The sequence below is a fragment of the Canis lupus genome, chromosome 20, assembly GCF_048164855.1.
Source record: "Canis lupus baileyi chromosome 20, mCanLup2.hap1, whole genome shotgun sequence".
Lineage (NCBI taxonomy): Eukaryota > Metazoa > Chordata > Mammalia > Carnivora > Canidae > Canis > Canis lupus.
Window position 1 is genome coordinate 12,971,996 of NC_132857.1, and position 288,358 is coordinate 13,260,353.

Below are 288,358 nucleotides of genomic sequence, written 5' to 3' on the forward strand. Positions count from 1 at the left end.
TGAAAATCTGAGGATGACAAAGAAGAGACGTCCCATGATGGCAGATGTGCAGAGAAAGTCTTTGTAAGCAGCCAGATTAGAAGAGGAGGGCAGAGAGCCCCATAACTTTGTTACAGAAAAGAAGGCAGGGAGGAGACTGGGGGCGTTTTCTAAAAAGCAAGATTCCAACGCAATAGTGTTATATAGGAGCATGGGCTCAGTTTTTCCATTTCTCAAGCTGGAAATAGAGTGAGAACTTTGATTTTTATGTGGAAATGCCCAATTTTTAAATGTTGACAAATTCAAGCATTTTATTGTATAAACATGACAAATCTGTGGGCTGAATTCCACCAACATGCCACCAGTTTACAGCTTTGCTCTACAGCACTCCTTTTTTTTTTCCAGATCTGGCAGTGTTTTATGCCAAAAAGAAAGGCTCAGATGATAGATGTTCCATACCCATTGCTAATTCATTCATTTTATTTTATTAAATCTATTCGACACCATTCCTCATGATCACAGAATTGTTCATTATTATTATCTTTTTTTTTTTATTTTCACAAATGACTTGGAAGTCTGGATCTGTTAAGTTCACTCAGTGGTAAATCTTCATTTACTAGCTCAGTCTATAAACGTGAGGGAGTACACACTGTTTTGAGATTCTCGAGAGAGAAGTCAGCTGCCAGGTTTGAGTTGAAGAGCTTCACATACATTATTAGCTGTAAGATGTCAGATGTTGTTGGCACCATTAGGGAAAGACCAAAACTTCTCTGGTCTTGCAAACTCTCCACGGTGAGGATATTTTCCCAGGAACCAGTTCTCTCAGGGACTTCCTGCAAAATGGTGCTCCAGTTTGAAAGCAGAGCCAGAGTCCTTGAGAAGTCAGAACTCTTTCAAATAATATCTAGAATAGAGCCATCTCACTATTTCCACCACTGCCCAGCCTCCTCTACCCCAGCATACATCTTTCACCCAGCTAATTGCAATAGAACTTCAAACTGTCACCTGCTTCCACTCCTGTCCTCCCCAACCTGTTCTCACCACAGAAGCAAGAGTTTTCCTTTAAAAATAGAAGTCAGATGATGTCAATTATCCACTCAAAGTGTCCAGTGTCTTCTCACTCAGATGAAGAGTTAAGGCCAATGTAATCATGTCATCTACAGCCTCTGCTCCCACCCCACTATCCCCCTGCTTTCCCCTCACTCATTCAGCTTTTAGTCCCATTGACCTTTGTGGCAGGCTGAAAAATATCCCCCCTCCCAAAAGTTATGCACCTCAAATAATCAGAACTTGTGCATTTTACCTTATAAGGCAAAAGAAGTGATTCAGTTAAGGGTCATAGGAGGACCTGCTTATCCTGGATTATCTGGGAAGGCCATGAATGCAGTCATCTGTATCCTTATCAGAGAGGCAGACATATCATCAAAGAAAAGGCCATGTGAAGGCAGAGACAGAGTTTGGAGAGTTCTGGGCATAAACCAAGGAACCCTGTGGCCACCGGAATCTAGAAAAGGCAAGAAGTAGAATCTCCCCTGGAGTCTTCAGAAAGAGTGTGTCCAGCACCTTTTTTTCAGAATTCCAGCCTCCAGACTGTGAGAAAATTAATCCCTGTTATTTTAAGCCATCATATCTGTGACCATTTGTGACAGCACCCAGGAGACTAATACTGCTGCTTTAGTCATATGGCCTCTTTGCTCTCTTTGAAGGACTCTAGACACACTCCAGGCCCAGGAAAGTTACATCTCTAGTTCTTTCTGATTGAAATATTCTTCTCCCAGATATCCAAATGGCCTCTCCAGTTCTTTCCTGAAGTGCCACTCACCTGATCACTGTGTCCAACACTGCAATCCCCAGCACTCCTGTCCTCTTTACTTCTCTCCATAGCACTTAATACACTTCGTGTCACTTACAAATGTGGATATGATCTGTCTCCCTTCATAACAATGAAAACATAAACTCAATGGGGGTGGGGGAGCGGTGGGAAGAGCCCTGGGTCTGTTGTTTATCCTGGATCTCCAGTGCTTGCATCAGTACCTATGGCGTGGAAAGCACTTGAGATATATTTAAGGAATGAGCGCATGCAGGAGAGAATGAAGGAACTGGGTAGAGACCCGGAATCCTGGCCACAGTATAATCTTTTTGGCTTTTGAATTAGGTCACTGCGTTTAGACATACACTTTCTGTTGTTACCTTACTATATTTTTTTCTTTTAACACAGGTTTCATTCTCTTAACAGTCTTTTGTATGTGTGTATCTAATTCAAATAAAATGTTAACACCTTTGTTATGAACTGTCTTATTTTATTATTCTTAAACTCGTTTTATATTTTTTCTACTTTTTATTGATCAATGCTTCTTTAGTCCTTTACCTCCAACTTTCTTTCATCTATTGCTAATTCTTTTTACCGCTTCATTTATGCCTCATCCAAATTTATCATGATACAGCAGTTAAGAGTTTTTAGCCTCTGGAATCTCTGTATCCAGGTTTAAGTCCTCCCTTGATACTCAGTAGATCTGAGGCTTTGGGGAACTAACCCAATTTTCCTGTCCGTCAAATGGTTAACAATAATAATCCCTCACCTACAGGATTTTTTTATATATACAAATTAAAGATCTGAGTATATTTTAGGTTTATCTAAAGGTGTATGGCTTGGAGTAACCTTCAAAAAAAGGAATTTTAGGCTCCAAAGTTTTTTCATTACATGATTGATTTTTATTTCTGACTTTCCCATATTTATTTAATTATGACAAGCAGACAGTATAGACATAAATTAAACATTAGAATCATCAAATTTTTAAAAGGCTAATTTATCTTAGGTATTTTTAATTGTAAATTACTCATCAACAGCACATCTCCATATCTTTCATTCCTGCAATATGGTCTATAAGCTCAGGTTGGTATACTAATAGCAGCACATGGATTGGAAAGTAGCATCAACATTAGGTTGTCAAAACAGCAACATCTGTATTGTTGTTCCATAACAAAGAAAGGAGGGGGGTAAGCATTTTAAATCATGAAGTCAACTGCCCTAAAGGCTAAAATTGGGGCCAACTTAATAAGCCCACTATGCTTTATGAAATATTTCTGTTCTCTCTGACAGCCTACAGTAAAAATCTGTGGTAGGTTTTCAATTGGATAAAAGGAAAAACAGAGTATATTGGAATGAGGCCACATTTATCTAAATCAGCAGAGACATTTCCTACTGCAGTGACCTTCACTGTGTTTTGAGGACTACAACAGCACTGAGAAACTTTTTTTTTCCTTAAATACATAAAATACTCTGAATTTCTCTTTAGGTTTTTTTCCCCTATGATCAACTACTTGAGATCTCATCATAAGAATTCATATGTTTGATGTTATTATACATTTCTGTTCACCACCATGAGTGAATCCTACATTTTATAGAAATGCTAAAAATCTTCTAGAAATGTCGTATTCCTTCCCTTGATGATCATCACTCAGAACAACAGCTTTTTAAAAACCTATTGTCCTGACATCTATGAAGAGGAATATTCTTAAGATGACTAGAATCAATCAACCTAATGGAAAATCTAATGTTTAACATCTGTATAAATACTTAGATATGGGACAAAGTAAAGAGTCTGGGTAAACTAAATCCTTTTCTTTATTTTTGAAAGAGATGTTGGACTGCATTTTTAATCTCTTCATTTACTGTGGATTACAATTCAGCAGACATGCTCCAATCTGATTGTCCAGGTCATTCATTCTACAGGTCCTCACAATTTTAATAGAAATGATAATTTTGGGATCCCTGGGTGGCGCAGCGGTTTGGCACCTGCCTTTGGCCCAGGGCGCGATCCTGGAGACCCGGGATCGAATCCCACATCAGGCTCCCCGTGCATGGAGCCTGCTTCTCCCTCTGCCTGTGTCTCTGCCTCTCTCTCTCTCTCTCTCTCTCTCTCTCTCTCTGTGACTATCATAAATAAATAAATAAAAATTAAAAAAAAAAAGAAATGATAATTTTTTCAAGTTGCCAAAATTTAAAATATACTAATTTAAATCACAAGTGATTAAATTAAAAGTAATGAATTTTTTTTTAATTGGAAGTAGAAATATGGGGTTAATTTCATCTTAGTTTTCTCTATCTTTCCTTTGGCCCAATTGATTTTTCTAAACTTGGTCAAACTGCTGTCACTTAATAATTAAAAGAGTATTTACATCCTTTTATCCTTTTATTTTATATAACTTACTATGTGTATGTGCATATATGCGTGTATATGTACATATACATTATGAATGTAATATTAAATAGACTCCATACATGGTTACAATCCCCTGGCATTCATATACTCCTATTGATATATCCATCGGGTTGTGTAAACTGGTTCAGCGAAAAGTAAACCAACGTCAAATATGTTCCTATAATTTGAGAAAAAGAAACTCATCCATGATATTTGCTTATTCATAGCTTTTTTTATGTATAATTTCCTTATGAATTATGAGTAGAAACATGACCTAAGAGGCCTTCTTTCTTCATAACATACCCTATCTGGCCCTATATCACTGACTAAGATTGCTGTACAAGACAACCTTTGAGTTAGAAATAAAAGCATTTGTGAAAATTAAACATGATCTATTACAGGTGATACATTATGCCTTACTAAGCCATTGTTTGTGATTGGTTTATCAAATTATTCTGCAATGTAGTATGGCTTTCTGGAAAAAGAATAAAAAACTGCCAGAATTTAATCTAACAAGGGAGTGCAGAAAAGAATCTAGCAGGGAACATGGAAGGAGAAGTAATGGACAAGGTCAGAGAAATGATGGACACAGCATGTGGACTTTGTCAATCATTGTAAGGAGTCAGCTCTTACTCTTAGGGAAATAAGAGCTACTGCAGGATTTTATCTGAGAAGTAACATTATCTGACTTCTATTTTCACAGGATCACTTTGGCTATTGTTTTGAGAATAGGCTGCGGTTAGACAACAGTAGGAATCAAGAGAATGGTCGGGCTACAATTATATTAATACAAATGCAGTTGAGAGATTATGTTGCCCGGGACCATGGGCACAGTAGCAGAAATGGTGAAAATCATCACAATCTCTTTCACATATAATCCAATATTATTCCCTGGTGGGTTGGATGTGAGAATGAGAAATATAAAGGAGTCAAAAGTGACTTAATGGCATTTGTAGACAGTTGTGACTATTACGAGTTGTACGGAGCTGGAGGGAGCTGAGATGCCAGGTGTCGGAGTAGTCTGCCCAGACAAGAAGCCAAAATGAAAGCAATCATCAAGTCTTTAAATACCACAAGAACATGAGCAAGAGGCTAAAGGGCAGTAGATGCTGTTCCTCAATGTCTCATTCTCTCCTGGAGAGACAGCAACAGTGTTGCTAAAGTTGCCCCACACAAAAGCTCTTGTCATTTTAAGGAGCCCAGGGGCTGGGAAGAGAGGAGGTAGGACCACAAGTGAAGTACTAAGTATTGAGTAGGAGTGTGGAAACAGATCTTTAAGGTTTTCTCCCCTCCTCCCACTACAGAGATCTTGGCAGGGCACAGGGGGAAGGCTGCACTGAGGACCCTCTGGTTGGAGACACCCAAGTTAGGAATATGTGGAAGTGCATGGGCCATGGGGGAGGCTGAGTGCTTGACTGCAACTCCCTTCAGATAGTTCAGTGCAAAGGCAGTGCCCCAAGTCTGGGGAATGGAGGGCAGTTCTCCCCCATTAGTCTGGCCAGGTCAAGCCTCTGTAAACTGTCTATCCTGGGGTCTGAAAGATCACACATAAGTTTTTGGCCAGGAGGCCGACTCAGGTTAATATTAACTGATGTAAAACAGACTATAAGTATAAAAGATTTTGCAGAAAAGATAGAGGAGTTCAGTTTTGTACTTACTCTACCTCATTTCCTGAGTGTGCTTAAGCTAAAGTATGCTGTAATAAGCAACCTCATAATCTCAGTAGTTTGCAAAGATTAAAACGTATTTTTTTCTAATACTGCATACCATTACACACTTCAATCTCTGAATCTCTGGCTCATGCTGTTTTGTTGGCTGGCTGACTCTTGTTTTGTGGTTGTTGTGGGGTTTTTTCTTTTCTTTTCTTTTTTTCTTTCTTTTTTTCTTTCTTTTTTTTTTTTTTTTTTTTTTGTTTTGCAACATTGCTGAAGCTGTGAGAGATAGACAAGAGAGATGAGTACCACTTGTTGCTGGTCCTTAAAACTTCTACCTGAAGCTTTGACAAAGCTTCAAGGTTTTCTCCAGAGAAACAGAATCAGTAGGGGAGAGACAGAGAGAGATTTATTGCCCTGGTTAGGCAAGTCTGAAACCCAAAGGGGAAGTGGGTCAGGCTGGAAAACTTGGAATTTCTTTCAAGAGCTGGCACTGCAGTCTACAGGCAAAATTTCTTTTTTTTTAGTGAACCCCCAGTTCTGTTTTTAAGGCCTTTTAACTGATTGGTTTATGCCATTCAGATTATTCAGGATAATTTCTTTACAGAAAGTCAGCTGATTGCAGCTGTCAATCATGTCTACAAAACCCCTTCGCAAGAACACCAAATCTGTGTTTGAATTCTCCACTAAGTGTAGCCCAGCCAAGTGGTCTCTAAACTTTACCATCACACTGATGTAAATAACTTCTCACTTTTCACCAATCAGATCAGGTCACACGACCACCACCACTAAACTGTGCAGAGCAAGGGTGTATAATCTTTTTGCAGAGAGGAATTGTGGGGCAGGGGTACCTCACAGGCGGAAAGGGAAAGTTCAAACTCTGATAAAATCTGTTATACTTTTTAAACTTATTATTTGTTTTTTCTTCCTTAGTATGCTACTGCTTTTTTTAATATTCTGTATTTTTATTCAAGAAGATCCAAAAACCACACTTTGTATATCATTACAGAGTGACATGAATGTCTTCCCCATTTAGCGAAGGTACTGTCAGTAAATAAACTAAATTTCGGCAGGCAGATGCCATAAGGAGACTCCTTATGTAGTCAACATCCCACATTCCAGAATCATCTTGAATAATTGAGAGATATGACATTTTATGGACGCAAGGACAATAAACTGAAAGCCAGCAAACAAGACTCTGGTCTCTACACTAACCTTTACTACACAAGTTAATTGTGGGCCATTTTAAGACCTTGATAAGATTTGTCATTTTTAATATCTTTATCATCTAAGTTTCCTGCAACTGGAAGTAATGAAAAACCAAATCAGAACTGTATTATTAAAAAAAGAATTAATTTTCTTCCCTAATTAAAAAGTCTAGGTGTAGAATTGGCCTCAGGGACAGCAGGAACAGAGGCTTCTCATGGAGCAGTAGTTGGACAAATGATGACTAGTAGTTACCATAACTCAGTGTTATCTTGCTTCTTAAACTAGTTCTCCCTTGCAATTTTGAAAAGATGACCATGAAAACTTCAGATCGCAGATCTTTGTAATTGCAAGCTCAGGGGAAAAAGAGAGAGCATTTCCCCCTCAACAGTAAGTTGGACAATGGTCCTGACGTTGGCTCATGCTGTCACAAATGGCGCTTCTGCCTCATTCAATCACTCTGGCCAGGAAGATGACTTAAGTCAGTTAGCTCCCATTTCTGGAGGAGAGGTAGACCCTAGACACCAAACACACATGTCTTGATAAAAGGAGGCAAATGCCCCAGAAGGAAGTCTAGAATTCTCTTTTAATAAAAAATGTGAATGTAGAACTTACGAGTGTAAAGTTATTTAGCAAACAAAATCTCCAGATATTCTTTATCTATAACATAAATAATAGTAGATGATTTCAAACATCTCTTCGAGATCAATGTTTTCTGTGAGTCTCTGTTATTTCACGTTGTAAGCCTCTGGATCCCCTTCAGAGGGAAGACTCATGGGGCTCCTGTTGAAATTGGGAACATTATATAAACACAAGGTTAAAACACTACAATCTAGTTAAAACAATCATTCTGAAGGATTTTAGTCTGTTTGCTTTGTTTTGGTTCCATGTAGAAGCTAAGCTGCAGTTTTCAAATTATCAGGTGGATAAATTAGTATGGACTTTTATGCATATACCATTCATCTAGTGACCATGGCTATTAGTTGATTTTTCTTATTTCTTCACATGGGAGTTTTGGTACACGCAACTCATTAAAAATGTGTATCAAAAATTTGTGTCAAGGATATTATTAAATTTTGAAAGAATACAGTGTTTCATGATAAGATTACATTTAATCTATGTTTCATATTTTAATTTTACTAATTATAATTCCTAAGATAAGATAGTGTTTACATTCCTTCAATGTACAGTTTAGAATGTCACCATATATTTTTCTTCTTTAGGCAGAATATTATCTATTACTTTTTTCAAGTCATCATACTTATTTTTCAAGGGCTGACACTAGCTCTCATTCCATTCTGCTTTGGCAATACAGAACAGAGAAGAATAATTACTATTTTCAAAATAAGAGTACCAATTCTTGACCTGTGTGTTATGATTATGACTTGAAGTGTTTGTGTTTAATGAACCTTGAAAGAATAGAAGGCTTAAATTTTCAAATAATGTGGCCCATTATTATGACATTTAAAACCTAAAATGGCAATTAAAATTGTTAGCAGCAGATGTAACTACACTGTTGGGATAAAATGAACATGTTGATATTATATAAAAAGGCAATGAGTTTATGGTGATTTTGAACTGTTAAATTCAAGAACTTAACTATTGTTATCAGTTGAATTAACTTAATAAATTTGACTGGGGGGGCACCTGGATGGGGCAGTAGGTCAAGTGACCGACTTTTGGCTTCTCCTCAGGTGGTGATCTCAGAGTCATGAGATCCAGTCCCGAGGTAGAGGTGGGCTCTGCACTCAGCAGGGAGTCTGCTTGATGTTCTCTCCCTCTGCCCCTCCTGGTGGTTCTCTCTCTCAAATAAATAATAAAACCAAAAAATAAATAAATAAATTTGACTATGAACCTTAAGTGTGAGATGAAGTGTTTGCTATTAACCACCTCAAGTTTTCTTTACTTGTATCAAGGGTAACTAGTGTTTCGGGCTTTTTTTTTTTTTTTTTTTTTGTAATACCACATCAGTTGGTTAGTGCTTTTTTAAAGGTGATACAAGTAGTTGTTCTTACGATTTTATTCTCCATCTTCCCTTTATAGCCTGTCTGAACTGGCAGTATTATCCTCATAGACCACCCACCATTTATTTTGTCCCTGTCCAGGTATTGCCCATCTCTTAAACATACCTATTATCCACTTTTCTCACCAACAAATATTCAGTGTTATCTCTAGGCTAGGCATTCAGAGAAGGGTCAGCTCATGAGTGGTGACAGACAAGGTGAGGAATTAGAGTGTCATTCAGTAAGATAAGATACTGTGACAGAAAATGGGCAGGTAAATTAAATAGCTTTTTGGTGCTCATGAGAGTATGAATCTTTCAATCCTTTGAAAATAGAGAAGATACATGAAATTTCAATTATAAGCATATCTACCGTGAAATGATTTGACTGTATATCCATTTTATACATTAAAGAAATGTTAAGACACTGGCTATATGCAAGAGAGAAAAACGTTTATAGTATTAGGATAATCCATTATTATAAAAAGGATGTTTGGAGGCTATGCCTTTCAGTTCTCAACTATTATAAACAAGTAAAGCATTTCCATTAGAAAAAAAAAGTGTTAACTTTATGAGTCAATCTTTTAAGTAATACAAATAAATATTTCAGCCATGATTGAATTTTTACTTTTAATCACTATTTCCTATGATAACAGATGCATATAAATTTATGAGGACAATCATAGTACTAAAATGAAATGAAGAAGAAATGTAGGTATTTCTGTCTAAGCTTGTACTGTCCAATATGTGTTTGAAGTGAGGCTAATCTAAATCAAAATGTGCCATAGGTATAAAATAGACACCAGGGTTACAAGTATAGAAAATAATGTAAAATATATCAATAACTTTTATACTGATTACATGCTAAAGTTGAGATGTAACATTTTGGACATTTGGGATTAGATAACATAGAATTACTTTTACCTGTTTCTCTTTACTCCTTTATATGTGGATGCTAGAAAATTTTACACTGAATGTAAGACTTACATTATGTTTCTCTTGGACCGCACTGTTCCAAGCAATATAGCATGGCATTAGCATATTGAAAATTACTTTTTTCCCACTCAATTCTCATGCATGGTTCATATAATTCATGGCCTTTGTATTAAAAATGCTTTCATATAGCTAGCACCATTAAAAAGTGTTATCATAAAGGAAAGAAAAATGAATTTTTCTCTATCATACAATTCCATAACTGACACCGAAGGCTTTTTTGTGTGTGTAACTATACCATGCAGTAGGAATGCCTGGCACAAAGCAGAAATCTGCACAGTTGTACATTTCATTATGATTTGTTTTGACATTCTCAATTTCATTTAGAATCCTTACCTACAATGTCCCCAGCAATCTTTTCAACCAGCTAAATAAATTTTGTTGAACTCAACCAAGGTATTGAACATGATTTATTTATTTAGCTGTTAACTCTAGTTTCTTTGGCATAGCCAAAAATTGAACTCGCACTGAAATCTATTTGCTATCTTATTATTAAATAGTACAGAGCCATTAGGATCCCACTTTCAGAAACACTGGGATCTTATCATTCCTTCCTGTGGTAAAAAGAGTGTGTGAAATTATTAATTTTTGTTCAGTAAGTATTAGTGTGAAGTTGATCTTTTTATAAGCACTGATGAAATGAAGAAAGTAACCTCATTCTATTTCCATTATCAATTCCAGCTTTTTTGCCTAATACTAAAGTTTGGACAAACCCTTGATCAAAATCAACTTCTTTCCTAAGCTCACTTGCCAAATTTTTTTTAAAGATAAACTTTTTTCTATGCATCACTTTTATCGAAATAAAGAACAACCAAATGTCAAACAATCTGTTTCTATTCTAAGAAGACTTCTATCTAGATGGTGTTTACAGTACTCAAATATAGAATAACATTTTTGGAATATCAAGTAAGATATCTAGGCGAACTAAAAATCCATTGCATAAAAATTTCAATCATAAATTATTTTCTAATCTCAGCCACAATAAAAATAAAAAATAAAAATGAAAGACATTCATGATTAAAGTATGTGTTTTGACAGAGACTAGAGATAGTGCCTAACCACATAAAATGAGCTCTTAGGCACTTAAGCGCGTAACTGCAGTTAAAGTTGCTATACATGTTCCCAAGAAGGTAGAAAAAAATCAACAGTTTTAGGAAGATATTCCAGATACCCAGATAAAACGAAGTTAAAATTTTCTTATTTGTGACTCTCACTCTCAAAAATCACACTTTTGTATAATTTCGATTCTATGCCCTAAAGTCTACGTATAACAACAAAGATTGTGAAAACTCACATATTTTTGTTGCATCAGAAAATTAAGCTTAAAGCAATCCTGTTCACAAAACTAATTCCACGGAGGCTGTATTTTTTTAGTGTACCAGTGAATTCTCTGAAACAACGTTCTTTTTTAAGTCATGAAGTTCAGTGTAATGTTCATTTTTTAAAAATAGTTTATAATTATAATACAATACATATTCATCCATTCTTTGTTATTATTAAAATTCTGTTTGTATAATGAAGGTAGTGCATACCTTGGTAGAAGTATGTGAAAAACACCCTGGGAAATTTGTTTGGTTTTAATGCCCTTAATATAAAATAGGACATTCCTCATTTCCTTGTGTTGATTTGGATTGCCCACTCTTGCACGTATAGTCACTAAAAGATCAAGGCTAGAACGAGTAGCCGGTGGTCCACCTGGCTGTACTCTCTACTTAGCAATTCTACAAGCTTTGTGCAAGTCAGTTCAGCTCCTGGCAGTTAGGAAGTTAGCTTTTACTGAGTATTTACTGCACACTGAGTAATACACTCACACCCTCCTGAAAAAACTGGGACTGCCTACAGAGTAGAGCACAGAGCACCTGGGGCTAGAGAGGAAGCAAACAGAAACCAATTAGCTTAATAAGGCAAGATTTTCTGGAGGATGCTGCAGCTTGAGCTGGCTTTTCCTTAACTATTTGGTCCTAGTTTTGTGTTTGTTTGTTTGTTTGTTTTGGTTTTTATTTTCCCTGTGAGAGAAGCATACAGAATTCCCTTTATCAAAAAAAAAATCTCTACTTTTATTTCCTGTTATTTTAGCATTTTGTCTCTAGTTTCAGTGTATTTTTGTATATGTTATTAAAGTGTGCTTTTAAAGAAAACTAAAGCTGGACGGTAGTTAGTGATAAAAATAGACTTTATTCAGAAACCATTGCAACAGGGAAAGAGAGACCTCATTATAGAACTCGGCTCCATTCCTGATACAGCAAGGATAAATGGAGATTTACAGGCAAGGAGCAGGGATGGGGTTGGTGGATGGAAAGATCGTAAAACAAAACATCAGTGGTGGGGGAGTCCTGCTAAACTCATTTAATGGGATTTTTGCTAAATCTGGGCTATGCAGCCACAGTGAAAATGGGAGCCAAGAAGAGGGCTCAGAGGAGCCAGAATAAAGTTTGGTTGAGGAGAGCATCTGTCAGTATTTATGTTGTTTTCTTCAATAACTACTTCTACCGGGCAAGGTAATGATTCCTTTATATTATTTTAAATAGAGATTTTATATATAATTTGTGACCATTTCATACAATCATTGATTGTTCTCTTTTGCCTTTAAACATGTGATTAATTCTGGTATCCATTCATTTAATTTGATGTGGTTAAGGGTTTACTGAGTAAGTAGTGTTTCAGAAATTTCAAGTATAATAATCCTACATATAGGTAATAGAAATAGAGAAATAGACAGTATTTAACATAGGGATCAGGGGGAAAAGAGCAATGATGAACAAAATATTTGGAATTAACTATTCTTGCCTAAAAACACTTTCCTAAAGAGACATTGTCTAAAATGTTTCGCATTGTCCATAAAGGAGAAAAATATAAACGTGTAACAAATTAAGTCAAGGGCACCTGGGTGGCTCAGTGGTTCAGCACCTGCTTTTGGCTCGGTTCCTGATCCCGGGGTCCTGGGATCCAGTCCCACTTCAGGCTCCCCACAGGGAGCCTGCTTCTCCCTCTGCCTGTGTCTCTGCTTCTCTCTCGGTGTCTCTCATGAATACATAAATAAAATCTTAAAAAAAAAAAAAAAACTAAGTCAAAGAATGAGCCCATTAAAATGAAAACCAAAGTAAACAAATTAAATCAGTTTTGATAGTAAATTAGCAAGTTATAAATAGGTAGAAAGCCAAATAGTAAGAAGCCAAAAAGTAGGAAAACAAGAAAAATATAAAACAAATAAAATACCAAAACAAATTATATTTAGTAATTTTAAAAGCAGACTGACCATAGATTTAGGAAACACAAAACACACTATAGAAAAGAAATATTATTGCAAAATAATAGAAGTTTTCTAATCTAAAAGTAAGTCTAAATGTGAAAACCAAGAGTATTTAATGGGTGTTTAGAAAACTACAAGAAAAATATCTATACCAGATATGTACTTTGATAAGAATTTTATATTATGACTTTGAAATCAAATATTACAAGCATTCAAGTTGAAAAGAACAACACATTTTTATCAACAAACATATGAACAAAATCTATATATTTCAAAATTTTTCCTCTATATCAAATGCCAAAAAACAACAGAGCAACTTCCAAAAAGCATTGAGAAATAAAAGATTTTTTGTCCAATTAACTTAAATTCCTTATTTGAACATAATAACAAGACTTTTCTCAAACAATTATTCAAAAACATACTATCTTTTCAAACTTCTAGGACTTCCTCATGTCTTTTTTTCCCTTAATTTATCTGTGTTTACTTGTTTTGTTAAGTAATACTTACAGCTATGATCTTTTCAGAGCAAATTCTGTCCCTATCCTCTTGTTGGTTAAAATATCTGTGACCTCGCATTTTTCTTGGGAAAAGACTTTGGGCAGTGCCCACAGGTGCTGCATACTCTGGTCCCCACCTGTTCAGCCACATTCCCTACACTTGAGCCACTGATTAGTCCTGTTCTTTTTTGCACTGCTCCTATCCACCTAGTTAACTCCTATTCTTTTTTTTTTTTCTTTCAGAGAATGCTTGTCCCTTTTTGCAGCTTTAAGCTGTTTTTATCACTTTTCTTTTAATACTTTGGTATATTTACGTTCAGATAAAATTAAGAATCATTGTATTAGAATTAAAGCACCACAAAAAATTTTTAGCTGGTTTGATCATGAGCATATTAATTCATCTAATATTTCAGATAGAATGAGTTTTCTTTATTTTTCTATTTTAATTTTATTTTTTTAATTTTATTTTTTATTTTTTTAAAGATTTTATTTATTCATTTATTTAATGAATTTATTTATTCATTATATATATATTAATGATATTATATATATTATATATTAATGATATATATCATTATATATATAATGAATTATATAGTTCATTATTCATTTATTTAATAAATTATTTATTTATTCATATTAAAATATTCATATTTATTTATTCATAATTTATTCATATTTATTATTCAAAATTCATAAAAGAGATTTTATTTATTTATTCAGAGAGAGAGAGAGAGGCAGAGACACAGGCAGAGGGAGAAGCAGGCTCCATGCAGAGAGCCTGACGTGGGACTCGATCCAAGGTCTCCAGGATCACGCCCTGGGCTGCAGGCGGTGCTAAACCACTGCGCCACCGGGGCTGCCCTGATTTTTCTTTAAATACTGAAACTTCTTAGGAAAAATAAAGTACAGCTTTTCATTTTTTCACATCTTTCCTTCTGTTGCTTCTCATTTTCTATAATGTATATCCTAAGTGATTATTCTTTATTTAGGACAAGTTATTGAATTTAATGCACTAATTTATAATCAGTAAACCAGTAAATGTTCTCATTGTATCATTTTTTTAAATTTAATTCTCTTGTTCTATTTAACACTACCATCACATCATCTGCAAACAAAGATAACTAACCTTACTTTCCCTTTCTTTTTTTAAGATTTTATTTATTTATTAGAGAGAGAGAGAGAGAACACAAGCAGGTGCAGTAGCAGAGGGAGAGGGAGAAGTAGGCTTCCTGCTTAGCCCCTGATGTGGGGCTCAATCCCAGGACCTCAGGATCAGGACCTGAGCTGAAGGCAGATGCTTAGCTGACTGAGCCACCCAGGTGCCCTTTACTTTCTTTTTCTGATGTTGGCATTTATTAAACTAGTCAGATATTTTTGCCCTTTGAGTTAATAACATGGTCGACTTATATTTGTAGATTTCATAATATTGAACCATCCCTGCATGGTTGTCATATTATACATCACAGTCGATTACTCTATTAAGATGCTATGGAATTCTACTTATAAAGTTTTATCAAATAATTTTCCAATGATATTCATAAATAAGAGTAGTCTACCTAGATAACTATATCATTGCATTATCTTTGGCAGATTTTTTCCTCCGGATTGTGATGGCTTTATAAAAACGGAAGCTGAAAGTTTTTCTTCTCTGAGATCTTTTCCTTATATGCTTCAAATAATTCATCTGGTAAGCCATCTGGGTTCGTTTCTTTGGCAGATAGTTTGATGACAACTTTCTAAGTTTTTAACATGGTTTCAGATTTACTAAATTTTGGGGGGTCATTTTGCTAACATGAACAATGCTAGTGTTTGCCACCTTAGCTATTATTTTCAACCTGACACTTTTCCTTATCCTAATAATTTTAATTCTGTTAAAAAATTCACCTTCCCAGACTCAAAGAATACTTCACTAATTTAGCTCTACAGTTTAAGGAAGATTGTATTATTGTTTGGTAAAGCATCAGTCTTTGCCTCTTTCCTGACTTCTCTCCCTTCCCACCCACCAGTAGAATAGGTCCTCTCTTCTCACTGAGCAGACTAGAGGGGGCAGGACCCCAGAAAAGAGGACTAATGCCCAGTAGAGTAAAAGCACAATACAGCCCAGATAAGGATAAGAATAATTTACCCTCAGCTTTGCTGGTGATCAGTAAAATAATAAAGAGAGAAAAGACAGAAAAAAGGGTCAAGAAGCAGGGCCATTTTTCACTTGGAGATGACAATATTTCCTTTCTCTTGCCCTGAGGCCCAGTTTTTCCTTAACAACTTACCTGGAACCAAAAGAAAAAGTGGTTGTCTGGCTATATAGAATGTATCTGGCAAAGGTGAGTAATACCTACCAGGGGCTAGAATTATACAATTGGCTGCCATAGTACAAGATGAAAAACTGGTGTCCTTAGTAAAGGATACTATATAATTAGTGTGTGAGATGGGAACGGCCACCAAAGGAGGTTGTGGATACCTGTCTGCATAAACCTTTTTGATATGGATTTTTAAGGTTTGAGGTTCTTTTTTTTTAAGATTTTATTTATTTATTCATGAGAGACACACAGAGAAAAGAGACACACAGGCAGAGGGGAAGCAGGCTCCTCTTTAGGCCTAATAAGGACCTGGTGTAAACCACTGATGATGGATCATCCTCAGCCTCATCATGAGCAACATAAACCAAACAAGCCAGTGACATTACCTAGAGTGAGAAAAATCTTCAACTGCTGCCCATGTACTTTGCTCAACAGGAGTATTGTGGAACAACTCTGAACCTGCTCCCAACACCCAGGAAGTGGAACTAATCACCCCTGACAGTATTTTGGCAATACCCAGAGGACAATTAGCTCTTCTATTGCTGACCACAAACAATTTCTGACTTTCACCTCTACGCTGTTGCTTCATAATCTGAGGAGATCTCATTCTCATCAGTGCTATTATGGGTCCATTGGTGGATCGCTCTAGTCCTGATCATTTGGATCCTCCTGTTGACAAGTAATGTATAAAAACAATGCAGTACATGTATGTATACCACAGGGAGACACACAACATGGGTCATACTGGGGATAATGGGAACTGTGTTGTTGGCTAATTGTGTTGCTTTATCCTACACATAACCACATCTATCAGCACTGAGAGTAGAACTCTTCCTCCTATGTCTACCACTGCTAGCAATAGCTATTCCTACAGAGCCAGACTCAGTTGTCATGCATGGCTCTGAAGTGCTTTCTAAACTGTATGGGCGAACTTTTACTTAAAATCATACATAGCCCACTACTATTACTTAGTGCCATCAAACAAATAGAGCAGTGGGTCATGACCTATCGAGTATCATTAAAAGACACTGCTCAGAGATACTATGCACCTAATATTGCAAACAGGATGTTCATGATTGGTGCAATCACATTAAAAATTTTATAATCCAGCGTCAAGGCCAACAAACCATATAGGATTATAGAGACAGAATCATAGCTTTTCCTCATCCCAGGATGATTATAAATATAAACCCTGCCAACAATATATACCTTTACAAGTATTGACCTCTTTTCCTACTAATATAATGATCTCTCTTCCCCTCCAGTATAAACCTCATTTATTTGGATGGAAAGACACTGCATTAACCGAGTGGCTGAGGGCATCTTACCATGGACCTCCTCCTCAGGCACTTATTAATATATGCAAGGAAGGCAATGTATACAACATAATATCACCTGGCCCAAGGCATGTCTGAAAAATACAGGGACTACAACCATCGTAGGAATGCTTCACTAGCCTAGCCTTCTCACAACACCAATTGCAAGTTTTACGTAATCCTCTATGGGAGCGGGCTTTACAACAATTCCAACACTGCCTGCCTGCAATAAACAGTCATAGCTCTTGGATATTATTAAAACAAAGACAGTTCTTCTGAAAAATATATCTGGTCATATAGGGAAATCAAGCCACTCTCTGCATGGGAGTTTCTCTGCTCAAATTGACCACTGATTATTTACAGCTATTCAGAATTTTCTTATCCTATCAAGATCATTAATAAAAAATATGGAAAATAAACACGAGAAATTGCCACTGAATGTTACTCTTCAGGAGGATCCTTAAAAAAATATACACACTCTACCTTACAGGAGATAGAAACAGTAATGAAAAGCCTGGAGGCAAAGCTAACCTGGGAGGAAAAGTATTGGTGTAGTCACGATGGCACGCCAAGGAGCCACCCTGAGGCTATGATAGCTATACAACTGGCTGCCCAGAAAAGTTTTCCCTAGAACAGAAATGCTGTGGCAAGTCATCCCCCACTGAAACAGCAATATCATGATGAATAGGTATATAATGGGCCACATATATAATACAATTATGTCCATTTTTGAAAAAAATGGGTCCACTTTGAGGATCACATAAATAAATGTACTCGGTTCAGGATCTACTTAGATATATGGCTAAATTAACAAAACAAAAACAGAAGGCAACGTTAATGCCATTTTTCTCAATATAATCACTTTCCTTGGTCATCATTTTCCATTGGTGGGAAAGAGAGGCCCTAGCTTAGAACAACTTTCTCAACATTGGCACTATTGATATGTTGGGCCAGATAATTCTGTGTTGGAAGAGACTGTTCTGTACATTACAGGATATTTAACTGCGTCCCTAGTCTCTCCCCACTAAATTAACTAATGTCCCTGTTCCTAGTTGTGACACTCAAAATCATCTCCAGAATTGCCAAATTGCTTCAGATTTGCTATGGAGCAAATCCCACTCCTCGGCTGGGCCAGAGAAACATGCTGTGTCTTTTTATTTGGCTTCTCTAACCTACCCCTAGCCCTTTTATTTCTAATTACTGGAATATTGTCCATTCATAGATTATTTTTGGAGCAGTGAATAAGAGCCTTTCATTAATTGCCAAAACTTCTGTTCTGAAACTATGCTGTTAACATTAAATCTATTCTTTTTATTTCAGAGGTTTATAGGTTTAATCTTTCCTATGTTCACTTATTTTTGTTTATTGTGCTATTTTAAACAGTAAAATAGTTTCAGACCTCTGTGATTTCCATACCACATTTTCCCAGAAAACTTAACTTTAAAAAAAAGTAGGAATTATTTCATAAATTAATGATTTTCCCGATACAGTCTACCTTATAGTTTAAGAAAATATTCTTTCAAAGTGCAAACTCAACTGGGAGGTTTAAAATAATGTCATTGACGAAATTCATTTTGTGAGTTAAGAAATTATTGCTTCAGAATGTGAGTATAACCTAAAAGATTAAAATACTGTCATTCAGTTTTTATGGGTGTCATTAATCATCAGCTTCCTTCCTCTGCTCCCATTCTCTTAAGAAAAGTGAGGTTTAAAATACATTTTACACAAAATGCTTTTTATTCCTAGCAATTGGCAGGAAAGAGTTGAAACAATGATGCTGGATTACAAAAAGGGGATTTAATGGGCTAGTGCCTTCTTGGGGTTTTTGCTGCGAGTGTGTGCAACAGCACCCAGGGGTGGGAGGAATGACTGGTTTCCTGGCCCTCATAAATGTAAGTGAGAGAATGAGGTAGAGCATAAAAGGAGGGAGGTATTAAGAGATCTTTGAAGGGATTACTCTACCTAAAATTTTCCCATAATAAAATGTAAGTGGAAGTATATGCTATTATATCTATCTATGCTCTCAACTTGGCTTTTCTTCTGTTCTTTCTGAGAAATATTTTCTAAATTCTATAAATACAGAGAATTAGAAAACTATAAATCCTTTTATTGAGATTTTATTTATTTATTCATGAGAGACATAGAGAGAGAGAGGCAGAGACATAGGCAGAGGGAGAAGTAGGTTCCCTGCAGAGAGCCCGATGCAGGACTCGATCCCAGGATCCTGGGATCATGACCTGAGTCAAAGGCAGATGCTCAACCACTGAGCCACCCAGGTGTCCCAAAACTTTCTAAATTCTTAAGTTTTTGTTTAAAGTTCCATTTGAATCATCCGGTATTATGTGATATTGTGCAATAATGTAAATTTAGTCTCTACTGTTTTTTTTTTTTTTTGAGTATAGTTGACACACAGTCTTACATTAGTTTCAGGTGTACAATATAGTGATTCAACAAGTTTATACATTCTGCTATGTACACCACAAGTGCAGTTACCATCTGTCCCAATACTATTATAGTATCATTGACTGTATTCCTTATGCTTTTACCACCATGACTTATTTATTCCATAATTAGAAGTCTGTATCTTCTTATGCCCTTCACTCACTTTGCCAAACCCTTACCTCCTCCCCTCTGACAACCATCAATTTGTTCTCTGATTTATAGGTCTCATCCTGCATTTTGTTTATTCATTTGTTGTTGCTGTTATTTAGATTCCACTCCATCAAAATAAAAAGCTTTTAGACAGCAAAGGAAACCATCAACAAAACAAAACAAACAAACAAAAAAAAAAACACAACCTATCTACCAAATGGGAGAAAATATTTACAATTGATATATTTAGCTTCGACTTTGAAAGTAAAGGCACAGAGTCCACAGAAAGCTGTCTAAATATATGCTTAGTGTGAATATCTTATAACCACTATTAATGATGTTGAGATGGGTAAGATAGTTTTTCCTTAAAAGTGTGTCCTGTGGGGGCACCTGGGTGGCTCAGTGGGCTAAGCATCTGACTCTTGATTTCAGCTCAGGTCATGATCTCAGGGTCCTGGGATCAAGCCCCCGTGTCGGGCTTTATGCTCAGCCAGGAGTCTGCTTGAGGATTCTTTTCCTTTCTCTCTTTGCCCCTTTCCTTGCTTACATGCTGTCTGTCTGTCTGTCTGTCTCTCTCTCTCTCTCTCAAATAAATACATAAATCTCTTTTAAAAATTATGCCCTGTGCTTTGTGTCTTAAAAGGGAGGCTCGAATAAAAATCAAATTTACACAGATGAATTGTGCAATAGATAAGCGCTGAGATATCTTGTACACAGATCTCAACAAAAGCACTGTCAAACATTGTGAAAAAAGTAGGTTCTAAGAGATATTAGAAAGTCCCAAGAACTTGGTATCTCAAGACCAAATTAATTAATATCAGAGAAGAGTCAATATAGTATTTTCAAAAAAGTTAGCAATGAAAAAAAATGTCTGTTGCTTTATTCATTCTAAGGGATTTTTTATGATCTTTTCACATGAAAACCTTATGAGGTTATACCTTATGAGGGTATGAGTTTAGTATAAGTTCTGTTTTAGGATGGGTTTACGAAGGAAGAGCTGAAGACAGGGGGTCAGGAGCATGTGACTAACTGAGGAGGTGCTCGTTTGCAGAAACCTGTAAGGAAGTAAAGTCAGCTAGGAAAGGAGGAGGTGAACAAGCAATAATGTATTCTCAACTGTGGTCCACCCATGACCTGGTTCTCGGAAGGAGAGCTCTGGAACATAAACCATATTGCCGAGTTAGCTCCCTTGAGGCAATGGGAACGGACTTACACCCCTGACTCAACCGGCCGTGGTGAAGTATAAGCTGAAAGCAATTCACTGTAGTGCAGGAGCACCAACATTTACAACATTTACACATGGAGAGTCATCCTATGTCTAGAGATAGAAAGACATGTCTGAGGGCTCCAGCTGCCTGTGTCTTCACAGTGCTGGGATTAGGGCTAAAAGTAAATGAGGCTTCAGTTGATTCCAGCTGTCCCAGCTGACTCTGAGTTGACCTAGCCTTCAAGCTGCCCCATCTAGAGCAGAGACAAGCTCTATCTGCCACAACATGCCCAAGCTGCAGACTCATGAGGAAAAGAAATGTGACTGTTCTTTCAAGCTACCAAAATGTTGGGGTGCTTTCTATGCAGCCTCAGCAACTGGAATGCATGGGTTCTAAAGTTAGTTGAAATTTCACTTCACACATAATAGGTGTGTAATGACTTTGAATGAGTCAACATAGTTCTCTGGGCTTTAGTAAAATCAATACTTACCTCCTATGGCTCCAGATATAGTACCCAGCAAGACTTTAACCGGTATTTGAATCTGTATTGATTTACAAATTCCTCAGTCTATTTGAAGGTCATCTGAATCAACAAAGGCATTCTTTTATGCATTTCCTTAGTTTTTCACCTAACAACCTAAATACAATTTCTTTTAGTTAAATGTTATTTTTTTAAAAAATAAAAGCTAACTCAGGGGCGCCTGGGTGGCTCAATCAGTTGAGCATCCAGCTTTTGGTTTTGGCTCAGGTCATGATCTCATGGGTCATGAGATCAAGCCCCTCAGAGGGCTCCGTGCTCAGTGGAGAGTCTGCTTGAAGATTCTCTCCTTCTGTCCTTCCTCCCCACTCAAAAGTGCACTCTCGTGCTTTCTCTAAGATAAATAAATCTTAAAAAAAATTAATTAAATACACTTCAATGTGGTTTATGTCTAATCTCAATGGAAAATATCAAACTTTTCTCAAAAAAAAGTAGTTAAACCAGTAGCAATGTTTATATTTTTCACGCAATTTTATCCATAACAGTATTCACAGGAATTTAAACAATTGTTTCAGAATAAAAATCATAGTTCACTGTTAACTTGTATCAGGCTCATATTTTGTAAGCTTCTCTGCTAAAAGTGTGCATTCGTTATTTAATTTGGCCTCACAAAACCTTTGTTATGAATGATGAGAAATTTCATTTCACAGATAAGCATATAGAGGTTGCAGTTAAATAGTCTAAGCAAGAGTGAGATGTTAATATACAAAAAAGTGGCAGTTCTAAACAGGATCTGTTTACTAAGATAACATGGTCATTTTAAAGTTTTGTGACTTTCCCCTGAGTTTAAACTCAGAATTCCAAACTAAATGCTCACAGTATCAGGTATCAGCTCTCAAAAAACTGCAAGTTTCAATTTTTCCTCCAACTCACCTTTATTAGAAGAAGAACCAGTAGATATCAAACTTGAAAAAGAGCAATAACAAAATGGTGGTAGGGGACAATCAAAGCCCTTTTGTACTACTCCTGGGGCAAGCAGGACTAAGAATACAATTTCAACTGAACATAAAGAATTTTCTAACAATCATTGCTGCACAGGATTGCAAGGGCCTGATTTTGAAAGAAGCAACTCCAGGGACACCTGAGTGGCTTAGCGGTTGGGTGTCTTCCTTTGGCTCAGGTCGTAATCCTGGGGTCCTGGAATAGAGTCCCGCATAGGGATCCCCCACAGGGAGCCTGCTTCTCCCTCTGCCTATGTCTCTGCTTCTCTCTGTGTCTCTCATGAATAAATAAATAAAATCTAAAAAAAAAAAAAGAAGAAAGAAAGAAAGAAAGAAAGAAAGAAAGAAAGAAAGAAAGAAAGAAAGAAAGAAAGAAAGAAAGAAACTCTAGAAAATATATTTAGTCTAAGTTTCATGAGACTTTCTTGTGAAATCCACTGACTATATTATCTTTTAAAGTATAATTGACATACAATTGCATTAGTTTCAGGTGTACAACATGATGATTAGACCTTTGTATATGTTACAAAATATTCATAAGTCTATTACCATCTGTCACCACATAGTTACAAAAACAAATGTTTCCCATGTAATGGTAACTTTTAAGATCTACTTTCTTAAATTCTTCACATTTACAATAAAATGTTATTGACTAGAGACATCATGTTGAGCATTATGCCATCTCTTACTTGTTTTATAACTGGAAGTTTCTACCTTTTGAAAATCCTTCCTTTATTTTATCTACTCCTACACTCTCTCCCCTCTGACAACCACCAATCTGTTTATTATAATTATGACTTTGTTCATTTGTTTTCTTTTTTTATATTGTATATATAAGTGAAATCATATGGGTATTTGCCTTTCTCTGTCTGACCTTATTTCACTTGGCCTTTAAGGGCTATCCATGTTGTCACAAATGGCAAGATTTCATTCTTTTTTTATGGTTAGTGGTATTCCATTATATCTATAGATATAGATATATCACCCAAGATATGAAAACTAAGAGTACAATTGATAGGTGAATGGATAAAGAAGATACAGTGTGTGTGTGTGTGTGTGTGTGTGTGTGTGTGTGTACATCTTGGCTCTTGTAAACAATGCTGTAATAAACATAAAAGTGCATATATCTTTATAAGTTAGTGTTTTTGTTTTCTTCAGTTTTTAAAATTATTTCTTTTCGGGGATGCCTGGGTGGCTCAGTGATTGAGCATCTGCCTTCGACCCAGGCGTAATCCCAGGATCTGGGATCAAGTCCCATCTTGGGCTCCCTGCATGGAACTTGCTTCTCCCTCTGCCTGTGTCTCTGCCTCTCTCTGTGTCTCTCATGAATACATAAGTAAAATCTTAAAATATATATATATATATATATATATATATATATCTTTTCTTTTGGTTGCTACTTGGGTGAGTTCTACTGCCCTGTGAAGTCACTGACCCGTTCTTCTTCTTCATCCAGTCTGCTGTTGAACCCTTTGTTTTTTGTTTTTTGTTTTTTTTTAGTTCAGTTTATATTCTTCAGCTCTGTGCTTCTGTTTGGTACTTTCTTTACTTTTTATCTCTTTGTTGAAGCTCTTGCTGTGTTCATCCATTATTCTTTTAAGTTCAGTGAGCATCTTTATGACCATTACTCTTTCTCAGGTAAATTACTTATCTCCATTTCATTAATTTTTTTTTCCTGGTGTTTTATCTTATTCTTTCATTTGGAACATATTCCTTTGTCTCCTCATTTTGCTTGACTTCCTGTGTTTGTTTCTGCATGTGAGGTGAAACAGCTATCTCTCCCCGTCCTGAATGAGTGCCCTTGTGTAGGAGATAAAACTTATCATTTGATCTTGTCCTAGCTTCTGGTTTTCTCTTGAACCTGTGTGATTGTCTAAGTGGCCTAATTTATTATTAATAGGGACCAATTTTTTAGGCCGTGCCAAGTCCTATGAATGTTCCAGAGGGAAAGATTTTAGTCAGCTCCTAGTTTCAGACTGATTGAAAACTGGAACCTGAGGCAGGAGCTTTTAAGGTATTCAAATATATATAGTCCTGGACAACTCTAATTGTAAAGCCTGCTGGTCTCCAGTCCAGGTGATCTGGAGGTGTCCCCTTGGTGACAGTTGTAAAAATCAGGGGCCCAGAGAAGTGTATGTACTCCTTTCTGGGAGGAAATGAGCTATAGTGAGGTCAAGGGAAAGCACAAAAATGGTGTCCTCTGGCCTATAGTCCTTGAGATCACTTCTGTTGCCTCTAGGTGTATGGTAATCTTGAGGAGTACCCCTAGGCTAAAACCCTGAAATAAATAGGCCTCTTTCACAATACTGAGAGTGCGTTTCCCTCTCCTATCTAGGCAATGCTCAGGGAATGGTAACCTGCCAAGAAATGTCTCTCCAATTGTTTCAATTCCATGGGTCCCAGATTGCAATCCTCTCTGGCCACCAGTGCCAGACATTCAAGAGACATCACTTGTGTGAACTCCATATGCCCATTGACTTTGGTGAGGCCATGAAGGTGGCTCAGGGATGGGCACTTGGCTGCCTGACTCTGACGGGGCCACAAGGGTAACACAGGGTTTGTTGTTGTTTTCAGCCCACTGAACTGGGGTACCAGGCATTATGCAGAGACATCAATGTGTAGCTCTGTAGTCTGTCCTGTAGCCTTTAGAGTGACCTGAGTGGTTTTCAATCAGGATGTCTCTCACTGCACAGGGACCCAGTTGATCCTCCATTGATGGGCAATAAAGTTAGGGACAGAAGGAGTCAGCATGGAGTTGGGTAGAGCCAAAAGACTGCAGACAAAGGTTGTAAGCAGGAGGTAGTGAGGAGGGGAGAGAGAACTTCCTGGGAAAGCAGCTCCAGGAGAAGGGGGTCTGGGGAGAATAGCGTCACATCTCAGAGGGCCCACACAATGTGAGTGACAAACAGACCCTTGCCTGAGCTGCCTTTGTGTAGAAAGCATTTCAGAGAGGAGCAGCTATGGGAACCCCCAGAGCCCAGTTGTGGACAGATGTTGACACTCTCCCTGAACCTCTGCTAGGGTGTTGCTTTTTGTTTATTGACCAGACAAAGTGGACTTGGTTTCTGGACATAGAATCAGCATGAGAGAGCTTATCTCCTAGGATGGGGCAGAAGCTCAGAACAACCACCCAGGAGCTGCCACTAGTAGGTCAGGGGGAGGGTGAAAAAATGGGGCCCACCAGCAAGGCTGCTAGTAAGGTAGACGGAGAACACAAAAATGATGCCTGCCAGTGCCTTATTTCCCAGAGAGGGTCCCAGCAGGCTCCTGCCCCTTCAGCAAATGCTTTAAGATTAGTAAATGTATCTTCCTCACATATGGTCGAGGCACTTTTCAAACCGCTCCTTTTGGTGCTGGGTCCCAGGCAAGTGAGTCTGTGGTTTGTCCATTCCCAAAAGGTATGGATCTCCTGGACATAAGCGCTGTTGATTCTCCAGACCAGAGGTTTGGGTGGCTTTTCACTCTGGAGTAGGTCCCAAGGGTTGAGGTGCCTGGTGTGGGACATAAACTCTGTTCATCAGGGAGAAACTCTGTAAGATTCCTCCCAGTTGGTGGGTCACTGTGCAGGGTGTGGGTTTTTGGTGAGACATGTTTCTGCCTCTCCTACCCATCTCAACATGATCCTTTCATCCTTTGTGGTGGAGCTGCTCTTCAGTTAGTTTTCAGGTCATTTTTCAAGGATTTATTTCATAGGTTGCAGTAGGTTTGTGTTCCTGGGAGGAGGTGAGTTCAAGATCTTCCTACACTGCCTCCTTGAACCATCCCCTATTTATATTCTTTCTGGCTCAGGATATTTATGTTCTAAAGTTTAGGTTAATAGAAGGTTTACATCACAGACTTGTCAAAAAGTATATCACGGATCCTTGGAATCATTTTAATATTATTTTCATTTAGATCTATTAACATTAAATACATATTATACATATATACAAACCCACCAGCCTACCAATGCACAGTAAAGACATAAAATTCTGTGACCCCTCATTCTACAATATACTTATATACACTTATTTATTATTATTTTGTAATAAACTAGGAACCTCTACTATCTTTTACTCTAAATCTCAGAATTTCATCAGCAAACTAAATCTACACACTATTTTTTTTTAACTTCTAAGACCTACCAACTCTGTGCACTAGACTCTTTCACCATTAAAGAGATCAAGTTGGTATTTTCAGAGGCAGCCAGTAAATGTCGCTTCCAGTCTGACACCAGTAATAACTCTCCTGCTTTTAGTTTAGAGACAAGTTTATCAGGTTGGCTTGCCATCCTTGAAAATAGGTTGTTAAAGTGAAAAATCTGAAGGACCTTTTAGCCCCACTCCCCTCAACTGCCTTTATACTAATATTAATCCTGTTTTAATTCAATACCATTTAAAACTTCCCATGTACATGATTTGTTCACCAAATTGCAAAACTTTCTAGGCTGCCAAGACAGCCACAATTCAGAGGCCGGGCCCAAGCAATTGAGGCCATTTTGTGTTAAAATAAAATCTGGAAAAAATCCAGCTGGTGGATACCCCATGAGACATATATATTTCAGAAGTGTAATAGTTATCTACTACTTTATGGACTTCTGCACAGTACTGGTAGACATAATAAATTCAGATAAAAGGCAGCCAAGCATAACATTCCTAGAGAACTACCCACAGAACTCCTATAATCTATAGTGCATCAGCTGAGCATACAAGTAGGCTATTAGGCATGATCTCTACAACTTTGAGTTAAGTGCCTACAGAACCTTAGATTAATGGATGGTGAGTTTAGCACTTGGATGCATTTTACGAGGTGCTGCAGTATTAGAGACTTAATGATGAAACTTTAAAAAAAATTGATATTTTTTATGCTACCCAACACAAACATCAAAATAATTCGATGGAGAGCCATTTTCTAATACTAAGGAAGGTTCTTGAAAATCTCTGGCGTAATCCCAGTCATTGTGGTTGACTGGTAGGTATTTCAATTAGGTGCCTTTGGATTCTTCACAATTATTTGCCAGGAAAGGGGACATTTGGAAACTGACATTCTAATTATATATGTAACAGTGCTTTAAAAACATATACATTTCATTTAATACTGCTGAGTTTTACTTTCTTTATATATCAAATTAGAAAGATAATCAAGATAATCTTTATTGTGCTATCCATTTCTATTAACCATGGATATAAATAAACACATGCATACATGTACACTACCCTATAATTTTCCCATAAAAATATTTGAAAAGAAAATTAAGGAAGTATGCCTTAATGTATTTCTATCTTAAAAACCAAAAGTTAAATTAGGATTGAATTATGAAAAATATTATGGAAAGGTTGGGCAAATCTAACATGCAAAAGAACAACAAAAAAAGACAATTGGTTGTCTTACACTGATATTTTTTGTTAAAACAATAGGATAGGGATTCCTGGGCGGCTCAGTGGTTGAGCGTCTGCCTTTAGCTCCGGGCGTGATCCTGGAGAACCAGCATCGAGTCCCATATCAGGCTCCCTGCATGATCCTGCTTCTCTCTTTGCCTGTGTCTCTGCCTCTCTCTGTGTTTCTCATGAATAAATAAATAAAATCTTAAAAAAAAAACAATAGGATAAAAGAAACTGAAATATTTAAAATGTACGTCTTACAGATTGTCAATGTTCAACTAGAATTTTGTTCAAAATCTGGGTTATGAATGATTACCTACAATATATAATTTTTCAGGGGAAAGAGTGAATCTGGCATTTGGTGACTTATTCTTAGATTGTATTTCCTTAAATTAAAAATCAAAAGAAGGAGCAGACACTAAAGGCTTTTTATATTTCACCCGGCTTCCTTATTATGCATAGTGATGGATCGGAAATGTAATATCTCAGTTACTTTGTCTCCTATCTTCATATTACATATTAAAGTGCTTCTTGCTTTGATCATCATGACACAAAAGCTAAATGCATGTACATAAATTACTAATTAAATTAGATTAATATTAACATTAAATAATGAGTAATTTATATAGTAGGACACACACGTGAAGAAATGAAAAAATAGAAAGAAAACAAATTGAACACTTTTCTTTATAAATCCCAATATAGTATTCTCAAATATAAATATGACAACATAATAATGATAAAGTAATAATGACATTTTATTTATAAAATGTATATTTCACATATAAATAATGAAAAAGATTACATAGGCACATGTAATGTGTTATTGAATTTAAATCCAATTTCATAAAATGTACTCTGCAATCATGTTCTGGACAAGAGTGTGAGCTTTTATGCACTATTTCTATTGATCAGCACAGATGCTGGAATGTTCACCCTCACACCCTTGAGTTACACGGCTCTTGACTGATGGATGGACTGCTGAGCAGCAAACCCAGGGCTTTCCTTCTCCTCAGTCATTTCCTGGTGTCAGTGAGCAGGTTGGAGTAACTGGGTTGGCCTAATTCATGACAAGTCTGGATATTCAGATTTTGGACATAAAAAAAAATGAGTTAAATGAAGAGAATGTTAGAAATGTTGTGAGTGGGATCCCTGAGTGGCACAGCGGTTTAGCACCTGCCTTTGGCCCAGGGTGTGATCCTGGAGACCCGGAATCGAATCCTATGTCGGGCTCCCAGTGCATGGAGCCTGTTTCTCCCTCTGCCTGTGTCTCTGCCTCTCTCTCTCTCTCTCTCTCTCTCTCTCTCTCTCTCTCTCTCTGTGACTATCATAGATAAATAAAAATTTAGAAAAAAAGAAATGTTATGAGTATTTTCTTTCATCTAGATCCTGGGCTTTCTTAAATAAGTAAGCAATCACCCAAACCTAAAAGCAAATAGAGAAGTAAGCTTAAATATACTTGATAAGATATTTCGTATTTATGAACAAGCACCATAAATTCAGCCTTTGGGGGTCATGAAGAAAGAGCAGCCTTTCTTAGACTCCAGCTCTGGTCAGAGAAGAACATAGATACTGATGTGCTTAAGATAAATATGTATGTACACATGACTTTTGTAAACTATGAACTATCATTGATAAGGAGACACCTGATATATATGTGCTGAAAAGGCCAACTTGAATATTCTAAGTCACTAACGTCACATGCAGTTATGATGAATTGGTAGAAGGTGAATTTCTTCATTTAGGGAAACCAATAATAGACAAGATTTTTAGTCTTAAGCTTTTCCGTTACATCAAATAAGAGTGAAGCATATTTTGAATTATGAAATTATAATTTACATAAAGAGTTCCATCAGTCATGTAAGCCACTTGTTTTTATTACAACAAACTTTGGTTGAACTATAGTCTCCTAATTTAAAATAGCTTGCTGGGATCCCTGGGTGGCGCAGCGGTTTGGCGCCTGCCTTTGGCCCAGGGCGCGATCCTGGAGACCCCGGATCGAATCCCACGTCAGGCTCCCGGTGCATGGAGCCTGCTTCTCCCTCTGCCTATGTCTCTGCCTCTCTCTCTCTCTCTATGTGACTATCATAAATAAATAAAATTTAAAAAAAAATTTTTAAAATAGCTTGCTAAGTATTCAATATCAATCATCATTCACAATCATTTCAGTTGTGAAAATTGTCTAGATTGTAGGATGAGAGAGGAGAGATGAGAGATGATAAAACCATATTATATTAAATTTTTAGGGTCACAATAAGGTTTCCAGTGGAACAACAAAGAAGTAGAGACATTTTTCAGTATTATTTCTGAAATGAATTCCCTAGAATAAAAAAAAAAAAAAAAAAAAAAAAAAAATTCCCTAGAATGTATCCTTTGTTTGTGGGTTGTACCCTGCACAAATCAGAGCCATATTGGACATAGCCATATCATTCTGATAGTTTAATGAAGTTTAATGATAGTACAATGGAAAGACTAACTTGTACAATATCTAAGATCTATTTTAGCCCCTACATTCTGATCTAGAATCCAGACACAGAACCCAAAAATCAAATAAGCTTTCTATGCTTGTGAGAACACAAGACCTCCATTTCTGTGCATGTGAAAATACCTGTTATGTCAAAAATAAGATACTGAGATTCCTCTTCCCAGATCTCCTAAAGAAAAGAGGAAAAGTATGAATCACCAAACACATAATCCTTCCCCAGATTCTGAAGCTAATTCCAAAAGGTAATTTCTTTATCTGTACAGTCCTTTCTGAAGAGAGTTGTTTAACTGGACAGATATTTCTTGTTCTACTTTTGCTCACAATAGTTACAGATTTCTAGCTCTTTAGCTGAAATTTTAGTTTCTGCATGGAGCGTATAGTGCTTTTTCTTGGCATACATGATACGTGGAAAATATTCTCTCTGTCTGCTGAAATGAAAACATGAAGCATCGAAAATCAAAACAGCAAATCTGTACACTTATCTCAATTTTAAAATTATAATTTATTTCAGATACAGACTACAGATCCTTCAGATAAAAGAAATTCCAGATAAAAAGAAATATCCTATGTGTATAAAAAATATATTTAGAAATTCTAACACTTGTTTTATTTATTTTGATAGTTTTCATCACAGAAAGCTTCTAGCCATATTTTAATTAAAGTAAGCATTAATAAATACCATAAAGTACAGATTGAAATTCTTTAGAGTGTTCATAATATAGAATTCATGGATATTAAAGCATTTAAAAATTAATAACTAAATCAATCCATATTATTGAACATTCCTTTATTTTATTTTGTTTTAAACCATTTATTTTGGGTAATTTTTTCCATTAATTTTAATTTTTTTATTTTTTAAGTTGGATAAATGAATCAAGGAACTTTTTTTTTAAAGATTTCATTTATTTATTCATGAGAGATACAGAAATATAGAGGCAGAGAGAGAAGCAGGCTCCCCACAAGGAGCCTGATGCAGGATTTGATCCCCAAACCCTGGAATCATGCCCTGAGCCAAAGGTAGACGCCCAACCACTGAGCCACCCAGGTGCCCCCATGAACCAAACAACTTTTGTACTACATATTTATCTGAATGCAGAATTTTCACATTCTTTTTTTGTAAACATGAAGCATATTTGCTTGAGCATTTTCAGTTTGGACACATGGTATGTTTTTATCATTTGTGAATTTAGTCTGAATTCATTCGTCCACTTCTAAAAGTGTTGCCTTTGGGGGATTCTGGGTGCCTCAGTCAGTTGAGTGTTGGAGTCTTGATTTCAGCCCAGGTCATGGCCTCAGGGTGGTGAGATGAAATCCACATCTGGCTCCACCCTCGGGGGGGAGTCTGCTTTTCTCCTTCTCCCTCTCCTCTGCTCCTCCACCCACTTCTTTGTCTAAAATAAATAAATCCTTAAAAAAAAATAGAAGTATCACTAGAAAGAGAAAGAAGGAAAGAAAGAAAAGAAAGAAAGAAAGAAAGAAAGAGAGAGAGAGAGAGAGAGAGAAAGAAAGAAAGAAAGAAAGAAAGAAAGAAAGAAAGAAAGAAAGAAGAGAAAGAAAGAAGAAAAATATCCTTTTTAGTGAAAATCTTAGTGAGATGCAAGCCTGAAGGGAGTTTGGAGTAGTAAAATATTAGGAAGATGTTTTAACAGAAGCTGCAGGGCTTCAATTCAGGATTCAATTCTTTTCTGTGAGGTGTTTAGTTTCCCTTTAAGATTTAAGACTAGTTTTAACTGAAAACACTTTTTTCCAATATTTTATAATAAAGTGTTTGATTTGAACACTATTTTGTCAGATAGGCATTTCATTAAGTTATTTAAGTGGTTTGTTGTTCTGAGGTTGATTTATTGGAAACAATATTTTTAAATAGAAATACATATCAAATTTTATCATGATTATAAGACAAATAAGATTCAATAAACATATTTAGGAAATGTATACCAAACTCTCTATGGAATAGATAAATCTGTTACATAAAATAAAGTGCACCTATCTCTTTATTGAAGCATTTTCTTTTATTACGGATATATTGACAAACCTATTTCTGTTTCCTTGTAGGTCCCTTTAGTTCCTTACGCTTGTCCCAAAATTGTTAAAAGCATGTTGGCAGACATCCACCAGCTCATCCTGGCTTCCCTGAAATGGCTCTGGGATGCTGCACCTAGACTCTATGCAGAAATTAATTTTATCTTTTGAAGGAATGGTGATCCTATAACAGTAGAATAACCACTCTGATATCTTTATAGGTTAGGAATCATTTTCAATCAAACAAATGTGATTCTTTTCAATGTCCTCACCTGGCCTGGGCCATTACTAAATAGTTTTACTTTCACTTCAGTTTGCTGTCAAGGACACTTAAAAATGGTGCCAGAGGCCAGCCAGGGTGGCTCAGCGGTTTAGCGGTACCTTCAGCCCAGGGTGTAACCCTGAAGACCCGGGATTGAGTCCCAAGTTGGGTTCCCTGCATGGAGCCTGCTTCTCCCTCTGCCTGTGTCTCCACCTCTCTCTCTTTCTGTGTCTCTCATGAATAAATAAATTAATTTAAAATTAAAAAAAAATGGTGCCAGAGAATGACCACCATCATTTTTAAGGAATATTATAGTGCCAGTTATTTTTAATATATTAGTGAAAGGAAAATTAAAAAGGACAGTTTGGAGAAACATTCGTGAATTAATTTGCCTTTTCCACTGGTTCCTTCTCTGTCAATACCTACATACTGAAACTTTCCATAGAATTCTGGTCTCCTCTGATGACTCTAGTCATTGAAAATATCCAATGCATTAGGTTAGCTAACAATAACTTAAGGTAATACTTCTCCAGGGGAATCTGTGAACTACTGAACTAATGATATAACTTTGGCCTTGTGGTGGGTTGGTAAGAGCTATTCTTTCTTGTGAAAAATTCCCAGCAACCACATGTGTGAGGTATATCGCTTGACTGGCCAAATTTAGGGCTGGAAAAATAACAAAAGTTTGTGAATTAAATGTGTTTACAAGCTCAAAAATGGTATCATTTTATTACTTCTCCTTATATTAAACACTTTGTTTTTAATGAATATTTTGCATAGGAAAACAAATGAATTGCCTATTTCTGATGATACACACACACACACACAGATACATTGTCTCAGAAATAGATGATAAATATGTGTGTGCATATATACACACATAGACATTTATTTTAAATGTATACATATACATATATTTAATATATTTTATATACATATAAGTGTATATATACATACAAAATTCAGAAATCTTTATATACAATATATGCATATACTATATATACAATAAGTACATAAACAAATTCAGAAATAGACGACATACTCTATAAATTTCAGAAATATACATTTATTTCTGAATTTTTGGTCATATTTCCTTCAAATGTATAAAGGTGGTATGTGAGGAGTGATCCATCTACTGATCAATCTATTGGCATTAACAACTTAGTTCAAATCATATTTTTTTTCCATTTTCCAAGTACCCCATCTGACCTTAGTGACAACTCATTTTAAAAAATGATGAGCATTATGCTGTGTTTCTTATTAGAAGTATGGATGCAAGAAGCATATTACAAAGGATGAAAAATGTAACTACACGTTGCAATCTATTTCTTATGTAGGTCATTCTCTTTGATCCCCACTTGAAAGCATTACCATTTTCAGGAGATGTTACAAAAAAATAAAAAGCAATTACCACCACATCTCAGTTAGAGGAGCTTATAGTATTAAGGGTTCATCACATTTTTCACTCTTCCTCTTTTCCCATCTGAAAAACAGTGTCGCATGGTTTCAGGCCAAGAAGTTGATACTTTACTTTTCCATTAGGATTTTTTTCTTTAGCCTTAAAAAATTTCAACTTGCGAGTAGTGCTTTTTAAGAATGCTAAAAAATAAAGGAAAAATGGCTATTCTTGTACTGAATAAGCAACTGTAGTTATGGGATGCTAAGTTTTTTAATACAATCACTAAATATGAAAACGACATTACTGCTTCCGTGAAATACTTTACATTATTCACAATAGTTTTTTAGTAAAAAAATTTCATGAAATTTGAAATTCAGCAGGTATAGACAATATTAACACCAAACTTTCCTTTTGATAATCTTAACTGTCAAAATAATTTGTACTGTATTTTACTAATTCATTCTCTTGATGAAACAGGACATTATTATTAACATTTTATCAATAGAGGAGCAGGGAGGCAGTAATAAAATTTTCAAAGTCACCAAGATAGAGTCGGTGGAAGAATTGAAATTACAGTTTTGTGTCTTGGACCATAAACCTCTAAGTAAACTATTTAATGCCCAGAAAATTTAATCATTCACCTAGGATAGCTATAGTTTTCTCAGGCTACTAATTACAATAGTTTTGTATTTAATAATGTATTTATAATTTCTAAGGCCTTGTTATTTCTTAAGATTTGAGATGCCTTTTAAAAATCTGATAAATATCTTAAAAACTTACTGACTTAATTCCTTTAAAAGAAATCACAAGAAGAAAAAAGAGATTTGAGAGGTTATGCCTTTACCCCAAAATACCTTTTATTTCTAATGTCCAATTATTTAATTCTATTTTCTAATAGTAATTCACTGACTAAAAATATTTTTATATAGAATGAATCATAACTAATTCATATTTTAGGCTGGGTTATGTTAAATTTTAGTGTGAATGATTTGAAATATTAAACTTGGAAGAATTCCAGCTATACTATTCATTTGCATGTCCAGTTTTGGATACTTCATTAATTTCCATGGTTTCTTTTTACTTCATCTAATACTGGGTAAAATATTACATGGCATTCCTTAGTAGTTAAATTAATTGAGATATTGTGTATAAAAATATTCATTAAAGTGCTCAATAGTATTTTTTCCCTTTTTTTACAAGAGCAGAATGACAATTTCCTTAGTAATTGGTAACAATGGGAGGCCATACTTCACTATTTTAATTTCAAGTGATTATCTTCAATGTTGACTTCACTCATGAAACATTGAATGTGATGTTAGTGCCTGCTGCCTTTTCTGGAATGTAGGCAATGCTCAATTATCTGTAGATCTCAACTAATAAAATAGGCCTAAAGATTTAAAGAGGCCTATTTAAAGAGGCCTAAAGGCATTATTTGCCTTTTCTTTTTCCTTTTTAAAAACTGCTACAATTATTCCCAGGGTCAGCATTTAAGTGCTATGAAAGTTTAATCAAAATAGCCAACTGGCCTAATCATAATAGCCTTTATTATATTTTTGTTCTCAGATATGCCATGCATTAGCCTTAGAAGATTGAAAATATCATAGTGAGAAATAGAGGAGGCTTTATCCATGATCAAATTGTCAGATCTACATTATCATAAATCAGTAATAATCTATAATTTTTATAATACTACATAAAACACACATATAGTTATGTAATAATTTATTAAATGTCTGTAGTGACCTAGGTTAAGATTTTATTTCTACTGTGTCACATAAACCTCAAAACTATTCATGCACAAGTATGCATCCCCATTTACTAATGACAATATCGATGTTCACAAAATACAATATTTTGCCCCAAATTTACCTGAGTAGTGTCTGGAAAATCCTGGAATTGAAGAAATCTGTTTGACATCAAAGTTCCAAGTAGTAATCACTAGGTTTTAGTATCTCCCACCTTATATAGGTAAAAATTCTACAATACTAGATGAGAGAAGACATTGCAACAAGCCAGTGGTCATCCCCTCCCCATCATAGGCAGGGACAGACCTATAACCATTCAGAGTGCATCATCTTATCAGCAAGCAGATCAGGGAAGGAAGCCAAACATCTCTATAAAATTTCCTGAGGACCCAAAGAAAGACGCTCTTCATTCACCATCCGTTCTATTGGGACCCATCAATTTCCTCTAAATCAGTGAAGTACGTTTGAATGTCTTAAGGAAGGAGACACCAAAATTATATTAGTGGTGATTTGGGCATCAAAAGGGCTTTGATGGAAAAAATAGTGAAATTTCTAAGAGAATCATTATATATTCTTAACTGAACCCAAAGCCCAAATGATTGGTGAGGAGGCGATACCATGTTGAGATGTTTTTCTATTCAGAACTCCACGATTCAAAATTGGAAACAAGATCTAAGTCCATTATACATCGATACATAAAGCTTGTTGTGATAAATATGTTAAAGATGTAAAAAGAAGGGGACACCTGGGTGGCTCAGTGATTGAGCACCTGCCTTCAGCCCAAGGCCTGATCCTGGAGTCTCGGGATCGAGTCTCACATCAGGCTCCTGGTGAGGAGCCTGCTTCTCTCTCTCTGCCTATGTCTCCACCTCTCTCTCTTTCTGTTTCTCTCATGAATAAATAAAATCTTAAAAAAAAAATGTGAAAAAGAAATATCTCATTTTATATCCCTAGGGTAGATTAATTTAAATTGATGTACTATTTTATAATAAAGTTAGATTGACTTATGGTGAGTAGGAAAGACCATCTTTAGAACTAAAGCAGGGTTTACTGAAATTAAATTTTATATGTGAAGAAAACTTAGGAAAAACAGTCATTTTTGTAGCCTTTGATCAAATCAAAGAATCCTTTTATCTATGAAGTATGAAGTAAAGAAATATGAATCTTAGAATGCCTTTTGGTTTCATACTAATTTGAGTCTGGCTCCATATTTTTATCAAAATGGAGAAAAATAATCTTACTACTCAGGAGTCATGACCAGAGGACACTGTGACCAAAGTTAAAAGGACACTCAAAAGTAGATAAGATTTTCCTTCCCAAATGTCCTTTCTTCATGATTGCATCAGAAACTTCACATTTCACAGATCAACTGGTATCCTTGTTTCTATAGTATATAAATGTATTTCATCTCCTCTAATTTCATTTTCCAGACAGTAAACATTCCTAGCCTCTAACCAGAAACTATAATAGCATTTTATTTATCAGATGCAGATGGAAGTTCCCACCAAATTGCATAAAACTATGAACCCAAATGGTTGAGAATTTTTTAAAATCAGAGTTAGTACAGTTATTTTTGAGCCTCATAATAATTGAGATAATAATAAATGCGCTTAATATTATATTATTATAAAAACATAAAATTAGTTTTATGTATGTAAAAACACCCTAAGTAAAAAAGGGCAGGTATATTAAACATTTTATAGATTCTTAGCAGCTTCATATACTTTTTGAGCCACGTATTCCCATAACACCCTATTTTTTATCCCATTAACTGAAATCTTGGGGAAAAAATGTGTACAGATTTATGGTTTATAATCTCATCTAGAATGCCAATATGGCTTTGTAATCACTAGTCTTTTCAGATATTCAAGAGTGGACAGATTTCTATAAAATTATTCCTTTGGATTCAACATCACTATTTTTTTCTTTGTTTTCTGTGACAAATTTTACATGTAACATTGCATAATTTAAGGTATGTAGAGTGTTTCTTTGGTACATTTACACATTGTAATATGATTACCAATGTAGTGACATCTATCACATTACTTAACTATAGCTCATTATTGTCTATATTCATTATATTGTGTATTAGATCTCTATGGCTTACTTACAACTTGTTATGAGTTTGTACCCTTAAACACTATCAACCTTATCCCCCTCATCCACCCCATCCCCCAATAGCCAGCATTTTACCCTGTTTTTTATGGGCTTAAGTTGTTCAGATTCCACATGTAAGTGATACTATATAGTACTTGCCATTCTCTGTCTAATGTGTCCTGCTTAGCATAATGTGCTCAAGGGCCATCTATGTTGTCACAAATGGAAGGATATCCTCTTTTCTCATGGTTAAATTATAGTCCATTGTGTATATGCATCATTTTTTTTTAACCATTCGTCATCCATTGGTGGACATTTGGGTTGTTTCCACATAGTGGCTATTGTGAATAATGCTGTGATAAGCATGAGAGTGCAAATATCTGATGGAAGTCCTGTTTTAATTTCCTTTGGGTATATACTCAGAAGTGGAATTGCTGGATCCTATGGTTGATCGATTTTTTATTTTTTTAAAATTTTCATAGCATTTTATTTATTCATGAGAGATATATAGAGAGGGGCAGAGACATAGGCAGAGGGAGAAGAAACAGGCTCCATGCAAGGAGTCCAATGTGGGATTCGATCCCGGGAATCCGGGATCACGCCCTGAGCCAAAGGCAGACACTCAACTGCTGAGCTACGCAGGTGTCCCTCAATTTTCAATTTTTAAAAGATGCTCCATATTGTTTTCCCTAGTGGTTGGGCTAAGTTACATTTCCACCAGCAATGTATTAGGGTTCCCTTTTCACCACAAACTTCCTGGCACCGGTTTTCTCTTATATTCTTGATAATAGTCATCCTAACAGGTCTGAGGTGATATCTCATTGTGTTTTGATTGCCTTTATCTGATGATGAGTGAGTGATGTTGAACATCTTTTCAGGTATCTTCTGTCCATTTTGATGTCCTTTTTAGGAAAATACCTATTTGACTCTTCTGCTCATTTTTAAATCAGATCTTTTTCCTTGTTGTTGTTAGATTTAATCAAATTCTTTGTATATTTTGCATATTAATCCCCTACCCAATATGTGATTTGCAAACATTTTTTTCCCATTCTGTTTTTGTCTTTTCATTTTGTTAATTGTTTCTTTTGCAGTGCAGAAGCTTTGAGTTTTATGTAGCCCCATTTGTTTATTTTGTTTGTGCTTTTGGTGTCAATGTTCAAAGAATCATTGCCAAGACCAATACTGAGGAGCTTCTTCCCTATATTTTCTTATAGGAGTTTAAGGGTTTCAGATCTTATGTTTAAGTCTTTGGTCCATTGTTCTGCATGTGTTTCTCCAGTATTCGGGCACCATTTGTTGGGGATACTATCCTTTCCTATTGGGTATTCTTCACTACCTTGTCAAATATTAGTTGACTATGTATACTAGGATTTAATTATGGGCTCTTTTTTTGTTCCATCGGTCAATGTGTCTGTTATGGTGCCGGTATAATAGTTTTTATTACAATGGTTTGTTGTGTACTTTGAAATTTGCACTCATGATACCTCTAACTTTGCCGTTTCTTCTCAGGATTGCTTTGGCTATTCAGCATTTTTTTGAAATTTTACACAATTTTAGGATTGTTTCTTCTAGTTCTGTGAAGAATGCCTTTGGTATTTTGAGGGGATTGCACTGAATCTCTATATGGATTTGGGCAGTATGGCCATTTTAGCATTATTAATTCTTCTGATCCATTAATTAATTATTATTAATTATTATTAATTCTCCTGATCCATTTCCATTTGTTTGTGTCTCAATTTCTTTCAGCAAAATCTTGCAGTTTTCATTGTACAGATCTTTCACTTCCTTGGTTAAATTTATTTCCAAGGATATAATTGTTTTTGATGCTATTGTGAATACGATGGTTTTCTTTATTTCTTCTGCAGATGCTTCAACGTTAGCATAAAAGAATGCAATTGATTTCTGTATATTGACATTGTATCCTATAAATTTACTGAAATCATTGATATATTCAAAAAGTTTTTTGACTGACTGTTTAAGGTTCTCTTTATATAAAGTCATATCATCAGTGCAAATAACAATTTAATTCTTCCCTTCCAATTCGGATGCCTTTTATTTCTTTTCTTGCCTAATTGCTTTAGCTAGGACTTTTAGAACTATATTAAATAAGATTTTTTTTTAAGATTTTGTTTACTTATTTGTGAGACACACACACAGAGAGGCAGAGACATAGGCAGAGGAAGACGCAGACTCCCCACAGGGAGCCCGATGCGGGACTTGATCCCAGAACCCCGGGATCAAGACTTGAGCCAAAGGCAGATGCTCAACTACTGAGCCACCCAGGCGTCCCCTATATTGAATAGGACTGATGATAGTGAGAACCCTTGTTTTATACCTAATCTTAAAGGAAACACATTCCATTTTTCTCCATTGAGTAAAATATTAGCTGTGGCCTTGTTATATATGGCCTTTATTGTGTTGAGGTATGTTCTTTCTACACCCAATAGGTTAAGAGGTTTTATTATGAAAAGGTGCTGTATATGTCAAATACTTTCTCTGTGGCTATTGAAATGATCATGCGATTTTTATCTTTCATTGATATGACACTACATGTATTTATTTGCTATGCTTTATCCTTGTATCCTAGGGATAAATCCCACTTGGTCATGTTTATAATCCTTTTAATGTGTTCTTGAATCAATTTGCTAATATTTGCTAAGAATTTTTGTATCTATACTGGGCTAGAGTTGTTTTTTTTTTTTTCTTTTTCTTTTTTTTTTTTTGGTATCTTTTTCTGGTTTTAGTATCAACATAAAGGTGACTTCTTAGAATGAGTTTAGAAATGCTCCTTCCTCCTCAATATTAAGCAAGAATTTGAGGAGGATTGGTATTAATTATTCTTTAAATATTCAGTAGAATTGTCCAGTGAGCTGTCTGGTCCTAGAGTTTTTTGTGTTGGGATTTTTTTTTTTTTTATTAGTGTTTCAATCTTTTCTCTCATTATTGGTTCAGTCTTCTATTTCCTTCTGATTCAGTCTCAGTAGGCTGTGTGTTTCCAGAGATGTATCCATTTCTTCTAGGATATTCTATTGGTTGTCATATACTTGTTCATAGTAGTCTTTTATGATTCTGTGTATTTTTGTCATATAAGTTGTCTCCTGTATTATTTCTGATTTTATTTACTTGAATCTTCTCTCGTTTTTTTTTAATTAATCTAGCTAAATATTTGTCAACTTTGCCTATCTCTTCAAAGAACCAGCTCTTAGTTCCATTGATCTTTCTACTGCTTTTCTTGTCTCTATTTCATTTATTTCCATTCTGATCTTTATTATTTCCTTCCTTCTGCTAATTTTGCACTTTTTCTAGTTCTTTGAGGTGTAAAGTTAGTAATCTTTCTAATTTCTTAATATATGTATTTATTGCTATAAACTTTTCAGTCAAACTACTATTGTTGTGTCCTGCAATTTTGATAGGTTGCCTTTTCGTGTGTTTTGAGATAATTTTCTATTTCTTTTTTTATTTCTTTTTTGATCCAATGGTTGTATAGAAATGTGTTGATTAGTTCTCATGTATTTGTAAATCTTTTCACTTTCCTTTTTCTGATTTCTAATTTTATACCATTGTGATCAGAGAAGACAGTTGGTATGATTTTAATCTTCTTAAATTTGTGAGAATTTGGATCCCTGGGTGGCTCAGTGGCTTAGCGCCTGCCTTCTGCCCAGGGTGTGATCCTGGAGTCCTGTGATCGAATCCCACATCAGGCTCCCTGTAGGGAGCCTCCTTCTCCCTCTGCCTGTGTCTCTGCCTCTCTCTTTCTCTCCCTGTGTCTCTCATGAATAAATAAATAAAATATTTTTAAAAATTTGTGACAATTTGTTTTGTGGCCTATGATGATCAATCCTGAAGAATGTTGCATGTGCACTATAGAAGAAAATGTATTCTGCTGATTCTGAATGGAATGTTCTGTCTATGTCTATTAAGTCCTTTTGTTCTAAAGTATGGTTCAATTCCAATGACTCCTTGTTAATTATCTGTCTGGATGATCATTGCTGATAGTGAAGTACTGAAGTATCTTATAATTATTGTATTGTCCATTTCTCCCTTAAGATTTGTTATTATTTTCTTAGTATAGTTTGGTGCATATGTCAGGACCATATATATTTATGATTGTTATATTTTCTTTATATGTTGACCCCTTTCTTAGTATATAATGACTTTCTTTATCTCTTGTTATCTACCCTTTTGGGCTTGAAGTCTGTTTTGTCTGATATAAGTATGGCTATCTCTGGCTTTTTTAAAATTTTAATTAAGTAGTCTCCATCCTCACTGCAGTGTGGAGCCAGGTACAGAGATTGACTCATGATCCTGAGATCAAAACCTGAGCTGAGAGCAAGAGCTGGACACTTAACCCACTGAACCACCCAGGCACCCTTATGTCTGCTTTCTTTTGATTTTCCTTTGTTTGGAATGCCATCTTCCATCTTTTCTTTTTTGCACATATGTGTATCTTTAGAGCTGAGATGAGTCTTGTATAGACAGCAAGTAAATATTGTTTTCTTATGCATCTAGCCACTCTGTGACTATTAATTGGTGAGCTCAGTCCATTAGCATTTAGGGTAATTATTGATATGCAAAGATTTATTACAACCATTTTATCTTTGCCTTTTGGTTATTTTGTCTCTCCATTGTTTCTTTTTCTTTCTGTTTGTGTCTACTTTTGTAAAGTGATGGTTTTCCATGGTGATTTGCTCAGTATCCCTTTTTATGTTTCATGTTTCTGCTCTCAACTTTAGCTTTGTGGGTTTCCATGAAGTTTGCATAAAATATTTTATAGATAAAATAGTCCATTGATAAAATTGCTGATAACAATTTATCTTCATTTGTTTATAAAGTTCCTATTCTTTTACCCTTCCTCTTTTATATTTTTGATGTCATAAATTATTTCTTTTTGTTCTGTGATTTTGTTATCAAGCTATAGTAGCTATAGTTATTTTTAATGCTCTAGTCCTTTAACCTTCATGCTATACGTAAGAATTTACTATACTATTCTAAAAAAGAGTTGTGGGAAGTAAATGAGATCATGCTGTAAGGCATTTAGATCAATGTCTACTTTCAATAAACTGTAGCTGTAAACTTTCTTCCAAATTGTGCCGTGGGGCTGTGACTAAATTGTAGTTTCTCCAATCGCCTAACATTTAATTTTATTTTAGTGCAGAATTAGGATAAACCTGACATCAGTGAGATTCCTGACCTAATATATTGAAAGCATGGCTTACATGAGAAAAAGCTGGAGGTTATTGTATGTCTCCCTGGATATTTAACTAGAAGAAATGAAGTAAGGTGGGGTAAGGATTGTCTTAGATAGAGACATGATTCAAATTAACTTAGAGGAAAAAAATCAAATTAACTTAGAACAAGACAGAAGGCAGTCAGTTACCCTTGAAGGTTGCTTCATCACATCATGAAAATAATTTTAGGTTAGGTCTTAGTAACTTTTCTGAACAAGCAAAACATCTTTATGGTGTCACTAGTTTGCTCCCAATTTAATAAATGGTCCTAAGTTCTTGAAGCTTAAAGCCATCTATACCTTTTTTCAATTATATAGTCAGCAAATTATCCCCTGGTCAAAGACTCCCATTGCACAAAAATTTACCTTTTGCTCTATCATCTCACTTTCTGCAATTTCCCATCAAATCTTCTGATCTCCTCAAGACTTTGTGAATTCCCTTTCTGTTCTTTTCTGTTTATAGGGAAGAATATTAGATTGGTTCAATAGCAAGGGATCTGGCATCTTAGTGGCTAGGTTCAGATCTCCAAATAGCTACATGACTATCTCAAATTGCTTAATCCTTTTATGTCTCAGTTTCGTGGACTAAAGAATTAACATTTTAAAATATCCATACTATCAAATACGATATATAGATTCAATGAATTTTTTAAAGATTTTATTTACTCATGAGAGACACAGAGAGAGAGAGGCAGAGACATAGGCAGAGGGAGAAGCAGGCTCCATGCAGAGAGCCCAATGTGGGACTCGATCCTGGGACTCCAGGAACATGCCCTGTGCAGAAGGCAGGCATTAAACTGCTGAGCCACCCAGGTGCCTCGATTCAATGCAATTTCTATCAGAATTCCAATGGCACTTTGTACAGAAATAGTAAAAAATAATCGTAAAATTTGTATGGAATCACAAATGACCCCAAGTAGCCAAAGCAATTTTGACAAAGAACAAAGCTGGAAGTACCACACTTCCTGATTTCCAACTGTAATACAAACCTATAGTCATCAAAACAGTATGATATTGACCAACATATAGATCAATGGGACAGAATAGAGAGCCCAGAAATAAACCTACTTATATGTGGTTAATTAATTTTCAACAAAGGAACCAAGAATGTACAATAGGGAAGGAATAGTTTCCTCAATAAATGGCACTAAGGAATGCCAGAGAGCTAAAAGCAAAATAATAAAACTAGACATTTGTCTTATACCATACATCAAAATTAACTCAAAATAGATTAAACACCTAAACATAAAATCTGAAACTGTAAAACTCTTGGAGAAAACATAGAGAGTAATCTCCTTGATACTGGTCCTAGCTATGATTTTTGGATTTGACATCAAGGTAAAGACAACAAAAGAAAAATAAACAAGTGGGACTATGCCAAACTAAAAAGCTCCTTCACAGCAAAGGAAACCACTACAAAATAGAAATATAAAATAAAATAGAAAGGGAGGAAATATTTGCAAAAAACATAATGATAAAGGGTTATTATCTAAAGTATACAAGAAACTCACACAATTCATTAGCAAAAAAACCACAAATAATCCAACTTAAAATGGGCAATAGATCTAAATAGACATTTTTCCAAAGACTACATACAAATGACCAACTGGTACATGAAAAGCTGGTTTACAACACAAATCATCAGAGAAATGCAAATCAAAACCACAATGAAATATCACTGTACACCCATTTGATTGTCTGTTATAACAACGAGAGGTAATCAGTGCTGGTGAGGATTTGTACCTTATTGGTGAGAGGTACCCTGGTGCAGCTGTTATGGAAAACAGCATGGAGTTTCCTGAAGAAATTAAAATAGAACCACCATATTATCCAGTAATCCCATTTCTGGATATATATATGAAGGAAATGAAATTATTATCTCAGAGAGATTTCCATATTCTCATATGCATAGCAGCATTATTCATAATATCCAAGGTATGGAAACTAAGTGTCTGTTAATGGATGAATGGATATATATTTTATATATAAATATTATATGTATAATATTTTCTTTATTCATTTCTTTGTAAACACACACATACATATACACACTGATACATTTTTCAGCCTTAAAAAAAAAAAAGGAATACCTTCATTTGCAACATAGACAAAACTGGAAGGAATTGTGCTAAGTAATATAAGCCAGGCAAAGAAAGACAAATTCTTTATACTATCACTTATATGTGGAAAATTTTTATTTTTATTTTTATTTATTTTTTTTTTTAGATTTTTGGTTTTTGGCTTTTATTTTTTTTAATTTTTATTTATTTATGATAGTAACAGAGGGAGAGAGAGAGAGGCAGAGACACAGGCAGAGGGAGAAGCAGGCTCCATGCACCGGGAGCCCGACGTGGGATTCGATCCGGGGTCTCCAGGATCGCGCCCTGGGCCAAAGGCAGGCGCCAAACCGCGGCGCCACCCAGGGATCCCTATATGTGGAAAATTTTTAAAAATCACACTCATGTGGCTTCTGGGTCGCTCAGTTTGTTAAGCATCTGCCTTTGGCTCAGGTCATGAGCCTGGGATGGATTCATGTCAGGCTCCCTGCTCAGTGGGGAGCCTGCTTCTCCCTCTGCCTGCTGCTCCTCCTGCTTGTGCACTCTCTATCTCTCTCTCTCTGTGTCAAATAAATAAATAAAATCTTTAAAAAAATAAATAAAAATCATGCTTATAAAAACAGAAAGGAAAAAGTGGTTGCCAGTGGCTTAAGTATGGATAAAATAGGGAGAGTTGGTTAAAAGAGTACAGACTTTTAGCTATAAGATGAATAAAGTCTTAGGATCTAATGTATAAAGTGGTGACTATAGTTAATAATGCTTCTCTGTGCAATTGAAATTTGAAAAAAGTGAACGTGTGAGCTGAGTTAATTAACTCAGTGTGGGGAAGGAGAATCCTCTTAAAATATATGTTTATCAAATCATAATGTTATACATTTTAAATAATATAATTTCATTTGTTAATTAGACAAAAATAAAGTTGGGGAAAATTCTTATTAAAAAAAAACTGATGAAAAAAGTTTATTTGTTATTTTCCTAAAACATGTTTTACAATTCTCTACTGAAAAGAAAAACATCAAAAGTAGTTTAAAAGTTTTACTCTTTTTTTTTTTTTAATTTATTTTTTATTGGTGTTCAATTTACTAACATACAAAATAACACCCAGTGCCCGTCACCCATTCACTCCCACCCCCCGCCCTCCTCCCCTTCTACCACCCCTAGTTCGTTTCCCAGAGTTAGCAGTCTTTACGTTCTGTCTCCCTTTCTGATATTTCCCACACATTTCTTCTCCATTCCCTTATATTCCCTTTCACTATTATTTATATTCCCCAAATGAATGAGAACATATAATGTTTGTCCTTCTCCGACTGACTTACTTCACTCAGCATCATACCCTCCAGTTCCATCCACGTTGAAGCAAATGGTGGGTATTTGTCATTTCTAATAGCTGAGTAATATTCCATTGTATACATAAACCACATCTTCTTTATCCATTCATCTTTCGTTGGACACCGAGGCTCCTTCCACAGTTTGGCTATCGTGGCCATTGCTGCTATAAACATCGGGGGGCAGGTGTCCCGGCGTTTCATTGCATTTGTATCTTTGGGGTAAATCCCCAACAGTGCAATTGCTGGGTCGTAGGGCAGGTATATTTTTAACTGTTTGAGGAACCTCCACACAGTTTTCCAGAGTGGCTGCACCAGTTCACATTCCCACCAACAGTGTAAGAGGGTTCCCTTTTCTCCGCATCCTCTCCAACATTTGTTGTTTCCTGCCTTGTTAATTTTCCCCATTCTCACTGGTGTGAGGTGGTATCTCATTGTAGTTTTGATTTGTATTTCCCTGATGGCAAGTGATGCAGAACATTTTCTCATATGCATGTTGGCCATGTCTATGTCTTCCTCTGTGAGATTTCTGTTCATGTCTTTTGCCCATTTCATGATTGGATTGTTTGTTTCTTTGGTGTTGAGTTTAATAAGTTCTTTATAGATCTTGGAAACTAGCCCTTTATCTGATATGTCATTTGCAAATATCTTCTCCCATTCTGTAGGTTGTCTTTGAGTTTTGTTGACTGTATCCTTTGCTGTGCAAAAGCTTCTTATCTTGATGAAGTCCCAATAGTTCATTTTTGCTTTTGTTTCTTTTGCCTTCGTGGATGTATCTTGCAAGAAGTTACTATGGCCGAGTTCAAAAAGGGTGTTGCCTGTGTTCTTCTCTAGGATTTTGATGGAATCTTGTCTCACATTTAGATCTTTCATCCATTTTGAGTTTATCTTTGTGTATGGTGCAAGAGAGTGGTCTAGTTTCATTCTTCTGCATGTGGATGTCCAATTTTCCCAGCACCATTTATTGAAGAGACTGTCTTTCTTCCAATGGATAGTCTTTCCTCCTTTATCGAATATTAGTTGCCCATAAAGTTCAGAGTCCACTTCTGGATTCTCTATTCTGTTCCACTGATCTATGTGTCTGTTTTTGTGCCAGTACCACACTGTCTTGATGACCACAGCTTTGTAGTACAACCTGAAATCTGGCATTGTGATGCCCCCAGATATGGTTTTCTTTTTTAAAATTCCCCTGGCTATTCGGGGTCTTTTCTGATTCCACACAAATCTTAAAATAATTTGTTCTAACTCTCTGAAGAAAGTCCATGGTATTTTGATAGGGATTGCATTAAACGTGTATATTGCCCTCGGTAACATTGACATTTTCACAATATTAATTCTGCCAATCCATGAGCATGGAATATTTTTCCATCTCTTTGTGTCTTCCTCAATTTCTTTCAGAAGTGTTCTATAGTTTTGAGGGTATAGATCCTTTACATCTTTGGTTAGGTTTATTCCTAGGTATCTTATGCTTTTGGGTGCAATTGTAAATGGGATTGACTCCTTAATTTCTCTTTCTTCAGTCTCATTGTTAGTGTATAGAAATGCCACTGACTTCTGGGCATTGATTTTGTATCCTGCCACGCTACCGAATTGCTGTATGAGTTCTAGCAATCTTGGGGTGGAGACTTTTGGGTTTTCTATGTAGAGTATCATGTCATCGGCGAAGAGGGAGAGTTTGACTTCTTCTTTGCCAATTTGAATGCCTTTAATGTCTTTTTGTTGTCTGATTGCTGAGGCTAGGACTTCCAGTACTATGTTGAACAGCAGTGGTGAGAGTGGACATCACTGTCTTGTTCCTGATCTTAGGGGAAAGGCTCCTAGTGCTTCCCCATTGAGAATGATATTTGCTGTGGGCTTTTCATAGATGGCTTTTAAGATGTCGAGGAATGTTCCCTCTATCCCTACACTCTGAAGAGTTTTGATCAGGAATGGATGCTGTATTTTGTCAAATGCTTTCTCTGCATCTAATGAGAGGATCATATGGTTCTTGGTTTTTCTCTTGCTGATATGATGAATCACATTGATTGTTTTACGGGTGTTGAACCAGCCTTGTGTCCCAGGGATAAATCCTACTTGGTCATGGTGAATAATTTTCTTAATGTACTGTTGGATCCTATTGGCCAGTATCTTGTTGAGAATTTTTGCATCCATGTTCATCAGGGATATTGGTCTGTAATTCTCCTTTTTGGTGGGGTCTTTGTCTGGCTTTGGAATTAAGGTGATGCTGGCTTCATAGAACGAATTTGGAAGTACTCCATCTCTTTCTATCTTTCCAAACAGCTTTAGGAGAATAGGTATGATTTCTTCTTTAAACGTTTGATAAAATTCCCCTGGGAAGCCATCTGGCCCTGGACTCTTGTGTCTTGGGAGGTTTTTGATGACTGCTTCAATTTCCTCCCTGGTTATTGGCCTGTTCAGGTTTTCTATTTCTTCCTGTTCCAGTTTTGGTAGTTTGTGGCTTTCCAGGAATGCGTCCATTTCTTCTAGATTGCCTAATTTATTGGCGTATAGCTGTTCATAATATGTTTTTAAAATCGTTTGTATTTCCTTGGTGTTGGTAGTGATCTCTCCTTTCTCACTCATGATTTTATTAATTTGAGTCTTCTCTCTCTTCTTTTTAATAAGGCTGGCTAATGGTTTATCTATCTTATTAATTCTTTCAAAGAACCAACTCCTGGTTCTGTTGATCTGTTCCACAGTTCTTCTGGTCTCGATTTCGTTAAGTTCTGCTCGAATCTTTATTAACTCCCTTCTTCTCTTGGGTGTAGGATCTATCTGCTGTTTTTTCTCTAGCTCCTTTATGTGTAAGGTTAGCTTTTGTATTTGAGTTCTTTCCAGTTTTTGAATGGATGCTTGTATTGCGATGTATTTCCCCCTTAGGACTGCTTTTGCTGCATCCCAAAGATTTTGAACGGTTGTATCTTCATTCTCATTAGTTTCCATGAATCTTTTTAATTCTTCCTTCATTTCCTGGTTGACCCTTTTATCTTTTAGCAGGATGGTCCTTAACCTCCACGTGTTTGAGGTCCTTCCAAACTTCTTGTTGTGATTTAGTTCTAATTTCAAGGCATTATGGTCCGAGAATATGCAGGGGACAATCCCAATCTTTTGGTATCGGTTCAGACCCGATTTGTGTCCCAATATGTGGTCTATTCTGGAGAAAGTTCCATGTGCGCTTGAGAAGAATGTGTATTCAGTTGAGTTTGGATGTAAAGTTCTGTAGATATCTGTGAAATCCATCTGGTCCAGTGTATCATTTAAAGCTCTCGTTTCTTTGGAGATGTTGTGCTTAGAAGACCTATCGAGTATAGAAAGAGCTAGATTGAAGTCACCAAGTATAAGTGTATTATTATCTAAGTATTTCTTCACTTTGGTTAATAATTGATTTATATATTTGGCAGCTCCCACATTCGGAGCATATATATTGAGGATTGTTAAGTCCTCTTGTTGAATAGATCCTTTAAGTATGATATAGTGTCCCTCTTCATCTCTCACTACAGTCTTTGGGGTAAATTTTAGTTTATCTGATATAAGGATGGCTACCCCTGCTTTCTTTTGAGGACCATTCGAGTGGTAAATGGTTCTCCAACCTTTTATTTTCAGGCTGTAGGTGTCCTTCTGTCTAAAATGAGTCTCTTGTAGACAGCAAATAGATGGGTCCTGCTTTTTTATCCAATCTGAAACCCTGCGCCTTTTGATGGGGTCATTAAGCCCGTTCACATTCAGAGTTACTATTGAGAGATATGAGTTTAGTGTCATCATGATATCTATTCAGTCTTTGTTTTTGTGGAATGTTCCACTGAACTTCTTCTTAAAGGGGAATTTTAAGAGTCCCCCTTAAAATTTCTTGCAGAGCTGGTTCGGAGGTCACATATTCTTTTAGTTGCTGCCTGTCTTGGAAGCTCTTTATCTCTCCTTCCATTTTGAATGAGAGCCTTGCTGGATAAAGTATTCTTGGTTGCATGTTCTTCTCATTGAGGACCCTGAATATATCCTGCCAGCCCTTTCTGGCCTGCCAGGTCTCTGTGGAGAAGTCTGCTGTTACCCTAATACTCCTCCCCATAAAAGTCAGGGATTTCTTGTCTCTTGCTGCTTTAAGGATCTTCTCCTTATCTTTGGAATTTGCAAGCTTCACTATTAAATGTTGAGGTGTTGAACGGTTTTTATTGATTTTAGGGGGGGGATCTCTCTATTTCCTGGATCTGAATGCCTGTTTCCCTTCCCAGATTAGGAAAGTTTTCAGCTAGAATTGGTTCAAATACATATTCTGGCCCTCTGTCCCTTTCGGCGCCCTCGGGAACCCCAATTAAACGTAGGTTTTTCTTCCTCAGGCTGTCGTTTATTTCCCTTAATCTATCTTCATGGTCTTTTAATTGTTTGTCTCTTTTTTCCTTAGTTTCCCTCTTTGCTATCAACTTGTCTTCTAGGTCACTCACTCGTTCTTCCACCTCGTTAACCCTCGTCGTTAGGACTTCTAGTTTGGATTGCATCTCATTCAATTGATTTTTAATTTCTGCCTGATTAGCTCTAAATTCTGCAGTCATGAAGTCTCTTGAGTCCTTTATACTTTTTTCTAGAGCCACCAGTAGCTGTATAATAGTGCTTCTGAATTGGCTTTCTGACATTGAATTGTAATCCAGATTTTGTAACTCTGTGGGAGAGAGGACTGTTTCTGATTCTTTCTTTTGAGGTGAGGTTTTCCTTCTAGTCATTTTGCTCAGTGCAGAGTGGCCAAAAGCAAGTTGTATTGGGAAAAAGAGAAAAAGAGAGGAGAGAAAGAAGGAAAGAAAAGAGAAAGAGAAAAAAAAAAAGGGAAGAAAAAGAAAAAAACAAAAACGAAAAACAAAGAAGAAAAAGAGAAAGAAAAAGAAAGGAGAAAAAAAGGGGATGGGGGAAGGAAACAAATCAAAAAGCAAAACAAAACAAAAACAAAAACAAAAACAAAAACAAACAAACAAAAAAAGAACCACCGGGGAGTATCTTCTGATTCTGTGTACTTTAAGTCCCTTGGCTTCTCCTGGAAGTTGCCCGTCTAGCTGGTCTTCTGGGGGAGGGGCCTGTTGTGCTGATTTTCAGGTGTTAGCAGTTGGGGGAGCTGCTGTGCCCCTGCCTGGTGCAGGGCTCAGTGGGGGGTGTTTACCCCGTGAGGCCCCAGGAGGAACAGCCCCAGTGGCGGGGCCAGCTCTGCAGCCCTGGATTCAGCCCCCGCAGTAGCTCCGGAGCTCTCCGTCTGCAGGGCCTGGAGGCTCGGGGCGGGGCCGCTGCTCTGCTCAGCTGGGGCAGGAGCGTCCTCGCTGTCCTGGGCCCTCCCGGCCTCTGCCTGTCCGAGGGAGGCCGGATCCTGGGCTGTGTCCCGGCGCCCTGTGCTCCGGGGCCTGCGCTGGTGGATTCGCGCTCCCGCCCCGCAGCCCCCTCCGCGGAGCCGCCCCCGAGCCCCCCGAGCTGCTCCCGCCCCGCAGCCCCCTCCGCGGAGCCGCCCCCGAGCCCCCCGAGCTGCTCCCCCCCGCAGCCCCCTCCGCGGAGCCGCCCCCGAGCCCCCCGAGCTGCTCCGGGTCCCGCCGTGCGCGCTGCAGCCCTTAGGGAGCTCGGCGCACTCTCCCGGGGCGCAGGTGTCTGTTAGTGTCCCAGGGAGCCCGAGGGCATCCCCGCCCTCCCGGGTCCTGCTCCACCTCCCCACGAGCCCCTTTCCCCCGGGAAGGTCGGTGCAGCTCCTGCGTCTCCGGGACGGGCCTCTCCTGTCCTGGGGACACTCGCCCCGGCCTCAGCCCGGCTCCTCGCGGGGCCCCTCCCCCTTGGAGGCCTTTGTTCCTTTATTTCTTTTTCCCCGTCTTCCTACCTTGATAGATGCGCGAACTCTTCTCACTGTAGCATTCCAGCTGGTCTCTCTTTAAATCTCAGGCCGAATTCATAGATTTTCAGGATAATTTGAAGGTTTTCTAGGTGGTTTGGTGGAGACAGGTGATTTGGACACCCTACTCTCCCGCCATCTTGCTCCTCCCCAATCCTTTAATAGCCCCAATTACAAATTCACTTTTTCTTCAGAATAATTTTATTGGTGTTAAAAATATTTGTATGTACTGAAGCATTTATAAGGACATTCTCACTCAGTCACTGTAATCGTATTTACTATATTTTTCGCCGTCACTCAGTCTTTTAAGTTGCATTAATGGACTGAAAGAGTTAATACAATCTTCTAAGCACTAGATGTACTACCAAGGATAGATACTGATAAAAGAATGATTCTAACTGATACAAAGATGTCCCTAATCTGTGACTTGTAATATTACAGATTATCCATTAATAGTATCATTTGCCAGCATGGTGTTATAATAGAGATTGGCAATATATCAGAATTTCAAATTATGTCAGCATTTTAAAACAAAACAAAAACATTTGATTGTTTTCCACCAGCATTTATCATGTCTTTCTGTTCACAGATATTTTCTTTATGAATAATGGTTGGTTATTAAAGAAACTATATAATCACACTTGCATTACATTTTACTTGCATATAATAATTGATAAGGATAGTGCAATGTCTTAAATTAAGTACATAAAACACTGCACTTATTCATTCACTAGTCATGCTAAACAGTGCCAGGAGCTCTATTTCTAACACATCTGTGTAACTAATCAACAGCCTTCAGGCTCAAGCAGCTAGTACACAATGTCTTCCCTACTGAAAAGTGGCAAACTCTCTCGTGTTAATGATTAAAAATGTTTTCTCGCTTCTTCTTCCGTGCAGGAATAATCTAGATCTCCTGAAAGTTATTAGTCAATTCATTTGAATAAAATGAGTACCTAGACACTACTTTTTTGTTGTTGTTTAAGTTGCTGTGTAAATACTTGTTAGAGAATAATAATCCAAAACAACAACTACAAAATGCAAAAGACATAGTCCGTGCATTACTAATTTTAAAATACATGATATTGATGCCTAACAGAGATTTCATTTTGAAAAAAAATTAATGAAAGAAAATATTTTTCAAATACTAATTGCTTCAAGCTTTTAGCTCTGTTGGAAAGAATGGGGTATTAATGAGCTTTTGATCCCCATAAGGGTAAATTAAATTTACACAGAGAAATCTCTGATCCCTAGCCACAGATTACACCCCGTAATCTCAGCTGGTGATCCAGTAAATGTATTCAATTGATCACTAGGGGTCTCGGTGTGGGAGATTGGATGCTTATTGCAAATTCATTACTAATAATGTAAAAATAACTTGAAAAGCTTCCTTACCCACAGTGAGTAAATAATATCATTTAAATGGGACCATTGTAAGTTGGGGACTGTCTATAATGATCTACGTTCTTTTTAGCCATATAAAGGTTTTTATCTCAGCTGAATAGCTTCTTTAATTTGCTCTATAAGAATATACTCACAAATTAAATTTCTCTCAATGGATGAAGTCAACATCACAATAAGCAAATATGGAGCTATAATTTGGTTCCTCAATATTCAGAAGTGGAAACAGATTTAAAAAGTTGCATGGCATGCCCCAAAATATCAAGCTTTTATGGTGGAGATGAAACCTACTCCAATGTTTTACTAAATAAAATGCTCTCTTCCCAGGGTACCTCTCTGCCCCTCTCAAGTTTCCCATAGGGCATTCATGCCTGCATCTCTAGCAGTGTGACAAACAGTTATTGCTGTGGGTTCCTCAGATGAACGAAGATCAAGATATGATCCCAGTCTGGGGATTTACCCCAAAGATGCAGATGCAATGAAACGCCGGGACACCTGCACCCCGATGTTTATAGCAGCAATGTCCACAATAGCTAAGCTGTGGAAGGAGCCTTGGTGTCCATCGAAAGATGAATGGATAAAGAAGATGTGGTTTATGTATACAATGGGATATTCTTCAGCCATGAGAAAGGACAAATACCCACCATTTGTTTCAACGTGGGTGGAACTGGAGGGTATTATGCTGAGTGAAATAAGTCAATCGGAGAAGGACAAACATATGGTCTCATTCATTTGGGGAATATAAATAATAGTGAAAGGGAATAGAAGGGAAGGGAGAAGAAATGGGTAGGAAATATCAGAAAGGGAGACATAACATAAAGACTCCTAACTCTGGGAAACGAACTAGGGGTGGTGGAAGGGGAGGAGGGCGGGGGTGGGGGTGACTGGGTGACAGGCACTGAGGGGGGCACTTGACGGGATGAGCACTGGGTATAATTCTGTATGTTGGCAAATTGAACACCAATAAAAAATAAATTTATTATTAAAAAATAATTAAATTATTTCAGTAAAAAAAAAAAAAAAAAAGATATGATCCCAGTTGCACCACTCGCCAACTGTGTGACTTTGAAATTACTTATTTCCCTAAGTTCCTGAATTAGTGGAAGAGTAATAATGGCTCCCTCTCAGGATTGGTGGGTGGGTTATAATTACATAGTTCCTGTAAAGTAGTTAGCACAATGGCTATTACATATGAATGCAGCAATGTTAGCTGTACCATATGAGTTTTGAGAAAAATCATTTTACCTCTCTCTAGACTTTGATGTCTTCATTAATACACAAAACTAGTGTAATATTCTCTTGCACAAGCCTTTTATTTTTTGCTAAAACATAATAACTGGCAATAATATCATTATAATCAAGTCAATTCACATTTTGATAATTCTTTATGAAACAATATTCATTACAAAACAATCTGTCTTATGTCCTCAACTAGAGGATGGATTCTTGTATTTCAACATGATCTTGGCCTTTGCAAAGAACATTGGGAAGAAACTAGCATAGCTCTTTTTGTAAGTATTACATAATATATTCCATGAGAGAAATAATTAGACTCTACCTAATATAAAATTATTTTATTTGTAAATAATGTGCAGTTAATAGAGATAATGGGTACTAGAGAGATAGAGCCCTATTTCTAACCTAGAGACTAATAATATATCTGATAGGGGAAAATACAACATACAGGATATTATAGCCATGATTCATCAATAGAGTGGTATATTAATTACTTGACATAAAAAGCCTCTGCCTTGTGATCTCCGTTTCAGCCACAGAAAGCAGAGGTGCTTTCGTGGAAGATGCTGGACACGCTCCTACCTTAAGGCCTTTGCTCTTGCCATTCTCTGCCTAGGCATGTCTTACTCCTTTATTTTCTCCAAGTCTTTGATGAAAATAAAATTCTGAAAGTCCTTATCTACTCACCCCATTTAAAGGTGAACTTCTCCAACTGAGGCACTCATATCCTTTTTTTCTTCAATTACCTTCACCTCTTTTAAAATCCTTTTAAAAAAATCTGTAGCACTTATACCACTATTTAACATACCATGCATTTTCCTTATTTATTTGTTTATTGCCTATTTTCTTCCCTTAGAATGTAATTTCATTAAGGAAGTTTTTATTGTGTTTTTTTATTTCTACTGCAATAAACCAGTGCCTAGAACAATGCCTAGTATATAATAGGCACTCAGTAAACATGTTGAAGGAGTAAATATCTCTGAATTTTGAAAAAAAAAGAGAAAATTAATAGTAAGCACTACTATCTCTAAGCGGTAGCACAAGATGTCTATGGTACAAACATGGAAGAGAAGTATGCTTTTCTACCTTTTGAATAAATACATTCAATTGTATATATTCACATTCAAATATAAATATTTTAGAAAGAAAGGATGTCTCATTGAAACTCGAAAAATTGGATATGATGAACAGAAATGAGTTGGCTGACCACAGATTAATCTCACATCTGTCTTCTTTATCTGACCACTAGATTTTTCTGAATATTTATTATAAAAGTCATTTTATTTCACTTATTTTTAGGGTTTCTGTCTCTTTGTCAGTGGCTGTTGCTCAAATGGTAAACATAAAGAAAATTGTTTAACTCTTTGGTTCCTTGAAAAAAATCACTTTCTGTGCAATTCTACTTACATGCTTTGGTGGATTTTTTGATATAAATAAGTTCAGTTCTTATATCCCAAGTGAACAGAGACAATGAGCTTCTGTTCACACTTACATTTCTTACCTTAAGATAAGTTCTTCCTTATACTAAGAAAATATCTCTTTCAATTATATCTCAGCCACCAATAATAATAAATAGCAAGTTCATGTCAAATGTATCAGAAGGATTACTATGGGAACTCAAAGTCTTTTCCAGAACCCCTCTGAAATATCACTATCCCGCACAGTTGCTACTAAATTAAAATTAATTAAAATTATATAAAAGATTCAATTATTCAATAATTTTTTTTTTAAAAAAAGATTCAATTATCAGTTATACCAAACACATTCCAAATGCTCAATAGCCACAGGTAGCTAATGACCACTATAGGGGACAGCAGAGATACAGAACATTTTCATCACTACAGCACTGCAAGAATGATTTTGTCCTGCCCTACCTGAGGCTAAGGCAGAAAAGACAGCATAAATCTAGAGATTATAAATACATCAAACACATACGGCAATGGTTTTTTCCAAGGCAAGAAGAAGTCATTCAAAGCATGCCCTGGACATTCTTTAGTCAAATATTAAAGGCTGAAAAGCTTACAATGGCATCCAGCCAGTTGTTTATGTACATTATACTTAATAGGTTTTTAATAAATATATATTGAAAGAATTATCTATTCATTATTTCATGACTGCTTATTATGTGCAAAACACTATTTGAGACCTTTGCAAGAATATATATGTATACATATATATTCTCCCAGAAATTAGTATTTCATAGAAATAATTTTGTTCTCTATCTTTAAACCATCACTTAAGAAAAATGGTGATTCAGAATTACGTGGCTCAATGACATTAGGTAATTATTTTAAATGAAGAGATAATTCTACTATCTTGTTTATAATTCAGGGCACATAAACATTAGCAAACTAAAACTTTTCTGGTCACGCTGGATCCTTTCACTTCCTCATGTGTAAACCTTCCTAAAAGGTTCATATACCACTTCCCATTAGGTATTTCATTCCTCTTCCTCCTTTCGAGTTTAGATCAGTTGTCATCCTCTAATTAAGTAAACATCTCCTCTTCCCTACAGGTTTGATGAGGTCCCGTGAAAAATTCTTTCAAAGCCCTGTTGACTTTCCTTCTTATTTGAGTTCGTACTCAAACATTTATTTTTGTTACTTGATTAAAAACCTATCCTTTCCACTAGAGAATAAGTTTCATTAAGGTGGGGACTATGGCTATTTTTACTCACCATATCATCTCCAAACCCAGTAAGTGATGGGTGTCCAGTAATTTAAAGATAAATAAATGCTCCTCATGCTCCTTCATGAAACCCCTCTCTTTCTACACTCCTGGCTTACTAAAATTCATTTAAATGTGATAATAATGTAAGTGAGTGGGTGGGAAAAAAAGACTAATTCTTTTGGATCATTGACTTAAATGTTTTTCTTCCTCATAGCAAATTTTGATCTCCTCCTGTTTAAAGATTAACACAACACTGTCAACATGGTATAATGGCAAGTATAAAAATGTAGAAGTTAGAACACTTCTGTTCTTCCTTATGTTACTTACCCTCTGCATGACCCTAGGAACTGAGCTTCTGTTTCCTAATCTGTGAAATGGGAATAGAACCACCTGTCTCACTTGACTTAGACTTATAGTTTTTGTGAGGGTCATATGATATAAATTATGTAAAAATATTTTTGAAACCCAACTTATTATTCAAAACTTGGGAAGACACTTCAGCTTCTAAGTGGTATAGTTCTTATGTTTTCTTCCCTCTGCCAAATTCAATTTTCTCCACATTAGTGACTTTCTTTTCTTCTGCCTTCAAACACAGAGAACTTCGCCTCTCCTCTCCTAGTGTATTTGATTCTCCATCTGTCTACCATACCGTTTTTGTTCTCTTCTTTGCTGCCAACTCACTGCCTTCTTTTCCTATCAGGTAATTTATCTGTAAAGCTTTGCAGCCTGGCCTCTTTCCCTACAACTTTACAAAATCTGTTCTCAAGTGACCTTCACACCATTTTCTATGATCATTTCACCATGTTGGGTCTACCTAAAATCTAATTCCACCATTCACCGGTTTCTCTTTATTGTTGGACACACAAAAAAAGTGCTTTATACAGTTAGTCTACATTCTTAGTGTTATCTTGAGAGAGTTTCTAAGTTCTTACTTAAAATCCACACAAAAGTAAATATGTAGTTCTTTCTTATATAAAAAATTGTACAGTGATGCTTAACAACATATTATCAAGTAAATGACTAGTTCACTTTGGGATAGCTCTTGGGTCATTAGAGTGATGTAAGTGAATAGCTGGTTTTATTTTGTATGCTAGGAAAAAAGTAATCATCACAAACACCACTAACTACCACCACCACCAGCACAACAAAAGCTGACCAAGATGTAATTTTTTTTAAAGATTTTATTTATTTATTCATGAGAGAAACACAGAGAGAGGAAGAGACATAGGCAGAGAGAGAAGCAGAATCCATGCAGGGAGCCTGAATTGGGACTCAATCCTGGGACTCCAGGACCACTCCCTGGGCCAAAGGCAGGCGCATAACCACTGAGCCACCCAGGCATCCCAACCAAGATGTAATTCTTAAAATCAAGATGAAATCAATATCATCTTTTTTTTCCCCTTAGAGATAACTACCTGTCCTGTAGATACTATTTTAATTTAAAGCGAATGCATTAAAAAATAAATAAAGCGAATGCATTATTGATTGAATATGCATCACTTTACACACATTTTTTTTCTTTAGAAATGAACTGAATGCATGTATGTATAAGGGGAGGGTAATTGTACATCTGCCTTTGTGGTCTTTACACAGGTTAGTCACTGGTTTAAAAAAAGTACTTATTAACTTTCTACTCCATACGAGTCATTCTTCAAAGTATTTATATCCACTGCTGGGCAAAAAGGCATGAATTTACCCACTAAAAGCTTATGAGCTTAGAAAGATGATAAATAAATAATGTAACATTTAAACCCAAATAGTCACATAAAATTATGGTAATTGCTATGAAGAAAATAGACCAGATTAATGATAGAAAATATCATAGGTTCAAGACTTACTTAGAATCTCATAAGTGGGGAACCAAGAAGGAGGCTATTTGAATAGACCAGACAAGATGGTGAAGGTATGATATAGAATGTTGACAGAAGGGATCCCTGGGTGGCGCAGCGGTTTGGCGCCTGCCTTCGGCCCAGGGCACGATCCCCGAGACCCGGGATCGAGTCCCACGTCAGGCTCCCGGTGCATGGAGCCTGCTTCTCCCTCTGCCTGTGTCTCTGTCTCTCTGTCTCTCTCTCTCTGTGACTATCATAAATAAATAAATAAATAAAAATTTAAAAAAAAAAGAATGTTGACAGAATAATGAAGACTGACAGACCTCTTTGAGTTACAGCTAGGAAGTAGAAACAATGGATTCTCTAGCAGGATTAGAAATATGGGATAGAGGAAAGGTGATAATTAAAGATGAATTTTGGTTTCTGGTTTGAGTAACTGTGTAGGCAGGGACCTCTGGTATTAAGTTGGACAGGAGTAGGAAAGGGAAAGAGCTATGGCGTATTGTAGATGTCCATACAACTTCTGTTTGTTTGTTTGTTTGTTTGTTTTAAGATTTTATTTATTTATTCATGAGAGACACAGAAAGAGAGGCAGAGACACAGGCAGAGGAAGAAGCAGGCTCCATGCAGGGAGGGTCTCCAGGATCACTCCCTGGGCCGAAGGTGATGCTAAACCATTGGGCCACCATGGCTGCCCACAACTTCTGTTTTAAGTAGTTTAAGATGACTAAACCGTTCAAATGAAAATGACAAATGTTAGCTGAATATATTACTTTAGAGCAGAAGTTGGCAAACTCTCTATCAAGGTCTAGCTAGTATATAATTTTGGCTCTGGGGACCATGTGGTCTTTGTTGCAACCACTGAACAACTGCTCTTGCGTGAAGAAAGGAACCATAGAAAATACCTGAATGAATGAACATGCATGAATTCCAATAAAACTTTATGAACAGACACAGTAACTTGAGTTTTTTATAAACTTCATATGTCAAATAATTTTTTTTTATTTTTTCAATAACTTAAACATAAAAACCATCTAACATCATTAGCAAAAACAGACTATGAGTTGTCGTTTTCCAATTTGTCTTTTAAGCCTAGAATAGTCCAGTCTGGAAAAAAAAATCAGATCACAATTAAAATCATAAAAATAAATGAAATTGCATAAGAAAGGAAGTATAAGAGAATACGAAAGATGCTTTGGAAATAAGGCCTGAGAAACTCTAAGAGTTAAAAATCATACATGGAGGAAGATACTGTTGGAAAGACTGAAATGGAGCAGGCACAAAGGCAGGAAAAACAAACAAACAAAGAGAATATGGAACCATAATACTAAGAAAGAAAAAGTCAGTACTGACAGCTGGGAGCTGGAGCTGGAGCTGGCCTGCTACAGAGATGAGTCATGGCATTCCCAGTGGCAACAATTTTATGGCATTCTAGTGTGAAACAAGGTTACTGTGTAACCATGACAGAGTGGGGAGCACTCTGGCACCATGTCCCAATACAGACAAAAATTAAAAACACTATGAAAACTACAAAGATTTCCACACTTCCCTGTTCTCAACTAACACGAATGATTTCTGCTTCTTGACTAATTATAGCTTTAGTCTCACTCTGTTCTATCTTCTAAATAAACATTAAAATATTCAGCCAGGGAATCCCATTGCTTCCTAAACATATCCAGTCCAGAACAGATTCCACTTTCTTGAATTCTCCTCCCCAGATGACCCAACACAGTGGATAAAGAGATCCTCCTAGCTTGCTCTTGTTAAGATACAGTTCCCTGTGGCATGCGATCTCTCGTCTCACAGTAGATATCCAAAGCCCCCACTTGTTCAACTCTAGGTGTATCCTGGTGGTCTTGGATGGGTGGACATCGACAAAGAGAACATCTCAAGAAAGCACTGACAACTACAGCAAATGCTGAGGAGAAGTCAAATAAGATGGTGACTCAGCAGTGATCACTGGACTCATTTACCTGGAGATAGTTGGTCCACTGAACAGTTAACAATAACAGAAAAGTCCATCTGAATGGTTGAAGCAAATGTCAGACTGCAAATGGAATTTTGTGCAAGTGCTGAGTACAAAATTAAAAACAGCACATACAGACAACTTTGCAAGTATGTGAGTTTGTGAAGAAGCACAAAAATGGATACGTATCACCTATGATTATCCTTAAATGCTCTAATTATAGTCTGATCCTTAATTTCTATTCCTAAAATACTTCATAGGTGTTGCTTAGCATGGCAATGAATTAAAGAAGATCTTTAATAAAATTTCTTTTGATAATGATAGGATTTTAAGTATTTCTCTCTCAAGAATGGCACCAAGTAACTAGAATGATTTTAGGTGGAAAACATTTCAGCAATTATACATTTCACGGGGAAATATTTCTGCAATACCAAAAGACTTTCACAGGGAGAAAATAAATGTAGTTAATTATTTTCCAATTAGCCTGAAGTATTTTCATCGGGAAAACAATACATGGATAAGATAATTCATTTTTCTGGGGGTCCAGATAACAATCACAACAGTATGGCATATTGTATTTTGTTTACATAATCAAAATATCAGCATGGCTGTTCTTCATGTAAAAAATAAATTCCAGACCTTAGGAATCTGAGTCTATTAAAAGGAATTTTGCTTCTTTTGGTTTTTCTTTGATGTTCAATATTAGAGAATATGACTCTGCCGTGCAATCTCTTCTCTGGTAATCAGGCTATAATATCAGGGCTTATTTGTGAGAGGCCAGAAAAAAAGAGGAGCAAATTGTTTTTAAGATTCAAACCAAGCTCCTTGCTTTCTCTAGTACACATTTAAAATTCTTTCCACTGTAATTCAGCCTATTTCTTTTTCTCCTAACATAGTTAAGAATATTGTTGCCAGCCATCAAACCTATGGTTAAAGGCTTAGGCAGGATTGCTTTTGCTGTATTTCATATCTTCAAAGTGGGGCCTCAGTCTCTTTCGAGATGCATATTAATTAGATAGACTAAACTGTAGTTTTATAAAGTTCTACGAATCTTTCTCCTCAACATTAGATTCCCCTACCACTCCTTCCATGCTTCCTCTATGCTATTCTAAGGCATTAAAACTTAGAGTTTACTCTACCATAATACAAAGCATAGAATTGATGCACTTTGTGTTAAAAGACATTTCCAGATTGCAGAAATTCTATTTTGATTAGCTCCGCAGTAGTCAACTACTCTGGAATAGGCGAAGCCCAGAAATATTTCTTTAACCACATCTAACAGTGGCAGTTCTTCTGCTCTGTGGCGTGAAGGACATCTAGTCTTTGGCATATTGGTAGACTCTAATATAGCCTTCTCTGGATAAGACTGTGTTTTCACAATCATTTCCCCTGTTTTTACAGATTCTTTTTTATTTTTAAGATTTTCCTGTATTCTCCTTTAGTCCGACATCCAGACTATGCCATGTCCTGTTAAATCAGAGTATCTGGGGATGAGATGCAAGCATCTGCACTTTATAAAGCTCCCTAAGTGATTCCAATATGAAGTCAAGATCAGGAACCTCTGGTTGAGGTCATTGTTAGAGGTTATAGCTTCTTTCAATACTGTTCATTGAGTCCCTTTCTGTACATACCGTACAATGTGCAAAACATATCTTCAGAACATCCCTCAAAGGCAATGTATCATTAAACAGATCTTAACAATTAAGAAATGAAACTTAGAAGTTAAGTCCTTGCAAAGATCACCAAAGAGTGTGTTAGAGCCAAAGCCTAGTCAAGCTCTGGCTCCAGTCAGTGCTCTCTCCACCTACCCAACTATCTTCTGGCAGGAATGATTCTGTTTGTATGTCCTCTTTTAAGGTCAGATTTTCACATATTCTCACCTCTTGATCCCCTTGTATCCCTTCCCCCCCATCACAGCACTTGCACTCACTTACTCTTCAGAATTCAGCTAAGTCTACATCATCATCATCTCTAAACCCCCCCCCCACTTCTGAGACTTAGTACACTTGTGTAACGACTTGTACTTACCTTATATTTATTATTTGAAGCTATAAAAGTATTGATTGACTTCTCTATCTCAGCTGATTGCAAGCTTCTAGGGGGTGTAAATAGGTCATGTTTGTCTCTGAATCTCCAGGGACTAATAATCAATAAGTATTTGCAGATATATACTAGTTTGGCAAAATCATTGGCTCAGATTTAGAGGCAGAGACATCCCAAAACCCTTAATTCTCTAAACATTATTCCTCTATGAATCCACATGTTTTTCACCTATCCAACTCTGTATGATGATTCAAAATTGCGAGTATGTAGGTATTTCTGTGTTGTATATAAGCATACATATAATTGTAAGCATGTGTGTAGTCATTTTTGTTTGTTTGTTTAGCATCTTCTGACAGGTTTCTAAAACTTGTTGCAATCACTAGATTTTGCTAGATCATAAAGATGTGAAAACGTAGTCCTGACCTTGTGAGCTCCATTCCTGCTGACCAGGAGTGCAGAACTGAATTACTCAGAGAGATTTGAAAACTAGTTTGTTTCCCAGAGTTGCAGAAGGGGAGGTGGGCAGGAGGGTTGGGGTAACTGGGTGACAGGCACGGAGAAGGGCACTAGCTGGGATGAGCACTGGGTGTTATACCATATGTTGGCAAATCAAACAAATAAAAAACAAATAAAAAGATTCTTGATATTCAAAACAAAACAAACAAACAAACAAAAAACTAGTTTGATTTAGGCAGCAAATTCGGAGTCCCTCCATCCTCCAAGCAGACAGTCTGCCAGTGTAGGTATTTATTTACCACACTAGGTAATTCCACAGAGCTTTGTTTATGGTTATTTTACTAAGTACATTTCCCAAAAGATTTGCTCCTAATGGATCAGGCAATTTCATACAAGCAGGCACCATAAACGCTTCGTTGATGCACATACTTGTAAACATCCGTTCTCCTGCCCATTCTTGTCCCAGCCCTCTGTGAGTCTGATATTAGCCACCTTCTTCAAATAGTGTCAGATTGCATGGTGACTCTGTGAGACACAAACAAGTTTACATACAGAGACCAACACATTTATTTTCCCATCTATCTGATGTTCTACCGCAGGAACCCAAGTCTCTAGAGGAGGTATATTCTATTTTCCCTTCTCTTTTGATTAGGGTGATAGGCAACACGTAAGATTCAAATCCTTACTTGCCAGTGCGACCTCTAAAATGCCTCCCACATTAAATTACCAAGTAAAGCCAATAACTTTCTATCCTCAAGAAGTAAATATTTGACCCTTGACATGTTGCTTGGAGGCCACTCAAACAAAGTTATTATATAGTGGATTTCACTCAAATGAAATTGCTTCCGAACTCAAGCTGCTAGTTAGCAGATATAATACTCAGCATCCCTCAAGAATATACTTCAAACAAAACAATATTTAAAATGAGCAAAGTAAATGAAGATATATTTTATCATAGGGTAGTTTCAAAATGAATGGAGCCACTGCTCACCGTGCGATTCATGAGACTGATGCCTTAAATATTGATTTCCTAATCACTGTCATTGTAAGAAGGCATTCTGGGTTCTTTTCCCTCTGTCATAAATTCGACTTTAAACAGAGTAAGAAGCTTTTAGCGAGAAAATTTTACATCTGTTTATGTCTGAAATTAAAACCACAAGAATTGAAAGGAAGAAAAAATAACCAAGGGGGTTTTCAAAAATTTAAAACTCCATCATGCATAAATAGAGCTCATCAAAGAAAGTAATTTCCCTGCAGAAAACACTCCATCTTTTGTTTTATGTAAGTTATCAACATGAATATTTTATTCTCAATGAAACTGCCTTTTCCCCTTTGTGTTTCATAGTTTTCACTTGGTGTCTCAAATAAATAGGCTTCCCTCTTTCCATCCCACTCTATTATTCAGGTCAGTGGCAATAAAATATTTTCCTTGCCTGGTGTAAGTGGTAATTATAGATTGAGCTTCACTAATTCAATGTTTTTCATTCTTAGCTCTATTGTGTCTTGAAGTCTAGAAACACTAACCACTTGAATTTTCTCACAATATACACATAATCACTTTTTTTTTCCGAGGTAGAGTATAATATCTAAAATATCATCAAGTTGGAAAGCATATCTTGGCTTTGTTTCATTCTTGATCCAAGGGACGGAATGAAGATTCCATGGAATGGCAATTCTAGAAAGTGCGATTTACTATAGTCAGCCCCTTCTGGCCGACTAGATGCGGTAAATCAGACATTCTCATCCACATTAATCCCATAGGTTACACTCAGATTCTTTTGCATGGTACTGCCCTTTAGTGGGAGCAAGGGTTCTTCAGCCTTCTTACCTAAGGCTTAAATATTCAAGTCACTTACTGTATCTCCTTGCCCTGACTATATTTTGGATCATTGCATCATGATCTATGGAATATCAAAGTGTAATTTATTTGTAGAAGTATCAAAAATGATAAGCTTCAGTTAGGATTAAAATTTACTGATAAATAGCTGTTTAAAAACTAAAGCAAATATAGATATTATTCTTATATTCTATGAGTCTAAGAGATAGAATTAAGAAATTAGTAGACTACAAATATGTTTGCACTCCTACGCTTTGAACAGTGATGTATAGGTTCACTGTTTCCAGATGCTTGGCTAAATAAGAAGTTGTCAGATCTTGTTTCCTATAGTCTTGCAAAAGTTTCAAGTTCTCAAGCCCTCATAATTTATAAGCAGGAATGTTTTTCACATTGGTGATAATTACCTTATATACTAGACCATAGCATTCAAATCCTCATACAACCATTTAATATCTCACTTGCATAGCTGAGAAGGATATTCATAATTCATTTGATATTTTTAAAATTACTCTGATTATAGTAGATGCTGATAGGACCCAAGCTGAATATTCAGAAAATAATTCTCTTCAAAAGGAATGTAATGAAAGTAGAAAGCGTTATGCATTCTTTAACTTCCATAAAACTTCATATATCTTGTATCTTATAACCATCATAAAACCAAAAAATGAAACATTGGAAAATAATAAATAAGAATACATCAATCATCTTTGATCTTGCTAGATTAGCTTACTTTTAAATACAGCCCTATAAATAGGGCAAATAGTCAGTGATCATAAACTATGTCAAGGCTTGAGTTTTTGACAAATATGATTTTTAGCTTCTTTTAGACTCTAGTTTCAGTATAGCATTGCCCTTTAAAAATGCAACAATAAATCACTACATTCCCTACACTGTAATGTAAAAAATGACAAAACTACAGCATTACTCACATAAATAGAATGTTATGCTAATACTCAAATCTCTCACTCAAGGCAATAGAATTTAATTTTGAAGCAAGGCCGTTATTCATCCTTTCCATTAAGCACATTTCAAAAAAATAAATAAAGTGATTAAACTACATTGTCCCTATTTTATCCTGATGATCTGTTATTATAAATATTTCTCAGCACCTCTTAGTTGCATCATTCAAAATATAAATATAAGAGCAGCTAATGTGGAGAAATGATGTTTGTAAGTAACTGGATATTTCCTGTCGTTTATAGGCCTATTCAATAAATTATGACTATGAAGCCAATCTTTATTCAATTTTTAAATGTAAGTTGTATATTGGAGACACTTCAATTTAAGTTTTTTAGCTACATCTCATATCATATGTTTTCTTTTAAGGATAAGAACAATTATTTGTTAAATTGTTTAAAACAGAATAATCATTGTCATTTAGGAATTCCATACAATTTCTTGAAACACCAAAAGCATTTCAAATAAATTATAAAGCGTATTATGTTTAAAAAGTTTTACTAGGATAAAAGGATTTAAAATATTAAGGTATTCTCACTCAAAAAATAAATAAATAAAACTCAAATCTATGGGAATAATGGTATTTCTTAAGATGACATATTTCATTTGGATGATTTAAATCTCAGCAAATACATTTGGAAATCACTATAGAAATACAAAGATGGATGGGAATTAAGATAGAACACTAATGTTTCAGCAAGACTTGACCTGAATCTGAACAAATTTTTCTCTTCCTCATTCATGAAGCCCCCCTCTCCTCTTCACTTGTTTTTCTGCAGACTCCTTAGGTCCAAGAACTTGGTATTGATGTTGACATCTCCCTGACCTCAATGTATACTTAGTAAGGAGACATGGATGACCGGTGCCCATGTTAGTCATAAGACCATCTTGAAGACCAACACGGCTGGCAGCAGGTACCAGAGTACCACCCAGATCTTGTATTTTCCTATAAAACCCCTCAACCTTTCACTCTAGTGGGTCTGAAGCTTTGAAGGCATTAGCCTGCTGTAGCCTCCTTTGCCTGGCAAAATATAAAAACTATGGTTCCTCTTTATCTCCAAACTCTGTCTGCCAGATGAATTTCATCTGGGTAGCACAGGGGTAGGTTTTCCACAATTTGATAAGACATAAAGGGTTATAAAATCATCCAATAAAATTATTTTGATGCTCAGTTGGGCTACTACTAAGGTACTCATGCAAATCTGGCTACTAGTAAGGCATTCATATATAATACATTTATCAAATTAAATTCAGATAAAACATTTTATTTAAATTTTTATTTTTTAAATGCCTGACTTTTATTTTTTAATATTTATTTATGATAGACATAGAGCAATATTTTATTTACATTTTTATTTTTTTTAAATGCCTGACTTTTTTATTTTAATTTTTTTAATCTTTATTTATGATAGACATAGAGAGAGAGAGAGAGGCAGATACACAGGAAGAGAGAGAAACAGGCTCCATGCCGGGAGCCCCACGGGCTCTATCCCAGGACTCCAGGATCGCGCCCTGGGCCAAAGACAGGCGCTAAACCGCTGAGCCACCCAGGGATCCCCTTATTTAAATTTTTAAAAAGCTGTCATATGTGTGTGTGTGTGTGTGTGTGTGTGTGTGTGTGTGTTGGACTCCAGATTTATCCTATACATATCCCAGAAAAATAAACTAAGAAAAACCGACCATAAAAATATTTGCTTTATTCCATTATTAAGTATTCTAGATAGATTTTAGTTGAGAGTTCAGAATTATGTTCAGATGTAGTAATTAACTTATCTTTGTTGCTTACTATGTAGCCATTGCTATTCACTCTGATATTTACACTTTTTTTGACGTTTACATACTTTTAAATTTATCATCCTCTACGTATGGATTTTTAGTATATTAAAGTATTAATATATACTTAATGAATTTTTTCAAATGTATTGTTTGATTCTGTGCAGAAGGCATATAAGTCACTCTGAAATAACTAAAGAAAAAGTCATAGCACTTATGAAAAGATATCCAATGGAAGTCATAATAAGCACATTTGCCATGGTTAATTATGACTGATAATGTATAATAGGATATACTATATTACTTATTATAAATAGAAGGCTATTGATCTCCCATCGAATTGACATTCTATGAGAAAATTAGTATTACAAAAACTGAGCACAAGAATAAGTGATATTAATGATATAATGACAAAGTATCAGAAGCCAAAATTAATATTTTATGTCTATGTTTATCTGTCAAACGCAATATGGTTATTTATTAAGTACATTGTAACTCTTAATAAATCATTATACAACTAAATTTCTATAGACCTCAAACACATCATTACATTCTCTACTAAGTACTCATATCTTACTCTTCTAGACGTTTCTTAGTCTTTTGTCTTTCAGCTGAAGCATTCAGTTGTTTTGATCAGGTCCCTTTTTGTTAAAGATGGGATAATCATAGGCAAGAATTGAGAATTCTGAGGGGAGAAATGAGATCTAAAACTCTTTTAAGTGGAAATACAGAATAAATTTGTTTTGTCAGTGCTAGGATAAGCTGCTATTGCCATTCTTATTGCCTAAGAGACAGGGTGAAGAATCACTAGATTTTTATATTCAGTGCTTTCAACTCTGGTTATCCCAGAATTAGGCCTCAGCGCAAACAAATAGCAACTAAATATACAACCTTTCTTTGGGGAAAATGTCCAGAAATATTCTTCATACCTACCAATACTAGCCACCAAACCTTCCTTTCCAACTAGGAAGAAATCAGTAATTGTCACTATTTGAATGTCCCTTTGACAGAGCCAGTAGTAAACTAGAAGTCATTGCATCATTCACAGAGTCAGCAGGAAAAAGCAAATGCCACTTATCTCATGGCTGGAAACAAAGCAGATGATTTGGTACCTTTTGAACATCTAATGGGTTATCACGCCAATTATTGTTGCCTCTGAAACATGAAAAAGCAAAACCAGGATGGAAAGAAGATGGTGAAGAAGATCGTTCTCAGAAGGTACCAGAAAACAGAGCAGACAGGTGGGAGCAGCTAAAAACGAATCCTGAAAAAAGGAACTGCCCTTTGAATGGTGATAACAAGGAGTAATATTTTAGCACTCTGATTTTTAAAAACACTATTTCTGGAACTGGTGCCATCACATTCATTGACATTGCTGTCAAATGAGTTAGTTTTCACATGCAGTAACCCAGTTTGAAAAGATACATCCTTTGTGTAATTAATCAGACATTGAAGTAACAAAATTAAGTCATGATAAAATATTTCATAGAATTCTTATGCTACTTTAAATTAAATAATATTTAATACTAGTAGTGTCTTGTATAATACTTTACTTTATGATATAATTATTCTAATAAAAATTCCACAATATCTGCTCTTTTTCACCTTTTGAAAAAAGTAAGAAGAAGATATGTAAGTTTCTCTGAAGTTTCAAGTCTCCAAGGCTACACTATGGAGAAGAAAAAAGAATCAGATTATGGCAACTAATGATATCATCAGGATGAGAATATGCCAAACAAGAAGGGACATTCTAGGGCCTAACAACCAGAGGCCAGTTTCATGAGAACCTCATATTCTCATTCCACAGGCTCTGTGCTTTGGGGGACCCAGCACTTGGGCCACCATTGTGAAATTTCCAATATTTTCTTTTTTTTTTTCTTTTTTTTCTTTTCCATTGTTTTCTAAATGGTCTCTATTTTCATTTTGCATTGTCTTTCTTGAAACAGGCTATACCAAAATTCATTTCCTTGGTAAAGGAGAACAGGCAAGTTGGAGGAGGTATATCTGAAGACCAACTTTGTAAGAGCTCCAGAAGCAATGGCAGAAAGCTTCTTAGAAAGAAGAGGTGGCTTTTGAGATATCAGGGAACCAAAGTAGATGGCCAGGATGGGGGAGGGGGGGAGGTTGGTTATTTGTGGGATTTTCTGACAATGGTTGTTATGAAGATACAATTTTAGATAACTACCTATGTTAATGGAAAATAAATGGATGAGAAGACGGTTACTAATTTTCCTCCAAATTTTTAAGACAGATTTATAAAAAAGTGACATTTCAAGAAATGACATGTCTAACACTTTGCTGTAGCCACAATGTAGTATTGCCTAATAGAACCACACCATTCAAGTCAGCAAATAATATGTTTTATCAAATATAAAGAAAGCATGTATAGTTATTTGATAGATTTTTGGCATTTTGAATCCTGAACAAAGCCCCTAACAGATAAAATCAACTTCAAATTTCTTTTTTTTTTTTAAGATTCTATTTATTTATTCATGAGGGACACAGAAAGAGAGAGAGAGAGAGAGAGAGAGAGAGAGGGGGGCAGAGACAAGCAGAGGGAGAAGCGGGCTCCATGCAGGGAGCCCAATGTGGGACTCGATCCCAGGTCACCAGGATCACGTCCTGGGCCGAAGGCAGGGGCTACACTGCTGAGCCACCCAGGGATTCCCCAAATTCAAAATTGCAAATGGAGTTGTGAAGCAGTGTCTTTAGCCTTGCTTAGACTTTGTGTAAACCAAACATGACTATAAAATTTGGCTAAATCCTTGCAAACAGAATCCTTACATATACTCTACACTCATGTGCTTTTTATTTCTGATAAGCTCTTGTAAAATCCTATAAAAAAAAGATCATCCCATAAAATGAGAGTGGTTGCAGCATCTACCATTTTAAGAAAAATGTTTCTAAATAAATCTTAAAATCATCTATCTACTTTGAATACTACCCTGTTAACTTGGATTTATAGAAAATGAAAAGTAGACTAGCACAGGGCAAAATTATTTCTAGAAGTGATATTTTTTCTTAAAATTACTCATGGATTTAGTTTCAGAAACTCTCTTTGTCATGTAACAGCACAGGTTAGGAATGAAGGTGATTATAATTTTACTCTAAACAATGAATCAACTGATTCTACACTAAGGTGAAGTGCCAATATAATACATTTTAATATATTTTTATTAGAAAAAATTTCCATTCTCAGATACATAATGTCGTGGCTAAACCTCTCATTCAAGACAATAAAAATTTAAGGAAAAAATGAGGTAGAATAAGAAATGATACTGCATGCTAGGTCTAGTAATCCACTTACATTAATATGTGTATATGGGTTGACTGTTAAGCATAAAAATTCTACAGAAGATGTAACCACTCCTATCGTTCTTGATCTCTGCTTAAAATATATGGAAAAGTTTCATGAGTGCTATAAATAAGACAAAAAGCCCAGGAATTATTTTTTCATTCTCTTAAAGTATAATTGATAATGGCAGATTGAATAAAACTTTCCCTCACTCAAACAGGTTGCTTACTGGATGGATGGATGGATGGATGGATGGATGGATGGATGGACGGATGGATTGAGCAAGGAGCCTGAACAAAGGGTGCCAGCTTTGGAACCCAGGGTATTCTTGACTTATACCTTAAACATTCTTGATTATGCCTGCTTGAGTTTAGCAATTTTTTTATCATCTTCAAGTCTTAAATTTTTTATCTGTAAGACAGAGTTTGTAACTTCATTCTAAAGACATTATAGGGGTGCCTGGGTGGCTCAGTCAGTTAAGCCATCTGACTCTTGATTTTGGGTCAGGTCATGATCTCAGGGTCATGAGATGGAGCCCTGCAACCAGCTCTGAGCTGGGCATGGAACCTGCTTAATATTCTCTCTCTCCCTGTCCCTCTATCCCTCCCTCCACCTCTTTCTCCCTCTCTAAAACTAATTAATTAATTAATTAAAAAACAAAGACATTATACATAAAATTACCCAGAATACAGTACTGAATAAAAAATAAATCTAAGCTGGCTTACGGCAGACCAATTGCCCAAAGTAGATTTTTTTTTTTAAATAATAAACTACTTTTTAGAGCAGTTTTGGGTTCAGAGCAAAATTGAGCAGAAGGTACAGATTCCACATTTACCCCTTGTCTCCAGAAATGTATAACCTCTCCCAATATCAACATTTCCCACTAGACTGGTACATTTACTTGTTACAACTGATAAATCTACAAGGATGCATCAATATCACCCAAAGCCCATAGTTTATATTCACATTCACTCTTGGTGTTGTATATTCTATGGATTTGGACAAATGTATAATGACATGGATGCATCATATGGAATAGTTTTAGTGCCCTAAAAAGCTTGTGTCTTCCACTTATTCGTTTCTCACTCTCCCCTCACCCCTGGTAACCACTGATCTTTAAATTGTCTCCATAGTATTATCTTTTCTAAAATGTCATATAGTTGGAATTGTACAGTATGTAAACTGTACAAAAGATTGGCTTCTTTGAGTAATATGTGTTTAAATTTCCTCCATGTCTCTCCATGGCTTGATAGCTCATTTCTTTTGAACACTGAATAATATTCCATTGTCTGGGTGTACTATAGTTTATCCATTCACCCAATGGAAGGATAGCTTGGTTGCTTCCAAATTTTGGCAATTATGAATAAGGCTACTATAAGCATCCATGTGTAGGTTTTTGTGTGGGCATGTTTTCAACTCCTTTGGGCGGATACCAAGGAATGTGTGATTCTTCATTTTAATGTGTCAATCTGACTAGAGTAAGAATGCCCAGATAGCTGGCGAAACATTACTCCTAGGTATATCTGCGAAAGTATCTCTGGAGGAGATTAGCACTCAAATTTGTAGACTGAGTAAAGATTTCCTTCACCAATGAAAGTGGGCATCATTCCATCCCTCTTGCATCTGAATAGAACAAAAACCTGGAACAAAAGTGAATTCTCTGTGCTTAAGCTGAAAAACCCATCTTCCCCTGCCTTCAGATATCAGAACCTCCAGTTCTCAGGCTTTTGGACTCAGACCAGGATTTATGCTGTCAGCCTCCCAATTCTCCAGCCTTTGGACTTGAACTGAATTATACCACGAGCTCCCCTGGTTCTCCAGCTTGCAGGCTGCAGATATTGGGTCTTTACAACCTCCATAATTATTTTTATAATATATATATTTTTAAATTTTTATTTATTTATGATAGTCACAGAGAGAGAGAGAGGCAGAGACATAGGCAGAGGGAGAAGCAGGCTCCATGCACCGGGAGCCCGACGTGGGATTCGATCCTGGGTCTCCAGGATCGCGCCCTGGGCCAAAGGCAGGCGCCAAACCGCTGCGCCACCCAGGGATCCCCCAACCTCCATAATTATTTTAGCCAATTGCCCAACAAAATCTTCTCTTATATGTCTATATCTATATCTTTCTACATCTATCTATCTTCCATTGGCTCTGTTTCTCTGGAGAACCTTGACTAATACATAGTATTGTGACTGGATAGTTTTGTAAGAAACTATCAAATCGTTTTTTTTCCAAAGTGGCAGTACCATTTTGTATTCTCGCCAGCACTGAATGAGAGTTCTTGTTGCTCCATATCCTCACCAGCATTTGCTGTTGTCAGTGTTTTGGATTTTGGCCATTCTGATGGGTATGTCATGGTAACTTATTGTTGTTTTAATCTGCATTTCCTTGATGCCATATGACATGGAATGCATTTTTTTGTGTGCTTATTTGCCATCTGGATATTTTTGGTGAGTTACCTGTTAAGGTCTTTTGCCCATTTTTAATTGGGTTGTTTGTGTTCTTATTGTTGAGTTTTAAGAGCTCTTTGTATTTCTTGGATAACAGTCCCTTGTTAGATGTGTATTTTGCAAATATTTTCTCCCAGTTGGTGGCTTATTTTCTCTTTATCTTGCATTTTCACTAACAGAGCAGAAACTTTTATTTTAACAAATCCAAGTTATTAATTATTTTATGGATTGCGCCTTTGGTATTGTATCTAAGAAGCCATTATCAAAATAGTCACCTAGATTTTCTCCTATGCCACCTTCTATGAGTTTATAGTTTAGCATTTTACATTTAGGTCTATGATCTATTTTGAGTTAATTTTTGTGAAGATATAAGGTCTGTGTCTACAGTCATTTTTTTTTTTTTTTTGCATGTGGATGTCTAATTATTCTAGCACCACTTGTTATAAAGACTATCTTTGTTCCATTGCATTTCTTTGCTCCTTTGTCAAAGATCAATTGACTATATTTATGTGATCTATTTCTGGGCTTCTATTCTGTTCCATTGATCTATTTGTTCATTCTGTTGCCAATGCTACACTGGCTTGATTACTGTAGTTTTATAGTAAGTCATGATATTGGTGATGTCAGTCCACTAAAAATAGAATTTTATCAGAGAAAACCTAAACAGGGGCATTGAAAAACTGGAATTAATTCTGATTTGATATATGGAGAAATACAGTATTAAGAAAAAATAGGATATTATAGAAAAGTAGTCTCATTTTACACAAGTTTGACCTATGCTGAAATTAGTAAAACCTGGGATATTTTAGAGAGAAGTAGCTAAGTTATAAATGCTGCTCCTTAGATACAATAACAGAAAGAACTAGTGACTAGAGCTTGCATCTATTTCCCAACAAAAATAGAACAATCCTTGCCCTTATCTCTATCACTAAAATATTATGATAAAAGAAGATAAAATGTGCTTCAAAGTACTTTGAGCTCTTTGAAAGGTTTGATACATGTGTTTGTGTATATAAGCTCATCTTCCTCCTGAGGGGCTATGATATTATTTTGATTCTTTCTTCAAGTGGTGTTCCTGGACACGCTCTCTCACCCACTTTACAATCACTCCAATAACTCCACCGCCGGAAATTACTCCTTATGTCTGCTGCTCCACTGGTAATGATGGAATAGCTCACATAATTCAAAATCATGGATTTCAAGATCTTATTTTGGACTCTATCCATGTGCAGAAACTTAAATGAGTGGCACCAAAATATCTTTATTTATAATAAATTGCTTTACCCAGTAAGGTCAAATTACTCTCCTTGTGGCATTATCTTGAATACACTTAAAGAATTAAATAGATGACCTTTTTTTTCTTTTTTTCCCTTTTTTCCATTTATCTGATTAAGGTCATGCCTCATTTTTAAAAATCATATTTTAGAAGTTTTATGAACACATCTGTGTCAAACTCAGATTTTGCCAAAGCTAAACTACTCCTCAAAAAAATAAGCATGGAAGGAAGAAAAGGGTATTAATGATTACTTTAAGAGTTGATAATCATATTCAGGATACAGAGTAGGCCCAGAGTAAAAAGGGATATGCCTTCTTGATGTTAAAATCCTGAGATAGTCTCCCTTCCTCTTGGTTTGGTTTTTTATAAGAGCAGAAGTTTTCTTTTTCTGATACAAGAAGCTCTTAAGGGCTTTGCAGTGGGGTATATAAAAATATCAATTCCCCAAATAGAGAAAAAAATAATTCAAGTGATCACAAGCACTAGTAATATTTCTATTATTATAGCCTTGATAATCAGATCATTGTCTCAACAGAAGTGCATTGATAGTCTTTTTTGCACTCTTTTTGCTCCAGAAAATAGTATCCCCAGAAATCCCCTGGCATTATTTGCCATCATCTTGACATATCGCTACCTCTACAGGTTAGAAATATTGCATCATTGACATATATCTCCATAGACTTGCCAGCTTATTTCATTTGACATTGTAACATCATGTCTATGGATTTATATTTTAAGAATCTCATGAGAATGTCAATGAAACAAAATCCCATTACAGTGAAGGGGAATTAGTGACATTAGAAAAAACATTGTGAAAAGTGACTAGACTACCTCATTTCTGGGAACTTTGTTTCATTAAAATGGAAAACCTCCTGATTTAATTATTTAAATAAATTTCTATATGTCTTTTAAAAATGTTGTTACTATAAAACACAGACTTAAAAGAACCTCAGAAAATAGATTGAACAAAAAATTAGATACTTTTTGTTTCACCACTGTAATTCGTTTCACTTAGTTAATGGCAGTGCAACTCAGGAAAGAAGGGAGAAGAAAGGGAGGGAGGCCTCATTCACTTGCCACTGACTGTTCCAGCATACAACTCCACAGCATGACCACAGAAAAATCTGGTAAGGATTAAGTCAGGGTATTGAAAACTTCAGCCAAATACTATTTCTGGTACTAAAAAATGAGAGTTCACCAGGTTGATTTAAAAGCTATCTGGGGATAAAACTCAACTACTTCACACTTCACAATAGGTAAAAAGGTTCTTTTCTTTTATTTATGTTTTCATCTCATTTTATTTTAATTTCATTTTGAGGTATGACATCCTGCCCCATCACTTGGTTACACGGCGGGACAAGTTATTTAGTGACAACCTACAGGAATAGTCTCCACCGCAGTTACTCTCACTCACAGTGTGAAGGAAAATGAGTTGGATGCTTTTCAGTTGACAGGGCAGAGCTATGAATCTTTCAGATGTCCCCCAGTTCCCATGCTGCTGGCCAAGTCACTTTTATTTCTCTTACTAATATGGATATTAATGTGTAAGTTTCCCTAGAGTCTCTCACTTTCATGCAAAGGCAGGGTGGATGTTCTGTGAAAAGGGGACTCTCTATGAGTTTCTTTTTTGAATTTATGGAGTTTAGGAGTAGCACACAATCATTTATAGCTTGGCTGACAGGGAGCACAGTGCGCATTACCACTCGTCTGCTTGGTGATTTAAAAGCACCTACTGGAGACTACTGCCGATATTAGCTCACTTACTTTATCATATACTTTAGTTATAAAATATATGTATCGTGAAGACAGAATACTTTGTAAATTTCTAATATGCATAAATCTTTAAAAAAAAAAACCTAGAAATGTTGCATTCGAAGACAAGTTCAGTTCTCAGTAGTTAAATGATGGATATGCTATTTTGATAACAAATCATTGCTATTAGGGGCCTCCTGGTGGAAAGAGGATAGCTTTTGTAGTCAGACTTAAATGACGTGGAATTGTGGTCCTCTGTTTTGTAGCTGAGGGATGTCAAACAATGGAAGGGATAGTATCAACTTTCAGGATAACTTTGAGACTTAAATGAAAGAGTACATACCCAGTACCTGGCAGGGGCCTGACAGACACGTGTACAGGTCTCTCCATTCATCACCATTTGCATTAGCTTTTTTCACAATAGCTCCAAAAACATATACTCATGTTTGCAACTAGCAAATTTTCTCAGTAATGAAAATAAAAGAATTCTGCAACTTTAAAACATCTAGATATTATAGTCCAGGTCCACTGTGACTCAAAATTTGAGTAGGGCTCATGAACCAGTATCAATATTTTGGATGTAGTTCAAAGATTCGTCTATTTACTTTTGCCTTCTAATTGATATTCCAAATCCCCTCCTTTAGTCTCCTTGTCACATCTCAAGCCTTGTCCCCATTAAAGAGGAAGTGTGAATTTCTATTTTTATTATCAATAAGGTTGCAGGAGAGGTGAAGCAAGTAGTATGCAGGCCACCTGGGTGGCTCAGTTGATTGAGCGTCTGACTCTTGATTTCAGCTCGGGTCATGATCTCAGGGGCATGAGATAGAGCCCCATGTGGGGCTCCTTGCCCAGCAAGGAGCCTGGTTGAGATTGTCTTTACTCCCTCTGCACCTCCCTTGGCTCATATTCTCTCTCTGTCTCAAATAAATACAATCTTAAAAAAAAATAAAAGAAAAACCATTTTCTTTGCCTTCCTACATGGTGAGAGAAAATGAGCTTCCACAGTCTCCTTCATTACATATCAGTCATTTATCCCAAACATTTCTTCATACCCTGTCTTTTTTCCCCACTGATTTAAAATATATTTTACATGTTTGATATCTAAATAACTACCAATACATTTTATTTATAGCTATTTATTTTATGAATTATTTGAAGAATGCATCTAACTTGTGGAGGACGAGGAACAAGTTAAAATGTTCTTCCTCACCTAAATCAGTGTTTTCATGATATACATTTTACTTTGGAATTTATTAATGGTGTTAGGTGGTACAAATGAGTGCATAAAGCATACAAAGGGCGACCCCTGGGTGGCTCAGTGGTGAGTGTCTGCCCGGCTCAGAGCATGATCCCAGGGTCCTAGGATCAAGTCCTGCACCAGGTTCCCTGTGGGAAGCTTGCTTCTCCCTCTGCCTATGTCTCTGCCTCTCTCTTTGTGTCTCTCATGAATAAATAATTAAATAAATAAAATCTTTCAAAAAAAAAAAACATACAAAGGGGGATATGTGTATGTGTATATATAGGAACTTTGAAACGTAGTTTGCAATTCAATTTGAAAGCTTCTTTCTGTGTCAGAACAATGGAAGTGATTGAACAGTAAGCAACAATCCTCCATACTTCAGTGACTTAGAAAACAAAATGACATCTATTCTTATACCAGGTTCCCATCACATATAAGCTGCGTCCTTTTCTCTATGCTATCATTGTCCCCACCCTCAGAGCCATGCTAAAGAGCCCCTAGCTGGAGCATTGCTGTTTTCAACAGCAGGGAGAAGAAGAAATGAACTAATCTCACAAAGACAAAAACAGCCCAAGAAGACACTGGTGTTTACAACTTCTTAGAACTGGTCATGTGCCCCTAGACAAAGCCAAGGAAGACAGCAAGTGAAATTCTGACTCACCCCCAGAAGAATTGGGCCACTAGGAAAATGGCACTAATTACTATCAGCCTACAAACTGCGTTGGTACTGGCTGCAGGGGCGTCTAGAACACCTGCATAGTCTCAGCAGCCAGCACAGAGGTTGGCACTTAGAAGTTGCCCAGAAAAGGGGCTAAGTGAGGAATGTATCGCTGGCAATGAAGCTGGCTGGCAATAATCCTAAAAGCTATTTTCTTAGTAACCTTCAACTACCTGTTGAGGGAAGGCTGAGATTTGCAGTATGTAGAATCAAGTGAAATTGGTTTGCGCTGCATGGCAAGTTATAATCAATAACCTCCAATTCCTTATTTTTAAAATGTAAATGAAACCACCTGCCCTAGGGTAGAATGCAAAAGTACTTTTTAAGCTGCGATATGCTTATAATATTAAACAGATCTCATTTTTGCCAACCAGAATGGAGCCACACAAGAAAATCCATCTGGGATAGGTTTATAATCCAAATAAAAACCCAAAATCACAATTATCATCACAGATGGAAATATACAGCTCTGGACAGTGTCACTATGTATAAATCTGGGAGCAAAGAATATTGATTGGGGAACATAGATCTCCTCCACTGAACAATCTAGAATCCCCGCCCATATTCCCTCGATTTTTCCCAAGCCTGTCTGCCAGCATTGCATGTGTCATCTTGCAGTTAGTTCACTGACACCCTGTAGTTCAGTTGAATAAATGAATCAGTAAACAATGAAAAATATGTTGAGGCATGCTGTCAATTAAGGAATAAATGTAAGTTGGCTAGAATGACAGAGAGAAGGAAACAGGATATGGAAGTATAAGAAGAAGGAATGTGTGTGAATGATTAAATACGAGGTCGTCCACAGGGGATCACAGACCGAGCCAAGGAAAGATTGTTGCAATGGAGACGTTCAGACTAAGATGCATAAGATCTATGTTCAAAGTACGAACACATAAACGATTGTAAAAAGCCAGGTGTTGTTTTAAGCACATTTTTAGGTTCTTTAAAGCCGATGACCAACCCAAACTCCAAAATATAAGCAATTAGAGACACATGTATAGGGGCCTTGAGGTTCAGCCATTCGGCTGCTGTGTTGAGAACTGGCAATATTCCTTGGGTAATTGGATAGCATTGCCTGCTGCTTTTATATCTCATCTCACTTAGGCATGTATTTGATATTCAGAGAAAATTCAGGGTAACTAATGAATGCTGCAAGCACAAATGAATATTATTTTTATGCAGATTTTTTGGCAACTGCGTAAAACATTTGGAGAGAGTAACCCAGCATCAGAAGCATGGATGGAGAACGGAGGCTTTGCATTCTAATCATATGTCTGCCGCTAGCTCCATACTTAATCTACTTGGGTCTTCCCTCCGTCTTCTGGCTATACCATCTGGCTAACCGAACCAAGAGTTCTCATGGTATATGTTATCTGACAATAGAATAGTGATCACTTAAAATTCTAATAAAGAGCTATCCAAGAGCTGAGTCATAAATCAAAGCCCCTGCTTTTGTCTTATAAACATCCCGAACACCTAAGTGGCTGCTGGGCATCCCATTTACATTCTAGATCCTTTTACAAGGTAGTAAGATGTAGATAAAATAAGCAAAGAATTTGAAGCCAGGAAGAATTTAAGCTTTGTTCTAGCATTCACTAGCAAGATCTGACTGATTCACTCCAGGTCTCTCAAATAAGGTTACTTACATCAAATTTTAAAAGAGTATAATAAAGTGCTGTCTGCAGGATTATAAGCATAATTCATATAAACATTTCTATGCACTCTGCAGCAATATACAAACATAAGAAAAGTCATAAAACTTTAATGGCACAAAGGTTTTAAGACATAGTTCTAAGAAATCACTGAAGTGTCTGAACATAGTAAGATTTTTTGCTACTGCTAAATCAATGTAAATCTCACATCTATCCAAGGTATGGATTCATGGTTATCATATAGCAAACGTTTTGACAAATATACTGAGCATCAGGTCCACTACGGAAGGTGGATCTGGTGCTAAAATGGTTGGGAAAAAAATGAATAAAATGGTTGGGAAACAGTGATGCCAAAGAACTTTTGTTCCATATATTTTAATATTAACTTCCATCATAAAAATAATGAATGATCTGTGATATCAATAAATAATAACTGTAGCTCTGTCACTCTGATTTCTGATATGCTTGCTTTCTAATGCTTATGTCCTTTTTTGAATGTCTTTACTTTCCCAAATAGAATTTTTAGGTTGGTATTTCATCTGCAAGATATGTTGATTTGTGTTAATTGTAAAATATCCCAATCTACAACAATCTCTAATATATTTGCCTCAATTATGGAAGCATCTACAGAAATAAGCTAGTCTTTACATAAGGTCTTTTGTAAAAAAAAAACCATAGTTAACATTTACTGAGCACTTACTATATTCTATGCACAGTGTAGTGTGTGTGTGTGTGCGTGTGTGTGTAGTTTCATTCAATCCTCAAAAGAGCGCCATAATTAGATAAACAGAGGCTTGTTCAAGGTCACACAATTGAGATTTGTCTCTAGAACTTTAGTCAGTTGACTAAGAAACTCCCTTTCCGCATCGCACATATACTTTGGTGGCCAGCCAGCAGGTTACTGGCACATGACAGTGATTTAAGAAAAAAAAGAGACGGAGAATGATCTTCTATATGTGGGTGTGCCGCAGATAAACCATAACAAAGTGCCAAATGGAAGGTGAATGTTCATTTTATGAAATGGTTTTTATAAAGAGGACAAAGGAACTCAATTCATATTCAAAGCAAAGCACACATTTTAGGAACAGTTAAATGCTGATTACTCTTCCGCAATTCTGTTTTAATTAAACACTACCATTAAGAACCACACTAAATAATGTGCTAACATTTCAGTTTGTGGATAACATATTAATCTGAGGTTCTCCCCCAAAGAAGTGTTAAAAAGTTGGACTTAGAAGTACAGGGGTTTTATAGCACTGTCCCTTCTCCTCCCACAATCTGTGAATACGGAAACACTACACATAAATACGGTGTTGACCTAGACCTGGGATGGGCCAGCCTATCTCAGTGCCACATGTCCACAAATTCAAATGAGAACAGGAGTGATGAACAACAGGAATGGAGCCACACGATGGGTTCTGGCTTTGGCTCTGACATGACCAGCCTTGAGATGTCCTGCACTGCACTACACACGGTGACATTTCAAGAGACCAGAAAGGTCATACCAACCCTTTATTTAACCCCTTATTTACTGCAACTTGGAGAACTGAGTGATTTACAAGAGGTCACACAGAAACTTGATGGCAAAATAAAAGAAAAAGAAATTCCAAATTTTGAGCAAGTCACATTATTTTAATGGATATTTGTTAGTATCTCTCTAAAATGAAAAATTTTAGCAAGATAACTTCTTAGATACATTTAGCACCAAAGGCTATAGTTGCTGTGTAAGGTTTCAAATGGAAAAATGTATGTTTGCAAAAAACAATAAGCCAAGAGACTGAAACTTTAGAATTGAGCGACTTGCTCTCTCAGGCCCCTGGTGTCCTCATACTGTACAAAGTGTGAGCATGTGTGCATGCATAGGTGTGCATGCACGCACGGCACACGTGTTCTTTCTAATTTGTGTGACTATTAGGAAGTTCACAGGATGCAAAGTATTGGAAGAAAATAACAGTATATTATTTGGTCGCTTAATATTTCAACAGGTCTTTGGTTGCATGAAATTTACATGGTTAAGATAATAACATTAATTCAGAAGACAGCTATTTTCAGTAAAAATGTAAGTTATAAAGATAAGTTTATATTAGCACATATTCACTACAGTCAAATTCATCTTATTTTCTGGGCTTGGAAAGGTAGTCATCAGACTTTTATAATATGGCAGACTTTGAGGGAAAGTAAAAGTCTTCAATGTTTATGAGTCACAACGGTGCCCAGCAGGCATAAAAATTATCACAAATTCTGGATTGCTTTGGAATATTGGAATGTTGACCTACTATTAATTAGTTACCTTATACATTAACCAATTAGATCTCTGAAACAGTTTCTCCATCTGTAAAATTGGAATAATAATAAAACCTCTTTGAGGGTTTGCCATGAGGCTAAAAAGAAATAGTAGTTATAAAGTACATAGGATAATGCCTTCTGCATGGTAAAATGGCAATAAATCTAAAGATTATTATTACTTTCATCAATAACTAAAATTTGAAACATTACATGGTCAGTTTGTTTCGTCACAACTTGAGTGAAAAAATAAGCCTTGGGTAAATGATTTGCTTTCTTAATTTTTTTTTTGCTTTCTTAATTAACCTATTTCACAATTACAACAAAAATTCATGATATGAATACAGATTTTAAAAACCCAATAATAGTGAACAAAATGTTTATTTCAGAAAAAATAGTGAGAATCAAAATGCACATGTGCTTTTATCAGGCAGTAGATATACTTTTGAAGAAACAGCGAAAAGCCAAAAACAAAAATAAAGAAGTTGTGAAAAAGTCATTTTATTAGCTGTCTTCTATATCCTGCGAAGATATATAAGAAGGATTGTTTTGCTCTAGGAATGTTAAGCTGTTCCCCCAAATTCCCTTCATTTATCTTCTAAATTCAAAACCATCATTGTGTGCAATGACAGACTTGCTCCCAAAAGTTTCCGTTGTTATTGTTATTGACAGTACCATGTTCTAAATTTCTGGAGGAAGGATAAACAAAATAAGCTGTAGCTGCACAAGGACAGCTTTCGCATGTCTGTGCTCAAATTTAAACCAATAAAAAGGACAATCTTATTAAAACAAAACAACACAACTAAGGGTAAAAGAATAAAGGCAATCAGGTCCCAAAACTGAAAAAGAGAGATTGTTCTTGAAAGGTTCTAAATTTAGGATTGGGAAAGAGGTTAAGGATTAGCTCCACTTAGTAAAATAAACAAAAAATAAAAAACTATTTCAACATTGCCTTTTCAGTTCTGTTTGGATGAATATAAATAAATGAAAATTCCTGTTGGGTAAGAATGTCCATTACTTCAATATATGCATAAATGGAATGTTGGGGAAGAGCCTGCAAAGGGATTTCAAGAATAGAATAATTTGCATTCTCATATTTCAGGGGAAAGTTGGTTTAAGCAAAATCTTAATGCGACAAGTTATCTATGAGCTTCAAGGTAGAAGAGCATATTAATGCACTGATTTTATTTCACTGAAGGAATATGACACTTCTGGACAGCTCAAGAGATGGGCTGCATATATGGAAAGGAAAAAAAAAAGATCACTGAAGCCACACTGTGATGTTCTGTGATGCTCAAGTCATAGCAGACATTAATAAGTCACTAGCTATTTTCACATGCTTGTCATAACCTTTGTGTCACAATTTCAGTGAAGAGAGAATATAAGACAAAGAACTTCAGGGAGAGAAAGTTAAAGCAAGCCTGTCAAGGATTGGCAGGCCCAAATTTGATCTCCCTTCTGTTTTCCTCACTGATTCCTGAGAAGCTTGTGTCAATCTCACTTGGCCAAGTTTTCAAACACAGCACCTAATTTGGGAAGTGTCTGAACACAATCAAGTTGTCACCAGCCCATCTTGCGGGCATTCAGGCTTTCTGGTAATGATACTAATTTTGATAGCCCAATTTAGATCATTGTGTTTACATTAGTCTCTATGAAATCAGAATTTAAATTTTGCTTTTTAAAGTTGTAAATACAATACATCTTAGCCCCAAGATAGCAAGATATTTAAAGTAAAATCTATTCTTGTTTATGATTTTGTGATACTCTGGGAATAACTAATTGGTGACTCACACAGGCTTTTAAGTTACGTATTAATATTGAATAGCAGGATTAAGAGGAGGCCAAGCCTAAGACACTCCATAGTGTTTGGGGATAAAGATAATAATTCGATTAATTGTCACTATAAATGCCATTGATGTTAAGTCTGTGCAAAAGTTAACATACACCAACCACAATTTTTTTTCAAAAATATAATGAAAAACAAACTTAAACAGGTCATCTACATATGTATACATATGTGTGTATACACACATATAAATGTAAATACATATGCACATATTTACTATTGCTTATGTGGATATCTGGAGTTAGAGCTAAAATTTGTTATTAAGCCAGTCTTAGGCATATATAGCTTCTTCATGCTTTTTTTAAATATTTTATTTATTTATTCATGAAAGACACAGAGAGAGAGAGGCAGAGACACAGAGGGAGAAGCAGGCTCCATGCAGGGAGCCCGACGTGGGACTCGATCCCGGGTCTCCAGGATCATGCCCTGGGCTGAAGGCGGCACTAAACCGCTGAGCCACCCGGGCTGCCCTTCTTCATGCTTTTAAACAAAATTTATGCAGAATCTAGAAGGAGGTTAAAGATAACTTTATCAAGCCTAGGCATTTAAAGGGAAGCATCATTGTCCTTCTGTTGGAGGGCTGCACAACACTAGGCAAAAAGGGAACAGTCAAAAAACTTTTAGAGCTAGAAATTTTTAAATTTATCTTTGTGTTGTACAACCAAGTATTCTATATTCTAGCATTTCCCATCAAAAAAAGGAGATAAAGGGACACCTGGGTGGCTCAGTGGTTGGGCATCTGCCTTTGGCTCGGGTCATAATCCCAGGATCCTGGGATTGAGTCCCACATGGGGCTCCCCACAGGAAACCTGCTTCTTCTTCTGCCTATGTCTCTGCCTCTTTCTGTGTGTCTCTTACGAATGAATAAATAAAATATTTTTTAGAAAGAAAGAGATAGTTTGAAAAAAAATCAAGTCTACTTGACCTCATCACTTTTTTACAAATGGAAGGATTTCTTCTGCCTTTAATTTAACACAAAACATCTCATGTAAGCCACGTGCCAGCAGATTTTAAAATGTATATATGCACACACATACAGGAATGCATATATACATATCCCTAGACATTTGTATTTTAACTTTATTATTTAGGAAATCAAAAAATGATTGTAAAAATATATAAAAATATAGGGTTTTTTTCTTCAAATTGTGTCTTTCCTCATATTTCAGTCCCAGCTTAGGTGAGCCAACTTCTCCATAGAAAGGTAGGTTCTCAGGTTTCTTGTGACGTTTTACTCAGCCGCCCTACTCTCCTGATCCACGTGTGTGAAGTTGGCTCACTCTATCAATCCCAGGAAAGGAGAGAGAGAAGAGATAGGGAGGAAGCACTGCTCTGTTAAGAAATAGGCATGGAACTTGCTATATGACTGCTGCTTATTTTCCATTAGTGAGAACTTAGGTGGAAACAGACCAGAAAGCTGAGAAATATTGTCTCTGCCTGGACTTCCATGGATGCTCCTAAAACAAGTGTGCAGGGAGGGTAGTGTGTGAAAATGGATACTGGGGAACATTAGTAAGCTTGGCCATATGGATGCAGTGCTAATTTAAAAGTTTGATGATTTAGAAAATTCATCACCTCAAGGAAATCCTCCAGCACTTTGAAATTGAGAGTTCCCTAGACACTGTCACTTTCTTTTTTTTTTAAGATGATTGATTGATTTGAAAGACAGAAAGAGCACAAGGGAGAGAAGCAGACTTCCTGCTGAGCAGGGAACCCAAAGTGGGGTTCCATTTCGGGACCCCTAGATCATGACCTGAGCTGAAGGCAGACATTTAACCAACTGAGCCACCCAGGCACCTTGACACTGTCACTCTTTTAAATTAGCATTATTTAACTTAATCTGGTGAAGAATCCTTCCATCGCTTTGTCAAAGTCAGAACAATTTTTTTTTTACTTTTGTAATCTTTTTTTTTAATTTTCCAATAACAGCCTGCATTTCTCCCATAGTTCTCTACTTGACAAACTCTGACTGTCAGAGTCAGAGCACTTTTGAGCTCAAGTCCAGTGCATGTACTCCACAGTCTACGGTGGCAGCTATTGACAGTGGCATTGTCACACACAGTTTTGATAGGAAATGGACAATGGCACTTTCCTTTCTGAGCATTACATGGTAACCAAAGATCTCAAGATGATTTCTAATTAGTAGTGGAATGTAGCTTTGTGACAGAATGGAGATTAAAACGTAGAGTATATTTGACAAAGTCATAGAAAATACCAAAGCATAGTTTCAAAACATGAAAATGTACCATCTTATTTAATTCACACAGGACCAACATCCCCATACAGTGCAAGTAAAATTTTCACGTGTAACTATTTTTGACTTGTTTTGGATACAAGACTCTTATATAGATCTATGGTCATAAAAAATAATAATAATAAAAGGGCTCCTGGGTGGCTGAGTCAGTTAAGGGTCTGCCTTTGGCTCAGGTCATGATCCCAGGGTCCTAAGATTGAGCCCTGAGTCAGGCTCTCTGTTCAACAGGAAGTCTGCTTCTCCTTCTTCCCCTCTCTCTACCTCCTCACTCCCACTTGTGTTCTTACTCTTTCAAATAAATAAATAAAATCTTTTTTAAAAAGTGAGAGGCAGGAGATCCCTGGGTGGCTCAGTGGTTTGGTGCCTGCCTTTGGCCCGGGGTGCAATCCTGGAGTCCCAGGACCGAGTTCCACGTCGGGCTCCCTGCGTGGGGCCTGCTTCTCCCTCCTCCTGTGTCTCTGCCCCTCTCTTTCTGTGTGTCTATCATAAATAAATAAATAAATCTTTAAAAAAAGTAAAAAATAATAAAAAGTAAGAGGCATTTTTGTGGGCTATGTAGGTGTGACTTTAATTAACGAGATTTATTTGTGATTTGGTTTCTGAAATATTTAGGGTTTAGATTTACAAGTCTTGTCCAATTCATTTTCATGAACTTTAATATTTGGCAATTGAGTTTTAAAGGCTAAATTTAACTAGTTAGTATGTAAAATTTGTGTTTTTGAGAAAAGTTTCAATTCTTGAAAGTTATATTTAATGCTAACTGAATGGCAGGATCAAAGGAAGGTTACTGATTGCTCCAAGGTAAAGGGTGGTTTTTAACCTTAACTGGATCTTATATCAAAAACTAGGACTTGGAAGTCAAAGTATATATATGTGTGTGTGTGTGTGTGTGTGTGTGTATATATATATATATATATATATATATATATATATATTTGTCCACAAAGTAGTTGTCATGGTGCTTCCAGAAATGAATAGTATTATGGACAAACAACAAGAACCAAAATGATATTCATGTATTTAGTAAATACTCACATGTTTAATGCCTTCATTCTTTGTCAGAGTCCTATGATAGATATAAAGAATTCAGTAGAGCAAATAAAATTATCTATGCCCTAATGGGATTTAAATTCTAGGGGGAGGGGATCCCTGGGGGGCGCAGTGGTTTAACACCTGCCTTTGGCCCAGGGTGCGATTCTGGAGACCCGGGATCGAATCCCACATCGGGCTCCTGGTGCATGGAGCCTGCTTCTCCCTCTGCCTATGTCTCTGCCTCTCTCTCTCTCACTGTGTGCCTATCATAAATAAATAAAATTTAAAAAATTAAAAAAAAATTCTAGGGGGAAAGGTAGTCAATAAATATATAATTATAATTACAATTTTGATGACTGTCATGAAAGGAGATTCAGAGAGATCATTTACTTAGGTATCCAATCTGCCCTGGGAGGATTAGTAAAGAAAGTAGCATCTTAGTTAATACATGAAAGATGACATAAACTTATGTATATGTAGTGGTGAAAAAAGGAAGCTCCAGAAAGAAGCAATTTCCTGTTCTAATGTGCATGTGAAAAGAGAAAGTGTGTGTAGAACCAATTGAGTAAGTACCATTTGCCTGAAGCATGGACAGACATAGGTATTGAAAAGGAATAAGAAATGAACTTCTAGATGTGGGTAGAGACAATGTTTTACATAGACTTGCTATCCATATTAAACATTTAGAACGTTTTGTAAAGGGCGATAGGAATTAGGAAAAGTGGCCAAGAGGCGTTATCACTAGTATAGGCATTAAATGGCAGTGGTTCTCTGATCTATAGCAATGGCAAAGGTAAAGAGAAGGTGACAAAATGGAGAAGGGTTGGATCAATAAAATTTGATGATAGAATGAAGGAGGCATGAGGAAGAGAGGGGTGATTGAAAAGTTATTGGCTTCAGGAACTTGGGATATGGTGTTAGCAATGAATGAGATTGAAAACACTGGAGGAGGGGCTTGTTCAAGAGTGTATGGAAGGGTCATGGATCTACTAGTTTGTCTTTATGAAACCCCAATAGGGAGATCTAACAAGACTGTAGCTCAGTGCAGGTTCTAGATTGGAGGTGGGAATTCAAGACTTCTCAGCCTATCTCTAGTACTTGAATCCCTTGGGAATAGGAAATTACTTGAAGAGATTATTAATGTACAACAAACACATATTAAGACAGGTTAAATCAAGATATAGAACTGAAGTGAATGATATTCTTTCACTTTAATAAATGACCTAAATGGAGTGATACACAGAATTCTCCATTTTTAGCATATACCTAGTTTCAAAAAGAACCATTTTTCTGAAAAAGTAATTATTTTTAGTAATAAATATTGAGGTATTTGGTGGCTCAGCCAATAAGTGTCCAACTCTTGATTTTAGCTCTGGTCATGATCTCAGGGTTGTGAGGTTGAGCCCCTCGTGGGGCTCCATACTCAGCAGGGAGGGAGTCTGTTTGAGATTCTCTTCCTCTTCCTCTCTGTCCCCCTCTACCCTTCCTTCTTCTGTTCTATCTCAAATAAATAAATAAAATTTTAAAAAGTTTTCAGACTTTAAAAAAATAATAGGTTCTGATTTCTAGAACACAAACAGTTTTAAAAAGTCTAAAAATTTATAAAAGATAGTTAAATAATGTTAAATTACTAGGGAATATAAGGTAATTAATTACAATAGAAATGACTTAAAGAAGACACTGAATAATCTAGAACCATTAAAGTGATTTTACGTGTCCTAGTAACAAATTGTTACAGAATGAAACTACATCTCTTATTAGATTACAAGTAAAAGACTTATTTGTCAAAAATTATTATTCTTTTATATATGACTCTCTAGATGAAACAGAAAAGGTAAAATGAAAAATTAAAGTTTCGAGTTCAACTGAAATGGCATTTTGGGAATTATAGTTCTTATAACAAGAAAATAATAAGGCCCATGTGTACATTTTTATAGGAATTAAATTTCCCTCTCTATGACTCATCTCTACTACCCTTATTAATACCTGGAGATACTTGAGGTATTACATTCATGATCCTAAGAAGAGTTGGTGACTTTGTCTTCAAAATAACTTAAGGGAACTTTGTGTGGAGGGGTGGGGAGAAACCCACTTGAGTTATAAGATCCGTATTTACTCCCTGATTTTGCAATTGACTTAAGTTTTGTGAACCTCAGGATTTTCATCTGGAAAATAGATTTAAAATATTTCAATCTCCCTATAAACCAAACTGTGAAGTATAAAATGAAATGAAGTAAGTGATAGATTTGTTACAATGTCCAAAGCAACTTAATTGCTGTTTGGAATTCAGTCATATAATTAAAAAAAAAAAACACTATTATAACACAATTCAAGGAGAAATAAAAAGAAAGACATCTGAGTTATAATAAATTTATTCCAGAGCACATAAGAGCAAAGACAAAAGTTTATATCTACTAAACTACTGATGATATTTCTTAAAGAAAGTCACACTAACATCAAAGAACACCATTCACCTCCATCCATGACACTCCCATGAAGGAGGAAAGCATGAAGACAGTTATAAGAATGTGAACATAATGGATTTGCATAATTCAAAACTAAATATTAGAAAGCTACATGAATGTCCTTGAAGTGTTGGAAGTCTTTGAAAACCCTGTAAGTCAACAGGCAAATGAGAGCTTTGGAAATCTCATGTACTATGTAAAAATAGAGGAATAAAGTGATTTCTCATAAGTTAAAGTTGTAAATTGAATTAGCTTTTCTCTTTCATAAAATTTATGAACTTAATAAATAAAACTGACTTGCTTCTCTAGGAAGATGACTTAATGTAATCAGCGTTTTAAAAATGAATTCTCCCCACTTGACTTAATTGCTCACACTGGTCTTTTTTTCTATGCAATATATCTTTGGCTTTCTCACATTGGCAGCCACAGAAGTCAAAAGTTGAAGTAACGAAGGTTCCTGAAAACTTCTGCTACAGTTTGTAGCACATCAGTGTCTGTCTCTGCATTACAGACAAGTAGCCTTATAAGAGCTATAAGCAACGTGTGACAAGTATCTGCAGTGTATGCAAACACGAGTGAAATTAGCTTTCATTCCTCACAGGAGTCATCACATAGTAGATGCGAACAATATAAATTACTTCTTGTCATCTCTTTACATTTGATCAGTCGAAGGATCCCTTTATAAAGTGTGGGGAAGAGGAAAAGTACTGGCAATATGACACCCCTTTATGTTCAATTTGAAAGTTTGTTCAATTTTATATTCACACTACTCTATTTTCTGATGGTCTCTCTCTTCAGAATGGGATTCCTTTGATAGTCAGGCATCTTATATCTTATTCCTCCAGGCTAAGATCTCTATTTTCACTGCTTCCTTTGGAAATTAGAATTTCTGTCTTCCACAATATTAAGTAGAGGCTTTTTTAAAGTGCTTATGACTTGACAAAAAATGCATTAGCTGTGAAAACTGACAAGAAGTTGTGCTTGTGGAGATTGTAAGAAGCAGCAAAGCCTCTATTACTAACATATTGCTTTTTATTATAAAATATGACTCCCATTAGTTTTGGGCTACAGCCAAGTCTCTTCTCATAGTTTAAAAAGGAGTTACCTTGACAAGATTCGACTTAAATCACATCTTGATCTATATTATGAACACAAAAGAACCTTTCTGCATTAAAGTGACAATAAGAGTCTGATTTATAATCCTAAAGCAAAGAAATTCAGAGTTAAATAAATCAAATGACTTAGCACTTGTCCCCAGGTTTTTTGCAAGGGTGTGAAATCTATGAGGAAAAAAAAGAAAGAATAAATGCTATACCAAGTATTCCGTCTGTAAATTCCAAGTATTATGTGAACATATTAAGCATGCGTTTTCAGTTTGGTGAATTTCAAAAGGATAATTAGAAACAAGACAATTGTCTCCTCAGAACTAGAATGTAATTTGTGCTGTTTCTGGACCCATAACAATCGTGAGTATGCTTTTTTTTTCTTTTTTTTTTTTTTCCCTTGAAGCATGATACAGGTTTACAGCTAGTTCACATATTTCATAATCTTAAACACCCTCAGGAAAATTTATTTCTGGTCAGCTTAGAGAGTTAAACCACCTAGTATTTCTCTAAAGCCCCCCAGGCTTAATAACTCTACAATGTGTAAAAGAAAATCTCTCTATAGAGAATAGAACATAGCCACAAGGAAAAGAGACGTGTATCTACTAAAAACAAAAAAAAATCAATATCAACATTATTCTGAATACTTCTAAATTAGACAAAGCCTTCATGGAATTTAAGGATGACTCTAAGGCAAATATGACAATTATCTAATAATTGTTTCCTGAGTTGGAGGGTAAATCAGAAAATGGAAGGTACAGATGGGGACAGGATATTACAGGAAAATGTTAGAAATAAAAGCATATTAGACTGTGTTTTAAGGGTGAATAAGAGAGTGGAAGTGCTCTAACCAGAAGGAATACCGTGAGAGAAAGGCTGACTTAAAGAAACATGTGCTAAAGGGATAAGAAGAATTTAACAGAGATAGATTTCTCTAAGAGACATAGGAGAGTTGTAGGCTATGCATTTGGGACATCCAGTGTATGCATTTCTTAGACATGGTTTTGAAAACATAATTCAAGATTTAGGATGAAATTTCTAACCACATGAGAAATGATGAGTGTGGACAGCCAGGATAGCTCCATTCCTCCTCATTCATCTGCTTTCCCTTTTTGACTTCAAAAGCTTCTCAATCTCTACAATATCTACAGGGATGATCACTCTCTAAAGAGCGACCAGCCATGAATAATTACAAATAAGCCCAGGAACTTAATTCAGTACTCTGAATGCAACTGAATTTCACATATTTACACATCAGTAAATATTTTGGCAAAATGTCTTTAACACTAAACGTATTAGCTGCTAAGCTATTTTTAATAGAAGTATTTAGAGGATGATTTCTTGGTCAGTACTTCACTAGAAATCCAATTCAATATAAAAGGGCTTAAGTAGCTTCCTAAACAATATAATATATTTTTAAATTATTAACGCTATTTCTATGCATTACTAAAACTAACACAATAGAAGTTAGTATTTGCATGAAGTTGCAACACTACTCTGCTCTTTTGATTATGTGAAACCTAATATAATGCATTTATTTTAAATTACAAAGATATATAGAGTTGCATATATTTACTCAAACTAAATTGAAATATTTGGTCTTTATTTTATCACTGTATAGGTTTTCTCCCCTGTAAATATGTTGAAGTTAATGAAGGAAATGAAAAAAAAAACAAAAAAAACTCACTAAATTAGCCGTTCTTTATATTACTGCTACCAATGAAAGTGTACATTTTAATTAAGATAGAACAAAAGAGCTAATTACTACTGGACCCAAATTCTCATGGCAGGGATTAGGACTAATTTTTGTTTTATTTGTTTTAAAACAATATGCACAAAGCACTTACCATGTTTGTGTGGATTCAATAGTTTTTACTCAAGTTAACAATTCTAAAATGGAAGAATAGTTGAGGTGGAAGATAACTTTTAGATGATAAAATTTCATGCCAGATTTTTCAGGAAACATCTTTTATAGATGGAGAAGCTAACACTCTCATAACTTGTTAGGACAGAACTGAGACCAGATCCAGCTTTTACCTAGAAACCAGTGGCCTGTCCACCATGTCACACTAAGTCATTGTGGCTTGGAACTGCATGGCCAGAATGCTAAGACTTAATGATGACTCTAAAAAAATAGCTTTATTGGGGATCCCTGGGTGGCTCAGCGGTTTAGCACCTGCCTTTTTGGCCCAGGGTGTGATCCCAGAGTCCCGGGATCAAGTCCCACATCAGGCTCCCTGCATGGAACCTGCTTCTTCCTCTGCCTGTGTCTCTGCCTCTCTCTCTCTGTGTCTCTCACTGATAAATAAATAAAATCTTAAATAAATAAATAAAATAAAATAAGAATAGCTTTAACAAAGGACAGCTTAAAATGATAAACTAATTCTCTGCCATTACATTTTGAACACAATCTAACGAAGACAAAGTTTGAGGAGCACCTGCGTGGCTCAGTCGATTAAGCTTCAGACTCTTGGTTTCAGCTCATGTCATGATTTCTGGGTCATGAGATTGAGATTTGCATTGGGCTTGTGCTAAGCATGGAGTCTGCTTCAGATTCACTCTCCCTCTCTTCTACCCCTTCCACTCGTGCTCTCACTTTCTGTCCGGGAAAAAGAAATGAATCTTTAAAGAAAAAGAAAAAAAGAAGACAAAGCTTGAACAAACCATACAATTAAGTTACTTTCCCCAAAACACATAATAATAATTATGTTTATAATTAGTATTGATTACATGAACTATATTGATTATATAATGGTTATATTAAGATATATAATATCACCAATTATATGTAATGATCATATTAAACTATATTTCAGAGACAAATTCTTTAATATTTTGCAAGAAGATGAAAAGGAGAATCTTTTGGAGTCAAGAATGCTTTTGTCTTTTAGTTTAGCACTCTTCAGAGTCTATAAACCATCAGCTTAATTGATTAATAGTAAATGATGTGTCAAATAGTTCGACCAAAATGGTCACTTGACTTTGTGTACCTAATACTCAGCTGACTGAGGGCAAATACTTAATGTTTAATCATTACTTTTTTATGGGAAGAAAATAAACACTCCCAAATATTTTTTTAAAAAAAGAAATTAATGGAGATCATACTGGGCTTGAAAAGTAGATGAGTTTAATCTACAATCTACCACTTTCTGGCTACATTGTCTACCACTTCCTGGCTAGGCTATTTCTATTTCTACCTGACGGGAAGTTTGAGAGGATAATATATTCTCTACATCTTCATATCTGTACCTGTATCTATATCTATATATCTTTGCACTGGAGGCTGTGGCTATTGGTTAAAACAGTAGAAACAATTCTTAACCAGTGCAAAATTATTTAGCCATCCAACTGTTCCACCACTGGAAATTATAGTATGCAGAGGATTTTGGACATTATTGTTCCTATGCTCCTCTGCTTTCCAAACTTTCCAAACACCACCTGTGCCCAATGGCAGTACATTAACAAACTTTCTAGCTGTCCAGGTACCAGTTGGGTCCAACTAAAGGGAGTAACAGCAGGAGTGTGAAGAGAGGAAGAAGATCACAGTACCCATTCCTGCAGCTCTTTGTGGAATGTTCACTGCCCAACTTTGTGTCCTAATTGATGATCACAGAACTTGTCAAGGTACCACCTCTTCTCATTCTTATAACTTAATCCTGCCCTTATTTTTCAGGTTTAGGGGTACTAACAGTGTCTCATGTTACTATACGGTCTCTTTCAATTTTGCTATACCTTGCTACATCTTTGTGAATAATTTTACTAGACTCTCTTCAAATTCCCAATTTGACAATATAGTCCATTCCCTACTGACTGATCCAAAACATTAGAACCTGGTAATAACCCAGAATGGTAGAGCTTGGCATCTGTGTCTTTATTTTTCTTTTTGCCTGGTAACAACTATAATCCTTAGTGATTTGCTTAATTCCAATCCTTCCCTCATACACAACCCCCCCTTAAAAACAATAATATCTGTTTTTATGTAAGTACTCTCTTTTAGGCTGTACCATGGATCAAGTAAAGCTAACTGGCATATACCTCAAAATCAATCCCCACCACCTGCAAATAAATAAAAGGTGAATGGTAGAGTTCAATAAAGCAATCCACAATACTTCTTGACAAGCTGTCAGCACCAATTTTCACCAATCTTTGATACTAATTTTGTGAAATATCAGGAAACCAATATATATACCAATGGAAAACTCATCACAAAAGCCTTAGTTTTAGAATCTATGATACAGGGAAAATAAATAGCAAGGAGCTGTTCCTGGGGAAAAGGAAGCTACCTGAAATTTCTGTTTCTCCACTGAAGTAGGAGTTTGGCTACAGAGGTCAAGATTTCAAGAAAATAAATAGCAAAAATGAATTACACAGTGCTGATTCTATAGTCACTCATATTTCTATAGGAAACACGATAATGCATTTTTTTGTTAGACTTGATTTTTACTTAATGTTTTTTTACTTATTTGAACATAATCTATTAGATCATGTTCAATAGATCAATAGATGACCTATAGATGAACAATAGATGATCGATAGATCAATAGATGATCATGTTAGGGCATGATTTTGAAAAAGCAATGCTATGATTGAATCTCTGATCTTGGAAAATGGTGTGGCATCTCCATTTCCTATTACTAGACTACAACAAATGAAGTTTCTCAAAAAACAGACTATGTACTTTGAAGTGTTCATAAGTACCAGTTGGTACAGATATGGATTGATCCAAATCACAGTTCAATGTTTGATGTTATTCATCATTTAAAATTATCCTGAATCTCAGACCAAAACCCACATATGTCTCTTTTGGGAAATGAGTCAGAATTTAATGCTGGTCTCTATTTATCAAAATTTCACTCCATTGTCTCTATGCTTTGCAAGCCAAATAAAAGAGGGGAGGGCAAAGCAGGGGAAGAAATCATGTATTTTAATACGTCTTTAAAAATCTAAGAGGTAAAATAACTTCTCAAAGCATCTAACTGAATCCTAAGGGATAGCTTCCAAACTGAGACTATATAAATAATTAAGAAGAATAGCTTTCATTTGATTTTCTACTTAAAAAAAATAGTGTGGAACCATAGAGAATAGGAAGTTAAGATCATCAGGCCTGTAGTTGGCACTCTGGGTACAGAAGAGCCCCCTCTACAGGAAATGTTTTCTTCTAAATCTGAACTATATTAGGGATTCTGGAAAATTTTTAAAAGAATGTAAGGTAATGGTTTATAATTAGGGCTTTATTATAATGATTCATACCATTGGCTCATCAACTTTCTTTTCATACAAAGAGATTACCTCACAACTCATGAACTTACAGGTATCAAAATAGCCACTAGAAAATATTTTAATCCCTTAAATCACATAAATAAATTAGGAAAGTGACTCAAGATTGAATAACTGAGTCACAAATGTAACTGATGAAATAAATGATGGGGGAAGGTATTGTCATTTTGACAAAAATTATTTCATTCCATGGTATTTTTCACATGAGATCCAAGAAAATTCACGAATTTATTATTTTTTTTAAGTGGCTCCACATCCAGCATGGAGCATAATGTAGGACTCGAGCTCATGACCCTGAGGTCAAGACCTGAGCTAAGATTAAGAGTCAGATGCTAAACTGGCTGAGCTACCCAGATGCCACTTAAAGTTTAATATTATAGCTAGTCATCTCTTTAGATATATCTTTATTTTTATCACTTTATATTAAATTTTAATAGAACAGAATGTTCTAACATTTAATTAAGAGTTTAAAATGACAGAATCTAAGTACTTTATGTCTATGAACAATAATAAGCCTTTAGTAGGAAAAAAAGAATATATAATTATTTAGTTCATGTGCAAGAGAAGTAACTTTATTAACAAGAATGATTTTGGTGATATTTAATCTTTAATGTACTTCTTAGATATTTGTTAACATGAGTATAAGTTGGTTCATCTTGTTGAAATTTCTTGGTCATGAAGTTGTGCTTTCAATATATTTTTATGATAATTATAAAGAATTTGTCATATCCATGTAGTTTCTGTATGATTGGCATTAAGGCTTTTACTGCTGGTATTTAATGAGAGCTTTGGATTAGATGTGTCACAAGTACCTTCTAATTAAACAACAAAAAATAAGAGTTGGTCGTAGCAGAACGAATTTTGTTTAGATATCTAAGGTATTGCTTTCCAAAGAGTTATCTGCATAATTATGTAATTTAGTAAGTTTAGTCCTAGTAAAAAGCAGAAAGAAATACAAAATAGAAAAGTACTTTCTTACCCTATGCAGGCTAGCAACACTTAGCTGCTTTATGCCATATTCATTTTGGCTTGTTTGGAATGTCCATGCCTTCTCTCCTAGGCTACTCTTGCACAGTGTCTCTTCATTAAGAAAATATATATTTTTTATTGCAAATACATCACAGAAATGTTATTAAATTCATATTGGTGTCATAACAGTACTTGGCTAAATGAGGCATTTTTAAGAGATGGAGAAGGAAAAGGACTAGAATGTATTATAGATATTATATCCATTTGTTTATATACACTGTCAGATTAAATTTCTTGACTGAGGAAGACAGTATTTTCTTGTGGATCTATTTAGTCCCAAACTCTTAGGGCAATTTAAAAAAACGGCAGACTCTACTTCTCTATTTTTAGTTTCAGTTATAAATTTGAATGGCCTTCTACTCATTTGTTTGTTCATTTAATAATCATTTGAAGAGGACCTATTTTGAAATATGCATTTTGTGAGATACTTGTATTTGAGAACTGGAAAATGCTTCCATATTTCTAGTCTAGTTGTCTAGATAGATATGGTAATATTACTTAGGGAGATGCTTGGGTGGTTTAGTTGGTTAAGCATCCGACTCTTAATTTTGGCTCGGGCCATGATCTGAGGGTCATGAGGTTGAGCCCTGCCTCGGGCTCTGTGTTCACTGGGGAGTCTGCTTGAGATTCTCTTTTTCCCTCTGCTTCTGCCCTTCCCAGCCACTTCCCTCTTCTCTGTCGTGCTCTCACACTCTCTATCTCAAATAAATAAATAAATCTTTAAAACAAATTACAAAGGAAGATGTTATTGTTTTTCTTTGATTTCATACTGGACTTATAATAACTTATTGGATAGCTGAAGAAGTATAATGAAATAAACTTTGTGAACTGGTTTGAGAAGTCTAATAATGTACTTTTTCTTAAGTTTGTTTCATAAAGGTTTAGCTATCAAGAGAAATATGTATTTCGCTGTGTGTTACATACAAATTCCTGTGGTTTTGAATGAATCTGAAACCTCAAAATTAAAATCTATATATTACAGGTAGATATTTGCCTGGTCCTATTTCAAATAAATTGAAGAAGCTACTGAGAAATTTATTTTCCCCCACAGATATTTCTGATTTGCTCTCCCATCTTACTTTATTTCGATTGGTACTGTCAGTTTCTAAACTTCAGGGGAAAAAAAATTATTCAGGCTTAGAATTACTTTCTCTAAAATTTAGCAAGACACATAATACTTAGTGAAATCATCTATATGTCCTAGGTAACTTCCATAATATAGAGCAGATTTGTGCTAAGCTAAAATAATTTCCTTTTAATTTTACTTGATTAGTGGTGTTAAAAAATGATTAAAGAAGACAATTTAGGTGATACAAACAAATTTCATCTAACACTCCATGAAGCAGAAAGTCTCCATTTAGACAATTCCAAAATGGCTGGGAGGCAGGAAGATTCTTTTATATATAAGATAAAGAATAAAGAGAAAGGAAAAGAGAAACAGAAAACATCTGATTGACTAGGGCCACAAAGTCAATCTTGATTGAGGTGAGAAGGCCCAGAGTTGGCATCTTTTGAAAAATAGCCTTTAAGTCACAAGTTAATGTGATTTCAGGCAAGTTACTTAAGCTGCTATCTCTTTTGTTTCTTTATCTGTAAAATTAGGACAATAATAATGTCCTTTTCATTCCCTTGTTTTGTGCATTAAAAGAGTTAATACCTATAAGTATGCCTTAAACAATAATTGCCACATAGTAAGCATTAAGTATTATTTATTATCTACAAAAGAAGAAATTGAAGATCAGGAATTTAAAAACTTGGTGAAGGTCAAACAGATAGCAGAACTGGACTTATATTCCAAATATCTCCATCTCAGAAGTTATGATGGCAACCTCTAGGCTATGCTGTTTTGTAGTTCTAAAGCTTTCCCTGCCCTGGGAAGGCCTGGGGTTGAATGAATGTACCAGCTTTGTTCTAGATCTCAGTGGAGAACACATCCTTTCCCCTGAGACCAGAATCAGCGTGTGAGCTTCGGGAAAGAGACTGCTAAATCTGGCTAGAGTGTTAAAAACAATCTCATAGCTCACACATAGTGTCCATCTCAGATGGATACAATATGTATAAGAATTTTATATTGGAGTTCAGGGTAAAGAAAATTCATTTAATTTGAAATAGTTGTTCAAACCATCCTTTTGCATTTTTCTCTTTGAAACCCAATGCAGCAGTTTGAGGTTAGTTGGTTATTTAGGGAATTAGGATCCTGTTAAATCTCTCTCTTTCTGGTGATATATATCTAGCTATCTAGGTTATTTATGATTGTAATACTAATATAATGAACCCAGTAGAATATATAAATTGTGTGAGTTGGGAATTAATGCAAGTTTACTGAAAAAAGGGGAATAAAAGAGTGACTAAAAGAATGAAAGTAAGGAAGGGGGAAGGAAGAAAAAGAGAAAAAAGATAAGTAGAAAGCAAAAGACAATGAAAATATTTCTATGCAAGCCAGAGAAACTTGAATTTGGGATTTTCATATTCAGTGAAACCTATATTCCATCAAATGAACTACTTTCATTTCTTAAGTAATCCATGTACTTCCACACTTCACTACTACAAGCATTTTGGAGTGTAGCTTGGAATCATCTTCCTTCTAACATAACAATCATCCTATTCACAATTCCTGGTCATCAGGCTAAGCAACTTGAGGGTAATTGTGTTACTTCCCGGGTATTCTTAGTAACTAATACTGGGTAGCAAAGAGAGAAAATATAGTAATTATTTGTTGAAGGAATGCTTAGTTCTAGTACTATTTGCCCTGTGTATTGCATTCCAGCATTTCAAAAGGAAATGAACTTACCCAATTAGGTTCCCCTGAATCTTTTCCCTTTTTTGATTTAGGTGTATTATAAACACAGTGTTTTAAGTGATTAATTTTAAGTTAAGGAATTTGTTAAGGAATTAAGGAATTTGAGGAAGAATTTGTACATGTATTTATCCACTGTATCACCACCCAGATATGGACTATTTCCAGTGCCCCTATATGGTTCCCTTCGGCCCCATCCCAGTCTTCATGTCCTCCAATCAGTTCCCTTTTTCTCAGGGGAGGGAGGTTTCTCACTTACTATAACATCTGTAAGATTAATCCATTTATACTTAGGGTTAGCAAAGACTGCCAGTGTTCCAAAGTAATTGTAGCTATTTAGCCTCCCTCTAAGTTAAGAATGTTTCAGTTTCTCCATAAGCTTGGCAAAACTTAGTATTATCTTTATTTTTTGCTTTTAGAGTTTGAATGAGTATAGTGCTATCTTATTGTGGATTAATTTGCATGTCCTGATGATTAATATTTTGGGGCCTCTCTTGATTTGCTTATTGTTTTTTGTTTGTTTGTTTGCTTGTTTGTTTTTTGGATACCCTCTCATGTGAAGTGAATTCCACTATGCCTGTGTGTGTGTGTGTGGGTGGGTGGGTGGGTGTGTTTTACAAGGTGATTTACTTATCGATTTGTGGTAGTTCTTTTTTTTAAAGAATTTATTTATTTATTTATTTATTTATTTATTTATTTATTTGGCAGAGAGAGAGAGAGAGAGAGAGCAGAGGCAAGGAGAGTAGGACAGGAAGAAGCAGGTTCCTGTTAAACAGGGAACCCAATGAGGGGCTTGATCCCAGGACCCTGGGATCATGACCTGAGCCGAAGGCAGACACTTAACAGCCTGAGCCACCCAGGTGCCTTAAGTAGTAGTTCTTTATAGTCTTCGATATATTTGTCAGAAATTTGTGGATATCTCTTTTTTCTCTCTTGTACATTTTGCAATTCCCTCTCTTTATTGTGTCATTTGATAAGAAGTTTGTCTTTGAAGTTCAAATTATCCTTTGTTTTCCTTTTATGGTTAGTTCTTATTATACCGACTTCAGAAATTTGTGTCTACCAGCAAGGTAAGAAAAACAATCTCTTAGGTTTTCCTCTTAAAGCTTTATTGATTTACTTTTTTCACTTAGGACCCTGATACATCTTGCATTGATTTTTGTGTATGATGTGAGGTAGAGGTCAAAGTCCATTTTTCCATATGGATATCCAATTACTCCAACGTCATTACCCCCATTGAATTGCAGGATCTCAGCACATTTTTCTTCTGCTGCTGCACAGCAAGTTCCCCGCCTCCCACTTTTTATTTATTTATTTTTGTTATTATTTACAGAGAGTTGGATTCAGTCTTCCTATCGTTCATTTACTAGCTGCATGACTTTAAATAAAGCAATTTACTTTCTTGGCCATCAGTTTCTCTTGCTAAAAAAGAAGGAGTGTGGTTGAAGTGCATGATTTCTAAATACCTTCTGTCTTTAGTATTTTGTTTTTCCGTGTGACCTTTAATAACAAATTGATGGTGAACAAATAATTTGAAATATAATTTCAGATAGTATGTTTTAAAAATCTCACCTTGGTTTAAATAATACAAGTCGCAATTTCTTATTTAAAACCATTGGGGTTAGGTGTGCTTCATAATTTAGAATTTGTCAAGTTTTGTAAGGTTAATTTGATGCATATATCGTGTATTGTGTAATTCTCACAGCAGGGCTGGCACTCTGCACAGTAATCAAATCTTAATATATATGCAGTAAAATGTATGAATATCCACTCTAAGAGAGATAAACACTATAAATAGTAATATCAGCTTGGGAAAGTTTCTATTAGAAATTAGTTTCAAAAAATATTTTTGATATTCCTATTTTTGGATTTCAGCATCATGGATAATGGATTTTTGGATCTGTAGTGTTGTAGACTCATGATACGTATAATGAAAGAATGTCATTAGTTCTGGGAAAATCTTAGCTAATTTTCTTCTAATTTGACAGTGAATATTTGTTACAGTTGGGTACCAGTAAGGTAGAATGTTTTCTATTTGCCTATACAAATGTGTGTTAGAAAATGTAGCACAAAAGCTATAAAAATATCTAATAATACACATACAATGACCTTTCAAATGAATAATGTAAATTGCAACAGTAGTAATGAAATCATAATGCAAATATTAGGTGTGGAATGCATCTCTGATTCACATATGAATATCAATAATGTTATGATATTTATACTCATGCATATATTTTAAAAATCTATGCCCATTTCAGACATAAAAGTAGTTAATAGTCTCCAAGACTGTTTACATTTTCCTCTCTTAAAGTATTCCATTCCAATACATCCTTGTTTGCCATGTGCCTGCTATCACCCTGTGTACTATTAATAAGCTATTTTATCCCAAGACAAATATTTGTACATGAGGACCTTTCCTACCCAGTCTTGGAAAAGGATAAAATTATATTTAATTACTCCTAAGTTTTGGGCATACAAGGAACCTAACTTATTGTTACCAACCACCAAATGTTATTTTAGATCCATAAAAAATAGTTTTTAAAACTGCCTGAAACTTTTCCCAGTGGAACGTTGGGGGAATTACAGCAAACTCAGGAATCAACCCTATTGGCTGTAAGTAATTCCCAAAATGATTCCTTAGAGTTCACAGCACATAAAATTACTAATAATTTTTTAGTTTGATCAATCCAATTTCCTTTTTATTTGCTATGGCTGCTATGGAAGTAAGTTATTAATCCTAAGTAAACAATTATTTCATCATTTGTAGCATGTTGGTGATATATAAAACGAAGTTGTTTTATAAGATCAGAGCATAAAATCTAGTTGAAGAGGTCAAAGAAAAAGAATGATCATACCATCATTTTGGGTATGCATCAATGTAAGAATAATTGCTAAATATATGAAGTCATAATAATTATGCATTTAACAGTGCTCATTACTAAATATACAGATATAACCTTTATCAAATGCAAAATATTTTGTTCCCAAAGAATATCTTACTTTAGAGAATTTTGAATAAACATATAAACACTACAGTACCTAGTTTTCTGGAAAAAAAAAATAGTGAGGCAGTGTTAATTTTATTCATTTTATTCCCTTTAGAAAAAAGACTCTAGAAGTCAGAAAAAGTAAAAATGTTAAAAATTTAAATGGATTCCCTGGAACTGTAATATGCAACCCTAATATGATTAGAAATCAAGATATTATTTCCAAGTCAAGATAAATCATTCAAAGTCAAGATATTAAAAAATAAATTCAGCATATTTACCTTCCAAAGACTAAAATCATAGAAAAGTAAAAACTTACTTATTCAAATATAAGTCATAAGTTGAAGACAGTTTGTTAACTGTCAACAAACTATATCAAAGGAGCTTTCAGTAAACCCCACTCCGTCTAAGAGAATAAGTGAAAAACATTTTTTTTAAGTAACAGATTTGATTATGTGAACAATTTCCTTAGACTCAGAGTTGCTACAGATTAAAACAGATTGTTACTTTTGAACAACGTATTCTTGGAATTATTCTTCTTGGAATTATTCTCACATATCTGAGATAATGTAGTTCTGACTAGACAAAAAAGCCAACTAAAAGTTTCTTAGATTCCTTCCAACTCTTGTAGGAATATGATTCCTTCTAGTCTTCAGGTTTTTATTCTTCAGCATTATATCAGTGCTACATCTGAAAATCTCAGTAAGTAAATCAGAGGAAGTATATTGAGAAATGAAAAAGCTTTTACTTCCAACAGTCTTATTTAGCACTCAAATATACCTGGTACAAAACTTAGAACACTAAAGACATCAATAAAACTTGATTGCATGCAGAAAACATACTTGGTTTAAATCAGTATTTAAATGTCAATCTCCTAAAAGTAATAATGTTCACAATCGATTCATCATGGAATTTTCCAGAAGAAATAAGTATAGAAAATTTGCTGTATATCACTCTTCAAACAAGAGAAGCAAAAGATGTTTAATGCAAGTTGAGTCTTTTCCTTTAACCTTAGAGATTTTTCTAAAATAACATCTCTTCTGAAGACAGATTGATAATAACTTATGACTTTGAGGTCTTAGGTCATCCTATGATATTATTGCCAGTCCAAGGAAAATTGTCTTTTGAATGACGTCCAATCTAACCTTCAACACCTAATCATTTGGAAACTCTGGATTCCACAGAGTTCAGATATTAAGAATACTCAGATTATATATGCTACTCTTTCACCTTCCTCTTCTTAAAGAATCAAATCTATGCTTTAAGATAGATTCCAAAGTCTATTATAGAACTGAAGGTAGGTCAATGAGCTATATTTTATGTCTCTGTATACAATTTATTGCATACATAGCAAGAATGATAAAACTTAGAAATGGATTATGGAGGGCTCCCAGTTATTTTTCTATTTAGTATGGTACAAAACACTTATGTTTTTAAAAGGTAAAAAATACTGACATGTATAAAGGAAAACCATATTTTTGTATTTTAATTGGTCTTTAACAAAGTCTTGCAAAATTAAAGATACCTTCTATCCAGACATTTGATTTAAAAATAATTATTAAAGTATCAGCTCATAGAACAAGTTTTCTCTCTCATATGTGTATGTGCTCTCTCTCTGTGTATCTCATGAATAAATAAATAAAATCTAAATAAATAAATAAATATGTGTATGTGATGATGGCAAATGGAGAAATATCTTATAAAACAATCGATAAAAGAAAGCTGTTTTGGGATCCCTGGGTGGCGCAGCGGTTTGGTGCCTGCCTTTGGCCCAGGGCGCGATCCTGGAGACCCAGGATCGAATCCCACATCGGGCTCCCGGTGCATGGAGCCTGCTTCTCCCTCTGCCTATGTCTCTGCCTCTCTCTCTCTCTCTCTGTGACTATCATAAATAAATAAAAATAAATAAAAAAAAAAGAAAGCTGTTTTATGGTATATATAGATCTCAATTATTTTAACATGTCTACTTCCAAAGGAAATCCAAAAGTCTGCCTTATGTTCTCCTTGAAGGGACAATTCTAATTTAATAGGAAATACACATAAATCTTGTTTAATGATAAATATTATTTTCTTCACAAATGAAAGAATTCAGACAAGCATTTTATTAGCGATTTTCTTCATTTTAACATTGTTTTAGCCACAAATGTTAACAAACAGCTATCTTTACTAAAACATTTCATATACACCTCCACAGATTTTTAAAAAATAGAAACTCAACTAAAGTGTCTGCTACCTTATTTTAAGACCTATTAACTTTCTTTGATAGCTTTCTTCTTTATGTATTTCTTGTTGCTTTCTTTGAGAGTGGCATGGTGGGATGCCTGGGTGGCTCAGTGGTTGAGCGTCTGCCTTTGGCTCAGGTCATGATCTTGGGGTCCTGGGATCGAGTCCTGCATCAGGTTCCCTGCATGGAGCCTGCTTCTTCCTCTGCCTATGTCTCTGCCTCTCTCTGTGTCTCTCATGAATAAATGAAATATTAAAAAAAAAGAAAGTGGCATGTTATCAGAAGCACACTTATCTTCAATGAAAAGTCAATGGTCATGAAGATAAATTTCAACTCTACCAATAGGAATTGGTAACTAGTATAAAAATCCGATTCTTGTCTAGAGCAATATGTGAGGTTGAGTTGAGTTGGAGGAAGAAAATCCAAAGCTAGAAAATCTGATCTAAATTCTAGGTAAATACTGTTGAGAAATATAATTAAAAACAAAATCTCCCAACTTAGAAATCCTCTCCATAAAGGTTGTAGGGGAAAACAAAACAAAACAAAACAAAACTTTTATGACTGATTAAACATTACACCAAAAGTAATGAGCATTTCAGGCAATCAGTTAAGAGACTGCAAAGAGAAAAAGAAATCTCATTCCTTTATAGCCAAGCAGATACAATTCATTACATGAGCATTGTTCAAGATAAACAATAATAGTGCTCAAGTAAAAAGACTTCACGACACCATTTGTCACACATAACTCAACTTTACTTGCTAATTGGGGTGACCACATGTGTTAGCTAATTAGCTTTATCTAGAAGAAAAATAAACTTCTCACTTTTATGACCAGAAGTAAATTTGCACCTTGGAACAAGGTAACCATCATGAATTTAGGCTCCTACCCTCCCACAGAAACTGAGAGTGAAGAGTTCTATCTCCCTTGATGTCAGCATTTCAAAGAGATGACTAGCAGTCTCTTAAGAAAGCCTCCTGGGTCACAAAACTGACCACAGACCAGCTGACCGAAGGTCTTCAAAAAAGTTCTATACAAATCAAGGAGATGAGAAAGTATCACAGTTCCAAGTTTTCTAAGGTAAATGTTCCAATAAAAAGAATGGGAAGATAGCCTTTTTCCCCATTTCCAACAGTGAGAATTAAGCCTCTTGTTTTTGAACTTATATTTGTCCTTACTACTAAGGTTGTCAAAATTAATCATGTGGGAGTACTACTGATTTTTTTCAAATTATAAAATAAAAAATCAAAGCAAGTTTATTATCTCCTTTCATTCTTCAGTGTATGTTAATATTAGATTGTATATTTCTACCAGGGATGCTATCCCTACTTTTAACTACTGACAAAATCATTCTTTAAATTATATATGTAAATACAGGTGCAAGGATCCTTTGTAGTTTTTGGACTTCCGTTTGCCACATTCAGACTTCTTTTAAGGAGCTATGGAAAGAAAGAAGATATCCCTTAAAAATCCCAATCTCTGAGATGTGAACTAAGTTGTTTTAAATTCATTTGAGGCTATGGAAAGAAAGAAGATGTCCCCTAAAAATCCCAATCTCCGAGATGTGAACTAAGTTGTTTTAAATTCATTTGAGGCGAGCTCTAAATATGATCTCAAGGATCCTGGACTGAATAGAATCCCTAGGGATTGGATTTGTCCCTTTTGGGTGTGTTGGGCTAATCAGAAAGGGGCAAAAGTTAGGCTAGACTTTCAGTCACTAATCAGAGCTGAAGAAATATTAGATAGTGACAAGTTATTTCCATTCATTTTATCAACAAAATGGCAACCCCACTTATTTGATTGACTGTCCCACAGGTTAGACTCTGACAGGTAGTCATATTTTTTAACTGATTGGTGTGCTTCCCATTGTAGCACATTGCCCATTCATAGACTTCCATTCCTGACACTCTATCTTCCTTTACCTTCACACATGCTAGATGAAATCACAAGTTTAAGGCACAATATGATTAAATCATCCTGTGGAGCTGGATAATATCTTTGTTTCTTCTGGTAGAACTGTTCAAGAATTTCAACATATTCTTCCTTTTCTTAGAATTTCCATGTCAGCCAAAACTCCAGTCCCAGAAATTCTCTCCAGAATGTATTATTCTTTTTTGTTTTTTATAACTTGTGATGAATTCAGAAGCCATGGCTTCTTAAAGTATATGCAGACTCCCTAGCAATCTTTGACATTTTAGGAATATTTAATGTTATACGTTATTATGTGAATACTTATATAAAACATCACTAAAAACAATAGAGGCGATTTATTTGGATCAGAAGAGAACTGAAAGAATAAAAGAAAAGATGAAAACAAGCCAAAATAAAAATCTTCAATGCGACATTATTTCTCAGTCTTGTGATAAATAGTCCACCAGTGGGCCATAGCTGGTCACAGTGCCTAAGTGAGGATATAATATGGATTTGCTAAAAATGCTTTAGTTTGAAATGAGGCTCCATAATTCCTGGTTATTGATGGTATAGTTTGTAACATTATTTTTATTCAACCATGACCAATGGAAAATTAAAACAACTTTGATCACTTTGGAAATTCTAGGCTTGACTTTTCATTTGTAACTATCAATTATTTAAAGAATAGTTTAAAATGGCTCTTGGAGCCCTTTTTGGGGAAAAATTACAGTAATTTAGGTAGCAAATGTGAACGATCTCAAGTTTTTAGTTCCATATGGAATAAAAATGCTTTATAAAACAGTCACATTGCCATCTACTGACAGTTTTTTGTATAAGAACCTACATTTTCTCATTAGCCTGTCTGACTATGCACTTTAATGATCTATTACTTGACATGTGGCAGCATAAAAAAGGGGGAACACAGTGTATCTTTTGCTCAGTGCATCTACTTGAAATAATCTCACTATTCACAGAAGCCATTTCAAGCTATTCAACATTTCACTTTTATATACTGCAATTAGATGCATTTATTAATGGCATTATTGCATAGTATTTCATAGCTGGTAAAACTGTTTTCAGGGAAGTGACTACAGAGTGTATGCTAATAAATCTGCCCTGCATGTACAGTACATAGGGACTTGCTAATAGGATTTTCATAATAACAGCATTTATCTCACAGCACATTTTATAATACCAATCACTATGTAACAGCAGTGTTGTTATTACATTATGTGAAAAATGGGATTTGAGTTAAGGACATGTATTATAACTCGAAATACAAAAATACAATGGTAGTTGAAGCACCTGTATATGAAACCATTTTCATTTCTGTCCTTTTTTTTTTTTTTTGCCTCTGCCAGAGTTGATATAAGAAAAGCATCCAGTGCTATTGTAAATAATCAAAGAGTCGTGTCAGTACTTCCAATGAACTAGTTGCTCTAGAGCATAGTATCCCCATACACAGTGACTGTGATTCTATAGATAGCAAGAATCAATACTTCTTAAAGTCCTTAGTAATCATCTCACACATCAAATGGAATTTATTCCCCAACCTATTTCCGTGGATTCATGTTACTGATTTCTCTTTCTGCTGTGTTCCACGATGTGGAGTTTCTCTTCAAATTAAAATTTAATTTGAAGGTATTATTTTCACAAGTGAAAAATCACGGGTACTTTTTATCAGTTTTTCAGAGAACCCCATGCTGTGCATATCTAAAAGGTAAACACAAAAGAAAAAAAAAAACCACACAACTGTTTTGTAACCTCAAAATAATATCTTGTGTAATAATTAATACACAAAACCTAAGCTCTGAGCTCCATATTACAATAACCAAGTAGCTCACTTGTGATCTTCACAAAAAATAGTGAAAATTTTCAACCTAAAATTGCTTAGAATAGCTTAACTAACTGCAAAATCAATCAGAGGACATACCATTTGCCTATTGTTTTACATATTTTTTGCCTGAAATAAATCAATGAATGGAGACTATAGAGTATGGCAGAAATGCAGGCCATGCTCTATTCAGGTAGGCACACCATCACGTATTTTATCATAACTGGTTTTCCTAGATTTATTATGAAACAGTGAATAAAAGGTTCCCTTGACTGGAGATCCAAGAAAGCAGAACATTCTGCTCTCAGAACCCCAGCTGAGTTTGAATAAGAAAACATTCAAGAAGAGATGAAAGGCCTTATTTTCATGCCACCTTTCAACTAGGTCTAAATAAATGTTAATGATTCTTGCTGTATTTCTTTGTCTTGCAAGATAGAGCATTTCCAAGTGATAATTCCGTTATAGCCTCTATTTTAAAAAAATCAAGATTGATATGTATTTGTTTTTTCCTTTTACTTCATGAAACACATTTAAAAGACTGCAGAGAAATGTATATAGAATATGGAACATTTCCAATAATGGAACTATCATTTCATTTCATAGAAACTTGACAATAAAATATTTATATTTGAACTATGAGCATTTTCCACTTTACAATGCTTGCTACTACTATAAATTTGTGTGTCACGAAAAAACATATTATTTCAAGTTTTATACGACTGGAACAATAAAAGTAAGAAACAGATCAAAGACCTGGAAATATAATGTAAGAAAATTTTGTGGTGGCAGAGAGAATGATGTAGGAAAGACAAGAAGGTTCTAAGCTGACATCCAAGAAAGAATTCTTGGGATGTCTTTGGTGCAAAAAGGTGCTTTTATTAAGGCAGGGGGCGGGACCCATGGGCAGAAAGAGCTGCACTAGGGTCACGAGGAGAGGCCCATTGAAAATTGGGCGTGGGTTCAGGATAGTATAAGGCTCCCAGGTATTTTGGAAACAAGGTTTCCAGGATCTTGAGGAGGCTAGCTATTGTTAGGAAAAGGACATGTATTTATGCTTAGTAAAACCTCAGTTTTGAGACCACTTAGATGTGCATCTGTGGATCATATGCTTGGAATATGATTGCCAAGATGTATTCTGCAGGGAGAGATAAGGAAGTCTCCAAAGGAATTTTTATGTGTTAAGTAGACTTACAGGATCCTGCGGGTTAGTCTAAGATTGCCTTTTGCCCTTAGCAAAGTATCAACATTGAAGCAGTTGAGTCCCTAGAGGAATGTCACTCTGCCCATTTCAAGGACTTGTCATTGGGCTGTAAATAGTAAGGAGATTTAATAATTTTTCTTTTGCCTTTGTTTCCCACATAATTCCCTCCTGAACAATTTTGACCCTTAAATCTGTATGTGTGATGGGGTGGTTTTGACTGAGCAAGGGGAGGTGTGTGAGAGAGGAAAAAAAAAAAAAAAAAAAAAAAGGAGGGATCTATGGGAAGCTTGCTTCAGCCTGTCCCATAGAACTAACTGGGGGCAAAGAGTGTCTGCCCCACACCAGTGACTACCCAGAATTCTGGTAGAGGTGTCTTCAAGAATAAAATTAGAACAGCATAGAAGCCCTGTGCTTATAGAAAGCTGACACAGAAAGATGGGGAATACATTTGGTCAACCACTTCCCCACACCATCTCCAAACTCCCTGGGTTGGCAGATTACAAATTACTGCAGGAATTGCCTGTCCTAATGCTGATTCTCCTTGGAAAGTAAAGGAGGAAGCCATTTAGCTAAAGGGTTTGTTTAATGGACGTAGTTGTTACTAATGGTTCGTTGGTGCCTGGGATTTTCCAGTCTGGGACTCATCTACCCCCATGCCCCCAAATCTCTTTAGCACATTGGAGTTGACTGAGTCTGGCTTTCCTTTATAAGCACTGAAACAGTAGTTTATATTCCTAAAGGAAAATGAACTCACAGGTACAAATAGCAAGACACTTGAGACACACAACTACTGATTCTGTTAAAATAGAAATATTAAAATGAATTTATCAAATTTAAAATTGGTTGAACAAAAATAAACTAAAAGAAAAGGGGAAGATATTATCAAGATAAAACAAAGAAAGAAAAACATACAAAATAAATATAATATATATTATATATATACACATATATTATATATATACATATATATATAAAAACATGGAATTAAGGGCCATATGGATATAGATGAGGAATATATAAACCAATTAGAAGATCAGATCATGGAAATTTCTCAAAGAAAGAAATAACAAAAAAATACAAAAGATTAAGAATTAGGCTTAGATATTGGGAGGCTAGAAGAAAAGGTGCCAATATAGGAAAAATAAGATTTAATTATTTCAAAAGCAGAAGAAATAAGCATGAAGAGTGGTAATTATTTGAGATAATAATGGATATAAATTTCCCAGATTTCTTGAAAGAGGTCTTGGGATAAAAGGACCTTCAGAGTGCTAAAGAGAAATGAGAAAGAAAAACCAACACTCATACTTTATAAGGAAATTATACAACGTGAGGGAATGAGGAGGGCAGAAATAAGAAGAGTGAGTGATAAAGGAACTGCAGGGTGTAAATGACATCAAAGCCACAAGCAAGGTGTCAGGAATTAGGGTTGATAATTTTGTAAGAAAAATCATTGAAAATATGCAAATAAGGCCAAGAAACTGCAGGGACATTGTTTATTGAGCTCACTCAAAGATTATTTAATCCTCTAGGGAAGGTACCTTTGTTTGGCTTTCACTGTTAATTAAGGGCTTAGACTCTGGAAGTTACACATTAACTTGTTACTGTTGGCAAAAATGTAAATAATGGCCATTAGACAAGAGAACCTCCAATTTTTGTTGGGCTTTAACCAGTTCTCACCCTTTAAATGCCCATAAAAACCTGGTTACTCAAAATGCTCTTTGAAAAGGTTTTATTCTTTTACTAGTTCAATCATTAATGAGTTAAATCTTTGACAAACATGCATTTAATATCGGCAATAATTTTAATTTGAAGATTTGGCCTCTAGAACTTGGAAGTAGTATTTTGTAAGAAAAGATACTTACAGACCATTCTGTATGTCCATATCCTCTACACCTTTGAATATTTTTCTTGAAAATAACTATGTTTAAGATCTAAGACCTCTGAGGTACCTGGGTGGCTCAGTGGTTGAATGTCTGCCTTTGACTGGGGTCATGATACCAAGGTTCCTGGTATCCGGCTCCCTGCAGGGAGCCTGCTTCTCCCTCTACCTCTGTCTCTGCCTCTCTGTGTCTCTCATGAATAAATAAATAAAATCTTAAAAAAAAAACAAAAAAAAAAAACCACTAAGATCTCTGATTCTGGAATGAGAAAGAAACATGTTTAGGTCAGCTGAATGACCCACATAGGTAAATTAAGTAATGGTACTAAACCTCAGTTTTCTGAGCTGAAAATGGGAATGACATTAGTAACTTCATTAGTTGTGAAGAAGTTGTGAAAATTAACTTAAATAATACATAGAGAGCATTTGTCACAACAAGGCCAAATAAGCACAAAATAGATGTTAGTAACTTTCGCTCTTGAAAACTAGCAAGAAAAATACATAGGTTAACCTAAAAATAATTTATGTAACAACATAGTCTTTTTTTTTTTTTTTTTTGTAACAACATAGTCTTGAAAGAAGACATGTCTTTGGGAGTCAGGGAAAAGACATATTTATGCAAATCTCTGTGGCATATTTATTTGACTTTTATTGCACCATGTATTATTCTTCAATACCTAATGAAAATAATGTTGTGTGTGGATTATTTATATTTGAACTTTTTTTCTTGGTGGGGGGTGTGGAAAGGGAGCTGAAGAGAGAAAGAGAGAAAGAATCTTAAGCAGGCTCCACACTCTGTTACATGGGGCTCAGTCACAATACAGGACTCAACACAATGCGGGACTCAACGCTGGTGCTCCATCTCATGACCCTGAGACCATTACCTGAACTCATGACCTGGGCTGAAATCCAGTCATTTAACCCACTGAGCCACCCAGGCACCTCTATGTTTTAACATTTTAAAATCATTCAGTTAACTATCTTTTAGGCACCACAAGGAATATGATGTCTACTATCTTTGTTATTTTCTCCTAGAGTTTAAATGCTTCTCCCTCTACCTTTGCTGTCTTCTAGCTGTCCCAGAACAGTTTTCTTTTTCTTTTCTTTTTCCTTTTTTTTTTAATCTTTTTTGGTTTGCAAATTAGAAAGTTAGGAAATTTAAAGATTTATTCTTTACAATAAAGTGGAAATCCAGCTTTTAGGAAATACAAACAAATCAGAATTGTAGCTCAAAAAAATGAGAAAGTTAAGGATTGCGTTGCTATCTATTAATCTATTATCTAGCTATCTAGTAGCATATATTATGTAGATATTAATGTGAATATCATGTAGATATTAATGTGAATAAGATAAACAATCAGATAAGCCTAAAGGAAAAGTTCTAGGTTGCATGCTTTTCTTTTCTTTTTGCTTTTATTTTCTAAAGAATATTTGAATCCTTCACTTCTCAAGTAACACAACTATTGCTTGTCTCTTCAGATGGGCCGATCACATGCAGCTTAAAATGTATTAAGTCATATGTGTAATTACAGTGCTGTTAAATAGGTATATGCTGATACTTCTACTAATTACTTTAATACTGAGGATACAGTACAAATGGTACAGTTCACAACACTGACTATGATACGAAATTACTAAGCAACAATCATTTTTGGTTTTTATTTCAGGATAGACCAGTATATTTTAGTGGCTAAAAAGTAAATCACTAAACCAAGAAGGAACTCAAAAGGCAGAGAAATAGGATGCATTCTTACAGATGAACATATGGGTGTGTATCTATCTATCTACTGATAGATAAATATGAATATGTGCTTCTATTTGATTATGATGTAAGATAAACCGCATGGGACAATTAAGTGAATTGCTTTCAAGTATGTTCTGTGAATTTACCCTCATAAAGCAAAAGTCTTCTTTGATTTAGGTGAAATATTAAATAAAAGTCAGAGAAGTCATTTTTCCTTTTCTGTAATGAATTTGTTTAGTGTACTAGTAGAAAGTATAAGGGGCCTCATTTCAGAAACAGCAACAAGAAAACAAAAATTAGCTCTTCAGCTCTGATACTACCTGTAAATGGAGACCAGATTTGGCTCATGGAGTAAAACATCACATGGCAACTGTTAAAGTGACAGAGAGGGTAGATTGGTTCCAGTTGCAATCAATCCTAGAAGACCGTTTTGTTTCTGAAGGTCATAAATATGCTCTACAGCCTATTTCAATAACTTATATTGTTATTATATTTGAATTATGATTCATTTGCCTGTCCTCTTGCGTCAAAATGAATTTCAGATTCCAGATAGGAGAAAAGAAATTGCTTGCTGTGAAAAAAACACAACAAATCCTTAGTATTTAATTGGATATATAATGATAATATCTGTAAAACTAATAGCAAAATCCAAATATGCTTTTATTGAAAAGTTCTTTAGCACTCGCTCTTATCATCTCTCATTTTCTCTGATGTACTAGACCTAAATTGCCACTTATAATGTGTGATGAACATACAGAAACTTACATGTTGCCTTTTGTTTTATCTAGGAGCAAGTAGATTGTACAAATAAGCTTGATTGCTCTGTGATAGAAAATGTGACCATCTGTAACAATTCATATTGTGAACTTATTACATAGATAATTATTATGATTAGTGTTACAATTCAGCAATCAGAAATCTGTACAGGATCCAAAAGAACACAGCAGGATAATACTCCATCTAAATGGGCTCAGGAAAAATGCAATTTATTTGACACACTCCACAAGAGAGGCAGAATCAATTGGACATATAGCGTAATCATTTTTCTCTCCTTCAGTGGTTTGGCACAGGAGCCAGCATCATGCATGGGAAAGGAGCTTGTGACACAGAACCATGGTGACTGCATCTGCATAAGGATAGACCAATCCTTGGGGACGCTCAAGATAAGACTAGAGTTTGCTTTATCTGGACAGGACGAGCTTCCCCAAAGACATGGGGCACCTATTTGACCTGTGATTGCTATCTCTTTGTCATTCCCGAAACTCACCCTCGCCATCCATCTCCCTAGCTCCACTTGGGTTCAGATGCAGCAGTTAGGTTTACACTGGACTGTGTATTTTACACGCAAAGTCCGTCACCCCTTTCCAAGTTTCCTCTAGCTGTCATATGAACTATTTTTTTTTTAAAAAAAAATCCCTGAATCCTAATGTGAGAATTATAAACTTATTTAAATCTTTCCGAGCGCCCAATGGTTTTCTGAGTTTCAAAGATGTGCTAACTTTTTATTACCATGCTGATAAAATCCGTAATTGTTCAATTTTAAAAAGCTGTTGTACATCTCTAGTTAATCCACATCTGCTACATTAAATAAGATTTGACAGAAGGGATCTTGGCGGGAGGTAGAGAAGAAGAAGGCAAAGGAATCCTAAAGACATGCAGGTGGAAAGTTGTTATCCTCAACATCTGGACCTATTTACTATGTAGTTGCTATCCTGGGATAGATACATGTTCTATTTAGAAACTCCCTCAGTGGAATACAAATAATATAAAAAAAATGAAATGTCTTTATTGCAAAAAACATCAAACTTTGAAAATGTTAATTTTTTTAGGCTATTCAGTTATGAAATCGTGAGGATGGGGTATCATTTGTTTCTATTTCATAGAAAATTTTTAAGATAAACAACTGTCCAACAAAAGTTTTGAAGAAAGATTAATTTTAATATTTATTCTCAACTTCTAAATTTTATATTCATAATGAGATAACACTGAGATGGAAAGAGAGAACTTCATTATTTACCATTTTCTTCAAAGTATCCCACACATATTTATTGTCTATTTTGCTCCAGATATCCGTGCCTATATTCCAGGCATGATTTCATTAAAATGGTGTATATGTTTGGTAGCAGGGGAGTGATCATATAGCATGGTGATCCTCAGGTTTCTTTTTGTCCTTTACGTATCATATTACTGATTTTTGAAAGGATTATACATGCACCTGGCATGCTTTTTTATATAAGCACCACAAAATTGACAAATTTAAACAAGACTGCTTCCATAGTCACTCGTGCTCTTTACTTGAGGCTAGTAACTATAAGCTTGTCTTTTGTTTCCAGGAATAATTTACTTATTGATTTGTTTCTTTAATTTTCATTTCATCAAAATTATGCCACTTATTGTTGAAGGAGTTTGATCATTTAATGAATCTTGTATCAAAACGACAGTCTCTTTCTTATTCTATTCTTCTGTATACAGATTGTCAGTCCCAGAGTTACCACATTCAACATTTCGCTGTGTCTTCTGTTATTTACCTCTGTTTCCTAAGTCACATGTATATTCTATTGTTTCTTGATGACTCAGTCATAAAGACCACCTGTGGACTTCCCCAAATGGATAATTTTGGGAAGAAGAGAAAGATTGGGCTTTTTATCCTGCCCTCTTCCTGCCAAAGCACATATTACAGAGGTGGAAGTATTAACATACGTATATTTATACACACACTTTCTTCCAGAGAATTATAGAAGTCAGGTTTTTAGTGTTTAGTGCTTAAGTCAATAGCCAATATTTGCTGTATAATATCATCACTGTAACTATGTAAATATTATTCATAGCTAAGCCATGGAGACTATTCCATGAAGTATATTAAAATTACATTTCATATTTTACTCAACTCTCTGTAGCCCTAAGTTTAATTTTTCATTTGGTCACCTCTCAATGTGACCATCATTAGTTTGTCTTCAAACAATCCTTAACATCTTTCCCTCCTAAATGATTTATCTCAGGCAATATGGCAAACCTTATTCCCTTGGGTAGTAATTTGTGTAGCATGCTATGCTGGCAAATGAATTGTAAGCAGAAGTCCCATAAGGAGTTTCACGTGTCCTTAGGGAATGTGGAAAGAGATAATCCCTTTCTCCACCTGGGTATTTTCATATCTTAGTATTTCATCTGAATCGACTACAGTCTTCTTGCAGCCATGAGCATAAAATCAAACTGAACATGGTAGAGAAGAGAGGTGAAAAGGACCTTGTGTCTTCTAGTGTATCATTGAATCAATCTGTCACACAGTCCTGGACCCATTGCACATTATACTTACAGTAGCTAATACACATTCTTACAGTCGGTCAGCTTGAATCATGTATTCAGTTGCAGGTATCTCACCTACTACAATAAGTTGATTTATATTTAATACACAGATCATAGTTATTGGTGGACAACTTACCATATGAACATACTTACTTTCAGTATAAATGGCAAAGCTCTAGTCCCGTGTTGCGGTACAATAAAAGTAATTTATTTAATTGAAGAGAAGAGGTATTTCAGGCCATGGTAGTGCTTCTGATTATACAAAATTTGCAAACATACAATTGAATGAGCTTTCATTCAGGGAGATTTGAAAACACAACCCTACATATAAAATCTGGGGGAGATGACTTCTAGGTGGTAGGATTATTATAAATGTAAAATGTACTACATAATGTTAATGTTTTAAAATAGAGCCTTTTTTTGGCCTTTTTTAGTGTCATAAACTATCACTTTGAAATACTATTGAGACGTGAATTATTTTTGTCAGATTTTTTAGCGGATTGTATTGTTTTGATTTTGTTTATAAAAAATAGTTATTAAAATTTATCAGATTATTTTATCTTGCAAATAGTATTTAAGAATGATACTACATATTTAATCTCAACAATGAAGCTGAGGAAATTATACTATGACTGATAGTATATAGATAAAAAGAAATAATACAGAAAGAAATTAAGATATTTATACTAATAACTGGAAATTTCATGCCTCAAACCAGCTTATCTAGTGATGATCTGTGCCAAAGCTTGACAAACTTCAATGATATTCTCAGCACTTTTTAATGATTTTCACTAAATCACTCTTTTCAAGATAAATCTTCATATTAAATACAGTATTCTGTTTGTTTCTCCCTCCTCTTTCCAGGTTTAGATTAATTTTGAAAGGGAATCTGGAGGTTGATTAGATAGTAATCCACTAAATCCATTTAGAATGGCACAGGTTTTGATTGCAGTAAATAAATTATCTTCAAATACCTCTACATTATTGTTAGCAGCAACATCACAAAGATACAGAAAAATAGAAATGCTGATTGTGTGTCCAGGAACAGTCATTTTGAGGGATAAAGCTACGATGTAATTTAATGCCAACCAATTTAGGGTTTTACTTAATATCTTCTTTTTAAAAAAAAAGGATTTTATTTATTTATTCATGAGAGACACACAGAAAGAGGCAGGGACATAGGCAGAGGGAGAAGCAGGCTCCCTGCAGGGACCCCAATGTGGGACTCGATCCCAGGACCCTGGGATCACAACCTGAGCCAAAGGCAGACACTCAACCACTGAGCCACCCAGGCGCCCCTACTTAATATCTTCTTAAATAGAGAAGAGAATAGTTTTGTGAGGAAATGACAAACATGTCCTTGTTTTTCTAAAATATATTCTATCAGTAGTGCTTTCATTTGTTTGAGCCATACAAAGTTGTCAGTATTTGATCATTTGCAGCCTACAAAATGACAATTGCACTAGGTTCAAACTAGTACATTGGGGCCTTTATTTTTGCCAAAAACATCTGAGAGAGAGATACTAAGTCAAATTATCAGCCTAATTTATATTCCTAACTTTTTTTTAAAAATAGTGATTTTTGTGTACATAAAACCTTATTTAATCTGGCATATTTAGTTTCTGAACTTCTCTCTAATGGAAAACATACCATAGAATCATAACTTTAAGAATAAAAGCTTGCTCAAGTACTTTTATCTGCGTAGATGACAAGGTCCTTATGAGAATGTCACATCAACATTGTATTTGAGAAATTTAAGGTAAAATATTAGCATCACAATTTAAGAATGCAGATATTTATACCATAATGTCAGAAAACCCATAAATAAAATATTTTATAATTAAGTGGTTCATTTTGTAGAGAATCCAGAAAAGTAAGAAAAATAAATTTAGAAATATTTTCAGTTAAAATCTGAGTGTTAAAATTTCTTTAATTTTGAAGTTAGACACCTTGTCCTGCCCTGAACAAGGTCAATATATTCCCCTTTTCCCAGTACCTGTATTTTGTATTTAATATGCACTTCATAGAGCTCTTGTACCGTTTTGTATGAAAATGTGATTATGTTCTTAGTGATTCACCATAAATGGTACTTGGGACAGGTGAGGGGAACGTGATAATAGATAAATATTTTAACAGTATATTTGATACTTTACAAATCATAAGCTTATGCCTACTTAAAACATAATAAAAAGCTCCTTTCTTATAGTGCTTTACATTTTTCTATGACTTTAATTTACATTATTTCACTTAGTTTTATTTTAAGGTTTTATGTTGTTTTACTTGAGAACTATGCAAACTCAGTTTTAAGAAAGCATTTCAAAATTCTACATTGAACAAATAATTAATCAAGAATTTTCCTTGATTATTCACGAATTTAGGCACAAAAAAGTTGGAGATTAAATATATATGTATGATTTCTTGTTTATACATGTAATCACATTACAAATTCTTCAAATTTTAAATAAAAGTTTTATTAAGATTAATTCACCTACATTAAAATTTATCCTTATAATGTATATATTCAGTGGTTTTTAGTATATTCACAGAGTTGTGCAGCCATCCCTACTATCTAATTCTGGAACATTTCATCAACCCCAATTAGAGTCTAGGTTTGTAATATTTTCAAAAGCAAAAAACTGCATATACAGATTGTCCCCAACTTAACAATGGCTCCACTCTTGATTTTTTGATTTTGTGGTAGTACAAACGTAATATGCATTCAATTAGAAACAGTACTTAAAATTTTGAATTTTGATCTTTTGCAGGGCTACCGATATACAGTAGGATACTCTCTCCTGATACTGGGCAGCTGCTGCAGGAGAGCTGTGCTCTGTTAGCCACAAGATCACAAAGGTAAGCAACCGATATACATACAACCTTTCTGTACTCATGCAGCCATCCTGTTTCTCACTTTCAGTACAGTAGTATATAGGTTACATGAGATATTCAACACTTTATTATAAAATAAGCATTGTGTTAGATAATTTTGCCCAACTGTAGGCTAATATAAGTGTTCTTGATACCAAAACCCAAGTTTGGCTGCCCATTCCTGGAAAGGACAATATTTAAGAGGTGAGTTTTGATTGGAAAAGAATATGGGCTTTATTCAGGAGGATGGCCACCTGGGGAAAAGGCAGACCTTTGTCCAAAAGCCTTTTCTGTCTGACCCAGAGATTTTTAAAAGGATTTAATCAGTTAAGGGAGTACAGTGCTCTGTGACATTTCTTGGTTTCTTGCAGAACCAATGATGTCAGCTACAGCATTATCTCGGCGCTCAGAGGTTGTGTAAGAAGGTCTGGTTCCTTGGTACCCAGAGGTTCTGTAAGAGTACTCTGTTCTTTCTGCAAAAGAGGGCAAGGTCCAAAGATGTGCAAAGGGAGGTCAGTAAAGTCATTTGTGTGATCTTAAAAAAGAAAAACATTTTGCTAAAAGAGTGTTGAGCTAATCAGAAAGCTAAGGGGGCTTCAAACAGACGTGCTGGCCTCTGTGGCCTGGGAATGTTCTCGTCCTTTATTCCCCAAGGCCAGTGGTCTGCAAATCTCAAAGGAAGTAAATTAGTTCTCTTACAGATCAAGGGCCGTAAGTCAGCAAGCAAGGAGTGTGTTAACTCGAAGCAAGTTAACCCTTAAGACCAGCTAGATTGCTGTTACATTCTGAGTACATGTAAGGTAGGCCATGGTAAGCTACGATATTTGGTAGGTTAGGTGCGCTAAATGCATTTTAGACTTACGGTATTTTCAATGTATGATGAATTTATTGGACACAACCCTATCATAAGTTGAGGAAGATCTACCTTTTGTTCTGAAAACAGAACTAACACGAAAACTTGGGTAATCTTAATTTCCTAATAGAAAGCAATTACTGAGAGAGGCAGTTTTCCTTTGGAGAACTGGATGTCTCCACACCAACTGTATGTACCAGCAGTTTTGACTTCATGCTTAGAAGAAGACTTCCAAGACATATTATAATATTTTTTCTGAGTGTTTTATACTATTTGGAATTGCAATGTCCATCTCCTTAAATATCTTCCTCCCATGTATACAATGAATGTGGTAATTTAATGCATGACCCTGACTCTTCACCTTTCCTGTTCCCGGGGATTTTGTCACATAACCTCATAGTGTCCTCCAACTCAGCTCTTGAATGGCCTTGTTTGCTTTGGCCAGAATGATTTTAGCATATGCAATATAAGCAGAGGCATGAAATGAGATTGAACTTAGGAGATATTTTCTTTTGTTATCTGCCATTGCCACAAACAAATAAGCAAACAAAAACATAAGCCTAGGCTAACCTGCTAGTTCCTAGAAGGAAGATGATGCAAGTTGATCAGAGCCTATCCATAGACTCAAGAGTGAGCCAGCTGCCCTATGAATGTATGATCAACTCTAGCCTGTAAGTGATGTATGCTCATTGCTGTATATACTACTGAGATTGTGTAGTTGCTTCTTATGCAGTATTATGGTAACAGCAGGTAACTGAAGCAGTGAATAACTAATGAGAAAGAAGAAGAATATGACATCTCTTTAGAAATTCAATAATTTCCCAAGTTATGAAAACTATATATGGAAAATTTCTTTAAATCCCATTATCAAAATCCTTTCTTGCTATATCCACAGAGGTATGAACTCTGCTCCTAGCACAGATGGAATGAACTAGTTAGAGAAGGAGATTAAGGAATTCCCTTAGCAGTTGGCTAAAGAGAAGGCCAAACCTTCTCTCCTCAACCAGCAAAATAGCATCAAATGAGAATATTATCTTTTGGAGCTGAAAGACAAATGACACAGAAAAACACCACCACAGAATCAAAGAAAAGTTGAAATAAATTAATACTGGCATGGCTGTTAGTTATGAAGACAATGTTATAAAAATATCCAACCAAATATGCAGACTGCTTTGGGTAGTTTTAAATGCATTTGACTACACTTCTGGGTGCTCTAATTTCAGCCACATGGGATGAAACAAAGTATTTCCAATGTCAGCAATTGTCAGGGTTTGGGTTCTGAGGAATCAGAGCATGGATGTATCTCAGGCAACCAGAAGCAGAAAAACTCGGGGGTCATTTTTACTCTAAATTTCTCAGAGCATCAGCCTCAAACTGAGGACACGAGATCAGTGAAGGAGTCCAAAACACTTGCAATGAAAGTAGGAGACTGAGATAAGAGTTCTGGGCAATGGAGACCAGAACCAAAGAACAAGAATATTGGGAGTAAAGTAGGCTTTCTGGGTTATTGGGACAAAGGAGACTGAAAATTCCATGGTTTTCTTTCAAAAACTCCAAGTGCTTGTTTTATGCTGGTCTAAAATTGCAATTACACAAAGCTACTTCTTCAAGTGACATATTCCAGTTTCAGTAATTTTTACCCATGCATATAAATATGAGGATTTGGAAGGCCTCGATCCTCATATGTCTGGATTTGGTCTAATACATATTTTGGAACTATCCTGGCCACGGTCCACTGAAGTGGACATATGTTTAGAGAGGATCTGAGATCCTGGATGAAACATTCTCCATAGCAACAGTAGGAAAAAATGGGAAATTAATATTACAGTTCAGCTACAATATGAATTAAGCTATTATGAGTCAGTTGGGAAACGAAGCTCTATTGTTGCACTGTTTCAGAATCAAAAAATATAGTGTCAGCAAAATTAATATCTTGCAATGTAACCTATTTGTAAATTGGACTGTGAGTACATAACTCTGTCCACCCAGGTTCTCTACCCTATTGACTATACAGCATCGCATCCTGGCTGTGTTTTCTGTGCGCTGGGAGGACAAGAGGACAGTACCATAATTACTCAGGCCACTGAAGAACCATAAATGAGAGTCATTCAGTTATTCTATTATTCTATTCATTTAGTCATGCTGTAAGTATTGTCTTAACAACTACTATGTGCTTTCTATCATGAATAGCATGTTAGCACTATTCTAGAACAAGGAATATAATCTTTGCGAAAGGCATATTATAGTGAAAAGATTCATAATAGTAACATAATATAATTTAGAAAAGGGTAAGTACTATAAAGAAAAACACAATGCAAGTGAGTAAGTAGTTGGGAAATACAATTTTATATATGATGATCCAGGAAAGCCTCTCAGAGGAATTAATATTTTGACATAAATTTGTAGGAAGTAAGATAATGAGGGAAGTGATGCCTAGAAAAATAACATGCCAGTAAAACAAACAAACAAAAAAAGCAATAAAACAGAAAGAACAGAAAAGAAAAAAAAAAAAAAAAAAACAGAAAAAAAAAAAAAAAGTAAACCCAAAGACCCTAACAGGAACACATGTGGTTTATTTGAGGAACACTTAAAAAGCCAAAAAGTCATCAAGGACCCAAGAATATGCTACCCCCCTCAATTTCTAAGTATAACTTCCTGCTCTTAAAAGAAAGGACTAACCAACAGAAAAATTCAAACATTAAAGTATATATCCAATTTGGAATTACTTGTCTTTAAAAAATATATATTTCTAAGGAATCTGGGTGGTTCAGTCGGTAAAGCATCTGCCTTCAGCTCAGGTCATGATCCCTGGGTCTTGAGATTCAGCCCCACATTGGTCTCCCTGCTTTGCAGGGAGTCTGCTTCTCTCTCTCCTTCTCTCTCTGCCCCTCCTTCCTGCGGGTATTCTCACACTCTCTCTCTCACTGGCTCTCTCTCAAATAAATAAAATCTTTTAAAAATGTTTTTAATTAGAAAATTAAAAAGTCATCTATTTAGTCCTATAAAAATGCAATTTTCTTAACAAGCATCTCAATAACCAGATCCCATTTTTCACTGCAATGATTATAATGTCAATCCTATGTAAGATATTTGGCCACTCTAATATTTGAGGCAGTACAAGCTCAAATGCCATACTTCCCTACAAAAAGGAATTACCCCATATATATAAATGTTAGACTTTTGAGCAATGATTAACTCATATCATGTTTCTGTGTACCTTGTTTATATATACTAACATACAACCTTACAAAAATGATGTCTATTTCCTTCATATAACCAATCCCAAAGTCTTCGTAATTAAAGACAAAACTTCACAAGATGGCTAACTACTGAAGCAACAATTAATCTATCTCCAAAATAAAAGAAAATTTTTCTTAACACGAAGAACTTTAGATTTAAATTGAAGGACAGTCCAGAGCTAACATATTTTGCTACTACTAGTACAAAAGATCAGAAAAATATCTTCTTTCCTACCTTCCTCTTCTTCCAACCCCACCAAAATAGATAGTACCAGGCTCTCATCTGCCCTCTGATTAAAAGAACCAGGCATTCTACTAGTTAAAAGCCTGAGAATTAGTCTTCTCAGGTCTGTGGCCAGGGTGTTACTCAAAATATCCATTCATACCCTCATATCATTTGGAATGCAGTGATTCTCATTAAGACCACACACAAAAAAAGAGGCCTTATGTTGGATCTTAGGGGATGTTATCTCAACAATTAAAGCACTACAGGTAGAGAAAAAGATAAAAAGAATTCTGATAGAGTTTTCCATATTAGCCAAAACTTCAAACTTTCAGAAAACTAGGCTTTAGTTTTTGTTTTTCTTATTCTTTGTGTTCTTTTGCTTGTTTTTCATTGCATCCCAAACAAACAAACAGAAAAGCTACATTAATTGTTTTTCTATTAGACCATGTGTACTAGACTAAGAAGTGTGCAGGACAACCTGGGCTTTGAGGATTTGGGAAGGGAAGTAAGTATGTATGAAACATTATTATGAATATAGCCAAGGTTAGTCATCTTATCTGTTGGGAAATGGCTGGTCAAGTGATCTCTTCTTTACTACTAGTGAATAGAGAGAAACAAATGCATTTACTTGAGGAAAATAAGGACAAAGGTAAGAAATATTACCTTTGTAATGAGCATAGCTCTGGGACCTATCAGAATCTGAAGAATAGTAATTTTGAATCACCAATTTAAATGTTAAAAGACTGTGCAATTTCTAGTACTTGTGAGCAGAACATCTTAAAAATAGGCAGAGGAGGACTGAGCGCTGGCTGAGAAATGAGGTGGAATACAGGAGATCAGGAACAGTAGAAGTGACGTTTACCTTGTAGGCAACAAGAGGTTGGCCTGACACCATGGACAATCTGAGGAGAGGATAGAGGAAAATAAAAACAACTGGAAAACCCTCGTGTGAGCACTGAAAACAAAAGATTAAAACCAATGAAAAGTAAACTATGTATAGAGGATGAACAAAATAAGTCTGAACTGGAAATAATTTGTACTCTTTGCTACATGACCCAGTCAATTAGAACAAAAGCTAAATTATAATCAAACTTCTACTAAAAGGAAACCTTTTTCCCCCAAAGAAAAAATGTGGATCAGTCATGCTAATTCTAATTTTGATGAAATGTGGTAGACTAAACATATGTTTCTGGTTCTTCTCACAAACAGAGGGCCATTGAAATTATAGATAACATGAGAAAGAAATAACACCAGAGAGAATGAAACCTCCAAAGTTCTGGAAGCTGGAAAACCACAACCTTCCGATGTTCCATAGATACTTGAAAGTCAGAAAGCAGGATGGATTGAATAGCCGGAGAATGAGCTGAGGGAACCAAAATACTAGTGGAGAGAGTGCTCCCAGTTAAGCCCAGAAAAGCAAAACATTGAAAATGGTAGCACATATTAGATTCTTTAATTTTCTCCAATTTCCAGTAGATCATACATTGCCCATTTATTTCTTTTATTTTTTTTAAGATTTTATTTATTTATTTGAGAGAGAGAGAGAGAGAGAGCACGTGGGGGTGTGAGAGGGGCAGAGGGAGAGGGAGAAATAGACTCCCTGCTAAGTTGGGAGCCCCAACATGGACGTGGGACTTGAACCCAGGAGCCCAGGATCATGACCTGAGCCAAAGACGGATGCTCAACTGACTGAGCCACCCTGGTGCCCCTCGTTTATTTGTTTTAAAATGAAAATATCTCATGATGAATTAAAACAAAATGTCCTGGGCTTTGTATCTTGAAAATTCATTTGGGGGGAGCTCTCGAATAGACTACAACTACCTGTGTGTATTTAAACTCCTCAGATGATAATGAAGGACATCCTTGTTTAGAGTTTGTTGCCTTCATGCGTGGTTACGGTTGCTTACCACCGGGCTCCTATCTTGTAGTAAATTAATGATTTGCTGGGTAGTATGTGAGTTTAGGTGAGTTAAATATTTTTGTTTAACAAATTGCTTTAATGTTGTTTATACTTAAAAATAGATTCAGGTATGTAGTTTAAAATAGCTTATGTTTAAAGATTTTCACAAGGAAACATAGTTTGTATGTTTGTAGAAGTTGGTGACAAGCATTCTAACTTAATTACATAGATGTAAAATTATATTTAACTATTATAAATATTTTGTTATATAATATTTAAATGTATATATAGTATATCACTATATCAGATTTCTGAAGAACAGGTTGACGATATATATCTCTATACCTATCTATATGTATACCTATTTCATGTGAGAATCACTTTTTCAATAATCATATAATTTACCAGAAAACAAAATGTTAAATTGGTAGAAGTAATGATCTATATATTCAAAAATATACAAATAATAAAATTTACTTTGACATCTGTCAGATATAAATTAAAGGAAGAAAGTTGAAAAATCCATATTTTAAAAAGTTTTAAAAATAAGCTTCCATATTAATGAATTATAACATATATAGTGTCATAATACAAATATGGATGGAAGTGGATATTCATAGGATAATAAATTGCTAACACCTTTAGTTTTCCATATATACACAAAAAATGGGATGAGTTTAAACTCCTCCTTCCTTGCCCACCACAAAACACACACACACACACACAAATTATAGCAAAAAAAAAAAAAGAAAAAAAAGAAATATATATATTGAGTAAACCATTGTGAACCATAAAGGAGATGTTGGACCATTAAATAACACAATTGGGAGTCATGACCAAGACATAAAGTCCTCTGCATTGTTATCTTCTATTCATTATAAGTTGGAGTTAAAGAGTCCCTAAAATGAACAAAACCTCAAATTGTCTTTAGACATTAGAAATTCCTTACCTCATAACTATTGTTCACAGGATTCAAACAAAGAAAGTCTTTGCTTTGCTTCGTATTACTGATACATATTTCATAGTTGGGTGGGAAAATCTACAATACCAAATGCCTCATTCTGCTTTAGAATTGGAAGCTCATAAAACATGTCCACATATGAACAATTCAAAGAACTAATCCCCAGAATTTATTGAGACAAATCATATGCCCCCTGGTTTTTCCGATTCCCTAGACAATACCCCTATAACTGGCTTTTGCGCCTGAATTTTGAAATTCAAGATTTGAATTTAGTTCACTGAGCCTGAAAATAAAAGCTGATATAATCTTTACTTTGGGAGTCTCAAAGAATTTGAGTTTTGTGGAAAGGTTCTTCAACATTTAACATCAGAAGAGTATGAGAATGCCACCTTTATTTTTTTTTATATAGATCTTATTTACTTATTTGAGAAAGAGACAGTACAAGCAGAGGGAGCAGCAGCAGAGGGAGAGGGAGAAGAAGGCTCCCTGCTGAGTAGCCCCACTGGGGCTTGATTCCAGAAGACCAGGACTTGATCCCAGGTCCCTCTTCCCCATGTTAGTTTAGGACAATGTTTCTCTATAGTGAACACAGACCAGAATCCTGTGGAGGGTTGGCTAAACCCAGATTGCTGCCAGATCCTGTGAGTTTCTAGATCTGGGGTGGGGCACATAAATTTGCATTTGTAACAAGTTTCAGGTGCTGCTTATGCACTTGATACACTGAGAAAATTTTGAGAAACCCTCCTTTAGGATATGTATCCATTAATTTATCAGCTGAAATTACATACATCTGACACACAAAAAATAACTTGGGCTAATCTGGTCCATATTTATATCTCCAAAGAGATATATGGGCCCATATACTCTTATATTATGGAATAACAAATTTTACTTCTAGTAGCCATACATTATTGCATGTATATGTCTCTTGGATAAAATGAAGTAAACCTGTGAACATTATTAATGCTATTATGCCCCCAAATAAGATAATATTTTAGACTAGTTAATTTCTTATTTTAAATTTTCTGTGTATTTTTAACTTCAAACAAACAAAAATCTTACTTAAGATGGTCTATTGGGGCTTTCCATTGACATCTTTTAAAGTGATTCAGTGGATGAAAAAATGCAGAGGCTAATCGTTTTGATTAATTTCTAATTAGATCTACTGGTATTCCAGAGGAAATGATCAATGTTACCATTCGAAGAGGCTAGGTAAAGATCCAGCACTTCTAGAACATAGAACACAGTTAATTTCTAAAATAATTCAGTTTATGGACCTCACTGGAAAGAGGCAAAACTTTCTTAGTCACAACTCAGTAGAAAGCTGTTGTTGTTTTGTTTTTGTTTTAAATGAAGAAAGTAAATCTTTCATCATTTACCCTCATATGTTTTTTTTTATTTTTTACTTTTTTGAAAGCTTAATACTACTCAAGTTTGTAACTATTGTTAAAATGATTACTGAATACAATGAAAGAATCCCAGCCATATGTGCCAGTTTTTTTTTAAATCAAGAATTTCACCTGCAGATTATATGTTTGTTTGTTTTTTTTAAACAAATTTGGGATGCTGAAAAAAAAATTTGGGATGCTGAAAGTAGAGCTGGAATGGTTTTGAAATCTGAAATTGATTTACCTTCAAACAATTTTCAATTTGATTCTCATGGGCAATTCAGAACATCTATTTTGGGATGTGGTTATACCAACTATTATTGCAGAAACTGAGGGAAATCCCAGAAAACAACAGAATCTCATTTTGAGGAAAGGGGGAATACTTTTTTTACTAAGAAAAATAAAATCGACTTAGGACAATATTGTATTTCCCCAGTGCTACAACATGGAGAATGAGATTTTGTGAGTAAAATCTTGTCAACCATTTCAGTTAAATATTTTAGTTTTGATTATTTTAATTTTTTAAAAATATAACATATAAATATATATAACACACAATAGTATAAATGCTATTTTCTAGTTTCATGTAGAATACCAAATTAAAAAAATGAGAATAGAATAGTTCTGTAAAATTTTAAAGTATGCCCCAGTAAACATAAACAAACTCAGAACTAAATATAGCTTCCGTAATCAGGTAATAAACTAAGCAAGATGACTTTGTTACATATTTCCATAAGAAAGAACACTATAGATATGACTGGCATTACTTCTAAAATCTCCAAATAATCAACCCATACCAAATTTGTGTCTGCATTTCCTATACGTTACAACTCAAGTCTTCTCTTATCATTTCTTTTAATCTGGCTATTGATAACTTTAATTTTAACAAAGAGTGAAAATGTCAGTTCTTATTAATGATGCATATAAACCCTAACTCAGAGAATACTACAAAATTCTTTCAAAAACTTCAAATATAAAACAAAATTGTCCACCCTTACACAATGACCCGTCTGCCATGTTGACTAAAACAGTTTCTCTACACACTTATCAAATCTGGAATTTATATGTCTTCTACGTTTAACACAGTTTCCCAGTAGAAAAATAAGCTGGTACATTTGAGTGAATTTATTATATGTTAAATTCCCCTCACAAGGTTTCTAGAGCCAGCTGATGGGTCTTGTTAAATGTACTGATCAGATATGCCTTGAATCAAAATTGTAATCCTCTTGTCAGATGCAATATAACTTTTTCATATCCTTTGAATTGCTGCAATTGAGACTTCTCTGTTTTGACGAGTCTGTGCCTTTCTCAAGAAGTAGTTGATATCTCGTAAATTGATACTATCTTACACACTAGAGGTCAGGGCCTCACCTTCTACCCACTGATCATAATTGTCTTTCCATCCATCAACATGTATCCTCAAGAGAAAATGAATAATTCAAGTTACTGTGACTACACATACTAATTGTGACTTCATAAAAATCTATCCCTTTTAATGTTATTCCCATGTGATAGTTAGGATTTGGAACTTCCATTTTAAAATAGTTTTAATGGTTCTAAAATGGACCCAGTTTCTTTAAAGTGTTCAAAGCATTCAAAAAGAATTTTTGTATAAATCCTGAGTAGCATAAACTCAAATGTGTTAATATCACAGTGACCAAGAGAGAAAATAGAAGGGTGCATATAATGAAACCAATCAGATTATTGATCCCAATTACAAGAACCCATCAGCCAGTGCCTTTCTAATGGTTGCAAAACATACTGTAAAAAGTTTTCATAAGTCTATATATTTTCAATATTATCTATTTTAAAACTATTTCTCATTCTGTTCTACTTTCCTGTCTTAACAAATAAATATATCAAAATGTCCATCCTATTTTTTCATAAGATCACTTGAAATCAATGGTCTATGCCTGCAGATCGACCAACATGGTGAACTGGTTGACTATATACATAGTTTCAGTTTTATCTTCCCTTTTTTTGCATGAGTGAACATCTTTCTCCAATTACACTTTCACCATTACTACCGATGTTTGACGTAAAGTGCCTTATCAACAACTTCTCTCCTCATTCAAAGGTCGAAAGTCTTGCATATTTTCTGAAACTCTTTTTGAAAAGTGAAGCAGAAACATTCGGCATTATTAAGTTATTCTATTAGAAAAGCTTTCTATTTTTTTTACTTTATCTAATAGTTCCAGGGTGGACAAGATGCTCTCAACACATGACTCAGTGTGATGAAAGTCAGAACCACTTATATTGTTCAGAAGTCCAGAGTTCAGTTCATTTCCAATGATTGATATCTTAATAGATGATTAAAATTAGCAAATATTTTAATTACAAAAGTAAAAAAAAACAAACAACCTGATATGTAGGGCATAGTCTACATGGGAACATCAACTCTCACATTTTCTGAGCTGTTCCTTTGGCAGGTCCTCTGGATCTGTATTTAAAGCCAGTGAGAAACTTCATAGGCCACTGCTAAAGATGTTATATCACCAGAACTTCCATGGAGACTTGTGTTGCTTTAGTCTTCACTTGATTCTAGCTAGGTGGCATGATACTGAGCATATGCTGCTAACTTAGCAACTACACCTGCTTCTGAGGAAGTCTTGGTTTCTTTGATGGTTGCTTCCCTGTTCTCTGAAGTCTGGCCAAAACTCTTAGAGTTTGATAACTATATTCTTGAACATGAAACACTGCAAGAATACTTTGGTTAAGAAGAAAAATCATTCTGTACACCAGCTATTCTTCACAGTGTGCTAGTAGCTTTGCCAGATTTATCATCTGGATGTGTACTGGCTTGTCAATTAACGTTTTATTATTGTGATTAAAAGGTAAAGAAGCAACTTCTTCCTCATTCTCATCAGAGCTTGAGCTGTCATTTTAGTCCTCACCACAGCTCCATATAACTTTGAAACATCCAAGGTGAATCTCTTCTTTTCCTTCCAGATCCCTTCTGTCTCTTTTCAAAAGGCTAAGAGGAGATGGGTGCTTTGGGTAAACTAATAATTTTTCACATCTCTTCTGACTCTAATCCTTTATGTTTTCTAAATTTCATGAGTAGGGGTTGTCCATGTGTACAGGGCCACTGAGCCCTCCTTCCATTCAGAGGAAAGACTCGTCTCCCCAGGACTGTGTGACACCAGCAGAGTTCTGCTGGAACCCTCTCCCTTCTTTGATTTTTTTTCAAGACAATGTAGTCATGTAAATATTTTTTTTTTATTAGAAATTCATTAGTTGGGATCCCTGGGTGGCGCAGCAGTTTAGCACCTGCCTTTGGCCCAGGGCGCGATCCTGGAGACCCGGGATCAAATCCCACGTTGGGCTCCTGGTGCATGGAGCCTGCTTCTCCCTCTGCCTATGTCTCTGCCTCTCTCTCTCTGTGTGTGTGTGACTATCATAAATAAATAAAAATTAAAAAAAAGAAATTCATTAGTTATCTATTGACACATAATTTAACCCCCAAACCCTGCTTAAGCCAACATTTATTGTCTCACAGTTTCTACAGATGAGGAATTTGGAAGAAGCTGAGCTACATGTCCCTGATGGTGAGTCTCATCTAAGGCTGTGAGCAAGCTATTTGCTAAAGCTGTAGTTACCAAAAGGCTTCAGTGAGATTGAGGGATCTCCTTCCAAGCTCCCTCATTTCCTGGCAGTAGGCCTCAGTTTCTCACTGGTTTATGGACAGGGTTCACAGTTCCTTGCCACATGGACTTCTCTGTAGGGCTAGTTATCTCATGGCAGACATGAACCAAGAGAAAAGGGCATGAGAGAAGGCATGGCCAAGATGGAAACCATAGTGTCTTTCATAACTGAATCTCAGAGGTGACGGACATACTATCAATTCTTATGAATTCTATTTACCACTCAGACTTCGTGGGAACAAATCACACGAGGACAGGAAAATAAGACATAGAGAGCATCAGAAACCATCTTGAAAACTGGCTATCACATCATTTAAACATAAGTTTGAGATGTTAATATGTTCAGTTTCTAAATATAATTCTCCAACTATTCTAGGAAAAAGAAATTTCAAAGGCGTTATAAACAGACAAAAATAGGAATCAATAATTTATTGAACTGAATGAGGAAAAGCGAGAAGTAGAAGCCTAGAAGATATACAGATTTCACATCTATGTATAGACCTGTGATGATGTAAAAACATCAAGAAAGTTGATGTGGAGAGAAACTCATGATTCCTGTTTTGACAATGTTAAATGTCAGGTAACAATAAGGTACTCAAGTAATATACAGTTGGCACTTAGAGATTTAACACTGTCCTTTGAGGGAGAATTCAGAGATAGAAATGAAATTTTTATAGTATGGACTCTACAGTGGAGGGAATATAATTTAGAAACAGAGGCAGGAGCCAAATCATTAAGAAACAGAGGGAAAATTATTGGAAGAAAAGAAAAAAAAAAAAAAACACCTCTCAGGGAGGAAAGGAAAAAGAGAAAGTCTTACATTTTGGTTCATGAAGTCATGAGAAGAAGGGAAGTTACAAAAACAGGTTCCAAATATCAAGGATGGACTCATATCACCAAATAAGAAAACGGATTCCTTGTTCAGCTAAGATGTCAGGATCTAAGAACTATGTACCTCTGGCACCCTGTGTTCCCACGATATTATTAACTGCGATTAATCTTTATGAAGCTTTCACTCCCAGTTTTAAAAGAAAATAATTTTCCCCAAACTTTTAGAGCCACAAACAGCAAATTTAATCGGAAACCAGATCGTGTAGCATTCACCTTCTGTCAGCACGTCGCTGCCTTCAGCTGTAAAACTGATTGACGCGATTCCAAATGGAAAAAGGTATGGGAGTCTGAATATAAAAGGAAAACATTTGACTGTGGATTCAAAATATATGAGATGAGAAAATATTTGAATAAATATACTTCTGCTTAACATTTATTGAAACAAGCTAAGATATTAATAACATTTTGATTTAAATGTCATGCGTCTTTTTATGCTATGTTACAAAGGGCTGCTATTTATTTTATCATTTTCTTACACAAAGTCAACTTGAAAAGACAGGTGTGAAACTGTCTCTCCTTTTGGCCATCACACTAGTTACTAGTAGAGAGTCTTCAAGCAGCCCTTTTTCCTAACCCCCAGACCCTTAGGAGACTTATGCCCCAAGGGTGGGGTGAAGAGGTGCCCTGTGGGTGGCAACAAGCTGCATGAGCAACCCCCTAGTCCTGCCTGGGGAAGGGACCACTGAGCATTTAAATCATTCAACAGCAAGATATCTCAGAGATCTCAGAGTTCCTTACCCTAAATATGGCCATACACGGAAAGAAGAGAGGAAGGCAAATAACAGAGACAACATGATGGGGTGACGAGTCTCTGCCAGGGCAGAGCTGGGAATGCGTGTGACACTGCAGCTTGGGACCTACGGGATGAGCAGAGGATGGCAATTGTGAAATGTGCAGGCATTCCCACTCCCTTCGGCCCCTGCCAGCAACCACCCACCCATAGGCCAGGACTCAAGGAGGCTATAATTCCAACCCTCATTTTACTAGTATTTTTTCCTCAAATTGATGTGGCTTTAGCAATGATTATTTATGAATTGTCAAGAATAGCCACAGTATACTGTATCAGTATGGGCATAGTCTTTGAGGTCAAACACAAATTAAAATCCTGACTCATTCTCTTGTTGGCAGTGCGGATCTCTGAATCTGCTTCCTCAACTGTAATATATGAGGTTTATCCTATACATAACTGTCTTGTGGAATTGTTGGAAAGTTCATTAAATGATTCCATTTATCTTACAAAACTAGCAAATTGCAAAGGAATGAACTAGTAAACTAGTAAGTTACAGAGCTGGTTTCGAACCCAGGTCTGCCTGATTCTGGAGTGCATACTCTTGCCCTCTCCCGCCCCCGCCACCCAATGATAAGGAAAAGCATTTAAATATTTGCTGCCATCATTATTAAAATGAAAAAGTGAAAGCTGGTAAAATACAAAATTACGAATGGCAAAAAATAATAATTACTGTTATCCATTACTCTAATAATGACAAATATATATTAAGTACTAGTGTTATGACCAAGACTCTTGAATGAATCATCTCATCCTATAGTTGAATATTCGAATGAGGCTAGAATAACCGCATAGGGTAATAATTAATAATCCTTATTATTAGAATGAGGATAACAGAATAATTCCTTAGAATTAATAATCTTTATCACCCCAGAATTACAAATTGAGCAAACTGAGGTATAGAATGTTGAAAAATTAGCTGTGGTCACATAGCTAGTAAACAGAGGAGCTAAAATTCAAAACCACAGACTGCAGCACCTACATATTCAAGCACTAATCTGTGGAATTATACTGCCGGCCACCACTTGAACTCAACTGTTTTCTTTCACAACTAGGTTCTTATATTTTTTTTTTTTGTTTCTCTGTGTGTGTATGTGTATTCAAATAGTCGTATTCATATTAAAATATTCAAAAGTTGTATTCATAATGTACTTAACATTTTATGCTGCCTTTTTTCTTCTAGCCTTCTCTCATAAGTTTTCCCTATATTCCTCTTCAATTGCCATAATTATATTTTATTTTATTCATGCATAACATTCTATACAGTAATGTTCTAAAACTGAAAAAGCCATTCTTCTATGATTTGACATTTCATTTAGCTCGCATTCAATTTTTGCCTGGCATAAACAACTCCACAATAAATTTATATATATATAACTTTTTTTAGTTATCAAATTATTTTCCAAGCAAAATTTTCAGTAGGGAGATTGTTAAGTTAAAGTATATGAGCATTTCTATGACTTCTTACAACATACCAAAATGCTTTATTGAAACCTCACCACAGAATTCTCCAGGACTAACATCAAAGAAAAATACAAATAAAACAACTGTTAAGAGAAGTTTTGTTTTTATTCATGACTGTAGATAGATAGATAGATAGATAGATAGATAGATAGATAGATAGGGATATATATCCTGACGTCTCACTGTGACTGGCCCCAAAATGCACATGGTTTGAGACTGTGTATCCAGTAGAAATGATGGGCAGATAGAGTTGCCACTCTTGCTCTGTGCCCTGAGCCTGAGCAGCACATGTAAAGAGCTTGCCAAGCCTTTCTTGTAATCAGAGGCCACTGAAGAGCACTCCTAACTGACCCCGGAGTCAACAGGGAACACTCAACCTTGGGCTCATTAGCATCATGCCATAACCAATAGAGCTAATTTTCCAACTAATGCATCACAGCAGGTACTTAATAAGTTCTTGTTTACCATCTAAGGCCTTTCGCTCCATCCCATATGCCCAGATTCTCTCCTGCTCCTCAGAGTCCCCAGTAACTCAAACTACAAATCTTACAAACACAGTTTCATTCTCCCTAATTGCTTCACAAAGACCCAACTTGCTTACAGACATTTTCGTTTTGGAGAGCATAATGAATGGATTTTATTTTACCAACACTTACTAAGCTAGTATTTTTATGTTTCTATGACCCATTTTCATATCATTCTACTCCATCTCTCTTAAGTTTCTGAATTTGGAAAGATTCTCAGTACTACAAACTTGGATACCATTTTTAATTAGTGAGTATGTGCAATAAAATGTAAATACTTTGACAACTTAGTTTTGTATCAGTCTTACACTGGTCATTTCCTTAGGTGACAGTATTTTTCTTTTCCTTGGTTGAGGCATTGCAGCTCTGAGGCACGAAGACCCTGCTTTCTCTCTCTCACTCTCTCTCTCTTTGACTTAGTTATTCATAAGAGACACACAGAGAGAGAGGCAGAGACACAGACACAGGCAGAGAGAGAAGAAGGCTACGTGCAGTAAGCCTGATGCAGAACTCGATCCCAGGACCTCAGGTTCACACCCTGAGCCAAAGGCTTATGCTCAACCTGCCTGAGCCACCCAGGCATCCCAAGAACCTGCTCTCTTGATTAGACATTGACCTTCTTTGCAGAGTGTGGATGGTCAGAGCAGTGGAAAGATACTGTCATCAACCAGCCAGAGAACAACCAGTAAGGAAAGAGCCAGAGTGGGAGAACATGAAGAGACTATACGCTGCTGAGAAACTGAAAAACTGCAGAAATAATTGAGGCATTTTTGCAGAAGTCTGAGTTCCTACATTGCCAGGTACATTTTGCTTATTGCTGCTAACATGAGGCCTCAGACCCTTGAGGCCTCAGGAAACTCTTGTGAGATGCAGACACAGGGTGTAATATTAATGTCGATGTCAATATGTAGACTGAGATATAAAAGATGTCAAGACTGATGTAGTGACAGACGTTAAGTATACATCTTGCAGTAAGCTGACATCTGATCTCTAATTCTACATTTGTGTAGACGTACTCATAATATAGGAATTATGATTTTTTTTCTCATTAGAAATCAACTAAAATATTGTTCTTGTTATCGATACCCATTACCTGAATATAAGCAGCATTTAATTTATGGTGAATTGATATTTTTAATATTTACCTGAAAATACTTGATTTGAAACGATATCCAATGATATACCCAGACCAAAACATCTGCTTTCAGGACTCGTTTATATTCATTTCCTACAAGGGAGTAAATAAGGTAACAATTTCAATGCACAATCTTCTACACCAATGTGATCTTATTACATCCCCTCTTGATTATCCACAGATTATACATATTATAAATAAGTTATGACAATTTGTGGCTTATTCCTCTTACCACTGAGTTCTGGTCTTAAGCATCTAAAAAAGAAGGCATGGAGAAAAAGAGAAGACAGAGGGCAGAGATGGAAATGGAAGAAGGAAGAAGGAGAAAAAACATTTTTCTTTATTGTAAATATTCTTAGAATAGGTAGTTCATATATGTTTTCACATATGACTATGGTATAGTATTCACCTAAGAATTACCTGAACTTCACACAGATTTGTGAATATTGTGAATATATGGGTATTTATTAGTACATCATACTGTAAAATACTTTGATAAAATCTCCAAACAACAATAGCAAAACACCTAATGCAGGGTAGTCTGAGAACTTGATATGTCTGCTCTCCATATAGAAGAAACATAAGAGTAGAAGAATCTTAGTGATCAGATTATTTAGACCTTTGCTATTCAAAGTATGTTTCATGGGTTTTAATTTCATGTACTTTGGAGGGCGGGGCAAGCTGGAGGAGGAGTAGGGCCCTCAACTCACCTGGCCCCACCAACTTACCCAGATGTTTCCAAACATCCTGAATACCTATGAATGCGACCTGAGATGTAAAGAGACAACAGCTGGAATGCTACAGAGAGAAAAAGTTTTTGCTTCTAACAAGGTAGGAAGGCAGAAAAAAATAAAAAAGAATCAAATAGGGGAGGACCCCCCTCAAGTAGCCAGCCTAACGTGGGGGGCAAGAGCCTCCGGGACAGGAAAGCTCAGCCTTGGAGAAGCGGGAACTTTAAAAGTCCACACTGGAGTTTTCTCAGGTGGAAAAGTGCTTAGCAGGGAAATTGGGCAAAATCCCAGGAGTCGCCCAGAGTCTCTATAAGAGAAGGGGCGCCAGGGGGAAGCTCATCGTGAAATGCGGTCCGATCTTGGTAAAGGGCTGGGGGGCAGCAGCCCTCTGGGCATCTGCAAGAAGCGGTCAGGTGGGCCAGCTGGGACAGAGGTGGCTGTGCCCCATTCCCTTCAGGAGTCACAGCCCCCAAGAGCATGGTTCCAGCAGCACCCGGCCCCAGATCCCAGGGCACCAGGGGACATAGCTCAGGATCCTGCATTACCCTGGAACAGGCGGAAGTGAGGAGGGCACAGGACAGCGAGGACTCTCCTGCCACCGGGTGCCCCCGAGCTGTGCAGGTCGGTGCACCTGTGCGGGCCCCCAGGCACCTAGGCCAGTGTGGGCTGGGGAACTGCGGTTAGTTACTCATGGGGAGCTGACTCCAGAGCTGGAGAGCTGTCCCTGCCAGTGTTGCTCCTCCTTGTTTCACCTTATGCCTGGGAGAGGCAAGGCCGCCAGGGAACACAGATCTCATGGGGATCTCCACCCAGGTACACACACCTGAGCATCAGCACAGCAGACCCCTCCCCCAGAAGACCAGCTGGAAGGACAGAGGAAGAGCAAGTTCTTGACCAAGCAGCCTGAAAAGCTCCAGGACCAAGAAAAATAGTATATAGAACTAGAAAATCTTTTTTTTTCTTTTTTTCCTTTTTCCATTATGATTCGTTTTTATATCAGACTAAAAATTTCCAATATTTTTCTCTTTTCCCACCTTAATTACAATATTTTACCAGCTCTTCATTTTGAAGCTTTTTTTTCCTCCTTGACTTTCATATTTCTACGATTACTTGTCTTAAATAGATTTTCCATGTCTGAATTCCTTTCAATGTATTCAATTTAATTTGGGGAGATATACAAGATATGGGTTTTTGTGCTTTGTTTTTTGTTTTTTCTGCCTCGTCACAATGGTGGAAGTTAATACCTTCTAAAACATGACCAACATACCCCCAGAACCAAGTGGAACACTGTGCTGGTTCATTCTGTGAGATTATATTCTCTCTTCCTTCTCATTCTGCCCCCCTCTTTTATCTTGTTTATGTTTTGGTGGCCAATGTTGGGGCTTTCTGTAAGTATTGCTAGTTTCTATAAATTTGGGATTGAGCATCTTCTAACACACAGAACAAAATAAACTCAGAATCAAGAGGATCACACTCTGGGACCCCTCAAGTAGACTACATTCTCCCTCCACCACAACTTTGTCACCACCACCATCTCCCCTTTTTTCTCTTTTTCCTCTTTTCTTTACTTTGTTCCCCTCTTTTTCTTTTTTCTTCTTCTTTGTTTTTGGTTTTGGGCTGTTTATTTTTACTACTTTGTTTTAAAATTTGTTTTTTACTTTAGTGGTCCTTTTGTTTTATTCTGTTCTGTTCTTCTTTTTCTTTTATTTTCTGGTCTCTGACCTCTTGAAAATCATCTAGCTGTATTTTACTTAGGTTGTGTTGATATTTTTGACTCAGCTCGCTCATACAGCCACTCTGCACTGGACAAAATGACTAGAAGGAAGAATTCACCACAAAAGAAAACCACAAATAGTACTGTCTGCCACAGAATTACAGAATATGAATCTCAATACAATGTCAAAAATTCAGTTCAGAAGTACAATTATAAAGCTACTGGTGGCTCTGGAAAAAAAGCATAAAGGACTCTAGTGACTTTGTTACTGCAGAGTTGAGGTCTAATAAGGCCAAAATTAGAAATAGATTAAATGAGATGCAATCCAAACTGGATCTTCTAATTGCTGGGGTTAATGAGGTGGAAGAGAGAGTGAACGACATAGAAGACAAGTTGATGGTAAGGAAGGAAGCTGAGGAAAAAAGAGAAAAACAATTAAAAGACCATGAAGAAAGGCTTAGGGAAATAAATGACAGCCTCAGAAGAAAGAATACATCCCAATTACATCTAACTGGGATCCAGAAGAGGCTGAGACGGACAAAGGACTACAAAGTATATTTGAACAACTTCCCAAATCTGGGGAAGGAAATAAACATTCAGACCCAAGACATATAGAGGATCCCCTCAAATCAATAAAAACCATTTAACACCTTGACATTTAATAGTGAAACTTGCAAATTTCAAAGATAAAGAGAAAATTCTTAAACCAGTGAGAGGCAAGAGATTCTTAACTTAAATGGGGAGAAATATCAGATTAACAGGAGACCTCTCCACAGAGACCTGACAGGCCAGAAAGGGCTGGCAGGATATATTCAGGGTCCTAAAAGAGAAGAACCTTCAGCCAAGAATATTCTATCCAGAAAGGCTCTCATTCACAATAGGAGAGATAAAGAGCTTCCAAGATAGGCAGAAACTGAAAGAATATGTGACCACCAAACCAGCTCTGTAAGAAATATTAAGGGGGACCCCTGTAAAAGAAAGAGGAAGCCCAAAGACTCAATCCACAAAAACAGGGACTAAATAGGTAATACAATGACACTAAATTCATATCTTTCAATAGTTACTCTGAACGTGAATGGGCTAAATGATCCCATCAAAAGATGCAGGGTATCGGACTGGATAAAAAAGGAAGACCTGTCCATATACTGTCTACAAGAAACTTATTTTAGACCTAAGGACACATCTAGCCTGAAAATGAAAGGTTGGAGAACCATTTACCATTCAAATGGTCCTCAAAAGAAAGCAGGGGTAGAAATCCTCATATCAGATAAATTAGAGTTTATACCAAAGACTGTAATAAGAGATGAAGAGGGACCCTTTATCATACTTAAAGGGTCTATCCAACAAGAAGACCTAACAATCATGAGTATTTATGCCTCTAATGTGGGAACTGCCAAGTATATTAATCAATTAATAACCAAAGTAAAGAGATGCTTAGATAATAATACACTAATAGTAGGAGACTTCAACACAGCACTCTCTGCAAATGAAGGATTTTCTAAGCACAACATCATCAAAGAAACAAGGACCTTAAATGATATACCGGACCAAATAGATTTCACAGATATATACAGAAATTTGTATCCGAGTGCAACTGAATACACATTCTTCTCAAGTGCACATGGAACTTTCTCCAGAATAGATCACACACTGGGTCACAAGTCAGGTCTCAACCCATTCCAAAAGACTGGGATTGTCCCCTGCATATTTTCAGTCCACAATGCTTTGAAACTAGAACTCAATCACAAGAAGAAATTTGGAAGAAACTCAAACACATGGAGGTTAAAGAGCATCCTACTAAAAGGTGAATCGGTCAACCAGGAAATTAGAGAAGAATTAAAAAGATTCATTGAAACTAATGAAAATGAAGATACAACCATCGAGAATCTTTCGGTAACAGCAAAAGTAGTCCTGAGAGGGAAATACATTGCAATAAAAGCCTCCCTCAAAAAACTGGGAAAAAACTCAAATACACAGGCTAACCTCGCACCTAAAGGAATTGGAGAAAGAATAGCAAGTAAAACCTACACCAAGCAGAAGAGACATAATAAAGATTCGAGCAGAACTCAGTGAAATAGAGACCAGAAAAATTGTAGAACAGATCAACAAAACCAGGAATTGTTTCCTTGAAAGAATTAATAAGATAGATAAACCCCTAGCCAGCCTTATTAGAAAGAAAAAAGACTCAAATTAATACAATTACGAATGAAAGGGGAGAGATCACAACCAGTACCAAGGAAATACAAATGATTTCAAAAATGTATTATGAGCAGCTATGTGCCAACAAATTAGGCAATCTAGAAGAAATAGATGCATTTCTGGAAAACCACAAATTACCAAAACTGGAACAGAAAGAAATAGAAAACCTGAACAGGACAATAACCAGTGAGGAAATTGAAGCAGTCATCAAAAACCTCCCAAGACACAAAAGTCCAGGGTCAGCTGGCTTCCCAGGGGAATTCTATCAAACGTTTAAGGAAGAAATAATATCTATTCTACTAAAGCTGTTTCAAAGGATAGAAAGGGATACTTTCAAACTTGTTATGAGGCCAGCATTGCCTTGATTCCAAAACCAAAGACCCCACCAAAAAGGAGAATTATAGATCCAATATACCTGATGAACTCAGATGCAAAAGTTCTCATAGTACCTTAAGAAAATTATTCACCATGACTAAGTGGGATTTATCCCTGGGATGCAAGGGTAGTTCGACACTCGTAAAACAATCAACATGATAGATCACATCAACAATAGAAAAAAACAAGAACCATATGATCCTCTCAATAGATGCAGAGAAAGCATTTGACAAAATACAGCATCCACTCCTGATCAAACTCTTCAGTGTAGGGATAGAAGGAACATTCCTCAACATCTTAAAAGCCATCTACGAAAAGCCCACAGCAAATATCATTCTCAATGGGGAAGCACTGGGAGCCTTTCCCCTAAGATCAGGAACAAGACAGGGATGTCCACTCTCACCACTGCTATTCAACATAGCACTAGAAGTCCTAGCCTCAGTCAGGCAACAGAAAGAAATAAAAGGCATTCAAATTGGCAAAGAAAGTCAAACTCTCCGTCTTCACAGATGACATGATACTGTACATAGAAAACCCTGCAGACTCCACCTCAAGATTACTAGAACTCATACAGCAATTTGGAAATATGGCAGGACACAAAGTCAATGCCCAGAAATCAATGGCATTTCTATACACTAACAATGTTACTGAAGAAAGAGAAATTAAGGAGTCAATCCCATTTACAATTGCACCCAAAAGCATAAGATACCTAGGAATAAACCTAACCAAAGAGGTAAAGGATCTATACCCTAAAAACTACAGAACACTTTGAAAGAAATTGAGGAAGACACAAAGAGATGGAAAAATATTCCATGCTCATGGATTGGAAGAATAAGTATTGTGAAAATGTCAATGCTACCCAGGGCAATTTACATGCTCAAAGCAATCCCTTCAAAATACCATGGGCTTTCTTCACAGAGGTGGAACAAATAATATTAAGATTTGTATGGAATCAGGGGATCCCCGGGTGGCTCAGCTGTTTAGCGCCTGCCTTTGGCCCAGGGCGCGATCCTGGAGTCCCGGGATTGAGTCCCACGTCAGGCTCCTGGCATGGAGCCTGCTTCTCCCTCTTCCTGTGTCTCTGCCTCTCTCTCTCTTTCTGTCTGTCTCTCTCTCTCTCTGTGTCTATCACAAATAAATAAATAAATCTTTAAAAAAAAATTTGTATGGAATCATAGAAAACCCTGAATAGCCAGGGGAATATTGAAAAAGAAAACCAAAGCTGGGGGCATCACAATGCCAGAATTCAGGTTGTACTACAAAGCTGTGAACATCAAGACAGTGTGGTACTGGCACAAAAACAGACACATAGATCAATGGAACAGAATAGAGAATCCAGAAATGGGCCCTCAACTCTATGGTCAAGTAATATCTGACAAAGCAAGAAAGACTATCCACTGAAAAAAGGACAGTCTCTTCAATAAATGGTGCTGGGAAAATTGGACATCCACATGCAGAAGAATGAAACTAGACCACTCTCTTGCACCAGACACAAAGATAAACTCAAAATGGATGAAAGATCTAAATGTGAGACAAGATTCCATCAAAATCCTAGAGGAGAACACAGGCAACACCCTTTTTGCACTTGGCCACAGCAACTTCTTGCAAGATACATCTATGAAGGCAAGAGAGACAAAAGCAAAAATGAATGACTGGGACTTCATCAAGATAAGAAGCTTCTGCAAAGCAGAAGAAACAGTCAACAAAACTAAAAGACAACCCACAGAATGGGAGAAGATATTTGCAGATAACAGATCAGATAGAGGGCTGGTCCAAGATCTATAAAGAACTTATTAAACTCAACACCTATGAAACCAAGAATCCAATCATGAAATGGGCAAAAGACATGGACAGAAATGTCACCAAAGAAGACATACACACGGCCACCAGCACGTGAGAAAATGCTCCACATCCCTTGCCATCAGGGAAATACAAATCAAAACCACAATGAGATCCCACCTGACACCAGTGAGAATGGGGCAAATTAACAAGGCAGGAAACCACAAATGTTGGAGAGGATGTGGAGAAAGGGGGACCCTCCTGCACTGTTGGTGGGAATGTGAACTGGTGCAGCCACTCTGGAAAACTGTGTGGAGGTTCCTCAAAGAGTTAAAAATAGACCTGCCCTACGACCCAGCAATTGCACTACTGGGTATTAACCCCAAAGATACAGATGCAGTGAAAAGCCAAGACACCTGCACCCCGATGTTTCTAGCAGCAATGGCCACAATAGCCAAACTGTGGAAGGAGCCTCGATGTCCTTCAACAGATGAATGGATAAAGAAGATGTGGTTTATGTATACAATGGAATATTACTCAGCCATTAGAAATGAGAAACATCCACCATTTGCTTCAACGTGGATGGAACTGGAGGGTATTATGCTGAGTGAAATAAGTCAACCAGAGAAGGACAATCACTATATGGTTTCACTCATTTGGGGAATATAAGAAATAGTGAAAGGGTTATAAGGGACAGGAGGGAAAATAAGTGGGAAAATTTAGAGAGAGAGACAAACCATGAGAGACTTCTAACTCTAGGAAATGAACAAAGGGTTGTGGAAGGGGAGGTGGGTGGGGGGTTGGGGTAACCGGATGATGGGCACTAAGGAGGGCACTTGATGGGATGAGCACTGGGTGTTATATGTTGGCAAATCGAACTTCAATAAAAACAAATGAAAAAATAAAAAAATAATTTTAAAAATGTTAGATAATAATAATGAAAAAAAAGGATGTTGCATGGACCAGCAGCATCCCATTACCCAGGAGCTTATTAGAAGATCAGAATCTCAGGCCCTGTCCCAAATTCACTGAATCAAGACCAGCACTTTAGTAAGCCCCTCCAGGTGGTGCATACTCTCATTAACTCTTAAGAATAACTTATCTGGGTGGGTCCCCGTACTTCTCAGCTGAAGACCTGAAGGTCAGGGGCAGTACACTTGTATAAGTATTGCCATTTAACAACACAGTGAAAGGATCAGAATCTAATCTCATGAGGCTAGGCCGAGGTTGTTTCCACTAAATTGCACTTCTCTGAACTATTCTAACACACACACACACACAGCCACGCACACTCACCCCTTCCTTTCTCCAAAGCCCCACCAATGAAACTTCATGATTTACAATCGATCCCATTTTACAGGAAGCCATCTGTGGCAAACAGACTCATATCTGTCCTTGCTCTCTTCTCTTTTAGGCGACATTAGGCCACGCGTCTCTCTTCTTCCCCAAGTCTACTTCTCCCATCCGTATTGGGAAGTCCATCCTCCTCTACCTCCTCAGGAATTTATACTCAGTAAGTCTTCCTCTTCCTACAGCCTCCATAGCTTACCCACAACAATATCTTTTCCATTTCAACTAACTTCCTTCCTTCCTTCCTTCCTTCCTTCCTTCCTTCCTTCCTTCCTTCCTTCCTTCCTTCTTTCCTCCCTCCCTCCCTCCCTCCCTCCCTCCCTCCCTCCCTCCCTCCCTCCCTCCCTCCCTCCCTTCCTTCCTTCCTTCCTTCCTTCCTTCCTTCCTTCCTTCCTTCCTTCCTTCCCCATAGTTATTCAAAAGCACTCCATTATCAAAAGATGTAGTTTTCTTCTTCTAACAAATTATCATTTCATTTCCTTTTGCAGCCAAACCTCTTGAAATACTTTTTTTCCATGTTCATTATTTTCATGAGCAAATAAAGGAGAGGCATTTATGGCAAACCAGGTGTTCATATACCAAAGTCAAGCTTTCCAAACAATTCAATGATGTCATCATTTCAAAGACAGTATACTACTATCTGATGGATGCCAGTTGATAGCGCAAAATTTTCCAAAGTGCATGCCACAGAATATTTGTATTGGGTAAGGCCAATGTGTTACTCTCAAATAGGCCAACTGCCTGCATAACCAAACACTTCTACAAAATGCAGCTCACTATAGCGTCCACACAGACATTCAATATTGACCTTAGTGTGTTCTAGAATTTGGGCGGTACTGTGATAAAACCTTTAAAACTTTGTTTTCTCAGCACACCCCGCACTTATTTAATCACTGTTAGTTTTTTGTTTTGTTTAGTTTAGCTTTTTCTTGTTTTCTTTTTTTTTTTTTAATATTTTATTTATTTATTCATGAGAGACAGGATAGAGAGAGGCAGAGACATAGACAGAGAGAGAAGCAGGTTCCATGCAGGGAACCTGACGTGGGACTCAATCCCAGTTCTCCAGGATCACACCCTGGACTGAAGGCGGCGCTAAACCGCTGAACCACCTGGGCTGCCCCTAGCTTTTTATTTCTGAGAGACAGTTCATGAGACAGTGTTCTGTGAAATATCAGGGTTTTTTAATTTTTATTTATTTATTTATTTTTTTAATTTATTTATTATTTATGATAGTCACAGAGAGAGAGAGAGAGAGGCAGAGACACAGGCAGAGGAAGAAGCAGGCTCCATGCACCGGGAGCCCGACGTGGGATTCGATCCTAGATCTCCAGGATCGTGCCCTGGGCCAAAGGCAGGCGCTAAACCCGCTGCGCCACCCAGGGTTCCCATATCAGGGTTTTCTTAAAACTGTATCACAAGTCTATAGAACATCTTCCACACCATATCCATGTATAATATGTTTGGCTTATTTGGTGCTATCATATTTCTTATTATTACTTTTTTTAAAGATTTTATTTATTTATTCATGACAGATACAGAGAGAAGCAGAGAGAGAAGCACAGGGAGGAGAAGCAAGCTCCATGCAAGGAGCCCAGTGTGCGACTGGATCCCAGGATCACACCGTAACCCAAAGGCAGTTGCTCAACCACTGAGCCTCCTGGGCATCCTTCATATTTCTTACTAAATTTTGATGTTGTCATGAATATACAGAAGATTTTTAAATAGCAAATTTAAGGGCTCATTTTAGTATACATGAAATATTAGTAATCCAGATATTTTGTGTAAATTTTCTACAAGTAATATAAAACTAGAATGCCTGTTAATATGAGGTCATCTGTTTTATTTAGAGCTTTGTGTAATTTATTTAAACTCTTGTAAATGACTAATTTCCACTTATGAATTTTCTCACGACTGCATTTTTTTTAAAAAACTGAAAGTTAAAGGACGCTTTATAACTTTATGTGATAGTATCATTTTGTTTTGTTTTTATACTCATATATATGCACTATTTAAATGAATGGAAAAATACACCAGAGTAAATGTCAATATGATTAGTCCATTTACAAGTCCTTTTAGGTTTTAAATATGACAAAACTAATCACAAGGCAAAGTTCTATCTTGTCCATGACATTAGTTATTCAAAAGCACTCCATTATCAAAAATTCTTTTTTATAAAAAAATTAGTCTTCTTTCTTTCTTTTTTTTTCTTTGAGAGAAAGCACATGAGCAGGAGGGGGAAATGGAGGGAGAGAATCTTAAGCAGACTCCACATCAGCATGAAGTCCAATGTGGGGCTCAGTCCCAAGACCCTGAGATCAAGGCCTGAGTTTAAATCAAGAGTCCAACCCTTAACCGACTGAGCCACTGAGGAGCCCTATTTCAGTTCTTTGAACACAGAGCTATTGTGACGCAGATATTTGTCCTAGGTGCTAACGAAACAAGGATAAATAAGACATTATTTTCTTCCTACAGAGGTTTATGATACACTGAAGAAAACAAAGTATAAGCATTTCATCAGAGTGATAAGTATGTGATAGGCGCTGAGACAGGTCTCACACATATTTCCATTGTGTCCCTTTAATTCCTGTTTACAGCACTAGAATTCAGTGTAAGAAACGACACAGTCTCCTCCTTCTCTGTTTTTATTTATTTTTTTTATTTTTTATTTTATATATATATAAGGCTCTCTTGCTCTTCAGGCTGAGCCTATGAGAAAGCCAATGTTATATTTTGTTTCTCTATAATGATGTTACTATCATTAACAGAGAGATGAGGAGAGAACATTTATTAACTTCCTTTGAACTAAAGCAAAAATAGTAGTTTTTACAAAGGCATTGCTTGTTTTGATCTAGGCCCCTGCACTTTGATCTGTCCTTACTTTGAAGATGATTCTAAAAGAAAATTTCAGATATACTCAGGTAACAATATTTGCATAAAAGACCCAGAACTCCCAACTGAAAGAGATATCATTCCAGTACCAAAAAAACATATTTTAAACTGATTCATGTTTTCACAGATAGTAATGACAATCCACGCTGTAGTCTTCTCAACCAAGAAGTGCAGAAATCCCTTTCTGATACATAATTGAATGTTGTTTGGCAATTTATTAAGCTTCCAAGGAGGTTTTTAAAAATGAGTCAAGAAGCAATACTTATAGGGGCACCTGGGTGGCTTAGTGGTTGAGCGTCTGCCTTTGGCTCAGGTCATGATCCCAGGGTCCTGGGATCAAGTCCTGCATCAGGCTCCCCACAGGGAGCCTGCTTCTCCCTCTGCCTGTGTCTCTGCCTCTCTCTCTCTCTCTGTGACTATCATAAATAATAATAATAATAAATATATATATATCTTATTTATTTATTTATGAGAGACAGAGAGAGAGGCAGAGACACAGGCAGAGGGAGAAGCAGGCCCCATGCACTGGGAGCCCGATGTGGGATTCAATCCCGGGTTTCCAGGATCACGCCCTGGGCCAAAGGCAGGTGCCAAACCGCTGCGCCACCCAGGGATCCCTATATATATATTTTTTAAAAGCAATACTTAAAAGAGGTTTGGACACTTGGTAATTTTTTACATTGATAATTTTTTATATATTAAGTATATAGATTTGTAATTGTTCTTTCAGATTCTTCTCCATCTAAAAGTACACAAAATGAGCTTGCTTGAATATTTTGTATTGCTTTCAGAAAAGGTGGGATATTGTTCATGCCAAGTACTTTCATTATAAAAAATACTTTAAAAAATGTCTCAAACCTGCCCTTACCCATCAAGCAAACTTTTATCTAAGTCTTAGCCCACAGCTACTTGTCACAGAAGCTTTCCAGATACCATTCCCTAAAGAGAAAGCCCATGTAGAGAAAATAAAGACAACTTATCTTTACATACTTTACATATTTTGTAGATATTTTATAAAGTTTGAAGTGTGCAATAAATTTTAGCTTGTGTGGCTGCTCCTCCCACTAAACTGAGCCTCAGTACCTTGAATAATACCATGGTGATGGCTGTGCTGTACTGTACTACGATACAATTAATGCATAGTAATTGTATTAGTGTATAAATACATGATCATCAAGATATTGAAATAATGAATTTAATAAATTTTATAAAAAGAAAATCTATTCATGCCTTGTTCAATGTTTTTATGTAGAATGTGGTGACTGGAGTCCAGAAAGGGAATTTGAAAGTTAACTAGAATAAAAGAGGCCATATATATTTTTTTTTTCTTTTAAAGAAAAAAGATGAAAAAAAAAAAAAAAAAGAAAGAAGATGGTTCGTTTGTGCTTACTGTGATATCATTAACTTGCAAAATAAGCCAACAGGCATAAAGAACCACAGAAGAAGTTCTAGAATTTTTCTCATCAGCTTTGCCATGTTCATTAGTCTTTGAATTAGGACTTTGTGCCTGTCTTTTTTTAAACAAAGATTTAGTTGCAATTGATAGGAGTGAGGAGGAAATAAGATACTGTGAGAATTGATGAGGGAGATTGCACTGCTGAGAACCTTGGTTTATAGTGGTGATAAACATAAGTCAAAGAGTCCAACAATCTTGAAATTGATTTTTATGCAATGAACAGATGGTGAACCACATAAAAATACTTAAAAGTAAATACTGTAATATGGAGAAATACTTAAGCTATTATGTTAATTGCAAAAGGAGGATATACATTTTACAATCATTACTCATACATGGAGCGAATATTTATCAACCCTACTATGTGTGCAGTGTTTTATTAGTTGCTAGGGACAGAGTGAGGGGTAACACAGAAGGAATCTGTGCTTTTTAGTGTCTACAACCTTGTCAGGGTGGGGCAGGGGTGGAAGGCTGAATGAACACAATTGAACAGATACTCAACGCAAAACCTTTTAAGTCTTGGAAGGGGGAATTAGATGGTGCCTCAATAATCACTGTGTAGAGATGAGTCTGAATCAAAAACCCAAAGAAGGCTCCTCGGAGGAAAAACTCATATATGCACTTGAATTAAAATTTAAAAATAGGTGGGATGTCAAGTAATCTAATAGTAATTTGAGTTGAGGAATAAGACCTACGAGTAGAGAGGATTCTGTTTTCTTTTTTCTAATTTTTTCTATGTTTCAAATTGTACCTAGTGAACACAGCTTTTATAATAGGAAACATAAATTAAAGATTGAAATAATAAAATAACAATAAGGGGATATAAGGTAATTTAGGTACAAAGACAATACTTAAGGGTATTTATGATGGACTAAAGGATAGTCATTTACACAGGAAGACTTTCCAGTGGAGCTAAGTTAGGTTTTGGGGACAGTGTGCGTGCATGCATGTTGTATTTTATCCAACAGGACAGAATGCAACAAAGAAAACACAACATTAAAATAGCTCCTAGATGCCCAAACCAAGAAGTCTACTGCTTCCCCTTCGCAACTTGTCTCCCTATATCTCTCTGTCTGTTTCTCAACACTTTTCGCATCTGCTATTCACATTGTTCCTTTTCATGTTCCTCTGAAGGATATTTTTATGTGCCAGTTTTGTGTATATATTTGTGATGCAACTTCCTTAATAATAGTTCTTTTTCTCACTTCTATTTGTGATATTTAGTACAGGAAATGTGCTTAACTTTTTAGAATACTGAAACTTTCCTCAAACGCTGGATGTATTTAAATATTTTAAAGATAATTTCTAATTCAAATTGAAAAACATAAACAATAACTTGCCAAATGAGAATTGTATAATTACAAAATGTTGTACATCCATATTTTCCACTGCAATATTTACCTACTACACAGTAGACATTGAGTAACTTGGTTTTAAAGACTGATGGAATAGATACATACATATATACATAAATGCTTACATGTCATTTTTATGTACATTAAAATTTTTGCCAGATTAAAACTTACTCCTTAACTTCAAAATAATAATGAGTCTGATGTTACAAGTTTACTCAGCGAAATCAGTCATAGTGATGTTGAGTATACTTCAGCTCATTGTATATAATTATGTAAAAGATGCTTAATCTAGTTGTGTACCCCTTGGCATTACTAAAGCAATGAAAGATATTTAGACGGAAACTTCTCCACAATACAATTTTATGTGCCTTAAAATCATGAAACCATGCTAAAAAGTGAATGAGTTATTTTATCTCTTCAGAAATATTGCTTTATCTTCCTTTAAAGCAGGAAAATCATCTCTGAGAATGTGAATGAGTAAACTCCCTTATGGTGCATACTTAAGCTGTGGTCATGCCCTTTATATACAATGGAGATTTCATCTTTTTATTTGATCCTTCAGGGACGTGGAAGATGCTTTCTACATAATACTCCAAAAATAAGTGATGGGAAGAACTGAGAAAGAAGAAGTCACACTTACTCAACACTCGTTATTGGGTTGTTACCTCATCATCGTAGGGAAGTCAAACTCATCTGGTAAAATAAGAGCCATCATCATAGTAAAAATTAATTGGATTTTTAAATTACCAAAAACTATTAACAAGATTAATATCTGTATTTTGGAAGATCTTGTATCTAATCCTAATTCTTCTTTAAGGGTGTTTATATACCACACTAATATTAATGAATATCTGGAAACCATGTGATATATATATATATGTGTGTATGTGTAATTAGATAACACATATCATACAATTTATTTCCAATTTTTGGATATCATCTTGAGCAAATACAATAATCAAATTCAACAATATTTCAGAGAGTTAGCTCTAAATTCAAATAGTAAACCAGTACCTAATACAGGTATTTTGTAAGGATCATATAAATTTAAACCATATGAAATGCTGTTTTCACAGGTCAAAATTAGTTGAAAATTATTATTTTTAAATGGCATAACACATTTTTTTAATTAAAAGACTTTTTAGTACAGTTTTTTTTTTAAGAATTATTGATTTATTTATTCATGAAAGACACACACACACACAGAGGCAGAGACACAGGCACAGGCAGAGGGAGAAGCAGGCTTCATGCAGGATGCCCGATGTGGGACTCGATCCCGGAACTCCAGGATCACGCCCTGGGCCGAAGGCAGGCGTTAAACTGCTGAGCCACCCAGGGATCCCCCTTGGTACAGTTTTTTATAAAAAAAAAAAAAATGAGTGACTAATATAGAGAGTTCCCATATATACCCTTTGCACAAACCACAGCTTCCCCTATTACTAACACCCTGCATTAGTGTGATACATTTGTTATGATTAGTAAACTGATATTGATACCTTATTATTAACTACAGTTCGTGGTTTGCTTTAAGGTTTACTCTTGATGTTGTAGGGTTCTATGTGTTTGATAAATGCATGTCATATATTCACTATTAGGATGTCATACAGAATAGTTTCACTACCCTAAAAATCCCCTGTGCTTCACCTATTCATCTTACACTATCTCTACTCAAAACCCTACCAACCACTGATCTTTTAACTCCAAGTTTCATCTTATCAGAATGTCATGTAATTGTAATCATAATGTATGTAGTCTTTTCAGATTGGTTTTTTTTTTTAAGTTAGCAATATGCTTTTAACATTCTTACACATCTTTTTGTGGCTTGATAACTCATCTTTTCTTTTATTGCTGAACGATACCCCATCGTAAGGATATACACAATTTGCTTTTCCATTCAACCTATTGAAGGACATCTTGGTTTCTTCCAGTTTTTGGCAATTACACATAAAATTGCTATAAGCATTAATTCCCATGTTTATGTGTGAATAGAAGTTTCCAAAGCCATTGGATAAATACCTAGGAATGAGATCTTTGCATAATATTTTAACACTATGCTTACTTTTGTAAGAAAATACCACAGTTCCAAAATGGCTGTAACATTTTTGCATTCTCACCAGCAGTGAACGAGAGTTTCTGTTGCTCCACATCCTCATCAGCCTTTGATATTGCAAGTTTTTCAGATTTTTGACATTCTAATAGATATGTAGTGATATGTCATCATTGTTTTAATCTGCTATTCCTTAATGACATATGGTATTGAGTATCACTCTACACAGTTATTTGCTATCAACACACCTTCTTTGGTGAGGTATCTATTCAGACCTTTTGCCGATTTTTAAATCACGTTGTTTTCTTACTGCTAACTTTTAAGAGTTTTTTATAGATTTTGCCTTTACCTGTCCTATCGGTTTCCAGATACAGACTAATTTAAAGGCCATAATCCCTTGACCATAACTAAGAAAGGATAGAGTCAAAGTCCTTTTAGGGAGAATCTTGGAGTAGAGCATTTTTGTCTGTTCCCTCCTCATTGAGCCCAGAAGGATAGCTAAGTAATCAAAACATCCTTTTTGTTCTCAGTGGTCCTGGGGGACTCACAAATAGGTAGTCTCATTGGCTTTACCAGCTGGGTGATTAGAAATTCAGCCCCGTGTGCAGCAGCCATAAAAGCTAGGGTGCTAGAGGTGTAAATAGGCTCCTTCCAGGAAGGAGCTAGAGACTTTTTCATCCCTGGGGCTAGCCAGGGAGGAAAAGTTATGGGAAGTGCCCACAAGTAAGTGCATTCTGTCTCCCAGAGCCTCATCATTTCTGGGAGCGCATTTCCCTCCCAGATGTAGGGAAATTGGAAGCTGAACCTCTGGCAGCAGCTGGAAAAGTATGCAGTCAAACCCTTCCATGGAGAAACTGGGAGCCTATTCCAGGCCTATCCCCTTGGCGTGCTGAGCCTTGGAGGATAACTGTGGAAATGCTTGCTCATCCCTTTAAAACTGGCTTTTTGGAAAAAAAAAAAAAAAAATGGCTCTTTGTTTTATGTCATCCCAGGGGACTTTTAGGGTTGGTGATTTGGGAGTCAGACCCTCAGGTGGCAGCTATAAAAGCTGGTGTGTCGGATACTTAATGCAAACCCTTTACTTCTCAAGGGAGACCTGGGAGCTCCTACCTGACTTGTAAGGTGCTGTGTCAAAGTTGGGATTTATGGTGCCAACATGTTTCAGCTTTTCCTACTCATTTTGATGCGGATATTTTCTCAGCCACCTGAGAAAGAAGTACCTTCGAAGTACCTTTACCAGTTTCTGGATTCTCTCAGAGGCAATTAATTGATCTATGTGAAGCTGTTTACTTGGTACCTCTATAGAAGGAGGGAGAGTCAGGAGCCTCCTACTCTGCCATCTTGCTCACATCCTATAAGCTTTCTTCAATTACACAATTTTATAGGGCCAGAGTTCCAGAGGCCTAGTGATCATACTTTTCACCAAAGAAATCATAGAGAGTCCCCTAGAAAAAGTTCATAAGGAGAGCTCTTTTCTTGACTTTAAAGATAGTGCTAATTGCCAGTAAATTTTCTTTATTATTGAATAAAAATAATCATCTCTTCCTTAAGCAGTCATTGCCATTTTCTTTGTCTACTTCACATTGCAAAGTTCCCAGAACTTCCTTTACTCATACTACAATCTTGTGAACAAACTTCTTTGCCAGTGCTTTTTAAATCTGTGCATTCATGTGTTTTTATCAGTTTTGAAAATTCCTAGTCATCATTCCTAAAAGTATTACCTCTCTTCTACTCTCTCTAGTCTTTCTTTCTGGAACTCTGCTTAGACCTTCTCCTTGTGGTCTTTTGAAAATTTCTTTCTCACATTTTTCATAAGCTAGTCTATTTGTATATTTCTTTAATATAGATATATATCTTAAAAGAGATATATAATATAGATGATACATATTATATATATATATATATATGTATTAACTATTCTCTATTCAGGTATATAGAATCCCTATAAATCTGTGCATCAAGTTTTTATTTCTAGCAATCACATTTTTATTTCTGAAACTTTTATTTGCTTCTTTTTAAATATGCCTAGTCATCCTTTATAGTCACTTGTCACTTATTTGTATGTTTTACTTCATCCATTTAAAAAAAAAAGTTTTATTCATAACTATTCTATAACCTGTATCTGAAAGTTCCAGTACCTACAGCCTGAGATATGGGGGTGGTGGTAGTAAATAACCATGCTAATTGTTTCCGCTGACTTGTATTTGTGGTGACTTCCCTTCTTGTATGCTTGGTCATCTCTCTAAGTTCATTTATTAATCCCAATTGTAAGAATCTTATGACCCTAATTGGCAACGCTTTCCTCTAGACAGGAATTTTACCTTCTAGAAGACAAAAGTTGCCTCTAATTTGGAACTCTTCAATCCATTTAAGGGTCCAGATCAATAATGGATGCTTCAATCTTAGCTAGAAAACCTTGTCCTAGCTTGAGGACCAGTATTCGAATGCAGAACTATTTTTGGCATCTGTTCCCAAGACAACTCCACTTCTTCACACATCTTATTACTCAGTTTAAACTCAGACACAAGACTTCAGATGATAATGATATGGAGGAAAAGAAGGAAGAAAAATATGAATTTGCAGGACCCATGGAGACCTACCTTTTAATTGCTTGTCATCATCAAAAGACTTTTATTTTAAAAGTAGTTTTCTGATATAGGAAGCTCTGTTAAAATATCTAGTCTATCAGAAGGAGACATCCCCCAAAGATTTTTTCAGAAGCCACATTGCAAATCTCATAATAAATGATTTGATCAACTATTCCCAATAATTTGATATAAAGTGCCTTGTATTCTTGTATATCCCATTGATTGACAATAGAAATGTTGATTGTAAATGTAATACCTTACATTTTAATTTACATTAAATTGAATTTTGACCATTTCATTCAAGTCAACAGGTTTTTTGAATTCTAATTCTTTCATTGACTGAATTGGTGATTCCTCTCAGCATTTGATGATCTGCAAATTTGATTAAGTTAATAAAGGGGAAAATTGACCAAGACTCCCGACACCCTTCCAAAGCTCAATGTGAGGAATGCTATACAATTAGGAACCATGCTCTGAAAAACTAGAGGAAAGGCTAGGAAAGGTTCTTGGTTGTGACCAAGTGTTCCCAGGCAGGGGAGGGCAAATTGCCGTGACAGGGTGGGATGGAGGATTTAATTATATTTTTCTGTTTTTGCCACATAGCCTTTGGTGGATTATTTTCTAGATTTATATCATTGTAAAACATTAAAAAAATCAGAAAACTGAATCCCTTAATATATTAAAAATGATACAATATAGTTAAGTTAAGTGTTTTTCAAGAATGCAGTAAAGATTCAACAGCACCAATGTGCTTCACCATGTAAAAACATCATACTAGGCACAGGGATTAAAATAGTAAATAAACAGAATTGTGCCCTCATGGAGTTCACATTTTGATGAATAAACTGATAATGACAGCGACACTTAAATTGGGCTTAAAATGAACCTGTCATGGTTTTAAATGCCTTTATGTGTCTTCGCTCATATAATTTCCTCAGCTCCAATAAGAGTTCTGTGCTTATGTTGTTCCCCCTTAATCAATGAAGGTCTGAAGACAGATTAAGACACTTGTCTGAAGTCACACAGTCTGTGAGTGGTAAAGTCCAGATTCCAACTGTGCAGTCTCCTCTGGAACTGTGCTTGGAACTGGGAAATAAATTGATGAGTTATCAGGGTACCTGAGTGGCTCAGTAGGTTAAGTGTCTGCCTTTGACTCAGGTCATGCATGATCTCAGGGTCCTGGGATTGAGCCCCATGTCTGGCTCCCTGCTCAACAGGGAGTCTGCTTCTCCCTCTCCTTCTCTTTCCCTCTATGTGTTCTCTCTTTCTCTCTCTCTCTCAAATAAATAAATAAGTAAAATCTTTTAAAAAATTGATGAATCAAAAAAACAATTGATGGGTTATCACTTATTCCCACCAGAATACAAAAATGAAAGAATGACAGGCTGCCGAAAAAGTGGGAAATGATGTAGGAACAATGTTAGGGCTCGAAGTCAATGGCCAAGAAAGCATTTTTGAGATGTCTCTGGTGAAAAAGGTGGTCTTATTAAAGCAGGGAGACTGGAACCCAGGGCAAAAAGAGCAGCACTGGGGTCATGAGGAGTGGCCCATTATATACTTTAAGGTTGAGAGGGGGTTAGGGATAGCTTAAGCTCCCAGGTGTTTTGGAAACAAGGTTTCCAGGACCTTGAGGGGGCTAGCTATTGTTGGGAAAGGTCATTTATTACTGTCTAATAAAACCTTAGGCATTAGACCCTTCAGATGTATATTGGTGGATCATATGCTTGGGGAATGATTGCTAATATGTATTTTGGGGGTGTGGGGGTAGAGATAAAAGAAGTCTCCAAAGGAAATTTTATGTGTTAAAGTAGACTTACAGGATCCTGGGGGTTGGGCTAACATTGCCTTTTGCACTTAGCAAGGTAGTAACATCAGGCAGCTGAGTCCCTGGAGGAATGTCACTCTGCCTGTTTCGAGAACTTATCAATGGACTGTAAGTAGTAAGGAAATTTTAAAATTTCTCTTCTGCCTTTGTTTCCCACATTATTTATCCCCGTGTGCTTTAGGCTGGTGAAGGCAGCCAGGGATAACTCCAATGTCTATCCATAAAGTAATGATGAGAACAATGACCTGAAAGTTGCTAAACAGCAACAAATTAAAGGTACATTCAGTAATAATATTCAGACCTCAAAACCATAGTGTTGAGTTAGGAGGGTTGGAATAATGCATCATTTAGTTAACTTAAAATACAGATAAAAATATAGATACTTAAAGGAAGCTTTTAAGGGTTTACTTCAAACATATAAGCAAGCATGAGTTGGGTGAGAATGGAGATCAGGGAAAGAAGGAAAAGTAAAATGAAGCAAGAGTATGATTTCCTCAGACTGAGGAGAACAATAAGCTGTGAACTAAAAAATGTGATTAGCTCCATTCTGCATGTGAAAGCCAAATGAACCAATCAATCAACCAATCAAGAAAATAATATCCCTTGGCTGGAGTTAATTAGAAAATAAGCACATGAAATTTTTTCCCCAAATTTTACTATGAATCCAACATTTTCTTTTTCGCCACACTTCTTTTTGCAGTCTAGTCTAGTCCTTTTCCATATTTCTAATCCATCCTAAAGGCTGACAGGGTTAACTCCATAACTCAAAATAATTCAGAGAGAAAGTGTCATCGAATTATAAAAAGAAAGCATCCCGCATCACTCAGATTTTTTTATGGCAATGTAAATTCTTTTCATTCAAAAAGCATCTTTTAATATTTTAATTAGGATACTGTATTATATGAAAGGAACATCTGATTTTAGAAATGCAAATGAGGGTGTGCTAGGAAACAAAGGTACAGAATTAAAAAGGTAATATGCAGTTCAGCAACCAGCAAAAAAGAGAAAGAATGTGGGGAAGGATCAAGGAAATAACCTGATTTTTGAAGTGAAAATTGCACTAGCATTTTTCAAATTTAGCAATTTGACAAGGTTAATGACAGTTTTAATATACTTTTTGCTTTAAAATGCAATAATTATCAGTGGCTAATAAACTTGAAATCAATCAAGCTGTATTTATTGACAGTAACAGGAAGCAGTTACCCACCCTGCCAGGGTTCCTGACAGCACCGCCAGCTGGCTGAGTCATGAGCAGCTGCCATTCACTTATCATCAGGCCTTCCTCTTACCCTTTCCCATTCTGTCCACTGCTACAAAACAAAGAAGGCATTAATTGTAGACCATGCTATTAAATATGGCTGAATTTTACAGTTTTCTTATTTTATTTTATTTATTTTTGTTTTAAAGATTTTGTTCTCTTATTCAGGAGAGACCGAGAGAGGCAGAGACATAGGCAGAGGGAAAAGCAGGCTCCCCTTAGGGAGCCTAATAGGAGACCCCAGGGCCCAGGGGATTGCTACCCAACCGAAGGCAGATGCTAGCTCAATCACAGAGCCACCCAGGTGTCCCACAGCTTTCTCATTTTAAAAACAAGGCAATTGAGTCTCTGAAAAGTAAAACTCTTTGAACAAGTGACAAAACACAACTGGGACTAAAGTCTAGATCTGCACGCAGAGTCCATGCTCTCAACAACTAGACCACACTGCCCTGGGACTGTAGACTTAGCACTTCCGTTCTCCTACAGGAGAAATTTGGCCACATCTTTTCTTTTTTTTCCTTTTCTTTTTCTTTTTCTTTTTCTTTTGTTTCTTAATTAATTAATTAATTAATTAATTAATTAAACTTGTGTTGTTTCTTTGTTGCTAACAGAAAAGGAAACCTGACTAGAAGAAAAACTTCAAAAGAGCCATGGTGTTCTTTCTCAATCAGGAGAATAACTGTGAGACCACACTATTCAAGAGAGATGCCTCAGTAAAAAGTAACAACAGAAGTGAAAAAAGAAAGAGAAAAGCATACAGAAGCCATAAGAAGCAAACAAAGGAGGTGAGTGGAGGGCTACATAGCCCAAGGCAGAAAATTTTCCCTGGAATGGATTCATATTAGCAATAATGCTGAGCTCCGCTGTACTACATGTCTGCAGATCAGTGGCTGTGTTGTTCACTCATCAACAGGTGAGTATACCCAACCCCACATCTATTATCCAGCCCCTACTGGCTGAGAAGGGCCAGAAAGAATAGAATGGAAGCATGCTTTGCAAGTTGGAAAGGGATGCACTCAGGTAAGGGCTTAAGAAACTATACAAGTTTAACAAAGGAAAAATCTATCACCTTACATTTCAGGTTCAAATTCTGAATTGCTTTATCTCAGCACCATTGTTGAACTCCATGGTTAACTTCTATATTGAATCTTGAATTAGTCATTAAGAAAAAAAGCAATTGACTTACAGAAGACCTATATGTAAATATGGTATTGTTCTGTGTGCAATGTATGGTTTACAATGAGACTGAAGAGTATAGTAGGTTATATCTGTTCTTTAGGATAATATAGACTGTGGTGAAATACTCAGCATCCTGGAACTCATGTATTTACTTGTGAAATTAGAATACTCTATGCATCTCAGAGAATTTTTGTAAAGGTCAATTTAGATGAATACGAGAAACACTTTGCAGGACACTTGGTGTGTGCAGTGGTCAGTGAGCATTGCTATTAACAGGAGTAGCAGTGCTAATAATATTGTATGAAGTATATAGAGTAAGGGAAAAACATATACTGTATTATATGATTCAAGGGCCTTTCCCATTAGTAAGAGATAAGATATGCACAGACAAAAATAGGCTCAATTGACATGGCATTGATTATTGAAGCCTTCAGAATGAATGAATTCTTCACATGAAGAAATGCCAGATAGAAAACCGAGCACTACATCCTAGGAATTGCTCAGTGTGAAGAGAGGAGAACAAAAATCAGTTATAAATGGAAGAAGTCAACCTAGATAGGTCAGTTACAGAGGCCTAGAAAGAAGAAGATTTAGACAGAAGGTGTGAAGAGAGTCAGAAAAACACAGCTAAATAAAGAGGATTGAAAAGGTCCTGTGGTTTTAAACCTAGCAAGGAATTTTATTTGTAAGAAACATGTCATAAGGTATATTTTTGTATATTTTTAATTTAAAAGGATTGTCTCTGTGGGGTTTCTGAGGGGCTCTATCAGTTAATCATCTGCCTTTGGCTCAGGTCATGATCCCAGAGTCCCAGGATCCAGTCCTGCATCAGTCTCCCTGTTCAGTGAGAAGTCTGCTTCTCTCTCCACCTTCCCCCATCTTCTGCTCTCTCTCTTTCTCTCTCTCTCACTACTCTCTCTTTTAATCTCTCTCAAATAAATAAAACCTTTAGTTGAAAAAAAAAGGACTGTCTTTGTTATGAAAACTAAGCTGCGTAGCACATGGTGAACTTTGAAAGAGAATAGTTCACCAATTTATATAAAATTAATTTTCTTTAGAACTTAATTCATTACAATAGAACTTATGATAATGATAAAAAAAACCTCAGCATTTCATTATAGGTGAATGGATAGATGAATTAGAGTGTATCTCTCATTGGACGGTTATGCGGCCATTTCCAATAATGGTGTAACATAACAATGTAAGATTCAAATGCACACATATATAATCAGGTACATATATGTATGCATATGTATAATAAAATAGAACACATTGCAGAGTTATCAATGAGATAAGAAATGTTTCTTTCTATGAATTTGTAAAATTTTCCAAGGCTTCTAAATTCATGGGTTCTGGTAATAGTAAGAAAAAGAGTATTTTTAATTAAACTCAGCAGCACCACTCACAGTAAACTTGAGTCAATGGAAAGGCTATATGGAAATTACATTTCTCAAACGTCTGCTGCAGGTCTGTGATTGAAATTGGACAAAATTAGACCGAAACAGTTTTTTAAGGACAGTATGATCCATACCTTCCAAATTCCCTGCAAAAGACAACTCAATGGCTTTCACAATCAGTAAAGCAAAGATGTTAGGTGATTCCCTGAAAAGCTTATCCCGCATGTGATGAGGGGGTGGGAGGGTGTGACTGTGACACAGATAAAAGTTGCCTCCTGTTCCCCAGTATTCCTGTCCACACCCTGCTTACTCACATAAAACCATCAGCAAAACCTTTTACATGATTTAGGTGCAGAGATATTCAGATCTATAATATTAAAACCACTAAGATTTTATATTTTCTGAAGTAACAATTTATAACTCACACATATTACTTTTTACTTCAAGTACTTAGCTGTATATATATCCACCACATTGAAAAAAAATTACTCTGTGCCCCAATTTTATCACAATAAGAACTGAATAACTTATAAGCTCAGTGTTCTCTGATGAGTTATGAACAAGTTCGCCTTTCTGAGAAGAAAATTAAATTCCTATTGCATCTGGAAACTCTTGCTAAAATATTTTATTACTGCTGTTAAGAGGTTTAAAATAATGGAGGCAGCGTTAGAGTAAATATACTATCTTCATTTTCTGTCTCTTTAATTGTTGAATTGTCTATTTTAGCACCAGAGTTTCATGGTTTATTTAATGTCAATTCACAAAACAGAAGCTAAGGAAGAGCATGTACTATTGGGGTCCTTTAACCCCCCAAAATATAAGTGACCATCTCAAATGAACCACACTTATGTTTATTTTCATAGCAGATAAGGCTGCAAGATTTAATGCATGTTCAAATCTATTATAGGAGAAACAGTACAAGTTGGTTTAGATTGGGTCATAAAGAGAAGTAGAAATCAGTAAATGTGGAGACTACTTAAAGAATTATCGAACATACAAATTTCACCTCTCTGTTTTTATCTGCAAATCAAGATTTTACTGAATTTTAAGACAAACTGAAATGTCTCATTTAATTTTACCAAAAATACACCATTTTCAATATCAATAGCCATCCAAATTAATTCATGCAAAAAATATGTAACATCTACTACATGGAAGTCACTCACACCAGTCTGTCAATGGCACGAACTTCTGATCCAATATTCCAGCCCCCTTAGCCAAACAGAGGACATTAATGCCTGCACCTCATGGTAGGGGGGGAAATATTTTCTAATAAATCAAAGCAAAAAAATATCAATAGGTATTTGTGAGCATTTGTGATGTGACTGTAGATAATTCTTCAATTGCCTTACCTTTGGAAGAACAATATGACATTTGTTTTTGCTAGAAAATACACCGTGAATTCACAGGGTCTGAGTCAAGTTGATGATTAGATTTAGTAGCATTTCCTGTTCACCTTTTTTGTACAAATTACACCATTCTCAGCAGCAGGAGACACTCAGGTTTTGGCCTGATGGGCAAAAGTAGGGGAACATACACACAAAACTGATCTCATTTTTAAAAGGATTAACCATGAGTGACAGTATTTGAGAGGCAATATTTACAAGCAAATTCGCAGAACCAGGAGACTGTATGTGTTTATGACTCTAGAATAAAATTCTAATGGAGGAGTCCCTGGGTGGCGCAGTTGGTTAAGTGTCTAACTCTTGGTTTCTGCTCAGGTCATGATCTCAGGGTCCTGAGATCGAGCTCCACATTAGGCTCTGTGCTGAGCACAGAGTCTACTTGTCCCTCTCCCTCTGCTCCTGCACCCATGCTCCCTCATCCTCTCTCATTCTCTCAAATAAAAAATCTTTTAAAAAATCCTAATGCAGTTAATGGCACTTGAAGTGAACCCCAGAGACAAAAGTTTGGAGTAGCAGAAGAACTATCTCATAAGAAGATTGACCAGCAGTGGGTTACCACAGATGAATTAAGAAGGCAAGAGAAGTAAATGTGAGATTTACATTTGAAGAATTTTTCAAAGAATTTGGGAATTAGGAGGCTCTGCAGTAAAGGAAATGGACTAAATATGGAAATGTGGGGATAAAATATTGATGTGTGGTAGACATAAAATTTGCATTGATGAAATATAAAGAAAATGGGAGAAAGATAATAGCTCCAGGTGTAATACACTTGACTTATTTACAGAAATGAGAAAGTCAAAGGAATAGCACATTGTGGGAAATAGTTGAGGAAAGGAAACGAATGGATTTGTTTTTTACCCTGCCCACTTTCAGTTCCTTGTAGGACATCCAAGGCAGATCGTCAAGGAGACTGAAATGCAGGTCTGGAAATACAATTTCAGGATTCAATGATGCTTACAGCATGGGAATAGATGCTAAGAAATAGCATCTTAGGAATAGATTCCTAAGAACAAAAGACCCACAGAAAGGATAAGTTGAAAGATAAAAATAAGTTATTTGAGGAGTAAACCTATGGGACTATGTTTATTAAAAGATATTAAACTATGATAATGTAAATCAATGTGATTCCCATTTTCACTGGCCAGTACTTGCCAATGAAATTGTAGTTTTATTGATATGCAACTCAGTGTGAGACAATTCAATGAGGTTTACAATTTTATTGAGAATTTCACAGCCTGTGGAATGTCCCTTAGGTGATGAAAAGTATTGAAATACAATTCTATGGTACTGGTGGGGGTAACTTTTATTTTCTTCTAACTTGATAGCAATAAATAAATTCCAGCACTTGTGTAGCATATTATGAAACATAAAAACTTAGAAGTGCCACGCAAATTTTTGTCCACTGGGCATATTCTTATCCAATGGCAAGAATTTTACATTGATCTGATAAGCCATCATTCATCCTTGTTTCCTTAAGATAGAACCAATTTTGTTTTATTTTAGCCTAAGCAAAGGGAATTTTGCTGGGTAACCATATTCCTTTCATGAACAAAAGAATTGTCAGAGTTCACTCTTCTGTTACAACATTGAAGGTAAAACCCTAATATATGAAAAATAACATTGCTTAATAATAGCAACAACACAAGCTGCAATGCCTCCCAAAACACTGGTTTGGAAGAAACAAGCCTGTAGTGCCAGGAAAATTTCCCCTCTGAATTTTCTTCTCAGCTACTTTGCCTCTGTACGTACTAGAACCCTTCTCTCATGTTCCACGGGGACTACCATTTTCCTGTTCCCTCTGTCTCACGAAGTAATCACATTTCAAAATGGAATTTCCTGCTAATGCCTGTGCTTGGTGAACCACAATGTCTTCACCTGGTTCTAGTGTTTAAGGTGCTTAAGATTTCTGCTTTGTTCTCAGACTACTGGATTTCGGGAGTGCTCGCAAAGTGCGAAGAAATCTTCATTCAAGGTGTGGCATGTTCTTGTCATCAAGGCAACAAAATCCTGCAGCCCACATTTTAAAACAACTTTTTAGAGTCTTTCCTAAAATTACACAGTTGGCGTCACAGTCCTTCCTTTCTAATACTCAAGGATAAGATCATGGGAGCTAGGCAAGATGTTGATTGGAGGACACCCTTTCAGATAACATCTTAGAGTCTTGTGTCCTCTTTGACAGTGGCACAGCATCGTTACACATTTCTGCCTTCACTTAGAAGAAAAAATCTCCCCCCAATGCTCTTTGTTTGTGGGGGAAAAAAAGAAAGCAATCCTGTAAGTCTGACTTATTAGACCTTCAACATTAAGGATAAAATCTCAGGGTGAATACAACTTAATATTAAAAACTAAGGAAAAAAGAAAACTTGCTCATATGATCATCATCATCCCTATCACCATTGTCATTGTCATTCTTACCAACTGCAGTAAAATGAATTATTGTTCCATTTTTTCACTCTCTCCCTGTAACAGGATTACATCCAAACCTTTATCATAACTGCAGCAGTGCTTCCCAGTAGAGTAAAGGGGATATCTATACTTACCCTGCTAATTTGGACTGAGCCTTGTGACTTCCTCTGAATAATGGGATGTTAATGAATTTGATGCAAGTAGAGGAACTGAAAATATTTGAGTGTTTTTTTTCTTGCTGCTTGTACCTTTGTCGTCTGCCATGAAAAGAATATGCCTGGTAGAGTCACTAGTCCTGGAATGAAAAGAAATATGAAGCATCCCTGAATATAGCTTGCAGCCTGAACTGAAGTCCATCTAACCCCATCTGAGCCCAGCAGAGCTCAGCCGTGTTACAGCTGACCTACCTCCAAGCCCATAAGCAAGAAATAGTATTTTTAGATCACCAAGATTTTAGAATTGTTTATAATGCAGCAGCATCACAAAAGAAATGTATCATATAGAATAACAAACAATTGAATGTGGCTGTGTAGCTTTTCTAAACAAGACTGTGGGGTTTAGATCAATAAGCAAGTAAAAAAAAAATACAAAGGGAAAGTATAAAATACATATCATAGAATGAAAAATCTTGCTATTTTATTGCAATGAGTCAGGTTAGAAGTTGGAACACAGCTGGGACACTTCTAGAAACATGAGCTAGAGGAAGCCCTTTCCCAATCTATTTCCCTACAAACAACCTATTCAAGAAATTTACATGCAAATTGTGTTTGGCTGAAGATAGAAGAAAGACATTTTGGGGCATGATCCTCAGAGAATGGAGGAAGATGTAGAGGATGGAACATCATTGCCAGGTTCCACACAGTTTGGGGTGCTAGCTCAAGAGATTGAAGCCAGACTAACTTTAAAGATTAGGTCCTCCACTTCCTAGTGTGTGTGACCTAGTAAGTCTGCCATTGGCCCCAGGAAGAGAAGAATCACTGAAATGCGGACAGAAAGTCTTTCTCCCCATTTCCACCCCCCAATCATAGAACATCTTCGGCATTTGGTGGGGCAGGGCAGCCACTCTTGCAGTTATGTCATTGCCCTGTGGAACAATATCCCAATAACAGGTACAGTCAGCAAAGCCATAAAGGGACTCCTTGCGCCAGAGCAAAACAACAAAAGGTGATTTTTTTTTTTTTTTTCAAGGAGAGACCACTGGCTTTGGGGTCTTTCAGAATTAACAGAATTTTTAGGTAAAGGGCAGATACTGCTGCTGAGGAGGTAAAACTTCAGAGCTAGTAAAATTCATGAACTGATATTAATGTGGTGAAGCCTTAGAAAGATGTGTTACACTCTATTTATCCTTGAATACATTTAATTCATTTCAGCAAATATTTATCAAGCATTTAGTATGTGTGAAGTGTCACTGATGAATAAGAACGGAAGTCGCAGGCCTAAGGCAGTGTAGCTTATTAGTTTATGCTTGTTTTAAGTAAATTTCAGATGATTTCAGATTGGAAAGCATATTTTTGTCTTATCTCTTCATGCTTGGATTCAGTGTTGTTGACAGAGCCCTGGATTAGTGGCGGGTGAGATGTTTGTGTTCCGTGATATTCACCCACAGTTATCCTAACACCAATCACTTATTGGCTCTATCTGCACCACCTCAATTTTCTTACCTGTAAAATGCCAAGTTATCTTAGACAATCCCCAAATTAATATTCTCTCTAAATCTAAATTTCATAGTTGAACTTTAGAGTCTCAATCTTTTACCTTTATCCTTATTTCAAATAACCCTGAATCTGTAAATGTTATAACACCAGTGAATTAAAAGAATGCTAAGTAGTGATCTTGGAAAAGAAGCGAGTGGGATTTATCAGTTATACTAATCCAAATGCCAATACAAACATCATCAAATTGGATTATTATAATTCTACGCAGCATTAATTGAGGGAGATCCTCCAATAAATCAGTAAGTATATTACTTGCATCTCTGTATTGTGTTGTTAAATCAACCCAAGGTCCAACATGAAAATCAGGAAGTGTGCTCAACTGAAGACTTAAGTTTGGGATTTCAACACAACGTGAAACAACCATTTAAGCAGGTACCGAACTTGATTTTTTTGATTTTGTTAAAGATTTTCATTTCTCACACAGCACAGCAGACACTAAAGTTGGAAAATCTTTAAAAGAAAAAGGTCTTAGCACACTATAAACATGACTTAGGCAAAATAGGACTCATTAGCAGTGTATAGAGAGCTCGGCCCTAATGTCACCAGCAAGCCTGTAACTATATTAAAGTTCTACATTAGAACCAGAATTAAAAGCACCTTTAATATCAGGTAGTAAGTTCTAAACTTGTAGCATTTTTACCTGAACCACACTAGCCCTGAGTCTGATTTTTTTTTTTACTACTAAAAGATTCATTTGAAAGCATTGCCATCGTAATTCTACTATTACTGAAACTTCTAGCTCTTCTAAACTTAATAAAAATAAATAGCTGATATTTAAAAAAAGAAACTTCATCTCTTCTATATTTAATACATTATATAGAATACACTGGAATAAAAGAATTGCTGCTGTATAAAAATGTGCTTTTCTTTCTGGGAAATAATATGCTCGCATTTTTATTTTTGTAAACCATTTCTAATCTATACTTATGTGATCATTTAAAATTTCAATGTTTACCTACAAAAAGAGAATAACCAAGTAATTTACAAGCAACTTTATGTACAGTTTCTGTCAAAGAAGTGTAGATCCTAATAAATTTTTGAGCAGTAAAAAATATCTTCCCATGTTACCTATAAATCAGTCTTCATTTCATACCCTCTCCCTTTATTTTTTTTTATTTTTTTTTTTTTAGGATTGTCAGCTGTCAGTTTATCTCCTTTTAGTTCCTTGATCCTTCTGATGCAGTATTGCTAAAAAGGGGTCTTAAGTACAGACACACATACACACAAACGTACATCCACACACTTGAGATCTCAGAATCATGTCATTCAAAATATTTAATGCAACCGTCCTTAAGACATACTTATATTTTTTTTATAGTAGGCCAAAGTGGTTACCTCTATTCTTCCAACAGGAAAAATCTAAAAAAACTGGATGAAATGTTTAAATCTTCTATGTCCCTTACCGGTTAAAGGACCAGTATCTCTCCCTGAGGCATTTTTGCCCTTTTCTTTCAGATTAGGGCTAAATGCCAATGGCATATATCATACTATGCTAAAGACACTAGTCTCATAATATCATATAACCATGATGAACATCAGTTAAGGAAAAATAACTAAGGACATTACAAACTAAAACATTTAATATCCTTTTAAAGAGATGACTACGTATACCATGATATAAATACAGTAAGAACCACTGCAAATACTATATCTTATTTAATTACCATATAAATATTAGGAGATACTATACTTAAAATATTTAAGTTTGCAAAAATTGTATTATTTCTTCATAGAAAAGTACCTATTTTTTTCTTATAAAGTACTAAGATGATCAAAATAGATCTCAAATGCATTTCCAGTTCAGGATAAACATATTTCCAAGAAGATGGTAGAAAACAAAATAGGTAACTTCCAAAACCATTTACCTACCTTGGTAATATGAATATAAGGAGGGAACTTTTTGTTTGTAGTGAGTGGTTATTTGCTCACGAGTCCTACACCCTACCACCCCCTAAAGAGGAGAGAGAGATGAAATGTTCTTCATTCTTTGCCATTAGGAAAACCTTAAATGTGCCCTTACAGTTTGGGGATGCAGTTGTCTGGTTTCTGACTTTTGCCTAGGAAATATATAGGGCAAAGGATGGGTTGAGTTGCTACTTTAAAGCAGAACACAAGAGATGCAATGGTGAGGAGGCAAGGTCTGTTGGAGTGAAGAGTATATGATTATTTCCCAAGGACCACACTGTAGAGCTAGCATGGGATCATCTTTGGTCCTGTTTGACACAGCTTCTCTGGACAAAAAAGCTAGAGACGGAAAGGAGTTGAGAGATGCCTAAGGATGAAAAAAGAGTAAGTGAGAAAGAGATTTGTGTACTTGATTCAAAGAAACGCAGTTGGAAAAATGTCAGGGACAGAAGGAAAAAGAGTCATTACCAGATCATCACACAAAACCAGTGGGCTCAGAACTTTTCCTCTTCCTCTATCTGTTCTTCTGCCTTATGCTCAGATTTTGAAAGACATCAGACGGTATCCATGGTGAGATGGGGGAAAGGAGTCTCTAGATGAGAAAGAAGAAAACTGGAACTCATCTTTGAAAATTTTTTTTAATTATTGAAGTATAGTTGGCATACCATATTATATTAGTTTCAGGTGTATAACATAGTGTTTCAACATTCATGTAACTTACAAAGTGACAACCCCCATAAATCAAGCCATCATCTGTCACCATACAAAGTTGTTAACAGTATTATTAACCATATTCCCCATGCTGTACGTTGCATCTCTGTGTCTTGTTTTATTTATAACTGTAAAGTTGTACCTTTTATTTACCCTTTAGTCTTCTTCCTCTATTTCGTCCATCTTTCACCTCTGCCCTCTGGTAATCACCAGATTGTTCTTTGTATCTATCAGTGTGTTTCTGTGTTGTTTTGCTCGTTCATTTGTTTGTTTTGTTTTTTTAGATTCCACAGATAGGTGAAATTATATGATATTTATCTTTCTCTGTCTGACTTGACTTAACATAGATCCATCCATGTTAGCTCACCTATGTTGTCACAAAATGTAAGATTTCATTCATTTTACAGCTGAGTAATATTCTGATATATATCACATCTTCTTTATCCACTTATCTCTCAATGGATACTTCAGGTTATTTCCATATCTTGGCTATTGTAATTAGTGCTGCAATGAACACAGGGGTGTTTGTTATCTTTTCAAATGAGTTTTTCCTTTGGTTAAATACCCCAAAATGGAATTTTCTGGATTGTATAATAGTTCTATTTTTTATTTTCTTGCGGAATCGCCACAATGTTTTGCATAGTGGCTGAACTCTTTTGCATTCCCACCAAGAGAGAGTGAGGGTTCCTTTGCTCCAAAGCCACACCATCAGTTGTTATTTCTTGTCTTTTTTTTTTTTTTAGATTTTTATTTATTTATGAGAGAGAGACAGAGGGAGAGAGAGAGAGAGAGAGAGAGAGACAGAGACAGGCAGAGAGAGAAGCAGGCTCCATGCAGGGAGCCTGACATGGGACTCGATCCTGGGTCTGGAGATCATGCCCTGGGCCGAAGGCAGCACTAAACCGCTGAGCCACCCGGGCTGCCCTTGTCTTTTAGATAATAGCTATCCTAACAAGTGTAAGGTGATAGCTTATTGAGATTTTGATTTGTATTTCCCTGATGATGAGTGATATTGAGCATCTTTTAATGTGTCTGCTGGCAATCTGTATATCTTCTTTGAAGAAATGTCTATTCACGTCCTTTGCCCATTTTTAATTGGATTGTTTGCCTTTTTTATTTTGAGTTGTATAAGTTCTTTATATATTTTGAATTTTTTATTTTACATAGAACTGGAGATTTTAATTCTTGAATTGTGATTCAAATAGAGAACCTTATTGCCTAAGAAAGATGAGAAAAGCCATGGAATCTGCATACGTTTTCATCAGAGATATGGAAACAAATAACTCTACCCACTATATTTTAAGGACAATGGGAAATAAAAATAAAATTGCCTGTAATTGTTGCTTACAAGTACAATCAGTTCTATTAAGTTGAGAATCTAAGGACTGATACACTTAGTAAGAGCAAATAAGTCCATTTTAAAAGAAAATTGGTAGAGATTTACTGCATCAAGTAACAGCTAAAGAGGAAGTTTTGGCTACAATTAGTTGACTTTTTTCCTTCTCATTCAATTGACTGTATTTTTTTCTTTATAGTTTGTCTTAAAACAGGAATCTTATATTTAATATCAGTCAATTACACATTCCTGAAAATCAGATGTTCTGTGCCAAAATACTAACTGGAAACCTAGAAACCTATTTCTTATCATGTGAAAAGGGAGAGATTATGATACATTACACAATAATCTCAAATTCCAGAGGTTGATTTATTATAAAGCTGATGAAGCTTAACCTTGAGAGCACCTTGCTTGAATGAGCATCTTTCAAGATCTTGGAAGAAAGCTTAGCAATAAATGCTTATAACATTAATAAATGTAGGATAATTGTGTATTCTTTTAGTTAAAGAAGACTCCTCTCAAGTAATATAAACTGTAGCTCTCACTTAGATCCCCTTTAGTAAAACACCTGAACTTATTTCCTAAATGTAGATGAAATGCAGAAAACTGTCATATGAATATGCTTGAGAATAAAATGATTAAAACATTGTTTCCTGGTTACCAAATAATAGGTCAAAGTGTTGCCTTTGTGACAGTAACATCTTTCCCACTAGACCACGTTTTTCCATTTACTTACTTCCTTTTTGAGAGTTACCTTCTTTGATACTTTCTTGATTTGGGGGACACTCATGTGAATCTGGTTTAAAATAGGGATTAACTTCGAAGGGCATGCTGAACACATCTTTAGGCAGATTACACGGGCAGAGAATGGTTTGCAATAAGTATAATGCTGCCTCTTACATCCAGAAATATCTCCAAAACATGTATGTGTCTTTTATTGACACATGTTCCTCTTTTCAAAATATCTGCATGGAATTGTCAGGGTTTCCTATTGTATTTGATATCTAACTAAAGCACTTTCATGCAGCTTGCTTTCTCAAATGGTTATATTTTGTTTTCCACATGTGAACATGAAATTGCCTATGTAAACGTCAGCTTAAAAATGTCTTGAGAGTGACATGCACTCAATGAAGTTTAAGTATTTAAACACTAAGGTGTTCTACTGGGAACACAGTAATAGAGATGATAGAGTCATGTAGGCTTTTACCTTCATTTTCAAAATTTGCCTATTTCGCTGCTTTACAGTTATATATGAACCTCCATGGGACCAACAAATAATAATTAGTGTTTATGATTTTGGAATATTTTACTAAATATTCAAGCACTATTTCATATAATCTTTCTAACCATCTAATAAATGTGTATCATTAGATTTATTTAACAGATGAGAGAACTACAAAATTCATAAATTTGTCCAGGTTGACACAACTCGTAAGTGTCAGACCCAGAAGTCCACTGCGTTAGTTCAGTTATTCAAAAGTATTTATTGAGCATCTCTTTAACACAAGATCTACCAGATTGTTCTGCTGAAATTATATATCACACAACATGCATTACAGAGATTTACTTCTGCAGAAATTTGCACAGGTTTTCTATTAAAAATTCTTCCTTTGTAAATAACAGGCTAATGAAATCCACCATGCTCTTCTGGTAGGAGTGCAAATAGTCCCAGATCTCTTGAAGAACTGTGTGACAACAATTAGTGAAATTAAGTATGCAAATACTCAAGATATAAAAATCACATTCTTGGCTATCCGTAATGGGAATTATGGATCAATTCAAGTAAATTAAGTACATATGAATACATCTAAAAACTAGTGTTAAGTGAAACTAGTAAGAAAGAAGATAATGTTACGGCACAGTATTACTTATATTATAAGATGTATTTAACAAAAACATGTAAGTATAGTAGCATAAAAACACAAGGCCGACTTAAAGGATCCATGCATATTCAAAGAACTAAATTGACCTCATTAAATGATTACCAAAAAAGAATTAGGAAATAGGAAATGGAATAAAATTAAATAACAAAAAAATTTTACATGGAGTTGTGATGATAATGTTTCACAAATTAAGAAATATTATTAATTCTAGTAATTGACTTGAAACCTTAGGGAAAAATAACCAGATTACTAGGCTTCATCCCCCAAATTTTGATTCAATCTCCTGATTCAGATTGGCTTTGCTTGAGATCAAACACTACATAAGGGTTGGAATACACTGTAAAACAAGATTCAGCATTGCATTCACAGAGCCATCAATCACCAAAGACAGTCCCCTCCAGGCACTAGCCATCACTGATCTCATTTTATCAGATTATTTATTCAAGTAAGAAACATTTAATTAAATTCTCACTTGAATAGCTAGAAGTGATGGAAAACAAAGGCATACCCCTGGTAAACCAGTGTGTTGAAGTACAGTTTGCCTCTTTTTATAATTTAGTTAAAATAGTATTTCTCAAAATGTTGTTTGCCATAAAATAGGATTCCTTGAGAGGTTTCCTGTAGTATTAATATCTGATACATAATGTGGCCCTTTCCTTCTTTCTCTCTATCTCTATTGATCCATATTTAACTATAGCTACAGCTAAATATAGATATATAGGTACACATTCTTAATAAAAATATATATTCTTAATAAAAATGTGTTCATCTTTCTTAATAATAGTTACTGATTAATTACATAGAATATTTACAATTGCTATATGTCATATGTTGCTGTATGCTGTATTAAGAAATTCATATGAGGGGATACCTGGGTGGCTCAGCGGTTTAGTGCCTGCCTTTGGCCCGGGGCATGATCCTGGAGACCCAGGATCAAGTCCCACTTCGGGCTCTCTTCATGGAGCCTGCTTCTCTGTCTGTGTCTCTGCCTCTCTCTCTCTCTCTCTGTCTGTCATGAATGAATAAATAAAATCTTTAAAAAAAAAAGAAATTCATATGAGATACGTAATTCTCACATTACTCTTTCATGCAGATTTTCCTCATAGACGATGTATGGTATGTTTAAAACTTATATTCTAGAAGTCGACAATATAGATATATGAACCAAGAGCTGAAATCATCTCAGATTGGAGATTCAACCCATTTTTTTTTGTCTACATGATTTATTTAATTCTATTTTTCCTATATTGTTTTGATAAGAATGTCTTCTTCCTGGGCACCTGGGTGGCTTAGTCAGTTAGGCATATGATTTGGGCTCAGATCATGATCTCAGGGTCCTGGGATCAAGCTCTGGATGGAGCCTCAAATAGGGCTCCCAGCCTACTGGGGAGTCTGCTTCTCCCTCCCACTGCCCCTCTCCACCCCTGCTCATGCTTGCTCTCTCTCTCTTTCTCTCTCTCAAATATATAAATAAAATCTCTTAAAAAAAGTTTCCCTCCTTCATATTGCCCAGTGCAATACCACCTTCATCATAGTCATATTTACACTACATTATACTTCTCTGTTTATTTCTCTTTCCCACTGGACTGTGAAGTCCTCTAAGGAGACCATCTCTGGCATATCTATATCATCAGAAACCACCACAGGCATGGCATATAGTAAGCTCTTGACTCCTATATATTTCTTAAAAGATTTTATTTATTTATTTGATAAAGAGAGATAGAGATAATATGAGCAAGGCAGGGGTTGGTGGGGGAGAAGAAGTGGGACAAGCAGGCTCCCCTCTGAGCAGGGATCCCTATAAGGGCTCAGTTCCAGAACCCTGGCATCATGACCTGAGCTGAAGGCAGATGCTTAACTGTCTGAGCCATCCAGGTGCCCCTTGTCTGCTAAATTTTTTAAAGGGATAAAGAAAAGGATGGGACAGATATCTTCAACATACATTCTCATTGGAGGTCATCCCTAAAATATATTTGAGGGCACCTGGGTGGCTCAGTGTTTGAGTGTCTGCCTTCAGCTCAGGGCATGATCCCAGGGTGTTGGGATGGAGTCCCACATCAGGCTCCCCCTAGGGAGCCTGCTTCTCCCTCTGCCTGTGTCTCTGCCTCTCTTTTTGTGTCGATCATGAATAAATAAATAAAAAATCTTAAAACTTTTTAAATAAATTTATTTTTAAAAATTTAAAAATATATATATTTGAATAAGCAGCTAGTGAAGCTGTGAGGTGAAAATGACCTTAGCTTTATTTTCTTTCACCTGAGGATATTTGAATGAAAAAACCATCCTATATTTATAGGAGTCTATTAGTAAAAGACACATTTCAGTAGCAGCACTTTGGTTCAAATTGGTTTCTTTGGATGCAAATTATCAGGGGCTGACAGTCTCATTGTAGCTGAATATTAGCGCTAGTTCAATTTAATCACTCTCACCCTTGGAACGGGGAATACTTTTCAGGTCTGAAAACCTATTCCAAAAGCCCAAGTGAATTGGTTGGGTGGAAGAGATAATGCAGCAGCTGCTTAGTCAGTAGTAATGCAGCAGCCATCGCTCCTCACAAAATGCAAGGTATGATGAAAAGCTGTAAATCTAGAGTGGAATATCCAGCCAAGGCTTCATGAAACAAAAAATTCCTACCATATAAATACACAAACCCAGTTTTCTGTTGGATATTTGGCACTACGAAGAGTGCCAATTCATTTCCTATTAAGAAAGGCATCATGAATACAGCTAGAAAATAGCTTGTTTGAGTCTCCTTCAGGACTAGCAATTACCTGCATCCTTGAAAGATAGAAAGGCATGTGGCAGGTCAGCTAGGGTGGACAGCTGGTCAATCCTCTGGGCTGGAACTACATAAGAGCTCAGCAGTGCTGTTTAAATGTGGAGTGTCATTAAATTGGCATTTAATTGAACACTATAAACAATGTCACTAGTACAACCATGTTGCTAACGATTAACCCTAAAGTAATCAGATGCTGTTATCTATCTTCTGGTGGCGTCTTGAAATGTCACTTACCCAAGGGCTGTCTTGAGAGAAATAAAGAAGATACCAATATTACAGATGAAAAAAAAATTGCCTGTATAAAATTATAGCATTACTTTTTACCTGTCTCACAACTACATCTGCATAAGACCTATGAATCAGTGTGTGCAAGGCCTTTTAAAAACCTGTTAAATCAGTGTTTAAAATAAAAACACGATTCGAAGCGTTTGAGATTTTGTTAATCATTTGCTTTGAATCTGACTTACCGTTGGTAAAAACCTAAAAACCCATCTATGTTTTGAGATGTTAAATTTTACGATACCCTGAAATGGCAGCTATAGACTTCCCGCTATTTCTGCCTGTAATGCGTACTGCCTAATAACACATGATTTCTTCTACAAGTGCCAATCCTGAGAGTACACGTCTCTGCAGAAAAATATATGTACTTGTATAAACTCTTTTGATTTTTATCTGTTTGTATATATGCTACCTAAGGGGATTTATACATGGAATTTTCAGTGGCCCAGATTTTGGCCAAAACACAGAGCACTATTTAGAGAAAAAGTTTCCATCTATATGGATGTGGATGTGTCAGCAAGAGGAAAATATAAAGAGTGAGAAGTGAAGACTGAAAACATGAGGAGCTAAAATCAAGAGAAAGATGGTTTAAAGACAGACTGAATATCTTTGGAGAACTGGTTCAGGAACATTTCTGAGTGAGTGAGAACCCCACCGTAGATGTTAAGTTAGGCACAATGTCTCTGAAGACCTGGATCAGGAAAATTTCCAATTGACGGAGACCCAAAAATCAGCTTAATAGATCGGACAACCTCCAAGCTATTTCAGAATAAACCCAGCCTTTATGCCTAGAAAATCACCTGAAATTGATATTGTATATTTTCTTTATTCAAGAAAACTGAGAAAGATTGCTCTGGAGTAACATCAAGACGCATTCAATTTACAGAAACATATGGTCACCTACTCTGTGCCAGCCATTGTATTTAACACTGTAACAGAGATATAACTATGAATACACTACAGTGTACAGAGATATGACTATTAATAAGATATGGATGTTGACCTCAAGGGGCTTATATTCAGTTGAAAGAAGCAGGTGATTTCAAGAACTTTTGAACAGTTTAAATAAAAGAAATAAGTACACAGCGCTCGTGAACACAAAGGAGGAAAACCCTAAATTAATCTAAAAGGAACAACGATTCTTCCCACAGGGAGTGACATCTAACCTGAAACTTGAAAGAGGAATCTGAAATCTGCCAGACGTCGGGAACAGGAGAGAAATGAGAGGCAGAACTGTTTTCTCACCAAAGTCCTAGAATCAAGGACATTTGTACTAAGATAGAAGATTAGAGAAATAAAGAAGGAGATCTAAAAGACCCTGGACTTTTCTAGTAAGCAAAAGAGGGAAGAGTTGTAAGACTTTAAAGAATGATACTGCACTTCTGCATTAGAAGGGTACCTTTAGCTGTAGTGTGGAGAATAATTAAGAGGATGGATTAGATGAAGATCAGTTAAAAAGCTATTGTAGCATTCCAGACCAGGGATGATGTGGCCTGAGCAAAGGGACAATAATGGAGATGGGGAGAAACAGAAGGTTTTGAGATTTAAGAGATAGGAGTAGGAGACCAAAATTCTGCTTGGTACCAAAGCATGTCTGTTGATAGTGAAGCACATGAACTGAACCTGAGAACATTCTGGACTTTGTATTTTGCATAGCTATTTTATATAGCTGTGCCCAGTGATTCCTTATATATTCAGAGAGCTTTTAAGCTGTAAAGAAATATGGAGAATGTTGTTAAAAGAATACAAGTGTAGGGATATAGTCTACGGAGAACAAAACTCCTCTTTCAGTCCTTGATTTTGGCAGAAGAATTTACAAGCAATCAAAAGAGAAGCCTGTAACACATTGACCTGGATAGTTTTCCATGTGTTTAAAATCTTGTCAATAGGAGTCACTGCATACTTTTCCCATCTGTGTTAAGTCATAAAAAACCATAGCCATATCAGACATGTGTAACAGCCTAAAACTAAGTCCAGAAAAGATTTATTTGATAAGTCACTTCAAGCAAAAGACCTAAACGTCCTTCTGACAGAAAAGCATGTGACACCTGTGGTAGAATTATTTTGTGTTCCTGGCCAACTTATCTGAAGGACCCTATTGCCTAACTCACTGTTCTGTGCCTATATTCTGGCTGAAAGGTGGAGGTGAAATCCTGGCTTCCCACTGTGTGATGCCCACTTAACATTACTCTGCCTCTCACAAACCCATCCTCCTTCAAGATTCCAACCAGCCATACATCCTTTACCATTTCCTTTATCCTCAGACATTTTGGATCAGAAAACTGACTCTACTGTCCACAGCTTGGGATTCTCCAAGAATTACCTACCCCCCTCTGCCTAAGCATGAACATAAAATGTCATCTTTCGCATGCAGAAAACAGCGTCACTTTGTGCTATCCCATTCCAGCAGTCATTTCAAGGCTTCTCTTCTTAATCACCCTAAATGTCTGCTTACCTGAACCACTCTCCCTCAATATCCTCAACTCCCTTGCTCTCCTGTCATTTTGTAGTATAGTTTGTGGTTTTCTGAGAGTCCCCTTCACATCTCTTTCACAATGCTCCATCCAACCGAACCTTCTACTATATAGGAATCATGGAGGATACGGAGATGATCAGCAGTGAACTACATCAATTCCCTGACCCCAATTATAAATCTTCCTCCCCCTCTCACAGTAGCATTGCTGGTGGTTGACTGGGTAAACTCTATACCCAAGCAGACTAAATGCAAATCCTGGTGTATTGCCAGCTGGTGACAATGGGTAAATTAACTAGCCCTTCTGTATTTTAGTTTCCTTTTTTTAAAAAGATTTATTTACTTATTTATGATAGACACACACAGAGAGAGAGAGAGAGAGAGGCAGAGGCACAGGAGGAGGGAGAAGCAGGCTCCATGCAGGGAGCCCGACGCGGGACTCGATCCCGGGACACCAGGATCGGGCCCTGGGCCAAAGGCAGGCACTAAACCTCTGAGCCACCCAGGGATCCCCTGTTTTTTTAGTTTCTTCATCTGTAAAATGCTGGTAGTTATAGTAATTACTTCTATGGATGCTAAACATATTAGGTTAATTAATATATTAAAAGTTCTTAGAAACATGTTTCAGCTAGAAAAAATAATCTAGCTTATAAATGTAGGGTAGTAAGAAGAAAAATCGTCTGAAGGTCAAGTGAAACATAACCCAGGGTCTAGAAACCCTGAGTGTACATCTAATTAAGAGAACAAAATTTGGTGAACACTCTGTGGAGCAGTCTTATTTACGCACGGAGGCGCCTCCCAGAGCAACAAGAAGGTCTCACTGGGCATCTGGGGCACCCATAGCCCCAATAGGGAAAGTAGGAATGATAATAGCATCATTTAAAAAAATGTGTAGGAGGTGACATGACATTGGCTTTTTCAGAGAAATTAAAATATGTGTCCAGCTTATTTAGAGAATAAAGGAATGACATGCAGCAACTCTAGGGAACCCAAAGCATAGGGCTCTATTAAGGACATCTTTTAGGGGGAGCAGATTATATTGGATAGCCTTGTGATATTAGTGTCCAATTGAGGAAACACCAAGATTAGCAAGACCTTCCTTGAAGGATATTGTCATTTGGGACTTTAAGTTATCAATGCAATGTTGCTTATAGAAGATCATCTTAAAGAAGACTGTGGTCACTGACTCAGATCTTATGAAAGACAAGGTGAAGATGCTGTCAAAAGATAAAAGATACTGGTCACCTATAAAACAAGGTACCAGCAAGCATGTGTTCTGGACAGTTAGAAGGATAGGGTGGAGTTTCTTCAGGTTTGAAGAAAAAAATGCCCTTTGGAAATGGAAAAAAAAATGGAAAAAATAAACTTTCATAAGATCAGATTCTCAGGAACCAATCTCAGGAAGCTTTATATTACTCATCCTTGGTCACAGTCATGGACAACCCTCTGAGAGTCAACAACTCATTGACAGATGAAAATGATGTGCTATTGATTGATGAGCAGTACTGTTTTCTCATTTACAAAATTTGCCTGTCTTAAATTCAGTGAGTTCCCAGTATTTCAGGTAAACCCCCTCCATACCCAGAAATTGTTCCAAAATCTCACATGTTTTAGAATTTAATAAATGCAGTAAGTCAGTTAAAGTAAACATTTAAAGGAATTTTGGTGTGAACTAGTTGAGGCTTTTAATTTATATTAATCTCTTCGTGGCTTAATAGGACTTAGAGTTGTATCAGCCAACAAAAAAATCTATGCCTAGTCTCTAGAGTCCTCTCTTTCAGAGATGAGTTATAGCAACCATTGAAAAAAAAAAAAAAAAAAGGAAAGAAAAATGAAGGACACACCTATTCCTTCTACTTAGTCCATAGCTATCTGAATCAAGCTATCCACTTGACTGAATCAAAGTTCTGGTCACACAACTTTGTAACTATTTCACCATAAAAGGAAAAATACTATGGTGATGAAACTTATGAGCTTTAAAGCTACACTGTATAGATTTAAATTTCTACTATTTGTTTTTTTTTTTAAGATTTTATTTATTTATCTGTTTGAGAGAGAGAGAGAGAGAGAGAGGGCATGCGCTAGTGAACTGGGAGGAAGGGATGGAGGGCTAGGATCTCAAATGGCCTCTGTGTTGACTGCAGAGCCAGAGGCAAGGCTCCATCTCAGGACCCTGAGACCATGATCTGAGCCAAAACCAGTTGGATGCTTAACTGATTGAGCCACGTAGGCACTCGTAAAGTCCTGTTCTATCATATTAGCTCTGTGATCTTAAGTTCGTGAGTCTCAGTTCCCACCTGTATAAAACAAAGATAAAAACACAACCTACCATAGTATTGAGATGAGGGCTCAGTTAATTAGTATATGTAAAAGTATTTACAACAATGCCTGGTACATACATGCTTTGACAATATTATTTGCACTGACTTTGTGTTTTCTGTTCTACTGATTTTCTGTTCTACTGAAGTTATTCTGTAACATTCTATAGAAAAGAGTAAAAGATTTTTCCCCAAAGTTCTGTTTTTTTACTCACTGTAACATGTTTTTTTTGCCAAATAAATTCAGTTTTTAAAACTCAAATTTGGGCAGCCTGGGTGGCGCAGCGATTTAGTGCCTCTTTCAGCCCAAGCCATGATCATGGAGACCTGGGATCGAGTCCCACATCAGGCTCCCTGCATGGAGCCTGCTTCTCCCCTCTGCCTGTGTCTCTTTGCTCTCTCTCTCTCTCTCTCATGAATAAATTAAAAAAAAGATAAAAATAAATAAAATAAATAAATGAATCTCTGAAATTTGAAAATATATTTCTTTGTAAGCAACTGAACTTTTACGGATTTTTGTGTTGTTTGATTAGCTAGGTTCATACAATGAACTGGAAATGGGGGAAATTTCCAAAGACTATAATAATGAGAGAGCAGAGATGATTCAGTGACAACCCATCAAAAAGTTAATTTCCAATTGCTGATTCCTAAAAAAATGTTATTTGCTGAATTCAGAGATGATATTCAATAGGAAGCCTCAACAACAACAACACTTAAAAATTAAACCTACAGGTTTAATTAATGATACCTGGGCACCTGGGTGCCTCAGTCAGTTAAGCACCTGCCCTTGGCTCAGGTCGTGATCTCAGAGTCCTGGGATCAAGCCCTGCATCAGGCACTCTGCTCAGCGAGGAGTCTGCTTCTCCCTTTCCCTTTGGGCCTTCCTCTACCATGCTCTCGCTCACTCTCTCAGTCTCTGTCAAAGGAATAAATAAAAAATCTTAAAAAAAAAATCCAAACCTATATTTGGCAGAAAATAATCATTTATGAATTATAAACTAAGATTTAATCATATGTTTACATAAATAATGGCAGACCAAAAACAAACAACTACATTACCTTGCCACAAAAACTCAAACCACCTGCTTCATTTGGCATCATCCTTTGTTCTGCATTTGATTTGATATTGGCTATAATTAGCACTTAGAGATTATGTAGAAAATATAAAATAATGAGAAAGTTTTAACTGCTTTACAATATCATAGGAAACAATTACTATGATTAATTTTTTGATACTGAATTTCAAGAGTTTATAATAAAGTGATGTGTTTCTTTTAAAAAAATCCATCTTGTAAAAGGAAACAAAACAAAGCATCTTTCAATGCGATACATGAGCACATAAAAATGCCTTCTTATTTAAAGTTAGTTAATACTGCTTTTAATTTCATCTCTGTCCTTTCGTCTTATCGTTCACAGACACTCCTGACAGAGTTTGCCCTGGTAATAGCTGACTGTTCTTTTTGATATAATCACTCCTTTCTCTTATGGACAGGCCAATATCTTCTGTGATTAGCAAGGGACAGCCCTGTCTATCTCGATTAGTCATGGATACTTAGCAGTTCACTACATGCATCACCACTAATTGCAGCAAAAGTATTCATCTGGCCTTCTTTCCTTTTTATGTTTTCTTTTCTCCCCTAACAAAACAGACGAGAAAGTCTAGCTCTGTACACTGCAATTGAGAACATTTGTGATGCTTCCTCATTATCATTATTTGAAAAAACATGTACATTACTATAAATTATCTTAGGTGTTTTTCATGAAAATCAAGTCTCATAAATTAAACAGTACACACAGCCCCTAAATTTAAACTGTGTTTTTTAAGATACCAGCTACAGCAATAATGAACTAAGGAATACTGTGTCATGGGTGGGGATGCATAGTTAAGTAAAGGGCTTCAGAATTTTTAGTTTGAATTTTTGTCTGAAGTCCCATGTGCCAATTGAATATTTACAATGAAACTATGACCTAGAATGCACATTAAAATTATTGAATATATTTAACAATGATAACACATATTAATTAATTATGATAACTCTTAAAGAATACTGCCCCATAAGCCCAAAATGAGTGTTCATTTTTAGACTCTTTTATTACATTTCTTGTAAAATATTATTTTTATAGGACAATAATAATTATTAAATGTAAAAACTTAATAATTTAGGAATTAATACAGTACAAAGGACATACGTGACATTCTTTGAAGAATTTCCTCCATCAATATTGTCAATATTATTCTCTCAATTTCTAACTCCATTTCCTATCATTTGAACAACTGTAACAGAAAGTAAATAATGACTCTGGTACATCAATTAAATATTGGAAGTTCAACATGAAATACTTGATTACTACATCTGGAAAAAAAAACCTAAAGAGATCAAGACTTAATCAAGACTGTGACTGCACTAAAGTTAACTTCACATTGCAGATAATAAAATAATTAACACAGGGAAATGCAGGGAACAAGTCAATTGCAATGTAAGAACTGGGAGCATTTTAATATTTAAAAGTCAGCTAAAAATCAGGAATGGTGTCCTTTGAAATTACTGAAACAGATGACTAAAATGCCAGGGTTGGGGGTCATGGTTGGGGTAGTTGGGAAGAACACTGCATCAAGCACAGGGAATTAGTGCTTACTCTCCAGGTATTTTACCTGTAAAGCCCCATTCCATTTTCAAAACCACACTGTAATTTGACTTTTATTTATCCACATGATGCATAAGGTGCAGCATTATTAAATAACTCACATGTGGTCACAACCAGGCAGTAGTGGAACTAGGTGACAAGTTCACTTCTTTGGGACTCTAAGACCCTCATTCCTTCCACTACACTAGGGCTGTGCCAGCCCAAAGCTGGAAGCCAGGCTGGACACCAACTTGGTCAAGGAGAAAATAGACAAAGTCGAGTAAAAATAAAGGAAAATCAGACCTGAAGCTATGAAAATGAACTTTAAAAATTAAAAGCAAGCAATGAGGAAAGGCAAGTTGAAATTTGGGATTTCTTTTTTTTTTCAGAATTATATGTTTATGTATCTTTACAAAATCAGATAATCAGAAAAAAATATCGCTTCCCAGGTATACTGTTTTAAAAATTCCAAGGATTACAACCAAAAAATGGGTTTGAAACCCCCCAAACAATTTTTAATAGCCAACAAAAAGAGTAATTCAGTTCTCTGTGAAAAAATACAGTTAAATTTAAACACAGGTAAATATGATGAGAGTAAAACTAAGAAAGAAAATCACAAACTTTAATTTTCTTTTTTTAAAAGATATTTTATTTATTTATTCATGAGAGAGAGAGAGAGAGAGAGAGGCAGAAACACAGGCAGAGGGAGAAGCAGGCTCCATGCAGAGAGCTCGATGTGGAACTCGATCCCGGGATTCCAGGATCACACCTTGGGCCAAAGGCAGGGGCTCAACGACTGAGCCACCCAGGGATCCCACTTTTTAATTTTCTATGTTGAAAATATCTGGTGGAAAAATTCAATAAATGAGTGAATACAAATATTGTGTTGCCACAGTGATAGTCACCACCTTGTTTGTACTCTCTGTGTTCTTTAGCCACATGAAAAGCTCTAATTCATTTTTCTGTGAATGGGAAGGAAGAATTGCTTTATAATTAAACCCTACTTCCAGTAACTAAAATGAAATTATTACTTTTTACATTTTTAAATCATAAAACAAATGGACACTTGAAAGAAAATCAGCCACAACATTTTACTTTAAAAGGCAAGTCTAAAATATATATGCAACCAACAGCCACATAAAAGATTGCCTACAAGTTCAAGGATCTATTATCTCTGGCAGGATATTAAACTAATTATATTTAACCACAGTGTAATACTGGAGTGTACAATGTAAAAGAATAGTTTCTAAAATAAGGGGAAAAGGACATGAGGAGACCTTATTTGCATAAGATGTAACTGCCTTGGGATGACAAGAACAGAGAGTAGAGGGTGAAAATGACAACATCCACTGAAATTAGTTTGCTTCCTTTCCCATTCCATCATGGACCTTTGAATGACTTATTGGTAGGTACCAATAAGTAAAAAAACCAAAATAGATTAAGCAGCTTGGGATAATGCCAACCTCACATATTCTCATAAAGTAGCAGTTCATTGTCTTTTGTTTGTTTTGTTCTCTTTTTGTTTTTGTTGAAAGGGAGGGGGAAGGGCCAAAGGAAGAGAGAGAATCTTAAGCTGGACATGGGGCCTGATGGGGTTTGATCTCGTGACCCATGATCATGACCTAAGCTGAAATCAAGAGTCGGGCACTTAACTGACTGAGCCATCCAGGTGCCCCAGTTAATAGTTTCACAGAACACTGCTGACAATAGCTAGGGACTGAAGAGGTGGCTCTTTCATGGAGACTATATGAGGGAGTGCATCTAGTGTGGTTTTGCCACATCAACAAAACTCCGAGTGTAAATCATAAAGTTACATAAACATATTAAGAGAAATAATGAAATATTGGGTAACAAGCTTGCTTTAGATGCAGAAAATTACAAATTTAAATCCCCAAATTGCTACCCATACATCAACTGTATGAGGCGTTAATGTGTTACAATAATCTGCACCTACATGAAGCATGAAATTAGATAAGTTTTGGTGGATACATCTCTGAAAACATTGCACCATCAAGATATAGAACATTCTCCATATTTTAAGAAAGAGATCATGTCCTTTGGCAGTCCATCCTTCCTTCTCCTCTGTCCGTGTCCAAAGGCAACATCAGCTTTTCATCATTCTAAATACATTTGCATTTTTAAAAATTATATTTATATGGAATTGTATAGTTTGTGTTCCTTTGTGTCTGACATGTGTCACTCAGCATAGCAAATTTAGATCTATCACTTTTGCAGCAATCATCAGTATTTTGATCCTTTTAATTGCTGAGTGCTATTCCAGTGCTTGGATATACCATACATGTTTGTCCTATCTATGGACATTTCAGTCATTTACAGTTTTTGGTTATTACTAGTAAAGCTGTCATCTCCATCTGAATGTGAGTCTTTGAGGGGACATATAGATTCATTTCTCTTGGGTAAATACCTAGGGGTTATTATTTTGTCTGCTAGGTAGACGTTTCACATTTTGCAGGAAAGGCCAAATAGTTTTCCACAGTTTTCCCACCAGCAGTGTATGAGAGCTCTGGTTGCTCTATAGCCATAGCAGCACTTGGATTTTTTCAATCCTTTCAATTTTGACCATTCCAATGTGTGTGTAGTGATTTTTCTTCTGACTTTAATTTACATTTTCCTGCTGACTAATGATATTGAGCTTTTTTCATATGCTCATCTCTTTGTTTATCTTCTTTTTTGAATGTCTATTCAGATCTTTGGGTCATTCTATAGACTTGATTTCCTACTGTTGAATTGTAAGAGTTCTTTATATATTCTAGGAACACATCCTATGTCAGGTATATATCTGGAGAATATATTTGGGAATATTCAACTATGTAGCTTGCCTTCTAGTTTTCTTAATATTGGCCTTCAAAGAGCCACAGATTGGAATTTTGATTAAGGCCGATGTATCTGGTTTTTTTGTTTTGTTTTGTTTTGTTTTTTTACGGTTCATGTCTTGATGTCCTATCAAACAAGTCACGGCCTACCCAAAGATTTTCTTATATGTTTTATTCTAGAAATTTTATAATTTAGCTTTTACCTTTAGGTCTCTATTCCTTTCAAGGTAATTACTTGTATATGACATAAGGGAAGTGTTAACGACATTTCCTTCCCTACTTCCTCAGGAGTGTGTCTAGTTGTTCCAGCAACATTTGCTGGAAACATTTTCAAATTTACCCATTGAATTGTCTTGGTACTTATGTCAAAAATTAATTTACCATATACATGCGGGTCTTTTTCTAGGTTCTCTATCATACATGGTATTGTGCTTTAATTATCTAAAACAGATCTTTGTCTTATAGAGGGTATTTGTTTAGAAGCACTTCAAGTTTGTCAAGCACAAACGGGCAGGTTCTATTTTCCTGAAATAAGGATACAGTATAATAATTTATTTTTCTGTTTGTTTTCACATAGTAATTGCCAAAGTTATTTCACTTCTTGATATATAGTACTGGTGGTGGCAGGAAATGTGGACTGACTAGTACAGACTCTCCTGGCAGGGAAGAAGCCAAGATATATCCTAACCTTCTTTCCAGAATGTAGCAGTAGAGACATCCATCTAGTATGGAATAGGGCGGCCATACATCAAGGCCCAGATAAGGGAAGAAAAAAAAAATGAAAAGAACTATTCGAGTGTTCTAGAAGTGAATCAAAAGGAAAAGAAATATGTAATCATGTGAACCATCTTTCGGGATTTTAATTTCATTCTGAGGATTGACTGAATTTTCTCACTGAAAGAACTGGCCACCACACTTGTAACCTTTGTGTCTAAGGCCCTATTAAGTTAGTTATTCCAAGTTCCAATAGGTAAAACATATATTCGAGTTACCATACCATATTCTACTGAAAGGGTTTCAAGTCTTGAAAGACAAATTTGATTCTGAGCCAAATTCAACCATTTGCCAAGTATGCATTCCATTGGAGAGACTCTACTACCACGAGGATCCTGATCCACTTTACAGTATAAGCAGCATTTTGCTGATGGTAGTCTCTACTGAAATCTGAATCTATTACCTTGCATTGGCTCCAAACATGTCCTTTGCTGGCCATCCTGGAAGGGCTTAACATTGTGGAGGTGACAGAAACAATAATCAAAATTATTTTAACCTAAATATCTTTGGCCAATATGGCTGAAATCCCCTATTTTTCACCTAATATGGAAAGAGTCTGCTTATCTTCTAATTCTCACTACCACTGGTGCAAATGTTGGTTGAACACCTAAGGCTACTGCTTTAGCAAAAATGTCACCACAGCTTATATTCTTCATATACGGAACACTCTTTGAACCAGCAGCCAGCCCCATTGCTATAGGAAGTGGATAGAAATAGACCCAGGCAAGAATAGATGCTTTGAGCTCAGATATGTCTGAGTAAGACAGGAGATCCTTACATTTTTGAATGGGAAGTGGTTAGAGAAAAAGTAAGGTACAAGACAGATTCTGAGACTAAATCTGCTTTTACCTATAGATGAGGAGTTTGATAATTATGTTCTGGGAACTCATCAGTGTTAATTATGTATATGCTAAATTATGAAACAGAACACTTTTACCGCATAGATGAACAGATACATAGTTAATTCCTCCCAAGTATGAGATTTATATAACTTAGAAAAAGTAAGATGATAAATGGAACTGTCATTTGTAAAAATAGGGAGCTGTAGAAAAAAATGATAAAAATAGAATTAAATATGTGTTTTGAACTATAATAAATAAGTCTTCTAAAAAGCATCTTATTCCAAAACAAAACAAATTTATATGCATTAAAAACCTGCTTAGGCAAGTAAGTCTTATCCTGAATCCCTTTCTTTAATTGTTCAGGAAATATTGCTTTGCTATCCATCTGCTGATCTAGTGATGTGTTTATTCAAACTATACTACTTTTTAAAGTTTGCATACAACACTTATTGGCTTGAATTTTTTTTTAATTTTTTTTAAGATTTTATTTATTTATTCATGATAGACATAGAGAAAGAGAGAGAGAGGTAGAGACACAGGCAGAGGGAGAAGCAGGCTCCATGCTGGGAGCCCGACGTGGGACTCGATCTCGGGACTCCAGGATCGCGCCCTGGGCCAAAGGCAGACGCTAAACCGCTGAGCCACCCAGGGATCCCCATTGGCTTGAATTTTAATACTTTGTTCACTTATGTTTGGTTTCGTTTTTGTCAAGAGACAGAAATATTATAGAACGCCTTGGACCTTTTTTCAAAAGATATCAGAGAATTTAAGGCCATATTATAGACCCTAATAATCCTCTTCTATTCTGGTGCTAAGAGGGCAGAGTGCAAATGGGTTTCCTTTTGCTTCACAATGCAAATAAATCCACCCATATGGTCTATGGAGAGGAAGTAATAATTCTTGTTATCCTCTTTTATTTAAGTTACCTTAATGAATCAAATGTATTCTTTAAATAGTGCAACAAATATCTATTGAGCTCCTTCTATGAGCCAGGCACTGAATTACATGTCAGGAACATTAGTAATAAATCTGTGATCACATTCTCATAATGGAAGACTAATTATAAACAAGAAAACATATATGTATATGATATACATACATATATAAGTACCAAAAATATAATGGAACAACTGGGGAAGGATAAGGTGGTCAGGGAAGACTTCCCTAAAAAGGTGACCCCTGAGCCCCTAAGGGTGAGAACCCATGAGCCTTGCAAATATTCAGAGGAGAAACGTTTTGGGCAACAGGAACAGTAGGGGTAAAGCCAGAAGGCAGGAGCTCGACATAATCCAGGAGGAGATGGAGACAGTGTGTCCTGAATATTTTGAGTAAATACATGAGATGGGGTCAGAGAAGTAGAACAGAATTATAAAGGCTTTGTAGGAAATGAAAGGGTTTTCAGGGAGTATTTAAGCAGCATAACATGATCTGTTTGTTTGTTTTTAAGAATCATTAAGAGGAATGGTTTGTGCATGTCAGGAGGTAGAAGTTAGAAGACAATTGCAGTCGTCTAGGTCACAGGAGTACATGATGGTGATGGCTATGAAGATGAGTGAATGGCTTAGAGATTGATTTTGTAGGCAAACTGATACTTTCTCTTCAAGGTTTATTTAAATTCCAGTTACTTAACATACAGTGTAATATTAGTTTCAGGTGTAGGATTTAGTGATTCCTCACTTACATACAAGAAGTTAGCCCAGCTATTTCACAACAAGTGTACTCCTTAATACCCATCATCCATTTAACCTATTCCCCTGCCCACCCCTTCCAGCAACCTTCAGTTTGTTCTCTACACTTGAGAGTCTGTTTTCTGGTTTGCACTACCTTCCCCTCCTTCCCCCCACCCCACCATTTGTTTTGTTTCTTAAATTCCACATAAAAGCGAACTCATATGGTATTTGTCTTTCTCTGAGTGGCTTTATACTTTTTAAGGATGAAGGAAAGAGGTCAAACTAAGATATATTCCTAGGATTTGGCATAAGCTATAGGTGGGTAGTAAAGACCTTTACTGGGATTTGAACATAGGCTAGGAAAGAGCTGTGGGGCCCTAGGAAAACAAAGAGTTATTTTGGACAGATTAAGTTAGAAAATGTATATTAAATATACACATGGAGGTGGCAAGAAAGTATTTCGTTATTTGAGGTAGGGCCTACAAATGAACATTTATAGATGGTATTTAAATCATACAACTAGAAGATATTATCTAAGGAAAGAGTTTACTTGTTGGAGCAAAGAATGTCCAGGAGCAATACTTGGAAATCTCCAACATTCAGACCTTCTATTGCTACATTGTACTGAAAGTAATCAGCAGCATATTTGCTAGAAAAGATAAAAATCATTACCAGACCACATACTCATTTACATGGTTTCATCTTTAATCACACATGTCTATTGAATTTTAGAATCTCAATCTCCTCCTTGTGAAATTAGGGTCATTATCTCCATTTTTAAGGATATTTAAACCTAGTTAAGGTAATCTAAACTTAGATATTGGAAAATAATTATAATACATACCTACAGGCCTGTGTATTAAGGATTTACTTATGGGTTCTTGTTGTTTTCACTCTATTAAAAGGAAACAAGAGTGGTAGTGACCAAGTCTGGGTTTAGATAGTAAAAGTTAAGAGACACAAGCTGGAGACATCTCTTCTCTACAGTGTGATATGGGACAATGAAACACTTTATTTTGTATTATTAAACTCCTATTTTTAAATCAGACTAACAGAAATTATACTTGATACTCTTTCATTTGGTCTTTAGGGGAAATAAATCTGTGAAAAGTTATGCTCTCCCAAATCCTCCATTCTGATGCAAGAGCTTTGAGTGAAGGGAACCAGTGAGAAGCTGCCTTGTTGTGAAGATGGCTACCCCAGTTTGGTATAAAGATTGGAAGTGGCACGTAAAAGGCTGGGTTCCTAATCAGGGAGTGGCCTGCTAGAGGGTATAAAATTATATTTCAGATGCTGAGAAGTCAGACTTAATGTCTCAGCATGTACAAGCAAGTTTCGCCCGGTCCCATCTTATTTAAGCCTATTATTATGAACGTATTTATTAATAGCATCCCTTTCACTCTCAAATGTGGATTGGATTTTGATAAATAATACAGTTCCCTGACAACCTTCACAACTCTCCACTTAACAAGAAGCCAAGCTAGCAAAATGGTGTCCATCAGAGCCAATTCCTGATAAGGAAATAGCAAATATCACATCCAGACTAATCACAACCATTTAGAAGATTAACTCCCTCTTCTCCTTTTGATCTTTGTGTTCCTTCCTACCATCCCTCAAAAATTGGGCTATAGAATTTTAAAGTGTTTGATATTCATAGTGCTAAATTTATGTTCTAAGAAGTGGTAAGGGGAATTTAAAAGTAGGTGATCAACTGCAGATTCTATGAGCCAGCCCAAAAGCGATTGTGCTATGCCCTTGCACAGACAGAGAAACTGAAAGTTTAAGTTGATTTACCTTAGGTCATATAACTAGTTAGTGTCAAAGTTAGAATGTGGAATCTAAGTCTCTGATTCCCAAGTCTGTGCTTCCATCATGCTGCTCTCCAGTGATCTAGCTTGCAGTCTGGAGGCGAGGCTGACTGACACCACTCCAATGTCACGTGTAACATGTGCCATCTGTAACAGAGGTATAAAGTGAACTCCCAGGCAGAAAGGACTTCTCACTAGATTTAAACAAAAAAACACCTAAAATACATCACCAGTTGACTAGTCATAAAGGACAGATGGAAGTGGGGAAAAAAAGGAGCGTTTCAAACTGAGGAAATGACATGAGTAGACTTGCAAAGGCATAAAAGTGCAAGGCAGGTTGAGGAAATAGTGACTAAGTGTTGGTGAAATTTAGAGCGTGTGATACTTGGCCTTAAAAAAGGGAACCTGGAAGAACAGAGTGAAGTGATTTTGGCAACCAAGCTAAGGCTTTTGTATTTAATTTCTGGACATATATTTGATAATTTTGTAAAGATAATTTTGGCAAAAAAAAAAGATAATTTTGGCAGCATTCTGAAGAGTAGCTTGGGGAGATGGATTCTTGGGTATAAACTGAGACTGTTGTATAAAGTTTGGTATCACCTGACCTAGTGGTTAGATAGAACAGATTTAAGAGACATTTTGTTAGACCACCTAAAAACAAAATAAAATAATAAAATAAAATAAAATAAAAAAATAAAATAAAATAAAAAATCAGCAAGTACAAAATCAAAGAGCTAATATTAACCATTCTCTTTGGACAAAGGTCCACAGGGATTTTAACCCTGTTCAAAAATTTTGGAAAGGCAAATGCTTTCTAGAGAAAAATGGGCCTAAGCTATTTGTCCTTACTGTTTTTTTTTTCCTGGAAAGTTGTCTACATATCCTTTTTAAGGGAGGTTCAAGAAAAAATATGCTTCCAACTAAAGCAATAATAGAAGATAATTTGGCTTTTCTTTTTCTTTCTTTTTTTTTTTTTTGAGTCATATTTTATTAGGAAAGAGTTTTTATCACCTAACAAGAAATACCTCATGCTTGGGGATGGGCTGGGACCACAGAGCTAGGTAGAGGTGTGGATGTAGGCTGTCCTCTGGATGCATTCATTATCTAAGAGGCTCTCTGATCCTGATGTGGACCTCTATATGCTACCCTGTGGCTACTCCACCTTTAACTTGCAACATTCCCTCAAATTTTCCTTAGGTACTCATTCCCCCAGTGTGTATTTTGCATGGTTTATCTCAATGCCGATTTCTAGGAGAGGGCGATAAGCAGTGTATATAAATTACCCTAACATATTTTTTGGTTCAGAGACAATGATGTTAGTATTCTAAATCTTAAATTTAGCTGGGAATGTAAGACCCCTTCTCTGACTGACTTTGTATGAGTATATGGGGCTGGGAATTGCCATGGCCACAGTGGAAATGCTTAGATCTGCCCTGTGGAGCCTGAGCAGGGAGCCATCTAGAGCAAGCAAAGAGAAATGACTGGAATGATATATATAGACCAGTAAATAATTTTTTATCCTCCCCCCTCCTTTTTTAAAGGAGGGAAAAAACTACAGTTAAACCCAGGTATCAGTCATCAGAGCCTGTGCTATTAAGAACAATGTAGTAATGCCTTTTCAAGGAGTTTGACTCTTTTTCTTATATCTAGATAGGCAAGAAGACACACTCTATAGTACTCATAGATCCAGCAAAGAAAGTTTGGAATTTGAGAGGTCACAGCTTGTCTTAGTTGGGTCCACAAGGCATGTAAGGTATTTACTCAACTCTGCCATTGTAGGTGTAGTGCAAAAGCCACTGTGCACAATACAGAAATAAATGAGTATGGCTGTGTTTCAATAAAACTTCTTAACTGGCACATGAGTAATAAATAGCAAAGTTTAAATTTCATATAATTTCATATATTTCAGAATATTATTTTCTTTTTGTTTTTTTTTTTTCAGCCTTTAAAAATACGTAGAACAAAAAATCATTCTTGGCACATGTTCCTTACAAAAACAGGCAGTGGGCCAGACTTGGTCCCCTGGCCCTAGTTTGCTGGTCCCTGACCCAGCCAGCCACTTTGGCTTTCAACTAAGAAAAGCATTTCTGCTCTATGTGGTGTTTTGCTGCATAGTGAGAAACTTCTCATAGAAACTAGATTTTAGAGATGAACAACATAGTCCATATGCCTGGAGGACAACAAGACTTTTCAAGAATGCTGCTAATTAATGACATTTTGAGTGGTAAAGAAGAGGAAAGGTCACTATTCCATTTTCAACACATTCTTGAGAGCACTGCCAACAGTGTCCACTTATGTCAAAGATTGTACCCGCCAGCTATGACTGTTCGTCTTTCCTTTTGGGTTTGCTTTGTTTTCTGTGTGTACACTCAGCTGATTTTCCGGGAAAGTAAACTACTAAAATCAATTTAGTGATCAACCATTATGATCCCCTTCTTTACTCTTCCTGCCACATCTTACAGCTCTTTGCTTTCCTGCAAAGAAGATGTCAGGGCATTTTTATTGTATTGCTATTTGCTCTTCAACTCAATAGTTTTTTCAAAGCAGACACATCATTGACATTTAGCAGTATTAATCTCTGCCAGTGCAATATGCCTAATTGGTTTTAATGAAATAAAGAAGGAGAACTTTGTGGGAAAATTGGAAAAAAGCTGCAATGAACCGAGATCTCTGTTTTCAGATATTTTCTAAAGTCAATGGCATTGACCAACAGAAAACAGTGCCTCTAAGTAGCATTTAGTCGTCTATAAATTGTCAAGGTTGTATGTTACTGAAAACAGAGATAATATCATTCATATTTTGAATTTTTATTTGAAAAGGATTCTAAATATTAAGTCCAGACTTAGGTAAGCAGTCTATTAATAATTTCTCTAATAAAAGCTTCTTAAATTAGCATATAGATGGCCACTGATGACCAACAAAGGCGTATAAAAAATCTTGAATGGCCAGAGGAAATCAGACACTGGTCCCAATGAAAATCAGACTATAAACCTTCAAATCATGTACATGGCATATCTTGTACGTCTTTATCCTTTCTTTGTCATGAGATTTATATTTTAGGGGATTGTTAAGTTTATATTCTTCAGGAGTTTATTACATTATTAAAAAATCATCTAGTTTAAAAAACGTGAAAGTTCAGAGAATGTAAAGTTATGTCCACATAAACCACTTTCATAGGCTTAGTTGGCAGATGTCTGAAATACCTGCAAGAAAATAGGACAGATTCTGAATCACTTCAGAAGAAACATGGCTTAGTAAACCAAGAATTGAGTACAAGAGTGGCAAATTTGTATTCTAAAGTTGATTTTTCTATTGCCTCAATGAATCTAATTCCACTCTCTGTGCATTGGGAACAAGCTAACCTGGGTACGTAGCTATCCCACTAGAACTGCAGACAAAATAATGCAGATTATCAAGTAACATTACCTCTCATCACCCCCGAGATTCTGACATCTCAGCCATGCAGACAATATAAAAGCTGCCGTCGCCTGCATTCCAAAAATGCTTCAACCAAGTCTGAAGTGATGGGCCAGAAAGGTTGAGAACAAGCAGTTTGATTCTCTGGGAGATAAAGTAACATATTTTCCTATATGACCAACTAGAAGAAAAATCCAAATAACAACTTTTTAAATAAAATAGTTTATCTATAAAACATATTCTTTATTCCAATTTCATTTTATACTTTATTTTTCCTATATAATGTATGCATATTTTTAGAACTCAACGTTTATTAGACTGGTAGATTCATTACTCACTGAGCATTGAAATTAACTTATATACTCATCATGAGAAACTATTAGTTATATTCTCCTCATGTTTTCCTCACCACAAAGAAGAGTATAAAACCTACTCCATCTCAGGATGCTGACCTTTCTTCTTGCCACTCTCAAGACTTGATCTTCACAAAAGAAGTACCTGGGAGTGACTGAGGAGAACTTACAAGCTCCTCTATACATTTACCTAGAAAGAATAGGATGCTGTTTGGGGCAGTCTACAGGCGTTATGGGCAAGCTAATAAGTCTCTCTTTTTTTTTTAAGATTGTATTTAGTTATTCATGAGAGACACAGATTGAGAGAGAGAGAGAGAGAGAGAGAGATTGGCAGAGACACAGGCAGAGGGAGAAGCAGGCTCCATGCAGGGAGCCCGACGTGGGACTCGATCCCAGGACTCCAGGATCATGCCCTGGACTGAAGGCGGTGCTAAACTGCTGAGCCACCTGGGCTGCCTGCAAGCCAATAAATCTATAGATTACAGGTCCTCACCTGATTCAAGCACCCTCTCTCCTGACATTGTTGAAGAGGACCTTTTCTTCAGAATATTTGGTCACTGCCATTGGCAAGTCTGGTCCAACTAAATGACTGTAATTTGAGATTATTATCCCTTTTTCCCCCCAGTGTAATTCTTCCAAATTCCCATCCCATTATCCTTAGAGTACAAGTTCAATCTCTACTTCTATCCATTATACTCTTGCAGTTATTTCATTATGCTACACAGGACTAACACTTTACTCAGAAGTGGCCTAGAAACCCACAAAAGCTTACACCATAAAAATTGGTCAGTTTTTCTATTCCTTAGCTCAGATCAACATGTTAGTAAAGCCAACAGCTGTGATGGAATTCGAACTTTAGAGTACTGGAATATGAAATAACAGTATGACATCAAATTGGTCATTTTGACCTTTGAAAATCATCTAAAATGATTTACACAATTGCAGCAACTATATAATACCTACTTGTAACACTCCTTTATATGTATATGATACTTTATAATTTATTTTTTATTATTTTTTAATAAATTTATTTTTATTGGTGTTCAATTTGTCAACATACAGAATAACACCCAGTGCTCATCCCATCAAGTGCCCCCCTCAGTGCCCGCCACCCAGTCACCCCCACTCCCCACCCACCTCCCCTTCCACCACCCCTAGTTCGTTTCCCAGAGTTAGGAGTCTTTCATCTTCTGTCTCCCTTTCTGATATTTCCCACTTATTTTTTTAATATAAAAAATAGTGAAAGGGAATAAAGGGGAAAGGAGAAAAGATACTTTATAATTTAAAAAACTTTTTTCACATACGTTATCTTATTTGATTTCTACATCTGTTTCTATTGCATTTGTTCCTTTAGGAGAGATGTCTTCAAACACTATAAAGGTTTTAATCATGTGGTAAAAATATGCTAAGAATCTCTAATGAAATCTATTGTGAATGTGAATATAAATGCATTTGACAATTGCAAAATCAGTTGGTTCACTAAAATATAGTTTACATTTCCCAGGCTTTTTTGCATCTTAGAATTTTTAATCTCCCAAGAGTATCATTCTTTTATAAAAATGGCCAGAATGTTCATGCCAACAACACTTAAATCTACACCTCAATGCCTAAACTAAAAATAAATATGCATTTTGAGAGGAATAAAATGATCGTTAAATGTTTAGTGTAAATATCCAAAAATGACTCATTTTGTTCACTTAAGAATCTGATTACTCATGTACTGTCAATTCCAGAATATTTTATGAACATTTGGGCTGTTTGTGAACTAAAATAAAATTGTTGGAAATTGAAGGGGCTTTGGAGATTATTTCAAACTAACCACTCACTTAGCAGGAAGGGAAACCATGAGATGAAGTGACTTGCCCAAAGTAACATGGTCATCAAGTGATAGAGCCGAGATTTGAACACAGATCTTATTGACTTACATGACCCTCGTCAGCGATTATGGCAAAATTTTCACATGGAATTTAACATAATAACCCAATACATGCCACACAACAACTTCTTTTTATAGAACAACAACAAAAAGTTTTAATCATCTCCATGGTAAGTGTTTACCTAGTTTCTGGTTGGATGTTGTATCTTGACCTTAAAGGTACTGACTTTCTGCTTTGATCTGCTCTACTTCAGAAATCCGGGAAATATAAGCGTCCTCTATGAATTATCCATTTCGCCTTATTAACAAACTGTTCACTGTAGAAGTAATTAAGTATTGACACTTTTTACCAAGCAGACACTATGGAAAATATAAAGCCAAATAAGACAAGGGTTTTGATTCTATGAAAACTTACTAAGCCAGAGCATAAGAGGTTCCATGGAAATGACTCAGATATTCCAAGGGCAGAGAGTGTTGGGCAGTGATCCTCTCTCCTTTAATCTCTTTAACCCCCAACTACCTCCACTACATTAACATAAATAAAAAGTAGAAAAGTACTGATATGTTTTCATTAGTTCCTACTTTCCTCAGATAGGAAGATGAAGTGATAAATGCCTTTCACTTGGAAAATAAGAACAAAAGGCCACTTGGGCAACATATTGCTCAGACCGTGTATCTCACGTTCTATGAGTGAGTCTGGGACTTCTTCATAGCTTCTGAATTGCAATCTTCCTCACTTTACCTTGATATGTTGAACAAGTTTAACTTAGGTTCCTGAGTTTCTGACTTAGGTTTTCTATCCAGCAAATTCAGTCTTCATGTGTGGTCCAGGATACCTGTGCTGGCTGGCATTGGCTTGTCTGGCTGCACCACACCTTACTCTTACAAAAAACTTTATTTTCTGTTGTCAGCTGGGATTCCACTATGGGCCATTCTAGCGTCGCCCTCTATTCTACTTGCCTGATCCTCACTACAAAATTAGATGTCCTCTTTATACCTACATTTGTATCTATCTGTATGTAGGTTCATTGTGCTTTTTGGAGATTGTCTATGGGACTATGTGAATAAACATAAGGGCCAGCCTCTCATAGAACACCCTTGTTTTAGATAAAATTTCCCTGGAAGTAGAGTCAGAGACAAGGGGTTAGGTACAGATTTATTTGATAGATGACCTTATGAAGCAGCAGAAAAGGAGGAGGTAAACTTGACCTGGAAGAAAGAAAACCCTAGATAAGGATGTGTATTGCGATTACTGCCAAGAGACAGGTTGGCTTGACTTTCCAAAACCTTCCAAGAAGCATAAAAATATCATGATCCAGAATTGTTCACTTAAAAGATGGGAGAGTAGATTAGATAGGTTCTTGTGGTGCCAAGGAATTCCCTAAGTCATGAATGAAAAGACATATGACCAGCTTTATGTGGGTTAGTGTGAGGTGAATCTGAGCTTAAAGAAACCATCTACCATAGTTACAGCTAAAATCAGGGCTGGCCAAGGACTGTGAGTAAGGCCAGAGCTGTTGCTGTGTCATCTTTCCTGGGTCCAGTTTGTTCCTCCCCCCACCAGCCCAGTGGATCTTATTGCCAAAGGCACACTAAACCTTATATATGAGCCCACTTGTGATACGACACCAGGCAAATCTAACACATACTTAACTATTTTTGCAAAGATAGCCAAAGTAACAGTGATGGTAAGTGCTAGAGATTCCACCAAATACCTATAGGAATGATTCAAAACATTCAAAATGTTTTCTAAAAGAGAGAAATAATGGTTATTTATTTTTAAACTGGGAAAAACCACAAATCAAGCATGAATAAACTATATGAGAATGATAGGAGATAGCAAACATTCTGTATTAGGCAGTTAGTCAACAGGATTGTCAATGTATTTGCTGTATCTCAAAAAATGGAAGCTATAGGTGACAAAGAGAGAGGAAAATAATAACGTGTCATGAATTAAAGTACAAAACAGTAGCATGAGGCCCAAATTTTAAAATTATTCTAAGTTGGAGGAAGGCTGATTTGAAGAATAAGCCTAGGTAATTTAAAAAGATTCCATGAAGAAATTAAGTCTTTGTTAGAGAAAAAAGTATTGTCAGAAAAAAAGGGCTGTTAGTTTATATGCTTAATTTTAAAAGGGACAAAAACATCACAGAACTAAATAGCTATTATTATTACCATTTACAATTAAGACCAATGAGCTTCAGAAAGGTAAAGTGATATACACAAGGTAATGGAATCAGTGTGGCAGAGACGTCTAAGCCCAGCTTTGCAGGTTCTAATGCCAATCAGTGTTCCCTCCACTACTCAACACAGCAGTTCAACCTTTCCAGTGCTTATACTTGTTACAGTGTGTTCAATGGCTACAAAAACACTAGGTTTTTAAAAAACACCCAATTAAAATAGTTTGAATTATTTTAAAATTATTGAATAATTTAAATATTTTATAAATGAAGCTCAAAGTTTTTACCTTTGGGTATAATAACTATAAAGGTGGGAATTTAATTATGCCCTACTGATATACAAATCTTCTTTGTCAAACCAGTAGGAGATAAAATTTTAAAGATATAAAAATAAGGGGCACCTGGCTGGCTCAGTTGGTAGAGCATGTGACTCTTGATCTTGGGGTTGTGAGCTTGAGCCCCATGTTGGGTGTAGAGATTGCTTTATAATAAAACCTTTTAAAGTAAATAAATAAAGACATACAAATGATAAATGTATCAATTGGATGTTTAAATATTCTGAAAATATATGAAATCTTGTGTAGAGGCCACTTTTAGACAACAGGCTTGAGAAATGGAAAACTTTGTCAAGGCAAAAGAGCCCACAGCAACTCCCTGGCTAAATACATACAGGCCCATCAGGCAATTCACCTCAAAATATTCATAGGCCCTAATTAACCAATGGGCTACTTACAACCAGGCAGTTACCAAAAGAAGGAAAATCCATACATTGCCTTACCTCCTTACCTTCCCCCTTTAAAAACATCCCCACCCTGCCTCATTGCAGGCAATCTCTCCTTTGCTGTCCTGCCCATCACTCCCTTGCAGTGTATTCAATAAGCCTTCATCTCCTTTCTTCCACCTTGGGTGAATCCTTTCCACTTGCTTCCACCTGATTGTCACCCCATATTTGGGAGACTGCATCCAATCGAGAGACATTCCACACCTTGCATATTGCCAATAGTTTAAATAATCTCAGTCATAATATGTCTAAAATAGACAACTTTAAATCAAATTATAATATTTGTAGCATATATTATGTCTGGCACATTTTGTATGGGCCCTTGTAATACTAGGAAGGAATATTTTCAAGATAAGAATTCTGTCGAAGTGGCCAATATGCTTTGAATGAAAAGAAAAACTTTGGGGATCCCTGGGTGGCGCAGCGGTTTAGCGCCTGCCTTTGGCCCAGGGCGCGATCCTGGAGACCTGGGATCGAATCCCACGTCTGGCTCCCGGTGCATGGAGCCTGCTTCTCCCTCTGCCTATGTCTCTGCCTCTCTCTCTCTCTCTCTGTGTGACTATCATAAATAAAAATTAAAAAAAAAAGAAAAACTTTGGGAGACTAAACAAATTGGATCAAAGTGGAAAAGGAAATAAAACAAGAGAGCTATGGTAATCTATATAAAAAAAAAATGTTTCTGCCAACATTCTGAATACTAACAGTGTAAAACAGTTAATGCTGGAAAAAAAAAGGAATTTTAAGTCCTATCATGGTAAGTTAAAGATCTAGGATTGATGACTAGGAGAAAAACAAATTCTGAGAAAGGAATTGAGTTACCAGAAATATAGACAGAGATCTAGGATTAGTTCAACATCTAACAAAAGAGGCGGGCTTAGTTATGTCACTACTTTAGACTTGCTGAATAATATACTACTACTCCACGTATATTTAATTAAATAAATCAAATAAATATTACACACCAAAAAAACTGGGCATCCCAACTTGGATAAAGTAGGAATTCAGATGTGTCTAAACATTTCTCCTGAACTAGTAATTGAGACAAAGGAAACTAATTTGCATGATTGATTTTAGCAATCTGGAGAAAATGGTTTTATTCAAGTGGAGAGTGGAGGAAAAGATAGTACCCTGTCAATGTTCAATACTTTTTCCTCTTTCTGACCCTATTGATTTGTGTCTGAACCAGATACACGGCCGAAGTAAAACAAGTCTTTCTCCCCAAGGGATGCAAAGAATCAGGGACAAGGATTGGACAAGAGTCCTCTGTAAAGAACACACTTGGCTTTGTACTCATGAGGATGAAGCTTTGAACAGTGTGTTAGAATTAGTTTTTATTTCAAGTAACAGAAAACCAGACAAATAATAGATCAAAGAAATTCCTATCACACAAAAATAAACCTAAAAAGGTAGGCAGTTGCTGGTGGCCCTCCCTTTGGGGACAGAACTGTGGCACAGGCTCACATCAAGCACAAAAAAAAAAAAAGGCTTTCCACCCTTTGTCATAGAAAATGACAAGAGATAAGCCTTCAGTTATATCAGTTCATCACTTAATAAACATTTTTTATTGATTGTATGGCAAGATTAGAATGTTTGAATTGCTCTAATATTGAAAGTTTGCTATTTTATTTTCATAGGAGAGTCAAATGGGAATGCTTTCCTGTCTTCCTGAAGTTTAATTCTGAATTCTCAAGGAAAGTCAAAGTCATTTTCAACTGCTAATGATTCAGAGCTGGGTTTGATGAGCCTTCAAGACCATCATGAAAGAACTAGATGACAATTGAGTTTGAGAAGAAATGAAATGTGAGAGTTCCTCTGAAGGAAACTAGAAAGGAGAAGGATTTCTCTAAAAGTAAATGGAGGGCAGAGAAGTAAGGGAGGGGAGAAAAGGGTTGAAATGAGACCACGAAACTGATCACAGAAAAGTTTCCAAGAAGGGAAGGGCCTATGCTGGGGAAATAATGGGCAGACATAAAAATAATGGTGAACATAAAACAGGACTTATAGTTCTCATAAGTCATCTGGAAACTGACTCACCCAGACGGTCCAAATATCATTTAGGAAATCATTTCATAGGATTATTATTAATCAGATAAAAAAAAATCAATGTGAAAATAAAAGTGTGTTAATGGAATGCAAGTCAGTGAAAAAAAAATCCAATAAGAAGCTGAAAAGAGGCTCTAAGAGAACAGAGTGTTCTCTAAAGGAGGAATAATTAGCACAAAATGTCCAGAGTGGAAAACAGAGAAAAATGAGTTTTCTAAATTGTAATGAATTACATTGTTTGATATGGAATTAGGATAAAGAAAATAGCACTAAAACAAAGAAAGATAATGAACTTGGATAATTACCTCTTACTTGAGGTTTTCGGTAAAAAAAGCACAACTCCATCCTCTAGAGTTAATATTTCTATTGTGTTCTAATTTGGGTTAAAATAGTTCTCTGGAATTCACAACATATTTTTATAGACTATGAAACTTGAAGATTTTTAGGTACTGAGGTTCTCTTTATCCTTTTCTAAAAATTCTCACTTTCTCCTTTGTGTTCCTTTAGTCGTGAATATAAAATAAATTGTATTTATGCTAAAACCTGAGTAGCAAGATTGCCCTTTCTTTAACATAATATTTTTACCTACAGACATTTCCAATATGTGATTTTGTAAGCATCTGAAATCTTTAAGTCACTTATTCATTTTTAGCCTCTGCTAAAATGAGGCTACTTGCCCCTTAAGATTGTCATGATTCATCTGAGAACGTTCCCATCTCCAAAGTCTGAACCTACTTGTTTCTTTCAGCCTTAGCTCTCATTATCCCATTGAGAACTTTTGAGTTGAGGCAGATGTCATGGAATGATTACTAGGCCCTGAAATTTACCCTAAGATTTCTGGTTATTTTTTTAATCTTATTTATAAGGCAAATGATTATATCTTATTCCATTACATCTTGTTTAGGCAAATACTGGAAGAAAACCACTGCTTTTTTTCTTAATCTCCTAGTCTTATAGATCTCACCATATCATCGAGTCTGCTACTTCTATTTTTATACTTTTTATTTAGCACTCAACCTGATACTGCCTGTTTTCCAATACAGTTGCACAGTACCACAAAACAGAGAAAAAGTGGCCAGATGGCAGGAATAGCATATGTGTGCGTGTGCTCACACACACACACACACACACACACACATACACACACACATACCAGGAACTCTTGAAAGAAGGCAATATTAACAATAAAACTGAAAAAGTCACACAGACGGAAAACTAAATTTGCATTATCTGGTCCATCTGCTGGTCAATCAATAATATCCAGATTTTCTGAACATTTCTACCAATGGAGATAACATTATTTTATTTATTTTGACCCTTTAAATATAAAAAATATTTCTACCTGCACATCAGTAAATAGAACCTATTATTTCTGTACAAAAAATATTTCCTCCCTCTCAATTGCAAAACCTCTTTACTTCCCTAAAATCTCTTTCATTTCTTATGTCTATGCATTTCTTTTTTTATTCTTGCCATCATGGATTTGGTTTCCCTCCTAAATGCTCTGTGATTGAACTATAGCTAAAGCTCTTGGACTGTAGTTAACATCTTCCATTACTCATTTATACACCACAATCAATTCATTCATTTTACTCCTATATTGACTTCAATTTACCTTTCAAACTAAAGTGAAACTCCTAATCATGGACAGTAAGTTTATTGCACTCTAGCTTCCCTCAGCTATTCCTTTGTATTTATGTATTTTCTATACCACAATTCGTTTTTTCCTGCATGCACTTTAGAAGAGCATGTATTTATATACAAATGATTACCTTTTCACTTATCTATTAAATTTTCTTGTTTACTTTTCAAAGTCACTCCTTTCCTAAAGCTTTCTCAAATTAATGCTAACTCCTTGGGTTAATACAACTGTCTAACAAACTGCATTATTATAGTGACCAGAATAATTAGTTGTTATATACTGGAATTAAAGACAACACTTACACAGAGTGAATTTATCTCATCATGAATTGTTATTCTTTTTACATTTTTTATCCACAAAACTATTTGGCTACGTGAAAAGTGCCAATTATAGCCTTTGAATGTGTGTTCATATATTTGTGCACATGTTTGAGTTTTAGAAATCTTTCATTTCACATCAGGAGGCCAGACTCAACAGATGCTTCCAAATGCTAATACCTCTTTTTAAGGCAGAAGGTGTTAATTAAACAAATAATTCATATTAAGAAAGCTTATAATTTAAAAAAATCACAATGAATTAATCTGTTTTGTTTTCTGTGTGATGGCTGCTAGCCAGGATGAGGCCTTTAGTTACAACATACATGCTGACACTTCCACTGTCATATGAATAATTGTGTATAAGTAGAGCAGTCAATACATTATTAACTACTCCCTCTCCGTGACAGGCTGCAAATTTGCCACAGAAGTAAATCTCATGGAAAATTTATAGGAGATGTTTATAAAAGGCAAAACAGAGAACTACACTATTCCTGTTAAACCTAAGTAATATTGACCTAGATTCTTCAACATGTGTGATAGAGGTATAGCCCATTGGACTTTGAGACTTTTAAGAGGTGGACAGGAAAAGAGGGATGCTTCAAAATCTACTCTGAGGCCCAGTGAGATCTTTGAATAAATGGATTGACTTTCTGGTATAAACATTCCTACCACTCCAATTGTCCTGGCCAAACTCAAACTCAGATTAGGATTCCCAGGAAATAAAGCTGTTGCAAAAGTGGGAAAGAAAGAGATATCATTTTAGAAAATCATATCTGTATTTTAGAAGAGTAAAGTCTAAGACATCAAGAAACTGCAATTTGTCATAAGTGAGCATGGAATCAAAAATGGCAGGTCTGCAAAAAACAGTGCAGGAATGTGACTTTAGTGGACATCAAATGGAGGAAAGTCCCTGGAGTAAGAAGTGAGTAGAGAGAATGTTTTTTTTTTTTTTTTTTTTTTTTTTTTTTAGGATTTTCAGTGACCCAGTCATAAGCAGGATAATTATTATGGAGGTGGAAGTGATCAGTGACTAAACTTTGCTCTAACTCAGATCCTTCTGTCAATATAGAAGTCAAACACTCCATTTTTCCAGTCTCATTCCATCTCCTTATCCATTCCACTTTTCAAACTGATTCTGGAAACTTTTTTTTTAAGACTTTTTTTTTTTATTATTTATTCATGAGAGAGAGAGAGAAAGAGAGAGGCAGAGACACAGGCAGAGGGAGAAGCAATCTCCATGTAGGGAGCCCAATGCAGGACCCCATCCCAGGACTCCAGGATCACGCCCTGGGCCGAAGACAGGTGCTAAACTGCTGAGTCACCCCAGGATCCCCTGGAACCATTAAAAAAAATAACTATATTGTTATTTTTCTTCTTAAATCACCTTTTGATACTTCCTTTTTGCTATCAAGAATAAGTCAATCACTCTTGATTTTGTATTTATGGGTACTTAAATTTGGTCCCAAACAACACAGGCTCTAGTGAGAGACTACCAGTGCTCTAATCCAGACTCCAAAGTGGCGCCTGAATATGTAACCTTGAGACTCATCTCAAAGGGTTTCACAATATTGTGAAGATTCAATGAGCTAATATATAAAATATTTATAACAATTCCTGACACAGTATTTATCAAGAAGAATTAGCCATACACTCCGGGCCCCCAAACTATCCATGTATTCTTCCTATTAAACTTTCTAGGCCTCATCATTTCTGTGGGCTTTCCATAATTCTTACCACATTAACCATCATAAATTGTAAATGTGACAATTTTCTCACTTGTCTATGAGGTAGAGATCATGGCTTTTTCATTTTCTATTCCCATCCCCTGACCCAATTTCTTTCATATAGTCAGGGCTTAATAAATATTTAAGAATATTCATTGAAAAGACTTTTTAAAAATAAAGAAGGTTCAAGACCATGTAGTTAAGTAAATTCAGAGCTGATGCAGTTTAATTAATCTCTGTCAGCCCGTAGGAAAGTCTCTACTGATAACTCCACAGGTTTCTGAATTGAGTCTATCATCATCAAAATTGTGATCCAAACACAAAGAGGAAGAATAGCTACAATGCCAGATGGTAGAATTAATGTGAATAAAGTATATTATAAAGTAGAAAACCAACTCAAGAAAAAACAAAAATCAATGTAACATGGTTACACTGATATACAATGTATCTGCATTTAAGGATTTTTTTAAAATGTAACTAAGAGAGAGATTTAGCTCTGAGTAAATTAACGGAAAAAAATATGGGAATTTTAGTTGACCACAAAGAATATATGAGAGTCTTTTGTTTGATCTCATTACAGAAAGACCTTAGGGACACGATAAAGTCCTTACAACAAGTAGGTAAATATCCACTATATTAATAATTGATCTCTAGTCTACAGAATCATCTCAGAAACAAATGGCAAACTGAAATGAATTTAGATTTAAATCTTTTAAGAATCTAGAACCTACTGCAACAGCAGTAAAAGGTTTTTTTTGTTTTTTTTTTCTCTGAGTAGGCTCTTTATATTTTTATAGGGTATTATTATTGTTGTTGTTATTAATATGGTAGCTTTAGTGGTAGTATTTGGGATATCAATTTTTTACATTAACTTTACTATACATCAAAAATGGGTGATTATTGATTTCTCTTGGGTTATACCTGGATATAATAGGTTTCCTATAGAAACTTTCCTTTACTCTAATGGCAATATTATTTCTTTTCCTGGAAACAATTTAAGTCCATAAAAATTTCAACTTATAAATGCAGACTGCTTTCCTTGACTATCATACTACACAAAAATTTAGAAAAGATAAGGTTCAAAGTTTTGAAATGGCTACTAAACCAAAATTAAGCTGTTATTTTCTTAGGAGGTATTATGCACATATAATCAAGGATGAAATTTAATTATGTATTCTAAATGAGCTATACTGATAATATTCCATTATTAAATCAGTATTCTGAGTTTATTGGAGTTTTTCATCCAACCATCTGTTGTGAAAATAAAAACAAAAGAGAACAATGCTTCATTTGTGATTCTTAACTGTTTGCTTAATCTACATATCTTTTTACATTTTTGGTTCTGGCATTCCTTGATCTAACTTTTTCATTCTATAACCCTAAACTACCTATCAGAATAACCCCTGGGTTAGACCATGAGTGAGCTTCATTTACTGAAGTATGCCCAGGTCTAGTGTAATTACAGGCACAACACATGAGTGAGTATTTATTGACTGCATAAGGAAAAGGAAGTAATAAAGAAAATCTTCTATTGGTCTCTCTCTACTCTTTTCTACCCTGCGTTTCATTTGGTCCCCTCTGCCTATGGGATTAGTCAATAGTGATCTCTGGAGAGTGATTTGAGGAAGAAAAGAGAGCTATTACAGGAAATTAATTCTCCTGGCTCTCTCCTAGGAGTTTACCTCCGGCTGGCTGTGTTCTCTTGACTGGTCCTTACAAGGGATGAGCTCTACACAACTTTCTTTCCTTGGCATTCTGACTTTTGGACTAGGAATTAATGGTCTAAATTTGATGATGTTTACCATGTATATTGATAACATCAAGTTCATTTTCTCTTAGATATGTAGATATGTAGAAAATTGAACTAAGAATAATATAATCCTGGTTTGGGAAACAAGACATATTATGTTAGATATCCTTATATAAAAATATAACATCATGTACACACTGGGGTAAAATTTGATTGACGCCAAAAATGTCAATGTGAGATGCTTTGTACAAGGAATTTGCTGCATATATGTATCCCCTAGGAATAAAGGTGAGCATTGGCAGGAGATAGCTGATCTGGGATTTTGGATTTTGTCCATCTTCCTTTCTCAATAACACAACTAACATCTGGTAAAATTTGGCAGAAATGAAGTGAATATATGCACAAGGGACAATTGATATTGGCTGTGGGGGAGGAACAAGCTAACAAAGAAACCTCAAACAGCAAGAACAGATGTACTTCCCATTGGCAAAATCCCGAATGGAGAAAGCAAACTCCCTGCACTGGGAGATGTTCTGGTTTGGTTCCCCTAGTTAGAGAGAAACTAACAGTGATAGAAAAATGAATCAAAGACTGGTTAGAGAGGTCTAAACACGATATAATGCAAAAGCATTGAATTGGTCTTATCAGATATTGATAGTAGATGTGGCCTTTTATAATCCAGGTTTACCTATTTTTCAGTTGGGGTTGAGAAACACAGATTCTAAGTCAAAAATTGTTAAGTTTTTCTGTAAAAGTCCAGGTAGTGATAGGTTTTGTGAGCCAAGAGACCAAATAAGGATACCATGAAGGTACTTATGAGAGAAAAAGTACTTCCACAGATTTTCAGTTGATTGAATTCAAAATAGGCTAGTAATAACAACAATAATTGAGTTAAATTTTTGTAATAAAACTCACCTAATAGAAGAATGTAATTCTTTTTTGGGAAGGGGAAACATTTTGATTAATTGCGATTCAAAGTTAATTCTCTGTCATTATGGTAGAAACATGGTCTTATTCTCCTAAATCTTTCCTTGCATCTCTGAAACTTCACCCTGATACTAACACCAAAATGTGTTTCCTGCATCTCTCTTGTTCATACTTACACAGTCTCCCCATGGTGTTGGCTAACTTTTCAAATGGGAAAGCAGATTAAAACACAGGTTCTGTGTTGAGACTTAGTTTCAATTACAGCTGGACTACCCTTTGGCTGTATTATCTTAGACTACATACCTAACCTCTCAAAGTTTCAATTTCCTCATCTAAAAATTTGTTATAGTACCTACTCTACAAATTTGTTGTTAAATGAGCCAACTAATGCAAATATTTAGAATAGTGCATAGCATATTACAAAGCAATCAATATAAATGTTATTCTTCTGATATTTTTCAACCATATAAAAATGTGAAACCATTCTTAGCTCAAAATGCATACAAAAACAGCCATAGGGCCAGATTCAACCCACAAGCTAGAGCTTGTGGACTCCTGCTTCAAGTGATATTTAACACCATCTGTCTTACTCTGCTTTTTAGACATAGAGACCTATTTAACTTTCATCCTCCCAGTGCAACTGAGATTCAACAGCAGGATATAAGAAATACTTCCCCAACCACATGGATCGTTTTTTTTTTTTCCATCAGAATAATTTTAATTTAAATTCTATTCAGAGACTTTGAAATTAAAAAAAAAAAAAGTTTTTTTTTCTACTGTCATCCATTGCCATTCACCAAATATAACCACCCTTCATATCTTTCCTATCACTTTCTTTTCCCCATTAGTCCATACATCCAACTTTCTGGTTTATTTTCCTATCTTAATGTCAATCCTCTTTCCCACATTAAGTAAATTCCACAAAGCCAATAACCATACCTTCTTTCTCCAGTAGCCCACTGCCATTTCCAGATCACTGCATCACAGTGTTCCTCAAAAATTATTCCTTATTTAATGTCCTTGCCGTCAGCTTCTTCCACTCTCTGTTGAACTCCTAACATTCATCACTAACCTTGATACCCTGTTTACTATACTGTTGACCACTCCAATACTGAGGATTTCTTGAAAGCCCTTTGTTTCCTTGCATCTGACTCTCATAACAAACTAACACTAGATATCCTTTACCTCTTAAAAGTTCATTATCCTTCCCTCTACTTAACTTTATCCCTTGCCTTATGACCATCCCAACCTGAAACATGCTCCAATTTCACACCCTTGTGTTATTCATTATTAAGAGTATTTATTCAGTGATACAACAAAGTGATTCAGAGCATTATGTAAACCTATTACTAGGTCTTACCCTAATCTGGAGGAAATTATACCTAAGCTAACTTGAGAACCATGAATACAATTTACTCATGTTAAGAAGTGACAGAAGAGAAGGAGAATTTCAGAAAGAGAAAAACATATATAACTGTTGAAGTAAGAAAGAGAAACCAGCATAGCTGAATCATAGAAGTTATATGTATGGAGGAGGTAGTAAATGGTTTGAGATTTGGCTTGAGATGATGGTAGAGACCATAGTGATGTTTCTGAAAGGTCATTTGGCTTCAGTGTGAATTGGAGAGTAGGGGTTGGGAAAACAAAAAGATATTCCCATAGAAAAGGGAAAGAATGCAGTAGCTTAGACTAAAGGCAGAAAGTTGGGGGGTGGGTGGATTCACGGTTGTGGAACTAAGAGTAGTGGAGAGATCTGAGAAAATATTTACAAGGAAAAATCATGGGGATAGTTAATTCAGTGGATGTGAGAAGTGAAGAAGAATGAGATATAAGACTGACAAGCAGATTTATGGCTTGAGCTAATAGGTAAATAAATAATGGTACCATGTGTTGGAAGTATGGTACAATAAAACGGGAGCATCTCTGGAAGCAAGAGAGAGGTCACAATTTTAAAGTAAATATTAGAAAGTAAAATAGAGAATTTAGAAGGATGAGCTGGGGAAGTAGATTATGGTTTTCAGGATATGGATGATATTTGAAACAAAATATGAGGATCAAGTCAGATATCATCCTAAATCCTGTTTCCTATCCTTTCTGCTTTTCATATTCAATTGATTAGTAAGTCCAAATGAAGCGGGAGAGCTTGGTTCTTGTCCCATGGAGTCAAAGAATGAATCTCATGGTGGGTAAAGCAATAGAGATTTATTAGGCTAGGATATAGAGCAAGCTCTCAGAAGTGAGAGGAGTCTTGACAGGGTTGCCACTGAGGGCTTTTTTGGCTGACCTTTTATTGAGAACCTAACTAGGGAGTTTATGGCCTTGAGATTTCTTGGGCTGTCTTGAGTGAATGACATATGGCTGCCTTCTGGTCTGGTGAGTCTCTGTGATGACTTTGTAGCTGTCAAAGGAAGATACTCCCTACCATTTGAGGCCAGGTGGCCAGATGTATTTCCTTATTTCTGGTTTTGTTGCATCTAGGTGTCCTTGGGATTTATGGGAGCTTGACTCTGGGTCTTTCCCTTATATTTCCCTGCCTAGCCCCATTTGTCCTTAACTCGTGATCAGCTTCATTCCCTAAATATTTCTTTATCCATCCTCTTACTTTCATCAGGCTTCAGGTGCACTGGTATGGGGTCAGTCAGGTTTCTACTGGGCTATCAGATTTATGCCTCATCCTCAGACTCACTCCCGTTCAGTCTTTGTATGGACACTGCCATCAGAGAAATCAATCACACAATTAAATTAACCATATTCCTCACCTGCTCAGAATTCTTCATGCCTCCATTTCCGTGAAAGGTGAAAATTCTATTCCTTGTACAGAATGTACTGCCCTATGTGATCTATAGCTCAGTACTTTCCCAAACATTCCAAGCTCCTTCAGCTCTGTAATTGTGTTTATTATCCATGTTGCCTCTTCTGCTTGGAGGACATCTTCCCAATTTTCAAGCCTCAACAAGAAAAAAGCATTTTCTGTTTAAACAAAGGTGCTTCTTTTGTGGTCCCACTGACCTTTGCACTTCTCCTTGTTGGTGGCTATGTATACTTTTTTTAATCTACCTTCCATGCAATAAATAATTTGATGAAAAGTCCATAACTTTGCTTTTTGGATCTCCAATGCCTAGTATAGCCTTGAGTAGGTATTCAAAAAATTGGTTTTCAATAAGTGGAAACTCACATTTTATCATGGATATCTTTTTTATGGCACATCAAGATCCAATAGCATAGCAAGTTATATTGTGAGCTCCATTTTTGGAAAATTATCATAATTCCTATGTGAAATTTTATTTATGAATTAAACATAATGAATTTATATTCATTTATTAAGTCTGTGAATTCCATAAGACCTTCCTAACTTTAGATGGTCTAACTTTAAATGACATACTCTCTACTGAGAGAATATTGCAGACTGTCTCTAAATTGTTGAAATACACAGTACCTGAGAAGAGGAAGTGGTATAGAAGGAAAATGCCACATAGGAACACAATATGGAGAGATTTCAAAAGAAAATCACAGCTGGGTACAAGTAACATCTCATATTATACTAGTGTGAATGGATTTCACAGTCTACATTTTAATTATATTGTGCACTTCACTAATGGCTCTGTCCCCAGAGGGCCTCCTGGGAATCACCTGGCAGATTTTATTTGGCCCTGAGTGAATTTTAATGTAGTGAAAAGGTAGTGAATTCACAGTGCTACTTATTTGGAGATAAGAGAGAGAGCGAGAATATAACATTTTCCTCTAATGGACATTGGATGTACTCTTCATGTGACACCCTTGCACGTAAGTAATTCAATCTCCCATCTCTTGTTCTTCATAAGCAGCATGTATTTTCAAATTGGATTGGTTTAAAGAATTGCTTGGCATGCCAACAGAGCTTTTATGAGTCCTCTCCTGAGTTTTTAGGGAGAACATATTACAGAAATACATATGTGTAGGAGTCATTCTTTCATGTTAAAAGGCTATTTGAACCTGGATCTTTATATTCAGAGAAACTGGTATTAAAATGAATTTGCAATTCAGTTTAATCTCAGAAGGAGACAGTTGGGTCATGTGAAATTGACAATTGTTGACAATTTTTGAACTATGAAATGGCAACTTCATACGATTTAGTCTAAATGTTTCTAGATTAGAGAAAATTGACAATAATAGCAATCTTACTAGTTTGTGGGGGCTAACAACTTATATTCAGAATATTACTTAAGTTTCATATTACTAAAAAAGCATAGAAAATCAACTACACATCCAGCTAGAAACAATGCTGATGTTTGTGAGGACTATCAAATATCCGGAGTTTTAAAATATATTTTAAAGGTAAATCATCTTCCCTCAACTAAAAAGTGTGATTAATCTGCTTTGTTGAATCTTAGATACTATATCCTGTATCCTTGCACTTCGATATATTTAAGTGGCTAATACCATGAACTTTTAAAAACCTAGGAGAGTTATTCTATATTTCAGGGAAATTTCTTCTTCCAGCATTTGGATAAATAGCATGAGTGAAAATAAAAGCATCATTCTTGGCAACTTACCTTAATTTCATAGGTAAGTTGAACTAAAAATGAGATAAAATAATTTCTCCTTTCTTGGTAGTTATTTCAAAAGAAAGCAAAGGTCAATTTCAATCCTCTATTTTTCCACTGAGTCACTTTAAATACTGCAAGTTAGAAGAGCTTTTCAGTAAATAAAAATATTGGAATGAAGTCTTCCTAAATCTAATTTGTTAGCATCATCTATCAAAATATTATTGTGACTTGCCAATTTTGTTAGTTCTATAACTGTCTATGAAGCAGTAAGGACAGTTGTACTGAGAAGACTGGCAAAGACATTTTCAAAGAGCAAAGATCTGAAAGAGAATCGGATTCTTTGCTGTTTCTGTCATAGAAGATTCAAATTATTATCTGTATTCATTGACACAATTACCCATGTATTTTCTCTTGTGATAACAGGATGGGAGGACTTCAGACTAAATGTAAGGTTAGCAAATTTCATTCTCTTTCCAAATAAATAGTAGCATCAGAAGCATGTAAGTTCTCACAGAAGTTGCATGTATGCATTGTCTTGAGAACTGTATCAGCCCATCTAACAATGGCAGATTGCTGACCCCATGATGCAGGGCCCATTTCTAAGTCATCAGCAATCTTTCCTCCCAGTCCTGAACAAAGACACAGCTCCAAATAATAACCGTGCATAGACTATAAGGGTAGAGAGAGAGAAAAAAAAAAGTAAAAATAAAATCCTAAAATCAAAGGTTCCTAGAGCTTCCGTTTCACTGATTAGGTGGGATTTGGGAAGGGTAGTTTAGGGTTGTTTTTTCCTCCCTGCGCCTTTCCAGTTCTACAATCACAATGGCCCTCTAGTGGGATGCTAAATTAAGAGGCATTTTGTTTGTATTGTTAGCAGCTAGATGGAAACAGTCACAGAGAAATGTTTTATTATGGTGAGGAAAGGACTCTTTTAATAAGACTCTTAGGAGACTGAGTTTTAATGACGCTTAACACAATGTTTTAAACCACACACCACATCTACATGTTATTTCTTGTTAAATGCTGGTTATTAAACAGCAGGCTGGCTCCAGATTGCCTGCAGAGGGTAGTTAGGGTTGGCTGATACATCTCTGACAATTTGAATAGTTGATGGAGTGACAAGTGCTGTTTGCATTTAAAGGGTTTTACATTTTAACATCTGCACAGCGCAACAGTATGTATTATTACCCCGTGTACTTCTGCACAATATGTTGAAGGGTTAAAGCCAATTAAGCACAATTGTAAGTTTCAATTTCTTCCAGAATTCTGTGCCCTCATCCAAACTTAACATGCTTAAGCTGGAATGATTTCCCTCACTCCTTAACCCGAGGATCTCTGCAGTGAATTGCTGTTCAAAACTGCAGACCAGAGAACAAGGAAGGGAAATGAAGAACAGAATGTGCCCCAAGGAAAGATGTAAGCAATAAAGCAATACGTGTTTATAACTAGGTTTTTTTAACCATTTAAAAACTTAGCATTTTAAAATTAAAAAGCAAAGGGAACACTGTTTTGTAGTAACTGTACTTTTCCCACCGTTAATCTCACAGCCTTCTTGCTCCAGTCTTCTCTAACCCCAAGAAGAACCAGTTGCCATGTGGGTCAAGGACACTGCTTGTTGCCGAGGAACCAAGGTGTGCAGTTTTCAGATGTTAACTCTCAGCACTAAATGTGCTTATTGCTATGTAGCCTGCTTTCTCTTTACATCTTTTATTTTTGGATTCTGCTTCAAACATGTTCTCTTTTGAATTGCTTATTTCCCTCTAACAGGTGGGCAAGGACAGCAGGGCTGCTTGCTACTTTGGTAGATCCTCATTGTGGGGATGCTTATAGGTGAGATCTGTAGGTTAAATCATCCCTTCTGTAGGCTTAGGAGAAAAATGATTATCTCACCTACCTCTTTTCTCCTTTAGGTTTTCCTTCTCTGTCTCTTTCACCATTGCCATGATAAGACATCAAGAGATAGGAATATGATGTGAGCCCAGGTGCAAAAGAAGACTACATGTAGTAACAGGTCAGTGATTTCCAGTGAGAAGGTTAGTGATGGCTCTTTTCATAATCTCCAGGATCATAGGGGGTCAAGGATTGTTGGTTAGAAAGGCTTGAGGGTTTCAGTTTATCAAAAAGAGGAAATGGGCTTAAAAATTTAAGCAATGCTGTCCCAGACCACAGCAAGTGAATTTTACAATCTGACTATGACTGTGGAAATGCCATGAGTAAGGAGGCAATTTGTTACTGGGAAGAAATTCTGTCAATGATTGCCTTGAGTCCAAAGAAGGGGGAAAATCTGAGAATCTTATGGGTGCAGTAGGGTGCTGATTGAGGATCAAGTCTGGTGGGCCCTGGATGGTCTTCTCCATACACATGCAAAACCAACCACCTCAATCAATATCATTAGGTGTGTCCTTACAATATATGGAATTATGTGTTAAGATATTCTATTGCACATTTCAATTATATTGAGTCATGGTGCTGCCATCTAGACATATTAAGATTCAAACAGAATTCTCAGTTCTAATATTGTGTCTAAAGCCCTTGGAAAGGACAACTATATTAACTAAAAAAAAAAAAAATTACAATCTTACCTTTGCAACTGATTCTCAGTTTGATATTGGACAAGTCCCTAACCTATTTGAGGTCATGTAGATTCACTTCTGAAGTGACAATAATGATACCTGAATTATATATGTTGCAGAGTAAATGTGAGAATTAATATCAAAATGACATGAAGTATGAGAGTATGTTTTGTTTGGGGGCATCTGGGTTGAGTGGCTCAGGGGTTGAGTGTCTGCCTTCAGCACAGGCCATGATCCTAGAGTCCTGGGATCGAGTCCCGCACCAGGTTCCCTATGGGAAGCCTGCTTCTCCTTCTGCCTGTGTCTCTGCTTCTTTCTATGTCTCTCATGAATAAATAAATAAAATCTTCAAAAAAAGAAGAAGACTAAATATTCCAATGTGTCTATGTGTGTATGTTTGTGTGTGTGTGTGTGTGTGTGTGTGTGTGAATCACATTTTCTTTATCCATTCATCCACTGATGGACATTTAGGTTGTCTTCATGTCTTGGCTATTATAAATAATCCTGCAAATGAACAGAGAGGTACAGATGAAAGTTAGCATACTTTATCATAAGTGTCTAAGAACACATATATGTTACCTCAACATTAGAAACATTAAATACTACAAGAGTTTTCAAAAGTCACAAGGAAAGATTATTCAAAATTTTAAGATATTGGGGGTACCTGCATGGCTTAGTTGGTTGAACATCTGGCTCTTGATTTCCATTCAGGTCATGATCTCAGGGTTATGAGATCGAGCCCTGCCTTGGGCTCTGAGCTCAGTGGAGAGTCTACTTGAGATTCTCTCTCTCCCTCTCCCTCTGCCCCTCCCCCCACTCCTGCTCACTCTCTCTCTCTCTAAAATAAATTTTAAAAATACAATAAGATGTTGGATACACTAAGTATGTAATAGCCTTGTTGTGATTACTCTGCTCTTACAGGATGGAAAACCAATATTAAGTTTCTTTAGGTTTTCATTATCCCCAATCCTATTTTATTTTTCATTTTTTTCTATGTAGGCTCACAATCTCTGTATGAATGATCTCAGCTGCCAGTCATATGTTATTTTTTATTTAAATATTTGAATACTCAGGCAAGTCCTCTACTTTCAGTAAATTTTCTTTGAATTTTGACTTATTTTTTGGTTGACTGGATTTTGTCATCATGAATCTTTGCCAAAAAGAAGATCTCAAAGAATCTGCATTCTCTTACTCCTTGCATGCCTAAGCCTATCTACCCATTGTCTTCATGGTTGAATGTCAATATGAAGAGTTATTAAATCCTTGAGTTATAGAATCCATATCTATGGTTCAGTAATCTTTGGATACAAGACACATACCCAACACTGACAAGATTAAGATAAATCTTATAAAGGCTCCCAGTTAGAAAATAGAAGATAAGAAAAAACACAAAGTTGTCATTCTTCTGGTGCACAATATTATTGTGTTTGGGCTGTAGCCCAGGAGAGATAGAAGTGCTTTGGGCATCCAAACTGATGACCTCTGATCCAGCCTTCTGGGAATATCTCCCTTGTTCATTGTCCTTTATGGCCAGATCTGTGATTGGCAGTACAGAGTTTTATCCTTTTGGGAGATGAACAGTTTTATCAACCTTCCTCCTCTGTTGAGGAGTAGGGATATTGTCTTAGGATTTGAACAGTCATAGAAAAATTTTCAATCAGGCTTTGACTGTCTTTAGCAGAAGCCATCTTATAACACTCAGTTAAGATTCCAGTATATTTTCTTCCCATATGTCCACCACCAGATACATTGACCAGAGACTCATTTGGGGTCTAGAAATATTTGGCTGTTGGCAATAGACTTTATCACTGGCATCAGTTTTATGGTATCTGTATTGAAGAATATTCTAATACCTCTGAGTGGGAAGGGAATGATCATCTGTTCCTTGTACCTTGTTTTGTATAAATTACATTTTTACAATGAGAGAAGCCTTCTTCAACCAGAGATGACTTAACAGGAGTACTTATAGATGGGCTCTGGTAAAAGGAGGTAATACTCAGCTAACTAATCTTATCTCTTGCTAACTCCGCCAACTCTGACCCTGATTACATTAACTTGGCTTGAGGTATCTGTTAAAACTTCCAAATAATCTCAGTTATTTTGGCATAAAATCTCTCTTAGCATCTAACATAGTTAGAATTTGTTTACTTTCTGCTTCAGATTTAAAGCCCTTTCTACCTTCAGCATGAGTTTGCCCCTTTCTTGTAGGACTCTAATGAATGCTATAAAAAATAGCCAATACAGACCTATGTCATGGTCTAAGTACTCACATAAAACAAGCCACAGTTCAATCAATGGTTTTGTTAAGGCATAATCTATCCTGATAACTTCTAAGGCTGAAAAAGCATGATTCTCAAGTGTTCTTTCTCTCTGCTCTGTGTCCTAAGTTCAGCAAGGTGCATATTTTAGGATCTATTACTTTCAGAATTCCATATAATGCAGACTTTTATCCTAACACTGTATCATCTTAGTCCTACTGCTGCAAAAGACTAGATTTTTTGGAGAAATCTGTACTTGGCTACATTTATAGAAACATCCTTTTCTGATGATAAGATGGAATTTTAGGAAAGGTCTTCTCAAAACAGCTTAGCAGATTCTGGTTCCTATTTCCTACAAAGCAACTGAGAAGAATAAGAACAAAAGAAACTGCTTTGCTCCCAGCCTCAACATATGCCAGAACAGAATTCATGTCCCAAATAAGCAGTCAGATAACCAACCAAACAAACAAACAAAAAAACCTTGTCCAGGCCAGTAGTTCAAAATTTGGGCTTTCAAAAATGGACCCAATCTTCATCTTTATAAATTAAATAAATTATAAAACAGTCTCTAGACAGGATTAACAATAAGTCAAGATTGGCTAAAGCATCTAGAGTGCTGAATTCACTTCTGTATCATTTAAAAATGTTTTTCCTTGAAGTGACAGATAGCTGATCACTGTAATTGAACATATTTCTTCCGTTTGTAAGAAGTCCAGAGGAGGTGGTGACTGACACCAGTGCAGAAGTATTACATGGCCTGACCACTGTATTTGCATATTACTTATCTTCCCCTCTAAGTAGTGAGGCCACTGCAGCTAGAGTTTGCACTTGTTTTCTAGGAGGATGGGAAAAGAAAGAAAAAGAGTGAATCTCATTGCCAGAAAATACTGACTCTCCCAAGGACATCACAGTTGACTGTGGCCTGTATCTCATGGGCCAGAACCATCTGACATGGCCACCCTTGGGTAAAAAGTGGCACGAAAGCAAGGGTTTTGGAGTGGTGGTTGGGTCAGTTTTAACAACGGTGGTCTAGAGTCAGCTCCTGAGAGTTCACAAAATCTGATTGGTAAGCTTTCAGGAATCGTGTGAGCCAGTTGTTAAACGGAGCCATTATTAAAAATTAAATTATACAAACTCATAATTATATTAAAATAGAAGTAACAAATACTCATCTTTTCCTAATTATAGTATTACATTTTTTATTATTTATATTCTTGGGGCTATTTATTTCAATCACATCTTTATCTTTATAGAGGAAATGCTATTTAAATGTTGTGCTTGGATGCTTCCTAACTTTGCATTCAGTGATGTCATACTGGTACCTTACCATTGAGCCTGGTGGGAGTATTTATACCACAGAAATCAGAAAATGCTACATACAAATTGGGTCCTTTTTGTGGGTGTTATGAGGATTGTCCAGAGTTTAAAAAGCGAAAGAGAAAATTTTCATAAACCAGATTAAACTTAAAAGTTTTCCCTGCCCCTAGCTGTTGCATTATAATTAAACTTAAAAGTGTGTCTGTGTCTACAGCTATTAAATTCTGAACAACTCAAAAATTTGAGAAATGTACTTCCAATGTTCAAAAGCCATGATCCAATCCAGCAAAGAAATCCCTCATGTCATTGACGAAAGAACAAAGACTTAGGTCTTTGTTGTTTCACTTTCATCTTACTCATTAAAGTAAACCAGCATATCAACCAACATTCATATCAAAACTATACTTGGGAGAGTCAGTTGTTAAACATTAACCAGCAGGCTTCAGCCCAATTATGTTTACCACAAATTCCATGTCCCATAATGTAGAAGACATATAGCCAAAATGGAAGATGTCCAGAAAGAAACATAAAAAAATAATGAAAAGACATCATATAAAAATAAGTTAAAATGTTTATGATGCCTTATCCTGTAAAAGATAAGGTTCACAATGTATACTATAGTGTTTATCAAATAACGAGGCTTTAAGACTTCCATGGTCTCAGTTGGTAGTCTCATCCATGAGTATAGGCTAAACAGTCATACATATTTCAATTCAATCTGAGGAAAAATTTCCTAATATCCAAAACCATCCCAAGATAGTGATTTACATTGTAAGTTTTACATTGAGAGGTAATGCATTCTCCACTCCTGAAGTGCTCAGACATGAATTTAATGTGATATGCAGCACCTAACCACAAAAGTTTTCTAGACTAGGTGAGTCTTTTTAGGTCCTTTACAACATTAAGCCCATGCAAGTCCAAGAATTAAGATATTTCTGAATAGATTTATTTAGTGTCACATCAAATTTTATCTATTCGTTTATTTAATATGCACTTGTTTCGGTATCAGATACAGTTCTGGGTATCAGTGGGAGTCAATAGCAAAACAGAAGTCCTCACCTGGAAAAAAACAAATGATAAACCTATGAACAAATACATAAGCTAATTTTAAATAATTAACATGTATTATAAGGAAAAATTTAACAATATAGGGGATAAAGAGTATTGGGATGGAGGGAGGAGAGGTTATTTTGGCTAAGATTATAGGGAATGGGTGTCTTACGCACTCTCTGTGGAGATGTTATTTCAAAGAAGAACTGAATGGTGAAAACCAGTGACCAGCTATAAAGGTCTCTGATAAAAAACAGGAAGAAAAAATAGCAGTTGTAAAGATCCTAAAACAGAAATGAGCTTTGCATATTTAAAATAAGGCCACTGTGGCAAGAAAGAGAGTAGTACATGTCCAGGATAGAGAGGTAGTAAGGAGGTAGATGCAGCAGTCTAAGTTTTAGCCTAACTTCAGTGGAAAACTACTGGAGGCTTTTAAGCAGGAGATTCGTGTGATTTAAATTATATTTTGAGAGATTTTAAACAATTTAGAAAAATATCTGAAAGTCAGATGTAGGTAAAAATTGACAAGTGAAGCTCACTTTGGGAATGCAATTTGTATTTGAAGCCAAATCAGTAGTTTTCTACTCTGTCTTGACATTCTAGTTCCTGAATACACATGATCAGAGAATCCACAAACTCAAGCTTTCTAAACGTCAGTTTAGACTCCCATAATGGGAATGATGAAGAGTGTCTGTCTTATAAGCTTATGTGAGGCTAAAATGACATAATAATATAAAATCCAGATTATGATGAATGCTCAATAAATGTTAATCTTATGTATAGTCAGCTACATTATTTTTCATTTATCTTCTGGATTCAGTGTCCCAACAAATTCTTTTATTCATCTTATAGATCTTTGATTTACAGAAACATAGTAGGAATTTTAAGGGCAAATATCAGTCATACCAAAAAAAAAATTCAGTATCTAGCTCCTTCTTTCTTCATATATAAGTTTTTTTGAAAGATTTATTTATTTTTTTTACTTGAGAGACAGAGAGCAAGCAAGAGAGAGAGCATGAGTGGGGGAGATAGAGACAAAGAAAGAGGGAGAAACAGGCCCCCTACTGAACAGGAAGCCCCACATCAAGGGACTCAATCCCAGGACCCTGGGACCATGACCTGAGCCAAAGTCAGATGCTTAACTGACTGAGCCACCTAGGTGCCCCTATATAAGATTTTTAAGTAAGAATAATGAAGAAATGTATTTTGCTTTTATCCAATTAACCAAAACCTATTTTGTATATTTCATATCATATTATTTTCTTATTAAAATTGTTTATATAAACAAAACTTTCACACACACACACAGTGAAAATATTTTCCACAATCCTATCTTACACATACACTCATTGTTAACATGTGGTTCTATACTAACTTTCTTAAGGTAACTTATTACCCAAATGCTTTATCTGGGAAAAAACTGCTTTATAATGGTACATACTTGATTGCATTAGTAAATTAAAGAACTTTCTAAAATTTAATTCGAAATATTTTGACAAAAAGAAGATAAATATTAAGTATTGTCTACTATAAATAAAAAACTTTAGTTTTTTAGTATGACATCCAAAATATCACACAAAAATATAGGTATCAATCACCTTAGTTAATGTGAAGCAGGACAGACTAAAATAACCAATCATATATATATAAATCCCATATGGTCATACAAATTAGTGTCATGTCCATGCCTAAGTGAGGTCAGAACAGGCAGGTATAATATAAGCCTAGTTTATGGCCTAAAACAGATGTCATAATATTTGTCTCTCTTTTTTTTTTAATTTTTTTTTATTGGTGTTCAATTTACTAACATACAGAATAACACCCAGTGCCCGTCACCCATTCACTCCCACCCCCCGCCCTCCTCCCCTTCTACCACCCCTAGTTCGTTTCCCAGAGTTAGGAGTCTTTACGTTCTGTCTCCCTTTCTGATATTTCCCACACATTTCTTCTCCCTTCCCTTATATTCCCTTTCACTATTATTTATATTCCCCAAATGAATGAGAACATATAATGTTTGTTCTTCTCCGACTGACTTACTTCACTCAGCATAATACCCTCCAGTTCCATCCACGTTGAAGCAAATGGTGGGTATTTGTCATTTCTAACAGCTGAGGAATATTCCATTGTATACATAGACCACAGCTTCTTTATCCACTCATCTTTCGATGGACACCGAGGCTCCTTCCACAGTTTGGCTATTGTGGCCATTGCTGCTATAAACATCGGGGTGCAGGTGTCCCGGCGTTTCATTGCATTTGTATCTTTGGGGTAAATCCCCAACAGTGCAATTGCTGGGCCGTAGGGCAGGTCTATTTTTAACTCTTTGAGGAACCTCCACACAGTTTTCCAGAGTGGCTGCACCAGTTCACATTCCCACCAACAGTGTAAGAGGGTTCCCTTTTCTCCGCATCTTCTCCAACATTTGTGGTTTCCTGCCTTGTTAATTTGCCCCATTCTCACTGGTGTGAGGTGGTATCTCATTGTGGTTTTGATTTGTATTTCCCTGATGGCAAGTGATGCAGAGCATTTTCTCATGTGCATGTTGGCCATGTCTATGTCTTCCTCTGTGAGATTTCTGTTCATGTCTTTTGCCCATTTCATGACTGGATTGTTTGTTTATTTGTCTCTCTTAATATTGACAAGATTTTATCCTGGCGTGAAGAAGGAATACATCTATTATTTGCAACTGCAGCACTTTGTTGGGAGGATAAGACCTGCTTGTTCATTTAGACAACTTTCCTAAATGTTAACACACATTATCTCATCACATTTTATTATCATCATTTCACCATTATCAAATAATTATCAAATTTTATAATTTCAAATTTTCACCATTTCAGATTTTAAAAAATCTGCACTTCAGAACACTCAAAGGCACAGAATAAGCTACAGAACTGTACTCAACTTGGCTTTTCCCATGAAAACTTACCCTTAACAGTGAACATCAAGGTTATATTTTCTGTACACTAAAGAGTAAGGTTTATCTGTGAACCACACTGCTAGAACAACAGTTAGCCATGTCCCTCGCCACAATTGCTCCCAGACTTGAAAAAACATGTTTTGTGCCTCCCTGATCTAAAAGAGGCCCTTCTTATCAAAATGTCAGTATACTAGATCAGAGTTCAGAAAACAATATTTGCACTTGTAGTCATTTGACATCCTTTAAAAATATTTTTTTAATTCTTTTTTTCATTTGCCATCATTTAGTGTTAAACATATCCTCCATTCAGGTGCAAGCTATCTTGAGTGCAGAAACCATCTGGTTTATTCTTTCTTTCTGGAAATTCCTCTGCTTTTCTACAATATTCTTACCCTCTGGAAATTCCTCTCTATTTGAGCATTATATTTGCTAACCTCACCTGGCAAAGAGGCCTGGCCGGGAAGTCCAGTAGGATGGGAACAGAATGTGCATGGACCCAAAGATGAAATGGTCAAAGCCTTTCCAAAGCAAAGCACAAAGGTCGACTGGAAGGATGTGTGCAAACTGTCATCAGAGATGAGTTGTGCAGAGCCGGTGCTTAATCTTAAAGCAAATGTTTACAGCTGTCATTTGCGATAAACCAGGAATCAAAAAGGATGGAAATGGGAGTTGTCTTGATCAATTTTAGACATTAGTCCAGTAACTCAGAGGATTTAAACATTATTTCAAGCACTCATTTCCTTGGGTGGATTGGTATCATTTAAAGGGGCCTAAAGATAATAAATTGGCATTGAATAAATGTTTAAAAAGTATGTCATGGGAAACCATGCATGATCTGCTCTGCACAGCCATATATTTCATCACTGGACATGAAAAGGCTTACTGATTTTTCTCCTGCCTTTTAAATGATGAAACTTTGCCTTCTCCATTATTCTTCTAACATTACATCTTTCTGCTCTTTTGGTGTTTCATGTTCTTTCCCAATAATCTAAAATTCCTTTTATTCAAGCCATTGAATCCCCACCGTGTACTTGTCCTCGATACTTCCACTGAGCTTTCATCCACCCATAATCCTTCTTCCTTCTGATCTTTCTCCATCTCCCTCCCTCCTGTTGACATCTCATCCTTTTCTACCCGGTTCCTTGGTGCAAAGAATGAAAATCAACTCTGTACTGTGGACAACTAGAAGGTAATGTGCCTTTCAATTTGAACATGTTTTCATACTCACTCAAGCCCCCTGTACCTTGGAGTATGGTCAGCTTTACAATTTTTTTTTGGTTGTACTTTTTTTTTAATAATAAATTTATTTTTTATTGGTGTTCAATTTGCCAACATACAGAATAACACCCAGTGCTCATCCTGTCAAGTGCCCCCTCAGTGCCCGTAAGCTTTACAAAATTTTAACAATTTTCTACGTTTCCGAGTCTAGGTTTTGTTTGTGAGTAGTTTTCTATCACTTTTGAACATTAACCAAAAGATAAAATAAAGATGATTTTGTTTCACTTATAACCAAGGAACAGTCTTAAAACCATCTGATATTTCATTCAAAGAATCATATTACCTAGCAAATGATTCATTTTCCTTTGCTCTAAAGGTTCCATGTCATAAGTCAAGTAACTATCGAAATTATCGAGGATCAAAACTTTAATTACAAACCAGTCCCCTACTTGGTCTTTCCACTTTCTTTTCCAAACCTCATCTCACAAATTTCCTCTTCCTATTGCTGCCAAAATTGTCTTTCTAAACCGTACAATAATCATGTCACCTTCTGTTTGTTATACATCAGCATTTCTACCTTTCCTAGGCAGTGGGTGCAGACTCCTTAGGGTGGCATCACACCTTTTCATCATGACATCCACAACCCCCTCACATACTTCATCCTAGCCATGGCACGTAATTATTTTTTATCAGTGTCTAAAACTGTGTTGGGCTCCTGTGCTTTGCACCCTTCATATCTGAGCCGCCTTCCCCACTCTTAACCACCTACCAACAATGTCCCCCCATGTTTTCACTGTAGTACTGATTACATCATAATTTTTAACTTCCATGGCACTTTTCTTTGGACTATAAATTTCTTGAGGGCAGACAATTTGTCAGACGTACCTTTGAATATTGATTATTGTGCTTAGTAACTTATTAAACTTAATAAACTTGAAACATTTAACAAACTTAATAGAAGTCTGCAGAATGAAGGTAGGGTGTGTGAAAAATAAATTTTGATTAATAAAGTATATGGAAATGAAGCAGACATTAAGAAAGAGTATCATCAATCAACAGAGCAAGATTTACCACAAAGCTGTGCTCTTCCCCCTCATGCAGCCCCTAAAGGTAACGAAAATTCCTGGGAGTTGTCACGTATCCCAGAAGGGCAAAAATGACAGAGCACAACTGGCAGGCTCTTCAATGTGACTATTTATGGTTGACTGCCCAAGGGGCCAGAATCTCCAATGCTGCACTAACATGCTATATTTTATTTTTTGTTTCAAGCAGCTGTTCATTTTGTAAAACTAATTTTACTCTAAAAAAAACTTGCATGTCTTTTTTCTTTTCTCTTTTCTCTTTTCTTTTCTTTTTTTTTTTTTTTTTTTTTTCTTTTTTTAAGTAGACCTCATGCCCATTGTGGAGTCCAAGGAAGGATTGAACTCAGGACCCTGAGATCAAGACCTGAGCTAAGATCAAAACTTGGGTGCTGAACTGACTGAGCCACCCAAGTGTCCCCTTACATACCTTTTCTTAAGAAGAATCCCCAAATCTTACAAGCTTCAAACTCCACAAAAACACTATCCATTCCTGCCAATCAGACAGGAAAACATGAAAATGAGACTGAGATAGGCCAAGAGGAAAGTCTCAGAAATCTGTCCACAGATTTCTCAAATAATAAATAAATAAATATATAAATAAATAATATCCAGAACTTAACAGAGTAGAATTAAGATAAAACAGTTTATAGGCTAAGACAACTCCATTCAGAACTCAGGTATGTGTTATGAATTAGTTTTTATATAACGTCTTTGCCACCATGCTCCTTCTTTTTTTTTTTAAAGATTATTTATTTATTTATTCATGAGAATACACAGAGAGGAGAGAGAGAGAGAAGCAGAGACACAGGCATAGGGAGAAGCAGGCTCCATGCAGGGAGCCTGACGTGGGACTCGATCCCGGCTCTCCAGGATCATGCCCTAAGCTGTAGGCTGCGCTAAACCGCTGAGCCACTGGGGCTGCCCAACCATGCTCCTTCTTACCTTGCTTAATTTAAATTCATCTTTAAATACCCATCTTCATAGTAACCTAGTGAATGCTCCCAAGGAAAGGGCCATTTGCCATTTATGTTTGTATTCAAGAACAACATTCAAATTACTAAACAACCAGTATAGTAACATAAATTTACGTATAAGTCAAAAACTTTAAAACTATATTCTCTTTATTCTCTAAATAAAATTAAACTATATTACCAAACACTGTCAAAGTGATATACACTACAGTGCTGATTTTTTATTAAATTATTCTAATGATTTCCAAAACAGTTGTTGGTTTTTAGAAATCATTGCTACTAGATTTGTTTGAAATGACTGTCAGAATTATGACTTGACATAAGGAAAAAAAAACATTGAAATCTCCAAACTTCCTCATTAAATTGATAGACATTAGTGATTTTATATTCTCAATTTATCTTGATGTCAACAATATTATTCATAATCCCAAAACTTCTTATTTTGTGGAACAAACAGCAAATGCATTAAGGATTTTTATAGCTCTTAGAGTAATAGCTGATATTTTAAAATAATTTAAATATGTCTCTTGTTTGAGGTATTTCTCAGGTATTGTTGCAATAAAACAAGGACCCAAAAATCAATGTTACAAAAAAAAAATAGCATTTATTCTCTCACTTAAGGGTCTGCAGGTCCACTCATGTTTTGATTCACCTAGAGTGAATTCTTCTGTGTACCTCTGTTTAGGTTATACATTATTGGGGCTTGGGTCCAAACTGGGCGTGGGGTTCAGATCTGTTATGTGTATCCAACATCAGTCTGGAATCAGTCATAACTCAGGAAATATTCTCATTGCACTGGAAGAAGCACAAGAAAGTGGCAGACAGTGCCTGATACCCTTTAAGGCTTTTATTGGAACCATAACACTGTCACTTTACCTATACTTCCTTGGCCAAAGCAATTCATATGGCCAAGCATAACATTAGTGGATAGAGAAATACACCCCAATCCCTCTACCAGAAGTTACTGATAACTTACGTATCAAAAAAAAAAAAAAAAAGATTGTTAAAAAACGGGGGAAGGGGAGCACACACCTCACTTGCTTAGTCAGTAGAGTATGCTATGTTTGATCTCAGTCGTGAGTTCAAACCCCATGTTTGAACGTACATTAAAAAGAAAAAAAGTTGTTTGCTTCTATAATAGTGAGAAATTGAGACTTAAGAATAACGTAGTATACTACCTAAACCAAGTCTCAAAAATAGTTCATTGAAATGTCAAATTTTACTAAGGCAAGCCAATTTTGCTAGATCAGATGAGAAAAGGTATATTGTAGAGAGGTGGCATATTATTATTGCTAGAAGTGTAGGTTTTATTGCCCAACTTCCTGTTGTCGAATTCTTTTTCTCCCACAAGCTTTAGGTAATATCTCAATGTCTCAGTTTCCTCATCAGCAAAATAGTACTAGGATTAGTTAAAATGTATTTTGAGGGGTGCCTGTATAGCTCAGTTGGTTAAGCGTCAGCCTTTGGCTCAGGTCATGATCTCCGAGCCGTGCATCGGGCTCTCTGCTCATCAGGGAGTCTTCTCCCTCTGCCCCTTACCCTGTTCATTCTGTCTCTCTATCATTTTCTCTCTCTCCCAAAATAAAAAATATATATATATTTTTTTTTTTAATTAAATAAAATGTATTTTGGGTTATGGTTTCTGCATGAATAGAATCTAGTTTCAGACTTGAAGTAGAATCATGGGAGCACCCTAAGCCAGGTATAAAACTTCAGTCGTTTAATCATAGTAGAGGTACATCTGAGCAGAGACCCAGAGAGCAATTGAAAAAGGGGAAGGAGAGAAAAACAATATAGGAACATTGTATGATTTGAATAATTGTAAACAGCGGTACTGAGACATACCAGTGAGATTTCAGCCCTGCTTAAATCCCCAGTATCCAGAGCAATGCCTGGTACGTGAAGATATTTAGTGATTGTCTATTAAGTTACGTCACTTTGAAAAATAGTTCATTGAAAAAATGTAATCAGATCCCTCAAATCACAAATTTTTTTTTATTTTAAAAATATAAACAACTATATCTGCCCTATATATTTAATAGAGTTGTTGTGAGTAAAGAGTGAGCTAATGGACACTAAAGAGAGCCATAGGAAATAAAGTAAGGTATTAATTTACATTGAATGAAAGAAAAGAGGGAGAATCATAGAGAGAAGAGAGGGTGTGTGTGTGTGTGTGTGAGAGAGAGAGAGAGAGAGAGAGAGAGACTTTGAAATGGGGCAGAGTGCATTAGAGCTTCTGGCCTATGATCAAGTGACTCATTTTGCCAGTTATTTCCTTTCTCTCAGAGAAGAAAAGTAGGCAGGTGACCTTGTTAAATCTTCTTGTCAACTAGACCTCTAGGTAAATAGACATGATATTTTCTAGAAGGAATAGTCCTTTTATAAAGAAAGTCATTAGCAGAAGTTTGCTACTTGAGAGTTGTTTTTAGTAAATAAACCCCAGATCTATGGATTTAAGAAGACTGACTTCCTGGATAATATCTTCTAAGTTACATAACACTCTGGGGTGTAAAATGGAAAATGGAATACTCTTCCTGCTTTATGAGGTAAGAACTCATCAGGTCTTACTTGGAGACTCCTTGATTTCTCTAGGCCAAAGATACATGTCTGATGTGAAAGAAAATGATCTGGAAAACCACCCTCAAGGTCCCAGAGTCCCTCTTTTCTTCCTCTGAATCTCTTGTCATATCCTTGAAATCATTAGTAAAGATTGATACAAAATAAGACACTGGATTTGCTTGAGTCTGACTTCACAATCCAATCATGGAACCATGTAGTATCTGAATAGTTTCATTTCCTTTTCCCCCTTTATTCACAGTGACATATGGGGTAGGAAAGTGATAAAAATGGAAACTCGCCTCTCCCAGTTCTGTGTCAATTGAGGATGAATTTAAGAATACTGTTTCAGCATTAACAAAATCCATTAGTACATCTTTAGATAGAAAAACATATTACAAAAAATTAAAGGGTAGAAAAAACAATTTCTCTGCAATAGAAAGTAAAAAATTAAGTTTTCTGGAACAGAAGTACTTGGAGAAGGATAGGAATGCATTGGAAAGTCAGCCGAGCTGATATAAAACCAACATTAGCATCTAAAACATGAAAAACACTTTTCAGGGGTAATTTCAATATATAATAATAATAATAATAATAATAATAATAATAATAGAACTGGATCTCACTTCTGTGGGAAATATTTTCCAGGCAAATGGTAACATAACCCACCATGGAACTAATTTAGTAAAATTAGGAGATTAGAAGTCAAGACATATATATATGAAAAGAGGAGAAGAAGGAAAAATAGAAAAAGAAGAGAAAGTTGCCTTTCTTCATCCCTAGAAACTCCATATAGATTTGTAGGGATTCAGGGATCTAACTGATATGTTTTTAATCTACAAGTATAGAAAATCTCAGCTATGACAGCTATGACCAATTTATAATTGAGTTAATTTGATGTAATATTGTATGTATGCCTACAAAGTCCAAAGATTTAGGACAATGGTTTAGAATATGCAACTTTAAAGGAAACACATCTGACTCATCTACCAGGATGGTAAAGAAACATAAATACTATGCTTTGCTTGCCTCATGGCTTCATCTATGTAGTTATATCAAATTAAGGACTTCCTCAGTAGAATGTATGACTCTGACATACAGTTTTATAATTTTCATTTCTTCAAGTATCATATTTACTTTTTAAATTTACTTATCTTGAATTGACTATATATCTCAATTCTTAAAGATTAATTCTTAAAGCAATAAAATCAGTCATACACACTAGTCCAGTTATCCATTACATGAATAAAATATCAAAATATTAGTAGCTTAGAACAACCACCCTTTAATATACTTTATAATTTTGTGAGGTAGCAGCTAATGCATGGTTTTCCTGGACAATTATTTGGTTCCACATGTCAATAAGGTTAAGTAGTATCTGTAGTATCCAGCAGATACCTAGGGAGTCCGATGGGTTCAAGACTGCTTCCCTTACATGTTTGGATCCGGGCAAGGCTAAATTCAACCGAGCCTCTCTATCTCTCCATGTAATCTTAGGGCCTCTCAGCATAGTCTTTGTGGATGGATAGCTGAATTTACACTGAGGCTTAGGGCTTTAACAGGATGACTCCACAAAATAGGAAGTGGAAGCTACTGGTCTCTTATGGCTCTGGCCCAGAAATTGGCACAGCATCACTTGTTATATTTATTAATAAGGCACTCACAGAGCTCACCAAGATTCAATGGGGGGAACTAAGAACCTGCTTCTCAATGAAAGGAGTGTCAAAGAATTTATGGCTGTCTTTAACCCATTACTTAATCCCATCCAGAATTATAATACCCCAGCCATTTAATTCATAATAATGATTTTATAACATTTTAATACATTTTAATCATTATCCTAAGTAATTGGTTGAGGGAAGCCTGTCTAAATATAAAAACAAATGAGTTCTTTGTTATCTGCTTACTAGTCCACCTAGCCCAGGCAATGCATGATCTTTTTAAAGTTGTTCTCTTTTTTCTTATAAAAAAAACAACAACACAAAATCCTAAGCATTTGTATGAGATGAAAGTTGACACCTCTACAACTCTTCCTGTGGATTTGGAGTTGCATAGGGGAAAGTAGGGTACATTTTCTTTTGTCAGGCAAAAACTGCAGAATATGAATTATGTTGATTCATAATAGACATGTCATTTCTAACCTTCCAGTCTTCACAGTCTGAAAAACAAATTCCACCAGTCATAAACATCCTCTTAACTGTACATATGCTCCACCTTAACCTTGTATCCCCTCCAGGTAATTCTCCATGCTGATTTGTTCTGGTCTGACGTCTCCTTTGTGTGCTGGGATTTAAGTTAACCTTTTATACTTTTATAACAGATGCCACATATACTCCAGTCAGGGATTTGGTTAATTGCTTCTCTGATGGAGAGACCATTCTCAGTTGCAAGGGATTTAAAAAGATTCAGGAAATCAACAACAGGTAAATTAGGAGAGGATCAGAGACTTCCCCACTGGAAAAAAATGTAAATGTTAAAAGCTTGATCTAATCCTCAGGCTCATGCATATTTCTAAAATAGGATTTGTCAACTGCAAATGCAAAGTAGTTCCAATTTGATATTAGTGACTTTGTCTGTTTTATATGCTGAAACCCTAAAGCAGCAAAACTGACTGCCAAGTATTGATGTAAAAGTATTGACAAAACAGAAGTCTTCACAATGAGGACATCCTCTTATAAGGCTCTACACAGTGACTCTATAATTACAGCTGCATTCTGCGTATCACATCCCTGGTCCACTGGCCTGTTAGACTTGATTTTACCTTCCAGTCACCCCCCACCCCCAACAATTAAAAAAAAGGGTGAGGGGTCAAGGGAGGGAAAAGAGTCAGTTAACTATACTATATTTAGGAATACATTACCTGAAATGAATTATCTTTGCAAAGTAGGGGAGGAAGGGAGAGCCATCATAAAAGGAGCAGTTAAGTTCTTTCAAAGATTCTGGAATAATGAATAACCTCTGCATCATATCTTTCCATTGAATCACACTTCAGCAGTGCATACAGGTCTACTACAACTTTTTAGAAAATAACATGCTTCAGGTGGAATTTCTTCTCTCTCTTTTTTTTTAAGATTTTATTTATTTATTCATGAGAAACACAGAGAGAGAGAGGTAGAGACACAGACACATGCAGGGAGCCCAACGTGGGACTTGATCCCAGATCCCCAGGATCAGGTCTTGGGCTGAAGGCAGCGCTAAACCGCTGAGCCACCCGGGCTGTCCTAGAATCTCTTCTCAATAAATCATTAGGTAGGGAAGTTAATTGTGAATTCTATCAAACCAGATCTACTGATCACCATAATGGATTTATCATTATTCTAACCTACTGAAGAGGTTTAAAGAAACACTGAGATTTTGCTGTATTTATATGACCAAATGCATGCTTTATGGGAGTTGGTATTAGTGACATAGAAAAGAGCCCTCTATAAATGGGTCTGTTTACCCTGTGGGCTGACTAGACAGCTATTTGGGATACTAGCAGGGAATATTAGCACTTTTAATTACATTTATTTTTACATACTTTCAAAGTTTTGTATACATTTCATAATATACATTATATTTTTAGAGTCATACATATATGCATTTTGCAAAAATAGATGACAAATATAATGGAAAAAATATTTTTAACTTAGAGTGGTGGATGATATTAAATGTTTGGGGAATAATTGAAGAGTGGAATTATTCTTAAGGTAAGCATGGTGTTCTGACTTTAACGCCAAAAGGACCAGTAGAATAAAAAGAATATAAGCTTTGAAGTCAGCCACTCTAGAGTAAGAATTCCATTTCCATCTTCTAAAAAATGATATGACCTAAAACTGGTTATTGACATACCTACAAAATTGGAATAATAATAACAAGCTTCACAGAGGTAGTCTCAGGGGAAAACAAAACCTAAGTAAAATGAGTTAGTAGAATGTTGAATGGTCTGTCCATGTTGGTTCTGCTCTCTCCCCTCTAGTTTCCTTTGGCCACTTGTGTGCTATTCTGTATTTATGGCTACATTCTGTTGTTTTGCTTGAATCTCTCTCACTACAAAATACAGATATTTTGTAGGTTTATTTTCTTAGTCATTTTATATGTAACCTATTCTTTGTTCAAAAAAACAATAGATTTCTACAGGGAACATTATAGTATTTCAGAACAACTACTATTGGAAGAGGTGGGGAAAAGAGTTTCTTTTCTCCCCTGTCAGTTCCTTGCCCACTCACCCACCATCCTCTTCCCCTGCAAGAGGCTGGTGTTTTATCCCACCTGAAAAGTCTGTTTGCAGTATTGAATCCTGCCCCTCTTCATTCCACGATTTCCCCTCTCTCTGGAAGGAAACCTTTTCTTTGCTCCATTTTCATCTCTTCTTGTAATAGGTTTCAGATGAGCTTAGACTCCAAAGCCATCTCTCACAGGGGCTGAAATTTTGTCTCAGTCACCCCACATCAAGTCTTATGTTGTCAACTTTTCTTTAAATATATTTTTTAGATTATTTATTTATTTATTCATGATAGACATAGAGAGAGAGAGAAAGAGGCAGAGACACAGGCAGAGGGAGAGGCAGGGACACAGGCAGAGGGAGAGGCAGGCCCCCTGCCGAGAGCCCGATGCGGGACTCGATCCCGGGACTCCAGGATCATGCCCTGGGCCAAAGGCAGGCACAGAACCGCTGAGCCACCCAGGGATCCCCCTAAACTTTTCTTTATATAAATTTGATATATATATCAATATATATAACAAATATATATATTTGTATATATATATATATCGAAAAATTTTTTGATTTTTTATAAAAATCAAGCAGCCCCTCTCTTTTACCATAGCACTTTGCTCTCCTCTTCTTTGCTTTTCTTTATCTCCATTCTTTAATCCTTTCACTTATCTCCAGACCCAAATCCCCTCCACCTCCCCCTCACTCAAACCAGCTGCAACAGCAAATATTACAGCTCAATGTTTAACTATAGTTCCAAAGATTTAAATTTTAGCTACAACAAAAAACTATTTTCTTTCCTGCACACTGTTGAGCTGCCATCTCATTATTATTACTAGCAAAACAGATATGTGAGCCCTACAAGACATGTAGGCAAGGAAGCATAATCAATGACAGATTCTAATACCTACTTTATCATATTGTAATAGAAAACCTAAATGGAGAATATTAGACAGGGGAAATAGACCAGGACATGCTGCAATAAAACCAAAAAGGGTGGAGATGCACGTAAAGGACACTTTTAAAGTCTCATGTGGGGAAAAACAAAAAACAAAAAACAGTCATCTGCAAAAGCAAAGGAAAAAAATCATTTGACTTCCAAATAGTAGATGCGGTCATGTCATATAGACAAAGCAGCAATTAGCTAAATTATTGCTCTAACAATCTCTCTTGCTGGAGATAGTCAAGTAATTGACTCCAGTTAATTGTTTCTACTTTCGATGCCTCTTTTTATGTCTCTTTACATAAAGACATTTTAAAAGGTAGAGTTGAAATAATTATCCAAGTATTTCATGAATAAAATCTTCATTGATGTGCATTTAGGGGGGACTAAATTATCCAATTTTGGCAACAAATATTGATCAGCTTCACATAAACCTGTTTGCATTTTATCTTCCGTAATTGTGTAACTAAATGCCAACACTGTTCATCCTTTTCTAGTGCCCAAGTTTTAACTGTTGGGATAGTGTTGCACTGGAAGTGACTAGGTGCAATGAGCTGTGAAGAATTTCAGATACGGGAGAGAGTAAGGGATAAACCCTTATGTAGAGTTTTCCTCCTGTAAGTGAGGACTATCTGCCTCAGAAACATTTAGCTTCATCCGTCATATTAAATAATAATAAATAATAAAATAAGACTACAATACATTCAATCCTAATGGCATAGATTTGGAACAGTTCTAATGGCATAGATCTCCCTTTATAGTGTAGTTTCATGATTAAGAACAAAAACTCTGGGTATAGACTGTGGACCTTGCTAGCTCTGTGGCATATCAAGTTGTTTAACTTCTCTGCAGAGTTCTTATGAGGGTTAAGTGAATTCGTAGAGTAGAACTCTTAGAACAGTACAGTCATTGTTCAGAAATTATTTGCCACCATTTCTATTCTATTTTAAAATAAAGATGGCACTACTTAAGGGATATTTCTACCTAGAAACTCAGGAAAAGCTACCACATACCCTGAATTGCTACAGTGGCATTGGTATAGATCATTCAAAATAAATATTAAGTTATAAGAATATTAAGTTTAGAAAATGAGCTATGCATACAATAATGAGCATTCCTCACGTAATATCAGGATTCAGTAAAAGGACTGAAAAATAATACTTTAAAATCAAGTTAGCATCATTATAAATCATTTCTCATTAAAAAGGCTTGAAATGTTGTGATGGGGCTATGACATTTCTATTTCTACCTCAGAGACCAAGATGCTTCAGAGACATCAACATCATAGATAGACTATAGGTAGGCCAAGATATCCTATAAAGTTATTAATGTCATCTCCCTTTAACATAAAAAATGGAAGAAAGGAACTCATCAAAATAATTGGTCACTTTGGTAAGAATATCCCAAGGGTCTTGGAACTTATATTCCTATTTTCATGACTAAGATCATTTAACTATCTTTACTGTTTCTAATCACAAATATATAGTAAGAAGGACACTTAGGGGGGGATTCCTGGGTGGCTCAGCAGTTTAGCGCCTGCCTTTAGCCCAGGGCATGGTCCTGGAGTCCTGGGATCGAGTCCCACATCGGTCTCTCTGCATGGAGCCTGCTTCTCCCTCTGCCTGTGTCTCTGCCTCTCTCTCTCTCTCTCTCTTTCTCTCTCTGTGTCTCTCATGAATAAATAAATAAAATCTTAAAAAATAAAGAAGAGCACTTAGGAAATTACTAGAGTGTAAATGTAAGCTTTAAAAAGGTGAATCTAATCCTGACATTTTCCCCCTTAATTGTTTTCTATATCCTTCAATCAATGACTTAAAAAAAAAAAAAAAAAAAAAAAAAAAAAACAGAAATCAAACATTCCTCAGAAACAGAAAAGGAAAAAAAAAAAAGGCAAAAAGGCTGGATGGGATAAAAGATAAAGGATGTATTGAGGACTGACCCTAATTCACTACAACATTGGAAGTCAGACAAGGCAAGACTGATACAGGAGATAAAGAAGGAGGATGCAGTGAGGTAAAAGAAAAAGTAAAGAATCTGTCTTTGAAGCCAAAAGAAGAAAAGAGCACAAACGAGAAAAGAGTAAGAAAGAATGTCTATTTTTGCTCAGAGTTTGAATAACATGGAGATGTGACAACTGGCTTTGACATATGGAGATTGTTATGATGTCATCATAAGCAGTAGAGCAGAAAGATCTAGAATAGATGAGAAGAGAGAGAGAGGGAGAGAAAAAGAGAGAAAGAGAGATGAAGCAATATAAATGGTCTTAGAAATACCAGTAAGTTTGCTACCGAAATGGGAAGGTAACTGATAAAGTACATAGGTCAAAAGAGAGTATTTTAAAGATTTTATTTATTTATCAAAGAGAGAGCACAAGCAGCGGTGGGGGTGAGGTAGGGGCAGAGGGAGAGGATGAAGCAGACTCCCCGCTGAGCAGGGAGCCTGACATGCGGCTCAATCCCAGGACCCCAAGGTCATGACCTGAGCCATAGGCAGATGCTTACCTGTCTGAGCCACCCAGATGCCCCAAAAGAAAGTAACTTAAGAGATAGAGCCTAAGCTCTATAATATAATGGTCAGTGGTTTTGTTTTGTGCACTACCCAATGCTCCGTGCCTGCCCTGATGTCTGGCACACAGTAGATGATCAAAGATTGTGTGGATGAATGAATAGTGAAATATATGGTATAAACTAGAACTCAGTTGCAGAATGATGGGCGGGGTCCAATGTAGAGAGAAGCTTATGGTTAGAGAGGGGAGAACAAGCAGCCATATGTGCCTTCATTGTCCGGAACTCTTACCTTGAATTAGTATCATGTCATCCCCATAGGTCCAGAAACCAGAGAGTTTAGGATGGCCTCATTATTTTCTTTCACTAACAAATTTCTACTTACTTTCTATTTCATCTTGTTTTGCGCCCTCAGGGAAACTGTTCCAGATCCCTATTTGTATTTGGAATCTTCTCTTTACTGTGCTAAAAGTGTTGTTTTTACTTGGATGTCTTTCAAACTAGTCAATAAGCTCCTTGATGGTAGAGACTGTGCCCTACTTGACTTTTCATCCAGTGTCTAGCAAAATGTCTGCTATAAATCAGACATCAATACACATTTGATGAATAAATAATAAATGACATTCCTATTGGGAATATAACATGCTTTTCAGTCAGCACACACATACTAGTCCTTGGTATTCTCTCTTATTTCTCATTACACAGTAATCCATGACTGGATATTAATATGTTGGTTTATTATTTTCTAGTGGGTTGATAAGCTTGATCGAATTCCTTGCAGTTTAAAAGAATAAATAAATAAATTCCCTTTATGGGGGTAACCCCGGTGGCTCAGCAGTTTAGCACCACCTTCAGCCCAGGGCATGATCCTGAAGACCCAGGATCGAGTCCTGCATCAGGCTCCCTGCATGGAGCCTGCATCTCTCTCTGCCTCTCTGTGTGTGTGTGTGTGTGTGTGTGTGTGTGTGTGTGTGTCTCATGAATAAATAAATAAAACCTTTAAAAAAATTCCTCTTATGGATTATGCAAATTTGGGAAGTAGAACCCTAATCCCAAGAGGCAGAGGCCCAGCCACTTTCATGGTGTACCAACTTAACTAACATAGATAGTAAAAGTAATAATTTATGATGTCATCTCACAAATATTGAATAAAAATATTTTCTTGTTTTCTTGAATGGTTGGAACCCTTAAAATTAAAATTTTAAATTATACTTTATTACATTTCATGTTAACATATGGTCTTCCTTTTAGCAATCATATAAAGCCAAACAATGAGACAATAGACCCTGTCACAATATAAGACAATTTTTGAAACTACCTTTTATTTAATGTCCAAAATAGATTTGTCCTACTTAAATAATAATAAAAAACCTTTGATGATAAGTTCTCATCTCTAGTCTTTATTGTTACAAAAATTGTCACCAAGTGAATTAGCTATATCTTTAACATTTTTCTTATATCCCATGGCTTAAAGAAGCTACTCTGTTTTTAAATATTATTCATATTTTGGTAACTATGTTCCTCTGGTCTTTCATTCCTATTAATATTCAACATGAAATATGATGCCTTTAAATACCGATAACTGTCCCAGTTCATCCATAATTCATAAATCCCTTTTTAACATGTAATCCATAGGTATCGGTATTGTCCATTGATTTTGGAATTCAAATGAGTTAGAACAGTGGTGAGTAGCACCGGAAAATAACTGTCAGTTTCTGCAGTCTTATAAAAATCAACTGTTTAGATGCAGTTCATATTAGCTCCATGTCAAGGAGGAAAAGCTATTAGAGGCACCCCGTGGATCCAAATTCCATTTTATTTATTTTATTTACATTTTAACAATGTTTGATAAGGTAAAGCTCTTAAGAGACACTGTATCATTTGCAAGACTGGTTGCTGAATCTTAAGAAAAAACAATTCCCACCCATGACAAATGCCATTCTCAAAAATGAATTTCAAAAATATTTACAGCTGCCAGTCCAAATATATATGGCTGTATTCATAGAAATATGATTACTATTCCAAAGTGGAAAAATAAGGCATGGGTGAAATATTGTGTCTTCCTTAAATTAATCAAAGAGCAGTTCTAAAGATAGCAGAGGTATCCCTTTAAGAGTTAAGGTGTTTTTATAAAGCTTTATTTAATTCTCCTAATAATGAATGAAGCTTTACTTCAATATAGATAGAAATATTTCACTTCTAGAGATGCCCCAAGAAATTTAATCCACTTCCATATTGCACATTATAATGTTAACAATGGCCAACTATATTTCAGATATATTTAAGCTAAAGAAATACTTTTTTTTAGTCAGGAAGATATCATGGCATATTCCCTAAGCTATGTTGATTAATCAAATTCTGTAAAAGGTAGGGCTAAAAATGATATTTGTATTTTATCTAAACTGTTAGTCCCACATTTCTTAAAATGCTGAGTATATCTTCTAAATAAGAGGAGAATATCTTTGAAAAGTGTGGGTTTTTCATCTTAGTGTGAGGGTGACAAACAAGAACACAGACGGTTCTCTTCCTCACTTACCCTGCTCTAGTTTTATCTGTTTCTGTCAGGATTTGAACAAGGAAACAGAACCACCATGATTATTGCCAAACAAGGAATGTATTTAATTTTAATAATTATGGGAGATGCTCGGGTTCATCCTTAAATAAGCCATACTCATCCTCACCAGAGCATCTCTCCCTTTTTCTGAAACTTCTTTTATCCTTATGGCTGATTCATAAATTCACCCATGCGCCAATTAAAATGTTATCTCCTCAGCAAAGCCTGTCTGGCCATCTTATCTAGTGAGGTATCCTTTGTAACTCATATCCCTTACTATACTTTTATTCACAGGTATTATTATCATTTCTTGACATTTTATTTATTTTTTATTTTTTAAAATTTTATTTATTTATTCATGAGAGACATAGAAAGAGAGAGAGAGAGAGAGGCAGAGACACAGGCCGAGGGAGAAGCAGGCTCCATGTAGAAGCCTGACATGGGACTTGATCCTAGGACTCCAGGATCATGCCCTGGACTGAAGGCAGATGCTAAACTGCTGAGCCACCCAGGGATCCCCTAAGCTTCCAACTCTTGGTTTTGACTCAGGTCGTGACCTCAGGGTCATGGGATTGGGTCCCATATGGGCCACTCACTCAGCTGTCTCTCTCTCTCTCTAAAATGGCTAAATAAAACTTTAAAAAAAAAAAAAAGGAAATTTAACAGATAAATTGTGCATTAATTAGCTACCATTTTGTTCACCTTGTTCACCACTGTTTTTCTATAACCAAGAATGTCATTTGGCACATAAAAAGCACTAAAAAATAGTGATTGAAGGAAAGAATGTATGAGTGACCAGAGAGTAGTAACAGTGACAAAGCATCCAGTTGTTTTCCTCATGCTGTTCCTTATGCATGGAGGATCATTTTTGATCATTCACCACATGGTTATTAGCAACCTATACTCTAAATGAAATGCTTACTCTTCTCACAGTGATCACCACCTTGCTCAACAGGCAAACATGTCAGCTTTCAAATTCAAGCTCCAGTATCCCCTCTTGTTTAGAGATTTTCTTATTGATAACTGCCTTTCCCCCAAAGGAAGGGTACACACTGAATCTATTCAAATTTTATCATGATGTCTTCACCAATGCCCCATCCTGAAGTTGTTAATATGTCTGCCCTGACCAGCCAAATGGGAGTTTCTTAGTAGTAAAGATGTTCTTTATTCATTGAATTAAGAGGATTTGAGGGAGAACATAAATTTTTAAATTAAAGGATGGAACTAGATTAGTCACTTTGTCTGGAACAAAAAAGTTATACAGTAGATATAACTATTAATTTAGTGTAGTATATGTGTCGATTTATTGTCTAGGTAGTATGCTGAGTAATAGAGGATAAGATGATGAATAAGATGAAATTCCTGTTCTTAGGAAGTAAAAAATCTATAAAGAGAGCTATATTTGAGATTAAAATTACAACATAGAGGGCAGCCCTGGTGGCCCAGAGGTTTGGCACCGCCTTCAGCTCGGGGTGTGATCCTGGAGACTCAGGATCGAGTCCCACATAAGGCTCCCTGCATGGAGCCTGCTTCTCCCTCTGCCTATGTTTCTGCTTCTCTCTGTGTGTGTCTGTCATGAATAAATAAATAAATAAATAAATAAATAAATAAATAAAATCTTATAAATAAATAACAACATAAAGTTATGTTCATGTTACAAAATTGTATTCAAGTTTCATACATTAAAATATATAAATTTAAGTTTTATAAATGCAAAAGATATAATTGAATTTATGCCACAGAATGTAGTTACATCAGAAACACGTATATAAAGCAAATCCCAAACTAACACATTTTCCATTGGGATTTCAAGACTTTAATCTTTCCTTAGATTCCGCCCCCTAAGTATCAGTAACACACAATCCAGTGAATAACTGATCAAAATATAAATAACTAAAAAACATATGACTTGAGAAACTGACCAAATGTGATTGAAAAAGTTTTATCTAATCAAAAACTCAACTAATAGTCTGTAATGTATGCTCTATCCATCTGTAAAAAATGCACAAATGTTTTGAATATTTTAGTAATGTTCTTCTCTGCTACACCACCCCCACCCCTCACCTTGTGCTGTAATGAATATTCAGGTTAAATCAGATCATCAATACTAATGTCCTTGAACATAATTGATAAAATAGCTTTGAAGTAATGCTCATCCAGTAAAAATTTTCTGGTTGACTAAAGGCATTGAAAGGGTAAGAAGAACCCATATTAAGAGGGAGAAAGCCAAAATTAGATCATTGAGAGCAGAGAGGGTGAAATAAATGTTGGAACTTCCCTTAAGAAATGTGAATGAGAGGAGAACCTTAGCAATCTGAGGTGTCACTTGTCACATACACACATACATTGGATTTGTATGAAATGTCATAAGACTTGTGTGTATGTTTTTCAAAAGCATATGAACAAGTTAAGGTAGTCCTAGAAAGGTCAAATGGCTGATTACCCACCAAGAGACCTCACATAATATTAACTTGATAATTACACCATGTCCAGATGTTGGTCTCAAATTTTACTAAATCTAGGTCTCTCCAGTACAGTAAAGCTAAGAGAGGCTTCTGAAAATGATACTTGCAAGTGACAGGAGGAATATTCTAGAATCCAGCTGACTTCCTCAACAGCTAGACCAGTACATAGAGTTTTCGGGTGGAGTCTTCTCTTGGCTGTACATCTTGAAAAGAAAGGAATCAAACTATAGAGAGTTAGTTATATAATTCAGATTGCTAACTGCATCATACTCTGGGACCTAGTACTTCTAACTCTACAAGGGGATAGAATGACTCATTAACTACTTAGTTTCCTTCTCTTTCCTCTCTCTCTCTCTCTCTCTCTCTCTCTCCCTCTCTTTCCTCTATGAAAGTTATTTTGGCACTTTTCTTCCTCTTTGATTAACTCAGTTAAGACTATCTCTAATGTGAGAACCATCTGCTTCTGCTCTTCTCTAATCTGAGTTTTCATATTTCTAAATTTTTGAAGGAAAGGGGTAGGTGTAGAACTTACAATCACATTTCTACCACCTACATTTTTTATAATGTCCTGTAAGTCAAGTCACTTTCAGATTTGTGATTGGTGTTGATATGCAGAAGCAGATGGAAGTTTCTCAAGCTCCTTTACAGCCTTTTGAGAACATTCACATTTCCACTTGTAATACTGAAGATACTCTGAACATCTTATACACGACATTGATCTGATTAGCTCCTGATTCTGAAGGTATATAAACCAATAAGGAGAAATTATATAAATATTGATGTAACCCTACTGATGTTAGTAAACTTCTCCTTCGCTAATCCTTTAGGTAAAGATCATGGATAAAATCACTAATGACATATCATCAAAATTATACTTATGTATAATAATCTAGGTAAAATAGGTTTTAGGTTGAATTTTGCACAAAATTCAATTTTGTGTTCATTCAAATGTTAAAATAAATCCACATGTTGTTAAATAACTCATCCCTCTCTGAATCTCCACAGTAAATGTTTTCAGAATTTAAAAAGGTACACATATAGGTATGTTCACATGTTCACTGGTGAGAAGGACTACAAAAATAAGATTTTCAAACAAAAACACTAAGGGTGCCTGGGTAGCTCAGTCAGTTAAGCATTTGCTTTTGGCTCAGGTCACGATCCCAGGGTCCTGGGATTGAGTCCTGCATTTGGCCTCCTGCTCAGTGGGGAGCTTGCTTCTCCCTCTCCTTCTGCTGCTCCCCCTGCCTGTGCTTTCTTGCTCTCTGTGTCAAATAAGCAAATAAAATCTTTCAAAATAAATAAATATAAATAAATAAATAAAACAGAAACACTAAATGCGAGTATTTCTTTATTAAATTTAGATACTACTCCCATATCATCAAATCATAAAACCACACTCTTTTACATTTCTCTTTTTATACTTTACTTTTAAATTTAATGTTTTATTTGATCTTTACTACAAAGAGTTTAGTACCTCTATTTACAGAATGGTAAAGTAACCATACTCACAGAGATTAAGTAATTTACCCAAAATGATTCAGCAAATAGGTCAGCAAATTGGACTAAACCAGAATCCATGGAAACTGAATCAAACTCTAGAGCAATTTTCAGTATACCAATAACACAGTATCACTTGCCACTCTTTATCAGAAAGAAGAGTTATTTTAAAAAAAATGTGTCTTATAAATGTTCACAAGTAGGAAAAGGAGCTGAATCTACATTCTTCTCCTTAACTCTGTTTCAACTATATAATGCCAAAACTCCTTCTACTGTTATCTTCTTTCTTTTTTTAAGATTTTATTTATTTATTAGAGAGAGAAAAAGCCAGAGACAGAGCATGAGCCGGGGGGGGGGGTGGGGGGAAGCAGAAGGAAAGGGAGAAGCAGATTCCCCTCTGAGCAGACAGCCCATGTGGGGCTCCATCCCATGACCCCAGGATCAAGACCTGAGCCAAAGGCAGACACTTAACCAACTGAGCCACCCAGGTGCCCCTGGTGTTATCTTCTGATCATGAAATAACCAGCAGTGAACCCTTCCTGGAATAATATTAACGTATAAAAGAAGACATTACGGTGATAATTTTATATGTATATTATACTAAGGCCAGTGTTACCAGCAGAATTAAAGACCTCCAAATGGATGAAAAACAAGAAAGTCTATAATAAAACCCATGTTCTGAGCTCAATTCTGTGTTTTTAAAATTGCTGAGAGTCACAATGAGCTTTCTATGGGCAAAAGGTCTTATTATCTGTTCCTTTACTCCTAGGCTTGGAATATCAAAAGTAAATAATGGCCTTGTAGTTTTCATGGAGCTTCTGCAACTCTCCCCCAAAGGCTACTGGTAATGACTTCTTGTCAAAAGGAATAGAGGAAACATTTTTTCAATTCCTCTGGAAGTAGTTCTGCATTGATTTCAGAGACATAGTCATGCACCTGGCCAAGTTGGCAAGTGGACACACAGTGCCCTCCAGCTCTCTGAGGCAAATCAGAACCTTAAATTACAGCAGCAGCCCAAACTCTCTCTCGTTCCCTTCAGATTTTCTAGTATCACTACTACAATGATATAATTGATTTCACTGTCACAGATGTGGTGTGTTATGCTCAAGTTATACACATAAACATAGTATTCACTTATATCTTAACATTAAAATGTCTAATATGCGTAAGTGTATATGTGTTTGAATTCAGACTCTCTGTTGTTGATGTTTCCTTGGGAAAAGTCATTCTTTGATTATAGAAAATGTTTATTCCAACAATATAAGACACCGGATGAAATCATTTCATTTTAGGTCCTCTGACATTCTCAATGAACTGGTTAAAAATGGATTTGTGTAAATGTAAATCCAGAATCTGACCACTTCACTTACTGGCTATATAAATTTAGGAGCATTGATTAACATATTTAGGTCCCCCCAAAATGCTGGAAATAATGATATACTTACTGGGAAGTAAAGACCACACTCATTTTGTAGATTTGTTAAAGGCTTTGATCTATAAGAGGCACTTAGAGCATCAGGCATATAGTACATGCACCGTAAATATTATTTCTAGCTTAAGTTAGCTCTATTATTGATAAATATCTCAAATACATATTAGCAATTATGATTCATAAGATAATCTTATCTCCTTTGTACAGTTTTGTTGTTGTTCTTACTGTTTCTTGATTTGTTTTGTTTGTTTAACAAATGTATTTCAGATAGGTAATTTCCATGTAAGTTGTTTTGAAATGGAAAGAACTATTAACATAATAAATAAGAACTACTTTGCCATATAGGCTTGCCCTTTAGGGATGAAGTAAATGTAGAAGACTCAAAATTTTAATATCTTTGCAGAAAGGTAAATAATTCCTAATTATCCGTAGAAAAATAAACATTTTGAAACATCGTAATGCCCTATAATATTGACAGCAGGTTTCTTTCCTCCCACCATATCTTCCCTGTGAAACACTTGATTTTCAGTTAGGATAATGTTTATTGCTCATTTGGGTAGACTATATTCTCATCTAGGCTACCAATACTTCCAAATGAGCTTTTAGAATGACGAGTAGCTTTCTGGAGTCATCCAACATAGTTTGTCACCCATCTTGAGGCAGTAGAGAGTGGAGTCTGGAACCAATGCTTTGTATAACTTTCAGTCTTCCTATGAAGCATGGGCTAGAGTGGGTGTAGGATCAGATCTGAATTACTGTCAATGCCCTATACTTAAAGAGAGAAAGGTCTTTCTCATGGCCTAAACATGCATGTCCAATGTGATAGCCAGGAGCCACATGTTTCTATTTAAATTTGTTCTCATTCATTTAAATTAAATAAAATTTAAATGTATTTCTTCAATAGTACTAGCCATGTTTCATATGCTCAGTAGCCACAAATGGCTAGTGGCCACCATATTGGATCACAAAAATAGAGACTATTTCTATCATTACAAAAAGTTCCATTGGTCAGCACTGACCTAGATCTTGGAAGAACAAAAAGACAAGCAAAGCCTGAAGTCAAGTATTATATATTATCTCCAGGATAGAATGAGAGATGATCAACAATCACTTTTTTTTCTTAGATTTGTTCATATAGTTTCCTTCCCAAATTAGTTCTGATATCTTATTTGTTGTGTTATTATTTGTAACTTTATAAATGTAAGTCAATGAATGTTATATCCACTTGTGGAAGAATGACAATTATATGCTCCATGTATGGCTTGTGGGGTCCAGAGGAAAATATTTGGTTATTTTATTTATATTTAAATTACATTCATGGTAAAACTCTTTCTTACCCCTACTATGTTCTGGGATACACTGTGGCTCCTCAAAACTCCACTGACTGAATTTCATTCCATTTGGGAATAATTTAAGATAGTATCACTACATAAAACTACCTACTTAAAATTTCACATCCCTGAATGTCCCTCTTATAGGTTCACAAGATTTTACTCACAATACTTAATATTAATGTCTTGTCCTTGCCAGTCTCTTACTGTTATAGTTATCAAGAGAATCCATGGGCTGTAAGAATTTAGAGAAGAGTACATTTGAAACACACTAAGCAATTGTCCCTCCCTAAATTCTGATGATAAAAGGCATCCTAGAGGAAGGGCTACATTAAATGTTCAGATGATATCCTGCTTGCCAAAGAGAGCCAGCTGTTTATACTTGGCGGCATACTGCAACAGAATTGTCTCATTTGCAAATCTTGGAATATGGAGATGCAGATAAATGTTAGCACTATAAACCAGCAAATGTAGAATGAGCTGTATTCTTAGTATTTGGAGGAAGATTTCATATTTCATATTTGTACGTATGGAGCTTTAAAAACTTATTCGTAAACATGCCATCTGAGCAACATGGCACATAAGTCATTTTTAATATGGCCAAAGCTGTATTAAGATACTCTTTATAAAATGTTATACAAACAAATATTTTAACATTCCACTTGTATAAAATGTTAATAAGGTGTTTAGCAGGAGAAACAAAAGTGTGTCTTCTGTGTTTTCATAATAAAATGAGTGTTTTATGCCAATCAGATGTCATAGCTAAAGATAATATTACTCTCTCTTAGAGACAAAAGGTCACATCAGAATTTCTTTGGTAGGTTCACATGGCTCACACATTCACAACTAAGGCTTCACAAAAATGTAAGTTCATCACTCAAGAGGAAGAAGTGTATTCATAAGAAATTTGTTAATGGGTCTGAAAAAAATGTCAAGAATTCAAAGGATTGGGTGACGACAATTTTTTTAAACATGAGATTTTATTTTAGCTCAAGCAATTTTTTTTTTCTACTTGAGAGACAAAGACCCTTCATTACAGTAAAACATTATTACTTGTCCTGAATGGAAAGAAATTTGACCATCACAACTAATAGCTAAGCAAGGAAAAATCTGTTTTTTTCTATTTAGTTGAGGAGAACCCATTCTGGATCTGTTAATCAATTCATTTTTTTCCCTGAAGCCAGAATGCTCTTTTTAAAAATACAAATATGATCACATGGAATTCTTAATTAAAACACTAGAATGGCTTCCATTGTCTGTAGGCAAAACATCTAAACCTTTAACCCTTAACATGGTCTACAGAGTACTGCTCAATTATTCTTTCCTGCACCCATGCCTGCCATAACACCGCCACAGTCTCAGAGGGCACCTAATACACAGAGGCACTATATAAATATTGAATGAATGGGTAAATAAGCATTATGATTTTTCCCCCTCAGAGAAGAAGCAAGCAGAGAAAAGAGATGAGTGAGTGGGATATGTACATTTACCTCACCACCCTATATAACATAGGAACACCTTTTTCTCTTCATTCTCCATCTACTTGTCATATTTATTTTTCTTATAACATAAAAAATATCTGACACATATACTTTTATGTACATAATTCGATAATGGAGAAGATGTCATCTGGTTTACCTATTTATATATCTCCATAAGGCTTAAAGAATTTGACATTGGAGTAGATGCATGATCAATTTCTGTTGAATTAACAAATGAAGGAATTAACTGTTCCTTAAGCACTTACTTGGATCATCTGTTAAATGGTCAGAAAATTTTTCAAGGCCACTTTGCCTTCAGTCATTGTTACTTTCCATCTACCATTCCTTTCTCCATTTTTGAGTAATTCATTTATTTATTCATCATAAAGATTCTTTTGTTCTTTTGGCGCTTAAAAGGAGCTTTATTGACATTCTTTGCTTTTGTGATAAAGTTCATGATATCTAGGCTAGCCACATAATGTGGCCTTTGCTAACACTGCCAAGCTAACTTCCACCTTCATCCCACACTCTGCAAGTTACAACCAACCTGATTATCTCTGATTTTCAGGTCCACCATATTTTCCCTCACTCAGTGGTGTGTCTTTGCATAAACTGGTTCCTCTGGCTAACCTCTTTTATTGGAATAAATTATTAATTTTTTTGAAAGTTTGTGCTTTAAAGTAACTTCCTCGAGGAAGGCTTCTCTAGACCTCAAATACTAAGGGACTTTCCCTGATGCTTCCTACTTTCTATACCATATAATACTTACCCTCCTATTATTTGATTGCTTCCTTGTCTGTATTGCCCCTAAACAGTGAGACTTTTGACGGCATACATGATCATTGTTTATACACAGTGGCTGTGCAGAGTATTTGCTGAATGACAACATAGAGGTAAACATCTCATAATTCTAAGTCAGCTGCAAACCTCAGACAATTACTTTTTAGATAGACACTGGCTACTTTTTCCCTAAGACCTAAAACTGGGGGACAATAAAGACCTATGGGCAATCACAGAGAGAGAGAGAGCATCATGGTGGATCACCTGTATTGACCAATGTGTAAAGAAATTCAGCTTATTGGGGGGACAAACTGACATTGTCCAGAGAAGGAACTGAACTCAACACCAGCAAATCCTTGAAACGATTTTTTTTTTTTATCCTAAACTCACACACCCAGCTCTCCATAGGATGTTGTTTCCAAACCCAGTGTCACTTTTCTTTCTTCCATCAAGCTGCAAAAACAACCTTAAGAAGCAAGAAAATGTAGGGAAAGTCAAGAAAAACATAGGATGAGAATATGCAGCATTAATTTACTGATTAGTCTTTGATTTTCTAGATTGTATTATCTTTGGGATTAACTCTTAGATTTGACCATAAAGCACATTATATTGACAAGTTATGTTGCTTCTAAGATTGCACTATTATATTGCTACAAGCATCAGAATGGATGAATGGGATATCAGCATATCAAAATCTATTTTTAACGACACACAACAATGCTGAATTCTATGTCCTCTTCTAAGACTATTTTGACAACCTGACACACCATTAAGAGGGGCTGCATACTTTTTCTTGGCCACAGCAGCAATGGGAAGACAAGTCTCCTCTAATCTGAAAATAACAATTTGTTATCATAAATCAAGAACTGCCTTAGGAAACAACTGGAAATATTGAAAAATTACTGGGAGAAAGAATAGTTGAACATCAAATGAGCCAAAACTCAAATATCCATTTTGAGACAGATGTACATAGTTTCCATGTAGACACCATCTGACATAATTGCCTAACACATTTTTAGTTTGGGGAGAGTTCTTTGCTTCTCTTGACCTCAAATTCCTCATGAAAATGGGGATGATAATGTCTGCCTCACTGGTTTTCTTGTGGAAATTTAATTAGGTAGGAAACATAAAGTACTTAGTACACTATTGTCATATGTTAGCTCAGCAATAACTGGTTGACATGTTGTTTAGATACTTTTTATGGCTTCCCAATCAAGCACGCTAATTTAATTTTTAAATGACCCTTGATTTTCTAGCTATATGGGGAGAGAGAAGGGGAGAGTGCAATAAGGAAAGAATAGCAGTGTGTAGAGTGAGGGTGGAGGAATTTTGGGGAGCCCAGATTGACTTTTCTATGTTCAAGAAGTTTCACTGACTTAAGGTATGGCTTACCATGTAAGGGCATGACCAAATATGGTCATGCCCTTACGTAGTGCCCCCACCTCCTTGGCTGTAAGTGAACTGTGACTCACTCTTGACCAAACACAGAGGGGGTGATGCTATGGTCTTAATAAACAGAAGCTGAATCAGAAAAAGTCTTACAGCTCTAGATAGAGACACTTGGAACATTTATTTGTGGAATGTGCCTTCTCAGAAAACTAAACCCATTTTATGAAGCCCAAACCAAGAGGCCATCGAAGGCAAGCCAGTTGAAATCCCCAGCTGAGTTTTATTTAACCCAACAGTCAGGATCAACTGTCAGCTTTGAGAATGAGCAATCTTGTAAGTCCAGCTCAGTTGAGCCTTATTTTTACTGCAGTTTCAGCCAGTATTTAATTGTAACTGCATGACACATCTCAAGTAAGAATTGCCCAGCTGAGCCCAAACCAGTCACAGAAACTAAGTAAAATAATAATAAATTGGGATCCCTGGGTGGCTCAGCAGTTTGGCACCTGCCTTCAGCCTGGGGCCTGATCCTAGAGTTCCGGGATCGAGTCCCACATCGGACTCCCTGCATGGAGCCTGCTTCTCCCTCTGCCTGTGTCTCTGCCTCTCCCTCTCAATTTCTGTGTTTCTCATGAATAAATAAATTTTAAAAAATAAAATAATAATAATAAATTATTGTTTAAACATCCTGAGTTTCGGGGTAGTTTTTATACAACAAAAGACAACAGGAATGGATGCCTGTCAAAACCCTTGTCAAAGGAAAAAAGGTATAGATAAAATAAGTTTGATTAATAGAATCAGAAATTTATCAAAGAGCTTAATTTTGAATCAAGTGCTGTTCAGTTGATGTCAGAAACTTGGTAGAGATAAATTATATGGTATTACAATTCTAAGATGAACACAATTTAATTTCCCTAAAATTAAGATGCATCTTGCAATCAATGAGATTGTATAATTGACATTTATTTTTCTTAGAAGTACTGAAAGATACTTCTCATAATTGGTGACATCTTAGATCTTGGAATACAGTATATTGGATGGATAGCCTAAAAGACTCCCCCTGGGGCCAACTTCCTCAAAATATCCCTGAGAGTCGGTTTAAGTAGTTTTCAAGTTCTCACTAAATCAGAATATCTTGGGGCAGGATCCAAGCATTTGCATTTAAGCTTTCCAGGTGATCCTTATGTGTAATAATATTTGAAAATTATTGATTCACATAGCAAAATCTCTTAGAGAAGAAAATTAAGTAACCAGATCCCTTTACTTTAACTCCCCTTTGATACCTGTTCATTAAGTTGTAAATGGCATTACATTTTTGACACTTGTAGTCTTCAATTGAATTATTCAGTAAAGAGACTTATATTTAAAGCACTGAAAGCACTCCTATATTTTCTTTAAAAAACCTTCATAGGGACACTTGGGTGGCTCAGCTGGTTAAGCATCTGCCTTAGGCTCAAGTCATGATCTCAGGGTCCTGAGATTGAGCCCTAGATCAAGCTCTCTGCTTAGCAGGGCTCCTCCTTCTCCCTCTCCCTTGGCCTGCAGCTCCCCCTACTAGTGCTCTCTCTCTTTCAAATAAATAAATAAAATCTTTTTAAGAAAATAAAAAATAAAAAAATAAAAAAAACTTTCATAAAGTGCAATTTCCAATATATTATTCAATGACAAATTCATTTTAGACATTAGAATAATGAATCTCCTCCTCCCTGCTAGATAGATTTTTATCTCCTATTGTTATGTCAGTGACCCAGCTGCCTATCTGCCATCTATTCTTTTTCTTTTTTTTTTAAGATTTAACTTATTTATTTATGAGAGACATGGAGAGAGAGAGAGGCAGAGACACAGGCAGAGGGAGAAGCAGGCTCCATGTAGGGAGCCTGATGCAGGACTTGATCCGGGGTCTCCAGGATCACACCCTGAGTCAAAGGCAGATGCTCAACCGCTGAGCCACCCAGGCATCCCGTCTGCCATCTATTCTAAGCCATCTCAAATATGTATGTTCAATGAAATGTCAACATTCCTTCAATTAAAAAATATTTATGTATTATAATTATGAATGTCATATTTTAACTAATTAGATACCCTGGGGAGAATGTGAAAATAATTCTTAAATTGAGAAATACAATATTCTAAAAGTTGACATAAATTTGCACAAACATGCTTTCTAAATATTTAAAATTTTCTTTTAAATTCTTTGATGTTGGCATTAACCTGATTCTAAAACCAGACAAGATGCTACAAGAAAATTATAGTCCAATATCCCTGATGAATATTTATGCAAAAATTTTCAACAGAATATTAGCAAACTGAACTTAACAATACATTAAAAGAATCATACACCATGATCTAGTGGGATTTATTCAGGAATTCAAGGATGGTTAATATCCACAAATCAATCAACATGATAAACACATTTGCAAAACAAAAAATACAAATCATATGATCATCTCAATAAGTGCTAAAAAAGCATTTGACAAAATTCAACATTCATTTATGATAAAAACTCTCAATAAAGTAGGGATAATAGAGAACATATCTCAACAAAATAAGGGCCCATATAACAAAGGCACAGCTAACATACTAAATATTAAAAGCTAAATAACGGGATCCCTGGGTGGCGCAGCGGTTTGGCGCCTGCCTTTGGCCCAGGGCGTGATCCTGGAGACTCGGGATCGAATCCCACATCGGGCTCCCGGTGCTTGGAGCCTGCTTCTCCCTCTGCCTGTGTCTCTGCGCCTCTCTCTCTCTCCGTGTGACTATCATGAATAAATAAATTTAAAAAAATAAATAAATAAATAAATAAAAAATAAAAGCTAAATAAAAAGCTTTTCCTCTAACTTCAGGAACAAGAGAATACCCACACTAATCACTTTTTTCCAACATAGTATTAGAAGTGCTGACTACAGCAGTTAGGCACAAAAAAGAAATAAAATATATCCAAGTTGTAAAAGACAAAATAAAACTGTCACTATTCAAGGATGACTTATTATATATATAAAACTCTAAAGCCTCCACTAAAAGACTATTATAATAAATAAATTCAATAAAGTTGCAGATCCAAAATCAATATACAGAAATCTTTTGTGTTTCTGTACTTTAACAACTAATTGACAAAAGAAAATTAATGAACAATTCCATTTAAAGTTGCATCAAAAAAAAAATAAACACCTAAAAATAAATTTTATCAAGGAAGCCTGAATATTGAAAACCATAAGACATTAATACAAAAAACTGAATGAGACACAAATAAATGGAAAGATAGTTCATGCTCATAAGTCAGAAGAGTCAATATTGTTAAAATATCCATTCTACCCAAAGCAATCTACACATTCAATGTAATACCTATCAAAATAGCAATGACATTTTTCACAGAACTAGAAAAAATAATCCTAAAATTTGTATGGAATCACAGAAGACCATGAATAGCCAAAGTAATCTTGAGAAAGAATAACAAAGCTGGAGATATCACAAATCCAGGTATCCTGGATTTCAAAATATACTACAAAGCTATGGTAAATAAAACAGCATAGTACTGGCACAAAAACAATCACATAGATCAATGAAACAAAGTAGAGAGCCCAGAAATAAACCTATGCTTATCTGGTCATTTACGCCATGGCAAATGAGGCAAGAATAAACAAGAGGGAAAATACTGTCTCTTCCATAAATAGTGTTGGGGAAAACTGGACAGCCACCTGCAAAATGAAACTGGACCACTTTCTTACACTCTCTACAAAAAGAAACCCAAAATGGGTTAAAGACTTATATAAGACCTGAAACCATAAAACTCCCAGAAGATAATACAGGCAATAAGCTATTTGACATCAGTCTTAGTAAAAAATTTTTGGATCTGTCTCCTCAGGCAAGGACAGCAAAAGCAAAAATAAACAAATGAGACTACATCAAACCAAAATGCTTTTGCACAGTGAAGGAAATCACCAATAAAATAATTCTACTGAATGGGAGAAGATATTCACAAGTGATATATCTGGCAAGGGATTAACATCCAAAATACATACAGAACACATATAACTCAATATCAAAAAGACACAATCTGAAGTAAAAATGGACAGAAAACCTGAATTAACAGTTTTCCAAAGAAGACATACAGATGGCCAATAGGCACATGAAGAGATGCTCAATATCACTAACCAACAGGGACATGCAAATCAAAACCACAATGAGATATCACCTCACATCTGTCAGACTGGCTATTATCAAAAAAGACAAGAAATAACCACTGTTGGTGAGGATGTGAATGAATGGAAACCCTTGTGCACATTGGTGGGAGTGTAAATGAAGTGGCCACTATGGAAAATGGTATGGAGACTTCTTAAAAAATTAAAAATAGGAGTACCATACAATCCAGCAATTCCATTTCTAGGTGTTTACTCAAAGGAAATATAAACGCTAATTTGAAATAAATATTCAGCCTTATGTTCATTGAAGCATTATTTACAATAGCCAAAATATGGAAGTAACCTAAATGTCCATCAATGGCTGAATGGAAAAAAATGGATTTTATATGTATAAACCATTTTTATATTATTTATATTATGATAATATGTATATAAAATATATATTACTCAACTATAAAAAAAACAATGAAATCCTGCCATCTGAGATAATATGAATGGACCTAGAGGCCATTATGCTAAGTGAAATAAGTGAGACACAGTAAGACAAATACCATATGATTTCACTTATATGTGGAATCTACATAAGCAAAACAAGTAAAACAAAACAAAACAGACCCGTAGACAGACAACAACCGGATGGTTGTTAAAGAGGAGAGAGGTAGAGGAATGGACTAAACAGGTGAAGAGAATTAAAAGGTGCAATCTTCTGGTAATAAAATAACCGGAATAAGTCATGGGTACATAATGTACAGCATAGATTAAATAGTTAATTAAATTGTAACAACTTTAGTAACAGATGGTAACTAGACATTGTGGTGGTTATTTTGCAATGTACATAAATTTGGAATCAGTACACTGTACATCTAAAACAAACATAATATTATTATATGTCAATTATTTTTCAATAGAAAATATTTCAATGTTTGAATTGTATAGAGAAGTAGACTTGCTTTGCAAACATCTAACAGATTATCTCCATATAGAGAGCTATTGGATAGCTCTCTTTCCCTAAAAATGTAGAAATTGTTGAGTCAATTGTGAAATTAAATTTGATATTTCATATCCCGGTGGTCATGTTGCTAGTTATTTGTGACTCCTTTTTGTGCACTAAAATGCAAGTAGGAGGCAAATATACCATAAAGAAGCCATAGCCATCAGCAACCTTGGTAGTCCACCCTTCTAATTGGTGAATGATTAAAACTATCACAATGAAAAAAAAAAAAAAACCTATCACAATGGCTTTATAGTATTGCAGTCATCTATGTTTATTATGCACAAAATATGTTTTCCAGAATTTTATTTTTGGAATGACTTGTTTAAATTTTAACTTTGAGAACATTGGGACAAAAATATATGTCAATAAAGTTGTAGGGAGTGAATCCAGCTTCACATGGTGGCAGAAAAGGAGAGCAGATTGTATAACAATTATCTTTACCTAAAAAAAAAAAAAAAAAATTATCTTTACCTTATGGCATGTATACAGAACCACCTTTTGTATAGCAATTCAAATTAAATAGTTATTCAACAATTGAATAACTTACTGCTTATTCAGTAAGTTCTGTAAATAGAATAAAAGTCTATGTAGGTATGGGTATGCTGCAATAGAAAGAATCAGCTTGGGGTAATATTTTTGAAGTTCAAATTTTTTTTATTTTTAATTAGAACCTATTTTAGTTAAGAAACAAAGGGGAAAAGTTCACATTAGAGAAGTCCTATATCCAAGGATTAAAGCTCATCTGGAATCACACATGCAAATATACCACAGGATATTTGGGATTTTGTATGAGTAATACCATAATATTTATTACAAATATCCACTGTCTTTTTCTGATTATGAATTTGAATGCTACTTTTCTTTTCAAAAGCAATAATTTTTAAGCAGTAAGATGACATTTAAAATTCTTCCTTTCCACCAAATTTGGGTAACATAAATGTTTTCTACATTACTTCACACTGCAAGAGAAGCTATTATCTGATAAACAAATGGCATTCCAAATCAAAGGAATTTCACTTGATGATGATCAATATTAACTACTAGCTATTTGAACTTTCATAGTCCAAGAACATGTCTACCAGGAGTACTGAGCTGGGGTAATGAACAGCCTCCAAAAATTGGACTTCATGATGAAAAATGTCTGACGAAAGAGTATTTCAATCCTTTGAATCATAAACTATCAAGAGGACATAAGGACATCCTTATGTCCATCATACATACAACTAAATACTTTTGCCCACCATACAACTATGTATGTTCAGCAATTATCTTTTTCATTTCTGTAGTTTTATTCTTTCTCCTTCTTCTAGTTTAAATACTGGATGGAGTACTGGTACCAAAATAGTGGTTATGCTAGGAATTATGATAATATAAGTGAGAACTATCATTTATTGAACATTTACTATATGTTTAGTATTGGCTTAAGAGAATCACTCTGAGAGGTTAAGGAAATTGCTTGTTTCTGTAGCTTTTGAATGAAACAATAGGGTTATGAACTCCCCATCTGTCTGAAATTTTCACTTTTACCAAAATAAGTACTATGTACGAAATAGAACTTTGTGAATTTTGTTAAGAAATTTCACAAATTTGGGCAGCCCCGATGGCTTAGCTGTTTAGCCGCCTTTGGCCCAGGGTGTGATCCTAGAGATCCGGGATAGAGTCCCATGTCGGGCTCCCTGCATGGAGCCTGCTTCTCCCTCTGCCTCTGTGTGTGTGTGTGTGTGTGTGTGTGTGTGTGTGTGTCTAATAAATAAATTTTTAAAAATCTTAAAAAAAAGAAATTTCACAAAATCACATTTGATTAAAATTTAACCACAGCAATATAATCTGTCTCACATAGAAGAATATATTTAATGGTATGCGAGTAATTATTTTGTCAATATTTTTAACAGTGACCTATAGTTGCACACGAAAGTATCTGCCCACATTGTGTGTATCATTTTAGGTTTTCAGTTCTCAGTATTGTCAGACAATGTGAATCAGGCCACTGCAGAAATTAGTATATGCCTAGAATGGAAGCTAATGTGCATACTCCATTAAAGCAGAAGGAAAATAAAAAACTGAGCCTTACAGTCAAGTGAATCAATAATACAGAAGTCAGAATCAAGGTTTCAAGCAAGAGGCTAGTTTATTTAGAAGTCTAAAATATTATTATTTAAACTTTTAAGACTTCAGATTCTTGGCCAATTTACTAGACAAACTCTCCCCAATACTTTGCTTAATTGAGCAGATATCTAATAGATAAATCTGGTCCACAAATATGCTAATCTACCAAGGATCTAACATCTGATGAAGAATAGTAGGAGAGGCCAAATGAAACCAAAAGAGTCAGATAAAACAGAGAACCAAGAGTATGAACCTCTGCAAATGCTTGACTGACTCACAAGATAATGTATATTTTCAATTCAAAAAACATGATTCAGTAAGATGTGTCCAAACAAGCTAAATTATTGAACAGAACTGCAAAGTCTGCATATGAAAAGATGCACATGAACCTTGAAAATGCTTTTGTTGCATTATTTAGAATAGTTATAAATGTCAGGTTACTGCTGGTGGTACTGTTCTTAAGAGTGGCATTTGCAAAATAAAATTTGTCAAAGTTCATGTCACTATTTCTGCGAAAACAAAGGCAAACTTCCTTTTACAAAAAGCAATGTGTTCCCTTAACAAAGATACTATAACTGATACTAGTAAAACTATTGTTTTAGCTATTCTTACATAATAGGCTTGAATTACCATATGCCTAAAATGTCTTAAATACATATAACAACTGTTTATGAATGATATGATTGTCCCAGAAGGGAAGTACTTTAATTAAAATCATTTGACAAACTATCAAAAGGCACTGTAAAAATTTTGGAGTAGTCCATTAAACATTCAAAAAGGTCATGTGTTCAAAATATTTTAATATTGCTTTTATGTTAAAAAATGCCCAAGATGTGTCTAATACATTATACTTTCCTGATTCTACTACTAATGGACAAAACAATTTTAGTGACTCATTGATTGTTATTATTAGGTCTACTATTATTATTTTGTAATTTATATTAAAACTAAGAAATTTCAGCACATGTATTCAAGAGAATATATACTTAATATAATTTAACTTTGGAAAATGACAATGAGGCATAAAAATCCTGCATGATGAAATTTATTTATATTGTTGGAAGAGATAGGAATGGTGAAATAATAGTTAACAAATGAATAGATGGGTTCAAATAGACAGAAAATGGTGGTGCCAGATTCAAATGTTCATTACTAAAGGATATGTTGAAACAGAGACAAAATCTATGTTTGCAAAATCTAGTATTTTTAGCACTCATGAAAATATAGTGAATTTAGAAATGATATTATGTACTATACTGATGCTGTGGATTTAGTTTTTATAAAAATCAAACTTTTTAAATTTTGATATCATTCTAAACTACCATGCATTTTTCAGAAATAACACAGAGAGATCCCATTACATTTACACATTTATTCCTAATGGTAACATCCTGCAAAACCATAATACAATATTGTAACCAGGATACTGACATTGAAACAGTTGAGACACAGAGTGTACCTTTCACCACAGGCATCTCATATTGCCCTTCCTTCTATAGTGACACCCACTTCCCTCTTACCAAGCACACTCCTCCCCCTCAGTCTCCTTAATTCCTGGCAACAGATAATCTGTTCCCCATTTCTAAAATTTTGTCATTCCCAAGTGTTGTATAATCATTCTGTGTATAACTCATTGGGGTTAGCTTATTTCACCCAGCAAAATTCTCTGAAGATTCATTGAAAATGTGGTGTTAAAAAAATAAAAAAGAAAATGTGGCGTTTTATTAATAGTTGAGTCCTGTTTATTGCTGGAGAATATCCCAGGTGTGAATGTGTATCAAAGTCTGATTAACTATTCACACATTGGGGGACATCTGGGTTGGTTCTAGTTTGAGGCTATTATGAATAAAGTTTCTGTAAGTATTTGTGTAGAGTTTTTTGTGAGTCCATAGTTTTCATTTATCTGGGATAAATGTCTAGAAGTGTAACTGATAGGTCAAGAAATTGCATGGTTAGTTTTTAAAGAAATTGCTGAGCTAGTTTCCAGGGTGGCTGTTCCATTTTATAGTCTCACAAGTAATGTTGAGATATAAACCAGTTTCTCCACATACTCACCAATATTTGATGTTGTCATCTTTTTTTTTCTTTTAGCCATTCTGATATGTATATAGTGAAATCTTATTGTGGTTTTGAATTCCATTTCCCTAATGGCTAATGATGTTGAACATTTTTTCTTGTGTTAATTTGCAATCTGTATGTCCTCTTCAGTGAAATGTTTATGTCTTTTCCCATTTCCTAATTAGGTTATTTTTTTTTAACTGTTGAGTTTTGAGAGTTGTTTATATAGTCTAAATACCAGGCCTTTGTTGAATATGTGGCTGGCAAATATTTTCTTACAGTCTGCAGCTAGTCTTTTCAGGCTCACAACAGAGAAAAAAGTATAGAGGAAAAACAGTTTTAATTTTGAAGTTCAATGTACCTTTATTTTTCTTTTATGGATCATGTTTTTGGTGGCAAGTGTTAGCCCAATATCTCAGTTTTCTCCTATTTTTTTAAAGTTGTATAGGTTCATGTTTTCTATTTTAATTTCATGATCCATTTTGAGTTATTATTTTTGTATAAGGTGTAAGATTTAATTGAAGTTCTTTTTTTTTTACCTATAGATATCCAATTGCTCTAACACCATGTTTTATTTTTTTAAAGATTTTTTTTTTACCTATAGATATCCAATTGCTCTAACACCATGTTTTATTTTTTTAAAGATTTTACTTATTTATTCATGAGAGACAGAGACAGAGGCAGAGGGAGAAGCAGGCTCCACACAGGGAGCCGGATGTGGGACTTGATCTCAGGACCGCAGGATCACGACCCAAGCCAAAGGAAGATGCTCAACTGCTGAGCCACCAAACATCCTAACACCATGTTTTAAAAGGGATATCTTTCTTCTATTAAACAATTTACAGCTTTATCAAAAATTACTTAAGGACATTTGTGTGGATCTATTTCTGAGTCCTCTATTGGTTCCCATTGTACTGTCTTTCTGCCAGTACCACACACTGTTGATTAACTATCCTAAGTCTTGAAATCAGGTAGAAAGATTTCATCCCATTTTATAATTCTTTTACAAAATTGTTTTAGCTATTCTAGTTCCTTTGGGTTTCCATATTAATTTTTAAATGACTTTGCCTGTATCTATAAAATCTCTTCCTTGGAATTTTATATAAATTGCATTAAATCAGTATATCATTTTTGAGAGAATTGTTATTTTTACTATATTGAGTCTTTCAATATATAAACATAGTATATTTCTCCATTTACTTACGTCTTTTAAAATTGTTTTCATCTGCAATTTGTAGTTTTCAGCTTATAAACCATGTATGTTTTTGTTAGATTTTGTCACCTGAGTATTTCATTTTTTAGTGATTGGAAATCTCTAATTTCAGTGTCCATATTCTTATTGATTTTATATAGAAATATAATTAATTTTTGTGTATTTATTTTTTTTACCCTGCAATCTTGCTTAAGTCATTTTTAGTTCTAAGAGGTTTTTGTATCAGTTTCTTGGAAACTTCTATGTAGACAATTGTGTTATTTTAGAATAAGATAGTTCTATTTTTTCTTAGCATATGACTTTCATTTATTTCTCTTGCTTTACCGTAATGGTTAGAATGTCCAATGCTAAGTTGAATAAGATTGGTGAGACCAGGCATCCCCTTGCCTTCTTTCCATCTCAGGGGGAAACCATTGTGTTTCAGCGTTAGGTATAATGTTAGCTCTGGGGGTTTTTATGTATGTTCTGTTCTAAATTGAGGAAGTTACCATCTATTTTTATTTTTCTGAGAGTTTTTATCATAAATGGATGTTCGATTTTGTCAAATGCTTTTCTGCATTGATATAATCATGTCATTTTTTCCCTCATTTGCTAATATAGAAGATTGCATAAATTAATTTTCAGATATTGAAACACCCTTGCCTCTGTAGCATAGACCCCATTCAGGACTTATAATTATTTTTATATATTGCTGAATTATATTTGCTTATATTGTATTAGGAATTTTTATGTATAATGAGGGATATTAGTGTGTAGAGATATTTGTCTTTTTCGTACTAAATTTGTTGGGTTTTGAAACGAGGGTAATATTAATTTGATAGAACTCTCCAGTGAAACCATTTAAACCTGGAATTTTCACATTCCAGATATTTTATTACAAACTCAACTTTCTTAATAGTTGTAGATGTTTTCAGATTTTCTTTTTATAGTGAGCAAATTGTGTAAATTTGGATTTTTGATGGAATTGATCAATTTCTACTAAGTTGTCAAATTTATTCATGTAGAGTTTTTCATACTATTCTCTTTTGATGTCTGCAGATACTCTGTTTCATTCCAGTTTTGTTATCTTGTGTATTTTGGGGTTTTTTTGTCATTTTGTCATTTTTGCTTGTCAAATTTATTGATCTTTTAAAAAATCTGTGTTTTTTCTTTCATTGATTTTCTCTATTACTTTTCTGTTTTCAAGGTCATTGATTTCTGCTCTTATTGTATCTTTCTATTTACTAAGGGTTTATTTTGTTCTTATTTTCTTGGTTCTTTAGGCGAAAGCATTGATTATTGATTTGTCTTTTCCTCTTTTTTAATGTAGGCAAATATACAATAATTTTCCTCCTAGCATTCTAGTTGTATTCAAAAGTTTTGATATGTTGGGTTTTCATTCAGTTCAAAGAAATTTGGGATTTTCTTGAGACATTATCCTTAAACCACAGATTATTTAGAAATGTGTTTCTTGGTTTTCTTTTCTTTTTTTTTTTTTTAAAGATTTTATTTATTTACTCAGGAGAGACACAGAGACAGAGACAGAGAGAGGCAGAGACACAGGCAGAGGGAGAAGCAGGCTCCATGTAGGGAGCCCGATACAAAACTTGATCCTTGGTCTCCAGGATCATGCCCCAGGCCAAAGGTGACACTAAACCACTGAGCCACCTGGGCTGCCCATTGGTTTTCAAATAAATGGGAATATTCCTGTTATTTATCTGTTACTGATTGCTGATTTATTCCATTGTGATTGATGAAGATCTTCTGCATGATTTCACTTATATCCGATATGCTGAGATGTGCTTTATGGCCCAGGATTTGGCCTATTTTAATACATGTTCTATGAGAACTTGAAAAAAATATATATTTTGCTGTTCCTAGTCAGAGTATTCTATCAATATTGATTATATCCTTTTGGTTGGTGGTATTGTTTAGTTCTTTTATATTTGCTGGTTGTCTGTCTAGTTTCTCCATCAGTTGTTGAGAGTGCCTAGAAAGATACTACAATCAAACACAAGCTCTCTGGGGTTGGGATTCATTCAAAGGCTATTATGCTGTTAGAAAATCATTCTAATATATATAAATTATATATATATATATATGTATCTAGATAGACATATCTATCTAGATATATATATATATATTACTCATATATTCCACAGCATGAAAGTAAAAGATATTTCTGAATTACCCAGTGCACCTAGTGTATTTAACAAGCTTTAACCACAAAAATAGAAGCAGTGGAGGATGTATATCCAAATATTTATTATAAAGTAGTAGCTTATTGTGAAGGTTGGTTAGGCAAATTCAAAATATGCAGGCCATGCTACCAGAAAGAGCAAGTTGGAACATTTAGATATGAGGTAAAACTGCTGACCACAGGTAGAATTTCTCATTCAAAGATGCCTCAGTTCTACTCTTGAGGTCTTTCAACTGGTTGAACAACATTCATCCAGATTATCTATGATATTCTCCCTTACAAAGAGTCAACCAAATATGGACTTTAATCATCTTGGACTTCAATCACATCTATGAAATACTGCCATGGTACCATTTTGATTAGTGTTTGACTGAATAATTAGATTTTAGCCTGGTCAAGTTGACACATAAAATTCATCATCACACCTAGCTTGATTAATCAAACTGTTTCATCTTCTTCAGATGCCTCTCCAAAAAAAATCACTTCCAAGTGAGGCTTTCTCTAGTCTTTTACTTAGAATTATACCACTTCCCACAAAACACTCCCTATTCTCCCTCCTTGCATTATTTTGTTTTCTTAACATACATTTTTATCTTTTACAATCTCTACTTTACTTGTTTAATTTATCCCCCTGCCTCATTAAAATAGAAACCATGAGTATTTTTGTTTGGTTGTTTCATTGTTACATTCCCAACAACTAGAATCGGCCTTTGCACAGAGTAGACACTCATTAAATATTTGTTAAATGGATGACCAAGGGGCATCTGGTGGCTCAGTCAGTTGAGCCTCTGATCTTGATTTCAGCTCAGATCATGACCTCAAGGTCCTGGGATTAAGCCTCACATCCAACTCTGTGCTTAGTGGGGAGTTTGTTTGAGTTTCTTTCTCTCTCTCTCTCCCTCTTCCTCTCTCCTCACTCACGCACTTTCTCTCTTTCTTTCCCTCTCTTTCAGATGAACGAATCTTTTAATAAATAAATAAATAATAAATGGATAACCAAAATTAAGCAGATAGTTGCCTGGTCTCCACAGATTTATATAATGGTTTATATAATGCAAATGCAAACAGAAAGTGATAGTGGGTGAAAGGGTGTGACGCTCTGGCACTAAATCATTAAGTAACATAGCATAATTTGTAAATCCAATAGTCCCCTTAGTTATATGAAAAGAACACTAAAACTTTACATATTCTGAAAAGCTAATTTATTTTTACTTCAAAACATATTGTTTTATTTGTATTATACCTTGGAAATAATATTTAAAGAAAATAGTAATACTGATTTGCATAGCAAAACTCCACAAACTAATTATTTACATAGTAAATTTTAAACTATACATATTATTTGACTCAGCAATTCCACTTTTAGAAATCTATCCTAAAAGTAAATTTTCAAATGTTTACACAGACAATTGTACAAAGATGTTCTTTACAACACTGATTATGAAGGCAAAAATAATAACCTACATTTTTATCAAGACAGAATTGGTTAGGGGCACCTAGGTGGCTCAGTCAATTAAGCATCTGACTCTTGATTTTGGCTCAGGTCATGAACTAAAGGTCGTGAGATTGAGCCCTGCCTTGAACTCCACACACAGCATGGAGTATCCTTGAGAGTTTGTCTCTCCCCCTCCCTCTGCCCCTTCCCCCATTCATGCACACATGTTTTTTCTTTCTCTCTCTTTCAAAATAAATAAGATCTTTGGGAAAAAAGACAGCATTGCTTAAATAAAATACTGTACACCATGTTAAGAAATACAATAGGTAAAAAGAAAGAAGCTAAACTATGAGTAAATATTTAACTACATCAAGTGACAAAAGAATGAGTAAAAAAGAGAATGTGTATTATGAGCCCATGTGCACTAACAAGGATAAATGTGAAAAAAAAGAACCAAGGATAAATGTGTATATTTAAATATATATGAATATCAATAAAGAATTGCAAAAATACAAAAAAGTTAAATGTGTTAATAGTGTTTATGCCTAACATGATGGTAGGAGGAAGCATACTTTCATTCTTCATTTTTTTATGTCTCAGTCCTGACTGACTTTCCAAAGTGCATTTATTACTTTATGATTAAAAACTGGGTTACAATAAATAAATAAAATATGCATTTGCTTTGACACAGCAATTTTGTTTCTAGTAATTTATCCTAAAGAAATGATTAAGGATGTGCATAAAGATTTATGTATATAGTGTTCATTGTAGCATTGTTTATTATAACAAAAATGGAAAATAGCCAATCCTGCAATATGACTATAGTTAAATAAATTACAGTACATTCATTTTATGAATATCATGTATTCATTAAAATGATGCTATGGAAGTTTACTCCTAACATGATGTATCACCCTTCCTTAAGAAATGTAAGAAAAGGGGTAGTTACAAAATAGTATGTATGGTAGGCCCACATTCTGATTAAATATAAGCATTTTTTACAGATGTCCATATGTCAAACTCTTAACTGATTGCCTCTGTTTAGTTGATTTTTGGTTGGTTTTCATGTTTTTCTTTGTGCATTTATGTAATTTTTAACATTTCTGCAAAAATATGCATTGCTTTTAAAAACATAAAATGTTACAAAAATAATTTATATCATATTTAAAATATGAGAAATTTTTCTGCATTAGAAAAGAAAAAGGCTAACAAGTTTAGTGTAAAGCTTATAAATATGTCCTGGTCCAGATTTTTATTAGTAACACCAAAAAGGGTAATTTACTACACTGAAACAGAGGAAGAAGAAACCAAATCAAACATCTGTCAGGATAAAGTTGGATAAAATCAAGCTCACTGGGAAAAGACTGAGAATTGAGTCTGAATGAAGGCAAATATCTAATCTCAAAATACATAATAATTTAGTAAAAATTAACTAACTTTACTTTTATTATTGTTATGTCACTTTACTTGGTTTCAACATAAATAATTACAATAATTACTGTACGCCAAGTGTTGGCTAAATGGTTTTTATGTAATTCTTACAACATTCCTACAATAGACCTTAATATCCACTTCTGGGGATATTTTGCCAATACTGAATGGAATATCATAGAGGCTTTTAAAATTGCTCAAATATATGCAGTTAGTAAACAGTAGAGCTAGAATATAATCATTTTTCTTTGATCCCAAACCCAATATACTTTCTTTTATCTCCCCAATCTGAGAAGGCATTTTACGACTTGTAGTTTTTTTAAAGATTTTATTTATTTATTCTTGAGAGACACACACAGAGAGAGGCAAAGACACAGGCAGAGGGAGAAGCAGGCTCCATGCAGGGAGCCCCACACGGGACTCGATCCTGGGACTCCAGGATCACGCCCTGGGCCAAAGGCAGGCACCAAACCACTGAGCCACCCAGGGATCCCACTACTTGTATTAAACAAACCTGATGTCCAGATATATTCTGAACATTGGGACACCTCAAGGAATAAATCCAGGTAATGAATGAGTATGTGCCAAGGGAAACTGAGGTTATAAACCCAGCATCATTATGAAAGAAAATAGAATTTGGGGAAAAATATTAGTTGGAGGCTTTAGTCAAAATCTCTAAAATTAAAAGAGTGACTGAAGAATTGTTTTGAATCTTCATAGAATAATCTGCCTAATTCCCTTTCTTCTAAGTTGAAAATTTTAGGAATGATAGTCAAAGACTTTTTTGGGGTAAATCGATTATTTAGCAATTTCTGCTTTTTCTGGCCCACAGGAGAGCAATGATAAGGATAAGAAAAAGCTATCTCATGGGGATTCCTCGGTTCACAGGAATGTGGTAGACACCTGAAAGAATCCAATGACAACACAAGTGGCACCTTGACAAAGGCAGCTGATGAAGGCTACAGTGATAGAATTAGCATTGTGCTGTCCAGTGGTACAGAGGAAGTATCTGGGCTGCTGAAGATGGTAGGAAAAGCCCCAGAAGAAGCTTATTGGTTGTATGAATGCCTGTCTATGACAGAAGTCTAAAAAAGTAGGCCAGAGCAATTCAACTTGTCATAAAAGGCAGAGTAAAAAAGGGAAGGGGAATAGCATAGAGAATGGACCTATTTACCAAATCTAAAAGTAAATACCTTCCTCTCAAAAAGGAATTACAACCATCAGAATTGTGATAGAATGGTCCAAAAGCCATAATACCAGCTATGGAAAATATGAGAACTAAACTAATACCTTTTTTTTTTTTCCATTAGAAGATAAAATATCACAGATATTTATTGCTTTGAATATAACTAAATTAAAGACATAAGCAGTTTACCGTAAATGATCTCTACCCCATTGGTGTTTAGCAAAGCTGTCTGTATGAATATGTTTAGTAATTTTGAAGTTTCATAATGTTGTAAATTTTTGTATCTTTTTAGAATCCTTAGGATATTTTCTCCCTAGTTACTATAACTGTATGAAGTCACTGGTAGAAAAAAATGTCAACAACCTCTCCTTTTTCACCAGTCCAATTATTCAGTTCCTAAACTTAATCAAGAGACACCTTCCATTTCCCTTTTTTGCTCCCTCTGTTTTTCCCCACCACTATCTCTTCCTTTCCCTGAGTCAAATATCCCAGGAAAAATAAGAAAAGAATCAGCAGTGTCCTTGGGTTGAAAGGGCTAAAAACAACAGTGCATTTTATACTTCAAAGCAATGACTCTGAAGTATAAAAACATGAGGGAGGGAGTAAAGAGCAGTCAATTATATCTGTCTTAATATTATGAATTCCTAATCATCAGCAATCATTACTGTGAAGGATGAGATTACCAAGGGAATAAATATAGATTGAGGAGAAAAGTCCATGGGCTGAACCATTAAGACCTTGCCAAAAAACCTGAAAATCAACAGCCAGGAAGACTGGAGAAGAAGTAAGAGAAAGAGAGGATAAATGTTTCAAGGAGGAAAGAGTGATTAAGTAGGTCAAATGCTGTTGATGGACAAAGTAAGTGAGAATTGGCAGTTGGAATTAGCAATACAGTAGTTATTGGCCTTAAGTCCTTTGAGTAGTTATTGGCCTTAAGTCCTGTGAGTCCTATGGGGAAAATAAATAGAATGGAGGATCCAAGAGAGAATAGAAGAGGAGAGGTTAGAAGTCTAGAAAACTCTTTTGAGAAGGCTTCCTGTCAATTGTAGAAGATAAATAGGGTGTTAGCTGTAGATAAAAGCTTAATGAAGCAGGAATTCTTTTCAAATGGGAGAAATAATAGCATGCTTATATGTTAATGGGAATGATCCAACAGAGGGGGAAGTCTGATAATGAGATAAGACAGGAGAGAATTGTAACTGAGTTGAATAAGAAGGCTGTGATCTGGGTGGCACCTGGGTGGTTCCGTGGTTGAGTGTCTGCCTTCAGTTCAGGTCATGATTCTGGGGTCTTGGGATCTAGTCCTGCATCAGGTTCCCCACAGGGACCCTGCTTCTCCATCTGCCTGTGTCTCTACCTCTTTTTGTGTCTCTCAGGAATAAATAAATAAGACTCCTAACTCTTGGAAATGAACGAGGGGTGTGGAAGGGGAGGTGGGCGGGAGGTGGGGGTGACTGGGTGGCGTGCACTGAGGGGGGCACTTGATGGGATGAGCACTGGGTGTTATTCTGTATGCTGGCAAATTGAACACCCATAAAAAATAAATTTATTATTTAAAAAAATTATTTTTTAAAAAAAGGCTGTGATCTAGTGCATAAGAGTAGTACCTGGTGTACCAAGGAGCACACACAATTCATCTGTAATATCAAAAGAAAGGTAGAGAATATGGGCAGAGATGGTAAGTTGGGTAGCTACCCTGGTGGAAGTCTTCCTCTAACAGTTTCCATTTTCTCAGAGACAGTATTGGGAGACAGAGAGAAGACATGAAATAGTACTTAGGACGGTAGGACTAGGAAATGACTTGGGAAATAACAGAGTCATTACTGCAAAGCTTTACAGGCCTCTTGATTTAAATTGAGATGAGTATATCTATTGTGCAGGGGCAAGGACCGAGAAAGAAAAGAGCTGGATTTAACCAGGGCCACGGTATAGCCAAGAGAGTAAGACCAAGTAAGGGAGACACAGGGGAGCTGCTGGTACGTGCAAAGGACTCACTATCATGGCTGATCATGGAAGGAAGATTGGGTTAGGGAGGAGAGGACACAAAGAAGTGGTGCATAAATAGATAACAGGTAGTTTAGTGAGGTGCTTGGATCATAGGAGATGGTATACGAGAGAGAGTAAGCAGAAAAAACAAAAAGAGGTGGTCACAGACTGGGAAAAAATATTTGTCAATTTTTTGAAAAGCAGAGACAATGATGAAAACAGCATTTATATTTCTCTTGGCTGATGGAGCTACCAGAAAAAAAAATTGTATCCCAGGTATTTTAAAATTAGCAGACCAATCCATTTTGATGGGTCTATCAATATTTTGTGAGATGTTTCATAAGATAACCAAATGCCTAAGCTATAGCATCTTATGCTTACAACTGCACCAACAAACATATTAACCAAACCACACTGAGGTGTCTTTTTTGGCCTGTCACTGTGTAGCTGAGGTCAATATGACTTTTCTCTATAGACGGATTTACATCTTTTAACCTGGTATTTAAATAGAATTTAAAAATTCCTTTTTGGGGATTTCTGGGTGGCTCAGTGGTTTGGTGCCTGCCTTCAGCCCAGGGCGTGATCCTGGAGTCCCGGGATCGAGTCCCGTGTGGGGCTCCCTGCATGGCTCCCTCTGCCTGTGTCTCTGCCTCTCTCTGTGTATATCTCTCATGAATAAATAAATAAATAAAATCTTTAAAAAAATGCCTTTTTTATTGAATTATCATTTAATCTAACTAATCCAGTTATTTTGAAAATATATTCCTTTGCTGTGCATTATAGCTTTGAAATTTATTAGTATCCAGATACACTGATGTGCACTTTCTCTGTAAAATGAATGTAAGAAGATTAGTGCACAGGTTGTGAGGATCACTTGTGTAAACCACGGGCACTTCCAAGTTCAATGCATTAAAGTGTGCCAAACTGAAAGTTTGGCTAATTCTTAATGAAAAGGCATTTCAATTTTAACATTGGCTCACCTTAGCCAGTCAAGAATATGTACAAATACATTTGTCCACCTTATGACTATACCTAAGGTTGTAGGACTTGTGCATGAGAAGGAAGAAAATAACCTTATAAGCATTTAGATGGTTGTGATTAGGCAATCTGTGAATTATGAGGCAGTAGAGTGGTCTTCCATTTAAACTCAGTGACCTTCAGTTATTCAAAAAGGGTAAGGAAAACTTGGAAATCTATGTTGCCAGGTAGCCCTCAGTTGATGCCAACCAAGTACCAATTACCTGACAAACTGTCAGAATCTTAGCCATACTGTCATGAAAAGGACAACAGTGAGTAAATTACATCCTTTCATTCACAAGTTCAATAGTATTTCAGTCTCCTGCAAAAACCTCATATCAGCCTTCCTTGACAACTGGTAAGAAATACTTAGTTACTAATAACAAAATGCAAGTATTGCCCTGCATTCTGTAGGCTACCCTCTCCAGTCCTCACCTCTGTCAAACAAAACCACATAATCTCACTAGTATAAAACAATAATTGTATGGGCTTAAGGACCAAAGAAATGTGCGATCCTGCTATATCACTTGTCAGGCCAGATGTACTCACACATGTGAGTCCTCTCTTACGGGTTTCTGGGGGCTCAATTTACAATAATAAATTCATCAGTAATAAAATGCATCAATGATAAAATGATAAGGTTTGTTGGTCCATATGCTACAAACTATAAGACTAGCAAAATTACCAATAAGAAGTCATATCACATTTTCAACACATTTATTGGCCAAGCTACTATGCCAAGTATCAGTTAGAGGGTATGAAATTTTTAAAGTAATAAAGGGAGGCGAGATACAAATATTATGCAAAAAGAAAATGATGCTTGCTAAATAAAAGCATTGAAGAAAGTTTACTGAAGAGAATTGAAAGATTTAGACCAGTGCCAGTAGTGTAAAGGAAGATGGGGGAGGGGAAATTGAGTGGAAAGCTTATATACTAGTCTAGAGCCTATGTGTGGACAACAGTAATGTTCACTGTGGCAGGACCATAGGACTTACTATAAAATGGCAGGAAATCAAATCAGAAAGGAAAATTGGGAACGCTTGGGTGGCTCAGTCAGTTAAGCAATTCTCTTAGGTTCAGGTCATGATCCTAGAGTCCTGGGTTAGAGCCCTGCATACATCAGGATCCTTGCTCAATGGGGAGTCTGCTTCTCCCTCTGCCTGCCTGCAGCTTGTGCTTGTGCTTCCTCTCTCTCTCTCTCTCTCTCTCTCTCTCTCATATAAATAAATAAAATCTTAAAAAAAAAAAAAAGGTAGATTGGGCTGTATGTATATGCACAGACCAGCACTTCTCAAAGTAGCATTCTAGAAACCTTTGGGAGTCAATGAGATTATTCCAGGGAATCTGTAAGGATGAAATGAGTTTCATAATAATATTAAGATATCGTTTGCCTTTTTTACTATCATTCTTTCTTGAATACTCAAGAAATACACTGGTGTGTTCTAGAGGACACAAAAACGTGATACTTTAACTGATGGAATATAGCACAGACATGAGAAATTGGTGGTCTCCTATAAATCCAGACATTAACTAAATTTGTAAAGAGACTATAAAACAATGAGATTCTTCTCACTGTTTTTTTGTTTGGTTGGTTGAGGAAATATAGTTATTTTTTGTAAAAATATTATTGTTGATTTGTAATATGTTTGTTTTTATTTTTAAATGTATTCAACCTATTTTATAATTTCTGTTTTAATTTCTAAATATGGTAAATATGAATCTAGGCAACCTATATTAACAACAGTACTTTGATATTTTCAGTGATTTTTAAGAATATAAAATGGTAAAAAAAAAAAAAAAAAAAAAAACTATATAAAGTTGTCCCTAGACCAAATGTTTGATAAATGCTGGCAGAAATGAAAGAATGTGAACTCCCTCCGTAAGGATTGGGGTGAAGAGGAAGTGCTCATTAAAATTGATTGAAAATGAGAGGAGTCTGGATTTCTGCCAAACTACGAAATCTGTTTTGTAGCATTTATAAATTTGCCCATTTAGCTTCGTAGTTTTCCTTCTGTGTTAAAGAACATACAACATCAGTATTAGGCACCTGTTGCGTCCCAATTCAAAACCTCTTGGTCCTGCTTATTCCAACTGGCATTGTCTTCACTGGTCCTACACAGAATTCAACTCTTTTGCTGGATGTCATCAGCCTTGACCCAGACCTGCCCCACCTGTGACACTCTTCACTCCCAGGCTTCTCTGAACCAGTGCCAGATGCCCATAGGAACACACTTCACACTCACACATGTGCCCCTCCCAGAAAGGTGAGCCACTACCATTGAACAGTGAGTAATGAGGACCAATAAGTAAACATTTCCACCTTTTTTTCTTTCCATGAGTGAAAACTTTTGCAACAGGTTTCATAAGGTCTCTTAAGAGATGCCAGGGAAACCCGTCAGAGCAGACAACTTGATTACCCATCTTTGTCTGGCATTTCCTCCTTCCTGTTTTTACCTCCTCTCTATTCCTCACTTCTGCTTCTAGTAAGGATGTTTGCAAAGAAAACAAGTCTTTGCTTCAGTCTCTGCTCTGGGGGAAATTCAAACTAAGATAATATGCAGCCAATTTTTTTTCCCCAAAAAATCTATTTTCCTGTCACAGTAATTCAATTCCAATCTGTTTCCTGTTAGTAAAAACTGAAAAGTGCCATGGAAAGTATATATTTGTAAAACAAGAGAAGCAAATGTGAAATGCATCTTTGACAAATGTTCTTTCTCATGTACGTTTTTGCTTCCATGTTTTAAATGAAGACAAATAATAAGTTGATAATATAGTAGTTCAGCCATAAAATGGATCCATTGGCCAAATTAAACTTCTGTTGGGTACTGGAAAAAATTAAAATAAAAAGAAGTGCCCAATGAACCAGGAAAATAAAATATTTTAAGCTTTTAAGATCTTTTTCTGTATCAAGTCTGAAGAATAATGATCAAGAATCTAATTTAATATTTCTCAGTGCCCTAGAATTTTGCATACTTTTTCAGTCCTTAGCAGAACTCTTTCTCCCATGAATTCAATTTCATGCTATCCCAAGAATACCATGTAGTGACATCTCATAGGTCATAATTAACTTTCCGAATCTCCTCTGGCAGAAAGTCCTCTTCTCAGGATTTCCACTCAGGGTCTTGGACCTGTATGAGTATGCTGAACATACTTGGAAGAAATAAACCTATCCCAGTTGTATTAATAAGTCAGAGACTATGACCCTCTCATTTAACACATCCTGCTTAATAATTATTAAATAACTATTGAGGAAAGTTTGATGCCCTTTTAGTAACCCACCTCACTTATAGTGTTGGCCCTGTGGTCAAGACTGACATCATTTTAAAGATAATCACTGTTTCACTAAGAATTATTACTCCATTTGCTTGCTCTACTTGTTCATTACATATAAATCTCACTACCTATTGCTTAAATATGCAATTATGTGAAACATAATAGAAAATAAGCCCCAAATTTGTCATTTCTAACTATCTGAAAATGTCAATGTTCTTCAAAATAGTTTTCCTGTTTAAGTATAGATTTTGCAGATTCTCTGGTAAATATCAAGTCAGCATGTGAAATTGCTCAAATAACATCCCCTCGTTGAAAGCTTACTTGATCATACCTACTATTCTAGGTACAGGGAGATTTTAAATACTTCTGTTCTCCTCTTTAACACATTAAATTGTAATACATGTCATTACACATAATGATTAACACATCTCTCTGTCTCTTTAAGTCCTTTAGCAGAAGGCACCATGCCATATATACTTTTGCACGTTCACTGTATAGCCCAATGCCTAAGCAACAGAAAATATTAAAAAGGTGAATGTGTGAATGAATTGGTGAAAAATTATATCAAAAATTCATGAATGACAATATGAATGAAATAACAAATAAACAAAAAATTGAAACAAGTAACTTTAATAGAGTACCAGAGTCAGAATTCCAGAAGCACATGATGGAAAAGTACAGAGCAATTAAGAAGTTTTTTTTTTTTTTCTTCCAGTTTCCATTTCAGTGTTTAAATTGTTTCTGATTTAGTGGAAATGAGAGATTTTTCACTGAGCTACTTTTTCTATTTTAATGTTCTTTCTGACTTTAATTAAATATCCTCCATAAGCTTGTCTTTTTGCCTTCTCTCTCTCCCAGAAGTGAAGCAGTGAATGCTCAACTCACAGGCTTCACAAAGATTTCACAGCTCTATTTTTAATGCTTGCAAGAGAGTTGGAGACATACATTAAGAATTTTTTAAAATTCTTCTTATTATTAATTCCAACAAACTGTTACAGAGAAAGGATTGTTCCGATCAGTATTATACTAATTAATTTTACATAATCAGGGATTTGCCTTCACTGGAGCTTTGTGTGTTCTTACAATTTGTCATTCTCTGCTGGATGCCAAATCTGTACCTTTGTGCTTTTACATTTTCAGTGGTGGTGTACTATACTCTAGATGCCAAGACTTTGAGCTTTGGAAGTAGGCATATATAAGATAAAAAGATAATTACAGTTTCTTGATTAAAATTGCTATTTAGAAGTGGTACAAAGTTTTGTTTGCTGATCTTTGTTATTTGAGGGGAGGGGCTTTTTTTGGTATACAAAGGTCAATTATTTTGTGTATTGTTGATATGGTGTGCAGTAAGCCGCAGTACATGACAGCTTTGGTAAAGTTTACTTTGTAATTGGACTTAAAAATTTGCTTTTGGTCATTTATCTAGAACTATTTCACTTTCCTAGAGCTTTTGAAATCATCAATCTTATATAGATCACTTGGATAGCTAGCTTGACAGTTTTGATGGGCCATTATTGTAGTTTAAATTTTATTTTTGGAAGATTTCATTTGACATTTCAGACTTATTATGCTACCTTGAAAGCTAGAGTTCCATAGGGCTCTGCCTTTGATCTCAGGTCATCATTAGTTAATGCCAATGATCCACAGCATCCCCCTCGTGTGAATGTTAACTCAAAAAACTTGTGAAGTACCATTTCATTGTGGCTCTTTTTTCATTAGTAATTATATTGGACAGTTTGAGAGCAGTCTATACATATTATAGAAATTCTCTCAATGTAATTTCATTAATTGCCAAGATGAATAATAATTAGAGATTATAGTGGTGTTTGATTAAGGATAAATAATGAAGTTATGATTAAAGTGATACTTCCTTTCCATAAAAATTGAAATGAGGAAAAGGAAATGCAGACTACAGAGTCCCTGGTTTCATTTCTTTCCTTCTTTGCTGCCACTGAAAAGAATTTTTATAGCTGCATTAAACCAAGACTGAGTGTGACTGTAATTAATACTATTATTTTAAAAAGGTCACTTGTAGGTTTATTTTGCTTTCAGCAAAGCTTCTGTAAAGAATGCTTTAATGAAAAACAAGGCAAATGGTCATTCTAACAAATATTTCACAATGCATTTCCGTAAGAAGAATTGTGCTTTAATGTTTTGAAATGATCAAGTGGTTCCCAGAAAATTATTTATACACTCTGTAATGGTATTAGGGATTGCATGTGACATATGAAACATATAATAATGTAAGTCATTATTACTACAAAATAATTTTTCATATTTGTTTACTTGTAAACAAGAAAGAATATTCTGAATTACAGTTTTATATCCTGTCATTCAGAAATAATTGTCCTTCAATTTTCCTTATTCTTTCACTCATGAAATTCTGACCAGTCAGAGCACTTCACCTAAATAATTAAGAACAGTCTGGTTTAGGCTGATAGATAGGAGGACGATTTCTTAAAATCACTTGATTCAACATCATAGCATCATTAGTTTTCTCATGGTGGTCTCTTCTAGGTATTATGTTTTTTAAAAAATTCTCTCCAAATACCTTGAAATCACAACACACCACTGGCATTTCTTCCATATACTATGTAAATAACCCTTATTCTATTCACTAACCTGTAATAATGCTTATGATTCCCATTATAATGCCATCAGACACTGATCCACCCCTGTATTTCATCCTCAGTACACTCCACTATTTCTTTCAAGTTGTCTTAAATCTCAATGAAACCTTCCATTTACGTCTTTACATTTTCACTATCAGATTTGCATTTTTTTTTCCGTATTGTCATTTTGGGTTAGGGGCATTTTTCAGAGAACAAAATAAATGGCAAAAGCCACAGTGGAGAAATAATGCATCAGAGAATACTCTGCAGTGTCCAGAAGAGTGCCATTTGGCTGAGAGCATTTACGGCACAGTCGTCCAATGCTTGCTGGCCAAAAGGCTAATGTTGGCCTGCTATACCAGCTCTCCTGGCTGAGAATGTGTGATAACATTTAACACATGCATAGGAAGTGTGTGTGTGTGTGTGTTAACAGGGTACCATAATAGAAGTATGTGTTTATGTGTAAAATACTGTTTTTATTAATCTATTGTACAGAAAAATAATAAATCAGAGATGCATGAAGTGAAGTTAATCTACTTCTGCGTGTAATACTCAACACATTTGCAGAGCCCAAAGGAACTGAAATGGTAAGAAAATAGCACATCTCTTTCTCTCCTTCTGTTCTCAAATACAATTTTTTATGTGCTAATTAACTACTAGGGGACTATATTTTCCTTCTATTTTCTTTTGATCATGTGAACTGAGAAGGCGGTTTACAGAAATATACTGATGTTAACAGAATCCCATTACAACAAAACAATATGTGTGACCACATGAGATTGCTTTAAAAGGATTTATTTCCGTTGTTGTCGAATCATCTTTGTATTCAGCTTTAAGGTGTAAAAGCAGATTTAGAAAATTTAATCAATAGTATGCACTATAGAAGTTGCCTGTAATGTCATAATGCTGTTGTACATTTCTGTTTCAATTAACTTCAGAAGAAATAAACTAGGTTTGATTATATACAAAATTTACTGGAATGAGAACCTCCCATTTAGGATACAGAGCACTACTCTGCGGAAAACATTGGGTCTACTTCTGTTTGCTCATTTTCAACTCTGATGAAGACATGTCCTTCTATATTAGGCCAAAATTCCAATTTCAAATATTTACCTTCAAATGCATACACTGCTTCTAAGCAACATAAAATTGCTGGCTTCCCATTATACTTCCTTTTCCTCCTTTTCCCCCTAATTGAACAATTTCTCGGTATGGGGAATCCTTTCTTCACCAACACAAGGCTATGCAGATGAGCCTCTACAGCTACCAGAGAGCACACCGTCTACCTGATTTCATCTATGATTAGGAGAAGAGACAATCGAAGGCATCAGAGTCCCCTCTTGGACTTTTGCTTGACCACTTTGAGAAAGAGATCTCCCTCTGTACTAGGAAAGTTGATATAAGGATAATGGAAACCCAGAGCTAGCATCAGGCTGGTATCTTTGCTATGATATGGGCAGAAACTGCCTAACAATGATGCCCTCTGAGGAAAGCATCAGAAATAATTAGTTTGATTTTATTTCCTCAGAAAAGTGAGAAGAGTAACCTCCTAACATTGTTTGAAACCTTGAAACCAGTCATGCCTGAGTAAGGTTTACTCCTTGGACAACCTCCCTTGCGACCAATTATGTGAGATGATAAATCCTCCTTTTGGCCTTTTTAGTTTAAATGCGTTGTTGTCTCTTGCAACTGAAAAATTTGTTAACACATATGCACGAGCACACACACACACACATTTAACACTTGACATGTTGAACATACAGGATGGCACATCTTATCTTGGAAGTGTTGGAAGTTAACTTTTAAAAATAGAGAAATGTTCTTGAATCTCAGCCTGAGATAACGAAGGGGTATCTTGGGAAAAAATAAGTAACATGATATACTGTTAATCCAACAGAGTGTTTCTTGGAAGAAACATTTAATGCCACTTTTCTTTATATCTCAAGCCCTGATTCTGATGCTCAACTGGGCTCCAGAGTAGCCTCCAATCCCGAATTTTCTTGTTGACAGAAGTCCACTCTATAGCTAACTTCACCAAACTCCTTTGCTTCTTATCACATGCTCAGCCTGACCAATAAGTCAGTGGCAGAGAATAAATGTGTGTAGCTTCTTCTCATTCTGATATAAAACTAACCCATAAAATTAGTTTTTTTTAAATTCCCAGAGTTGTGTATGAAATCTTTATATGCCACCTTACTATCAGAACGCTGAGATCTAAGTTCCCTTTTTTTACTACATACAGAAAATTAGGAGTTATATACAGGCTCTAGAGAACAGCAGGAGGGAGAAAGAGGCTTCCTCTTATTTCTCTTGAGGTAAATATGAACTAAAACACCCTTTAGAAAAATGCATAAGTCTTTCCCTATTTATGTAAAGAATGATTTGATTGTTATTTTTGCTTTCAGAGAATCCAAAGGAAAAAAATGTAATCCTTAATCAGGGGAAGAGAAAGAAGAGCTTAGATTCTAAGACAAGGTGTAATCCATCAGGTTATGGCAGAAGCTAGAAAAAAGAGAGGACTCTGGTTTAAAAATTAAAATGAACTAGGGGTGGTGGAAGGAGAGGTGGGCAGGGGGTGGGGGTGACTGCGTGGCGTGCACTGAGGTGGGCACTTGACGGGATGAGCACTGGGTGTTATTCGTATGTTGACAAATTAAACACCAATAAAAAATAAATTTATTTAAATAAATAAATAAATAAATAAATAAATAAATAAATAAATAAATATTAAAACAGGTCTCAGGTGTCCACTCACAGCCACCCACTTTTACCATTTTAATGCCTTAACATCCTTCCAACTTTTACAATCTGCATTTCTTTGCTGTGGGTTTTCTTTGATCTGCTTGTGTTTGTAGCAGGCAGCCAGAAGTTCTGGGGAATCTATGACCTAACCCTAGCAGACCTCTACCAGTGACTGACAGGAGTTGGTATACAAATACCTCAGCTTCCTTATACTCCAAGTGAAACAAACAATGAGATATGTATTCTATATACTGTTTCTCCTAACTCCTCAGGGTTAATTTACTGTTACCCAGAATACATTATTAATTGTTAAGGTACCCTTATTGCCTCCTTCTCTTTTCCATCTAAATTTGACACTTCTCCGCTGTTGCTCTCTAGAATTACCTCTCAGCCAACTAGCCAATCCCAAATCCTTGTCCCTAGTTTGCTTTTTTAGGATCCCAAACCAAGACACCTAAAAATATTTAGTGTTATCTTAGACCTCATCCCATTTATTACAGATTGAAAATGCCATGAAGAGGTGAGATCTAAGACCCTTCTGAATTTGGGCCAAAATATTCATCATTATCATCATCATTATTATTCTATCCAAAAGCATCCATTTCTATAACTCACTATTTCCTATTTCTTTGTTCACCATTTTTGTTTATATCTTATTCCTTCTTCTGGACTTGGTTTCATTCTTCCTATAGTGTAACATTGATATACATTGTGATAAGAGTTTGTTTACATTCATAACTCATGGTGGTTTTTTTTTCTAGAATGTTCTTTGCCATTTCTTTAATAAATCTTTATCTAGACATAAAATTCAGCTAATAACTAGGTATAATATTTGAAGTTGAAAGTTATATTCTCTCAGCATTTAAATTTTTTAAAGTCATTTATAAACAGCATTAGTGTACTGTTTATTCTTCACAATTTTTTTATGTGTGTGATTACTTTTAAACAATAATTTTTCTCAAACACTCTGTATTTCATTAAAATGCATCTAAAAGTAAATTTCTGTTTATTCTTTCTAGTTAGGATTCACCATAATTCATGAATGTAAGAAATCAAGATTTTTCTTGAACTCCAGAAAGTTTGCAGTAATTATGTCTTTCATATTATCTCTTTTCTACTCCTCTTATTCACTTTTTCTTACTGAGAAATATGTTGGCCTATCTTACCCATTCTTCCATATTTCTTAGGATTGCTTTCATTTTATTTTATCCCTTTAACTCTCTGTACTTTATTCTGAATAAATTGTGCAGATCTTGTTCTGGTTGCACTTTTTCAACAGCTGTATGTAATCTGCCATTTAACTCTTCTTTTTTTTTTTTTTTTTTTTCCATTTAACTCTTCTATTAAGTTTTCTCTCAAGATTACATTTTCCATTTTATAAGTTATTTCTTATTTATTTTAAATTTTGTTCTGATTGTTTTACAGAGTCTTGTTTTTGTTTATTTGCAATCCCATATTTCATTTTTAAAACTTTTATACGTATTTCTATTTTATATATTGTAATTTTAATATTTGTTAATTCTGTGTTTTATATTTTGTAATTTTAATATCTATTAATTCTGTGTTTAATTTTGCTGTGTATCTCTGCTGAATCTTATATATATATATATACCATGGCTTATTTTATTTTATGTAATTCAGCATTATGAATTCATTTTCAGGAGAACTTTTTCTATAAGAACCTTGTGTAGCCTAGATTGTATTATGTCCAGAAAGCACCCACACTTGTTTCTTCTAGTGCCAGGGTATTAATAATAGAGAATTAATTTGTTAGCCTTGGTTGTCTTTGACTTCTCTAGCAGTCAAAGAAAAGAAAATTGAAAGCCTACAACATTCTGAGGGCTTGGTTTGGTTTAGTTATAAACTCTCAGAAGCTTTTGTTGTTCTCCTTTCAGAGCCTAGAGTAGATGTGAAAGTTCAAAGGTTCTAACTTTATTCAGTCCCAGCTAAGTTTCTACCTACCCAAGTCTAGTGCCCAGTTCTGTGAGAATGTGAAAAACTGAGCATTCTAGTGATCTATCCCACCAAATACCTCCCTCTCCACCCCATTCAAGCCACAGCTTTAGCTCCCGCTTTTCATGCATATCATCTGCTTTCTTTCACTTTATAGTTTTGGGAGATTTTTTTCTGAATCTCTTGTTAATTGAAGTATGTTTTTTAAAGTTTTTATGGTATTTTATTCAATATTTCTAAATCTTTTAAAGGAGGGTTTTTATATTATCTATTAAGTTGAGACATAAAATTTCCATTTTTTTGTCAGTTCAAAACAAGTGAAGAATCATTGATTTCATATGGTTCAGTCTAATATTTATTTATTTACCTATTAATAGAAATGAATATTTCTCTAGTCTTTCATTCTGTTAAATAAATGGCATTTACTGGGAATAGTAGCTGATTTTTGGTGGTTCTGTCAACTGGTTATCAGATATGTGGACAGGATTTATGAACTATTTCCAAATTAGGACTCTGTTCTCTGCCTCATCAGACTCTAGGTTGAAAAATATCACAATCAAATCTTCAGAGCTGAATGATTGAATTTATAGTGTGGTGAATAAGTGCCCAAATCATTCCTTGGATGAGTTTAGGAAATTTTACTGCATTTGGGCATGTGTGATTTAAATATATATATATGTTAAAATATATCACTGATTTCTTTCATTACAAAGTAAAGAAATAACTTTCCCTGAAGGAAGTAAACTCTTGGCAACCTAGCCATTTGCATCATAGTTTTCTTCTTTTTTTCTTTTTAGGATTTTTATTTATTTATTTGGGAGAGTGCAAGAGAGACCATGAGCAGGGAGAGGGGCAGAGGGAAGGGGAGAGAATCCTCCGGCAGACTCTCTGCTGAGCTTGGAGCCCATCTCCTGACTTGATCCCAGGAGATCCCTGAAATCATGACCTGAGCCAAAACTGAGTCAGCCACCTACTCACTGAGCCATCCAGGTGACCGCATAGTTTTCTTCTTAAGAAATATTTATATTTAGCTTTAATTTCTTTTTTGAAACTGACATATATTGGCCACCAAGAGATAGGTCTGGCCATAACAAATATACCAAATTTACTAACTCATAATTGAAATTAGTTACTAGCAAGATACCTGAAATCTCAAGAATAACCTTCACAGCCATTTTCAATGTCATGAATAAATGTTTTTTTGTTTTTTTCTTCATCTCATTTCAAAATAATCTATCTTGGGCAGCCCCAGTGGCCCAGCGGTTTAGTGCCACCTACAGCCCAGGGTGTGATCCTGGAGACCTGAGATCGAGTCCCACGTCAGGCTCGCTGCATGGAGCCTGCTTCTCCCTCTGCCTGTGTCTCTGCCTCTCTCTCTCTCTCTCTCTCTCTCTGTATCTGTCATGAATAAATAAATAAAATATTTAAAAAATAATAATAATCTATCTTTTGCAATCTTGGTTCAGCAGGATAGAAAAGCAAAGTCATAATTTAACAACCACTTTTTTGGAGAACACACAAAAAACATACAGACCACAGGACCATAATTTGATCTTATTTACAATTTTCTGTTTTACTCAACAGTGGATTAAAATCAGTGGGCATTTTTTTTAATCTTAAATGTCTAAAGAACAAAATGATGCATAAATTGTCAGCGCAGTATAGCCACCATAATTCTGTCTATGAAAGACCTTAATTAAATGAGAAGCCTCTTCTACATCATCTTTTTTTGATAGTAAGCAACACAAAACATTTTGAGCACTTCTCTGTCATATGCAGAGGCGGAGTGTTGATTCACACTTTACACATCAGTGTACCTCCCATAAGTAAATATAATGATGGCATGTATACTGGTTGGTGACAGCTCCTCCACGGTGCGTACTCATGTTATTATGCAAAGACATACCATGTCAGTTGATGAGTGTATTTTTCCCATAGTTTGTTCTGCTTTCCCTCACATGATCGTATTTATCACTAACTGGTTGTAAAGCTCTTAAAAAATGACATGACTTGCATTTTTTTATTATAAATACTAAGACTTAGAATGTTCAACATTGAGAATTGAGGGTTTTTTCTCTATTTGAATGAATTGATTAATCTCACAGAGAAAATGAGGATTTTCATCCTATATAAGTAAAGTCCAATCAGCTCACCACAGATCTCACTATGCTGTGTTTTAAGCTGGCACATAAACTATGAAGCCCTCATGCCACCCTTTGCCAAAATTTCAAAACAGTTGAGGCACTTACAATTTGGTATAAATGGCCACCAGTTAAACAAATCTAACCTAAGATTATCTTCTTTGAAATTCCTTGGGCAGTCCCGGTGGTGCAGAGGTTTAGCACTGCCTTCAGCTGGGAGTGTGATCCTGGAGACTGAGGATCGAGTCCCATCTCAGGCTCCCTGCATGTGATAGGAGCCTGGAGCCTGCTTCTCCCTCTGCCTGTGTCTCTGCCTCTCGCTCTTGCTCTGCATGTCATGAATAAATAAATAAAATATTTTTAAAAAATGTAAAAAAAATGAAATTCCTATTTTGCAATTTTCTTTATTAAATCATTATATGCTCAGAACTTTTGTTCTAAGAACAAATTTGCATCCTTTATTTTAACACAAACCCTAGTCAATGTTTATATTTATGACTTTATTCTGTGTTGCAGTATTTATGATCCTATTTTATCACCTCCTTCATGCTTTAGTGAGTAACTTTTAAGCTATTGGTCCATTTCTGTGAGTTGGGGAGACAATAAAGCAATATCCCAGTTGCAATAAAAATGCAAATTTAACAAATTTAATTAATAAAATGTAATTTATATGAAAATACCTTAGTCAAGACAAATTACTCCCTGTGAAATGAATGTTAGCTTAGACCAACGTCCAGCACAGTACTCATAGTCCATTATTAAAAACTTAACAATTATTATGGATGTAATAGAATTTCTGTGAAAAATAGTTAATCTCAAATTTCAAATGTATGAAATTATATGTGAAGAAAAGGTTTCATTTTTTTTATATTCATAGAAAATTGTCAAATCTCCATTGAACAATTGACAGTCTGCCACACTTTAAGGTGACTTCAGTCAATAGAGAGCCGTTCTGTAGAGGAGAGACATAACCTTCATGAGCATAACTAGTCCAGAGACTATTTCAAAGGTTCAAATGACAAATAGGGTATGAATTAGGGCAGGAATAATTAGGAAATGGTAATGGTAAGTAGAAAGTTGATGCAGAGCCATTTTGATAGAAAATCCACAATCTCCATTTCCTACCTATAGTCTTTTTTTACCTACTCAATTAGGCATCTACAGCCACCAATCTACTTGAAACAGGACGGTAGCATACTACTTCTGTGTAATCCAATACAATGATCAGGGATCTCTTCCCACCTAATTTATTTGACTTATTAACAATATTGGACTCACAGAAAATACTGTTCTCTTGTCTTCCTTTCTATGTCTGACTAAGCCTCAGACTTAGTCAACTGTTTACATGGCATTAACTTTTCCTACCTAATAACTATTGAAATATTGAACTCAATACCCAAATACTTTGCTTTCCTAAGCTTCTTCACCTCAATAAAAGTCACTATCACTGAGCCCATTATGAAAAGTCCTTCTTCTTCACCTATCATTAAAGCCTATCAACACTAACTCCAAAACATCCAAAATTCGCCTCCATCATTAACCACTCTAAGCCAGAATGCCATCAGCTATCAATAAGGTAGCTTCAAAAGCTTCCAAGATTTGTGTTAGCTTCTATGATGCTAGATGGTAAAAAACTAAGAAATAAAAATTTTAATATCTCTATTTTAAGATATCTCTTTTTGAAATAGAGGAAACTTGAACATGTTTATAAGTCAAGAAAAAATAGCCAGGAGCACTTGGGTGGCTCAGTCATTAAGTGTCTGCCTTTAGCTCAGGCCATGATCCTGGGGTCCTAGGATTAAGCCTGTATTGGGCTCCCTATTCAGCAGGAACTCTGATTCTCCCCCTTCCTAGACCCCTCCACCCTGCTTGTGCTCTCTTTCACTACCTCTCTCTCCCTCAAATAAATAAATAAAATATTAAAGAAAGAGGAGACGGAGAAGAAGGAGAAGAAGGAGAAGGAGAAGAAGGAGGAGGAGGAGGAGGAGGAAGAGAAGGAGGAGGAGGAGGAGGAGAAGGAGAAGAAATGGCCAGAGAAGTAGGAGGTGGGGAGGAATGCAAGATGCAAGTCAAAGAGAGGTTAGGATGTAACCAAGGAGGCAGACAAAATGGATATCAATAGGGTGCCTATGGAGTCACTGAGACCACACTTGGAAACCAGTGATGGCTTTATCATCTAAACTTCATGAAGGTAAAGTAGAGGTAAAGTAGATAGGTAAGCAGCATGTATTACGGATTGAAACTCTATGAAGATCCTGTTGGAGAAGCACATTCAACAAGGTAGTGTAGGTAAGATACTGCTACAAAACTCTCCTCAGCAATTCACTGCTTATGTGGTCATTGTGAATCGTTTTGCTTGCATGGCAACCACCTGTTCATTCATCTTGAGCAGCCAGATAGCTTATACCCTCTTAATTTAAAAGAGAAAAAAAAAAGATAGCTAGAAAAAAGTTACAAAAAAAGATTATAGAGTGCATTTTGAACCCTATTTTGCTCAAAAAACAATAGGATGACACTATGCTCAAGAGAAAACCAGTGTAATTGTTAGTAGCATCTCTTTTTCTCCCCAGTATGCCTTAGTCTTGGGTGATAAAACTTTGTGATTTATAGTCATCTTATGTAAAAAATATATAATAACATAACAATATATAACATTTTAACAATAACTTGTAGTAGAGCTAAAATAAAAGATTGCATGCAGCCATAATCAGCTACTCATAACTAAGAAGAAAATGGGCAGCAGGATTTATCCCAGTATGTGACATGTCATATTAAGAGTCAAAAAATAAAATAATTTCATTGTGTATCAAGCAGGATGTTCCAGGCACCACTCTACACTAGTAACAGGTGTATCAGGTTGTGATCCCTGGGTCCTGGGATCAAGTCCCACATCAGGTTCTCTACAGGGAGCCTGCTTCTCCCTCTGCCTATATCTCTGCCTCTCTGTGTGTCTCTCATGAATAAAGAAATAAAATCTTAAAAAAAAAATACTGAGTGACCTAAGAGTAACCATGCATGTGAGTGGTGAAACACATTAGTAAAGCAGAGGAAAGTTTTAGAATTTAAGGAAGTCAAATTAAGAACCAGTAGACTACTTCAAAAGCCATTGAAATGCAAATAATATAGAAGTATTAATATCTCAAAGAGAGAAGTAAAAAGGACAAATGATACTTTTAGGAAATAAACTTTAGGCAAAGCCTTATTTTCACCTTAAAAAAAAAAAAAAACCACACATGCACATACACACATACACTCATACTGAAATTCTTTTTATTCTAACACCAGGCATTGAAGAGAAAAATTTAGAAATGTGAAATTGGATGTTTAACAAATGTACCTTATATAACTGTTAATGTACTCAGAATATTTTGTCTAATTACCAATCAGAATGTCACAACATAGCTTGTACTTATTATTAATATAAAGATGTAGATGTCTATTTCCATTAGCTCAAGACAAAATTTCCATAATGGTCAATGTACCCCAGAATCTACATGATCCTCAAAACAAAGAGTAAATCTCCATCCACTGACCTAATTATATAATGAGAGAGAATTTGCTTTGCTTTTTTTTCAAAAGCTGTTTATTTCTCTCAGATGTCCCTCGATAGAAACAGATTTCATAACTTAAAAAGGAAACTCATTTAATCAACTGATATTGTTTGTCCCTTTGTTTGTCCCAATAATTGCTACATTTTTAACACCAAAGGAAAAATACTGAGCCTGTCCTTAAAAGACTTTTCCCCCCATATTAAAGCAGGAAGGATTATATTTATACAGAAGTTGAAATAGCTTTATTTGAGTTAGGAGAGAAACAGTGATAAACCCGTGCCACCAATTATATAACAAACAGCCTCACAAGGAAGCAGCACTTTGGTACTTAGAGGGTTTAGGAAAGTAGATTTGACAATTCATTTCACCTCCCTTCGACATAAATAGGGAACACCGTTATTTGTCAACAGTAAATGGCAGGGAGTAAAAAATACCACTGGATAGGAATCCACTTTGATAACCCTTTCCATTAGATTCATCAACATACAATACATGAAAAGACAATTTGTACTGTTTAGCTCAAGTAAGTTCCTTTTGTATTTAAAAATTTAAGGGCTATTGACCGTAATCAGAGAGCCTAATTCTTACAATTTAGATTTATTAGCAAAGCAAGGCCACTTACAAAGATTCTGAAAATAAATGGAAAATACTAAAAGTTGAGTGCTAAGATTCAGTAAATTTCACCGAGTCACCTTACACGTCCCTAACCCTTCTGTTTTTAAGTGTCTCTACCGCTAGTGGGAAAATTTCCTTATTTGCATTGAGTTATTTTTCTAGACAGCAAAACTGTATGGAAACTGTCAGATTTCTATAGTTTGAGGGACACCCTCAAATAGTATAGACATTTTTTTTTAACCTTGCTTGAAGTTTCAAGATTGCTTTTTGGACAATTCCAAAATAGCTATCACATTTCATATTGAAAGCTATTTACAAAATGGTAGTACATTTTCCCAACACCCTTCAGAGGTCACTAAATGCATTTTCATTTTTCACTTTTAAACTACGTCTACATTAAAACAAGGCAACCCAATAAAAAAGTGAAAAATTCACCCAAAAGTAGGAGTTTCCTCTAAAGCATACTGAACACTTTCTTTGGAAGATTTTCCTAACTTCAGTTTTAGATTTTCCTAACTTCAGTTTAATTTATCGCTGGCAGTAAGATTCCTTCTTAATCTATAGTGATTAGTCTTGAGAGTATTTAGAAAAAGGAGAGAAATCTTGGCTCGCAGAACCTTCTATTCTACTCATTTCTTTTTTTTTTTTTTAATTTTTATTTATTTATGATAGTCACAGAGAGAGAGAGAGAGAGAGGCACAGAGACACAGGCAGAGGGAGAAGCAGGCTCCATGCACCGGGAGCCCGACGTGGGATTCGATCCCGAGTCTCCAGGATCGCGCCCTGGGCCAAAGGCAGGCGCCAAACCGCTGCGCCACCCAGGGATCCCTATTCTACTCATTTCATGGCATCTTCTATCATTCTATAACACCAGTCAATGTCCAAGTCCAAATGTCGATTCTGAAGGGACACCTCCAAAAAGATAGTCTAAATTGGTTCCTTCAAAATGCGTGGGTGGCTCAGTGGTTGAGCATCTTCCTTTGACTCTAGTGGTGATCCCAGGATCCTGGGATGGAGTCCCGCATGGGGCTTCCCACAGGGACCTGCTTCTCCCTCCGCCAATGTCTCTGACTCTCTCTCCGTGTCTCTCATGAATAAATAAATAAAATCTTTAAATTGGTCCCTTTAACATTATATACCTTCTTCATTATTCAATCTGCTTGCATTTCTATCCCTTTCTATGAACATGAGCATAAATATTCCAATATCTCCATCAACACAAAAACAGAAAAATTCCTGATGTGCATTTGCCTTTTAAATATTTCAGGTTGATGGCCAATACACCCCTGATGATCGATACATCAAATATTGTAAGTTACTAAGAATTTTTATCTACCACCTAAAGGAACGTATGCTTTTATATTTGTATTAATTTGTCTCTTAGTCACAGTGGATATAACAAGTCCCAGGCAAGATTAACTGAGAACAATGGCACAATAGTTCAGCTGTGAGCTTTGGGAACAGATTACCTGGTTAGTCTGGAATATGACAATATCTATGTGTCCTTGGGCAGGCTATCTAACTCCAATTCTCTTCCATTTCTTCACCCAAATATTGGAGATAGTAATAAAACCCCTGCAAAGTCAGTGTGAAGATTAAACGAGATAGTATAGTTGGCTTTTTTTTTTCAAAACTCAGAGTTCTAAAGTCAGAGCTCAGGTTTCG